General features: G+C 40.9%; 2 protein-coding genes and 1 non-coding gene across 3 annotated transcripts in view; 2 read left to right on the top strand and 1 right to left on the bottom strand.

Moving 5' to 3' along the window:
- The window catches only part of pigo (phosphatidylinositol glycan anchor biosynthesis, class O), a 16,046-nt gene extending 12,837 nt beyond the window's left edge, over positions 1–3,209 (top strand). The window contains exons 8-10 of the mRNA XM_036139996.1: positions 954–1,138; positions 1,228–1,298; positions 2,954–3,209. Coding sequence (XP_035995889.1) covers positions 954–1,138; positions 1,228–1,298; positions 2,954–3,083 — 386 coding nt within the window. The 3' untranslated portion in view covers positions 3,084–3,209. The remainder of the gene's footprint in view (positions 1–953; positions 1,139–1,227; positions 1,299–2,953) is intronic.
- A 71,765-nt stretch (positions 3,210–74,974) lies between these two features.
- efna5a (ephrin-A5a) lies at positions 74,975–188,483 on the bottom strand. The gene is made up of 5 exons (XM_012877480.3): positions 187,893–188,483; positions 92,283–92,575; positions 78,520–78,585; positions 78,282–78,362; positions 74,975–76,318 (listed from the first exon to the last, which is right to left on the bottom strand). Exons 1-5 carry the CDS (start codon positions 188,015–188,017, stop codon positions 76,194–76,196), a joined length of 690 nt encoding a protein of 229 aa, XP_012732934.1. The 5' UTR covers positions 188,018–188,483; the 3' UTR covers positions 74,975–76,193.
- A 15,178-nt stretch (positions 188,484–203,661) lies between these two features.
- On the top strand, positions 203,662–203,733 carry trnap-cgg. The gene has a single exon. It is a non-coding gene; the product is annotated as a tRNA-Pro (tRNA).
- The last annotated feature ends 84,625 nt before the right edge of the window (positions 203,734–288,358 follow it).

Below are 288,358 nucleotides of genomic sequence, written 5' to 3'. Positions count from 1 at the left end.
ATATTTTGCACTTTATTCATTTAAATATATATATATTTAACATTTTATAAATATATAAATAACAATATACAAAAACATTTATTTACATATGTGTATACATATACACATACTTATACTATATATGTATATATATATATATATATATATATATATATTTTTTTTATATGAATAACATGTAAAATATTTCAGCACCTAATTTCCTAGTAGTTGATAGTGTTAGTACATCCACTGACTGTAGAATTACCTGCGAAACGTTTTCACTCAGCCACAAAACTGCTTGTTGTTGCAAACAAATCCTGTGGGATTCTGTGAGAGTAGGGAGTAGCAAGATGGCGGCCAGTGACTTCAGTTTTTCGGCAAAATCAGCACTCCAGTGTATTATATAGCTCAGTGGGGTGAAATCGGCTCCTAGACGCTCGTAGCTCTGCTTCACCAGCAGGAGGCGCTCACCATCACCTCAGGAGGACCGACTGAATTTCAGACGTTTGATTTTCATCTGGCCGTCTGATTCCTGATGGGGAGGTGGTGGTGAGAGGCTGATTGGCCCTCGTTACCCGCTGGATGCTACACGATGCAGCTGAAACTCAGCCTGATCCAAAAACTTCTCACACGACTGAAGAATCGGCCCAAAAAGGGCAAAAACCCCGTACAGCGTATGCCGAGCTTTAGGTGTCACAGCAAATGGGAAATTAATATAGAGGCACTTTTTTAGAGTTTCCTTCGTAATTAATAAAAATCTGCCAGATTTTTCTTCCACTTTACAGAAATGCTTCACGTTGTCTCAGTTTCTCACTTTAAATCCCAGTAAAACACACCATGAATAGAAGCTAAGTCTGTTTTATGGGCTGAAGAGAGAAAAATCGACAAAGCTAAAAGGAACGGTCCAGTAAAGGTGGACAGATTAGCGCTCTGTGTCTGATCTGATGTGCGTTCTGCCCCCCCCCCCCCCCCAGCTGCCTGCCCTCTGCTGCTGTTCTGGCCTCTGGTGCGTGAGCTCAGAGGGAGCCGGGCTGGAAGAGGCTGCGGGGACGAAGGCGAGGACGCCGTGATGGAGATGAGGCTGAGGGAGAACCCCCGGCAGTTCGCCGCCGCTCTGCTGCAGCTCGCCGCGCGCTACCTCTTCGTCCTCGGAGCACAGGTGGGTTCTGGGGGAACGCCGTTCCGTCGGGCCGTACGTTGTGTCTTAAGGTGGGATCAAACGCCGCGGTGTCTCCTCTTCCCTCACAGGCGTTGTCGTCAGTCTGCGCCGCCGCTATCCTCAGGAGACACCTGATGGTGTGGAAGGTTTTTGCTCCAAAGTGAGTATCTGAATGCAGACTAAGAAAAACCAAACATGATCTCAGCGTTTCTCCTCGATCTTTAGGGTTTCATGCCAGTTTCAGATAAAATCAGGTTCTTCCCCTTTAATCTGATCTCAAGAGGGCCACACGAGTAAACTTATTGAAAGATTAAATAGAACTAATAAAAGTGGACTTGTTGATTTTTATATTAAATTAATTTCACTTTTACACAATATATTATGAATAACCTCAGTGTTTTTAAGAAAAGTATGTGCAATTTCAACAATACTTTTACTCAGTTAAACATTTACTTGTGCATTATGCATAAGAACTGATCACAGTGATTGTACAATGTTGAAAAACATTTATTCACTTAAAAACACTGCATGACAAAATACATCAAACCGATAAAAATTAAGAAATGATTTAAAATACATTTTCCACATCTGAAGCTCAGTGCTACCATCTGCTGATTAAAACACAGCGCCCCTCATGGACAATATAGGAACTGCAGATTTTCAATTAAACAAAGTACATGTTTTTTATAATAATTGTTTTATCATTCTCTTCCTTTTATCTCCTCTTTCTTTCACTTTTTCTTTTTTTCTTCTTGTTCTTCCTTTCCTCTCCTACTTTCCCACTGTAGTGTCCATATCATTTGAGATATCCCCGCATGAATCATAATAAAACTATTCACATTCATAAATCAAGCGGAGCACTATGGCAAAAGCAGTTCTGCTCCACTTGTGGAAGTCAAATCTGATGAGCTCTTTTTCGCATTAAGACAAAGATATTTTTTTATTTTTTTTTATTTTTTATTATAATGATAATGCATTTAGCCACCGGGCCGGACTAAATTGTTCGGCAGGCCAGAAGTTTGACACCCCTGTTCTAAATGATCGAGACGTCAAATAGTCCTCAGGCGCTTTTTGTGAAAATCTGATGATTCTAACGGTAAAAAAAAAACCCCATTGAAGTGTTAATTTATTTAATATTTATGGTAGAGGCGGGATAATAAGGCCCTTGGAGGCGTCCATTGTGAGAAGTGGACGCTAGGGCTGGCGATAAATCGATTTAATCGATTAATTCGAATTTACAATTGTTTAAGATTTCATTTTTGGAAAATCTGGTTTTTATTTTGCCAATACACTCATTGGGTTTCCATGAAGAGAACAGCATGTGATGCTGAATATATGTTTAGGCAAATGTATTGTCAAAATATTGTTAAGTGGAAACTTTTTTTACCATAATACGAGGTACTTTATTTACTTATTTTTTATTTTTTTTAAACTTAGTTTGAAGTTCACAAGTGCAGTGAAGCCTGTTCTTAGCTCAATGTGTAATACCACTAGCAGCAAATGTTTTGTTATATTTTCATTGTTTATAATGGCACGGCTGCCATCTTGTTTTACAAGCATGTTTCACAGCTTGTTTTTAGTTGCACTTTGAATTCAGCTCAACTCCCTGACGAAATGCTTGACATAAAAAGCAAGGTTTTAAAATAATTTCTTTAATTTCTTTTTATGAAACAAAAAGGAGGAAAAAATCGATTAATCGGATTTGGTATGATAAAATCGGAGATTTATTTTTTTAATCCATATCGCCCAGCCCTAGTGGACGCCTCGCCGGGCGTCGTCCCTCACTCGTGGTCCTGACTTGTCTTGTTTTCTCAGGCTGATGTTCGAGGCCTGCGGGTTCCTGGTCAGCAGCGTCTTTCTGCTGGTCGGCGTCACGCTGGTGCTCAGAGTCGACGTGGCCGTGGGCCGCTGGTTCAAAACGCTCGTCCCGGACGCCTCCAGGTAGCAGCGGCACCGCCGAAGCCCGGCGGGCGCGACGCGACCGGGAGGAGCTGGACCTGTGAGGGACAGACGGACGCCTGGACACCAGAACTTTGGACTCTTCATCAAAGCTGCCTCACAGAGGAGGAGATGCGTCTGACATGAATGTTTCTCCTTTTCACACTTCTAGGTGAAACCGTGCCATCCTCTCAGTGGCGCTCGTTGGCAGAAGCGTTGGACACGCCCGGGTTCACCTCCAGAACCACCGTGGGCACGAATGTTACACCGATCTGGACTTTAAATGGCCGAGTTAAACCTGATGATGCAACATCCACCTTCAGGATGTTCTCTAATCTGGACAAATTAAACGTACTGACCCAAACATTTACATAAACCGCTCCGACTCTTGGCTTCTAGCCTATCAGTTCTGAGGAGGTTCTGGTTCATTGGGCCTTTGTGAGACCCTGAAATGAGCCGGCTCAACGACCCGGACTGTGGAAGTGGGTTCAAACGTGGTGTTGACACACCTGGATCACCTGGATCACCTGGATCACCTGCCTCAGGCCGCAGCGTCTCCACCGACTTCGTCAGTTTACAGCCGAAGCTGAGCGGATGTCTTCACCACCGTGGCTTACGTGGCACTCCGTGTTTCTCCATCCAAGTGCTTTACGGTCTGTCGTATCTGCCGAAGCGGTTTTGTTTTGGTTTTTACCATTTTTTTTTTTTTTTTTGTATTTTTCAGAATAAATAACCAGCCTGGCTTGAGACTGCCAAAGCTGCAGCTGTGTAATTCTGATCTGAAACGGCTGCAGCTTCCTAATCTGTCATTTTTGATTCCTAACTTGAATGGATGTAAATTAACGTTTTGTTTAAAACTTTTTTTTTAATTAATTGTTGTGTAATTCTGGTTGCAGGATGGATCCAGTGGGTTTTATTTCTGCAGGGCTGACTCGGGTCTTGCTGAGGTGCTAGATTGGCGGGTTTGAGCTCAGGGTGATGCTTCTGATTGGTGGAATGATGGGACAGCTTGGCTGTAATTTCTATAACTCTCTGGTCATTGGATGATGATTTTTACTTACTGTGAAGACTAATAAAGATTTTTCTACTTGTTGCGTTGTCTTCAGTGTGTTTCACCCCCAGGATCTGACGCACTGCCCCCGTGTTGCTGTTTGAAAATGCATTTCCTGATGCAGTCAATGTTTAAGGCGGAGTTTTTAATGAAGCAGCCAAAACCTTTACTTGAAGGCCATAGTTTATTGTTTATGCCATCTTCTCCTGTTTGCTGGTACTATAGTTCAAAGTCATTCCCCATTTCTAACCACATGCTTAGCTTTGATTTTAAACCATCACATAGTGTTTCTGGTTGCATGTTTTGGGTCATTGTTGCTGGAAGGTGAACCTCCCCTTATAGCAGGGTTACTTCCGGGGTTGTCCTGGATTTAACCCCAAGAAAAACCAAACCTGATGATTTGACCAATGGAGAAAGGTAAACATTTACAACTAATACATTTTGGATTTGTTTTGGTTATCAGAATCAGACATACTTTAATAATCCCAGAGGGAAATTACTTAAACTCTACCTACTACAGCATTTATTTTACAATGTTTTCGAATATGGAAGATATTCTTTGTTCTCACAGATCCTGAAAAGAAGCTTAGCAAACCTGATGTTTGCCTTGGAAATAATCATATGCAGAGTGACAGATGCTGCAAAGAAAAAGCACGGTGCGTTTCTGACGAGTGGCAGAAATATGGAAGTATCTCTCTGCTGCCACCTGCTGGTTTATTTCTGCTACAACACGCTTCGCCTTGATTCGCTGAGCAGTAGCTCCACCTGGCGGACATCCGTAGCTACTGCAGCGCGTTCCTTTGTCATCTTTAGATCAAACTAAAAATGCTATAAACTCGGTTTAAATGGTTCAGTATGGACGCTTTTAAGTTAGATGATACATATTTGTGTCATTTATGTTTTTATGTGGTTTTGTGAAGATTTGGGTTCTATTTTTCCTTTCACGTGTTCTGGGTCTTATTCTTTTTTTCTTGTTTCTCATATTTAGTGTGATTGTTTCCCCCCTGTTGGATGGATGGATGGATGTGTGAATGAATGAATGGATGGATGAATGTGTGAATGAATGGATGTGTAAATGGAGGTGTGAATGGATGGATGTGTGAATGAATGGATGGATGGATGTGTGAATGGATGGAGGGATGGATGGATGGATGGATGTGTGAATGAATGGATGAAGGTGTGAATGGATGAATGGATGTGTAAATGGATGGATGGAGGGATGGATGGATGTGTGAATGGATGGATGGATGGATGGATGGATGTGTGAATGGATGGGTGGATGGAGGGATGGTGGATGGATGGATGGATGGATGGAAGGATGGATGTGTGAATTAATGGTTGGATGGATGAATGTGTGAATGGATGGATGGATGTGTGAATGAATGGATGAGTGAATTAATGGATGGCTGGCTGGCTGGATGTGTGAATTAATGGTTGGATGGATGGATGAATGTGTGAATGGATGGATGTGTAAATGGAGGTGTGAATGAATGAATGGATGAGTGAATTAATGGATGGCTGGATGGATGGATGTGTGAATGGATGGCTGAATGTGTGAATGGATGGAGGTGTAAATGGATGGATGGAGGGATGGATGGATGTGTGAATGAATGGATGAGTGAATAAATGGATGGATGGCTGGATGGATGGATGGATGGATGGAAGGATGGATGTGTGAATGGATGGATGGATGGATGGAAGGATGGATGTGTGAATTAATGGTTGGATGGATGGATGTGTGGTTGGATGAATGTGTGAATGGATGGATGTGTAAATGGAGGTGTGAATGAATGAATGGATGAGTGAATTAATGGATGGCTGAATGTGTGAATGGATGGAGGTATGGATGGATGTGTGAATGAATGGATGAGTGAATTAATGGATGGATGGCTGGATGGATGATGGATGGATGGATGTGTGAATGGATGGGTGGATGGAGGGATGGTGGATGGATGGATGAATGTGTGGATGGATGGATGGATGGAAGGATGGATGTGTGAATTAATGGTTGGATGGATGGATGTGTGGTTGGATGAATGTGTGAATGGATGGATGAGTGAATTAATGGATGGCTGGATGGATGTGTGAATGGATGGATGGAGGTGTAAATGGATGGATGGAGGGATGGATGAATGGATGAATGAATGGATGAGTGAATTAATGGATGACTGGATGGATGGATGTGTGAATGGATGGCTGGATGGATGAGTGAATTAATGGATGAGTGAATTAATGGATGGCTGGATGGATGTGTAAATGGATGGATGGATAGATGTGTAAATGGATGGATGGATGTGTGGATGAATGGATGAAGGAATGATCTTCTGCTCGTTCCTCCTTTTTATTCCTCTTCTTTCTCCCATCTCCTCCTTTTTAACGTTTCTGCTCTCCTTCCCTCTCAGTCTCAGGGTGAGAGCAGAGCTGAGCAGCCTGGAAGTCATTTCACAAAGAAATTAACGCTGGAGTCCAACACTCTAATGCTCCCGCGCAGCAAATTGGATTTGCGCGCTTCACTGACTGCGAGTATCAGTTTGTAGCAGGAAGCAAAGCCTCCCAGCAGCAGGACGGAACCAGAGACGACGGCGCTCCAGCGCCGCTAGCCTCCCATGGAGGCGAGTCTGGATCACTTTCCAGATTAACAGCACCAACATGTCTACATTAGCACTGCTTTACACCTAATGAAGCTCATGGAAATGATGGAGCCCTGTGTCAGTGGCTTTTACTGACAGACCAGCAATCACCTGTGGGTAATTGGATCTCAGTATGAATCCATCTGTTATTATTATTATTATTGTTCTGTGAAGGCCTCACAGGTTTATTAGATGACATTAGTCAATAAACAGCATCATGATCTAATACAGTGTAGCAGAACAGGACTCCAAAATAATCCCATAAAACAACTTTAAATCCTTGGTCATACACATTGTTTAAATAATAAGGAACACATTAATGTGTCTGTAGCTCCATGCAGGAGGTGGGAGACGTTCTTCCAGTCCTTCTGTCCCCCACCTCCAGTACCGGGTCCATCAGGATCCCAGGACAGAACTGGTCCTCCCAATGAGTTTATCCTCACTAAGACTAAGAACGTAGAGAACATGGACCCGGTTCTGAAGTCCTCACTAAGACTAAGAACGTAGAGAACATGGACCCGGTTCTGAAGCCCTCACTAAGACTAAGAACGTAGAGAACATGGACTCGGTTCTGAAGTCCTCACTAAGACTAAGAACGTAGAGAACATGGACCCAGTTCTGAAGCCCTCACTAAGACTAAGAACGTAGAGAACATGGACCCGGTTCTGAAGTCCTCACTAAGACTAAGAACGTAGAGAACATGGACCCGGTTCTGAAGTCCTCACTAAGAATAAGAACGTAGAGAACATGGACCCGGTTCTGAAGTCCTCACTAAGAATAAGAACGTAGAGAACATGGACCCGGTTCTGAAGTCCTCACTAAGAATAAGAACGTAGAGAACATGGACCCGGTTCTGAAGTCCTCACTAAGACTAAGAACGTAGAGAACATGGACCTGGTTCTGAAGTCCTTCCACTAAGACTAAGAATGTAGAGAACATGGACCCGGTTCTGAAGTCCTTCCACTAAGACTAAGAACCTAGAGAACATGGACCCGGTTCTGAAGTCCTTCCACTAAGACTAAGAACGTAGAGAACATGGACCCGGTTCTGAAGTCCTTCCACTAAGACTAAGAACGTAGAGAACATGGACCCGGTTCTGAAGTCCTCACTAAGACTAAGAACGTAGAGAACATGGACCCGGTTCTGAAGTCCTTCCACTAAGACTAAGAACGTAGAGAACATGGACCCGGTTCTGAAGTCCTTTCACTAAGACTAAGAACGTAGAGAACATGGACCCGGTTCTGAAGTCCTTCCACTAAGACTAAGAACCTAGAGAACATGGACCCGGTTCGGAAGTCCTTCCACTAAGACTAAGAACGTAGAGAACATGGACCCGGTTCTGAAGTCCTTCCACTAAGACTAAGAACCTAGAGAACATGGACCCGGTTCTGAAGTCCTTCCACTAAGACTAAGAACCTAGAGAACATGGACCCGGTTCGGAAGTCCTTCCACTAAGACTAAGAACGTAGAGAACATGGACCCGGTTCTGAAGTCCTCACTAAGACCAAGAACGTAGAGAACATGGACCCGGTTCTGAAGTCCTCATTAAGACCAAGAACGTAGAGAACATGGACCCGGTTCTGAAGTCCTCACTAAGACTAAGAATGTAGAGAACATGGACCCGGTTCTGAAGTCCTCACTAAGACTAAGAACGTAGAGAACATGGACCCGGTTCTGAAGTCCTCACTAAGACTAAGAACGTAGAGAACATGGACCCGGTTCTGAAGTCCTCACTAAGACTAAGAATGTAGAGAACATGGACCCGGTTCTGAAGTCCTCACTAAGACTAAGAAAGTAGAGAACATGGACCCGGTTCTCAAGTCCTCACTAAGACTAAGAATGTAGAGAACATGGACCCGGTTCTGAAGTCCTCACTAAGACTAAGAACGTAGGGAACATGGACCCGGTTCTGAAGTCCTCACTAAGACTAAGAACGTAGAGAACATGGACCCGGTTCTGAAGTCCTGACTAAGACTAAGAACGTAGAGAACATGGACCCGGTTCTGAAGTCCTTCCACTAAGACTAAGAACGTAGAGAACATGGACCCGGTTCTGAAGTCCTCACTAAGACTAAGAACGTAGAGAACATGGACCCGGTTCTGAAGTCCTTCCACTAAGACTAAGAACGTAGAGAACATGGACCCGGTTCTGAAGTCCTCACTAAGACTAAGAACGTAGGGAACATGGACCCGGTTCTGAAGTCCTCACTAAGACTAAGAACGTAGAGAACATGGACCCGGTTCTGAAGTCCTTCCACTAAGACTAAGAACGTAGAGAACATGGACCCGGTTCTGAAGTCCTTCCACTAAGACTAAGAACGTAGAGAACATGGACCCGGTTCTGAAGTCCTCACTAAGACTAAGAACGTAGAGAACATGGACCCGGTTCTGAAGTCCTCACTAAGACTAAGAACGTAGAGAACATGGACCCGGTTCTAAAGTCCTTCCACTAAGACTAAGAACGTAGAGAACATGGACCTGGTTCTGAAGTCCTTCCATGGCTCCCTGGATCTCAGAGAATAGACTTTAAAATCCTTCTGTTAGTCTATAAATCCCTGAATTAGCACCTAAATACATTACAGACTTGTTATCAGGGCATCAACCCTCCAGACCACTCAGGTCTTCTGGCTCCAGCCTGCTCTGTAGAACCAGAACCAGAACCAGACATGGAGAAGCAGCATTTAGTTCCTATGCTCCACTGATCTGGAACAAACTCCCAGAAAACTGTAAAAGTGCTGAAAGCCTGAGTTCCTTTAAATCAAGATTAAAACACATTTATTTAGGATTACCTTTGACTGTTCTAGTTAAACTGTTCTACTGAAACATCATTAGTTCAACTTTGTAGTCCAACTGTTTTTGATATTTGCTTTTAGTTTCTATTCTCCCATGTTTTGTTTTGTTTCTACATTTTATTCCAACTTGCTTTAATTCTGTTTTTATTTTCCTATATTTTAACCATGTAAAGCACTTTGCATTGTCTTTTTACTGAAATGTGCTATACAGATAAATTTGCCTTATACAGCCGCTTCCTCTCAGCTACCTGAACATGCAAACTCCACACAGAAAGCCCCTGAGCAGGGATTTGAACCCAGGACCTCCTTGCTGCAAAGCAACCAGGCTGCTCCACCATGCAGCGTTGCACCAGTTCAACTGAAGTTATTTAAATGCAATCTCATTGCGTTTTAATACGGTTTCACCAGAATTTATTCCAACTGAATACCTTTAAAACATAAATGTTCTACTAAAGTCTTTGGATTCCGGTTTAAAGTCACTCACATGCAGGCAGTTCAATCAGAACCATCAAAGTTGACCTTTTTGTCGCCAAACGAGGCTAAACGATCCGTGTGTTTATTTCCAGATCACAGATGAGATCTTTAGTGTTTCTCCTCAGCGTCTCATCGGCGGCCAGCTTTAGAACCAGCGCTGGGATGCAGGGAGGAGGGAGACACTGGAGCATGAATGTCAGAGGCATGATCCACCAGGTTGTGTCAGTATGTCGGTGATTTGCAGCCATGACGGACACATTATGAACAGCGAGCGCATCGCTGCACTCGTCTCCCCAGAAGCCCCTTAAACCGTTCCCCCCCCCCCCAAACAGCTCATTCTTAAAGCTGCCACACAGCCGTCATCATTTAGTCCTCTAATTCCCCCAATTCACGCATAATCAAACAAATTAGCCTTTATGCTAATTTTCTTATGACTCAATTATGTTAAAAGCCAGGCTTGAATGACACTCATAATTGCAGCCGTAGTGCCGGCAGAGATATTACTGCTGAACAACACGGTAATGGATATCAAAGCTTCTTCTGCTGAGTGGGTTCGCAGGAGTAAATAAACGCTGATGTGTTTTCACTGATGAGCCGATTTCTACGTTGTTTTTTTCTCTCCCTCTGCAGCACCGCTGAGACGCCACAGAGGTCAGGGCAACACTGATGGATTAAGAGAAGTTTTCAGAGAGCTGACTTCTGAACTGCTTTATCACGCATCTAAGTCACATGCGTCAAACATAAGGCCCGCGGGCCTAATCCGGCCCGTCAGGGATATTTATCCGGCCCTCAAGAGCCAAAAAAGGCAGATCATGTCATAAAGTAGAGGCATATCTCCTTTTAAATTGTATGAAGTGACTAAAGATGTGCCTCCCATAGTGCATGTTGACTTTTTTAACTGTGTAGTAACAGCTTCCTGTTTTCACACAACACAGTAAAACAACCCAGAAATGTCCAGAAAGAGAAAAAGTGATGCAGAATGATGAGTTTAAAGTGTAACTCACCCCAAAATCAACTTTATTTGCAGATAAACTGTATAAACTGGGCCTAAGGTGCTCCTTTTATGTTACTGTGCAGTTTTTTTATATTTCTATGTGAACTGAAATGAAAGTCTGAAATCAAAAGTATCATCTATACACAGGAGCAACCAGCCCTTTTAGTGAATTCATGATGCCAAAGTGGCCCCATGCAGAAATGTCTCGCTATGATGTGGTCTCAGTAGCAGCTCCCATTGCTCAACAGCTTTCTAATGATATATTTTTTTCTAATAACTTTTCTTTAAAAACAAAACTTTATTGAACACTTCTTGTGTTTACTTTTGTGAACAGTGTGACGTCTCCTGTTATCTGCGGGTGGCTTTGCGGCCTTGAACCGTTCAGACAGCAGTATGATGGCGGTCACATTTAATAGTAGTATTAACGGCCACCTCAAAAACATACAATTTCAGCAAAAATCAGCAAAATCGTAACTGAGCATCAATACCTGCAGCGTGAACGTTTGAGCCCCATTGTTCGGTGCAACCCTGAGCACATGGGGCCCTACGCGCCGTGCATGGAGCTCCGGCACCGGGGCTCTGTCATCTGGGAGGATGTGTGGAGTCCCTGGGGCCCGCCTGGCCCCTGTGCTCCATAGGCGGCTGGTTTCCTGGGTCATAGAGTTATTTCTGGGTGCCTGAAGGAGGGATGACGGTGGCCCTTTGCTTCCATCACACATTTTGCATGTTCACACACACTGCACTCATACTACAGTGGATCTGAAGCCCTGTTTTATCCCAAATCCTTGCTGCTGATTGTGTTGCAGTCTGTGTTTTTTTTCTGTTAGTTTATCTGAGGAAGGAAACTATTTTGATGACCTAGACTTAGACGAACTTTATTGTCATTTTATATGTACAGAGTGCATATAAAATGACATTTCGTTGCATACAGCTATATCTGATGAGACCATAAGATATAAAATAGTAGCTTACATGTAACAAGCTAAGTTTAAGACCAGCCTGTGTCAAACAGAATGAAATTTAGAAATTTAGATCTACCGTATTTTTTGGACTATAAGTCGCTCCGGAATATAAGTAAAAAAAATGCGTCATAAAGAGGAAAAAAACATAAGTATATTTAAACATTTATTTCACGCAATCCAAGACTAAAAACTGACATTTAATCTGTAAAACCAATTTATTAAATTCCACAGCTGCATCAACCGGCTGATTAACGTGGAACATACCTGGGAGGATGAATGGAGTAAATTAGCAGCTCCAACCAGCAGGTTTTATCCATCACATTTCTTACGCTGAAACTTGTCAAAGTTACGCCTAAATTAGACAGTGAGCGTAACCGTGCTACGTGCTAAGCTAACAGTACGTCATGGATTATAAAGCGAAGCTGTAACCCACGCGGACAACAGACCTGTAAGCTAGCGCTAGCCGCTATTAGCTTCACATACAGCACAATAACAGGGTTCTGTCATGGTCTGTTTCCTTCAAGCTGAACCACGCAACGCTCTGCTGCGTGAATGTGTTCAGTCTTTGTTGTCTGTCCATCATGATACACTGACATCAGGGACATTTCTGGGGACAGCTTTTGCAAGGGACAGGTCATCGAAACCTGTCCCTGGAAATTGGGGACGTCTCGTCACCATATTTTAAGTGGTACAGGAGCTGGATAGTTGTCACAACCCTAGAGCGCCCTCTTGTGGTTATAGACGGTAATGTTTACTCCTTGGTTCATGCTGGTCAAGATGAATTACCATTTAAATTTGATATATAAATTGCACCCGAACATGAGTCGCAGGATCAGCCAAACTAAAAAAAACGAAAAACATGCTACCTATAGTCTGAAAAATACGGTAGATCATTTTAGAAAATAAACATCACGTCAAGTGAATAAAATATCAACTTTTCCTATGTTCTTCCTGCAACTACAAACAAGAACAAATAAGTAAAAAGTTTTAAACATTATTAATTTCATTCGCATTAAGTCATTAACGAGTTGCCCTGTATATGATCATTAAATTGCTTTAAAATGGTGGTGCTTTCATACGACTGGAATTATTTTTAGAATGGGCAAAGCTCCCGATGTTTCCGGCTCCTAACACCTCTGACATGCCTGATTTATAAAGCTCATTCTGCTTCTCGCAGTCTCTATTTCATCTGAGATGAAACATCTCAATCAAAGAGTCCATTCCTGCAGAGGGAAGGAGGAGGAGATGATCCAGCTGCCTCAAATGTTGATTATGTTATATCTTTGCTTATTATAGCACAGCCCATAAGCCCCCCCCCCCCCTATAATTTGCTATTCGGAGGCCGTTCAAACTTTGCTCCAGAAGGAGATAAGTACCATTTGAACCCACACACTGGACCCTGCAAAACTGGCAGCCACGTCGAATTAAATTATGGCGTCCTAGAAAGGATAAACTGGAGCCAAGAGTTTGTAGGAAAAGAAAAAGGAAACTTTTACAGATCTGGACATTAAATTAGTTGGTTGAAGGATGTCTGTGTTTTGCACAGGAATAAATGCAGTTTGGAAGATATTTATTCACTCCCAGGTTCCCTCGATGTCCGGATCATTTACGGTCGGGGCAAAAAGTTTAGTCAGAGTGCTTTGCTAACTTTGCACGCTAGGTTTCTGAGCTTAATATTTCAAAGTTGCATCAAAATGGTCCTAAAAGCCCAAAAAAAAATGGCTTCAGAATTAGACAGGAAACTTTTTAGGATATTTCAGCTCAACGAACAGCTACTGGAGCAGCAAGAACATCAAGGTGAGAGTTTCAGCAGCAGAGAAGAACATTTAAATGTCATGATTTTGCTGCAGGAACCAGGGTTGTCTCCTCTTAAGGACGGAGCTGGAGGATTGTGCTGCCACCGGTGCAGAGCTTGCATAACAATGGCAGCAAGTAGGTGTGAGTGCGTGTGTGGTGAAGGGAAGAGATGTGAAAAGCAGCATTTTTGTCCAAGAAACAAGAAAAAAGACAGACATTCTGCAAAATACAGTAGCTTGCAAAAGTATTCAAGTTTCTTGAGATTTTCATGTTACAACCTCAAGCAAATAATGTGTTTTACTGGGACTTTGTGTGACAGAACAACACAAAGTGATTGTAAAGTAACGGGATAATTTGGACAATCTTCACAATTATGCCCTACTTTGTGACTACTTTGGGTTTTCAGTGACAGCAAACACAAATCAGCAGATCAGAAAGCTTTACTGAAGACACCTTCAGAAGGTTTAGAACAAACTAACATCTGAGTTAGTTGGGAAACCCTTGACCAGCGTTAGGTAACCTGATTGTCTCCTCCCTCCTTGCTGTACGTTTGTTATCATACATTTGATTTTTCAGACCAAGAAAGCAGAACCAGACATCCACCTGTCTGTTCCTCGACTCCTGCGCTGATAAAAGCGTCGCGTTTATGTGAGCGGATCATCGTGATAGATGGACCCAGAGCTACTGCAAGGTAATTGCATATTTTAGAGCCCTCAGATGAATTATCCAGCATCGATCTGTCATTATAGCACTGAAAGTCAGACCTTTATTTGGAGTGAGCAATGTTGCTCTGCAGTGGTATTTGCACAGCTGCAGGGGGTCATAAATTATTACAGCGGACATGTGCCCATTAGATGGACTCTTTTATCGCAGAATCAAAAACAAGGTGACTTCCTTCCTCCCCACAGGCTGCTGAAGACGATTTAGATCTTCGCCTCCCGACTTCCAGTACATTTTTGTTCTTAATTGGATGTCAGGTTTATAAATTAGGAGAAAAAAATGTCAAAATCAAATCTAAAGTTTAACATCACCATGGACTGAGAGGGGCGACGACCAAAAAAGAAAACCCTGCCTTAAAATCAAAGCCTTTAAGCCCGTTCACAGCGAAGACCCAAGGTGATGCTATCACACCTAAAATCACCGGATTGACTGCCAAGCATGGTGATGGCAGCATCAGGCTGTGGGGTCATTTTACTGCCAGCGGTTTTTACATTTCCATGAGGGGAAGAAGGTAAGAAAGAAGCCACTGCCCCAAAATGATCACCTTCATGTTGCATTTTGAGGTCAGAGTGTTGGAGAAATTAACAAATTATTTACGATTAATTCCTTGCAAAATTAATCATTCAATTCATTTAAATTTTATTTATATAGTGCCAATTCATGAAACATGTCACATCAAGGTTCTTTCCAAAGTCAGACTCCATCAGATCCTCCAGGTTGGTGAGAAAGTTTCCTCTCTAAGGAAACCCAGCAGGTTGCATCAAGTCTCTCCAAGCAGCATTCACTCCTCCTGAAAGAGCGTAGAGCCACAGTGGACAGTCGTCTGCATTGTTGATGGCTTTGCAGCAATCCCTCATACTGAGCATGCATGAAGCGACAGTGGAGAGGAAAACTCCCCTTTAACAGGGAGGAGAACCTCCAGCAGAACCAGAACCAGGCTCAGTGTGAAAAGCTCATCTGCCTCCACCCACTGGGGCTTAGAGAAGACAGAGCAGAGACACAGAAAGCACAGAAGCTCACATTGACCCAGGAGTACTTTCTATGTTAGATGGTAATAGTGGATGATCTGCCTCCCCTGCATATCACACTGTAAAATCATCCATATCTGAACCAAGATATGCTTTATTTTTAGAGAGAAATTAAGTCAATAGGCTGCATGATCTGCACAGGTCACAAGCTTCTTGGGAAGGAAGGTGAATTTCCTTGGTGCTTATCTCCAGCAGCCATTGGCTGAGAGGCGGGTCCACCCTGGACAAGTTGCCAGTCCATCACCAGGCAACATGGAGACATGCCGGACAGACAGACATGCAGACACGGTGTGGATGGTTCGGTTGTCACATTGCCTCCTCAGGGCAATCTACAGAGACCAGTTAACCTGACAGCCATGTTTGTCTGTGGGAGGAGGCCGGAGGACCTGGAGAGAACCCACGCATGTAGAGGGAGAACATGAAAACTCATGTCAAAGACCGGGATTCAAACCAACATCCTTGGTGCGAGATAACAACACTACCAACCACACAGCGCCTCAATAGAGTCCACCTTTGTGTCATTTAATGTCAGCAGAAATCCAGCTGTTCTGTGAAGGGATCCTTTGGAGGAGCTCCAGTGTGTGACTGCTCACGTGGGAGAATCTGTTAATAGGACAATAATTAGTTGTGCACTCTGCAAATCGGGCCTTTAAAGAAGTTATTATGGAAAGAAAGCCAGAAGAAGTTTGTAGTTAGCCACAAGTCATGAAAGAGACGCAGCAAACATGAGATGAGAGCAACATTTCAACTTTTTTAGCCCAACTGCAAATGGATCTGCACACCAGAAAGCTAACACGGCAGATCACCCTGAACAAAACATTCCCACTGTGAGACTTGGAGGCGGCAGCAAGCTGTGGAAATGCTTCTCTTCAGCAGAGACAGGGAAGCTGGTCAGAGATGATGAGAAGATGGATGGAGCTTAATAAGAACACTCCTGGAAAGACTGAAAACCCAATAAAGAATCTGTGGTAAGATCTGAAAATGCAAGGTTACAGGCACTCTCCATCAAATACAGATGCAGCAATACCTGAGCAATTCCAGAAAGAAAGAAAAACAGGCAAATATTTCAATCTCTGGTAGAAACATACAGGAAAAGGTGGTTCTTGACTCAGAGGGGAAAACATTTGGAAAACTATGAACCATTTTTCCCTAAAATGCACAACTTTGCACCACGTTGTGTTGGTGGGTCACGTAAAAAAAAAAACACAAAACACCTACATGAACTTCGTTGGAGAAATATGACGAAATATTGAAAGCTTCTGCAAGGCAGCGATTACTCCTAAATTAATTTGTCCAGAAAAGAGGCAGACAAACAGAAGCGCTGAACCAGTAGTACTTTCTATAGAGATAAACCAAAGAGAGAATACAAAGTATACACAATAGCGTCGTCAGTCGCGTATATCATCCTCATCGTACAGCTACTCATCTCTGAGGACCATATTTTGGCAAATCCCAAATCCAACTGGTTTTTCAACCAAAGTCGGTCATTCCAAGCTCTTATTTCCTAAATAACTTGAATGATGTTGGAGAGTTTTATCAAGCAGATGACACACAAAGCAAGCCCAGATTTAGGGAACTTGCTTCCTCTGTAAAACTTAAACTGTTGGGTTCAACACTTTTGATCCAAAACTAAACCTGTCTGAAAACAAACACTGCAAGTTCAGTTAATAGTAAATATATCTCCAGGAAAGAAAAATAAAAACTTTGTAGAACCGAGGACACAGCAAAAAAATTCATTTTTGACCCCAAGAGAGGAATTCTGTACTTTGAACATTAGTCTGTAGTGTTTCTCTTTACTCTGACAACTTTCCAAGTTCCCGTCCCAGAAGCTATCAAACTACTATAAGTCAAACTTATACCCATTATGAGCTATTTTTATTAACCCTACAAATACATTTTGGGACATACAGCTTATGTAAGGACAGCAATCAGACCCTAATTTGTAATTTCCTAAGGAAGTTTAGTGTTCATTCTACCGGTGATGTCTCTGGTAAAGTTGGAGAACAACTAATGTTTCATTTGGAAGGAAATTAAATCCCGCCACGTATATCAATACAAAGTACCTTCATATTTTCCAATTCCAACGTCACCCGCCTCCGTCTCTCCCATATACAGTAATCACATTTCTGAGTTTTGTTGTCCTCATCACTGCAGCGGCGGCGGCGATGATTGCTGAGCGATTACCGCCGCCGTCGTCATGATCATCAACATTTACACCTGATTTGATTTGAAACTCATTATCTGTCATCTTTAGCGGGATGTGATAAGGATCCACGATTCGCTCAAATTCATTTCTGCTCGACACACATTTGTTTTTATTTCCTATTCTGTCCAGAAGGAAGGTTTTTTTTTTTTTAATCAGTTTGTCAAATCCTTACATGAACCGTTGGACGGGCAGGGTTAGCTTAGCTTTGGCTGGAGACGTGGAGCTTCAAACCGAGTTTGGTGAAGAAAACGAGAACAAGATGAATAAAGATGTTCTCTAAGTACCTCAATCGCTCATTTTATCAACCTGTTCATTGGAAAGATTGGCGCCTATCCTTCCAGATAAGAGCTGGGGTCCCCTCTGGAAAGGTCTTCAGTCTATCTGAAGGCTAACGGCAGACTCCTAGCGCCGAGGAGAAGAAAGATCAACAGTGACCTTCAAGAAGAAATTGTTCCTGCACATCAATCTGTCATTGAGCAAATAACCACTTTTTAAAGTCTTTTGACTCACTGTCAGGTTCTGGTAGCATTGGTAGTGATTATATGGAATACAACAGAAACAAATCATATTGCTTTTAAATAAAGATTTTAAATCTGATGTCATTTTGGGGCTTGATGCATCCTTTTGACAGACATCTAGATCTGTTGAGAGGGTACAAATAAATCCAGCTGGGTATGGGGAAAAAGCCAGTTGAAAATGGCTCGATGATTTGGGTCTATTTTGCATCAACCAGACCTGGGCCCCTTCCAGTTGTTATATTCTCCTAAACTCCTCGGTAAACCAAAGTGTTCTGGAATCAAACGTGAGGCCAGCTGTCTGACACTGAAGCTTGGTCCAACCTGGATCATGAATGGACCATCGATTCCCAAAAATAGCAGCAAATCCACAAAAATATGGCTGAATCAAGGTGTTCACGTGGTCTAGTCAAAGTCTAGATCTCATCTTGGATTCAGTGCTGCTACGGAGCTGAAAATTGTTCCAGAATGTTAAAGTCAAAGGGAACAGGTATCGTTACTGAAGGTGTTAAATTATTCACTGTAATTAATTTTTCCTACAGTGTGGCTCTTTAACTTTGTTAAATACTGACAGTGTATGTTCTTGCACTTTTTAAACCCAGGAATTCAAAGTTAGTGCTAAAATAGAAATGTAAGTGTGTTTCAAGGGAGCTTTATTTATTTGCCACTTGCACCAGGGTACCTTGGATGTTTCTGAGCAGTGTTCACCAAGTCAGCAACAAATAAAACAGATAAATTAAACAGATAAGATAAGATAAGATAGGCTTTATTGATCTCACATTGGAGAAATTCACTTGTCACATCAGCTCAATAGTCAGTCAATAGTCAGAAGAAGGTGCCAAAAGTAGGAAAAGGTGCATTAGTTATATACAGTGTATCTTCCTATATACAGTGCAGCAGAAGTTACCTGTTCTCCTTCCAGGAGAACAAAGAAAGAAAGATCGACAATCAAGCATCAACAAGACATGGCTGAAATGGTGTAACTTGTGGCAGTAAGAAATTATGGGCTGAAGCTTCTCAATAATGCAGGTAGAAAAATATTTAAAAAGAAGTCAAGTGAGTCTTCTAGACGGGTTCTTCTTTGTTCGTGGATCTGCTTATAAAGGTTGAGTTTACCTGTAACTCATCAGACTGAAGAAATCTCTTGGAACGTTTAAATAAAGAAGAACCGGTCCAGAGGAACTACTCAACTTTTTTTTGAGCAAACAACAAGTAACATAACATTACTGTCACAGTGTGGTTGAAGGAGGATCCAAACGCAGAGTGAGGCGGTGGCAAAAATGAGATTGTAATAATAAAGGAAGAAATTTACAAAAAAAGTAGTCAAGGGTGGAGAAACAGGTGTTCAAATGAAAAATGCTAACAGACAACATGTCAGGTAAACTGGATCCAGAGCAGAACATCAGGACGCAGCGATAGGTGGTGAAAACCAGGGAGCTTAACTACAGAGGGACGTGTGGAGAAAGGCAGAACCAGGTGAGAGCGATCAGGTGAAGAACAGCTGATACTAAATATGACAGAGGAGGGCAGGAGTGTGATGAACAGGGAAGAAATCTAACAGAAACAGTACAAAATGTACAAAGAACATAATAATGAACTAAGAATCTAAATGATATGAACTAAAGTAGCAGCAACTAGAAAACGTAAAAGAAAAACAGACAAAAACGAAACCGAGTCTATTAGTGCAATTCATGAAACACAAATTGTATTCTTTTTAATTACTTTTACATGGTCAGAGTAACTGGAACAATTTGAGAGAGGTACGTTAAAACCATGTGCTTCAATTTCTATTATTTTTTTCTTTTTGTCGGGATTTTCTGTATTTCTTTTTATTTTTCTGTCTTTACTTTTAAAGAAAAAATTACGTTTGCAGGCAAGTTTTCCGTGAACCAGTGAACCTCGTATTCATAGCTGCTAAGTTCTTGTCTGTTACACATTTTGCATTTCTTACTCTTTCATCCTTTTTATTATGACTAGCTTTAAGTGAAAACATGCTTTTCCGCCAGCTGACACACGTGACTGGCATCCGGATGGACTCATTATTTCCCTCTCAGGAATTCTCCCCTCCTGACGACCCGGAGAAGCTCCACGGAGCCGACGGGACACCTGATCCCGCTCAGGACCCTCAGAGTTGGCTTCCCAGCCAAAAACCGGGGCTCCCTTTAAACGGGTCAGCCTGCGTCGCGGGCAAACATGCTTTGAGTTATTTCTCGGCAGGGAAAGGAGACACACACCGGTGGGGTGAAAAAAAAACAAAAACGAAGAGAGCAGGCAAAAAAGACGTTTATGAGGAAGAGAACATCAGAGCGGGCTTGCTTGAGTCCTCGTTAACATCAAAACAAAAGCGAAGGGTGTGTATTTGATGTGGGATCACACTGAGAGGACCAGATTGAGTTCAAATGGATATTAACTGTGCAGGAGGCGGTCGCCGTGGGGAGACAGACTCGACGACATTCCCACTCCACCGTGCTGCTTTAGAAACAGAAAGAAAAAACTCAATAACAGCCACAAATCTTCAGATTTAATGAAGGTTGAACTGTTTATTTACCCCTTTATTGCTTCTGTGTATTGAATCGGAGGAACGACGCAGCAACACCATCTGCCCCCCCCCCCCCTGCTCCTGTTGGCCTGAACGTCCCAGGCTACCGTTACCAGCCTTGTGCTGCGTTTCAAACCCAGGAAATTACTGATATAACAGGTTTTGCTCAAACGAAGCTCTCATTAAGCATTAGACTCTGATGCTCGGAGGCCGTTGGTCCGCTTTGATCTGCCCACCCTCTGCTGTTTTAGGCTTTTTTTCACGTGTAGGTGGTGAACACACGGTAAGCTGAGCCGCCAAACGGACAGATCTGAGCCTCAACAAAGCCAGAACTGCAGCTGCAGCCACCCACTCTCTCCTCCATGCTTTTTCTGTTGTTCACATTCAAAACAATGGAGGTGGAGGTGGAAGCTAACTGCTTGTTAATCTTTGCAAAACTATTTAATACCCACACAATCCCACTGCAAAAAAAAGGAAAAAGTTGTCACCTTAAATTAGGTACAAACAGACAAGCGTAGAACAGTGACAAACTGGAATAAAATATAGTCACCATTATACTGGACTTCAGCTTGTGTTTAATCAGACAATTTACATATTTTGAAAATGCTGTAATTCACACATTCACAACCTGACGGAGGTGAGCTATACTAAATTGCCAAAAGTATTTGCTCATCTCAGAGCCGGATTATCCATAATCATAATTCATAATCGTATCGTAGCCTGCAAAATCGCTGCTGCACCTTACCCGGAAACGTACTGCAAAACTGTCTACAATGCAACTGTCTACTTTTAAATCACTGCTGCACCTTACTGCATATTTGTTTACATTGTTTTACATTGTTTACATTTCAACTGCCTACTGTTCACTGCTGCACTTTATCCGGAAGTCAATTGAAACTTATCCTGTAAGTGACTGCGATTTTCACTGCACTTTTTATCCTGTACTGTAATTCACTGCAAGGTATCCTGTAGAGTTACTGCAATCTTCTGAGCTGTGTGAAAACGAAATTTCGTTCTGTATGCACTCTGTGCATACAAAATGACAATAAAGAAAGTCTAAAGTCTAAAGTCTAACAAGGGCCAGTGGGCCAGTGCCCAGGGGCACCAACCATGGGGGGGCACCACATGACACATGCTTTAAAAATATATTTTTCATAAATTGTTATATTATTTACTTGAAATTGTTGAAAGACCATGCATTATTCATTTTGTGAACACTGATGTCACAATAATAATAATAAATGATAAATAAATCAAGATTTTTTTGATTTCAACATTTTAAAATGAGATATTTGAATATTGCTCACTGCTCATATGCCTACATGTAGTTGTGTAAGTTAGTAAATAGTAAATTACATTACAGAAATCCCCTTGATTATGTCTGATGTTTTTGACCAGAGGACAGCACGAGTAAGGGAGGGGGGGAGGAGGGCTTGGAGGTATAGTGCCCAGGGGCACCACATTGTCTTAATACAGGCCTGGCTCATCTGCATTGACTCACATGTGACATCCCATTCCTTAACCATAGTGGTTCAACATGATGTCGGTTCACCCTTTGCAGCTAGAACAGCTTCAACTTTTCTGGGAAGCAAGAAATGTAGTAAAATCACCAGATCTGCATAATGTCTGTAGAAAAAAAACAAGCATGATTTTCCTCCAGGTTAACACCAACCGTACTTTAACACATGGTGGTGGAAACCAGTGTTGTAGTCAAGTCACTATGCCTCGAGTCCGAGTCCATGTTCCAGTCTCCAGTGTTCAAGTCCGAGTCATTAAAAAAAAATCTGAGTCGAGTCCGAGTCGAGTCACTATTGATCAATGCCGCAGTGAAAATTAACGTTCGTTGTAGGAACATGCCGTGACGTGGGATGTATGACATGAAGCAGTAACATTCCATTGCACTAATAATTTAGATATTAAAATCATACACCAAATAATATTCTAGTTCAATTTTTTCAATTCAATTTTATTTATATAGCGCCAAATCATGAAACATGTCATCTCAAGGCACTTTACAAAATCAAGTTCAATCAGATTATACAGATTGGTCAAAATGTCCTATATAAGGAAACCAGTTGATTGCTTCAAAGTCCCGACAAGCAGCATTCACTCCTGGGGAAGCGTAGAGCCACAGGGAGAGTCGTCTGCATTGTACATGGCTTTGCTGCAATCCCTCATACTGAGCAAGCATGAAGCGACAGTGGGAAGAAAAACTCCCCATTAACGGGAAGGAAAACCTCCGGCAGAACCGGGCGCAGTATGAACGGTCATCTGCCTCGACCGACTGGGGTTACAGAAGACAGAGCAGAGACACAACAAGAGAGACAGAAAAGCACAGAAGCACACATTGATCTAGTAATCTGTTCTACATTAGATGGTAGAACAGACATATTAAAATTATAGCCTAATGATATAGAAAAAAAGTTGAGTCTTTTTCTCAATTTCCGAGTCTGAATGATCTGAATGTAGGAGTCCGAGTCCAAGTTCGAGTCGTCAGTGCTCAAGTCCAAGTCAAGTCCCGAGTCTCTAAATTTAGGTAATGACTCTGAACAGCCAAATATAGAGAAAAACCACCTCAGAGTGCTGCAGACCATGAAACCCAACAACAACCAAAATGTGTTCTGGTAGTCCAGACAGAACCTGGACCAAAGTCCAGTTGAAAACTTCTGGAACGATCTAAAACTTTCTCCTGACGCTGTCCAACCAACGTGACTGAGGTTCATATTGCTGCCAAACGGCGTTAAATAATATGCAGCCATAGGTCTGATGCTTATCTACCTATTATTTCTAGATGTCAACATGTTTTAGAAATGTACAAAAACGTCTAAAACATGTTTTCCTAAATTTTTTTGTGTGTAATTTTCTTTAAAAAATTGCATTGTAGTTGGTTTTAGAAGAAGAAGAAATTAAGCTAAAGCGCAAGTTCAATTGAAGAAACTCATCGCCTGCCTCCATCCAATCAGAGTCCGATACGCCTCTGATGTGAGCCAATCAGCTACGAACCGCACCTCCATGAAGCCAATCAGCATCCCACGCTCATCTTAAAAGCAACTTCAAATCCACGTCTCAGCCTGCTAACCAGCAAGCGCAAACAGCATCGCATCATGTCAGATTACCAATCAGATGTCCGATTCAACCCACCCCCAACCCCTTCTCCACCATCGTAGCTGAGTTCATCTAGCTTCCAAGACGTTCCTCCATCCTCAACCCATCAGAGTGTTTTCTCCCTTCAGTCTTCAGCACTCCCTATCACCTCGTTATTGGTCCGGCAGAAGACCACCATGTTGGGCCCGGTTCTGCCAGAGTTTTTCCTCTCCACAGTCGCTTCAAGCTTGCTCATCATGGACAGTTCATGCAAACCTGTGTTTATCAAGTTGGACATCTATCTTAAACAGATCATCATATGGACTGAACAAACTTCTTCTATCTCCACTCCACCACCAGTTTCAGACCTGGGGGGAACATCCCTGTTCTCATACATCTACTTATGCATATTAAAGTATAATTCAGCATTAATGTTCCTGCCGAGGTCTGAGCGCCAAAAACTTAAAATATTGTGTCAATAAAATTCTTCTTATTGCCATTTCTTTCTCTGTGAGTTTTTCAGATTGAAATTATTTTGGACCAGATGATCCAAAGGGCTTTTAAAAGTTATCCTGAATGGGGGGGAAAATGTCGGTGGGACTCAACATCTGCTGCTGATGGATTCTGTGTTTTGTGTCTCCGCGGCGTTCAAAGAGCAGCGACACATCTGTCGGTGTTCTCCACGTTTCCCGCCGCTGACGTCTCCTTTAGACGTCCCTGTGGCGTTGAAGTGCGTTTCTCCCAGTTTCTCTCTGAGCCTTAAAGCCGTTTCCAGCAGGCTGACGGACACGCTCAGACGCCGACATATTGGAGGCGCGCAGATGAGACGTGTTTGTCCGGGCCGAGGCAGAAGAAGCCCCTCGGGGTCCTCTCATTCATTCGGGTCTGCTCCTCATGTCGTGACCCCCCATCACTTCTCACTTCCCGCTACGCCTTTTCCCACCGACATAATGACGCACCGCCGACGGCCTTTCGCTCCGACCGCCGCCACCTTTTTTAATCTAAACCCAGTGGAAGGCCAGAGGTCAGAGCCGTTTCATGGATGTGTTCCTACTTGTTCTTTTCCAAATAAACCTCACCCCGCTGTTTCAGAGATACCATGAAAGGAGTAAAAGAGCGGCTTGTTCTCGCATTAAAAGCAAGCGTTAAAAGCCCAGACTTTGTTTAAACTGCAGGTGAAGTGTGTTTATGGGTCGGTTAAAAGGTTTCTCTTGGAGTGACAGGTCTGTCAAATAAACAGCAGGCCAAGTGTTGCCGCTTATTTCTTCTCTTCCCCATAAAAGTCAAACATGTCCCAATCATATTTTACGCTACCAGCATGGCTCACTGTTAGTCTAACACATTTAACCCTTGTTTTAATTGCTGCTCACTGAACGTGCTTCCTGGAAGAAAAGAAAAAAAAAAGGAGCTTCTGTTGTATTGAAGCAGTTTTTATTGTCAACATGTGGAAATTACTACGTTTCCCCTTCATTCAATGCAATTTGGTTTCAGAACTCAACACTCCACGGAAACTGCTAATTTATTTTTTATAGAAAATGTCAAACTCACCGGATAAAGGTGGCGTGGTTGGAGCTAGGCAAGGCAAGGCAAGGCAAATTTATTTATATAGCACAATTCAGTACAGGGACAATGCAAAGTGCTTTGCATGATTAAAATATAGCAAATTAAAACAGAATAAAAGCAAGTAGGAATAAAATGTAGATAGAAATTAGAACAAAGAAGTGGTGATTCAGTTAACTAGAACAGTTGAAGGCAATCCTAAACAAATGTGTTTTTAATCTTGATTTAAAGGAACTCAGGCTTTCCGCACCTTTACAATTTTCTGGAAGTTTGTTCCAGATAAGTGGAGCATAGGAACTAAGCTGTGTTTCTCAATCTAAAAAAAGCTTTTTGACACTATAAACCATAAAATATTATTAACCAAACTAAGCAAATTTAACTTCTCGTCAGATGCAATAAAATGGATAGAATCATCTGTTGAATCGGATCAGGATCAGTAATTATCGCTCACCGCCTCTCACCATGTACACAGGGGTACCTCAAGGTTCTATCTTGGGGTCTCTGCTATTTTCTCTCCATATAAACGATCTCCCCTCAGTTTGTGCAGATGTCTGTATCCAGATGTATGCAGATGATACTGTAATTTATACCCATGGTAAAAACACAAAACAAGTTGCTGAAAAACTAACAGTCTATGGCCCATGTCTCTGAATGGCTGAACCAATACTGCTTAAAACTTAATGGAAATAAAACAGTGCAAATCATGTGGAAGATATTTATGTAACAGGAAAAAATAAATAAAAGTTGTGTCAGAATTCAAATACCTAGGTATCCTAATAGACTCTAAACTAACTTTTAAATCCCAGATGAAAAAGGTGTGCAATAGAGTCAAATTCAATATTGCAAATTTCCGTTTGACACTTCAGGCAGCTAAAATGTTCATGTACAGTATGGTTCTATGCCACATCACCTGTTATACAATCTGTTCACAGGCAAATAAAACGACACTAAAGCCGTTAGAGTCTCTCTACAAACAGACAATCAAAATTTTGGATAAAAAAAAAACATAAAAATATCACCATTTTGTGCCATTTTACTGAAACATCAGCTTTTAAGCTGGGAAAATGTCAAAGATTCAAACCTCTGTCTGTTTTACAAAATCATCCATGGTTGTGGAATGTGTTGTTCCTCTGCGTAAAAGTTCTTTTAGTCAAAGAGCCTTTGCAGTCAGAGCAGCTCAGGAGTGGAACTCTGTCCCTCAGAACATCAGAAAACTCACAACATGCACTCTTTAAAAAGCATCTAAAAAACTGGCTCATAACACATCAGACATGTCAGCATTAATTGAATGTGTCTTCCATAACTAAACCATGCTGCCATTTGTGTCTCTGCTGTGTGTGTATATATATATATATATATATATATATATATATATATATATATATATATATATATATATATATATAAATAATTATTTAATTTTAATGTTTTATTCTATTTTTATTAACCTAAAATATGTAGTCTAGCGAACATGAACTCTGTATTTTTAAACAAGTTTTGAAGAGTTATAAATGTTTTTAATTTGTTTTTATATAATTATTGTTCTTGTTGTTATTCTTACTGTTGTGATTTTAGGTAGACAATTTTAAGATCTGTCCAGGGACAACAGATGAAAAATAGCCTTTTGGCTGATTCTGGTGCATTTGCAGGAATGCTAATTAATGTACACTGTCCCTGTCAAATAAATATATAAAATAAAAATAAATTCACTGAGAATTTAAATCTACTCGCTACCGACGGACCTTCTCGTTCCACAATATTTACAGCCTTCATACATTATTCATAGACGATGACGTCATATTGAAAGAAAAAGTGCTTTAAAAAAATCAGACGCATTCATTAAATTACAGCTGCAAGGTGATTTTAAAGGACATTTTTAATGTTAGTTGAGATTTTAGCTCCCAGGTTTAGGTTCTGATTTAGGTTTAGATTTGATTTAATATGTTTGAAAGTGGGCCTGAAACTTCTGTCTTAATAAAGCTTCCATTTAGAGTGTTTCGTGTTACCTTGAGCTATGACTGCAGTTATAGGCTTGAGCTGCTGCAGAAAATCCGTCCCACTTGCTGCTACTCTCTATTTCTGCATGTTTTAGTATTATTACTGCCTTTAACTGTGCATTATCACTGCTTTTTTCTTTGGATAGAAAGTTGTCCTAGTGCTGATGCGTTTTGCCATTTCTCTTTCCTGGACCTAGCATTTCACTGAGTCAGTTGTGCCAATAACCATATGCTCACTATTTATCATTTTATGCAACCATTGCCGCCCCTTTCGTCTTTCAGTGGAAGGTACACCTGTGCCTTTGCCTCTGTGCTAAGCTGTGTCTGCTCTCAGGAGTTTTTAACTGAGTTTTTTTCTGCCATTATCTTTGTGTTCTTTGTTTTTCTTTCATGTAGAAAGTATTCCTGGTTTAGTTCTTCTCGTAGCTGTAGCCACTCATAGAGCTCAATTTTCACTGTTTTTTTTTTTTATAGAAAGTACTCGTGGTTCAGTGCGTTTGTGTTTAGTTGTGTCTCTTAAGGAAACTGCTGATTAAGCTTTTGCTGCTATGAACTGTGTTAGCTTGGTTTTCGCTTCCCGTTAAAGTACGCCAGGAACAATGCTTCTGTGTTTTGGTCGTGCATGTTTTTCCTTCTTATACTTAGGCGTGTGAATCACCAGCTTTAGCAAAATACAATGTATACAATGTTTTATTGATTTGTTTGTATGATGATACGATATATTCTAAACTCTTACAGGTATGAGGCATTTAAATCAAAAACAGCATTCTTTTCATTTTAAAATAATAAATCACCTGTTCACTATAGTCTCATGCCTGAATTTCAAAATAAAGGCATGTCTTAAAATTGAATATATGGATCGCTACTACTTATGCTGAGCTTGGCTCTGTAAAAAGGTCTCTTCCTGTTAAAAAACTCCGGTTCCTCTCCATTGTTCCTACATCTGGCTCTCAAGACGAGGGATTGCTGCACAGTCAACAACCTGAAGCTGTCAGCTGGGTGTTGTTTAACCAAATGAGTCTAAATGATCAGCTGACTATGACTGTGCTCTTTCTTAACTGGATTTGGTTGGACTGTATCACATTTGATCCTTATTGGCCTACATGGCTGGACTGTGTTGGACAGATCTGGACTGATTAGACCTGAAACCAGGCTAAAAGTTATTCCCTATAATTAGATCCAGATGCAATCTGATTGTCTTCTTAAGTGATTCATTGGAACTATAGAAACAAGTCGAACTGAACTGATTCCAGTTTATTTACAGAGGCCTGAACAGGTTGTAGGTCTCAAAAGGACAGCCTGGGATTAAACCGGTTTAAATCATATTTGTCCTACAAATTATGGTTTGAAATCTTCTTCAGTGATGACTCTTCCTCATGCACCACAGCTAGTTTTGGAGTACCACAGGGCTCCAAAACTCCAAAAAAAGAACGTAGAGAACATGGACCCGGTTCTGAAGTCCTTCCACTAAGACTAAGAACGTTGAGAACATGGACCCGGTTCTGAGGTCCTTCCACTGAGACTAAGAAAGTAGAGAACATGGACCCGGTTCTGAAGTCCTCACTAAGACTAAGAACGTAGAGAACATGGACCCGGTTCTGAAGTCCTCACTAAGACTAAAAACGTAGAGAACATGGACCCGGTTCTGAAGTCCTCACTAAGACTAAGAACGTTGAGAACATGGACCCGGTTCTGAGGTCCTTCCACTGAGACTAAGAAAGTAGAGAACATGGACCCGGTTCTGAAGTCCTCACTAACACTAAGAACGTAGAGAACATGGACCCGGTTCTGAAGTCCTCACTAAGACTAAGAACGTAGAGAACATGGACCCGGTTCTGAAGTCCTTCCATGGCTCCCTGGATCTCAGAGAATAGACTTTAAAATCCTTCTGTTAGTCTATAAATCCCTGAATTAGCACCTAAATCCATCACAGACTTGTTATCAGGGCATCAACCCTCCAGACCACTCAGGTCTTCTGGCTCCAGCCTGCTCTGCAGAACCAGAACCAGAACCAGAACCAGACATGGAGAAGCAGCATTTAGTTCCTATGCTCCACTGATCTGGAACAAACTCCCAGAAAACTGGAAAAGTGCTGAAAGCCTGAGTTTCTTTAGATCAAGATTAAAAACACATTTGTTTAGGATTACCTTTGACTGTTCTAGTTAAACTCTTTTAAACGTCATTAGTTCATGTTTGTAGTCCAACTGTTTTTAATATTTGCTTTTAGTTTCTATTCTCCCATGTTCTATTTTGTTTCTACATTTTATTCCAACTTGCTTTTATTCTGTTTTTATTTTCCTGTATTTTAATCATGTAAAGCACTTTGCATTGTCTTTGTACTAAAATGTGCTTTTACTAATAAATTTGCCTTGCCTTCTAGCAGGACAACCATGTAAAATGTTGGAAATCAATATTACAATGACAGCTTAGTGAGATATAAATGCAGTTAAAACGCATCAAAGACGTGTCGGACACAGTAAATAAAGTGGTTGCATACTTCTGTAACATGTTTGTTTTAATATGACATAAAGGTCAACGCAGCTTGTTCCAGAACTCCCCGCTTTATCTTCGCATCTGTAATCAAGCGTCGACGACTGATTGTGTGATTGCTGGCGATGTTGATGTTGTTGTTGCTGGCACCACCAGCTTCCCTCCACCACGTCTTCCAGAGCTGCCTCTATATATAGAAGGAGCAGTCGACGCTAATGGGATGATGAATGGACGCAGCCAGGCCTAATTTCATGGGGCAGGAAATCACGGAGTAAAAAGCTGAACTGCAGAGGCTGTAATTATCCCTTGGGACAGATTGGTCCCAAACTACGCTGCAGGAAATATGACTTGTGATAAAGTAGCGTTTAACATGCTCAGGCTTACGTGATGCAGCGCTCACGTGTGCTTCTGGGCATTTATGTGCTCTAACCTCAGGGGATCGTTTCTATTCATAGGAGGTGTATGATTCCTGCGACCTCATCCCATCCGTCTTCTAAAAAGCCCGCGGACTTTTGGCCACTAACAACTGTTTGCTTTATTACAGCTGCAGGGATTTATGCCATAATGCTATACGTTAATAGCGATGTTGAATGATTTGCAGCAGCTCCACAAATTTATCGGCTCTCGTTGTAAAATATTTTCATTTCAGAAGAAAGTAAAAGCTTGTTGACGGTTTGTTGGGGGCAGACTGATTGGCGACCCCTCTGCAGGGTAACTCAGACGTTGAAGCCGTACTTTAAGGAGCTACAGCGCGGCGGAAAAGCTTAAAACCACATTATTTCATCTGCACCCAAAGGTGGCGACACACAGAGCGCCGTTTGCTGCTTCCAAAACATTTAAGAGGAACGTAGAAGCCAGCTACTGCTGCTGAGCACTTTGATATGGAGAGCGGCTTTATTTGAGCTGGAGCTTTTGGAAGTTTCCTGCTCTGCAGCATGGAGCCAGGACTGAAGGTAATCAGCAAAGACCTAAAAGTAGCAACTGCTGCTGTGCTTCGTCCAGGACTTGGGAGATGTAAAGTTCTCAGAGAAACTGCAAAAAGTAAGGAAAGCTCTAAGACTATTGAGGCCACCGTTACAAAGTTAGAGGTTAAACTAAAATGGGTTTTTGGTAGAACTAGATAATAGAGTATGGTTTGTTGGAGAAGTATTGAATGAGAAATCTTTATCTTAAAAAAAGTATAACAAAAATGTAGTTTCTGAAAGAAGCAAAAGATTTCTAGAACACGTTTTTTTTTTTATTAAACCAAGAAAAAAGCAAAACACAGCAGATCGGCTGTCAAGTTTTGGTGGTGGAGGTATGTAATGTAATGATGATGTTGGGCTCCTCTGGCAGTCTTACAGTTACTGAGTTGATCGTAGACGTCTGTGTATGCCAAAGAGCTGAAATCTGGACCAAACTGGGTCGTCAACCAGATGTGGATCCCAAAGACAGCTGGAAATCTACAGCAGGAAGGTGTTTCAGTGGGCCGATCAAAGCCCAGACCTCATCCTGATTTAAATGCTTTGATAAGACCAAAAGAGAACTGGTGAAGCAAATTTCTGCCAACCTCGGTAAAAGTAAAGCAAAGTTTGAGCCATAATTACAAAAAGCAGTTTTCAAACCATTATTTAATTTATTAAGGGGAAACGCTGCAGCCTGATCTGCCCCAGTGTGAAACATCAAGTTCAAAATTATAAATTAAAGCTATAGTTGGTTCAGAAACACTTTTTGTAATACAGAATAAACTGGTCCTTCCATCCTGACAGTAGTTAATACATTATGTATTCAGAAAAAAGAGGTTAAAAAAATAAATAAATCGATCTCGATGGGAGCTGCAGGCCTGTAAAAACTCTGACCAATCTCTGCCATTCGGTTCAAAGAGCAGGGATTTGTTTATAGTTTTGTTCCTGCTCTCACCCTCCTTTGTCCCTCAGGTTCTGGGGTATCTCCTTATCTATTGGTCGTCCCACATGTCAATCATTCTGACCCGCTCACATAAAGCCAGTGTGCGTGCTCGTTCCTTTTTAGTCCCCACCATTACTGACTGTGCATGCGCACTTCAAGTGTTTATTATCTGGTTAGCTTAGCGGTTAGCTTAGCGGTTAGCTTCGGTGTTAGCCTTTCATTGTAGCTTCGCTGCTTTGAACATGGCTGAGAGTCGCAAGAAGCGAACCCCATTCAAGCCTATGAGAAGAAGAGGAAGGCCTCAGTAGAAAGAAATAAGACCAGAGAGAATTTGTGAGATTTTTTTCACGTCATCTCCCTGAAGTGTGGAAGAGCAGGTAAGACGGTCTTGCGCAGTAATTCAAAAAGGTACTTGGGGAAACTTCTGTAAAAACTGCCGACTCTTGCTTTAACTGCGATATAATGACATTTCTGGAAAGTTTAGATGTCTCTAGCCACATCAAGGCCCGATGACTGTCAGATCCTGTCCGACAACATGAAGTAGGCCAAAACACCTCTGTTCTAAATAAATTCAAGAACAGATGAGAGACAAAGTCATTTAAAGCCACGTCTAATGGCTTGGGACTCCAGAGAACCACAGTGAGAACCCTTTTCCATAATTGGAAGAAACATGGAGCTTTGGAAAACCTTCCCAGGAGTGACCGGCCGACCAAAATTACTTCAACTGAATTTCAACAACTCATCCTGGAGGTCACCAGAGAACCCAGAGCAGCATTGAAAGCTGGCTTCACACTGTGTGTTTTACTGGTTAGCTCAGCCAAAGGCCTTTGTCATAAAATCCATGGTCTCGGGTTCAGAAACCAATCATTGCTTTAAAATAGCTATAAGTAATATTGACACCTAGTGGATAAAAGCCGAACACCACGCACACACACACACCTTTCTCAGAGACCAGCCATTTACTCAACGGTCCGTTGCTGTTGTGAATCCTCACTGAATTTTTACTTCCACAGGATAGGTATGTAATGCAGGTATATACTTCTGGTGCGCTTCTCTTACTGGCTTCCATGTTAGCAGGCTGCTGCTCTTTTACCAACATAAAATACCAGATGCTGAGCTCTGTTCTGGGAACCCTGGGAACTCTCATATGATTGGCTGAGGAACCAGGAAGTAAACAGGGTCTAAACTCTGAACCGAAGTAGTTCCGGGCCGTACCTCTAGGTTTGAAAGGAGAAAAACGTGACTAAGACATTGTTGATGGTGAGGACCGTTACTTCCATCCCAGGTGAGAAATAATTTTACAGTAAATATCTTACTTATAGCTCCTTTAACACCTGCAACTTGCTGTTTATTTATTTCTGGACTGACTTTACTGTTGGACCTGACATGATTCTGCTGCAGCACCTGGTCGTGCACCGTGGCATCGGCCATCATCCAGCATGAGTTATAATGAAGATTTTATGATGCTGCGCTCGCCTGGTGTGACATGTTTCAAATCCTGTACGACTTTGCAAATCAAATCGTGTCAGCTGGGCTTGATATGCTGCAGACCGCTGTTGCCTCTGATAAGGTCAGCGTTCAACAACAAGAAAGAGAGAGAGACTGGACAAAACCAGCTCCAAGACCAGAGCCACTGCTGACCCAACAAAACACAAAGATTTGTTTTACTTTTACCAAAAATCTTCTCGAGGATCCGTGAGACTTTCGGGAAAATGTCTTTTGGACTTACGAGACAAAAGTGGACCTTTTTGGAAGGTTTGTGTCTCGTTACATTCGGTGTCAACCTTAAACAGCATTTCAGAAAAAGAACCTCATTCTAACAGTGAAACATGCCGTTGGCAGTGTGATGGCGAGGGACCGCTTTGCTGCTTTAGCTCCTGGTAAGTTTGCCATAATGGAAGGAATCACTTTCAGGAATCAGGGTCCATCGGTTTATCACCAGAAGCCCAAGAACACCTGGGTCATACAGCCGGACAATGATCCATGGTACAGAAACAAATCCAACTCTTAATGGTTCATAAAAACAACAACAAAGTGACAGCGGCCTAGTCAAAGTCCAGACTTACATCCACATGGAATCTCAAAAGCAAAGAAGAGGGAGATGTAGTTCCTTCACAGTGATGTAAAGAACTTATTGACAATTAGTGAAAAGGCTTGACAGCAGTCTTTGTTGGCAGGCGAAAAATAACCCGGCAGCTACTACAGGAGGTGACTACTTTTCCACATGGGATTGGGTTGGTTTGCAGAACTTTTTTTAACCATCATAAATTAAATCAACCCTTAAAAACCGCTTTTTGCTCTGTCTTATATTAATATTTCTAAATGTTAAAATATTCAGGTGTGACCATAAAATAAATAAAAAATGTAAAAACAGGATAAATTTGTAAAGAAGAAAGCAGTGAAAGCTTCACCCCTGATTCTTGTCATTGTATAAAAGCAACAATAACAAGTATCACTGAAATGAAACAGTATTTTTCTAAAGAATTGTCTAAAATAATTTTAATAATTTAGACAGAATTTTTGTCCTGTCTGGATAATAAATGAATCATAAGTGACACCTCAGATGTGATAAAATAAAAAAAAAATCATCTAAATTTAGACGAGCGCGGCATTATTCTCTTAACTGATCACACTAATCAACATTACTGTGATCAGTATATATATATATATATATATATATATATATATATATATATATATATATATATATATATATATATATATATATATATATATATATATATATATATATGTGGGATTATTCTCTTAACTGATCACACTAATCAACATTACTGTGATCAGTATATATATATATATATATATATACACACACACACACACACGTGTTTTGAGTTATTTCAATAAATATAGTATTTTAATGCAATCTGACTAATAATTTTCTGTTAAACCTTTTATTTTGTGCTTTTATATGTAACTATAAAAAACAAATCCACTGGAAACAGATTGTTATTAAATGTAATGTTTTAAAATACATTGTGTGATCAATTAAGTTTAAACTCATCTTTTACATGAACTATTCCGACATTTAATCCTTTACCATCGTGTCAGGGCAGACCTGGTTTGCTCTGTGTATGGGATGCAGAAATTAGTCTTAATCGTTGTTTTTGGAAATTTTACAGTAATTGAAACCATGATTTCATGTTTAGACCCTGATCCCTGGTGGATGCGCCTGCCATGCCCGTGTCCACCAGCAGAGGGAGCAGTTGATCGCTCTATCCTCTGCTGCCATCGCGGCTCTCAGGCTTAGCTTTGCTCCCCCCCCTGGTCTTTGTGTTGCAGGAATAGTCGCCTTTCCCCCGTTTATCCGTCATCCGAACAGAACCCCGTTTGACTTCCCGATGCTCTGGAGTAAATATGAAAATAAAGCTTCACGCAGGAAAGCCCTAATTAGTCTGCCACTCCAAACTAACACTTCTCAGACCCCGTCCTCACCTCTGCTGCCCTCTCTCCAGCTCCAGCATCAAATCCCATCCCAGCCTCAGTATTTTCTCCCCCTGTCAGAGCTGGTCATGAGTGTCAGATTTAATCTGGTGCAGGGGTCGAGCGGGGCCCGGTTGCTGGGAGAAACCCATCATTTTCAGTGTGTGTGTGTGTGTGTGTGTGTGTGTGTGTGTGTGTGTGTGTGTGTGTGTGTGTGTGTGTGTGTGTGTGTGTGTGTGTGTGATGGACACAACAGATAGAGGAAAGGATTGGGCCTCTGAGAAGGAAACAGCCTGACAAATTCAATAAAACACATCTGAGGAGCGTCTGCTGCTCGTTCTGCTTCACTTTGCCTCTCAGAATAAATATGAGTTTGTCTGAGATTGCCGCGCGGGGCATTACTGTTGTGTATAATTGTCTCATTTTTTCCTGGACGGCCTCTTTCTTCCGTTGTTTCGCGGAGTGAATCCAATTACAGGTGTCGCCATCACTCACGCTGGATGGATGGAGCAGATGATCCGGGGATCCGGACGATTGATTGGCTGTTTTGGAGGGTGATCGCATTGATTATCCATGAAATGTGCCGAGCAGCGGTTTCCATCGCTCACCCCCAAATGAGAGCGCGTCACTGGGGCCGTGGATGGAGGATGGAGCCGCTGGCCGGAGGAGCAGGGAGGCCGGATCTGTCTCTGCTGGTCGGCTTCACAAAAACATCATTTTATACGAAAACTACAGCAGAGAAGATTCATGTTGACTTTATGAAAGTGGAGGAGAGATATCAGATTCATCCATTCATCCTTTATCCATCCATCCCTCCTTCCTTCATCCATCCATCCATCCATCCTTTATCCATCCATTCCTCCTTCCTTCATCCATCCATCCATCCATCCTTTATCCATCCATCCCTCCTTCCTTCATCCATCCATCCATCCATCCTTTATCCATCCATTCCTCCTTCCTTCATCCATCCATCCATCCTTTATACATCCATCCCTCCTTCCTTCATCCATCCTTCATCCATCCATCCATCCCTCCTTCCTTCATCCATCCATCCATCCTTTATCCATTCATCCTTCAACCATCCATCCTTCATCCATCCATCCATCCATCCTTTATCCATTCATCCTTCAACCATCCATCCTTCATCCATCCCTCCTTCCTTCATCCATCCATCCTTTATCCAACCATCCATCCATCCCTCCTTCCTTCATCCATCCATCCTTTATCCAACCATCCATCCATCCTTTATCCAACCATCCATCCATCCATCCATCCTTTATCCATTCATCTATCTATCCATTCATCCATCCATCCTTCATCCATCTTTTTATCCATCCAGCCAACATCCATCTTTTCATCCATCTTTTATCCATCCATCCTTCCTCCATCTTTCATCCATCCTTCATCCATCCATCCATCCATCCATCTTTTCATCCATCCATCCATCCATCAGGCCGTCCAGCAAATCCATTCATCCATCCCTCCATTCATCCATTCATCCATCCATCCATCCATCCATCCATCCATCCATCACAGATGGCTCTATGATGAGTCAGGTTTAGCCCCTTACTCGCTCTTTAAATGAAAACAAATGTAATTCCATTAATGAATAGCAGATGCTCTAATCAACAGTTAATCACTGGCAGCAGTTCACACTGCACACCTACTTGCAAACTCAGCTGGCTTGCTGCTTCCACAGGCAGCTCCTGTCTATTGCTTTATTTTTATACTTTAAGGGTGTTTAAGTGTCCTTTTAATGAAATGTTTTGCCTTTATGTCAAGTATTGGAAAAAAGATGATTCAAAGTATGTTAAATACCAGACCTCTATGTGAAAATGAACGCAGTAAAAACACAGGGGTTCCTGGGAAAATCCGTAGTTTTGAAGCTGAGTAATATTAAAATGATGCGGCTCTTTTTAAAGCACAAACTAAAGTATGACCTAAACCAGTAAACCAAAGCAAGCAGAACCACAACAGTGTGTGGCTGTTTTCCTGCTGTTGCGGGGTCAGCATTAAGTGTCGGGGTTAGAGGTGCAGAGAACTCGTGCCCTGCCCTGAACACGAGGGCCTGAAGGCAGGACACCCTAATCAATGGGAAGAAACACTCACAACACAATAAATCTGCTAAAACCAACCCTAATGATGCCTCACGGGACGTTAATTTTATAATTATCTCGTTTAATCTGCCGAACCTTTCTTCACTTTTGAATGACATGTGGAAATTAATAATGTTTTGTTTGTGCATCCATCAATGTGTCAAAGTCAATAAGCGTCAAATTTGGTGATACATTTTGTGAGGATTTATTCACTCATCTATATAATAAAAATAGACATGTTAGATGCTCAGTTATTGTTTAGAAACCTTCACATATTGACGCCTAATGTCCTTTTTTCCAGCATCTTAATGAGACAGAGATCTGGGCTTTGACTAGGCCAGTGAGTGTTTTTTCATGGTTCTGGGTCCAGTTCTGCTTCAGCTTTAGCGTTTCGTAAGAGATGGTTTCCTCAAACACCCTCTGATCCTCACATGATGCTGAGCTGGTCAGACCGTACTGAAACAAAGTCTCCCCAAACCATGACACTTCCACCTCCATGCTTCACATTCGCTATAGGAGTTTTTTTTTTCTAGAACGCTGTATTTGGTTTATGCCAAACCTCTCCTCTGTTGCAGTGTCCTGGTAATCTGTTTGAAGAACATTATTCCAGAAGTCCTGGTCTTTGTCTGCATTTTCTATGGCAAACTTCAGTCTGACCCTCATGTTTTAGCAAAGTTTTCGTCCTTGCATATCCTGCTTCAAAGTAATGATTGTGCAGCCCTTTTCTGCCGGTAGAGACTTGCACATTGAAACCAGTCTGCTGAATTCAATTCAATTAAATTTTATTTATATAGCGCCAAATCATGAAACATGTCATCTCAAGGCACTTTACAAAGTCAAAATCAATCATATTATACAGATTGGGTCAGATTATACAGATTGGTCAAAAATGTCCTATATAAGGAAACCAGTTGATTGCATCAAAGTCCCGACAAGCAGCATTCACTCCTGGGGAAGCGTAGAGCCACAGTGAGAGTCGTCTGCATTGTACATGGCTTTGCTGCAATCCCTCATACTGAGCAAGCATGAAGCGACAGTGGGAAGAAAAACTCCCCATTAACGGGAAGGCGATGAACGCCTCATCGAGACATTTTAGGACTTTTGGAGACTTTTTAAAGTATCTTGCGGTGTGCTCTCATGATGCACCTGCAGGCATGTCCAGACCTGAGCACATAGGAGTTTATTTGAAAAGTCCTCCACTTGGAGATTATTTTCCGTGCACTGAAATGGCTGATTTCAAATTCTTTTGAGACCTCTTTGAACTCATGTTCGAGATGCCCAGGTTGTGCCATCCTGTCACAATTCAGTATATCTGAGTTCCCAGAGTAAACTTTGTCAGGAGGCGTTTCTTCATGAAACTCCTCAAACATTAACCGCCCTGGAAAGGAGCCTGAGGGTGTTGACCTCTCCTCGGAGTTCCCCAGAGTCTCCCAGCGAGTTATCCGTCCCCCCAAAGGGTCAGAGATGTTCAAGTCCTCGGCACTTTTTTTGAAAACTTTAAACCAACCCCTGCTTCTAAATATAATCATTAACTTTTTAATTATTTGGTTCCAAAAGATCATTCCGCGTCCTTAAAAACAATCTGTCCCATGTCTCAGTGCATAAAGACTTCATTTCCAGGGAGAAAAGAAAAGCCCTAGTGGATTCAAGATTAATTAAAATAATGCTTTCTACGCTATCTGGATAATACCAAAAAGCTTCAATTTATTTCTTTTTTATATTTTCATTCAAAAGGTTTCATCTCCTCCACCTGAAAGTTTCTTTTTTCCCCCGCTAACGTGCGTAAACCACCTTGAACTGTTGATAATCAATGTTCAGCCATAAAAAGCTGTCTGAGCCGCTCCCCGGAGTGAAGCGCGGTGGTGTCTTATTTATGAAACTCAATATGCGTGCAGAGAGAGTGGACTGTGCTCCTCCGGGGTATCGGTAATCGTCTGGAATAACTTCCAATTAATGAAGCAGATGGTATTTTCACAGCAACACCTGGGATGTCCAGGCACTCAGGAGGCAGGAATTAATTCCACTTAGAGTAAAATTTCAAAAAGCTTTATCCCCTACATCCCCGTCGTTTCTTCCTGCCCAACCGCTGGCTGCTCAGAGCTGTAATAAATACCCTTTGCACTCCGACAGACAGAACTGCGATTCCTCGGCAAAGGCCTCCGCTCTTATTACCGAAAGCTTTCAGTTTTCCCTGCAAAACCCGCTCAGAGACGTAACTACCTGGGACAACTTCCAGGGGAGCGCAAGGACAAAAACAGAGGAATGTCAGAATCCGTGCGCAGGTCCGTTTATAACTCAACGTGGACTCGGGCTCCTGCGGTGCGGAGTGACGGCTCGGGTCGCCGTGCGCCGGCGAAACCTTGTTAGCAAGGCAAACACTGGAACATGACAGGATTAGGCAGGAATGTGAGGAAAGGCTCAAACTGGGCTCCAATTACTAAATTCTGTCCTGTACAATAATAAGTAATTATGAGCCAGACCGGCCCCGCTGATAGGTACTCACGCACCGCAGGTAATAAATGACTCCCTGTAGGACCTTTTGGAAAACGAGACACACGCTGAGTAACGCTCACCTTCCTCTTGTTGCTGTTTCTCTAACAGATTCACGTTTTAAAGGTTAAAAGGGGCATTTTTTATTTTAGATAAACACATGCCAAAATGTCAATAATATCTAGCCAGAGGAGTCATGTACCTTCCTAGGTATGCATGAGTCTTATAAAAACACATTAAGATAATAAATGATGTCACAGAGGGCGATGAGGACCAGCAACAGACACCAAGCAGGTTTCACACATCCTCTGCTGGCTGTTTTTTTTTTCTGACAAACATTTTTATCTGCAGACTGCAACTTAAATTCCTGAGAATATGACGAAGGCCAGACAGACGGAGCTTCCCAGCTGTAAGTGGTTTGGGCAGAAGATGACTCCAGCGATCCATAAACCACGATGGATGCTACCGAGGATGCCGAAAGGTGAGGCAAATGAAACCCAGGACCAACCTCGCCTGCAAGCTGAATTCTAGCGGTATTTGATGCGTTCGCAAACACACGAGGATACGTCTTGTCTTGGTCCCGTCTCAATCGTCCACGACAGAACAAAAAAACGGTTCGGGCCAATCACGTTGCAGTATTATGGTTTAGGGCGGGACATACCAGCTGTGATGAAACAAAGAGCAGTTCAGTCCACAGCTGAACCAACATAAACATGTCGGCGCAGGAGGACGCACACGTAGCTGCTGATATCACGTCTGTTTGGTCACAATCCACGATTTCTTATCTGAAAGAAGAACAGCAGGAAGTGCCTTGACTGGCGTAAGTTGTTGTGTTTTCTCATGACGTCTGCTGCTTTTGTTTTCATTTGATGTTGTGATTGGCTAAAACCAACCTTTGGTAGGCGGGTCCTAGGGGTCGCTTCGCATTCGATAGGAGCAGATTGATAATGTGCAGAACAGAGAGAGCTACACATTATCAATCTGCCTGGCCAGGTTAGACCAGGACAACCGTCGTCTTAAATTGGTATGAATCTGTTTTTTTTTTCCTTAATGAAGTTTCATTTAATTCATCCCTGCTCATTCAGGGCAGTGTGGCCTTAGAGAGGCCTGTTAGTAGCACCCTAAATAAGTTATATTCAATTCAATTCAATTCAGTTTTATTTATATAGCGCCAATTCATGAAACATGTCATCTCGAGGCACTTTACAAAGTCAAATCAATCATATTATACAGATTGGTCAAACATTTCCTATATAAGGGAACCAGTTGGTTGCTTTAAAGTCCCGACAAGCAGCATTCACTCCTGGGGAAGCGTAGAGCTACAGGGAGAGTCATCTGCATTGTACATGGCTTTGCAGCAATCCCTCATATTGAGCAAGCATAAAGCGACAGTGGAAAGAAAAAACACCCATTAGCGGGAAGGAAAAACCTCCAGCAGAACCGGGCTCAGTATGAACGGTCATCTGCCTCGACCCACTGGGGGTTACAGAAGACAGAGCAGAGACACAACAAGAGGGACAAAAAAAGCACAAAAGTTGCTTATTTTAATGTCCAGACAAAAGAGGGGTGGGAAGTAAACATGGTCATACACTAGAGGATCTAATGACAGAAAAACTGGCTTCTGAACTGAAGCTTTAGATTTGGCTCCATATCATTGTTGGTGTTTAGTTTTTATGAAGAAACAAAGTATTTTTGACATTTTCGACACCTAACATAGCTGACTGAATTGTCTCTGAAGCTAAATCCTAGAACGAGCTCATCAGTAGGGATATATTTTTTTTCTTTTAGAAGAGCGACATGGCTTAATTCCCAGGGCACGATAACCTTAGGGACAGCACCAGCTCCCAACAGACTGTCAGCTGGGCTAGTTTTATATTGCTTATTTACGTGGCAAGTCAAAAGGGATTCTTTTTTTAAATTTAACCTTTATTTAACCAGGAAAAAATCCCATTGAGATTAACAATCTCTTTTTCAAGGGAGTCCTGGCCAAGAGGCAGCAAAGTTACATATTGAACATAGATACATTAGATTAAATGACAGGTACATAATAAAAAGACATATCAAGTAAAACAATTATAGATAACTGAGGCCGTCTCAAATTCTTTCATTTTCAACTTTTATGGATAAAAACTCAGTCAACTTCCATTAGGATTAGCATTAAGAACCTCATATTCAGATATTTAAGGACTCTGAACTCCTTTTGGACGTCTGCAGTTGAAAATTTAAATCAGCCTACTGTACATTAAACCAATCCCCCAAAGATCTAATGCTGGTCCATCCAGCTCCAGTCCACAAGGGCTGCAGTCCTAGACGCTTTGCATGTGTCCCTGCTCAGACACGGCTGCCTGAACCCAGAAGTTTTTAATTTAGATTTGTTCAACGGGACAAACATCTAAAACATGCGATGCGCCAGACGCCACTGAATTAATCAGAAGTGGTTCTTGCTTGTGATGTTGTGTGGCTCACCACCCAGGGTGGCACGGCCATCAGGGGTGACCTCAGCTCTCAACAAATGAAACCATAAGCTACCCGTCATAGGTGAAGTCTCATTTTGCTTATTTTCATGCCCAGTCAGAGGATCAGGTACCTGTTAGAAAATATGGCCGCCCACTTCAATGGGCTAATGACGCTGATGCCGGTATCTAATTTGCAACCTCTAAATCACGCTGTTTTGGTCATTTTAAGGAATCTGCAATTTAAAATCTGAAGGAGCCAGCTGAATGAAAAGGTAACTCAGGTTTAATCTCTTAAAGCGACATCACCCATGTTGCTTCAGGAGCAGCATGGATTTCAGGGGCGGTGCTTCCTCTTGGCAAATAAAGATGAACGTTACCAATTATATGTACCCTGAACTAATTTTCCGTTGCTTATTATAGAACGGCTGAAAGAAAATGCGCCCGTCCTCCTCAGTTTACTTGGCTAACGACTAACAATGGCTCATTTGTCTGAGTCTGGCTGTAAGGCAACCGAGGTTCTTGTCTTAACTCTAGGTTTCCTGTCTAACATGACCTTGTTAAACATTTTGGACTAAAAGACTACTTTTAGTTTTTTTCCCCCATAGCAGAAGCACAGAAACCACATTTGCAGTCGAGTAATGGATTTAACAAGAGTTGAGACGAAACTCACTCAGAAATGTACAAAATAAAATAAAATGAAGCAAAGAGAACTGATTGTGACTCTCTAACAAAGTCATTCTGCAACATTAAATTATTTTCCTTCCAAAAGCCAAACAGATTACATTCTCAAAGATGCTAAGCTGAATAACGCAGCCATCGCTGTAAAAGTTTAATCAATACATTCTGCATGCAGATTACTCCAGATATTTACAACAAACAGCAACGGCGTAAATTGTACGACGCTTCGTCACAAAGAAAAATGAAAAAAAAGGGATTTGAAATAATGCAAAGTGGCATGTTTTGTCTGTTTGCGGTGACACTGGGTTCTTGTTTTGCAGCACGATGGGCACGCTGCGATGAGCTGTCTTTGATGATCAAAACCCAAATCAGAGCTCGTTATGCTCGCTGATGATCAGCCATCCCTTTGTGTTTCATGCTTGTAATGATCAAATGTGGCTGAAAAGCATCTCTCTGGGAATATCCTGAGGTGGAGCTGTAGCCCAGAGGGGGGTGTCAGCGCTCCATATGGATCACATACAGCAAACAGACCTCGCCTCCCTGCCTTTACTCCCCGTGATGTAATTAGTAGCTTCTCCTGTCAAGACGGAGGCTCCTGTTTATCTTTGTCGCAGCCTGTCCATTAAACCATCATTAGTTGGCTAAATGCTGCAGGAGTTTGCTCCCTGCAAGGTCGCTTTGCTGAGTTACGACCAAATATCGGCCTCGTCTGACTGTCGCGTAATTGATGGCTCCAGTTAAGCCCGGGCTGATCTATAAGGAGCACTTTCTGGGGTTGATGCAGGCCTGGAAACGAAAGAAATACGAGAGGACGCTGAAAGTCTGTCCACATGAAAGCAAGAGGAAGCGTTACATAAATCCACGCTGCTCATCTGCTCTGAACACCGAGCGTTACTTCTTAGGATCCAATAAAGAGCAAAACTATGAGGCAGCCTTCCTGGGGCCATTTTATGTTTGCCTCTCTTTTCATTAACGTTGCTCGGTATTCATACAGCATCTAAGACTCAGAGCTGAACTCCAGCAGGATTGGTCATCTGTAGATGGAGAGGGACGCTACGTGAACCTAACGCTAACTTTGGCACGATGACCTGCTCATAATGTTAATACTAACATGCTGATGGTGTAGCAGCAACGGCGTGCATTCTGTCCAACATCTGATACAGCTGAGAAAAAAGCGTAGCAGAAGCAGAGACCGATGGGAACATTATTCTAACAACAATAAACACGTAACTGCAGCCGTTTGTACAAACAGTAGAAATTTTATACATTTCAAGTATAAAATTTGAAGATCACACTGGGGCAATGAATATATATATTTTTTTAATTAACAAATGTTAAGTTATGACGTACACAATCAAGAAGAAGACAGTCACTGAATTAGTGGAAAGTTAAGTGGAAGGAAAAATCCTGGTAGAAAAAGATGGAAAACTGCAGCCATGAAATGGTTGTGAAGCCAGACCATTCAAGACTTATGCAGAGATTCCTAAGCAACCACAAACAGAGGTATCCATCACAACTGTCTGGTTCTATGAATCAAAATTCTGAAGAAGCAGAGACAATTTCAGAAGTGTATAATCGGGTTAACGGAAATAAAATGATCAGTGTGTGTAATCAAAGCATTGATGACTTACAACTATTAAATGATATTCTAATTAGATGCAACTGAACACTTTTGACTGGTTCAAATAGGTTATAAAATGGTAAATACTAACACTGACAGAGCAAACGTAGCTCTGGCAGCGGTCACTGAAGCTAGCTGCAGTCGCTCTGCTAAAAACAAGGCATCAGTAATGAGAAAAATCACTAAACTAAAGCCTCTGTTTCATTCAACTGAATTCATTTTTTTTCCATATAGGACCAATTCACAACACGTCATCTCTAAATCAGTTCTATCTAATCATCCAGACAGGTTGGTCAAATGTTTTCCTCTCTAAGGAAACCCAGCAGGCTGCATCCAGCCATTGGAGCCACAGTGGACAGTCGCCGGCATCGTGTCGTTGACTTTGCAGCAATCCCTCATGCCGAGCATGCACGTAGCGAAAGTGGAGAGGAAAACTCCCCTTTAACAGGGAGGAGAACCTCCAGCAGAACCAGAACCAGGATCAGTGTGAACGGCCACGGCTGACTGAGGATTTGATGAGATAGCGCACAGTCACCAAAAGAGCACAGAAGCACTGATCCAGGAGTACTTTCTATGTGAGAGAAAAATAAAAGGGTAACAACAGCACAGCTGCGTTAGTAGCGTCATCTGGGAGAGAAACACAATTAAACAGATAAACTGTGAGACAGTTTTCAGGTCAATAGGATGAATCCCACAGACTGTTTCTCTGGCTCCCAGAGCATGAGCCTTAGCGCGACTGCTCCATGAAGGATGGGTTAAATGCAAAGAATGAATTTCCTTTGAATGTATGTTGCAATGACAAAATAATAATAATAATATTTAATATTATAATTATTATAAAAGAGAGTCCATAGTTAGTTGCAGTAAAAGTTCAGCCAACAGCTATGTCTAGGAGAGAAACAGGACTAAACACTGAACAGGGCCAAGTGGTAGGCCCTCCAGACCAGATGTAGCTACTATGAAGAAAGAAAATAGAGAGAACATAAAGGTAACAGCAAATAATGTAAAATTGGAGAGTAGTAGGAGAATATAGCAGGGTGAGGGAAAGTGGTCATTATGATTTCCCGCAGCCTAAGCTTATAGCAGCATAACTAGAGCTCCAGATAACCTAATCCAGTCTAACCATTATCTAAAAAGGAACATTTTAAGCCAAGTCTTAAAAGTAGACAGGGTCATTTAGTTCATCAAACTGTAAAAGTTTGGTTTTATTTCAAAATCAAACAATCTAAGTTAAAGAAGAAGAGGGAAAAAAAACATTTTATCTGGCAGAACACAAAGTTTTAGGCTGGTAAAGTTACTTTTAAAGTCAAATTTGTTTCCCACTCCTCCAGCACACGGTGATGGAAAAAGGAACCGGAGACCCACTCAGACAATTTTGTCATTTTTTTACCTCAAGATTTGATTCTTTTTAAGCCATCTGGCAGCACATCTTTTGGCAGATAAATCCAATTCAGACCCTTGTCCTCTAGCATTAAGGGAACGTGCATAAAACGCCACACATCTCCAAGACTTTAAGAAATAAAAAAAACATGTATGAGTGGACATTTAGAGGTTATCATCATCAAAGAGAGCTTATAAGCACGCTACCCACGGCCGCAAAGGTAGGAAAGGACGTAGAAACACGTGTATTCAGGTTAAAGTGATTTTTAAATAATAAGAAGCATTCAATTGCCTTTCTCTGCTTGATAGCTGCAGTTTCCTGCAGACCTGTAGAGGACACGCAGGGCACACATCTGTCCTCTGTGCGCCAGTAAGAGCTTTTGTTTGTGTGGACACGACTCCTGACGGTGTGTAGTCCCAATTTGCCGGGACGTCTGGCTGTGTGGGCGGCATGCTGTGATGCATGCTGGGACCCTGAGGCTGGGGGGATATTAATTAGCTCAGATGAAACAATACGTGTCTGGCTAATCGAGAGCAGTGCAAAAAAAAAAAAAGAAAAAAAGAAAAAAGCTTTTAAACAGAGTCATTTTCATTCAAACTTAATTAAACGTAATATGACGGTGTATTTCTCTTCGCGGATCGAACAATATACTCCACCACCTGCAATTTTTCATCAGGGAACATTAAAACAAGCTCAGGTTGCATTTAAAAGGAAAGATGAAACTTAAATGAGTCTTTGTAAGGCGATCTCTGAACAAATAGGGAGGGAAGTGCTTCACAGTGAAGGCCATAAACCCGTTTTCTAACTTATTACAGGACCGTGGGATGCTGTTCAACATTAGCTTTCCCATCAGGCTTTTAACACTGATTAAAATCCTTTGCACTGTGAATTGAAACATCTCTTTATTTCATCTGCGGTGCTTCTGCAATCTTGTATTTAATCATTATTTTTTAGCATTAATCTTTTATTTCAGGATGTCGGGGATTTGCTCTGACATGAGGGCATCGTTTTGTTGAACTACGACTAAGGGAGAGTGCCTTTCATTAAATTATTGACATGAATCTGCCTCAACATTAATATGCTCTTTGTAATGTTAATTACCTTCTCCTTGTTGTGCAACAAATGCTCAAAATAATCCAATGTTTTCTGGCGTTTAGCTCCAGGATCTTTCGGGTCACGTCAAAGCCACATCTATACGAACTCCAGGAGGCCATTGCATCGCAACCGCGGGATCATTTTTAATTATTTCAAAACTCGGCGGGGCTCCCGCTGAAGGTTATTAGTGTTTTCTGCAGTAGAGAGTAAAAGATTCAGCATGGAGGCTGACGGTCGTCTTCCTTCACTTCAGGACTTTTACAGCAGAAGAGTGGTGAAACCCGCTGGCAGGATCATAGCTAACCCATCCCACACCAGACATCTTTCAACGTCCTCTGTCTGCCAAATAGCTCAAATCTCAACGACTGTCAGATAAAACATTCATTGCTATTTAGGATCAGGCCGTTTCTTCACAGTTTTTGTTGTTCACACAACGTTCCATAAACATTGGTGGCCGGAGATCTTCAGTCAGAGTCCAGAGTGAAGGTTTCCTGAGGCCCACCTAATGCTTACTTCTGAAAATAAGCACCATCTGGGAAACGTTCCCTGGAGGAAAAACCTCTTTGGAGAAAATTTGCAAAAGATTGAAGACAATTTTCTGGTTGCATTTGGCAGTTCTTCACCTAAACATCTTATTTTGACATCTACCAAAGCTAAAGCTAGCTTTCCTGTAACATTTAGCAAACGTTTACAAGACATTTAAAGAGGCTTAATTTTTCTACTGCCACCAAGTATTTGTTTCAGGTCGCAGCCAAAAATCAAGTAAATTTTATAACTTTTAGCCAATAGCAGCCAGATGTTTGACCAATGTTTCCTGATCCACCATCTTTACGCTACATGTGTCAAATTTATCCGGCCCTCAAGAGCCAAAAAAGACATATCATGTCATAAAGTAGAGGCATATCTCCTTTTAAATTGTACAAAGTGGCTAAAGCTGTCCCTCCGGTTGTTTTTTTTAACTTTGTAGTAACGTCATCCTGCCATTAGATGTCAGTTTTCCTACAAAACGTTAAAACAACCCAGAAATGAGTACATACTTACATTAGACATCCTGGAACAGCAGTAAGCAGCTTCAGAGTGAGGTTGTAGACCCTAAGATCGTCTTAAGGAAATGTTACCAGCCGATTATTTTCAACACTCACTTTATGACCTTCAGGAAACAATACCTAAAGGTTACAATGTCTACAACCGTCAGAGAGGATTCCCTGAACTCTCTCTGATGGCGTTGTTCTGTTTAACCTCAAGAGAAACTTTACCAACGTCTCCCTAAGGGTAACTTTAATTTTGCAAGTAAGGCCATATTTTCATTAATTTTTCCTGCCTGTGTTGCTACTTTACATTTCACCCTGACTCTTGGCACCTGTAATTTATTTCAGGCTTTAAAAGATCACCTTGACTGAAAAATAAAAGCAGCAAGAAGTACTAAGAAGGAGGATTTACTGGGCCACTAAAAACCTCAAAGGGCGCAGTGTGACGCGTGCAGAAATCAGCGGCGTGGCTCTGCGGCGACGAGGCGAGAGCCGCTCTGAGGTGGTGAAACGAGCACTTGAAGCCTCGATTTCAGGCCATTAAAACTAAAAACGCAGATTTCGCTGTCGTTAAGAGGCAGCTGCATCTGCGAGGGTCAGGCCTGAGACAAAGTTGGGCTCTGATAGCGTGTCTCCAGCTAATTGTGAGAGCAATCATTACGTCTGATAAAGAAAACCATAAATCACACAGAGAGGCTTGACCTGTGGCTGGCCCCGGACGTTTGGTGGAGGAAACTCCCAGCGGCTGACTCAGAACAGCTAAAATCTCATTATGTTTTGGGCTTGACAAAGTGCCAGCGCCATCTTTGATACTGCAGAGGAAACCGGGTCTCATTCATCCTGGCTCTGTAATTTATTTATTGGTTAGATAAAACTCAAACTGATGTCATCACCAACTGTAGCGGTGAGTCTTGGATACTGCTGCGTCCTTCCTTCACCACTGAAAACATGTGCACCTGAAGAAGCTGTAATTTAAAAATTAAAGATTGTTTTCTGCTAACCTTTTAGGTGTGTGTATCTCTACAAAGGTCTTGACCGTATGTCGGTCTGGGGATGGGTGTTAACCACATTACCAGGAAGTCAGGACAACAGCAATGATATGAGAGGAGCAGCTGTTGTGAATATTTCTCAAGACATTTCCTATTTGAAGTTTCTCATTATACAGGCAGAAAAAATATAAAGACAGCTGCCATCGCAAAAAGTAAAGACCTTACTTAGGATACGTTCACACTCTAGTCTCTATAGTCTCTACAGACGTCAATCGGCTTGTTGATTATTAAAGCAATAGTTGATAATCCTGTTCAGAAACACTTTTTGTTATTCTGAGTAAAATGGTCCTTCCATCCTGAAAGTAGTCAATACATTATGTATTCAAAAAAAAAAAAAATCAATCTCTGTAGGAGCTGCAGGCCTGTAAAAACTATAACCAATCCCTGCCGTTCACACTGAAGGGCAAGGATTGGTCAGAGTTTTGGTCCTGCCATCACCCCCCTCTGTCCTTTAAGTTCTGGGGTATCACCTTTTCTATTGATTGTCCTACATGGCAATCATTCTGACGAGCGTTAACGTAACTCCAGTGTGCGTGCTCGTTCCTTGTTAGTTTCCGCTTGCTGGCTGCGCATGCGCACTTCTAGTGTTTATGTATCCGGTTAGCTTAGCAGTTAGCTTTGGTGTTAGCCACTCATTGTATACTTTGTTCATGGCTGAGGATTGCAAGAAGCAAACCCCGTTCATGTTTATGAGAAGAAGAGGAAGGCCTCAGTAGAAAGAAATAAGACCAGAGTGGATTTTGGAGATTTTTTTTCGCCGATCCACTGAGGAGTGGCAGAGCAGGTAAGACGGTCTTGCGCAGTTATTCAAAAAGGGACTTTGGGAAACTTCTGGAAAAATCGCAGCCTCTACCTTTAAAGTTCATCACAGGAAAGGTAAACAATAAATACTGATCAGTTATGGCTTGTTTGGACAGTTTCCAAGGAGAAAGCTGGACAGATTAGAGCAATGTAGAGATGTTTATTCATAATATCCGGTCCCACGTTTGGCACAGAGCACATGGGCACAAACACCTCAGACCAGCTGTACAGCACATTGCTGGAAGAGTGATGATTTGGGTTTGTTTTGCACCCTCAGAACCTGCGTAACTTGGAGTCGTTGAGACAACCATGAATCCTGATTCAAGAGGACGTCAGTTAAAACTTGGCTTAAACTGGGTTAGAAAACATAGACACATTTCTTAGTATTCCAGCAATCCTGCACCAAGAAAGCTGAAATGAAAATAATTAAGGTGTTGGAATTGCCCAGTCAAAGTTGAGACCTCTAACCAACTGAAATGCTGTTACAGGACCTTAGGAGAGCTGTACATAAACTGATACATTCAACCTCAATGAAAGAATGCTGTTTGGACAGATGCACTGCAAAAACAGACCTTAAAATAAGTAAAATGTTCTTAAAATTTGAGTTTTTGTCCTTGAATTGAGTAGGTAAATGATATTATCTGCCAATGGATTGAGTATTTTGAACCCTAAAATAAGATAATTAGACATCCTGCACTTGAAATAAGATGATGGAGATGAATTGTTCCTATTTTAAGTGCAAAAATCTTATTCCGTTGGCAAGTCATCTTATTTGCCTGCTCAAATCAAGGACAGATACACTCTTTTTAAGAAAATCATACTTATTTTTAGTTCAGTTTTTGCAGTGTGTGACCAAAGACAGCTGATGATTTAGGCTTGTTTTGGAGCCACAGTCCCTGGATAGATCTATCTGTCAATGAATCAACCATTACCTCTGATGTATTCCAAAGAGCTCATATGAGGACATCTGGCCGATGAGCTGAAGCTTCACAAATTTGGATCAAAAGATGACAACATTTCCAAGAAGAGCAGCAAATGTACAACAGGAATGCTGGAGAAAGTGTTGCCATAACCTAGTCAAAGTTAAGACCTTAAACTGACTGAATTGTTGTAGTGGAACCCTAGGAGAGCCATGCACAAACAATTGTTTGCAAACATCAATGAACTAAAGCAAAAGAAATGTCGTTTGGACGAATGAGACCAAAGAGGGTTGATGATTTAGGCTTGTTTTACAGCGACAGGACCTTGCAGTCATTGAGATGACGGTACATTCAGGTTTTTTGAAGTTCTTGGTTTCAGGGCTTCCTTGTCAGATCATTGTTGGAAGTTTACTTTTTGTTTTGAATGATCTGATAAAAAAAGAAGTGATTCTCTGCTTTTTGGTGTCCTTGCCTGCCTTGGTACACACATCTGGATAATACTGCAATATCCAGAGGGGGAGTATGTCTGCTGAACAGAGGCAAACACTAGTTGAACCTTGACTCTGGCGACATGCTACGAATCTTCCAGAGGCTGAAAGCACCTGGTTTCTTTCTAATCTTTCCAACACACCTTGGTCCTCTCATCAAGTGTAGCGGGTCCATATGTTACCGAAGGCTCTGACATTCTTTGCTGTTTTTCAAACACACGGCTACTTTTCTTTCCTACACGTTGAGGGCCAAAACAAATATTCCCTTTCACTCTACCATGAGCTTGAATTATCGACCGGAGGAGTTGGCACGCACTGCAGCAACCAGCTGCCGGAAACTTTATGCCACCACTGCAGACTCCAACTCATCTGTGTATTAAACAAGTTAATAAAATGCTTTATTTGGGTATTAAATTTACTTTCAAGTGTCTACCTCCTCAATAAAGTCAAACTGTAGAGTCCAAAGTGACTGCAAATGTTAGCATTTCCAGAACATTCCAGATGTCTGGGGATAAAGTTGTGGAAAGCACCGTCAAACACAACATCCTATCTGAATTACCGACCAGACAGGGGAGAAATATTCCTGATGTCGTTAAATGGTGTGTACTAATATTTCCTTTCCCAAAGACCAAAAGTTCACATGGCAGTTTAACACCATGTAAGGAGTACCAGAGAGTCTCTTACCATAATAAAAAGCCATGCTCACTTAATAGTCTGGACTGGGTGAAACAATTGCACTTATCAGCAGCCAGAACTGGAAGATGCCATCATAATGACCAATCTTGAGTGAAAAAGCCAGCATGTGCAGGAAAATCAGTCTTAATGCTCTTTTTTAAATGGCATGTGCAATTTAAGCACATTCACCAATTACCCCTAGAATATTTGAAACCAGGCTAATATTAAAACAATATTTTTTCCCATAACAGCTCCACCAAATAAAACTAGAAGGTCTTCAGACTTGGTTCCCACTGATGACCATGGGGTCTCTTCAGATCGGAGTCGTGGAAGTTTATCAGGCCGATAAACGCGTTTAACTCATGTCGTGTTAAAATTGAACCCAGAAATGGTCATTTCTGAACTCCAGAATCAACAGGAACTTCCTTTATGACGTCACCACCACCAGCTTCACAATTCAATATGGCTGCCGTGAGGAAGAACATAAATGGATGCACTCGCTGTCCTGTTCAAGATGCCATAGTAAACATGCACTTACCGGCCACTTTATTAGGTACAGCTTGCAAACACTGGATTCCCCCCTTTTTCCCACCAGAACAAGGTGTCGCATTCCTCAGAGATTTAGTTCGAAGCTAACGTGATAGCGTGACACAGTTGCTGCAGATTTGTTGGCTGCACATCCATCATGTGAATCTCTTGATCTACCACCCCACAAAGGTTCTGTATTGAGATCTGGTTGGTCTGGATGCCACTGGAGCACAGAAGGTTTAATTGCCATGTTGTAGAAACCAGTTTGAGTTAATTTCAGCATTGTGATCTGGAGCGTTATCCTGCCGGATGTAGACATCAGAAAACGGCTACACAGTTACGGCTACAATACCCAGCCAGTGCTCAGCTGGTACTAAAGGGCTCGAAATGTGCAAAGAAGTTTTCTCCCACACCATTTTAGCACCACCTCCACTATAAACCATGATGGATACATGCTGTCAAGTTGTTACACCAAATCTGAGAGCTGCAGCTCACTCTGAGGCTCGTCAGAGCAGAGAAGCATTTTTCCAGGCTGTTAACATCCAACTTTAGTGAATTGTTGCCTGTTTCATGTTTTAGCAGACAGAAGAAGAGGCGTCTGCTGTGGTCTGATGTTGCTGTAATTTAATGACTAAAAGGTATTTCTTTATGTTGAGTCCCTTTAAATCCAATGTTTTTTCTGAGATAAGTAAGAAAAGATTAGACATCATTTTGTGAACATTTATTAATAAAGAGCAAATTATTCATTGGTTTTTTTCTTTTTTTTTTATAATGGGTGTGTGGCATTTTCACATGGGGGCATGGAGCAGCCTGAGTCACTGGGAATAGTCGCTGCTTAATGGTACCAGTTGACTAATGGATCAGTGTTTGCCATCCATTACAGCATGTGAAGATCTGACAGCAGCCCTACTGTACAGCAGCACACTGCCGGTCTCCAGCCTGTCGTGTACTGTAATACAGCATGGGAAACAGACCCAGGTGTCACCGCACTGTAAAGCTATGCTAATTAGCGCCGGCAGTAAAAACACTGGCGGTAATTAAGAACAGGAATGTCAGACAGAAAGGGCAGCGTGAGCTCAGGCTGCGGCTCACGAACCAGATGAACGTCCGAACCCAAGCTGAGAGTCTGCAGGATTGTCTGCGGTGGGGTTTCTTGTCCTGGGGGGGATGGGTGGGGCTTTTTTTTTTTTGGTTTCATGTTTGCACATATAGCCATATAAATGTCTACAAACACACAGTCAGTTCATTCTGCCGCTGAATTCTGTGGCGAGGTCAGAAACAAAGGTTTGCTCCTCGCCGCTCTTCTGTGAAGCAGATATTTGCACAGATGTTGCTGCAGCTCCGCTCCCAGAGGCTACGAGATCCTCCTGCAGCTCTTTTTACGATTTTATTTGTCTTCCTAGGATTCCTGCAGGCACACTTACAAAGAGTTTGGTCTTCCAGACCTCAAACTGCCCTCTGCGGTTTGTGTTCATGGCCCTTCCTTCATTACGTCACTAAGTGAAGGAAAGAGGCTTCCTCACCGTTTTAAGCCTTCTCCTACATTGGGGGAACCAGTTTTTGATCAACACTGGGGAAAATGACGCAGTAGCTGTGATAAGGTGCAGCGAGTTTACCATTTACCGTCCCGCTTCCTAACAGTGACCGCAAACGCATCAGAACATCAGCTAATTTCTTACGGAAAAATATATTTTTATCCTGCCTAAAATAGCAAATGTATTCATCGAACTGAACCTTTTTTTACATTTTGTCTCATCATGGCAACAAGCTTCATGTATGGACATATTTTATTGTGATTCTTCGTAAGAGACTGACAGAGAGTAGTCAATAATTGTTAGGAGGAGGAAAATATGATATGTTTTGTGAGATTTTTGTTAATTTTTTTCAATCTTTCTGGGTTTGAAAGAAGCAAAATCTCAACCTCAGCCGGACTGAATGGAAAACATCTGTAAACATCAGTTTTTCACATCTTTCTACAGATTATTGAACTGTTTAGGGTAAGGACTTTGACTAGGCCATCCTAACACGGGTTGTTCTGCTGGAAGGCGAACCTCCACCTCAGTCTCAAATCATCTGCAGAATTTCCTCCAGGATGTTCCTGGATATTTTTGTTTAAACCATTTTCCTATCATCTCTGACCAGCTTCCCTGCCTTTGCTGAATACAAGCATCCTCACACCCTGATAAACTTTCATTTTTCACTACTTGACAACATTTTACTCAGGCAAATTTGACCAGATGATCTTCTACAGGACTTGCAACAAAGTGCAAATGTTTTATGTTTTTTTTTCAATAATCTATTTATTCTGGCAATTATTCCATAAAGTCCAAATTTGTGGAGTGCACAATTAATAGTAGTCCCGTTGACAGATTGTCCCACCTGAGCTACGGATGTGTGCAGCTACCCCAGAGTTACTATGGGCTGTTTGGCAGCTTCTCTGATTAAAATCCACAGTTATGCACAACTTTGTGTTGGTCTCTTGTATAAATCCATGTATGCATTTCCCAGTGAAACTAATTAACGTTTGTGGTTGTAATGTTGCAAAAGGGGTGTGAATACTTTAGAGAGAGTGCACACTGTCAACAGATTTGTGACAGCTCTGAACCTTATGACAGTGTGACATTAGTTAAACAATGATGTGCAAGTTGTTGTTTGTTGTGAGGAAAATATCAGGACACCATTTGTGCATCCAGCCATCTGTGTGAAACTCTAACTTGACCCATTTTAGATGTAGGGAAAGTCAATATATTGATGCTTTTTTCCCCCACTTTTTCTCACTTTCAGCTAAGATCAAATTTCTGGCCCAGGAGCAACATTGAATCACGCTGAGCCAAATCATTATAATGACCACGACCTCACCGCTTCATGATAACTTATTTCCTGTTTTTTTGTTCTTTGTGAGACAAAAAAATGCAACTATCCCGTGGGAACTGATTTATGTCTGCACACCTTATTTATAATAATTACTTGTACGTGTGAGCCAATCAGGGCTCAGCTCATGCTAAGTTGGAGGTTTGGTGGATTCTCCTGCGGTCTGTCCTTCATGGTTTTCTTGAACAGAGAAGCTTGTTTGCTTCGCGTCGTATCAGAAGAGCCCAAACGCTGTGCAGCTGAGTTTATACTCCCCTGCTGCCATTGTTGGAGCAGGGGACAACAGGGAACATGATTTGCAAGAGTTCAATTCAATTTTATTTATATAGCTCCTAGTTCTCAACACATGTAATTTTAAAGCACTTTACAAAAACAATTGAATCGAATCCTCCAGACCGGCTGGTTCAAACTTTTCTCTCTCTGAGGAAGCCCGGCAGGTTGCATCCAGTCACTGACTTGCAGCATTTACTCCTCCTGGTTGAGCGTGGAGTGGACAGTTGCTGGCATTGTGCTGTTGACTTTGGAGCAATCCCTCATGCATGCAGCAACGACGGAGAGGAAAACTCCCCTGCAGCAGAACCAGAACCAGAACCAGAACCAGGCTCAGTGTGAACGGCCTGACTGGGGCTTTGAGAAGAGAAAGCCATCCTGAAGCTTTCTGGACAAGCTCAGATGTCCTGAAGTCTTCTTCTCTGCAGCTGAACCTTTCTTTTCAGCAGCAGTTTCTTGCACATTTTGATGCTTGCTTTTCTTTGGAGGTAGTGGTTACAAACACAACAAGGATTTCATGCATACCCCCTCTGGCAGAGCAGCCAGTCTGGTGATTAGATCCAGAACTTCACCTGTGCCGATGATATGGCTATAAGCCTGCTTACATGAAGGTAATTCCCCAATGTAGGGATTCTAACCTCTTTAATGTGGTATTTGACATTGCTTTGCCGGTCATGTAGCTTATCCCATGGTAGACCAGCAGTGATGCTGTTTGGTTGGTGTAATATATATCTGGTCGGGAAGCTCTCTGCAGCAAAACCTGTCCCCGAACAACCCGAGCTGCAACACAGCGAGGCAGTAAAACAGGTTGTAAAACCTTAAAACAGGAAGAAGTCTTGGATTCCAGCACATCTGCGGACTTCCCAGGTATTTACGAGAGGGCTGTGCAGGAAATACCTGCAGGATTTTCTGTCTCAGAGGGTCAGCGGCGCACTAATGGGCTCTTAAGAGGCCACGCCCAAACATAGCTGAACAACGTCTGTAGTTGTCAGCGGGTGATAAACTGAAAGTATATCCATAAAGCTTAACGATGATTTACGTTCAAAACTGACTATTTCAAACGTTGGTTTTCAACAGACATAACAGAACAGAACTTCGATCAGTTATCTGTGCAAAGCAGAACAAATCAAACAGATTCCATGATAAATATATTGAAGGAAGCCTTCAATCATGCAGAAAACGTATTTCTGTGCAGAAAAAGTGGAAATAAATCAGTTAGAGGAGACGGTCGATGGAACGCTGCAGTAATACCTAACATAGCCAAAGAAAAAAAAGAAACTCACTGTTTATTTTAATTTTAGAGAAAAAAAATGTAGTTCATAGTTTTAATTCATCTCAGTTTAATTCAGTTTATTTATCCAACACCAATTCACAACAACACATGCACTACACTTGACGAACAGATCCAATTCATGTTCAGTTTACTTTACAGAATCCATTTCAATGCAAACTTACTTAAAATCAGTACAATTTATTCAATTTAGACCTGATTAATCACAATCTAATTCAATCCAATTGAAAAGTCATCTATTCATGGAAGCACGGCTGATTGCATTGAGTCGTCTACCTTGCAGCTACCGGTCGTCCTCAGCAAGCATTTAGCGACAATAGAAAGAAACCGTTCCCTTTCTCCAAGGAGAACTCTCCAAAGGAACCAGACCCAGTGCCACGGCGAGTTTCCGTCCGCTGCGACTGGCGTGAGCCCGAGAGGACAGGAAGGACAGAGAGAAAATCACAGCAGCACTGAGCCAGGAGTAAGTTTCTTCAAAAAAGAAAAACAATGAATATGCTGAGTTAACGTCAGGAACAGTTTCAGCTTGGTCTGTGAAAGAAACACAACTAAACACAAACCCACTGAGCCAGGAGAACTTTCTATGGTGAAAACATATCAAAGAACATTTATCTTGTTTCTGAACACCAGGGCTCAGAAAAGACACAACACATTAGAACTTTGCGAGGTGTACTTTCTATACAAATGAAAAATTAAGTGTACACTGAGTTCCTTGCCATCAATAGCTAGCTAGAAACACTGGATCAGGGTTTCTTTCTGAGTTTAATTTAGGGCTGTAGGATCTAGACAAAAATCTAAACTGCGATATATTTCAACCATAATTGCGAATTTAATTTAGACTTTTCTCTGCATCAACCACAAGCAACATAAATGGCCTGTAGATAAAGATGCTTGCAAACAAACAAATGTAACCGTTTTATTAATCAGAATATTATTTAATAGCTGGACGTCAATGCTTGTTGAACATAAAGTGCAACCAACAAACACGTTTAAGTATTAAACAGCCTGACCGATACTTAATGCTGTGGTGAGATTCCCGAACCTTTCTGGTAAAGAATTATTGATTTATAAATGCTAAAACGCATAATCAAATAAAATGATCTCACTGCTGCAACTCTCTTCCCTTCCATTTGGAAACAAACCCACTTTGAACACATCACCGACACCTAAAGGACGCGTCTGATCCATTATTTGTTATGTAGCCAAAAATTGTAGACCTCTGCAATTTGGAAATTGCTTTTTTTTTAATTGCTATGATATTGTAAATGCAATGAATTGTCCAGCCCTACTTAAATTGCCCATAGGAGTGAGTGGTAATCCATAATTGTTTCCCTGTGATGTACTGGTGACCTGCGTAAGGTGCACCCCACCTTTTAGCCTGTGACCTCTGTAGAAAGGCACCAACCCCACAGCCCTGTAAAAACAAGCAAGTGAGATTGTGAAACCCGTCCAGGTCTCAACAGCAAACCCTCTCAGACGTGGAAACGTATCAGCTGAATAAACTTAGCTAGGGTTTTTAGATTAGATTCAACTTTTTTTTCATTACACAGGTACACGTACAAGGCAACGAAATGCAGTTTAGGTCTAACCAGAAGTGCAATAGCAGCAAGTGCAGGATAAACAATGGTTCCATAAGTACAGGACATGGGTTATTACTGAATAAATATAGAGATGTATACTATATTTTCCTCCCAAACACTTCTGCTGCTGGCTAGGCTGGTCATAGATCTGAGCCTTAACCGGTTTAATAAAGGTAGAAATAATAACTATGAAAAGGTTGGCTGAGAAACAGCTAGAAAGCCAAATCTGAGCTTTGCTATTTCTCAGACACTCCTGTTCAAGTTAATATTTGCTTCTTTCTCTGCTGTATTTGGAGTTTGCAAGTTTGTATTTTTGGTTAAAGGACATCATTTGACTTATCTAAACATTAAAGGATCAGACTATTCTCTTCCAATCAAGCTTCAGGATGTGAATGAAGCATCAGTGTGTTTAATGGTGTGTACTGTTTGGACATCAGGGAGAAAACGTGTCGTTCAGACTGAAAAATAACCACTCTGCCATCATCTTGACTTTGTCTTGTAATTCCTCCATCCTTGATAGACCAGCTGAGTGGTTTAACATTTAACAAGCTGCGTGTTTGTCTTTTTATTGCAGAAAAAAAGGAAAAATCAACGAGATTTTAACACAGACAGAACCAAATGTTTGGTGCCTTGACGTTACCCGCTGGTTTGATGGATGAACTTGTAAAAAATTAGGTCAGCAATGCTTATCCTTCATCATTCAATTAGCATTAGTTGGGTTTCGTCATTTAGTAGCCATTGGTTTCTTAATACTAGAATGAAAAATAGAGGAGAAGCAGTTTTGCTTGTGACTTATGGGGTTGCTGCACAGTGACACATTGTGAGGCTCCACTTATAGCTCTGTTCTTCAGTGACATTCAGAGACCCCACCATTAGCCACTGGATATCTAAACATCATGTCGCTGAACTGCATTTACAAAAGGTTCAGATCTCCGTGAAACCGCAACCGTCGATGTTTCCGTTTAACATCAATAGAAGATGTAATTCTATATGCATGTCTGGCCTGCAGAGTTTCAGTCCAGTAATATTAGCAGCAAGTGGGTCTCTTGGTTCCCTCTGCAGACGGTTTTACTCCGAGAAGTCATGCAGCTAAAGCTCGGGGTCCATCTATAGACGAGAAGCTCTCCAGGAAAACAGGAGAACTGGAGATCAGTGCGTTCCCTTGATGGGTAAAAGCCATAAAACAGGAAAGAAATTATACAAACCTGTAGAAAAGGTAAGCAAAAATAAAAATTTTGAAATGTTTATATAGAGGCCCATTCAAAATGAGAGCATTATATATATATATATATATATATATATATATATATATATATATATATATATATTAAATATGAACACAAATAATCCCTATGTTGCCTGGAGCAGCTCTCCATTCTGAATGGAGGAAAGTGGATCTGAGCACAACTTTATTATTAGGTGAACTAAAAAGCTGAAAAAACAGCAGATCTTTTATATCTGGTATAAGTGCCACTGAAAGTCCAACAAAAACATGTCCCTGGGCTAAAAAAAGGGCAGAAAATTATTCAATTTTGATTGAATATATTTATTCAAAGCTGAAAATACAAAAAACTGAATATAAAGCTTTACTCTTAAACGTTTTTATTTGAAATAAAATAAGGAAGCTCAGAGGGGACAGGGCTTTCTCTGTTATGGGCCCCAAATTATGGAATGACTTACCTTTGCAGGTCAGAGAGGCCCCTTCTCTGTCCACTTTTAAAGCTCGTCTTAAAACCCATCTATTTACCTTAGCTTTCAACACCAGCGAGATCTAGTTTAAAGTGTATGTCTTTGTTTTTAAACTATTTTTAATTATAATTATTTTTATTTTGTTGTGTTTTTGGATTGTACAGCACTATGTATCAACTGTGGTTGTTTTAAAGTGCTTTATAAATAAAGCTGGTATGGTATGAAATTTTATTTTATTTATACATTTTTTCCTTTTAGATTCTGATTGGATGTTTTTCTGGATTCAACTCTTCTTCTCTTGTCTACACTCAGTTTCCTTTTTTGTTATCAGTGTCAAACTTTCAGCCCTGTTGGGGTTTTATTAAACGGGGTGTGGAGACCTCACTGAAACCGTGCCTTGCTCTCCTGGAGGGTCTTCTTCTACGGCGTTTTAACCGTGCCATAAATCCCGCCAACATAAACGAGAGCGGGATGCGGGACTACGGTTAAAACGGCGTATTCTTCTAACATGCTGGGATTATTAAAGCTGAAGCTCTAAAAGTTCAGGTTTAAGATTCTCAGGATATTTTAGCATAAAATATATATTGGGTGGTAATTTAAGGAGTGGACCAAAGTCCTCCACGGTGACAGCAGGTTCCATGAAGAACCTTGGAGATCTCCTCCAGGGAACATCTGATGGAGGACCAGAACCTCCGGTTTTGATGGGTCAAACGCCTGAATCATGTTTTTAGCTCCTCCTACTGAAAAATACCCAATTTCTCTCCTGCAATCAGCTGAATTAGTTTCTAAAAAAGACGCTTTCCGGGTCTGAGAGACATGGATTAGCATAACGCGTGTCTGCTCCAGTTGCTTGTACCAGTTCTGCCTCGTCGGAGGTCGTCTCGGCGGCGATGTGTTTGTGTTATTGTGAAGCTGCCCCGCCTGTGAGCCGGCTCCTGGGACTCCATGCTGACACATTGCTGTGAAATGTGTACTTCCACGCAGAGACGTGTTTGCGACGGTGTTCCTGGGAGCCAGGTGGCCTCCGGGGGCCCCGGGCTGAGAGAACACCTGCCTGTGCAGCCGCTGCTGTCCCCTGTGTTTCAGCTTGTTGTTGTGTAACAGTTACAGTAACACGCCCGCTGAGGGCCGCTCACCGCAGCTGCTGTGTGGTTACAGATACTTAAACCTTCGTCAGCACGTAAATACTTTGTAACTGTGACCAAATTCCATGTTTCACCATACGAACATGAAAATGTATAATTTATATTTGCTGTTCAATCAAGTTAAGAGTCACTGGAGGTTCCCAACCCTGATGGGCCCCCCCTCCATCACAGCACCAACATAAAGTCACATTTTCTCCCTGTTTTTTTTTTTATTAGTTTCAGTTTTTATTGATCGCAGAATCACCAAATCTCTTTGGCTGTCAGGCTGAATGGATGCTAAATGATAAATGGCTTTTACTTGTATAGCGCTTTCACTAGTCTGATGACCCCAAAGCGCTTCACACTACAGTCATTCACCCATTCACACCCTGATGGTGGTGAGCTGTGTTAGCAGCCACAGCTGCCCTGGCAGACTGACATCGGCCCTCTGACCACCGCCAGCAGGCGACTCAGGTGACGACTGAGACGGTCAGAGTGGGGGATCAAACTGGCAACCCAAGCCACTGTTGTCCAAGTAGGATGAATGGATGAAAGGAAGTCAGAAGGAGGATGGATGGAATTCAGATAGATGGATGAATGAATGGATGAATAAATGGAAGTCGGATGAATGAATGGATGAATGAAAGGAAGTCAGATGGATGATGGATGAATGGATGAATGGAAGTCAGATGGATGGATTATTGAATGGATTGATGAATGAATGGCAGTCTGATAGATGAATGAATGGATGAATAAATGGAAGTCAGATGGATGGATGATGAATGAATGAATGGATGGATGAATGAATGAAAGGAAGTCAGATGGATGGATGAATGAATGGATGGATGAATGAATGGCAGTCTGATGGATGATGGATGGATGAATGGATGGAAGTCAGATGGCTGGATGAATGGATGGAAGTCAGATGGATGATGGATGGATGAATGGATGGAAGTCAGATGGAAGTCAGATGGATGAATGGATGGAAGTCAGATGGATGAATGAATGGAAGGAAGTCAAAAGGATGATGGATGGATAAATGAATGGAAGTCAGATGGATGATGGATGAATGGATGAACAAATGAATGAATGAATGGATGGATGGATGGATGGATGGATGGATGATGGATGTAGGAAACCTGTATTAAATGTAAAGGACTAGATGAGTAAACGGAACCAAAGAGCTCTTGTTCTCCCATGGGGGCTGATTAGTAGAACCTGGTTCCTGTCCTCCTCCTCCTCTTCTCTGCATCCATCCATCCATCCATCCATCCATCCATTTATGCCTGCATCCATCCATCCATCCATCCATCCATTTATGCCTGCATCCATCCATCCATCCATCCATCCATCCATCCATTTATGCCTGCATCCATCCATCCATCCATCCATTCATTTATGCCTGCATCCATTCATCCATCCATCCATAAATCTCAGACCTTCCCAGATCAGCGGCCTTCAGTCCGCCAGCAGAGCCTGGCTCTGTGTGCTGCAGCTTCTCTTTCAAACATCCATGAATATGTTTCTGTTCCACTCAGTCCGTATTTTTAGCACTGAGGAGACTTACAGATGGCCTACATAAAGCTGAATAGGGCTTCATTACAGCAGCGGGGCAGAGAATTGGCCGCTGTGCCATTGTGTGGTCTCCATTATGGGAATACGGGGGAGTTCAGTAATACAGGCCGTCCCTCGCCGGCCGCGCTCACGGCCAACATGATTTTCCGTCATGATTTCTGAAATGAGTTTGTCCTCGGGGTTTGTGGCCGCGCTGCCATGTGGTCGAAGGTCGCCGATTCTAAAGAGGGGGGTTTGAGTGTTTGGCCGCTGATACTAACGCCCCCAAAGCAGCAAAGAAAACCCCAAAAACATTCATTTACCTCGGCCCAGTGCTCCGTCCCATCTGCTCGGGACCTCAGCTAAATTGGAGCGGACAGAAATGAAAGTTTGAGGAGGAAGATTTGGGAATTTAAGCGAAGATCTTAAAAGGGAGAGGAGGGGAGACGCTCCCCATGAGATCAAATTAACGCGGGCCTCATGAGCCGATTCTGAGGAGCAGAACGACAGGAAAATTAATCAGGAAAATGAAGGATGGGGAATAAAGGGGTGTCAGACCTGGAAGCTATTACACTGAGATTTCTGTCAGGGAATATATCCCTCAAACCTGGAGTTGTTTTAACAACTAACCACATCTTAGAGCTTCTAAAACAGCATCAGAAGGTCCAGAAATCCTCCAGAACCTTTTCAGGGAATACGTGGAAAACGGCGCTGTTTGTCATTTTGAGTTTTTTCCCCCCAAAACGAGGAACAAATTTTAGGCAAATAGATAAAGCGAGTTTGGATTCCTGACTTTCTTCCTGTAAAGAACACACAGAGATGAAATTAACAATTTCTCAAACATCAGAGAACATTACGTCACTTTCTGCCTTTTCTAAACTGAACCTTTTCACTTTGCAAAGAATTTAGGATTTTTAAACAAAATAGGAATCTCATTTGTGATTAAAAAAAGAGCTGCCTCTTAAAAGTCATAAGAGTTAGCATTCTTCCACATGTTTAGTAGAAAGATAGAAATATTTGTACAAAAACAATTTTTTTGTTACTTTCCAGTCAAGTAACTAAGAGTTGTTTTTTAGGAATATCTGGTTGTGCTACATCTCTAATGGAAAAGGTTTAGCCTTAAAAAATAACACCAACGTTACCCTGAATGAGCCGTGGTGGTGGCAGCATCATGATGCAGGCTTGTCTTCAGCTGGGACAGGGAAGCAGGTCAGACAGGATGGAAGGATGGATGGAGCTACATCCTGGGACAATCCTGAAAGAGAAACCTGTGAAAGTCTGCAGAAGACCTGAGGCCGGGGTGGAGGTTGACCTTCCAGCGGGAGAACCAGCCTGAACATGCAGCCAGAGAAACAGTCAAAGCATTTCCATGTGTCAGAATGGCCTAGTCAAAGTCCACTCTCAAATCCAATTGGGAATCAGCTGCAAGACTTGTAGGTGACGTTTAGCTACCTTCTCTGATCTGACTGAACTTGAACGGGCATCAATTTTAGCCCATTTTAAACTTTCCAAATGAAATGTGTTTTAAAATGTACACTAATTCATCTGTATGTTTGTTGTTGATGATCAAACTTTGTCACAGTAACACAGTTTAACAGTAAGCAGTCCTTCCTCTGCAACAAATAAGCCTCTCACTTAAAAAACAGTCCTTTGAAACTGACGCCTCTTCTCCCCCCCAAAAAAAAATGATCATTTATGTTCAGCTGCATGAATGTGCAGCACAACCGTAACCCTAAACCAAACAAATGTGGGAATATTTCACAGTCATAACTGCAGCGTTCCCTGCTGGGTAATCAAGGTGAACCTTCTGTCAAGGTGAACATGCTCCAGGATTTACTCTCCACAACCTCAGAAGAAGAGTTCTGTCCTGAAGACTGATTATAAAGAGAAGATACAGGTGTTTGGAAAATGCGAGAGGAAAGAGGCCGACAGATTTATTTCCTCAGACCCAGAGCGCCGCAGATAGCGGGAGTCTGTTAATCAGTGGGAAGCTCTGGAGGAGACGTTCCCACACTTTCCCACAGGACAACACGGAGCACATGGTCTACAGGAGCCAAAACACAGGCGCTCCCTTTAAGTGTTGCAGATCACACTTTGTGCGGGTTTACAGTGGAACGTGTCGCGCAGGTCTGTAGATAACTGGGAATTTTGTTTGGCTGTTTTTACAAGAAAGGCAGATGGTTTAGATACAGACAAAATAAACCACGAAGGGAGACCTTTGTTCCGTCTTTCCTATTCTGCATTCGTGATTGTGGACAAATTGATTAAGATTCGGAGAATGCAAAGACGTGTTTGATAGGTGGTCGACCCACAGGGTTGGCGATAAGAGGCAGACGTGGCAGAATCCACCGATCCTGTTTGACCGGTGGAAAAACAGGGTCTGGAAGCAGAGAAGTTCATACAACAGGTCCAAGGTAAAGTTTCCGGGGCCAATCTTTTCCCCACACTGCAAAAACGGAACTAGAAATAAGTAAAATGTTCCTCAAAATGAATGTATTTGTCCTTGATTTGAGCAGGTAAATAAGATGATTTGCCAATGGAATAAGATTTTTGCACCTAAAATAGGAACAATTCCTCTCCTTCACCTTCATTTCAAGTGCAGGATACCTAATTATCTTATTTTTGGGGTAGAAATACTAATTCCATTGGCAGATAATCGTACTTACCTACTCAAATCAAGAATAAATACACTAACTTTAAGAACATTTTACTTATTTTTAGATCTGTTTTTGCAGTGCAGGGTGGAAAGTTTGATTTCATGATGAAAAGTATGGACCTAAAAGCCTGACATGACTGAAACATTATTAGTTCAACTTTGTAGTCCAACTGTTTTAAATGTTTGCTTTTAGTTTCTATTTTCCCATGTTTTATTTTGTTTCTACATTTTATTCTGTTTTATTTTCCTTTGTTTTAATCTTGTAAAGCACTTTGCATTGTCTTCGTACTGAAATGTGCTATACAAATAAATTTGCCTTTTTTGTGGTTTTCATGGACAGGATCTTAAGGCGTAGTCGTGAAGATGAAGTTGTCTAGTTTGTAAACCTCCAGGTCTGGTCTGAGCCTTTTGCAGATGATGTAGTCCTTTAGGCCTTTTCAGACGAGAGATGGACGGATGAACCGGGGTTGCTTCTGCAGAAATGCTCCGGTCTGTTGTGGTGAAGAAAGAACTGAGACGAGAAGCAAAGCTATCCAAGCCTCACCTCTGGTCATGAGGTCTGGATCAGGACTGAAAGAACGAGATACAAGCGGCTAAAATAAGCTTCCTCTGGAGGGTTCCTGGGGGTTCAGCCTTAGAATCAAGGTGATTAGAGTCACTGCTTCTCCACATCGAAAGGAGTCATTTCAGCTGGTTTAGGCATCTGGTCAGGATGCCCCCTGGGCGCCTCTCTTTGGAGGTTTTTTTGGGCACGTCCGACCGGCAGGAGACCCCAGAGAGGACCCAAACCTTGTTGGAAGGACTTTATATATCCAGTCTGGTCTGGGAACACCATTGTTGGTGTCGCTGGAGAGAGGGATGCCTGTGGTTCCCTCCTACACTGCAAAAACGGATCTAAAAACAAGTAAAATGTTCTTAAAGTTAGTCTATTCGCCCTCGATTTGAGCCAGTAAATAAGATTATCTGCCAATGGAATGAGTATCTTAGCCCCTAAAATAAGATAATTAGACATCCTGCACCTGAAATAACATGGAGATAAATTGTTCCTATTTTAAGTGGAAAAATCTTATTCCATTGGCAAATTATCTTATTTACCTGCTCAAATCAAGGATAAATGCACTCATTTCAAGAAGATTTGACTTATCTTTAGTTCTGTTTTTGCAGTGTAGACTTGTTCCCCCTGCAAACTGATAAGTGGAAGGCAACAAAAGGATGGATGGAATAGGGATACAGGTGCACCTCAGTAAATGGGAGTATAATTTCAATCATTTGTTATGAAAAGTGATAACTCAAATAAGTCATCTATGTATTCAACAGAGATGTATTTATTTCAAGCATTTATTTCTCCTGATTTTGTTGATTATAGCTTACAGCTAAAGAGATTTTAATACCACAAAGGAACAATAAAAATACACAATGATGGGAAAAAAACATCTAATTTTATAGTTTTCTGGAAGAAGCTTTTCACAAGGCTGGCAATGAACAAAAGACACACATTGCTGGGTGTTCACAGAGTGCTGTGTCCAAGCATTTTAATGGAAAGTTAAGGGGAAGGAAAAAAAAGTTGCACCAACAACAGTGATTGGCAATGTTGTCGGTGTGGACATGTGGTGAGCCGCGTTGAAAAAGGTGATCAGCATCTCCATGAAGTGCTCCAACATCCCCTGCTGGATGATATCGAGCTTAATTTAAAAATAAATAAATAAATAAAAAAGGCATATCAAGGGCTGATTGATTATGGAAAATGTTATCCTGATTATTTTTGGTCAATGGCAAAGCCTTTATCATGTGATTGATTACTCATGGAGTTGGAAAAGCTATTTATCTATTGGATTTGAATAGTGAATCGCCTTGAAAAGGACATTTTCCTGGGGCCTGTTTTATTGTTGAATCTGGCCCTGAAATTATTAATAAAGTATGTATTAAAATGTGGGCTATTGTATATAAAATCGAACAAATGCTAATTGTACTGTTCTAAGCTTACATGTTTAAAATCCAGTCTCATATTTACTCCATCAGTCAGTCCATGTTTAATTTGAGGTAACTGCTCAGATTACAGATGTTTCGCCCAGCAGCAAATATGGCAGATTTTGTGTTTATGATGTGCGTTTAAGTCTTCAAATCTAAATGACCCCCTCAAAAATGAACTGACGGCATATTTTGTGTTTGCTAATAGTCGTGCTGCTCGTCTCACTCCTTTTATCTTTTCACCTTTCTGACGAAGCAGTCCTGATATTGTGTGAAAGTAGAGCTGGATCTGCCTTTTGTTGTTTCAAAGACATGTGTGTGGGTTAGCTTTTTATTCTCTTGATTCTGATTGGGTAATAGAGGTGAAAATGTAGCACCGTTTCGGTTACACGGTCATATTTAAATCGGAAAATATTCAGCGGTCGGAGTGAACTATGAAGATGGGCCAAAACAATTACTCAATAGAAACAAATAGCCTTAGTGACAGATTAGTGAACTATAATTAATTCTCCAGTCTGGTAAGTGAATTAAGTCTAGCGGCACATTTGTTAGTTCCTTCTGGACAAAACTGTATTCAAACATCTGTAAAACTACTCATCTTTGCTTTAACAGATATTCTAGTAGTAGTGATTTTATCAAATGATCTAGAAGTGGTTATCACTCCCAACAATGAGTTTGCTTAGGCCAAGATAAAGAAAATTAACTTTCTATTGTGTTTAAGGGTAATTTATTTACAGTAGGACAAATCTTCCTGCGTCAGCAGCAATCTCCCACATCTTACCCTTCTCTGATGCATGGATGGTATTTAAGCCCTTGCAGTCGTAAAGAAATAAACCATTGTAGTGGAGGAGAGTCATTTAGGACATATGGGTGTAAAATAAATGAATGAATGAATAAATAAGAAAACAGGTCTCTTACTGGTTGCCAAAAACATTGTTTTTATGCTCGTTTGTAACCCAAATCAAAGCCGGACAACAGTTTTGATAGTTTTTAGTCGTAGTGGACCAACACCAGCAGGTGGCATGGCTCCCCAAACCATCACAGAGTGTGGAAATTTAACACTGGAGCTTAAGCAACACGGTTTCTGCATCTTCCCACTCCTTCCCAAGACTTTGGCAACTTGATTTTTAAATAAAATGTGAACCTTACTCCCATCTGAAAAGAGAACTCTACATCCTGATGTTGTGATTGAGGATCATTAGAGATGTACCCTGATTTTCCTGTTTGAGAACCGTGGTGTCAGACTTGGAGGAGCTGGTTGCTTCATACTTGATTGGGAACCCCCGCTGTCTGACCTGAAAGGCCACTAGAACCTAAAAAGATTATATGTTTTCTTAAGTAAAAGAGTGGAAAAGGGACCAAAGCCAGAATGTTTGTTTCATAGACACTCCTGCTGAGCAAAAACCAGAACGTTCTTGACTCTTTCCCGAAGAGTTTTCATTACATTTGCGTTGATACTGTTTAAACGCCATCACATCTCTAGGTGCCTGCAGTAGGTCGAAGCACCGAGGGAAGAGAACGTCTGAGACAGAACCCGCAGGTGAAGAATCGAAGCCGACAGCAGAGGAGGCAGACCGGAGCGAGGAGCAACAAGAGCGCGTGAGATGGCAATTTCTTGGCAGAGCTCCCTGAAGCCCTGCACATTCCCGTAAGATTAATTCAAGCCACTTCTGTTTTTGTTATTCCAGTCTCCGAATCACCCCCAGATTATAGAGGAACAGCTGTTCAGCCACTTCCCCCAGACCCAACCAAGACAAACATCACACTCTCTGGACGTTCTTTCCACAACCTGGCACCCACTGACGAGATTAATGAAACAGATCAGACACCACAGTTACAACCACAAAGAAATATTTATTAAACCTTTTTTTTTGTGTTCCTTTTAGTTAGTCATAGCTGCTCCAACACGTGTATTTACAAAGACATGGCCTTTTTGTAGAAAAGTCTGGTGAGAGACTGAACAGGAAAAAAAGACATTAGAAGAGTTTAGATGGAGCTCATTTTAGGCACAAGGTACAGTCACTACAATGTTAAAAACTAGTGCGCGGTTTTGTGCCACATCCATGTCTTGCTGTGGGGAGGGTAATGGGTAGCAAAAATGTTCCCACTGGCAAAAACACACATCAGATTATAAGATAAAGAAGAACAAACAATGCAAAGCAAGGTCAAGGTGGTAACAGCTACAAGGTACCTAAATTAGGTGACAAAGAAGTCCTTATTACATCATCCACCTTCCATGTTGCGGATTTCCGTAAAGAAGTTATGAAACATGAATATTTGATGCAGAAACCAAATCTATCCATCGCATCAGTTGGCTTGGAAACCCCTGAAGGTGAAGATAAAACAGAAACACAGAGCATCTTGAGACTTCCATATATTTTCAGCGACACAATGAACCTAAAAAAGAAACCAATTCCTTTAAGATCCACCTGTTTTTCATTCAAAGTCCTGCGATTAATGATTGTAACGCGACCATACTGCATGTCTGATAACGTGCATCAGCTATTTGGACAAACATATCTACAGATATGAGGCTGCTTGTTTTTCTCGTTTTATATAAAAGACCTATAAAATGAAAGTCAGCAGGTTCCGTATCAAACTTGTTCATATTTGTTAACGTGTTTCTAGAATTGTCCTTAAAAAGAGGTGCTGAATGATACAGAGTGTGTGTTACAACAGACTAACCGTTGGGATACACAGTATCCAGAAAAAGATCCGACTGGTTTTTCTCAGTGTGGTCTAACTGGAGGCGATCGTTTAACTCACGATGTATTTATGACGTTAAGTCTCAACAGGAAAAGTCACTCAACTATTTCCCCTCCTCAGCTCCATTTTTGTTTTTAAACTATCATGACATCATGTTATGAATTATATGACTATTTAATCTCCTCAAATTAATACCACAATGGTCTAGTTTCACTCTTGGGGTTTAATTCAGTCCAAACAGTAACACAATTTTGGCGACTATGTAACAAAAATAAAATCAAGTATAGGGTCGCTGATGGATGAAGGCGATAATTCTACCCCGTTAAAACAAACAAAATCAGCTCCAAATGTTGTACTCTGAAGGGTATTAGTGAAGAGGTCTTGAATTACATCTTAAAGTGGCACTCCAGCGGTTTTACTCATCAGTTTCAGTTTTCCAAACACAAAGGTTCTGATTTACCATTTTTAAAAAAGAAGGCAGGATTGTATGAAAAGTTGAGTCGCTAAAGTTTGGCCAGATCAGTTTTGGAGCAGTAAATTGAACTACTCCCTCTGACCACCACCCAACTTTGCTTTAATATTGAGTATTAGGGCCACAATTAAAAGTAAAAATTTTATTATATGCTTTGTATGCTTTTTAGTTTTATTACTTGGACAAGTAAGTTGTTATCTAACAATCAGGGAGAAATTTAATGTTGTGGCTGTCAAGTTAATAGATAGTCGCCACTAATTCAGGCCAACAGCCATTCAGAGACAAGCTAATACCGATCATAATCTGGCTAACAGCTGCTTAATAACTAGTTCAAGCTATAGTATAGTCGAGTCATACTAAAAGCTACTCAGAGTCAAGCTAATAGCTACTCAAACTGGGAGCAAGCTGAATTCATGCTAACAGCTAATCAGAGGCAAGCTAACAGCCACACAAGCTAACAGCTTCTTAAAGTAGGGTCTCTGGAAATGTATCAGATTTCAGCGTTTTATAAACGTGAGAAAAAAGGTTCCACACAAAAAGGGCTATTAAGTGACCTGGTTGCACTGCAGTTAGCATTACAGATAGAGTAGTGAAAGAATATCCGAACAACCCGCCCATTCCTTTCCGAAATTTGGTGAATTTAGCCTGATGTTGATAAGCTACTAGCCAGAGTAGCAATTAGCTTGACTTTACGCTAACAGCTAGACAAATCTAGCTATAGGCTAAACATGCCATTTACTGTTAGTAAAACTAATAGCTACTAAAACTAAATCTGTCAGTGTTAAACTAACAGTTTTTCAATGTCAAGTTGACTACTACATAGGGATGAACTAAAAGCAACTCAAGTTAGCATCTACCCTACCTAAGTCTTATCAATAGTCAAGCTAAAACCTCTTAATAGTCAAGGCAGTTTTCTCTCACAATTTTCTCAGACAAAACATGTATATGGAGATTTGTTAAGTACATATTTGATCAGAATGCAAATTTTGAGGGATTTGTGATAGAGAAATTAAACAACTTGAAAAAACCATTGGCTAAATTGACAAAACAATCCTGGAGGACTCTACTATTCAACGTTGTTGATTGCATGAGTTTCTATAACAAAATTTAGTATAGGAACACGGTTGTCATTAAAATGTTGACGATGTTAAAGTGACCAGAGGTTAAAATGCCCGTTAAAGTTGTTTAAGGAGGTGAAGGTTTATGCCCCACCCTGAGTAGCTGTTAGCTTGACTCCTTAATGGGATTTTCTCTGATTGTCCAATGAGAAATCACCCTGACTAGCCTTCTATAAACTGCAGTTAAAGAGCTGACATAAAAGGAGTGGACTTTCAGAGAGGACGGTTCTCAAAACTTAAGATTTTTATAACAACAAACTAATTGGAATTTATTATGAAAAAGTCTGTTTTGGATAAGTTTGTAAGCTGTCTTAAGTAAAATAATTTTTTTTGTACATTAGATTTGTAATCATTACATATTTTATATGCTACATAATTACATTCTCTTTTAAAAATTATTCTGACATCTTGATTTCCTTTTTAAAGCTTCTCTTAATATTTTTACAAATTAATCCTGAAAACTAAAGTTTAAATTCACTTTTAATAATAACTCAATTATTTCCTTAAAAATGTGTTAATTAAAACATAGGCTATGCTTATCTGAAAAAAAAAGGTTATAAAGACAGAATCAGTTCTTTTTAATCTAAAATAGATTTTTACATTCTCTGGTAATTCATAAAATTTCCGATCATATAATTTTCTCTAAAGTCCAATTTAAGTGTTTTTTAAATTTTACTTTAATAGTGCCCCTAATACTCGTGCGTAAGAAGTTAGCAGAGACCTTTTTAACACGAGGCCTTGTGCATTCACAGCTGACTAAATATGAACGGAGCGTTGCATTGAAACAGTCTCCTCACATGTTTCTCACTCTCTCCTTTTTCCATCTCAGGTCCAGCACCGGTGGAGGTTCAGATTGCATTGACCACGCTCTGTGTTTTCCTTCTTCTCTGGGGGTCAATTTTTCATTCCAGAAATAACTGGCACGCGGGTGTACATGGTGTATTTTCTGTTCAGACGACACTTTACCCAACATCAAAGAGAGAAAATGAATCATTCAGACGGCAACCCAAAGCGCACCTCTGCTGCTTGTTTTCTAAATAGGCTTTTGCTGTTCCACACATAAATCTCACATACGGAGCCCAGTTCATGCCAGGTGTGAAAATATATGTTTGAATTTTTATTTTTAGATGCAAATAACAAACATAAAATAAGTAAAAGCTAGATATTTCTATAATTATTTAAATTTTCCTTTTAAACTGTCGATTGCTGTCATTAATGTTGCTAGTACAGTTTAATGTCAGATACTACAATTATTGGCACTCCCGGTAAAAAACTATTCAAATGCCATAAAATAAATGGTTTTATTAAATGATCCCAAAATGCCAAAATGAGCTTCCCTAAAGCCCTGGAGATTTTTTCTTTCACTTCTCGTAACACCCCCGGATATGTGTGGTGGTCCACTAGTTGTTTTTAAGACAATTTTTTGCTCTGAGTGACGGACGGTTCATGTTACAGATCTCTCTTGTGGAGTGCCTCAAGGTGTTATTCTCAGACTTTATAATGCTGAAAAATATAATAATAATAATAATAAAATCTTTTTTTTTCTTAAATCTCTGCCTGGGTGACAATAATTATGAGAGGCACTGAATATGAGATACAAATTTGAGGGTATTGAACTATAAATTGCGGTAAAACCTAAATAAAATTTGTTGTACAGAGAATCTATCAGTAAATTTGTCCAAAACGTTTTATGGTTTAGGAACTAATGGAGCAAATCATTCATTCAACACGGAGAATTTTATTCAAGTTGAGTCATCAGTGGTACCAAACATTATGGTACCAGTGATTTAAATGAATTTGTTCAATTCGTAAATAATTATTTTAAATACATTTAAAAAGGGATTTTTTCCCCCCCATTTAAGATGTGTACTTGAATCTATTATTGGATCTTTCTTTTTCAGTGTAAGATTATTATGCTCATATAAAATATGAATTGAATTTCTTTCCATCTTTACCAGGAATGCCAGTTGTTGCAGAGTTCTGAGTGTGTGGTTCATTTCAGAGATTCAGTGAAACTTTCCAACTTCAGTCAATATTAAAGGCTGTTTATCAAGTTTGCCAACTTAAACTAGAAAATCCATAGGTAGATCTGTCCTTACAGTTTTTTAAATGACTTGCTCTTTAGAAACTACCTGAGCAGATTTCCTTCTTTAACTTTACTAACTGGGATTCATTTCATTTTAGTTATTCAAAGGCATTTCCCTTTGAATTGTTAGTGTAAGAATTAAAAAGGGTGACAAAACATGTGCTGCCAATTATTTACATTAGAAAAAACAAATGTGGATTATTTTATTAATTTTTTTGCTCTCACACTCAATAAATGTGGTAAGAGTAAAGGTTGGAGGTTTCCAAATCTTCAAGCTGAGATTGTGCTAGTGCAAAAAAGATTTATTAAAAAAAAAAAAAAAAACACATTTTCAACTCTTTACCAGTGTAGCTAATAATTGTGTAGGACAGTGTTTGTGTGGTTTATTTTAAAGATATTAATTTTTTTAAGTTAAGATTTGTGAACATTTACAAATTGAACATTAAAAGCTGTATTACTTTTTTGCAGACAGAAAAATATAAATATAAATCCATAAGTAAAAATGTTCAAACAGCTTAACAGCTTTTATGTTTTAGAAACCAATGAAGCAGATTTCCACAGCTGCGTTTTATTTCTCCACCAGGCACTAACGGGCCACCGTATGATTTATTCAAGGGAATTTCTCTCAAATTACCGTTGTTAGGAGTGTGAGTAATTTTGGCAAGTCTGATTATTTCTTTATTTTGAAGTTTTTGCGCTCAAATTAGTGGCTGAAATTTCTATTTTTCATTATTAAATTATTCTACTGGAATGAATTTATTTAATTTATTAGATTTTTAAATCCATCTTTACCAGAAGTGCCAATGGTCGAGGAGGGTGCTCAATGTTTGGTTCATTTTGAAGATAATCTTTAAAAGCCTCCAGATTCAGTCAATCTTGAATGCTATATCCCATGTTTTTCTGACAAAAAACACAAGAAAATAAGTAACTTACCAAGAGTTAAGAACTTTATGAAACCCTATTCCCCTACATTAATTTTTATTTTTGCAGCTGGCACTGGCTGGGTTCCGTAAATTTTATTAAGGGGAATTTCCCTCAACATTGCCATAAAAAGTTGTTTTTATTGATCTCATCTTCGGCATGGATACATCCCTGAATTTGAAAATTTGCCTATATTTACAATAGCAGTGTAAATAGTGATCCACAAAAACAATAGTGTAACAGCAAAACTACATTTGTGACATTCGTCAGTGGCATAACACAAATACTCGACTTCTACACCCTGATGCACACCAGTCTCTTTTTCTTTTCCTGCACCTCGTTTAAAACAACTAAATCCATCACATGTGATCATTCCAAAAACAGACACAAACTCTTTTCTCTTTTTTATCAAACAAAGGTGTAGTACGACCTAGCATCATGTGATGGGTATTTGTTTTTATTGCCGTTCTAACTGCACTTACAGACTAAACCAGAACAGAAAAAAAAAAAAGCACAAGGACTTCACAATAAATAGGAAAATAACATTTTGCCTGGCAAAATTCCTTGTCCACCTCTGTTCTCCGTTCAAATATTTTACTGTACACCCGTGTTTGCTGCTACAGTTACATGGTATATTAAAAAAAACAATAAAGAAATGCATTAATTGATCATTAAATTGATGCTGTCCAAACACTAAGAGATGAGTGCTTCCTTAATATTTATTTCTTTTATCAGCTCCACAGTCTGCGACGATGCATCCTTTCTAACCTGAGAGGAAGGTTAAGTCATCACAGCGCCAGGCTCTCATCAGCAGTCTCCCCCGCCGTTCCTCCCGCACCGAGCTGAGACTTAGTCGTGTTCGACGTGGTGGCATTCCCAAACCAAAAGAAAAGTCTGTAAACTTTTTCAGGATCCTGCTGTGCTTCTTTGCTATTCGAGCTAATTAAGTGTTCCGATTGTGTAGATCGTGTCCTGTGTGTGTGTAGAGGGGGGGGATATATCTTAAAAATAACGTCCGTGTGCTTGTCTTGTCAACACAGGGAAATGGTGAAGTATCTGCATACTGTGAATCACAGCGAGGCTCTTCCACCCCGACCATCAGCGCCCAGACGAGTCGGAGCTTTTATGAACTCGACAAACGACCAAAAGGCTTCGATGCCGAAGTCTCTTTCCCTCTCCTTTCAAACAGAGAGAATCTTGTCAGTGTTTTGGGGGATTTATTTTTTTTTCTTTTAAAAAGTGCTCCTTTAAGAGGGAGGTGTTGCAGCGTAGAGCGGCCTGTGGTCCAATCACAACGGTCCATTCCCCGGGTTGAAGTGTCTTCCCTTGGGATTGGCCGCTATAACGACACAATGGCAGCCAGAAGCATGAGGGCGGAGCTGAGCAGCAGGATGGAAAACTGGTGCCGACCAGCAGAGTTCACGTCTCTTCTGGCTGGTTCCGGTGACTCGTGACTGATTCCATCTTAGAAGAGAAACAGGACATTTTTTTAATGAAAGCCTGGCCTGCTTTTCTCTGGTAGTTTGAGTTTAAAAATAGCAAAGGTTTTATTTTATTAAGCTGGTAATTAAACCAACTAATATGCCTTAGACTGAAACAGACAGTTACGTTTCGTCTCCCTGACCGCAGGTTTCTAGTCTTTGGAGATCTGCAGTGCCTTGCTAAAGTACATTCCAACATATTCTGTCGGGACTTTATGCGACAGACCTTCACAATGATTGTAAGAGAGAATTAACATATTTTTTGAAAATTACTTACAAAGTTCAAAAACAGTAAAAAAGAATTGCTTATAAAAGCAGTAGCAGCTGGTTAAAAAGAAAAAAAAAAAAAACATTATGTCCACTGTCACTTGCCTGCTGCTGGATTTTCAAGTCTGATCGGTCCGGTCTGAATTATCAGTGAGAATGCTATACAGCATTCTCACTTGTTTTCCTGTTTTTCTTTATTATTCCGTCAGCGTCTAACTACTCTCGCATACTTCAACCAATTTCAACAATTTTGGTGTCAAAACGTTCGGCTCGTTCCCGGCATACCTGCTATGACTCATGGTTATGCTAACTTTTACACTTTTTAAAATATTTCACTCTGATTTTTTTTTTTTTGGGCTGTTCCCATTGAAATCAATGCAAATTGCTTCAAATTCTTCACATTCTTCCTATACTTCCAATTCTTCTAATTGTTCTTAATCTTCACATTTTTCAAACTCCTTCAAATTTTTTGAAAATTTTTTAAATTTCTTCAAATTTTCTCAAATGCTTCAAATTTTCTCAAATGCTTCACATTTTCTCAAATGCTTCAAATTTTCTCAAATGCTTCAAATTTTCTCAAATGCTTCAATTTTTTCAAATTCTTTAAATTTCTTCAAATTTTTTAAATTCTTAAAATTTCTTCAAATTTTTTAAATTCTTAAAATTTCTTCAAATTTTTTAAATTCTTTAAACTTTTTACAAATTCTTCTATTTCTTCCAATTCTTCAAATTCTTCAAATCCCTTCAAATTCTTAATTTTTTTCAAATTCTTCAAATCTGATTTCAATGTTTTTTGTATTTTCTGCTCATTCATTCTGCAGATTAGCATTCTCACTCACTGTTACGCAGGAACAGCTTTTTCTAGTTTTATCTACATTTTCCTCCTCTGAAATTAGTATTCAGTAAATAAATGTCTGCATGTTCTTTCGCTGCACCATTTTTTTTCCTGCCGATGTCTGACTCTTTTCTCCACATTCGTATGCTTGTCCTATGTGGCCACAGAATTAACCCGATTGGCTGAAGAATGACAGAAATGCCACTGATAGGTCACCGAGGCGAAACTTTAAGTAACTTATTAGAGACCAGCATGATGTCCCATGGTAGCCAAAAGTTTAAAAGTATACATACACACTCATCTGGCTGGCAGTCCTCACCATTAAAATTAATGGATTTAGATTTGCAGAAAAAAAATTACTTAAAACCCCCAAAATGGAGTAAGAATGCTAAAAAAATAATCTAAAGTCAGACACATTTTAAGAGAGAACAGCTGTGATAATTACTTTTTAATTCATAGCCATCAAAATTCAAAATCCTACTAGGAATCTGGATTTCTTTTGGAGGTATCAAATTAAAGCAAGATGAATACAGATTTTTAATTTTACACAATTCTGCAAGGCAGAATTGATAGTTTTACTCTAGATGTCCAAATCTAGCAGAAATGTACCTGATTTGTAAACAAAAAAAAACAAAAAAAAAAAAAAAATGAAAACATGTATGAATTTTCCTTTAACTTTACAATTAGGCACAACATTGTGCTGGTATGTCACATGAAATACATTGAAGTTTCTGGTTGCAATGTGCCAAATTGTTAAAAAGTTAAAAAAAAGGGGCATTTACACTGTTTGCAAGGTTTTTAAATGCATAAATCCAACCAGCATGGTCTGTAAACTCTCACTAACCTCTGGGCTCGAGAGAGTTGTGACTGTTTTCGTCAAACTCGACGCCTTCCTGCGAGCTCCCGGAGATTTTCACACAATTGTCTTCATAAAACAAAGAGGAAAGAAAGATTTATAGATTAGACACGTCGAATGTGACAGCTCTGCAGCCTGATCACAAGCTGAATTAAATCATTTAAAAAAGAAAAACACATAACAGAGTGGTAAATCTTCTCATAGACACAACAAACGCGCTGCTCACTTTGGGGCCTGACGAAGACCTTGAGCCGAAGGCAGCTCCTCCTCCCTCTGACGTCGGTGATGGAGGCTGCAGGAAACGTGACAGTGTCAGACCAGAACACTTCAGGCACATTACCTTCGGTTCTACATGTTAAAGCACCCCCTGTGAACTAATCTGCAGCAGCGCGAGCGTGGAAAATGTCATTAAAATGTCAGTCTAAATGTCACCGTCATTACTATACTTGAACCTAATTTGACAAAAGACATAATGAACAATGACTAATATACTACAATGAAGGTGTTTCATGTTCTCTGGCATCACCGTTGCACTTTCAGAATCATTTTTAGCTCAACCGTTTGTCCTGATTGTTATACTTTGACTCCACAAACCAATTTCAACCTAAAACAAAGAAATGTTTGAATGAAATTTACGTGATTAAACTGCTGAAGTTTACAGAACGCTCAAAACTCATTGGCACTGCTTTTAGAGAGGGGTAAAAAGTCTTAAATTAATATCCTCTTTTGCTGCAGTAGCATCATTGCATACAGCAGGTAAAGATATTACTTGTTTAAAACCAACAGGTTTTGTATCTGGTGAACCATTTGTTTCTGATTTGGCCGTTTTAAAATCATTGTCCTGTAAAAAAAGACTGACTTATCTCTTTTTAGTTTTCTACATGCACACTACAAAGGTTCTAGGTCCCTGAGAATAGAAAAAGTCCCACAGCATCATAGATCCTCGATCATACTTGACAGTAGCAATGAGTTTCGTTTCCATAGATTCATCCTTTGTTTTACAGCAGACCGACCGTTAGTTGCCGTAAAAAATAAATTGTAAACTGCTTTCACATTATTTATTACTTTGTTTACTACCTGGGTCATATGAGGGAATGAAGGGTTGTGTGATGTCTGATAGCTTTTTATGTTCTCCTCTTCTGAATAGTGCACGTGTATTGGTATCAAGGCTGTTCACAAAGTTCTGCTGCGTCAGAGGAGTTGGTCACTTTTGCTGCAACATCAGTTTTATTTTAAAATTCCTTGCAAAAGTATTTACCTCCCTCCCTGCATGCTAAAGTTTTTTTTTTATTCTGTCCTCTTTGTTGTTTACTTTACAACAACAACAACAAAAAAAATGTTTTAGCCATTTTCTGTTAATGAAATTGTGCAAACTCTCACACAATCCATCCTAATTCCAAATTGTCAGGCAACAAAACACGAGCAATGCCAAGGAGGTGAATACTTATGAAGGCACCGTATTTATTTTTCATATTTAAGGGTCAACTGAATGCTCCATGAGCGCATCCACTGCGCCGAGGTTAGCAAATCTTTAGTACAGAGAAAACAGCGTAGTAAGAGTTCAAATGTTATAGCTGGGTCGTTGTTGCAACATTTGAGTAACAGTTGCTTGGTCTCTGTCGCCATGCCACACATTTGCAGTAGGACTTCATAAAGCTGCTTATGTGGTGCTAAAACGACCATGCTGGAGCCGGAGTTACATTTCTAGGGCATCACAAAAGCAGATATACAAAAGAGGAGATTAGAAATCTCCATGTGTTTATTTTTGTGATGGTGGGACATAAAGAAGATACTTTTTTCCCCTGAAATTCCTTCAAAGCACGCAATTGACATGTACACATGCCATGTTCTCTTGTCTGTGTCTCATCACATTTAAACTCCACTGACTCACCTTAAGAATGCAAAACATTCATTAAAAGATTGTTAAGCAACATTTATTGCATATGAATCATTAGGGGCATCCGATGATTTTTGTAAAATAAAATTAATGTTTTTTTTTTATTTACACATTTTTATTGCTAAATTTAGCAGTAAGAGATTATGCTTCTGTAATAAACACATTTACATCACACAGAAAATCCTACTACACCTCAATTTTATGGTTGTGTTTTACACATGACAGTTTTAGAAAATTTACGCTGTCAACTCTTCTAGACTTAAATAGTCATGATTTCCCACTAATTATGCTCCACCTGACCTGTATGAGTCCTAGAATACCAAAATTGATATTACAGTTTGAAAAAAAAGCCACAGATTTTACAGTTTTAACTCTGCCAACTCCCTCCCCCACTTTCATTCACTTCGCCTGAGATCTCTTCACAGGTTAAACCTACTTTTAGTCAAAAACTGCAGTGAAACACGAGGAACGGACAATCGGACAAGGTCGATGGTTTCTTCATCAGAGGTGTTCCACACTTATCTCGCTTTTTAAAAAAAAAACTGACTGAAGAGCTTGATCCCGCTGTCTGAGCCCGGTGGTCGCACTGATGCGAGAGTGTTTCAGCCTCCATATTTTATGTCAATGTCACCCTCATATTTCCAAGTCTAATTTGGCCAGGGGCAGTCATTTCTGCAGATGTGCGGCACGCCGCTATGCCCACCTGCAGAATCTCATTTCCTGTGTTTCCTGATTGTGAAAGGTAAAGATTAAAACCCCTTTCTTCTGAATTAATTTTCTAAACGAGCCGAGGCGATCTAGCCGTGACTCCCACTTTTGTCAACAACGTTTGGTTTTTGCTGTGAACTTATCTTCAACCCCAAACAGATTCTGTCTGCTCTTCTAATGCCTTTCCAGACGTGTTACAACAACATGACCTCTAACATTTTCTGCAAGTCAAGAATCTGAAACACAACTGATCTGACCGCGCAGACACACAGACAACCTTTAAAGCGTCTGGATATCTAAGCATTTGTACGTGCATGCATGTCGGTTGTGGTTTCCCACGTATGTGCATCTGTGCACAGACGTGTCCGCAGTTTGTCCGTCTCCCAGACTCTCCCAGCGATGGATTCTAGCCGGCGGTAAATTCCTGATGGAAGCAAAGTGTGTCAGTATTTCCACAGTCTCAGATCATTTCAGCTCTTATTTCAAAAGACACTTTATTATCAGATGCCATGCGGCGGTGAGGAGACACAAAAATTCTCACTAAACGTCGCCACGAGAGGAATATTAGATGGGAAGCAGCAGAGGGAGGAAATAAATGAGAAAAACGCTGTCAATCACGCCACTTCTGTCTGCGTCAGCAGGTATCAAGTTACCTCACTGGATCTAATCCTGACTGAACAAAAAAAAAAAACTCTTTTTTAAAGGCTCTCTCTCATCATTCTTGTGTCCAGGTTTCCTGGGCGCTCTTAGTGTTCTGTAAAAAGTAAATTTCTTCATTTTTGTATTAAACTCTGAAGCCGTCCAGTTGGAGACAGGAGCAAACTCAGTTACAGGTTAAAATTCTGCTAAAACCTAATTTTCCCTATAACTGTTCTGAGAGATCAAAACTAAAGTTATAAGTAGTGCTCTAAATGAATTTGAATAGCCTTTTTTGTATAATCCTATTATAGACAATTATCATCATCATAATTATTATTTACATTATTAAGAACTAGGATAGTGAGGCTAAAATAAAAATGACTTGTATTATAAATACCACTAATTTGCATTAAAATATTTTTTTCCTTTACCAATCCCTGTTTTGGTGACCATTTCTAATGCTCTGGTAGTTCCTTTCTTTCTGTCTGCTACTTTGCAGTGTAATTTGTTTAATTGTTTCTTTTTAGATTTCTATCAAAATTAAACTGTGGCAAAGGCAAATAAAAACAAACAATCACTCAAAGAAAAGAATAATTATTTAGTATTACATTTATTCTCACCACTTTATTCTTATATTTCTACCTACAAATACATTGCATCCAGTGCCAGCTGTTAAAACTGGTTAGTAGCTCCAAAATAAACAGACAAAAATTGCAAATAATAATAATAATAATAATAATAATAATAATAATAATAATAATAATAATAATAGCAGAAAAACAAATAAATCATTGTTCACTTTTTTGACAATTACTGTATGTCTGCTTCTTAGTTTTTACCTCCGTCTTTATTTGTGGCTTCTACTGCTAGCCTAGCTGTCCTAGCTGAGGCTAACTATTAGCACAAAGTTAAAACGAAATAAAAAGAAAGTTAATATTTACCACAAGATTAAAATAAGCAACAGATTTTTTCATGTTAATGTCAGCTCCATAAGTGGCTAACACTAGAAGCTTAAGGTACTGGCTAGAGGTTCAAAATGAAGATATTCACTTAAAGGCTTTTCTACAGCACAGGGACTGAATTAAAGATTACTACGTAAAAAATAAATTTGCATATGAATGTATTTATTTAGAAAAAAGATTTCCATTTCCGACTCTGAAAGTACTGTAGTTTATAGAAGCTAGTCTTAGCCGGTAAAGTAGAAATAGACACAGGAAACCAGTAAAAAAATATTCCTATAAAAACAGTTTACATTAAGTGTTGTATTTTAATTACCTATCAAAGTTTTTTTCATGTTTAGATGTATTCTTGACTTTAGCAGTTACAACTCTAAAAGTGGCACTAGAATGAGCAGGTAGAAAATTAGAGAGAACAAATGGACTGAATTTTGAGAATATTTAGGAAATATTTACTTACTGAGCCATCAATACACATGTATAGCTTTGAGTTGTTAGATGCTTTAGGTAAAATATTTTTTCCCCTCTGTTTATTAATTAATAAAACACACCAAAGGATGCATTTTGCAAGCATGTCACCCTGGTAACGTCGATTAATTCAGTGTTAAAACAAACCCCACGTGGGACATATGTAGTCAGTAGAAATTGCAACACACTGACATCACAGTTATCAAAGAGGTTGTTATGCTTTGAAATAACTGCTTTGCAGAATGAGATGAAACAACAAATGAATTGCAGATTCAAATTCTGAAAGCGTTTTTTTTTTTTTTATGTTCACGGTTAAACTTCATTAGCTGCTGCAGATGGTTTTCTGTCTTTCTAGTAATTGTTATTCCTGTGTTTCCCCTTCCTTTCTCACCTCTCCAACCCCCTCTGCCACCCTCCCCTCACAGATTCCAACACTGTCACACAATTACCCGGCCGTCTCTCTGCCTCCTCTGCCTCTCTCTCATGTCTGCCACCGAGGTCAGAGTCTGGGTTTTCTGTCCTCGAGCGACGCGGCCTGTAACTCCAGCTCTGCCTGCAACTCTACACTGCGGCGCTAGTCAGGTCATTCGCGTCGCCGCCTCTCCATCACGGCGGGATAAATTTCCATGCCACGCACTTCTACATGTTCCGTCATGTGTGCTGTTATGCTCGTGTCTTATCGCAGATCGTAAAAACAGGATTTGGCGTGACTGTGAGGTGAATTAAGACGGATCCTGATATAAATACTCCAGGATCAGATGTTCTTCTTCTTGTGATGATCAGGTTATCTCAGAGAACAAAGCCTTTTGTCTGTGCCTCAGCCGTGGGATTCTGAAACGGGGGGGGACTGAAGGGGCACCGTGCTGCCGGGGTCCGCGTCATTATCGATGTAGATCTGCGCTGACTGTACAGAGCTGGCTTTTGAAGCACGGAGGCTTTACAGGGAGACAGTCATCGCTCTCACACAGGGAGAGCCAGACTCTCAACTGTCTCCTCTGAAAATTGGATTTCTATCCCGTGAGATTAGGATCAGGCTTCCCCTGCTCCGCCGTGGCTCTCTTAGAAAAACATGAGGCAGAGAGGAGCTCATACCTCACAGCTCGTCGTCATCCCACTGACCTTTGACCTGCAGGGATGGGCCATAACACTGAACCCACACCAGGGCAGCTTTCCCCCAGGTGTCTGTCTGGCAAAACCCACTGCAGGTGTCATTAATTTTGACAAGGACCCACCCCCATCGTACGGATGCCAACAGCAAAGGAGCTTCACCACAGAGGAGGACAAAGAAGTGTCTGTCTTCATGCTAACAAGGACCTTGCTTCCATCCCCCCCTTTCACAGATCCCTCAGATGCATTGTATGTTGCCGTTACATCTATTGTGTTTAAACAAAGGTCAACAAGCAATTTGAATCTAATGGAGTGGCTTGAAAAAAAAAAAAAAAAAGTTCTTAACTGGTAGTTGTAGTGGAGAAGGAAAAATCAACCAAAACCCTTCAATTCACCGTGAGGATCAATTGTGGATCACAAACGTGTTTTCAACTTGAGTCTCACTCCAAAAAAACAAAAAGTTTCAGTACATTAATGGACAAAAATGCCAAGATACTTGAATTCCTCCTATTCAGGCAGAGACTGACCCTCAACATGACATGTAGGGAACAATCCACCATCTCCTCAGACTTACAGGAACTGACGCTCATCCCAGCAGCGTCAAGCTCAGCAGCAAACCACCTAAAGATGGCAACGGAACCACATCATCTGCAAAAAGCAAATACAAGACCTTGTGGTTCCCTCATCTCTACGACTAGGTCTTGAGATCTCATCCATGAAGACCTCAACCAGAAACGGTGGGAAGGTACAGCCCAGTCAAAGTCCAGACAGACACTAGAAATAAGTTTGACTTTGTGTTGAAAATGGAGACACGTCTTTCTTTAAGTGTATAATCACCAGGAAGTCCTTAAATGCCCCATAGTCCTGCAGAATCCCACCAAAAAAGTACCTTGAGAGAAGTGGTGGTAAGCCTTTGCTGGATCCACAACACACCTATAGAGCAGACAACCAAGACAACCAAGATGACCCACTCAGCAACTCCACAAGCGTGAAGAACTTCAAACTGCTCCTCCTGAAACTGAGGTTTGGCAATTAGACGGAGCCTCCTTTCCAACATCCTAAACTTTCCCAGTGAAGATGGAACATTTGATCCCTTGTTAGTTGGAAATCACTCTGGGATCCATTCAATTCAATTTATATAGCGCCAATTCATGAAACATGTCATCTCAAGGCTCTTTACATTCCGTCATGCAACATGAGGCATCTCAATCCCAACAAAAGTTTAGGTTGAAAGAAACTGGGATGAGGGCTTTCCGCTTTGGCTGTTTGCCACTCGGGAGGCCACCCAAAAATCTCTAGGATTCAGTCCAGCTAAAATTAGTGTTTGGACATACTCTGCGCGGTCCACTTAAGATTCTCTAATATCCCCCCCACCATGGATCCAGAGCCTTAATCGGTAGAAGGTGCAGACATCTCAAAGGTGAGCAATGAGGGAATGCCAGAACTCAATTTCTATACTCTTAGTCCTGTTTAACCTAACTATGTAAAGTTCCAAATATGCAGTGTCCAAAAACCTTGATTTCCTTTTTTATGTGTGTGTCCTGTCTGGCAATGTGGTGTTAAGAATTGGTGTCTTAATTCCAAAAATGAGCCCAAAAATTTTTACTTTCACAAATGGAGCCTTACTGTTTTATCCACAGTGCCCGGCTTTATTTATATATGCAAGAAGCTTCATTAGATTTTATGCTGGGACTAGTTCATGTTCAATGGACACTGATACGTGAAGGTAAAAGAAGACAAAAGAGAAGCAGATGACAAAATGCTAAAAAAAAGAAAGAAAAGATGAAAGGAAGAGAGGAAAGGTAGAGAGAGCGATATAACATCCTGTGAGTCTGATTCTACACTTGCTAAGATATATATAAAAAAAGAACAGGAAAACCAGCCGATAAAGTATTATAGGTACAAACAACCAACACCTTGATACCATCACTGAAGAATATACAGCGTTATTTAATACGAAATGTACAAAGTGACAGCTAAAGATAATAATAATAATAATAATAATAATAATAATAATAATAATAATAATAGGGGTTTTCTCTATAGAAGAATCCAAGCATGTTTGTGGGAGTGTGCTTGTGTATGTACGGGTTTTCCATCAGAAAAAATGCTCCGTAGTGGTTGTGAGGAGCCAAAGACCCCCCCGCCCCCCAGAGTGTTGAGGCAGACCCCAGGGGAACCAGAACCCCAGATGACTGAAGGACTCCCAGAGCAAAGTTTCCTGAGAGGGGTGAACACAAGGAAAGCTGCCTATCATCTTCCCTGCCAGAGAGATGGGCTCCAAGAACCCCCCCCCCCAAACAGCCACAACCCGACCTACCCGGTCAATACTCCGGTCCTAACCCCCCACCCTGATCCCAGCCCAGGCGACCGACGGGCCCATCCACCTGGGAGATGGGGCCAACATGAATCACACGGGTTAACCAACCAGAGCCCACCTCAGAAACCCTGAGGTACTACCTCCCCCCACACCCTGCCCTCCATAACTAAGCCCCCCCCTCCATGTTCTAGGGGAGAGCAAAAACGCCAATGCCAGTCCCAGCCAACCCCCGAGGATATTTAGAAATCTATTTTGTCATCCTGATTTTACCCAACCTGTGTCCTGAACGTCTCGATTTTTAACCAGTGTAATGGCTTACAGCGCACACAAGTCATTGTCTTTGTGATCGACATACAAACAGCCCAAAGTTGTCTGAGCAATGGAAAATAAACCAATTAAAATGCTCAACAGTGTACCCCATGTGTCTGTAACTTAAAGCTCATTGGACCATGGCATTGATGATAGGTGTTCCCAAAAACTTCTGTTCTATTATGATATATCAGCGTCCACAGATGGAAGTGACCCGTTCAGCATGTCTAGAAGGTCAAGATTAACAAAAGCGTTTCTCCGTTGCTCACGGTGGAAACTTTCACATTTACAAAGTTAGGGCGGAGGAACTGAAAGACATTTGTGAATTTGTTGATACTGAACATGCCACACTGCTTGGAACCAGCAGGAACCGTTGGCTCTTCCTGGGACCTGCAGCTATATCCAGTACTTCAGCCATTGTCTCAGGACAAGGTATCTAACTCAATCCTCAAGTTCCTTGAAGACCAAGTGTGTGAAGCCTGGTCGCGGTTTCTACACAACCAACTATCCTTTTTTAATGACACCATTAAAAAAAAAAAAAAAAAAAAAAAGTAAGGCTGTTATTTTTGTGCAATGGTTTTATGTTTTAAAAACAACTTGAGGTCAGTTAAATGTTTTTACCGTTTCAAAAATACAGTTGTGATTTGTTTAATACATTAAAAACAAAAGAATGTCATATTTAACATTTGGATTCAGGGGTGGAAAGTAGAAATATCTGTGTAGTAGCTTCTTTCCCCCTCTTGACGGATATTACAGCTAACAGTTGTTTCCAACTATAAAATTGACAATACATTTTTTTGCTTTTTGATTTGGTAATGTATTGCCTTATACTGGTTGATAGAGAAATGGCTCAAACTGCATTGTTTGACTTGAGTGTAAACTATTTGTAGAAGATCAAGTAAAACAGGTGTAGCATTGGGCCCACCTTGTGCCTTAATGTTTGGATATTGATTGACATTAACAAATACAAGTTGTTCCAACTATCTGGTTAAGTTTAGTTATTGCAAGGCGCTTGGCAAAATCCTCAAGAAAGAAATCAACAACACATCTAGAGCAAACATGTATCAAAGCAACAAGGCAAGCTGCTCGCATCAAGTCCCAGCTGCCCTGATTGCCAGGTGAGCTGAGTTTAAATATCTGGAGCTCTTGTGTGATTGGAGGAGCCAGAGATTAACAGTCCAATCAGGCTTCAGCAAGATGTCCAATGGGAAGACACAGGAAAGGAAAGGCCAACCAATCCCAGATGGGTGACAGCACAGCTGGGCCAGCAAATCATGAAGTTGCAACTGCTTAGCTTCATGGGAATCAAACATGGCCGCTGGCTATAACAACCCCCCAAAAAATACAAAACAATACAGCAAAACAAAGTACACAAACATACAAAACAAAAAAAATCTAACAAATTCAAACTCCAGCCAGGTAAGCTTTAAAACAGAGCTTACCAAAACTAAACTTTAACAGTTGGACAACTCAAAAGGCTGGAATTAAACCTTTTGCCAACCTGAAGCACCAGGTTTTTCATTAGGCTCCTGGCAAAATCCTAAAGGAATAAATAATAAACAGAAACAACTCTGGAGCAAAGCAAGTTTCAAAACACCTCAAGAAACCAGCTAAGTTGCTCACATCAAACCACAGCTGCCCTGATTGCCAGGTGAGCAGAGTTTAATTAGAGCTCCTCTGTGATTGGAGGAGCCAGCAAATCATGAAGTTGCAACTACACAGCTTCATGAGAATCAAACATGGCCGCTCGCTATAACAGGAACAATCTTGAAGATGTTCGTAACAACGAACAACTAACAAGTAACAAATGAATGTTTAAAAAAAGGGGGTATTTTTACGTCATTTGCTTCAGACTTGTAGCCTTCCCACTGATGAATAAAGGTCACTTAACTGTTTAAAAGCACAACCTTTCAAAGATCTCATTGTTTCTGTCAAAAGGAAAAACCTGGACGTTAACCCGATGGTGGGATTACTCTAACTGAAGGGGCTTGGTATGATCCCAGAGGCGCTTTTGTAATTTCTTCCTGTGCTCACATCAGATAAAGCAAGGATCCTACAGATGAGTCACACAGCTGAGTCAGCACATATGCTCTAAAAATGCTCAAAGGCACACGGACTGTCTCTGGCTCGTTTTCACCCTCTTTGGACGATCAGTCATCATCAAAGTCGACACTAGCCTCGCCCTCACAGAGCCCAGAGCCAATTTAACAAATAAAGTCGTGAATTGACTTATTGACTTCCAAGGAATTACAGCAAAGTCAACAATTCCTCAGAATGACTATAACAAGACCACAGCCTCTCCAGACCATGCAGCCTTACTCTGTGATCCGGAGGCAAGAAGACAATGTTTTATCCCCAAAGATTGACCAAATGAGCTAAATAATTTCTGAAACCTCTCCCCTGACTTTAGATTGATGCTTACAAAGCTTCAGCAGCACAGGATGGGGTGCACGGATAAAAAAAAAAAGATCTCCTCATTCTCAGAGTGTCCGGTTATCCAACTTTGCTTTTTGCTCTGGTGCCAAAACATGACTGGTTCTTCCGCTCTTTATTACTGGTTCCTGTGAATACCCCTGAAGTCTCAGCCTGACCTCGGATGTCAGCCAGCTATCTTCAGATCCACCACTGTGTCTTATTTAGTCCACCTCTTCTCTCCCTGCAGGGTGCTGACTTCACTTATGAAAACACGACTTCCATGGCTGCTTGTTTTGCCGAGTCTTCTCACGGGGAGCAGAAAGCTGAGCTCAGCCAGGCGGCAACACAGACCCCATCGGTTCATATGTTTTGCACCTACTGACACATGTTTTAGTCTGGCTGACCACTGCTGAAAACTTATTTAAAGATCACAGTGATGTCACACTCCTGATGCAATTTTTTTAGACTGAGTTTCGTTGTGAATTCTGAGTGTCGCTCCAAACTCTAAATGCTTTTATTGGATTAAGACTGGCCTTAACTGAAGTGTATTAAGTAAAAATCATAACAAAAACTGAATTTGATTCAACTGGACAAGGTAATATCAATAACTTACATTACATACCTTCATTACATAGAGAGGGATATATTTCACGTGTTTATGTTGTTATTAATGGCTGACAGCTAATCCTAAATCCAACACTTCTCAGAATATTTGAATATCAGAAAACCCACAAAAATCAGATTTCAGGACAGCGATCTCAGCCAACTGAAAGGTATTACACAATATATTGTCTGTGGTTTAGGAGTGGCTTAACCCAAGGAATGTGAAACCCTAACCCTAACCCTAACCCTACCCCTCCGTAAGAAGGCAGCATTTTTATTTTTTAGCAATTATCAGTTGCCGCTTACCTTCCTTATAGAATGTGTCACTGAATTGACGGCATTCAGTTGAACTGTCAAATCACGTAAAGGTGATTTTAATGGATTTTATTGAAATTGAGGTCTAATTGATGCTGAATTTAAATTAATTATGACTGAAGTAACCTGGATTATAACTGAAATAAGCATAACCATTGAATTGAGGAAACACCTCAGATGAACTGGTTAACTGGTCTCAGCTAAATCATTGTACTCTAAAGAAGCACACTTTAAATGGGGTTTAGTGGGATATGAATTAGAAACTGGGCTGTATCTGTAAATTTCACGTGTTGTAAGTAACACATATAGCCTTAAAAGTGACTTTACTCAAACAATTGTGTTAAATATACGAAAAATGAATTTAGGTGTAAGCACAGTAAGAGAAAGAAGTTTTCATTTAAATCTAAGATTTTAATTTTAATTAAGATGGATGTTCATTGGAATTAATTGGATTAAAGTAATTTGAATTAAATTAGATGTAAATTTTGATTCTTAGTTACATTATGTGAACTGCAGAACAATTGGCCTAAATGTACATAAATTGGACTTATTGTAATATATAAGACTGAATGGAATTTGACAGAAGGGTCTTTTATGTAACTGGATGGGAGATATAAATTTGACTGTCCGTATATTTTGAATTTAGTTCAATTGCAACTGAACAAATTGGCCTAGAAAGAATTAGACTAAATTGGATTTATGCAACTGAGAATATATTTTAGCCAGATTTTACCTAAGAAACTGCAAAAGAACAATAAACTGTGTTGAATTGATAAAAATGAATTGAACAATGGGTACTCTGATAAAATTGAACAAAAGAAATTGGAAATATGTAAAAGGAAATTAATTCAATTAATTAATTAAACTGAATAGGATTAAACTCTTCCACTAAATTCTACTGGACTGAATTTGAATTGGAGTTGAAATCAGAAATTTGTATGAATCTTACAAATTAAATCTAGATTAAATTACAGTGTTGAAATATACTGTATATATTATACAGCCAATTGAAATCAATCAAATGAAATAAAAGGAATTCGACCCGATTGGAAATAAACGAACTGATTACACAATTTTTTTATTCGTTTAGATTCAACTGAACTTCAGTTTTAAATTAAATGATTTTAATATAACATCGAAGACATAAAACTAAAATTTGTTCAATGAATTGAATGAACTTTAAGAGACAAATGGGTTTATTATATTGGGTGTGTTTTCTTATTTTTATGACATCATAAGAGGATTTTATTGCTGTAAATTGGAGAGATTTAAAATATAAACAATAAATAGCAATCATTTTTGATAACTGTTTTATATTTAACTAGACAAAAATATCAAACTTCTATATACCATATTTTTCTGACTATAAGTTGCACCTTTTTTTCTTTTTCTATATTCAGGTGCAACTTATATATCAATTTTAAATCGTAAATCATACTGACCAACATGAACCACGGAGTAAACATTACTGTCTATAGCCACAAGAGGGCGCTCTAGGCTTGTTAAAACTATCCTGCTCCTGTGACACTTAAAAATAAATTAAAACATTAACTTATAGACAACAATTTCAGCATTCAGGCAGTGGAGCGTTGCGTGGTGCAGCTTGAAGGACCCAGACAGCGACATAACCTGTTATTGGGCTGTCTGTGAAGCTAATAGCAGCTAGCGCTAGTTTACAAGTCTGTTGTCCGGGAGGGTTACAAATTCACTGATGTACGTGAGCTTTATGTTGCTCTGAAACATCAACATTGTACTGTTAGCTTAGCGCGTAGCACCGTTACGTTTACGGTCTAATTTCAGAGTAATTTTGACAACTTTCAGCATAATGAAATGCGCTGGATAAAATCTTGCTGGTTGGAGTTGCTAATTTCCCCCATTCATCCTCCCAGGTATGTTCCATGTTATTCAGCCGGTTGTGGATGCAGTTTTCTAATTTAATAGATTATTTTACCAGATTAAATGTCAGTTTTTAGTCTTGGATTGTGTGAAATAAATGTCTAAATAAATATGTATAGTCCAGTGCGACTTATCGTCCGGTGCTGTTTACATGTTTTTTTCCCCTCTTTATGACACATTTTTGCGACATACGATCCAAAAAATATGGAAAGTCTTAATAATTAAGTCAAAACCTGCTCACATTGTTCTTAAACACTTAACATGGTGCAATAACACTGGTTCACCATCAAACAGGAAACAGTACCATCTTTCACGACCCTACAGTTTCTGATGCAGGGGGGTCAGAGCGTACTCACAGATATAATAATACTCTCTGCCGGGGCGGAACTCGAAGCCTAAGGAGAACGGAGTGAAGAGCTGGAACTTCTCGGAGAACTTGAGCGGCCCATTAGGTGACAGAGGCCTGTTGCACTCCCAGCGCTTGAAGCCCTTGGCAGTGTGGTCGCAGGAGCTGTAGCCATCATAGTTCACCATGTAGAGGACGTAGCGCTCGGCCCGTTCGTCGGACACCGGGCTGACGTAGTGCGGACAGTACACGTCAAGGTAGTCGTTGATGCAGACGTCGATGTGGTAATCACCCCGGTAAAATCTGGAGGGAAAAAAACATTTATTTAGTCTTTTATGTTGAAAATCTGCAAAAATTAAACTGACAGTAGATTTAAATGAGTTGGTCGATATTTCAACCCTATAAATGTTTTCATAAGGTTTGCACGCCTTTCTGCAGTCAAAAAATACAATTCAAGTTTAGTACTCAAGAACTGGTGCGATTTGAACAAAACTTTGTACACAGAGGATTAATTGTGGATGTAATAGACAGCTGTGCTAGAGATGGAGATTTATCGGAGTCTCATTGCTGGTATGCATGAGACTTAGTCTTGGTCTGATTATAATCTTTGGCAACGCTACCAAAATACTGTCTTCTGTGGGCGTGTCCTGCATGTGTCCCAGCACACCACAATATGTTGAACAGGTACTTTACAAAACCTAAGAACATGCTGAGAAATTAAAAAAATACATTTAAATATTTCAATTTCTCAATATTAGAAATGGGCTGGTGACTGGAATTGGCCTGATTTTAGCTTGATTGGCCCTGACCGATCACTGATTTGTCAGAAATTTTTAAATAAGATCTTTTAACCTTCTGTGAACATACCACACCTAAGCTCTACCTGGTGACAGTGACAACACTCTTCAGCTTGGATGATGTTACTTATGAAAATGACTCAAAATGAGCTATTTTCTGCATCTGTGAGGGGTCGAAATTTGAAGAGAAAACAGAGTGATGTAAAAACTACTTTTGGATAATATGTTTTCAAAAACACATTAAGATATCTCTGCGGTCTGTTCAGGCTGCGAGATGTCGAGCGAGAGAGAGACTTCAGTAGAACAGTGGAAATCTAATTAGAGCAGAGCACTAAACTATACTAGATCTAGAAATGCTTGATACTGTTATAATTAAGGTAAGAGTACTTTCTCTAGGAATATACAACGAGGCCGCTGTTTGAGCAATGCTAGCTATGCTAATTGTGCTAATAGCTAAACTAGGATTAAATCAGTTAGGACCTGTTTTTAATGAAACTCTGTTGATGAAAGTTTGTTTTAACGCTTTTCTTATATCTTCCTATATTATAAACCTTAAAAAGAAATCAGGTCAAGAATCTGTAACAAAATTCTGATTAGTGAATCCCCTGTAAACAACTTTAAAAAAATCTTTAAATTGTCTTTACCGGAAAAGTTTTAGGGACTTTCTTGCTATCATATGTTTTCCAAAGACTTTAGAGTACTCCAAAATGTAAAGACATTAAAATGTAACACAGGTAAAGATGCAGAACATGTTGTTGCTCTCACAGGATCTCATTATGTCAGTTTAAATCTGTAACGATCCCCTCACAGCAGGAAACTTTGATGGTGTACAGTCATCAGTGTTGAGCCATTAATCATTGTTGGCGCTCAGCTGAGATGACTTATGCTGCGGCTGAAATTAAACTCCCCCAGGGTTACAGGACTAATCCGCTGGTTAGGACAGGCCTTTAGCAAGCTACAGGAGGATCCCGCCAGAGTGAGATTTTTACTGGCCACAAATGACAGCTCGATGTATGAGCCCCCCACCCACCCCTCGTGAAATCTGTAAGAAAACAGGCCTGTTCCCAAGCTTTGCCTTCAAACATATTCTCTGCCTGCTGTTTACAGTAAACCAAGTGGACAAGAGTCAAGGGGAAAGAGTTTCAGCCACAAGCTATGCCGGTTATTCATTCCTGAGAAAAGTGATTGGAAACAAATATTCCCACCAGGGTAGGGGGAGGGTATGTTCTAGGAGCCTTTTCATAGCTCGGACTATGTCTCTGTAGCTCCTGATGGCCTGTGGTTCTGTATCAATGACATGCTTTGGATGTCTTTAGGTCTCCACCACTGTCCATAGACACATTAAGGGCCGATGGGGAGGCTGGTTGCATGCCGTAGACTGAAGATCCGAGTGAACTCACTCAGCTGGGAGGTAGTGGTGGTGGTAGGGGTTGTGGAGTTGCCACACATGTGCTACCTGCTACGGCGTTATAAGAAACTAGACCTTTATCTCAGGTGAGACAGAGACGTCAGGTAAAGTTCAAGTAAAAAGTTTTACATTTATTTATATTTCTTATTATTTAATAACACACAACCACATTGATTTTGGTTTGCAAATTTGTCTTTAGTGTGGATTTAACCCACACAGGGTCAGATTTATGTTTACAATTACTTAAATCTTGCAAAAGGGGGTCTTAAAAGTTCTTGAATGTCATATGACTTGGAATTCCTGTGGCCTGTTAGCTTCTAGTTGTGGATTATGAGTGAATAGAACTTCAAAAGTATCTTTTGGAAGTATAGAAAAGATTTCCTTGAGAACTTTCATTGGACTGCCCAAAAGTTAAAACCAATGGAAAGTCAGGGGAACTCTTAGGAGAGTGAAGATCCTAGAAGAACATCTGGAGATTTACAGATGTCTTTGTGAACCATTTCTACACAACTGCAGATTCAAAGAGCATCAGCTTGAACAATCATTAGTACGTATAAGGAGCTTGGATGCGTGACCATTTTGCCATGGTCTGCATTTCTCAAATAAAAGGAAATTGGACTGTATGTTAAGGAACAACACAAGAACCACAAAGCCTGTTTTACATCACAATGGACTGAACAGCTTTCTACTCTGAGACTGACTACACGGAAAACCCAAATTGCTGCTGGATAAATATGTTATGGTCAAGTGAGACTAAGATAATAAATGTAATACTTTTTATTTGTACAGCACTTTATCTTGCCAACAGCTCAAAGGGTTTAGAGGATTTTAAAACCAATGATAAAAAAATTAAAAAGAAGCTAAAATAGTAACAGAATATAGATTAAATGCTTTACTAAAAAGAAACCATTTTTTTAATCTGTCTGTGGTTTGCTGTTCCCTCAAAGATGGAGATATTTGGAGACAATGCCAAGAATTATGTAAGGAGGAGTAAAGGTGAAGCTTTCAAACCAACAAACAACACACAAACTAATTGGTGGCAAATAATCTAGAATGAAAACTACCTCAACTTCCTGTCAAATCACCAGCTATGTAGTTTACACTTGATATGACCGTATCTTCCATCACGCATCTAAAAACTGGCTTTAGGTTAATAAAGTAGGCTAACATTAAACTTCTGGGATGGCCTTACCAAAAGCCTCACCTCATTCTTTTTTAATATAACTGGACTAAACTTAAAAGCTGCATCTGTCCCAGTAAGTCAGTCAGTTTAAATGAACTCTGCCAATCCTGTCAAGAGGAATGGTAAAATGTCCAGCAGCTCTTCGATGGCAACACAAGGCTACACATAACTCAAGGTCAAGTCTTTTTTTTCTTGACTTCGTAGAAATTACAGTTAATGGAGACTCACTGAATGAAACTACCTTGATTTTAACATTTTCATTCAGCTGTGGTTAAATTGTCAATAACAGACAGGATCTAAATCCAGTAGCTTGCGACATTTAGGACGAATTAAGAGCAGAAATGGAACCCAAAGCTGAAATTGTGTTTACGTCTCACTGAGTAGGTAATTCTCTCAACCTAATGTCAGATATGTGTGAAAGGTCTGTTTCTTAGCATCCTCAGTCATTCTCCAGTCTATTACCCCCCTCTCTAATTATAGCCCAGTAAAATGTGAAACCAAAGCTCTTGTTTTCACTCCACCCCCAACTGGCTGCTTTGGCTCCAAACGGGCCCAGCGTGGCCCCGTTCGCCTCAGTTTCAGAGGAGCTTGCTGATATTATGACTTGGAAGCGTCGGCCGGCTCCACGGTGTCACCTCCTCCGTAAGGAGCTCAGCGGGATGGCTCGCTTCGCCGTCCGCTATCTTCACTAAGACGTTAATGTCAGCCTCTGCTCTGTTTTTGTCAACTGCTGTCAATCAGGACTGGCCACAGAAGTAACACCTGAGCTTAGCCGGGATTGGGAAGGGGTTTACAACTTGTGCCTTTGTGGGAGAAAGGTGTGAAATAGTTTGTGAAAGTCAGGGTGACCCTGCTCAGACAGGGATGTTTGGACCAGGATTCGTCCATATTGTGTCTGAAGTGGGGAAAAAGTGTTAACAAGTATTTTAAAAATAAGTCTCCAGTGACTCGTTAGATTTTCTCTCTGTAGTTGAACTGGAAATAAATGCTGGCGGTCAGCATTTTGTTTGTGTTTAAAGTGCATGACGATCAATTAGAGCTGTTCATGTGGAGCTGTACATCTCAGATTTATCTAAAAAGTAAATCAAATGTTTTTTTTTTTTTATTTCAAGAATAAAACAATTTGTTCCCAACACTCTACCTTAAAGGAGGCACAAATCTCTGTGACTGACATCTCAGAACCCATGCATGAAAACAATACTTCCTGGAAGGCTTTATGTCAATGTGAGAATGTGGAATTTGCAAATGGAAAAATAAATATACCCTCAAGCAGAAAGACATAGCACCAAAGCGCTGAAATACTACACTTTTCTCAGCTGGATTTCAACTCAAGATCTCATTCGAAAGGCTGTCTGAATCCCATCCACCCTTTATAGCCACAACAGATCAATACAAATTACTGTAGGGTGCTGCAGAAAATATCACAAGAGATCATCTGGGGTGTTTATAGCAAACAGACCGAAAGATTTCACCCGGGAAAAACAGGGGTGAGGTTATGAGGGGTGCAAAGTGGCGAAATAAAGAAAATAAATAAAACAAACCTAAAGATTCTTCAAGCCATTTTTTTTTTTCATGGGGGGTTCTGCAGCCTCTTGGTGTGAAATCCCCTCAGGATTGCATCAATCAATAGAGGTCAGCAAGAAAGCTCACAATGCAAAGGATGTACCACTTCTTAATCAGTCTACACCTCAGGTTTACGCTTGATTCAACATGGTAGGTGTGCACAAATTACCTCTACCACACAGCTCAGAATACACAGTGTAAACCCTGCAGAGGCACGCACACTCAAGTCTACCTCCCCCTGGATCCCAATCACTTTGCAAAAGCAACATTAGAAAGCTGAAATAGCTAACCACCATCTATTCATTACTCTAATAAAATAACTCTGTCTTGTTAGATTTGGTGTCCCTCTGGGGTGAGTTGTTATCCCATTCCTTTTTTGCCTTTATACGTTTCTGTTAACACGTCTGTGCTGATGTCAAACTGCAACATCTCACAGTTACCGCTTCAAAATCCAGCAGCCTGAATTATAGTTACAAATGTACTCCCTCATGGGTGTATTTCTAGTTACATTTCTATGTTGATGAGAAACCTTTTTGTCCGCTTGTTTTGCACTTGAAATCTAGTTAACTTTAGCTGTCAAATATTAAATATTTCCTTACTTCCTCCTGGAAGTAAAATAAATAAAAAGAGATTGGGCCAGGTGATTACACCTGCCCCTGACGCTCCAATTACCATATTAACTACAAACACAAAGTTGCTTTAGCGTTTTTAGCATCTCTAAGATTCAAAACGTCGACCAGGCCAAATGGAGATCAGAAGACCTCACTGGCGTCCCTTATTAGCCGATAATCCCCCTTATCTCTAGTGATTATACATTTTTGTGTAGGAGGAGGATGTTGGGGATCTCTACATCTCAATCTCAGATAAGCAGAAAACAACGCCTGAATGGACCAACATGGTGAGGGTGCTTGAATTAAAGCCAACATCGCACTCTGCATAGTTATAAATGGGTCCTAAACAATCCCTATATTTCACTCCTTTATGTCCTTTTTGTTTGAAATGTTGGGCTCAGGGTTGGTTTGTTGTGAGAAAATTGATCGAGTGTCCTCCAAAGATGCAGCACGGACTAAACGAGACAAAAAAACTACAGAGCAGGAGAAGTAAAAGCTGCAACAGATGAGCAGCTGCTGGCCAGATGGAGGCTGTGGGGAGATTTTTGAGTGGCACAAGTGAAATATTGAAAAGAAACAGAGCCATAAACATCCAGACTGACTCAAGATGTAAAGCAGAAGACATTACAGCAATCCCAGCCTTCTGGTTTTGTTTTTTTTAATCCAGAAACTTTCCCTGAGAGGATGATAACGCCCGTCACGTCTTCTCTAAAGCATGAGAATTAATTCATTTTCCTCAACCCTCGCTGAGGCTTTCTTTGTTTTTATTACAGGACAGATTTATTCCTCTATTTCTCTAAATGGCTTTGTTGTTCTAGGCATTTTAGAGAATCATTAAGGCTTATTGAGACAATTTCCCCAGTTGAGTTTTTCCTTTGCCGCTGCTCTGAACAGCGGGAGGTGCAGAGAGCTGATCGAGAGCCTAAGCTTTTTATTACAGGAGGCAGAAAGAAAGATGAGTAATAAAAAAGAGGCATGGTTTAACAGTTTAGGAACAGTGATGGATATGTCATAATGAGCAAAATGAAAGCCCCTAAATCCTAAATCCATTTGTCTTGGTGTTTAATCATCCCAGATTGGATGAATGAGTCAGTTTAGAGGAGTTAATCAATGAATCAGTAACTGGAGCTCTTAACAAAGCACACATCCAGGGTTAAACCCTCTTTGCAGTCGGCTGCCCCCCAACTTCTCTGCTTTCTTTTGGCCCCATCTGTTGTGTTTGTGGCCTGGAGAAGGTGAGGAATGAGGCTGGAAACTGAGCAAGAAAATATTTCTCCGGGTGTTCATATTTTACTTATTCCATCCGCTGTTTTATTTGATTTTCTGCATGTCTCTCTTGTACAAACCTACAACTCAGTCTCATCTAACCCAGTAAGATCTTTATGTGTTATGTGTTACATGCCAGACGTCAAAGCTCTTTCTGGGAAAAGTTGAAGGAAATTCTTGGAACCGTGAATAAAAGTGTTTTATTTCCCAATGTGAAATAGGTGAAAATATTGTTTTCACTTGTCCGAATGATGCCAGTGATTACAATCTGGAGGGGTGAATTCTTTCACAAATTATAACAAGACTCATGCAAACATGGTAGGGGTGTTTTGATGATATTACTTTGTGGTAAGTATTTTTGATTGCTTTTATCAAAGACATTAGAAAGCTGGTGATCTCTTAACTTATTTCTCTGCTGCAAATTTGTCATCGCAGCTTTTATAAAATGATCATCGCTCTTTCAGAATTACTGCTTTGTTTTTTTCTTTATTTGAAAGATGTCGCTCGATGTCACCTCGAGCTGCCTCATGTGGCGGGAAACTGAAAAAAAGTAGACCAACTAACACAAATATCTTTCATATACTGTTAAATGTGACGTTATATTGCAGTTACCAGGATAGATATGGGAGTTTATCAGCAACTTATAGGTCCAAAGATGTGCCTCCTGCACGATGTTGGCGTGAATATGAAAAGAAAATAAATTTTCCAGTAGGGGGCGACTGTAGCAGGCTGAATAAGATTAGCATAAAACATGATAATACTGTCTGTCGATGCTGAAAGCTGCAGTTTTTCCATCTCATTATCGATGTTTTTTGTGATATCTTTAATGACTTTTCGAAATATAACGACAGAGCACTCTGTAAATAGCTCCCAATTCCTGTTTTATAATTAACCTACAGCCAATATTGGCTAATTTAAACACAAAAAACTCAATGCATACAATATACAGGTGCAAAATTAAACATAGAATGCTTGATTTTGAATATGTTTGAAAGCCAATGTACATTTTTGTACTCAAAATGTGGAAATTCTAAGTTTAGAGTTGACAAGAAAATCAACTGAAACAGCTCCTGATGATGAATTTCTAAACTGGGACGTCAGGGACTTTAACTAACCCTAGGTCATAAATTCAATAGGGAAACTTAGCGATAGCTTCAACAGTAAACCTGTTATCTGTGCCTCTGATTTTGTTTGTTTGTTTGTTTGTTTGTTTAAAATCAATACAGTGCAATCACTATAAAGAAGAACAATAGGAATATGACTTTATTATTATTGGCTTATACCACTAACAGTGGTTTGAGTAGTTCTTGTTTTGAACAAAAGACAGTACTCTACACAAACACAAATTTTCAAATTAGCATGTTTGTAAGTTGTGTTTTAGAATTGAGCAATTCTGTGTTAACATCCTAACCATTAAAACTGACATTGCTCGATTATTTCTGCACCTCTATGCAGAGCCTGCTGAAGGCAGGGAGGGAGTCCAGTTGTGGGTTTGCAGGATCAGAAAGAGCATTTTTTTCATTTCTAACTTGGTGTTCTGAATATTGTAGATCATCGACAACAGCAGAGAACTCCCTAATTTATGAGTGAGCCGTTTGTCAGCCAATGTGTTAGGGACACCAATAACAGGGTCGCTAAAAGTAGAACCGTGCACAGTTTCTATTATTTTGTTTTCTGACAGTAAAAACAGGGAAATTTGCAAATGAAAACAGCTTTGATGACGATTTGGCTACATTAAGATAGGGATGAGCAAAGACGATGATAGATAATTAAACAGAAGTAATTAAGCTGACAATGGCCAGCATGTAAATGCTACAGGAGAAGTAAATGAATGACTGAGAGCTGTCTCATTTTGGAGCTGTAAATTTAATCCCGAATGTTTAGGTTGACAATGAACATGAATTCATTCATTCAACTACTTCTTGATAAGGGGGCGCTTTTGCATCACTGGAGAGATGACAATAAAGAAGTGAGCAAGCAGAGAAAAGGAGGATGAACAACCATGGAAAAGAAAAGGGGGGCAGAGAAAAGATGTAACCGTGGAGAAAACATAAATAGATGAGATGAGAAGAAACAACGATGATGAAAAATGCTGAGCACAGAACGAAGGCTACATGCTAGCAGAGCTGAAAGAGCTGAACACAAGAGCAAAAAATAATTTGTAAGAAGATGAATGTTGACAAAACAAGAGAGCAGAGGTAGGTAAAGGGGGAGGCGGAGAGGAGCATAAAGCCCTCCCGTTGTTTTCCTCCCGAACGCAGCCGGGTCAGGCGAGGGGCAGCTTCTCAGGGTAATTCCACAATGGAGGGAGAAGAGGACATGATTTCAGGTTGTAGTGACACATGAAGCTGCCACAGAATCCAGCTAACCTCAAACTGCTCACCGCACATCCACATCACAGCCTCTAGGGGGAACCATTTAAAGAAAGAGTGCCGACCGTTTGACGATGTCACCAGATGGGGGTCTGTCCATCTCATTGCCCTGAGGGTGGGGATGTCTCCACCAGCCTAAGTCCACCTGTCCCATCATTCACACAACGCTGCACCGGCGGGAAGTTCAACCCATTAAAAGTCAACTTGTTAATTACACACAGACACACACACACACACACAGAGCGAGTGCATTTAAACACACAATGAGTCAGCCGGGGGGCTCGGTCCGACTGGGCGCTGACAGTGGAGGGTTTGGAAAACCGGAGCGTGTAAACTGCAGACAGTTGTCTGAGTTGTTTGCTGGGAACAAAAACCAAAGGGGTGAATAATTGGGCTCAGATTAAAAACACATTGCAGCTCGTGGGAAGGCACCTTAGATGGTTAAAAACACAACAAGAGGCTGGAAACAGTGCAAGGGAGGAACAACGGATACATCCCGGTGGTCCCGAACGTCTAAAATCAACTTGTCCCTTAAGGCAACTTTAAAAGACAAGAGACAGACGCTGCACTGCGCTCCTCAATTAGTGGAAAAATCCTATGAAATAAATGTAGCTGAAGCCTCTTTTAAATTATTACTAGATCAGAGTGTCTGAACTTTTATATCAGTAATCCATCATCTTCTGTGTTCCAGGGCTAAAAACATGACATCACAGACTAATTTCTACTAGCCAGCCACTCCTCAAAGTAGGAAAGACAAGAGACCATGCCATTCAAGTATTGCAGATATGTGTTAATCTTTATAAATCAAGAACTAGCAACGGGAAAATCGTCAAAACTTGCCGATTTCTACCATCCAATCAAATTATCTAAAAATTTGTGCCACTGATTGAAAAGTTGGACATTAAGCTGCAAACAAAGCGGCTTGATTAGACATCAATAATTAGAGATCCTTCAACATCTCTTAAAAAGTCTAAAACAAGAAAAACCAGCACATAAAATTATTACATGTAATTTAAAAATACTCAGCATTGGACGCTGTCCAAAAATTCACAGTCTGGAACTACTTTGGTTCAGAGCGTAGCCCGTGTTTACTTCCTGGTTCCGTAGCCAATCGTATGAGAGTTCCCAGGGTTCCAAAACAGAGCGCAGGATTTGGTATTTTATCTTGGCAAAAGGAGCAGAAACCTGCTAACATGGAAGCCAGTAAGAGAAACAGACCAGAAATAGAACAGAAAACAACATCACATACCAGTCCTGTGTAACTAAAAATTCAAAACAGCAACACACCGTTTAAAAAAGGCTTATTAGATTGTGGTGATTGCCAAGCTGTTGTACCGCTCTTAGCCACCAGGTGTCAGTATTACTTATTGCTCCTTTAACTTTGCTTACAAGCTTAGACCTCTGAACACCTTCAGAAAGCTATCACCTCAGCAAAGGGATCTTGATGACTCAGATCGTCTCAAGAGATTACCCAGAATTCCTGGAGCTTGACCTTTAAGATATTTGTGAGTTAGTAATGAAACCCGAACATTTATCTAAAACGCTAAGCGGGAGGCGAGGATAAAAAGCGACTGCAGAATTTTGGAGGGATTATTGGCTAGCAAAAAACACACAGAGAGGAGCAATAAACAAGTTGGGAATTAATAAAGGCAAGGATAAACCTTTCAAAATAACTACAAGATAAAAATTATTTCACTAACGACAAAAGCTTAAATCTAAAGACATTACACAATTTGTATCCCAAAGTTAAAATTGCTGTCAAACATCACATAAATGTTTGATATGTGATTTCAACAAACCCAGTACCTAGCATATCCAGATAGGACCAAAAGAGGACTATACTTTATTGTTTATCCATAGAAATTAACGTAGTGTAGTCTATGGTTTCCTCAAGACAAACAAGCAGTGTTTAAAGAGAAAGTGATCTGATAGGCTTTCATTGTATGTAGATTTGAATATCATCTGCATAGCTGTGAAGAGAGATGCAACGTTTCCTTAAAATAGTACCAAGTTGAAGCATGTTCAGTTAAAATAGTATGGGCTTAAGACTAGAGCCCTGAGGTACTCCACAAGAGAGAGGTGAATAAAAGGAGACACTTTTAACAAGGTGCAAAACTAAACTCTACTAGATAAGTAATTTGTAGTGTATAGTTAGAGAAATAAGTAAAAAGTAAAAAAAAAAAAAAAAAAAAGCTTAGCAAACTGGTTATTTGGTATACATATCAGAAAACAGCTTCTTCTGTCCCACCCTCACAAGCATAAAGATGTGAGGTTTGCTAAATTACTGAGACTTAACTGGAACCATGTGCTTTAGTCAGATGACCAAACACTCCTGGCAGGTTTGGCTTGAAACAAAAACTGTATTAAATCTACCTCAAGATGATAAACCACTGCATCTTAAATAAAACTCTGATTTGGTCTGGATAAGATAATGAACCATAGCATGTTGTTGGTAACACATAGAAATGGTTCAGCAGACAGAAAATCAAACTTCTTCCACTGTCATCTCAATCCTGGAGAAAACCTAATGGGTGATCTGAAGAGAACAGAGCATCAGCATCTTAAATGGTCAAAGACTACTTTGAGAAAAGAACAGAAATTCTAACTAACCATGATTACTCCTTGATAAATCACCTGAATTGAATCCCGCCAAGCTGCTGTTATCAGCAGATCTCAGAGAACATTCCTCTCAGAAAAGACAGACTTCATTTGGGTGACCTGACCCTTTTAGATGAATATTTCAAAAACTGACTGAGACAAGTGATTCCCCTCCTGTCCTCCATGGAAGAGGCAGGTTAATTACTGAGGGAGCCGTGGAGGTCAAAGGAGCAGCAGCAGGACGGAGTTTAGTGTCAGTCATCTTACGCACAAACAGCAGCGCTCTGTCATTAAAATCCACAGGGGCCGATTCAACTGAAAACCTCTGTTTAGGTTGATCCTGGTTTACAGCAGGAAAATAACAAATGTGGGCGTTTATTCATGTTCACAGGGTGTGTGTGCAGCAAATCCAGCAGCTAACATTGTGCCGCGTAACTGTAAGAGTTTAAAATAAAACCTGCACAACCAAGAAATTCTTCCCCAGATTTAATCCAAGAACTAATCTCTCACCAAACTCTGTTTGCCAAATGTGCTAAAAAAAAAAAGAGAATTGAATGTCACAGCCTGCCTAAACACACTGACAACAACATTGTGAAGCTTGGATGTGTTTGTTACCAACTCTGTGAAGATCTGTGAAGGTTTTAATTTAAAAAGGGTTCCACCGAGGTCTTAGGTAACAAATCCAAACTTTTCCTTGATACAAGAGAGGATGGAGGGACAAAATAAAAATAAAATAAGTAAGAAAGAAAGGATAAATGTCACATTCAAGAAAGAATGTGACATTCATCCTTTCTTTCTTTCTTTCTTGAATGTGACATTGGAAAGAAAGAAAGAAAGAAAGAAAGAAAGAAAGAAAGAAAGAAAGAAAGAAAGAAAGAAAGAAAGAAAGAAAGAAAAAATAATTTTTAGAACAAAGTGCTGAATAAAACAAATTTGGAGTAATTGATACAATTTATTACACCTTGTTCAGCATTCTCTACCTAAAAGTTATACATGTTGCATAATATAAACAAGAAGGAAATAAATAAATAAATAAATAAATAAATAAATAAAGAAAGAAAGAAAGAAAGAAAGAAAGAAAGAAAGAAAGAAAGAAAGAAAGAAAGAAAGAAAGAAAAAAAGAAAGAACGAAAGAACTACCTATTTTGGACCTCCTCCTGCTAAGGCCCGCCCCCCTTAACGACAGAAATAAGCTCTGGACTCAAACCTGTCGCACTGAGATGCTTTACTCAGTCAAAGTTGTTCAGGAATAAATCTATATTAAGACGGAGTTCTTAGTTTAAAGACAATGTTTATATTGTCTTAAAACTATTAAATATTTTCTGTTCCATCTGAGTAAACAGCTTGTCCAATCAGATCGCTCCTCAGTCTGCAGGCTGCTGCGGATCACTGTCAGCCGCACTGACTCTGAACCTGAAAACATCATCACGCAGGAGGCTACACCGAACGAGGTGATTATCCCCAGGTTCCCCCCCCCGCCCGGCTCGCCCGGTATCGATCCGACACCTTAGACTCTGAGCTGAGGTCGGAGGTCACTGACAGCCAATTATTCAGCCTGAGAGGCAGTATTTGGTCAGTGTCTGAGCTCGGGAGATGGCCTAACCTCGACGCCGGTCATCTTAAGAGTTGCTGAGGGATGGATGGTGAAGTTTAGCAAAGTTACCAAAGAAAGAAAATCTAATCTGCACAAAAGAAACAGGCGGGGTAAAATATTTGTGATAGTAGGAGTTAATGAGGTATTTTCTTCCCATCTGGCATGTATGTAGCATCTAATGATTGTTAAGGGAAACATTTCAAAAAATGCTTCAGTTATATTTAAGTCACAGAAAATTTTAGGGTTACAAATAAATGTAACAGCAGAGATTTTGTTTAAAGAGAAATATTCCTTAGATTGTGATTTTATACGTGCCCCATGAAATAATGACCATGTTTTCCTGACATGTGATACTAGACCCTGTCTAATTGGGTGTAAACATGCAGCGGCTTCTAAAATCACATTAAAATCTGGTTATATCATAGACAAAAGTTATTCTTAATAAAATAAACATGGTACCGAAGGTTCTTCAGAAGGTTGCTCTGAAATAAACCATGTGGCCGGTTTTAGAACCTGCTCAGATCGCTTTAATGGACAGAACAGAGCGGGTTAATAACAAAACAGCAACACAAATTGACCTTTGATATCAGTTCTTTCTGTATCATTCCATCAAACCACTTTCTTACGTAAGAATGCAGCAGAGTCGTTTCCACGCCACTGAGCCTCATTGTTCTTCCTGTCTGCAGGCTACTGCAGCTCCCACGATAAACGAACACTAATGCTTCTTGTTCTGCCACCGAATTGCAAAGGGACAAACACAAATGGACAGAGACGTAAACCTTGGGTGCATTAAGGACGTCCAAATCACAGCAGATGTGTCCTGCAGTGTCCTTTTCTTTTCTTTTTCCCCCCCTGTTTTTCTGAAAAAAATAAATGACTTGCACAAAATCAAAGCTTTCGCAACAACCTCTCCTGGAGGGATGCAGAACAACTTCATGTGTTTATGGCTGGATCACTTCTTATTCCCAGGATTTCAGGATAATAATCTGAGCTTCATCTGGATGATCCATATGAGCTTCCAACTATGGGTTTGAACCAACTATAATTAAACTAAATGTAATTAGACATAAATTCACGTGAATTGGTGTCACAGCTCTAGTTATTGTAAAGACTGTAGATATGAAGTTTAGGGAAGTAAATATTTTCTTATAGCCACAGACCAGCTGTAGTCTTTTGTCTTTCTCATTTTCAGGACTGGCTATGAGGAACTGGTCTGAATCAGGTCAAATTTATGCGCCAAGGAAACTGGAAGTAATGCTTTACAGAAACACTACTCAGCCTTAAAAGTGCAGAAATGATTGCAGAAATTATTAATCCAAGAGCAACTGGTGATTATGCGGAAAAGAATAATTTCTTAACATGAGATTCTTTTTTTATCCTCCACTAAATAAATATGCACATAATAAAATTAGATTCTCAATGCGATATTATGCTGCTGCTCATACCTGATGCTGCGCTGTGTGTTTGGCCTAAACAAACAATACAAAAGTATTATCCTGTCGGGTGGTGGCAGGCACCATCAAGATGTTTACTTTATTATTAAGGCTCTTACACATCAGGGTGCCAATAACTGTGGAGAATGTTGCAAACAGAAAACACCTAGCTGGTGCCTCTGGGCAGCAGTGATGCACTAATCTGTTAACCAGTTTTTTTCTCCATAACCTTACGACGACGGCTCATAAAGTGAAAAATCAGTTTTTTTCCCACTCCATTAAATGCATCAAACCTGGAAACGCCCACGTTTTTCAGTCTGTAGATGGATCAGCAGACAGCATGTTCATTATTGCTCCACAGGGATATAAATGCAGGTCATCTTTTATTTTCTGTTGGATTAAAAACTATGATCTCTATCACACAACCGGCAGCATTTTTCCTTTGTTGGATGGTAAGTTTTTGTCACTTTTATTCGTAGGGCTAAAATTAGGCTTAGACGTACACCGAGAGTTAAAAGTATTCATACCCTTGCCGTTTCAGCACAATCTGTAGGAGATTTCATCAGGATAATTTGGGCATAGACCAACAAAAAGTTTTAAATAATCGTTAAGCAGAAAGAGAAAGACACATAGTTTTAAAACTAGAAATCTGAAAAGTGTGGTATGCCTCTTTATCCAATCCTCTTTATTCTGGTTCCTCTAAATAAAATCCAGTGCAACTAGTTGCTTTAAGAAGTCCTGATTAGTAAATTAGCAAATCAACGTGTGTAACCTAATCTGTTTAAACCTAGCTGCTCTGTGAAGGCCTCAGAAGCTTGCAAGAGAACATTAGCGAAGAAAGAGCATCAAGATGACCAAGGAATACAGCAGACAGGTCAAGGAGGACGTTTAAACCAGGGCTAGGTTATAAAACAATATCCCAAGCTTTTAACATCTCACAAAGCGTTGTTCAATCCTCCATCTAAACAGGGAGGGAAGATGGCACAACTGCAAACCTAATAAGATATGGTTATTCAGTTAAAACGACAGGGCACCAAGGAGAACGTTAATCAGACAAGCAACCAAGAGGCCCATAAAGCTAAAAAATACAGGAGAGTCCCAGGAAGAAAACCAGATAAAGGCTTGAAATTGGGACAGAGGACCCCCTCCAGCAGGACAATTCAATTTTATTTATATAGCGCCAATTCATGAAACATGTCATCTCGACATTACAAACTTTACAAAGTCAAATTCAATCACATTACACAGATTGGTCAAGAATTTCCTATATAAGGGAACCAGTTGATTGCTTCAAAGTCCCGACAAGCAGCATTCATTCCTGGGGAAGCGTAGAGCTACAGGGAGAGTCGTCTGCATTGTACATGGCTTTGCAGCAAGCATGTAACCCTAAACATAGAGCCAGTTAGAGATAAGATGAAATGGTTTATAATGCAGCATTTTCATGTGTTTGAATGACCACGTCCAAGTCCAGAATCAATGGAGAGACTTGGACATTTATGTTCACTCCTAATAAAACGCATTGATGTTTCTGGTTGTAAAAGTGTGAATACTTTTACAGTACGGCGTTAGAGAATCTCCATCATTATTGGTGCGTAAAAGGCCTGATTGGTGCGTTTGTAGTGTTTAGGAATATTTAAGAAAGCAAAAAATATTTACTTAAGTAAAATAAATCTATTACTAAATTGTTTTTTTAAACCAATAATTAGTTTAGACTGTTCAACACTACTTTCAAAACAAAAACAAAGAGATGCAAGCAGGAATGAGAGGCAGACTCTCGGAGAGCCAGATGTGAGGCACTTTAAGCAGCAGGAAGGCCCCACCTGAAGCATGTTTGACTAACATGGCCTCGCTCCTCGCCCCGCAGAGCCCAAACCCTGCCCTCTGACCTCCCTCCCCGGGGGTGAGTTGAGACCCCCCCCCCTTCCACCCCCCTATCGCTTTACTGCACCCCGGGGAGCCACAGCCCCGCCCGCCCGGGGCCCGACGCACTCTGAACTCTGGAAAACCGGGGGCAGGGGGACCACGGCGGAGAGAGGAACCCACAACGTCTGGACTCAATCAACCGTCTGTGACGGGCCTGCACAGCTTTCACACACACACACACACACACACACACACACACACACACACACACACACACACACACACACACACACACACGCAAACACAATCATATCAGTACGGCTGCATGAAAACAGACCCACACCGACACTGACACTTATCCACCAGTGAGGTCCCTCACACATCAAAGAGCAGAGGGGCCGACTTGCTTGAGTAATAGGCGCTCTGCGGCAAGACGCCGAAACGCTAAAAACCTGGAAAAACTGTTCCGTTCAAAGTTCTGGGACAAAAGGGTGAGAGCGGATTGTCTCCGAGCTTGAGAGGAAGAAAAAATACACGCGTCAGAGTGAAAGATTGAGCAGTGAAAGCGGGAGGTGGAGTGATGTGAGAAGAAAACTGAGGGGAGGTTAACGGGGGTGGGGGGGGGGGGGGCTGAGAGCATCCTTGATTTAAAACTCCCACTGGTCCAGTACACAAGCTTGGAGGTCTCCGTATGAAGGCGTTCCGTTCCCAGTTTATTTGTTTGGCCCAATTTCACATACAATGTCTCAACAGGCTGCGTGGGCCCGCAGCATCTCCAGTTCCCATCCCCGAAAAACCCTTTGAATTAGGCAGGAGACAAACCCAGCAGGTTCTTTATGCAACTCTAAGGTCAAACGGCTGCCTTCCTCTGCTGCGGGGTTTTTTTTCATAGGAAATTGTTCTCGGTTATTAGATAAAGAGATGAAACCCAAAGAGAAAAGCATCTGAAAGTCTTATTTTCAGCTGTTCTGCTAATTCCCTGTAAAACTTTAGTTCTGATGTCTTTACAATTAGCTAACTATTCCTGAACTTCTAGAAAATTAAAACAGCTAATGGAGAAAGAGTTTGTCGCTACATTAGGCTGCTATATTTGATTAAGGCCACATAATTAAAATGTCCTAATTCGTAATTAGATGTAGTACAGAGATCCGTATTTAACTGAACCATTATTTCCTCCTTCTTTCTTTCAATCCGCCTTGGAAGATCAAACTCTGATCTGGGAATGTGCCTGTTGCAGGTCAAAAAGCCAGCTAGATTTGTCAGTTGTATTCGCCAGTAATATATATATATATATATATATGCATTCAAACAATACTAGGCACGTTTGCAAAAGTATATTGTATATCCGCCTTTAAAAGATAAAAAAATGTATTATTGTTTGAATTATTCAAATCTTAAGGCTGTGCTTTGTGAAGTACTGCTGATTTTCTGATTCTATATTTTCTCTTCAATGGCACAAAAGGGAACTTTTCCTGAACTTCCAATGGTGAATTTCCAATGGAGCCCACAATAAATGCTGCCTCTGCCTTTGTCTGTATTATGCTATTCTATTTGTGATGTAGGAGTGGACTAAATAAAATAATTTTAATAGGAATGACATTTTATTATTAGACAAGGAACTGAAACATATTTTTTAAATTGCCACATAAACACATGGGGACAAACAAACATACTGTTACAAACAAAAGGCATATTGTAGCAAGCATACATATTGTTGCAAACACTTATTGTGATAAAAACATACACAATATTACATGTGTACTGTAACTAACATAGCTACTACATATTGTTAAAAAAACACATATTGTAACAATAAATACGTTAACAGATAAACAACCAATTAAATACACTGAATTAGTTCTTATATTGATGCATTTAATGGACAGGGGAAAAACTTGCTTTTCTGTATTTGTCTTTTTTTCTTACTTGGTTGTAATGCCCAGTTGATACCAATAGGTGGTGGTAGTTTACCAAGTTGTCACCTGCCATTGAACAGCTGAAGAAGAGGGAGATTTATGAAAAATACTTTGGCCCCATCTGAATATCCTTAGTTATAACTCTTAACTCCTTAACTCAACCTTTCATGGGGTTAGCAGTAGGAACTTTATCGTGGGGAAGAAAAAAGCTTCGGACAGCCTTTAACTCCGACATCATTATGTGACAGAAACACACATGGATGATCTGAGTCAAATCCAAGCCTACAGCCTTCTGAATTTGAACTGCAAAGTGTGCACTTTCCTCTTTGGCCATTTTCGTTCATTTCTGTGAGGTAGGCTGTGCTTATGCGTCATGTCATGCAAAGGATTGTGGGATTCCGTATAGCTCCTTAGCACAGTAGGCTTGGTGCATTCATAGTCCAAAAAATTTAACTGGAACGGCCCCTAAAGTTGGTATTATGAGTCAGAAAGTCAGTGCAACTGGATGGTACCCGACAACATTGAGTAAAACCTCATAGTTTGACTGTTTGTAGCAGCTCTCTATTATTCATGTAACATTTTGTTAGACCTACAGGTGCCACGTTTCAGTCTTTATCAGACAGGATGTTTCAGCTGTTTATTTGCACAAAATACTGCCTAGAACAGCTGCAAGAGGAAGCATAAAGGCTCTTTTTCACTACCTCCTTCCTTACTAACTGCACTATTCGGACAGCACTTCTTCCGCTTTGGCTAAAGAGTCCTTGTTCTATGAGGGTATTCGGTTTGACACTTTGAATTATAACTTTGGGTATTTTTTTAAATCCAAAGACCTGTAATAAATTTTAACAAAGTTATTATTTGAAACTTTTATGTTTTCTTTTAACTTATCAGCGGACAGACAAAGACATTATTGGATTTGTCAACAACTGCAGGGAAGATGACTGAAAAATGACAAATATACAACCTCAAGAAGTTCTAGATATAACATCCAGCCGTTAATGGGGGATGAAACCGCAATAAAAATCCCTAACCACGTAGAATTTGCATCGTCCATGTTTAGACAATTTGAAACAGTCACAGTACCCATCCATCCATCCATCCATCCATCCATTTTCTAACACGCCTTTCCCTTGTGGGGTCGTGAGGGGTGCTGGTGCCTATCTCCAGCTGTCAATGGGCGAGAGGCGGGGAACACCCTGGACAGGTCGGCCGTCTATCGCAGCAGTCACAGTATATGGATTTGAATAGAATGAAAACATCTTGCAGCTAAATAAAGTCTACTTGTTACAGCTATCTGGCTCTAATCCTGGCTACTTCCACCACCTTAGTGCTACTACAGGTGGTGGTGAAGTACCAAGTAGTTTGCCAAGTGCCATGAAGGAAGAGAGTTAATGTTTTTAAAAAATAACTTCATCATTGGACTCAATCTACGACACAAATTGCATCAAATATTCCTTCAGTTAGACAGATGAAAACACATTATCGTCCTCTACTGCCCCGAACTGAAACTGCAGATGCTGTGGCAAAACTATCTAGAAAATAATCCAACACTTAATAGCGACGGGGGTTACAATGATAAACTGTGCTTAATTACACAGAGAGTAAGCACTAAACTTGGATAAATTTGATGAAACTTTCTAAACAACTTTAATTTAGAACATCTGTAGTGAATGTCTGAAATTTTGATTAGCTAAGAATTGAAAATTGGAAGTTACATTAATCAGATAAATGACAGAAAGAATGAAACTAAAAGAAAGCCGAGGAGATAAAGAGTGGGGGAGTGAGAGCTACTTAGGAAGCCAAAGTCTTTCCCCTTTACATCCAACAGCAGGCCCAGAAAAAACAGCACATGTAACATCATGTAAAGGAGCTAAACATAGAAGCGGCCTGTGAGTGCCCCGCATGCCAGCGCCGAGTTGTACCACCTGGTCTGCTCAATCTGCCCCTGCGGGGGCCCTCCGCCCTCTTTTCCCTTGAAACAGAGCGTCTGTCAGAGTCTCGTCCATCAGCTTTTAAACCAGAGGCTATCACAGACCCACTGCACATACCGCCTTGAGAGGGCCTCGGCTCGGATTCACACGGGCCGCCCTCAGAAGTCTTGCTCTGGGTTTTGCAGGCTGTATATTACATTCGCACTTGCTGTGGAATTCCAGCGTCAGCGCCCGTGGAGGCAATGCTCCTCGTCCGGATATTCTCCGTGGTGAGAGGCACCCACTCTGTGGGATAATGGCCCATCGTTCGGGACCTCCGGTGGACAAATTTCAATGCATATAAAATGGTTTCCAACTGCTACGAAGCATAAATGGAGCTGAGAGGTGCTCCAAAATTTCAAGCATCTGTGAATGTATACCTGCTGATGCTAATGTCAACAGAGACAGCTGGAGCCGAGCACGAAGTGAACCGAATTTATGTAGGGAAAGAGGGGAAAAAAAGACTTTTAACGACTAATGCTTCCCCCATCAGACATGGTGTTCATTTTGTGTCCACACTAAAATATAAATGTATTGCTTTAAATATTACAAGTAAGAAATGCAATTAATTATTTAGCTTTAAATAGCTAATTGAGTTTGGAAACTTTGTTTGTAGTTGTAACTCCAGCAGAAGAAAAGTCATCCTGGCATTTTCGGCACTTTGTTGGAGAATGAAAGATGACTTGGTGCAGTGAAATCTTTTTGTGGTATGTCCTTGTCAGGTTTTTCACATCCACAGACTTACATTTTGTCCATTCTCTTTTGTAATACAGTCAGATTAAATTGGGAGCATCTCTTGACATAAAGTTTTAAGTCTTGCCACAGATTTTCAATCAATTTAAGGCCTGGACTTTGACTAGGCCCTTCTAACACATGAATATGCTTAGTCTTGACCCCTCCATTTTAGCTCTGGCTGCATGTATTGAGTCGTTGTCCTGCAGGAATGCAAACTCCTGCCCCAGTCTAAAATCGTTTATAGCCACAAACAGTTTGGTTTTCATAGATTTTCCTGTATTTAGATCCATGTCGCTTGTCAGCTGTGGACCTCTGCAGCAACTCCAGAGTTGCAATGGGCTTTTCAGTCAGTTTAGATGGGCCGCCATGTGTTGGGGGTTTGCAGGCTTTCCAGACATCGTTATTTTTACCCCTTAACCACTTCCAAAATAAAAGCCAGGAGAAATAGAGCAAATGCTGTCATTTAAGGTTATCATTCAGCTTTTCTGGGTGATTCCAGGTGTTACAAATAAAAGGATGGGCCACACCCTGGAACCCTTCAAACGTATCCATGGACATGTACTGTGCAGACAAATCTTCTGGTAATCTGGCCAAAAGGGCCACAGAGAGCACCAGCAATGTGGCTCAGGATGAAAGAAACTTTTTTTTCCGTAGCTGCTTTCCAACAGCTGATCAGCATTAAAACAAACCAAGACACAAACATTCCTTCCATCTGTGTAAATCTCCATATTTCCCGCATAAAAAAAATGTTTTTCGCAATTCCTGATGCACATCCAGTCTGATTCCTAAACCTCCCTACTGGTGCTGGATACCCAGTTAGCGCCACGGAGAGAGCTACCTGAAATGAACCCAGGCCAGTTTTAAAATCGCTAGATAAGAACCACATGTAAGCAGCTTCGTGTCAGTTTGAAGAAGGATTTGCTGCGTCGATGTGATGATGAAGAGGGCCATAAAGGAGGAACAGAGGTGGCGCTGATAGATCACCTCACTGCCGGCCGGCTTCCATCTCTGAGAACACCTCCAAACCTTGCCAAAGGGATCGAGACGTGAGACAGATGTGTATCTCTTTTCCTGACAATCTCAGTGCTAAAAGTTTCCCCTTCTATTTCTTTTTCCAGGTTCACCATACCTCTATGTGTGTTTCTACATGTGCAGTACGTGTCTGGGTTAAATTACGGGTACGTCCGCAGCCCAATCCTGCCCTCCGCCCGTCATTATTGCCGTTTTTTTAGGGAGCAGGCTGTAGTGATTAGCCCCAGCCCCTGAACCATGGACCCCCTCATTTAACACACCACTTGATGTAATTGTTATTGGAGTGGAGATACCAGTCTGCTGTTCAGACTGCGGGATGTAACAACTCTCTCTTTCTCCTCTCCAGACCCTGAGACTTCCCGGTGACGCCATCATCTCTAGCACTCATTTGTGAGTTGGAAAATAAAATGTAGAAAAATAAGTAATTTTGCGTCTCAGTGCAAATTTTGTATAAAGTGTCAGTTCCTACAAATGTCCCAATAATGGCTATAAGCAAACAGATCCAATTTATGTACAAAACTATATAACTGATTGTACATTTGTATTATAACACAATGCAATGAAGAAGTTTCTGATACCTTTTAAGAAAGCCCAGTGAACTACACCAAGACAGTGACTTTGCATCAATTCCTCCTCCTGAGCAATCAAATGGTGATAGTGGAAAGGAAAGACTCCCTTTTAATATGAAGAAAGCTCCAAGTATCAAACGTCCATCTGGTACTCAGGGTTTCTCCAAATGTTACAATTTAATATTGCATATTTTAGTTTTAGACGAACCGTGGTAGATCAGTTCCTTGACATGGATATTAAGAGTACAAAGCATTAACCTAGATGTGGTTTATTATCTGAATTTAACAGCATATCAAGAAATAACAAAGTGAAAGCGTGCTCCCCATTCAGCAAAACGGATAAAAAGGCAACTTCTCTGGACAAGTTTAAATCAGTTAAGATCTACAATATTTGCACAAATTGGGATTGGATTAGCCAGATTTAATACAGATCCTCTAAATCACAATTAAAGTTCAGTGATAACTTGATTCCACAAAACAAAGAGATTGTTTATCATATAAACCAAACCTGATTCAACAACCATTAGTTCAGTTTAAAATCCAAAGGTGTGTTGAATGTTTTTACAGTTAGTAACTCAATAATCAAAATGAATCTTCAAGTCATGATAAGGCAAACCAAAGATAAAAATCCATATATATATAGAAATCAATGTTAAAACAGCTGTATTTTTCTTAATTAAGAGTTTCATATTTCAAAAAAAATGGAAAAAGAACGTCTGGGAACTAAAATGTTGATCCATACTTAATTTTCCATACACATCCACAATTAAAAAAGTAATCTAACTAAATATAACCCTGTCTCTACCCATCAGCTTCCCAGCTCCCTAAAAATGTAACAAGTTATTTAGCTTTGTTTTTAAGTTTGAAGTCCAAAATCCTTCATAAGCCTGGCAAAGTTCGGTTTAAAGAAAACTTTTATTTTTACCAAACTGTTTTCTCCGTCTATAAGTGATATTAACCTTTCCGACTGGTCCAGCCAGAGTCGTGATTTATATCTGACTGAGAATCTCTGGACAAATGTAAAGATGAACGTGACCTTAATGAGAAATCGCAAAAATGTTTGTTGGAAAATGTCTCATTTCCTACCAGAAACAAATATATTAAGTGTATGAATTGTGTTTGGCTTGATTTTATTAATAGCAGGATCTCCACATAATCTACCTCTACTAACAATTGTGATATAATGGATTTCTCTAAGAAGCCGGGTCAGATTCAGTATTGTATGATGAGAGGATACCAATAACACCAATAATAATAATAATAATAATAATATTAATCATTATTATTATTTTTATTATTATAAACAATGGAAGCAAATGGGAACAACAGCAACTCAGCTACGATGTAGTATGCCACATAAAATTCCAGAGTGGGATCAGCAGATGCTGAAGCCCATAGTGTGCAGAGGTCAGCAATTTTCTGCACAATCAACAGTTACAGACCTTCAAACTGTGCTTCTTGAGCTTCAAGAGGGTGCATCTAAGTCCTGCATCATTAACTGCAATGCAAAGCATCAGATGCTTTGGCGTAAACCACTCCACACCTGGGTTCTAGAGCTGAGGAGACATGTTTTCTGGAGTGATCAATCACACTCTTGGAATCTAAAGAAAAAGTCAGTATTTGTTATTTGCAAAGAGAATGACACTCTCCTGACTGTACGGTGTCTGCTATCGATTCAATCTGGCTTATTTACATATGATAACTATGTTCAGTAATATGTACTGTCCCTTTTTAAATAAATCGATAGATGGAGGAATGGTGTGCAGTTGGTTTTCAGGACTTGGATTTGACTGTTTAGTCCCAGTGAAACAGGTTCTCAATTCTGGAGAATAACAAAACATGTTGGGCAATTTCATGCTGGCAACTTTATGGGGAGGGTTTAGGAATTATCCTTTCCTGTTAAAAACACGAATGCACAACAGCGAAAACAGCGATGTCAACTAAATTAGAGGGGAAAAGTAGAGGGAAGCATTCTCGTCTGACATCAGTGTTAGACCTCAGAAATCGATTCTGGAAGAATGGTCAGAAAAAATCAAAAACACTCTCGTGAAGCCTTCCCATGAGAGTTAAAACTGTTTTAGCTGCAAAGGTTGGGTTTATATCATCCCAAACACTATTCATTAGGAATGAGATGACACTCAACTTTACATTATGTGTGAAAGCGTGTGAGCAAATACTTTCAGCCATGCAGTGAATTAGATGTCGTCAAAGTCAGTCAGTGTCACAGTGTACAAATAATGACGTACCTCATAATTTTAAAAACCTTAGAACCTTTATTTCAAAGGTTCCTGCCGTGGAACATAACAGGCTGTACAGGAAAAAAATAGAATAATGAGAACAAAGAAGAAAAAAACAGCATGAAGAAAATGGAAAATAAAGGATCCAGAAGAAAAATAAGAGCTCACGAAGGGAATAATCACATATTAAATGAGAGTTCAGGAGTTGAGATGCTGGATAAATATACCCCCCTCCCCTGAATTATGGCCATCCTTATTTTCCATCCACCCCCTGGGTAGAGTCAGAGCAGGGCACAGCCAGGCCTGCCATCTTAACCCTTCCACTGTGCTCATTTTACACAACCATCCTTGTATTCATCTCCATGGCTGCTCGTCTTACACTCCAGCTCAGGGCTGCCATCTTGACCCTCCGTCTCTAATCTCTTTAATGCAGCCCCTTGCTCGCCATCTGCTCCGCCCTCTCTCTGCCCCGTTACTGCTATTAGCAGCTCCCCCTCTGACGTCCTACATGCTGTGTGATCACCATTAGCGCCTTGTGGAAAGAGCATCGTCATCATGCGTGCCATCATCTTCATCCATAACCATTAGGATCATTGTAAAAAGATACAACCACTTCAACAGTGTCTTCAAATAATGGACTGTAGCCACATAGTTGGCCTGTTCAGCTGCTCGGCAGTTCCAGCAGACGCCATTATTTTTTACGACTTTCCCTTCTTTGGATCTTAATGTATCTCCTTCCTGTCCTTTAGAAGCTGAAGCCAGAGGATGAGGGAAGATTAGTGGCTGGGGGGAGACCATCCGGATATCAAAACAGCCGCAGGTTTGATTTCCTTCACAATTACCAGATTTCTGAGTGGACTTTTTGAACTCAATCGATGCTGCAGTTATCTTGCCAAGGAAGGGTCGGAAACTCAATAAACTCGTGCTCTGTTTCATTACAACCGAGTCACGACCCGGTAATGTTGTCAACCTGTAATGATGTAGGATTCACTTACAGACCCGACAGAAAGGAAATCATTGGTTTCTTCAAGCAGGTTGGGATTGTAGGGAAAGAGTGGATTCTGTCTGGTTTTTGTATTGCTAAAGAAATAAGCTAACCTGGTGAGGGAAAAGTATTCATACACTTTGAATTTGTTAATTTTGTTGCGCGTTACACCCAAAATCCATGTGCTCCATGTGGATGTTACACGACAGACCAACCCACAGCAATGAATGACTGAAGAGGATGGAGAAAAATATTAGGTTCTTGAAATTTTCACAAATGAAAATGTGTGGTGCACTGATCACATACACACACATTTGTATTCCTTCCTTATCAGAACTTTGTAGTGACTTCCACTGATGTTACTAACTGTATTTACGTCTCTTCCTAACCATTACCAGTATATACTTAACTCTAAGCTCAACATAACCTAATTCACACCATACCTTTAAACCTATCCCTAACCTTAAAAATGGGACCCGCCACATTAGGAGTGGACTTTGGTCCCCATAAGGCCCATCGGTCTTCAGATGGTTGGTAAAAGACATGAAAAGGTCCTGAATAGGCATGATAAACAAGTACACACACACACACACACACACACACACACAATACTATGCCAGCTTCAAGAAGAGTTTACCTTTTGTAGACTTAATTTTCTTAGATTATTATAATGGCATTATGGCCATTTAAGTCCAAAAACATTTCCATTTGTGTATCTGTTTTTCCCATAAATACAGATTTGTGTGATGTCCATATTTAAAAATATATATATATATTTTAAAAAATGAATGCTGGTAATTCCACCCCTACAGCGTTTCGTAGCTTTGCAGGTTTGGTTGTTTCATACCGAACATTTTAAATCAGATACAGTGCTGAATATTGAGGGGTATTTTGTATCGACCATGCGTGAATTTGCCAACAGCTAATAACTACGTGGTATATTCTTCTCAAAGAATAAAATAAGAAAATGTGGTTATATGACTGCAAACTCATATCTACCAGCAAACGATCTGTTATGGTTTAATTAGGGTTTGATTACTTGCACACATTTGAATGGAAAAATAAGCCCTTTTTACTAGGTAGTATGATAACTGTATGAAGAGAAAAAGCAGAGGCTTTAAATTTCTCAGACTTCTGACTGTGATCAGCTTTCTCTGGTGGGGAAGAAGCTGTGGGAAGTCACTTGGTCCTTGAATGCCCCCTTCTCTCTTTGCTCATTTCTTGTTTAAAACACTGTGAATAAAGGCAACTTAAGGCACCAAATCTAAAAATAACCATGCAATAAGTAGTACAGCTTTATTATTTTTGTTTTCTACTCTGGGTGAATTTTCCGGTTCATTTTACCAAATTACATTAATTTCAAAGCAGAGCATTGCCTTGTCCCTTTTTATTTCCAATTCCTACAAGCTGACAAAGACTTTCACAGTCAGAACATGTCAGTTTAGTAATCTCAACAAAGCTCAAATCTTCAAAAATCTAATTGCATATTGTTTTTTTTTTAATAAAATATAAAAATTCACCCAGCTTTCCTATCCGACAAGTTGACTCCTACAAAATGTGAGACTTTACGACTCCTGATCAAACCAAAATAACCCTTAGCAACCTCATATTAACAGATAATAGTTATTGGAGTGACAAAACCACATTGCATCTGACCAGACAAGCAGATTATTTAAAAAATTACTATAATTCAGGCATATATTGCCTGAATAGATAAATGGTTAGTACAAAACGTCTAGTTACAGTAGATACAGTAGAAAAAACGTTGTTTTACATGACTAGTGATTTCTGTAGTCACACACATTTATTTATAAATATATATATATATATATATATATATATATATATATATATATATATATATATATATATATATATATACCGACCAAGTCATCCAGCCCCATATGGCGAAGAGTCTTAATAAAAGAATTGACGTTGCCCGTGTAAAGAGTAACATAAAAATGTGTTACAATGTTACACATAAATAATTTGGTGTCAGATGTTAAAACGATCATAATTTCAAAGACAATCAATTGTTATTGTCCATGTTTGGACGAGTTAAAAAGCTAGAGTTAAATTACCAGCATCAGTCAGCACACACACATGAATTACACGCCCGCTGCAGTCAACACTCAGGATGTGGACGCACACAGAAAGCACTTCACGTGCTCAACACTTTGCAGATAGTGTTTACTCTCAGAACAACAGCCAATTACTTGGACAGGGTGGCTTTCGGCAGCTAACCCGGAGTCACTACAACCGCAGAGACACAAACATTTGGACGTATTTCATGTTTTCCACACGACGCTGTTTGGTTTTAATTAAACCAAATCAAAGCAACGAACATTCCTCGCTGTAGAAATAAATACACAGTTGAAACCATTTCTCAACACAGACCTTACTGTTAAACATGCCCAAATCTTTCAGTACCATCATTTCTCAAATGGACTATTTTCTCCTGTTTTCACAGAACTTGTTAAGCACTTCGATGAAAACTGTCATACAAACATAATTGGGAGCACGGCCATATTAACCCTGTGAGGGGCCCTCGCCAGCTGTGGGCAGTTACTGCCCTCTTTGTTTCCCAGCCGCTGGGAAGAATATTTGTCATATACCCCTAGCATGTGCTGAGTGTTCCCTAAACAAAATCCTTAGTTAAACTATGCTTCTTTAGAGTTCGCTGCTCTGCTGTTACGGCTGTTTGCAGCTCGTAAACGTCATCAGAGTTTCAAGTTCAGGTTTTTAAGTAACCAAATTCTGTCATATTTGTGTGATTGCTGTGCAAAATTGCACTTTATATTAGATACAGATGATCAATGATGGAAATTTGCACCCACCACTGGCCAAATGCGGGTACATTTATGAAGTGACGGCCGGGTGAGAGTGTTTGTAATGAAGGCAACTGTTATGCACAAAAAATGTAAAATAAAAAGTGTCTGGTTAAATGTTTGAGTCGCTGGTGAAATTTGTTTTCCACTGGCCACTGTGGCTGGTGGAAAAAAAAAAAACTTTCATTTCCACAGCTGCTGATGATGGGTAAATATTACCTGGTGCAACTTTTGTTTCTAATAAATATGCATGCATCCGTCAACACAAGTATGCAGTTTAAGTACTATCTTAGATGTTTTGAACTTTTTCTTAATTTGTTGTAAATTGATTACGAGAGGAATAGGGTTATTTCTGACCTTATCAAAATAATATTTTAAAATAGGACTTATAATATTTTTATGTTAATGTTACACATTCTGCATATATCTATCTATCTATCTATCTATCTATCTATCTATCTATATATATATATATAACTAAATATATATATATATATATATATATATATATATATATATATATATATATAATGATTAAAAATGAGGACACAAATTCATGAAATGGTGAATTAACGAGGAGCTATGTTTTCTACTCCATTCACAAATATCAAACTGAGGGGTGCATAAATGTTTTACAATGTGTGTCTGATTTTCATATTGATGATGTATGGAGGAACAATCCTAAAAGGAAAAATATATATAAAGGTCAGTTGATCTTTAAATTCTTAAAAAATCCATCAAATAAGACTGAGATTGTGGGAAAACAAGTGAATAACTTCACCTGGACCCAGTAGAACATTGTGAATTTCACAGCATTGATTCCAGTATGCATGCACTATTCACAACAGGAATAGATCAAAAGTGACTCACATCCTAAAAAAAACTGTGACAGGACTCGATGTTTTACAAAATCCTCTTGGATACTCTACAATTATTTCAGTATGCAAGGTATAAAAGTCAAGAAAACAAACACTGAAGGCAATTAGACAAAGTGACAACCTTTTAAAAGGGTAATTTAAAGTACTGACCTCGCTTGATGCAACATTTTGGTGTACTTGCACCTGTTAACTATCCAAACACTTATTTCAACAAAAGTGTCAAAATGTAACTTCTAAAATCTTTAATTTACACTTTCTTTTAAAAAGACAAATAAATATGTATTTTACGTTTCACAATAAGGTCACACATTAATGTATAATGCTTGTAAACACATTTCTGAAATGACAGGGATTAGTTAACTGATTGACCAAGTGGCAGCAGTCTCGCATTTTAGCTTCTATGAAAAATTAGTCACACCTCAAGTTCACATCAAGTGCTTCTCACTGCAGCCAAAGTGACCCGAATAGGAAACTCTGGAGTGCAGATGTCATCTTCCACATTCAACCTGTCCAGTCGTAGAGCCAGGTCATCACAGTTGAGAAGAGGTCTCAGTTTAACGCCTACAGGTTACAAAGTGCACCTTGCCTCTGCCATTAGGAGCTGGCTGAGCCTAACTCAGGAAGGTAACCCGAGCCTTGCCCTGCAGGCGGCTAATCCACCTCGACAAAGCCTTTTTACTGCTCTGACAGCCTGGGCGATCATCATTCAGGTAATACAAACTGCTCTGACCTGAGCCCTTTTCACACAGGTGGCTTTTACCGAGTGCTCGGTTTGTTTGAGAAGATGTGTGAGCTAAAGGTAGAAGGAAATGCAGATGATAAACATAGTTTCTCTCCGCGGCTTTATGTATCTGAGGGTGAAACATGTCAGGACTAAATGCTACAATAGGTTGAGGTACCAGCAGTGATCCCACAAAATAAATATAATCACCCTTTTCAGCAGCTAAAGGTTTAAATCCATGTAATCCCTTTAGTAATAGAGGTCAGCTGGGGAGACAGCACACAGCCACAAACTTAATAAAATAGCAGCTTATATCTAATACCTAATAGCTTATTGGTAAGAAAAAAAGTTTTATCTTTCATGTTCGACAAATCAAAGGATGAAATGCGGAGTTAATGTTGTAAAATAAAGTTTGACAGCTTCTTTTATACCTGTCTATTCATGTTGTTGATCTAGTGCTGCAGATTAGTGATAGAAATATGAATTTACTCAACTCAATTTCCTTTAGAAAGCACAAGTGAACCCCAACAGTGCCACCAACAGCAAAACTAAGACGTCTATTAAACCTCTAAGGGATTTCAACAATTGTATACTAATCACATCATTTTCCAATTATAGCCAAATATGTAAATTAGATGCAAATAATGTATCAGATACAGGGGCCAAAATTTAAGTTTAATCTTAACGTTTATGGGGGGGAAAAATCTATTAAATCAGCCACAATAAAAACAAAAACAGACCACATCAATGGTAAGGAATTGCCAGTAAGACTTGTATACTTCTGTCACGTCTCTGGTTATTTATGTGACAAAGCATATATATATATATATATATATATATATATATATATATATATATATATATATATATATATACATATATATACCATGTGTACATTTAAGCCTCTTTATAATATGGGAGTACTGCATCAGAGCGTACAAAAACAAGCAAAAGCCTCTAAACCTCTAAGAGGTCTGGTGTGAACATTAAGCACCAGAACCACAAGGCTAAAGCAAAACCAATAACAAAATTAAACTAAAAATACAGTTTTTGCATAACTGGTACCTATGGAAATCACAGTCACATCTGATCAATTTGATCAAAAACAGATAAAAGGAAAATCAACCAAATCATCAGTCCTTAATCAATCCTTTTTAGCTATGATCTAAAACCAATAAAAAGTACCTAAATGCTTTTTTATTTCCTGTAAGGTTCAACTTTACGTGAGAGTTTGGATAATGTTTGCTACAGTTTTACGCCTCAGCAATGGATCTTACTTACGTATTTTAATACTTTTATAAACCTGTGGGAAGTGTACAAACCAGCATTCATGAGAGTTACTAAAGAATAAGAGGAAACGCACTAAATACTAATAAGTGAGCTTCCATGAGAATCCTTTACAAACCTGTCTGCTAGGAACAAGTTTGGGAAAAGAAAACAAGAACTTCCTTAATTAAGCAGGATGAAGCAATGGTGCCATTCTTGGCTCATACGTGAGGGAGAAGTGCGCGCACACACACACACACTGCAGCATTCCTGCGCGCCTTCTGGCTCTCGTCCCACCACACTTGTCACCGGACAGCGCAGAGGGCCCTGCAGTGTGTGCCGGCCTGCCTGAAGAGGCTTTCACGGCCCTCTTAGCATGCAGATGGTGTCAGGTGACAAGACCCGGAGCTGCGGGACACAGATGGGAGGCCGGTGGCTGCTAGGGGCTCGGGACTCAAGAGCTTGTTTCCAAAACGAGACACCAGCCTGAGGGAAAAACCGCTTCAGCCTGCTAAGAGCTGAGGAACATCAGCTGGAAAGTCTCTTCCAACGACAATAAACACACACACTCACTCTGGGCTTTCAGGGTAATCCATTTATAGCATAATCAGGGTTCTTTAAAACCAGTAATGGTTTTGTTTTGAAAACTCTCCATGAAAATGGAATTTCATAGCCCACCGGACTTACTTAAAAACAGCAGCGATCATATCAATACGCGATTAAACCACCGCTGACATCTCAAACTAGATCAATTCACAGATGGGTTGGTTTTTTGCTGTACATCTACGCTAATAGTGCTCTGTGGCGGTCAGGAGAAAATGACCAGCAGTGCAGACAAACACATTGTGGCACCAAGGGGGCAGAAAGCCAGGAATGGGACAGACGGACTCTCAGCGGTTAGCTGCAGCAGTGGTTGACGTGTTTATTTGAGGAGTGGAGGGCTCTTAATTGGAAGAAACAGCATTTGCTCTTTGCAGCCCTGCAGCAGATGTGAAGCAGGTTTCACACAGGCTGCACATGAGGAGAATGTAAATGGCCCTATTGACCTTTTTCACATATCAGACGGGGATGTCTGCCTTTCTTTCTTTTTTAAAATGTGGGCTCACTGAACACAAGACAAGCGCCTTTCAGCTTGCTTTGCAGTTTAGTAAAAGTATGCGAAACACATTGGATTTAGATTTTGTTATAGGCTGGTAACTGTTACTAAATATCACTTGTGGTGATTGCAATTTATGTCAGTGCACTAATCTAATTAAAACACAGCTACTGTTAATAAGATTTACAAGATTGACAGGACTGGTTTTGTAGTACTGCCTTCACAGCGTGGTTAAAGTCACCTTTCTATCTGCAGGACTGTTCAAATGTTGCTCAAGTGTGGCAGATTTGAATATATATATATATGTGTGTGTGTGTGTGTGTGTGTGTGTGTGTGTGTGTGTGTGTGTGTGTGTGTGTGTGTATATATACACTCTTTATATCAGGACGGACACATTGCAGTCCGAAAAACTTACAGCTTTTTTTGACGTCTCAGTGTCAAGCTAATTTTGCGCAATTTGGAGGCATGTGCGCTTTTTAATACATTATATGAAGACATGCATAAAGTTCTTCAGCTGGGAGCTTTATTCCACTGGCAGCTACATTTTATTTGCTAGGAGCTTGTTCATAGCATGTTTTTATGTGTGGAGAGTGTGGATGGTTGGTTTGAGCTGCTTGGTAAGAGCTGTGGCAGGAGACCATAATTATAGCAGCCTTGGTGATAAAAGTGTTGTAATAAACTACTTTTGAGGGTTTCCAGCCAAGTCTGGCAATGTTAGGTTGGCAGTAGTGCCCTTTCCTGCTTAAAATGCACTGATGATAAGTCTGTAACAGTGTGCAGGGACCTAAGCAACCCCTGATGGTACCAGGCTTCTCCAAACGACACCCACCACAACGTCACCACAGAGGTTTTGTGCGTGCAAGAAGTGAGAAGTTTGGAAATGTGCGTCAGACTGGCTGTTGGCCTGAAGTTTAAAAATGGAACCAAAACTAAAGGCTTGAGCTGTCTGATGGATCAGATGTTGAGAAAGAGATGACTACGTCTATCTAAGGTTGTAAATGCGAAAAAGTTTTTTGGAGGAACTTCCTTCTAGAAATTACATTTTTTGTCTTCAAAACGCAGATTAAATATTTTTTTCATACCAATAATTCCCCTAAAGTTCAGAGAAAACACACCTGTTAAAACCCAAAGGTCCAAATCAGCCTATTGGGAGTCTAATTGAATTGACAATAAGTATCTGCATCCTCCATGTTAAACACTTTAAGGCCTAACTGGTTCATGAAACCAAAGTCAAAGTTCTGCCAGAGGATGTCTGTATTACATGCACCCCCCCCCCCCCCCCCCCCCTATCCCGGCAGTATGCTGTACAAACACAGAGGGTCAGACACAGGTTCTGGAGTACAACATGGACTTCACTAAAGGGTTGAAGACCAGCTGGACTCACTCTGCTTTAAACCAGTCAGAGGAAAACCTTTACTGTTGGTACTGGGCAAAGGAGGAGGTGTAGTTGACCTTTTGCTGAGTAATCTGCACAAGCATGTGCCAACCTTTATTTACTACAACATCTATAGTCGATGATGGGTAAAGTACTCACTTTGTAAGATTATATTGAACATTTATATGCAGTTCTATCATCTGCTCTGTCTGGTATAGTCTGTTTACCACATGCTGATTCCTGTTTCATTAAAATCCCTTAAAACGTAGAAAACATATTCTATGTTTACGTAGTTTGTATGTTTGACTGTTAGCAAATAATGAAATGAGAAAAAAAAGATGTAATGATTAAAACAGGAAAACTACAGCATCTCCTTTGGGAGCTAATGTTTTTTTTTATTTATTTTTTTTGACAGCTCTTTAATTGTGAAATTCCTTCCTGGGTTTTCTCACCCCCGGTTTGTCTTCCTAAACAGATATTTCCCTCATTTGGAATAAATATTCACCTTTTGTGTATGTTCTCTGTGACACCGGAGATGAGAGCTCAGATTCCTCCACAAACACAGACGCACACACCTCCGAGGCAGCCCTGCTTCTCATTAACACTCCGCCGGGTAGTTAAAACACCCTCATGCCAACACATTTGCATGCATGCACATGTTGCAAGCTGCCAGAGAGGATCCATTCAGCAGAATCTGCCCATTTGTGTACGGTCTAATATGTTGCACAGCTCTTTTGCTTCTGACACACAAAAAGAGGGAATCTGAAGTCAATCGCTGACTGACAAACACTCCAAAAAACACTTGTGGGCTCTGTCTGCTCTGCCTACGAATGAAACCCTCCCTGGCGAACTATAAATGGATAAAAGCATTGGAGAGGTGGACTAGTGGTCAGTGGGACCAGTTGGTCGTTTTTAAGTGTTCTCAAAATATTTCCTCGGCGCCTTTAGTGGTTTTATTAAAAAGGCACTGCAAACTGGTGGTCAAAGATGTTACATACGAAGCAAAGAAAAGGACAAAATTAGTAAAAAAAAAATGACTCAAGCAGGAGCAGGCGCACTAAAAAGGACCAAAACAAACAGAAACATAGAACGATAACTGTACAAATATTTCCTTTCACAATAAAGCAGCTTGGGAAGGAGCAGCAATCTTTTAAAGGCATATTTCTTTTAACACCAGCTTTAAGATGTCTTTGAATTTACAAGTTACTAGTCGGGAAAAACAAAATAGTGTGGAAAGCCACTCAAAGTTGGTTTTCTTTGCTAACAATTTAAATTCTCCACATTTTCTGGCGTCACAACAGCAAACACAATGTTATGTCAGGATTCCATGTGAAAGACCAACACAAAGTGGGACTTGCATGTGAAGCAGAAGGAAAAGAATAAATACTTTTCTTGCAGATAGTCTAATGTAGTACAGATTCCTGGGTCAATGTGAGCTTCTGTGCTTTCTGTGTCTCTGCTCTGTCTTCTCTAACATAGAAAGTACTCCTGGGTCAATGTGAGCTTCTGTGCTTTCTGTGTCTCTGCTCTGTCTTCTCTAAGCCCCAGTGGGTGGAGGCAGATGAGCGATCACACTGAGCCTGGTTCTGGTTCTGCTGGAGGTTCTCCTCCCTGTTAAAGGGGAGTTTTCCTCTCCACTGTCGCTTCATGCATGCTCAGTATGAGGGATTGCTGCAAAGCCATCAACAATGCAGACGACTGTCCACTGTGGCTCTACGCTCTTTCAGGAGGAGTGAATGCTGCTTGGAGAGACTTGATGCAACCTGCTGGGTTTCCTTAGAGAGGAAACTTTCTCACGAACCTGGAGGATCTGATGGAGTCTAACTTTGGAAAGAGCCTTGAAGTAACATGTTTCATGAATTGGCGCTATATAAATAAAATTTAATTGAATTGAATTGCAGAAAAATGATATTCAGCACCTTCACTTTCATACCACCAAATTAAATCCACTGTAACAAGTGCCCAGTGAAGTCATCTATTAGGTAAATAAGGTCAAAAGAGATTGGAGAAAAGCAAACACTGCAGATCACCCTGAGTCCACCGTCCCCATGATGACGCACGGTAGTGCCGGCATCATGCTGTGTGCAGGCGTTCCCTCAGCAGGGACTGGGAAGCTGGTCAAAGTTGATCAGAAGCTGAAACTAGAAACAGGATGACCCTGGAAGAAAGCCTGTAAGAGGCTGCAGAAAGACTTGAGACTGGAGTGGAGGTTCAGGCCAACTGGGCTTCCTCCCTCTTAAAAACTGCTGATAGCTGCTGGAATAAACTGTCGAAAACTGTCGACTGTATAAAAGTGAGAAGCAGGAATCAAGACTTTCTGTTGAGCTGAAGTCTGACGTTGATTATAAATCTTACTGTACATCAAAGAACAAAGACCAGTAGTTGGAGCGGAGCAGAAACGGGCCGTGGAGGGGGAGGCTTGGTGGTGAAGAATGACGGGTGGAGGGAAGGGTGAGACTCTTGACCGAGGCGCTAATCCTCCAGGGCTCAGGAGAAAGAAGGTGTCGGCGTAGAGAGGGAATCTGTCAGCACCCAGAAACACCATCCCTTCCCCTTTTTTATCCTTCACCTCCCTACATCCCTTTCCCCCTGATCTTGCAGTATTCTCAAATTCCTTAGATAAAAAAGGCAGGCAGAGAGACAGACGGGGAGGAGAAGAGCTTAAGGTCTGGGGCTGCGCTGGTGCGTTGGGAAAGGCCCACCACTGTCGCCATGACAGGCGTATCTCCGTCCCCCATGTGTGCCAGACAAAACCCATTTGTTCCTCGTCTGTTCCCCCTGATTTGGACCTGACGGCTCGAGGTGAGCTGTGGAGGACCATCGACAGACTGATGGACGAGAAGATAAGGTGCATGAAGGGACCGACAGGGGGAACAGCATACCTTTCTTCACCAAACATCCACACACGCATGGATATGTGGTATAACACAAAATCCACTGGATACGGAGGGGTGCATGTATCCGGATTTGATGCCAAAACAGATCCTGAACAAACCACAGGAGCTGTGCTTCAGCCAGCCTTCACCACATAAACCAGATCTGAAGCTTCTCATTAAATCATTTTTATCTTTGAGTTTGCTTTTATGTGTAGTTTTACACTTGCACTGACAATTTGAATTCACTTCATGGCTTTTTTCTGGTTTCTTTGCTCGTGTAGTGTTGATTTAGACAGACCTCCTTAAGTTCTCTGCCTCAAAATGCAAACTTAAATGCACTGGCCTTTAGAAACTGAACCAGAATTGTGTCTTATTTCGGAATTTCCCTAAAACCCATATTGGTCACGTTAAGATGCAAAAACACATTTTAAGGCTTGGGGAAAGCCATATATGCCGAAAAATGGCTCCAATCAATAGACAAATGCAAATTTGCCCTCACTTGTGGTTATAAGTATTAGAACATTTTAAGGGAAACCCAACCCAAGCGGGCCATGTGTGAAGACAGCACCTAAAATCGAATACCTGATTGATTGTTGTAAGATGCACAGAGATAACGGTCCATTTCTTTATGTATGCCACATCTGTGAAGCCCTCAGTGTCAGTGATTTATCTGTTATTTCCCAGTAACTGCTTTCAGCAGCTCCAGCATCTGTAATCTCATAATATCTAATATTTAACAATCTTCAAGGATTCAGGACAATTGGCATTCAGACTTTTTACATTACTGGTGCATAATTGTTTCATTTCAGCCACACTAAAGAGTTTTCTAGCCTGAAAGTCCTGTTCAAGTTCATGTCACATCACCCCAATCAAATTTAAGTCTGGACTTTGACTAGGCCGTTCAAAAACCTTCTTGTTTTTGCTATAGATCATTGTCCTGCCACATAAAACCATGTGTGCTTGAGCTTAAGGCCAAAAATGAATGGCTGAAAATTCCTCTTCAAGGTTTTCAAGTGGCAACTTGAACTCAGGTCCAGGAGAAACAAAGCACCCAGTGCTTTAGATTTTATTTTGTGACCTCCTAGATGGGTACTTAATGAGCTCTTGGAGTACTTTTTGGTACATCGGCCTCTCATTGGATGGTTCCACACGGTGCCATAATTTATTCATTTATGGATTATGGTTGTCATTGGGGTTCTCTGCAGTCCAAAAGCCTTAGAAATGGCTTCGCTACCCCAACCTGATTATTGACTATACGTTGTTTCTGATCTGTTCTTGAATTTCTTTAAATTGAGGGATGATGTGTTGCCTCTGATATCATTGCGTCTACTTCATGTTGTCAGACAGGTTCTATTTAATTTATTCCTTTACTCGATTGGTATGGGAGTGGTTAAAGAAATCGAACTAAAACATGTGGATAATTACAGTTAATTCTGTTGTTCTGTCAGTAAAGATAAAGAATGAATCATATTAGGAGCAGAGGTGACGTGATGTGTGTGTGAAAGAGAACAGGTTTAATGACTCTTCTCTTCAGCTAACAGATTTTTAATAACATCTCACAACAAAGACGGATTTATTTCAGAGTTGACATTTTTAGCACCTTATAGCCATTAACAATTAGCGTATGTAGCATTGTTAGCATTATTCACAAGAGTGTGTGTTTTTCCTTCAAAATCAGTAGACTTTAAAAAGACTTGACAGCATTTCCTAATCCAGCATGTTCAGTGAGAGGCTCTAAGGACAAAAGAATGCATACATTTGACTTCCTGTTATCAGCGGGCATATTCTTCCCTGTCCAATGGGGATAAAAACAACCGAAATCCCTTCTTAGACAATATTTTCCGTTTTGGAAACATCTAAAGCCTTTAACACATAGTGGCACGAAATGCAAAGTTATAGTCTTTCTCCTCTTTAACAACTTCCACACTGAAGATCGTTGTTGTCTGTGAGAAGGCAATGCATTCACTAACTGGACTGGATTTTTAATCTTAGACAGACCAATCACCAATCAGGGCCAATCATGGGTAAAATCGTCAGCAGACTTCTTTCTCTAAGTAGCTTGCTATGTTAATCTTAAATCTACCACTTTTGCTTTTTTGTGCGATATATCTTAAAAGTTTGCTCAAGATTTGCATGAGAATCGGATGGAAGCACATCTATGGTCAGGTAAAAATGAGAGATGAAGCCAAAGTTCAGAAAAGCAGGAGAACGGTTTATCTAGAGCACTTTGTTAGGTGACAATAGTCCGTCTTAATATAAGAAGGCATTAGGAGTGACTCAAGACATTTGTGCAGTGCTTGTTTTGAAAACAAAGTAACTTTAATGGTTTTGATGGTAAAAAAAAAAAAAGTCCGGGTTTGTGACTTGCATTGTAAGCCGTTTCCCAGAATTTCAGATTAGCATGTTGTTTGGTGTTGATACTAAAAACCTCTGCTTCGCAGTGGAAACCTCTCGGGAAAAGAGGACCAGCAGATAAAAGTCGGCGCTCTGCAGACACGCGGGGCAGCTGCGGACGAGGCAGCTGTCGTTGCAGAAAGCGAGGTGGCATTCAAATAATTTTACAGAAGCTGCCGCAGAGTAACAAGAACTAACGAGGCGGAAGAGGCGTGTGTGTGGTCCTGCAAAGCTGGAGCGGCTGAGCGTGGCACCACCGGGTTGGCACCGCCGAGCTCCCAGAGGAGCCGTCCAGGCTCCGCCGCGCTGGTACGGTGAGGCACTTTGGATAAAAGCGCTAAATGACGCCGGAGAACAAAGAGGAAGAGGAGTGAGGCGGAGAACCCATCTGCTGCTGTTTGCAAATGGACTCTCTCTCTCTGAATGTGGGTCTCTTATCCCTGAAAATCCCCTCCCCAAACACTGATGAGTAACTCCTGACACACTCAGCCGTCCCTGCTGGGGATTTTCTACCTAAATAAACACTCAGACACTCACACACACAGAGCGCTACGCTCTACACAAATAAATAAACCGGAGCGTTACATTCACAGTCATCTGTTACCAGATCAGGAAAATGTTGGCTGCTTTGTTTCTGATACCTGGGAATCTGCTACAGGGTTAAAGATTTTCTGTTTCCTCTGCAGGAGGTGAGAAAACGGAAGATTTTGGGACGCGGGGATGTGATCATGTCTCTCAGCGACATTCTTATAAAAACTTTTACATAAAGATATCAGAGTTAGATGTTGTCTCTTTATCATCTCTGCAGACTAGAGGCCAACAGAGTCACTTCTGGTTTCCTTTACAGTTGGAAAAAAACATGAGAATAAAAATATTTCTTTATTTATTTCACTTCAGCAAATTTACCTCACATAAAAATCAATTACCAGGTACCATACACGGAGATATGCAGTTAAACTGTTTATTTTTAGCTAATTTTGGTAACAGCCATTCACTTTTTTCTGCCAGGGATTTTCCTTCCACTAAACTTTCTTTTATATGCTTGGTTACACCAGTCTGTAAAAAAGCAAGCTTCTTTAGCGATAAACAATATTCAAGAAACTGAATTCTGGGTCTATATTAGGTGTGAGCTTTTATGATAATAAAGCGTAGGACAAAAACCTTTGATACCATTAAACCTGATAAGGATTATTAATGTATATCTTCTCAAAAAACCTTACAGGACACACAGCTCCCATATTTAATCTAAGGAACTAGGTGGGGTTTTCAACTTTTAAATCCATAAAAAAACGGAGCATTAATGATGTATTAAGTCATTTATTGTCCTACTTTGTTTGAAAAGGCGAGAGAGAAAAGGCCTTCTGAAGCGACTGGTAGAGGATAGAAAGGGGAAAGCAGCAGCTGATCAGATATATCTGATGAATTGATCATCATCAGTGTGAGCTTCTGTATAACAGCAGCAGCTTTGGGAGTTTGCATCTCAGCGGTGCGTTCAGTACTATCCCAGGTTGGAAAGACACCGGCAATGACTTCCCGACCGGACCTACGCTCGCGTTTTGTGAATATGTCTCCACACCTATCCTGGAGCCGGTTCTGAAAGCTCGCAGCTCAGCAACGTGGATCTCAGGAGCTGCTGCTTTTAAGCACATGGATTCCCCGGAGCATTCCATAAACAACCTGCCCGTCCCTCCCCCGGGTCATTAGGGTGTGTTATTTGCTGTGAGTTGTTTACTGAGGTGCTGAAATGGCCTAGTCAAAGTCCAGAGCTGCTTGACTTACTGTGGCAGGACCTTAGGAAAGCTGCGCCCAAACCTCAACTAAAGGCAGAAAGAGGAAGGGACAAAATGACCACGACTTATTGCTGCTAAAGGTGGATCTACAAACTCTTGGATTATGGGATGTACTCAGTGGCCCGTACCATCTGGACGCTGCCCTGAAAATTAAAATTAAAGCTGAACTCGGCTGGTCTTTGGTTTTTCTAACCGAAGCCTCACGGTGACGTCTCTCAACATGAAATGCTTCGCCACGAGCGCTCAGAGTTTAAGTTACACCCGTTATTCCGTTAGATGAAATATCTGCTGTCAGAGTTTAGCAGGTGGTCCGGGAGACGCCCCGCTGGCTGTCAGATCGTAATAATCATGGGTCCCATCGGAGGTTTTTAGCCGTACATGAGCTCAGCTCTTGTCCAGAGGCTAACAGCAATTCTGAGGCCTCACCCGCTCTAAAACAAAGTTAAAATCTCATCAAAGACAATATAAAGTTTTATGTTCCTGCTAATGTGATACACAGAGCTGGAGAGACAAACGGCGCCCGGGGGGTTTAGGTTACCCTCGCAGCCCTGCTTCCATCTCCCTGCTCAGCATCTTCGCTCTAATGACCAACGAGCTGCCGGCTGGCACGCGGCCCACACTGATCCATAAACACCCCCCCCCAGTCTGGTCTCCTGTGTGTGGGCCAGGGACGGATCTCCATGCTCTGCATCTTTTTCATGCGTTTCCAGCACACCTGCTCCACATCCCTGGCCCTGAGCTCCGCTCGCCGCCGTGCATCGTGCTGTTAGCCAGCGCGGCGTTGCTAAATCCTCGGCGCTCAGCGGAGGCAGGGAGCTTTTCCACCGCAGTCTATCGCCGTGTGTGAGGACACACACAGATGTTTCCCGCCCACTGATCTGTGTCACGGCGTCAAAGGCTCGGAGGTGTTGAGCTTTCCCGCACGGCAGCCGACACATTCAAAGCGTTTCACTGACAGAGCGAGACAGGGAAGCATAACCATAAAGTGGAAGGATTTCAAAGGGGAGTGCATTTGTGTTCACCTGCTGAATGAAGTCCACTGAAGCCGAATGCCTTCAGAAGTCACCTAATTAGTAACAGGAGTCCATGTGTGTGATTTAATCTCAGTTTAAATGAAGAAGGCCTGCCTCTGAACAAAACTACCACTATGAGACATGGTGGTGGAAACATCATGCTGTGGGGATTCTTCTCATGTGCTGGAAAGCCAAAGGATGTGCTAGTAGATGTTTTAAAGTGCACTACAGCTGTTGTTTGTCCTTTTTGATCAGTAAGGGAAAAGTGCAGCAACCTTCTTTCAGCCAGCTGACCAGCAGCAAATATTTGAAGGCCAGCGTTACACTGCAAAAACAGACCTAAAAATGAGTAAAATGTTCTTAAAATTTGTGTTTTTGTCCTAGATCTGAGCAGGTAAATAAGATTATCTGCCAATGGAATGAGTATTTTGACCCCTAAAATAAGATAATTAGATATATTGCACTTAAAATAAGATGATGGAGATGAGTTGTTCCTATTTTAAGTACAAAAATCTTATTCCATTGGCAGATAATCTTATTTACCCACTCAAATCAAGGAAAGATAAACTCATTTTAAGAAAATGTTACTTATTTTTAGTTCCATTTTTGCAGTGTACATTAATCTGTGCTTTATGCAACAGGAGAAAACTTTGGGGCAGGTTCTGAAATTGTTACCTTATAAAGCCCTGATATATGTAGCCTCAATGGAATGGATACGTATGTAAGCGGTGGCTCTGTTAACGGCTCACTCATTGTGGATCTCCCCAAACCATTATTCTAAAGGCTGCACTGCAAAAGGGAAACAAAAAGTAAGTAAAACTTTCTTGAAATTAGTGTATTTCTCCTTGATTTGAGTAGGGAAATAAGATTATCTGCCAATGTATGAAGTATTTTTACCCCTAAAACAAGATAATCGGATATACTGCACTTCAAATAAGATGATGGAGATGAATTGTTCCTATTTTAAGTGTAAAAATCATATTCCATTGGCAGATCATTTGAAGTGTCAAAACTAAAATAAAATAAAAATGTTTAGTCTTATGGCATGCTCTGAGTTTCTGAGAAACCAGGTGTGAGCTATAGTCATCTGATTTAACAAAGACATTTAAAAATATATGATTCTACATGAGTTTCGCTATTTAAATCTTATTAGTAAAATGAAATGTGTCTTGAAAGAAACCCTAATTTATTTAGTGGCACCTGTAAGCTGAAATCAATCCCAGTAAAGCTCGCCATGCAGGCCTCCCCAGCAGCAGCTCCAAACCTGCAGCTGCTGCAGAAGAAACAGCAGCAGCAACTTGAGCAGCAAGACAATGATGCGATAACTCTTCTTCTCTGAGAGGATGGTCATCATGACAGCAGGCCCATTAGCTAAATGGAGGACGAGCATGTAGACCATGTGGCTCTGGCCAGATAAATCTGCATCTCTCACCCTGACCTCCAGCAATATCTCCGTAGGATGGCGAGCGCTGGGTCGGGTCATTGTAAATCTCCTGACACTCGGGAACGCTCCTGTTCTTCCCCTTCGACACTCCGTCAGCAGATATGAAAATGTCAAGGACTCTGATGTGGACAGAAACTGCTTAGCTTTGCAGCTGGTGGTCAGACGGTGACCAGCATCACGTGTCTTCGCTCTTAGTTCCTCAGTTTGAGACGTTTATGTGCCTCCCAGTGAGCCATCAGCGACACGGGAGAGACGGGGAAGAATTAAGCGTGCCTAATAGCCATGTTAGCTAACGAGTCACATGTGCTGAGAGGTTACTGAATGACTTCCCCTCAGCGCTCGGAAACAGATGACGGCTGTTACCGCACAGTCGCGCGGCTAAACACAGGGCATAAATTACGGCCTCCGCTGGCGGAGGAGCGTTGGGCGAAAATAACAGTCTTAAAATCCGACGCTCCAGCGCTCTTCGCCCACCTCTGGTGAACTAAACCTCAAAGATCCTCAAATAATCGCATCAAGACTCATACCAAAGACGTGAGCTGGAAGTAGGCGGACAACGCGTCCCACATCAGAGTGGCGACGTGGTCCGATTCGTCCTGATTTGTTAACGATTCAAGGGGAAAAAGGCTCTTCCAACAGCTTGGTCTCTGATGTCTTTAATTTCATTTGGCATATTGCAGATGTTTGTTGTGCTCTGACAAACATCCTTTGTTTGCTAAATGAACAAAGATGGAATCATTCAGTCAGCCATCGTTGTGTTTTGAGTTTTCTTCTACAGGGCCACAGCCAAGGGGTGGCCAAGGGGTGGCCATGGACCGGTGCCTAATGTTGGTTTTCTCGTAGAAATGTGAATGCACGTCGAAACTCCTGTGTAAAACTTTTATTTGTACACTGCTTTCAATAAGGACAGAAAGGAGCACAAAATATGTTACAGAATAAAAAACAAAAATATTTTCCATTATACAAAATAAAAGGAAAAAAGTTGTTTAGGCAGCTTTTTTGCAATGTTGCTTACCAACATAAAAAATATTGGTTCAAATAGAAGAAGCAGCAAAAACTTTCGTAAAATGCAGCAGACAAAAACATATCAGTGCGATGGTCAAAAGTGTAACTGTTTAAATCAGGGTGTGTCCAAACTGTGGCCCGTGGGCCATTTGTGGCCATCAGATTGATTTTGTGAGGCCCACAACAGGAATTCAAGAATGGTATAAATTTGGTTTGTGTATAAAGACTAAAGTTAATACAGATTGAAAAAATTTAAAAAAAAAGTTTTTTTGTCTTGTCATGTGGGGGTTCTTGGCAAACTCAATGATGCTTGGGCTGCCGAAGTTATGCCAAAGTTCAAATTGATTTTCATACACAAATTGAATTCTTAAAAATGGAAATTATTATGCACAATTATGAATTCATATTCAACTTAGACGCACCAATGCATAAAACTTAGTACAAATACAGATAGCTTTTTTTAGAAAATAGAGCGACCCATATCCTATTGTTGATGAAAATAGCCTAAACTATTTTTCTAGAGCAACAAAATAGAAAACTGTGTTTTTAATGTTTCGGTTCTGCTTCACTGCATAATTCTGGCCACTTTGTTAATTTGATCAAAACATGGCGTCTTTAGATTACTGCTGAGCAGGTAAAAAGAAATACTAATACTAACTGGATTTTTGCATTCAAGAGAACATATACTTTCTAGTGTTGTCTAGACACCGCCTCATGTGTTTATACTGCTTAAAAACCAACTCTGGTTCGGTTCGTTTGTGTAGATGTGAACATAGAAATCGTACCGGGGCCGTTTGGACCAGCTGGTCTCGGTGCTGTTGATTAATTTATGACGCAAACATGATCCCTGATCTGACTCAGCCGCCTGACGTACGCTCCAAGTTCCAGCCAAACGCCTTCCTGTAGCAGGGTCTGTGTTGCATTGTGGGACGCAGTAGACTAAACAGACTAATAAACAAAAGGCCAAGCGTATTTGTTCTTAAACCGTAAAGCCCAATGCAACTTTCAAAACGTCTTCTGAAAATCATTCGTTATATTATTGATATTCTGCATGTTTTCTTCCAGCTCATAATGCAACATCTGCTTCCTGTATTTCAATTGCCACGTTTGTCCACACAAACAAATTTGAATTCGGTTCCTCTTTGCTCTCAATGAAGACATAAATATGTAAAAAGGGAATCTTTTTTCTGTTTATATTCATATACACGCTGCAAAAACAGAACTAAAAACATGTTTGTCCTTCATTTGAGCAGGTAAATAAGATTATCTGCCAATAGAACGAGCATTTTGACCCCTAAAATAAGATAATTAGATATACTGCACTTGAAATAAGATGATGGAGATGACTTGTTCCTATTTTAAGTGCAAACATCTTATTCCATTGGCAAATCATCTTATTTACCTGCTCAATAACTCATCAGCTGATTCGGACCAAAAGTGAACTACAGGTGTGAAAAGAAAAAACATCAAGTTTCTGCACGGCCCCAAGGAGATCCAGTCTTTAGACCAGTTCAACACCAATAATACAACAATGTTTTAAAACATCTGAGCGTTTTCAGTCAGTAGTTTTCAAAAAGATGTTCCTCATCTCCTGTTTTTCCTCAAACACCGTTTAGGCCTGATTTTTCTTCTTTTTTTTATGGCGGCAGATTAAATCAGCCTCATCTTTGCTCCATGTCAGCACAGTGGGAGCAGCCTGTCAGCAGAGGTCGCCTGGATCGTGTCACTTGCACACATTTTGGATCAATGAGATATGAATTCGCACAGAGAGAAAAATTAAAGAGGGCCGACTCTCAGCGGTTTATACGGGTCTGCGCCAGTTTACATAAATCAAAGAGGAAGAAAATCCATGCCCACTGTAGGCTTCCCTCTTCTAAGTGACCGCATGTCGATGACGGGACCATCCAGCTGCGTCCACCCCGTCGGCGTCCAGCGTTTCATCGATATCGGCTTTCTGAACGCGGCACCGCGCGTCGGCGGGAGTCCCGTCTTTTCAAAGAGCGTCGCTGACTGCCGCATCGAGCTGTTTTGGAGGATTTCCTCTGATCTGCTTTGTTTGGGTTGGCGTCTGTGTTTATATTGACGATGTGAGGAGCAGAGAGGAAGGACTGGGTGTGGGAGGAGGAAGAGGAGCTGTGATAAGGTCAGGGCCCCTCACATCTCCGCTGATAAAGCGGGACACACTCGGGCAGCCATGCCAGGACATCAAAGACTGATAACACGCCTCGCTGTTATCTTCCTGTGGCTTTGTCTCAGACAGGCCGTATCTGTCTGTCACTGTTTAAACTGCATCAAATGCACACTTTATTTTGATGAAACGGCTTCCTGGAAACCAAGTTTTAATCAACTCGACGGAAGCAGAACAAACAGCACAGATAGCAAAGAAAACTTTGGGGTCTCGGTTCCAGGGTTCTTCCAGTTTTTTCCAAATCAAAATTCCAGATTTGTCCGGTCTCAGAGCTCCTGGTCCTTTATGTTGCTTTAAAAAAATTAAATACTAAAGCTCAGTATGAACGTAAGGAAGACAATTCTACAGAGCAGGATTTAGATAAAAACCTGGAAAAGAGCAAGAACTGGAAGGAAGGGAGGAAGGAAGGAAGGAAGGAAGGAAGGAAGGAAGGAAGGAAGGAAGGAAGGAAGGAAGGAAGGAAGGAAGGAAGGAAGGAAGGATACTAAAGAAGGAAGACTGAAGGAAAGGAGATGGGATGCAACAAAGTAAGGACACTAGTAAGTAAGTAAGGAAGTAAGAAAGCAAGGAAGGAAGGAAGAAAGGAAGGAAGGATGGAAGGATGGATGGATGGATGGACTGAAGGAAAGGAGATGAAATAAAACAAAGTAAGGATTCTAGGAAGAGGGAATGTAACTAAAGGAGGAAGGGAAAATGTACTGAAGGAAATGAGGTGGGATTCAACAAAAGAAGGACACAATGAAGGAAGGGAGGAAGGAATGAAGGAAGGAAGGAAAGAAGAGCGCAAGTGAATAAAAAATTGAAAGAATGATGGATTGAAGAAAAGAATTGGGGATACAATAATTGATTGGGAAGAAGGAAAGAATGAAGGAAGGATACTAAAGAAGGAAGACTGAAGGAAAGGAGATGGGATGCAACAAAGTAAAGACACTGGGAAGGAAGGAAGGAAGGAAGGAAGGAAGGAAGGAAGGAAGGAAGGAAGGAAGGAAGGAAGGAAGGAAGGAAGGAAGGAAGGAAGGAAGGAAGGAAGGAAGGAAGGAAGGAAGGAAGGAAGGAAGGAAGGGAAGGAAGGAAGGAAGGAAGGAAGGAAACTTAATGATGAAGAAAGGTTGGCCTGGATGAAATGAGATGGGATGAAACATTAGGACACAAGGAAGGAGGAACACAGGAGTAAAGAAGGAAGAAAGGAGGGAGGAAGGATAGAAGGACTTGAACAAGAAAGGACAAAAGGAAGGAAAAACACATCATTTTATTTCTCCATTAAATTTAACTTAAAGAAGAACATGAAGGAGGGTTGGTGGTGATCTCAGGAGGTAGATGGGCGAGAGGCAGCGACACGTCACCATTTAGAGAGACCAGCACACCTGACTGGTGAAGGGAGCCAGAGGACCATTAGAGAACGCACACAGGCTGGTAGGACATGCAAACTCCAACTGGGAATTGAACCCAGGACTTTTAACTGGAAGGCAACGGTGATCTGAAACGCACTTTAATGTAATTATTTGTTTCTGGGTCAGAAACGATCAGCACTGTGGTCAGAAGAAAGCATCGACTGGTCATTCTGTCGGTTCCTTTCCTCACGAGGAAGGATGGTAGCGTAGAAAATAGGAAGGAAGGAAATAAGAAATCACACAAGCAAGGAAAGATGGTGATAAAGAAGAAAGGAAGGAAGGTAGGAAGGACACAGGAAGGGAAAAAATGAATGAGACAAGAAAGGAAGGAAAGTTACAGGGAAGGAAAGAAGGAAGGACACACATGAAGAAGGAAGGATACAAGATAGGAAAGACACAAGAAGGAATAAAGGGATTAAGACAAGTAAGGAAGGAAGGTTACAAGGATGCAAAGAACTGATACAGGGTAGGAAGGACACAGGAATGAAAAGGGACAGAAGACAAGGACACAAGGAAAACATGATGATGGAAAAAATGCAAAAAAAAGGACAAGTGGAAAGGACACAAGGAGGGAAGATCACAAAGAAGAAAGGAAGGAACTAGACAATGAAGGGAGGAACAAAAAGGAAAGAGAGAAAGGCAAAAAGGAAAGAACACAGCACACAAAGAAGGACAGAGAAAAGGAAGGGAAGAGAGGAAGGAGAAATGGAAAAAAAGGTTACAAGGAAGCAAAGGAGGAGTCATACAAAGATGAACAAAGGGGGAAAAACAAAAAGTGTGAATTGGTGTCGTATAAATATACTGAACTGAATTAAAAGAATACTGCAGACAAGGGAAGGACACGGTGAAGGAATAAAGGCAAAGAAGGAACAAACAGAAAGATGCAAAAAAAAGGAAATAAAGGACACAATGAAGGAAGAAAGGTGAAAAGAGGAGGTAAGGAAGAAAAGAACACCTTCACTGCAAAAACGGATCTAAAAATAAGAAAAATGTTCTTAAAATTAGTGTATTTATCCTTGATTTGAGCAGGTAAATAAGATTATCAGCCAATGGAATGAGCATTTTTACCCCTAAAATAAGATAATTAGACATACTGCACTTGAAATAAGATGATTGAGATGAATTGTTCCTATTTTAAGTACAAAATTCTTATTCCATTGGGAAATCATCTTATTTACCTGCTCAAATCAAGGACAAATACACAGATTTTAAGAACATTTTACTTATTTCTAGTTCCGTTTTTGCAGTGTAGACACTGTGATAAGGAAGGAACGACTCCATGCACCTTCAGATTTACAGGTAACCACACCCTCAAATGCACAGACTCGGTTATGGCAGCACATAAAACAAACAGCCCAGCTGAACCGGACCCCCCACCCACCCCACCCCACCCAGCTGGCACTCCGGCTGGCAGCGCCACCCGATCCCGGAGCCGTAAATCAAGACGCATCCGAGACGCTGAGCTCGCGGGTGACAGGAAGACGCGACCGCAACCAGACAGCCAGGAACGCCGCCGCCGCGCCGATATCACTCACACACGGATCCACGTTTCCCCCTCGGCGCTCCCACTCGGCCCACAACAGAGCCCCACACAGCAGACGAACAAGGCCGGATCACAGGGCGGCTGACATAGTTGTGTACACACTAATTAGGCACACTGGCTCGGGCCACAATGGGCTTTTTCATGGCCCGCATGAACACATCGTGCACTTTTTTTTCTCATGCGCGCACCAACAGAAGCTAGGGCGTCAGGACCGGGATCACTGCCATGTTTTCTATGATACCCTCTTTGATCCGGGGTGAGAAGTTCTCTGCCCCCGATGGTAAAAACAACAAAAAAAAAAAAGAGTGAGAGGAGATTTTGAGACGCTCTTGTTGGAGTGTTTGACAGTCGCAGTGTGAATGGAGGATGCTGCGTTTTGTTCCGGCTCTCTGTGAACAGGCGTTTTGTTTGCCAGATGACATCAAGACAATGGCAGCGGGACGGGCGGGGAGGGGGTCGGGGTGGGGGGTAGGGGGGGTGTTGGTGGCGGCCACCATACGAAGCCTTTGTGGGGTTTGAATAACGCGGGGTCAGCGGGTCAAGACCGCTCGACCTGCGCTGACACGAAGGCGACGAAATAACACCGGCAGAGAGGAACCAATAAAGCCTTGATGTTGGTTTTTCCACTTAAAAGCTGCGCGACTTTGACATCAACGCCATGTTGCCATCAATCAGATTTGCCGCCGTCGCTGCGGCTCTCACCACCAGCAGCCTCGCTGCCGGGACGCGTCGTCTGCTTTAAGGCAGCCGAGGCTCCCTGGAGAGCCGACGGTGTCTGAGCGCTGAGTCGTCTCCAGTGAAACGTCTCAAAGTACGTGACGGAAAACTGATCTGCTCTGAAAACCTTCATAAACTGAAGGGATGAAAGAGTTTCACAAAGAAGAAGAGAAAAAAATCGATCAGGATTTTTCTGGCAGGTACCTGAACTTCAGTTTGGTCTGGTATGAAATCTACGAGAGGAACAAAGTGGGCTGCAGACGTTGATGGATCTAGCCATGTGGATGCCTTTAAGATACAAAGAAATTAACATAATTTTGCCCCAAAAGTGTTTCTTCTTGTCATTACTTTGTGATTAGTCTGTGCCGTTTACATTTAGAGTAAATTTTTGAACGTATACCTAAAAATTGGACTAAAGATCCCCTGAAAAGTCAGGAACGCTGCTTTTAAAACCAATCTGCTAATCATTTTTCCACGTGCAACACAGCAAACATGATTCCAATTCTGGATTGATTTTAGGACTTTTTGCCCAACTTTAAAGAACCCAAATTTATTAGGTCTATGATTGAATGATTAAACGCTCACACACACATAGGTTAAAAAATAAATAAATACTGTCAAAGAGGCCTTTTCTTCTCAGAGGTCCAGGGTCCAAGTAAATCAGATCATCTTAAAATCAATCAATATTGATCTCTCCAGTCTTACCTAAAAGTTAAACAAATCAAATGCATCTTGTAGTGTTTTTATTTTATTCTAACATGTATTTTACACTTTACAGTCCTTAGATGTTCCTATCTTTCCACAATTCATGGAAAAGGAGCCCCAACCAAGCATTGCCTGCATAGAGATGAACACTTTTCAGATGCCGGACATTTTTGTTTAAAATTTCCTTTTTTTTTTGATCTTATGAAATATTTTGCTTCTCTGAGACATATTTTTGGGGTTTTCATCTTTCTTAAGACATAATCATCAAAATTACTTTAAATAAAGGCTTGAAACATTTAAAATCTGAGTTTCACTTCCTTAAATGAGTGACAAGAAGTATTGAAACTTTTCACAATAGACATCATTGGTTCATTAAATATGCTATTTAAAGGATTTCATTTTGAACATTTTTTAAGGATTTTTTCTATTGGATGTGGCTAAATACAAAATCACTCTAACTTCTTGACATTACTTATGTACAAGGCTAAAAAGTAGCTCACAGCATAACTATAATAACGCGATATGTTATTTTCTTTTTGTGTGTTTTAAGGAAAATAGTTCCCGAAGTTTATCACTGTGAAATTCTATTAGAGATAATTAAGAATTCAATATATTTCTCACATCTGTGAGAAGACTTCAAGCCGCTGAGATATATATAACAATATTTTTTAAAGATGCATATTTTATCATATTTGCTGTGCATAAAGCAACTCAGATAGCTTTTCTGTACGTGCCATTTATGATTCCTTACGTTGAACACAGCAAGACAGCAAAATCTGAAAAGCATGCAAGCTGTTTAATAATATATTTAATAATATGTTAAACTAAAACAGAAACGGTGTAAGCTAAATATTTTAAGTCTATTAAAGTAAAAAGGCTTAATGTGCAACATTTAAACCTGTCTGCATGAGGAAGTTCACTTCACTGGTGAAAAGTGTGAATCTTGTAGGTTTGTTTCATTTTCAACTGATTCTACCGTCTGAAGATGTTCTGGTTTCATCTCTAATGTGACTTTTTTAAAAAAAAAACTTTGACCCAAACTGTCACTCCTGGTTCAACACACCTTGAAAAGTTGTTTCAAGAGAAACAACTTTTAAACATTGTCTCGTTTTTCTAATTAAGCCGAAGCTTTCTGTGTTTTTCTTTATTATTTTTACACGGCTGGAAATATTTTTTAGTATAATGGAGAAAAAATGTTGACATGTTTTTTCTTTTACGTCTCTTAAACAACAAATCGTGGCTCATATTCTATAAACCGGAGCGATGCCGGTACAACTTGGGCCCAAATGGTAACATTACGGTACCTAAAACATTGTTTCTGGAGTAATAAATCTTTAAATATTTCCTCTTTTTGTAGCCAAAACACCAAGATTCTTTAGAAGCTGTTAATCTTCTTTCAGGGTACTCATGCACCTCTTGAACCACTCTAAATAATGCCTAACCAAGGCAGAGTTGTCAGTTGTGGTTTGTTTGCAAGTCAATTCTTTTCCCCCAACAAAAGAAATATTAATCACACAGCACATAACTAACCTAAGAACCTCACTTATACAGTCACTGCCTTTAAATTATTAATGCAAGCGTTCATTTTGTACATTATTATTATTATTATTATTATTATTATTATTATTATTATTATTATTATTATTATTATTATTATTATTATTCAGGTAAAAAGGAATTATTTTGTGTTAGAAGCTTCCTAAATCTCAGCTTATCGCCTTTTTTATTATGTATTAGTGGTGAAAGAAACTGGAGAAGACCAGCAGGTTGGAAGAGTTGGTCATCAACCAACAGGGAGACATGTAAACCACGCAGGAGACCAGCGCTGACCACATGGGATTAAAAGATGTAGGATGAAAACTTTAACCCTCTTAATACCAGAACCATACAAAGTCCACTTGGATTTATTCTGATTCTTATGGCTGAAGAATTGTTAAATAATAAATAATGTACAATGAGTGTGGCTCGTCCTTACCAGGCAGTTACCATCAGTGTTACTGTCTTTGACTGTGAAAGAATTTGTTTTTTAAATAAAACACACACCAAATCCCATCTGTAGTGACAGGCAGGATGCTTGTAGCGGTTTGTGTGAAAACTGAACGCAACTCTGTCGTCTCTCCGTGCACCGAAAACTCAAAGATGGAGCCCTGGTCCAAATTCCCATCGACTATTTATCTGCTGGCTACACTGGAGACCCAGAAATCTTTGGCATTGCCTCCAGAGGAATGTTTTTTAGGACTGCGGCAGATGGGTCTCCAGATTGCGCTAGGCTAGGCTAGGCTAGGCTAGGCTAACAGGCTGCAGGCGGTGGTTTTAGCTATGCAGGAATAAAAGCAATATGATGTAAAGCTTCCTATCATTCAAACAATTAATGCTTAAAGTTTTTTTTTTCTATCCTTTGATTTTATTTCTTTTTTGTCCTGCAGTTTTCATCATGCAGAGACCCCCCCCCCCCCTCTCCAGAAAGCCATCCAGCTACGTCCTTTGTTGCTTGCAGCTAATTCCTTCAGCATTCTTCTCTCCTGAGACGCATACAGGCATCTTCATAGTCAGGATTAGCATGTCGTGTGCTTTAGTGAAACAAAAAGTTTCTCCCCATCAAACAGATTGAGCATGACCACATCTGGTGTGCACAGGCGAACGGAGCGAAGGAAAAACGGGGAATGTGTGCCTGTCTTTACTTATCCACATGTAGCTCCGAGACCTCGCTGTGAAGAAATACTCGGGATATTTGGAGAACATTACAGCAAAGAAAAAAAAGCACTTTTAACCAGCTTGCTTTCAACAGGGAGACAACCAAGAGACACAATAGCACTCCAAACATCACCACGGATGTGCCTAGAAACGCCTTACATCTCTCCCAGAGAATCTCAACCTGCATCGCATCAAACCTGACAAATTCACAGCGATGCTGGAGGTACGAGTGGAAAACTCCTCTAAAAGTTGCAAGACAAAAAGCACTATCTCAGCAATCAGACGACACTTACAGGCCTAATCTTGCCCAGAGCGTGTGATCAAACAGAAAATGCTGCAAACAGAGCCGTCAACACTCCAAAACATCATCTGTTCAAACGGAGATACTAAACGTCTGAGCGCGCGGGAGTCTGTCTCCGGCTGTGAGCGCTGAGTGATTTTCCTGACGGCTGTTTGGGGCCTTATCTCCGAGGCCGATCGCTGTGATAAACGCCCAGCCGGGGTCATTACGCAGATGTGGCCTAACAGCAGCCAAATCAGTTCTGTCGTGTCGCGGTTAATCGCCGCACGCGGTGAGTCGGGGCGGGGCGGTATCAGCCCGAGATGCCGGGGCAAGGTGAGCCAAGTGGCAGCAGACGTGAGATTAGGCGGCGATTCGGCACACTCAGCAGGACTTTGGGCTGTTTTCACTGAGGTTTTAAAATAAAAATAAAAATGAATGGTGACACATTTTATGACAAGATGAAATGAGGATTCAATCTGCATTTTCTTTCATGATTTAACCCATTTTTCTTACTGCTATTCCACATTTTATAAGCACATGTTTTATTTGAATTTCATTGGACAGACCAAAACGAAGTTGCCTTTAATTGTGACGATAAAGGAAAGGGTTCACTGCAAAAACAGAACTAAAAATAAGTAAACATTTCTTGAAATTAGTGCGTTTGTCCTCTTGTTCACTGCAAAAACTGAACTAAAAGTAAGTAAAATTGTCTTAAAATGAGCGTATCTGTCCTTGATTTGAGCAGGTAAATAAGGTGATCTGCCAATGGAATAAGATTTTTGCACTTAAATAAGGAACAATTCATCTCCATCATCTTATTTCAAGTGCAGAAATTATGTCTAATTATCTTATTTTAGGGGTCAAAATACTCATTCCATTGGCAGATTATATTATTTACCTGCTCAAATCTAGGACAGAAACACACATTTTAAGAACATTTTACTTATTTTTAGATCAGCTTTTGCAGTGTTGAGCAGGTAAATAAGATTATCTGCCAATGGAATGAGTATTTCGGCCCCTAAAATAAGACAATTAGATATACTGCACTTGAAATAAGATGATGGAGATGAGTTCTTCCTATTTTAAGTGCAAAAATCTTATTCCATTGGCAGATCATCTTATTTACCTGCTCAAATCAAGGACAAAGGCACTCATTTCAAGAAATTTTTTGTTATTTTTAGTTCCATTTTTGCAGTGTTGCATTGGACTGTATTTGTATTTACCCAAAAATATACAACACTATGTCTGAGAAATGTGATGGTGGCAGCATCTTGCTGTGGTGATGCTAATTTGTTCAGCAGGGAGAGGGAAGCTGGTAAGAGTTGATGGGAAGATGGATGGAGTAAAACACAGGAAAACCTTTAAGAGAACCTGTTAGAGACTGAGGTGGAGGTTCACCTCTGAGCAGGACAGCCCAACCCTTAATAGAGCCAGAGATACAATCAGGTTTAGGCAACACTTGTAAATTAAATTGATATTGTGACCAGGAATTTGCTGCATCAATGAAAAGAGGGTTGCTCTCTTTGCACGCTTTTATTCCTACTTCTTTCCCTAATCAAAGCCAGTCCGTCAGGATCAGAGGCCATCAGTTCGCCCTACATTTATCTCCCTGATTTAAACACCTCATGAAGCCGGCCTTACACGTCTCCCTAAAATAGCCGCTTTCCATAGATAGTAAATAAAATAAACAGTTGTCTCGGTCTGCTTCAGCACGGACAGCTTTCTGGCCCATCAGCTGTTCCAGTACTGTGGTAAACAGAATCACATGTTTGGCTCGACATTAGAAAACTCTGTCAGATGAGAGAAATGCAGAAATAAGTGTAAGAGAAGAGGAGTGACTGGTTTTACTGGTTGCCTTCCAGCCCGACTTTTAACTCCCTGCTCCGACCAGCTTCAGGAGGTAAGGAGAAACAGATTTTTTATGGGAGCTTTTACAGGGTGTAAAATATTGGGTGTTGATAAGGTGCTGTGAGGTTGCAAACCCGAGAGAGGAACAGAAAAAGAGCCCCGCTTTCTGTGTTTGGGGCTAGTTTTACCATCAGTTTAATCTCGGGGACTTTAAACGGTCCATTAAGGCGAGCTGAGCGGACATCCGTCACCCCCGGTCCTTCAGAGACCGGCAATGTACACCCAAAAAGAAAGCTCGTAAAAGAAGAAAGTGGTTGAAGGCACCCTCTTTTGTCTCCAATCCTATCAGTGTCACCAGGTTACGCTCCTTCAAGATAACCCAGGGAGATCGCTCTGAGCTCCGGACCATTCCTCACCCCCCCGTCCACTCTTTTTGTGATTAGGTGTCAGCAGAATTTCCTTGGTGTGCAGACGACGCCTTTCAAGTCGAGGGTTTCTCATGGTCTTGTGGTCTATCGGGCCGCCCATTCAGACAGCGGTTCCAAAGCAAGGTTCACAATGTCTGTTTGTAGTCTGGACGCTCAACCAAAGGGTCCATATTTATCTTTGCAAATTCACCGCTGCACTTTGCAATGCCGGCTGGCAGCATGAAGCTGACCCTTTCTTTTCTTTTTAAATGCCGTTAAGTCTGGAGCCCAACAGGTGTAAAAAGGTCAGGAGACCTGGAGGAGCGCTGCCTGTGCAACAGTAATGCAGCTTGCAGAAAGCTTTTCTCCTAAAAGCCCAAAAGAAAAGGCCTCCAGAAGTCTTAACACTGTAAACATATCGGCATATTTCTGCTGTGAGGAAGGCAGCAGGAAAACCTTGAGTAGGCACAGATGTGGCAGCGCTGCCACAGGAGAGCTGAACCTCTTTTTTTCTTCCTTCTGCAACCACATAGGTGGACTGTGGTTTGGTTGGTATTTTCCTTTTTACATAAAATTATCACTTACTATATCAAATGTCCAGAAAAGGTCCCTGGTGCTCGCAGGCTCTTCAGTCCAAGTACACTTAAGGTCCACTGCGTGGTTTTAAAGGCATTTCCTGCATCTCGTTCTCTCTCTTTTTTATACGGACATTTACAAATAAACCACATCTACACAAAAAGATCTAAACCTCTGCTGATTCTCCTCTAATGAAGTTAAAATGAAGACACACTTTTAATTTAGGCTTAATTGCTAAAAGTGTTCTAGCAATTATGTTCAAAGTCGTCAGTCGTGTTTTTACAGTTATAAAAGTGACTTCTCATGTCATCAAAGCACAGACACACAAAGAAACACAACCAGATTTTAAACATAAATAATCTACCAAATTCCATATATGGAATGTGAGGTGGGGGAAATTTCACATTTCTTGGGTTTTTCTTTGATTGCAATGACTGGAACTTAAGGGAATAAAAACCATTACATTGTAGTGACAAACTATCACATTACCTTACCTGCATTATGAATGTGAATATAATTCACCATGGGAACTTTAACTATAACTTACCAGTCTGTTATAGCTAGGAACATTTCAATTAGCTTAGTTAGTTAGTTAGCTCAGTTAGCCCCGAGCTTTCCAAGCTAACGGACAAGACTTAAAAGTACACTTCTGTTTGAGCAACTGTTTGTGAACGTTGCACATGATAGTTTTTTTAATTTTAGCCAATTTAGATGAAAATAAAGGCATGTTTTTCTTTTCTATTTTTTCCAAACAAAGATCTACCTTCAATGCATTTACAACGTACTTTACTATGTACTGTCTGGTTGGATATCACAACTCTAGGAGCTACAAGAACATGAGAGCAAAATCAGTATAAATTGACGTACCTGTAACTTTGTTTTATTCTGGCCAAACACCACCTATGTAAATGTAATGGGATTTATCAAGGTGACTTTAAGCTGTAACTTAACAGCCTGTTCCACCTAGAAACTATTTTATAAAGCTTCGAGCATCTCTGCTCAAAGCTTGTTTGCTGAAGGTTTCGCTAAGTAGCCGAGCAGATTAGCTCAGGCAATATTCCTGATGACCGAGCTGTAAAATGTACGCCTTTAGCAGTGAGTGAAACAGTTTTAAAATATGTTCATAGTTCCTATTTAAATGACCAATAGGTGATAACAAAAGTTTCAACAGGAAATTAAATGCTTATAAATGTTGTGTGTGTTTGCTAGCTCTGTTTTAAGCTAAATTCGGCTAAGTTAGCTAAAGTTAATGGAATCTGTTTTTAAAAACCATACACCGCTGGGCTCAGTCAGCCCCCAGATACACAAACACTCTTAAAACAGTGATTTAAAGACATTCATGAAGAATTTTTAACTTAACATATATTTTTAAAACTGGATTTCAACATAAGGTTTCTAAACACTGCCTCCCATTAGCTAATGTAACTAACTAGCTAACTGCCCTTATTAACTTTAGCTAAACTTAAATGAACGTTTCTATCAAACATTCTCCCTCAATGCATTATAAACATTTGCAAAGTATGTTTTTGTGTATTTTCTAGTCAGATTTAAAGCCCCTAGTACCTATGGCAACATCAGAGAAGACCATTATGGTTTTTTAATGGAGTTCCGTGTTGGGGGCCAGAACCCAGACTGTCCCGTAACGTTTGTAGCATTCTGGCCAGGCACCGCGTATGTAAATGCGAATGTGATTTACCATGGGAACTTCGCTGCATTCCTCTTGTTTTGTATGGCTGTGAAAAGGGCCCAACTCGAGCCAGCTGAGAGGAACAGAGAGGTCCAACAGCCAACAATCGGCTGCACTCAAGCTAAATTGAGAACAACATATAAATCTTGGTTTTTTCGGGGGGGTTTTCAGAGACACGCAATCACTCACACGTGTGTGAATACACACATGCTCTGCAGCTCTGCAGTGACGCTCTACAGGGGTAATAAGTGGAAGAAGTTCATCCTGAGCCTGTTAAGTAGCATCTAAAAAGCTTGAGCTCTAATGATGGTTAGTTCCCCCCCCCCCCACACACACACCCCAAAGAAAGAAAAAAAACTTCTTGGCAAACGAGGACAGTGGTGAAACACTAAAAAGGTGTCCTGTAGCTACACACCAGCATGCCAGGCAGTCCGTGTGAAAGAGGGAAAACAGACAGTTGGTGGTAGGAAGCAGGAGAAAATCAAAGAGAGAGAGAGAGAGAGAGAGAGAGAGAGAGCAGTAAAAAGTGACAAATCCACACAGCCATCGAGGCGCTAACGCTCACCGCAGGAAGAGATGTCAGGAGAAAAAGTGGGAGGAAGGAGTGAGACGTGGAAGAGTGTTAGGAACAGTGAAAATGGACTACGGTGAAGTGTAGGGACTTCACTGCTAGTGACAGGTAAGAGCAGCTTGTTCTGCAGCGGGAGGAGAGCGGAGCAACTCCAAGAGGGACGGAGATATCTGAAACTCCACATGAAGAGTGATGCAAATAACAGAAAATGAGGAAAAAAAAACATTATTAATTTAAACCAGAGGTTCCTTGTGCTGATATAAAGCAGCTTCCTGCATAATACTCATACATGCAGGCTTCCTATACAGTCACAAACTTAAACAATAGGCCAGTTTCTTATCCTCAGACTTTATTCAAATGCCCATTCACAATGTACATTTGGGCGAAATGTACATTGTGAATGGGCATTATTATTGCATATTTAGATAAATACACTAATTGTTACCTCATATGCTATAGTCGATGATGCTCATTATGTTTTATGTAACTTTGTTAAAATATTGGGAAAGTTAAACTACATTTTATAAAGTCAATTCACGTACGTCTGGAATTCAAATAAATTGGTCGCTAGTTACCTAAGTCTAAAACTGCATTTCCAGAAATTTGGAGAAATCTTGGTAATTTTTACCTCAACTACCAAAAAATCAGTTGAAAATTGAGAAAAAGTGATGAACTGTGGGAACCAGCAAGCCCAACTGTAAAGTGCTGATTAATCTACTGAAAAACAGAAAAAGAATAGCATATTTTTCAATACTAATATTATTAAATGTTACATTTGTATGATGGTTTCTGCAAGAAAGAAAGTCTCTAAATGTTAAAGTGCGTATGTGCAGTTTAATTTATAGGCGAGAACAAGCTCTTCTCCAACAAACCGTTTAAAAGATGAATAACAAAAAATTCCCCAAAATCATATCTTCTTTTACCCCCAAACTCTATGACAGTATTTAAATAAATCTTATTGCAGATGAAAACCATACAGTGTGAGGTCAAACAAGATAAAAAAAATACCAGGAAAAACTGATCTGCTGAGGAAATTTATGTCTGTTTTCTTCCCTTTTTGGAACTTTTTCACAGTTTTGTCTGAATACATGATTTCCCTTCCTTCTTAATCACTCTAATATTAAATACCTAAACTGAAACAAAAAAACTAAAAGTCACCTTGGATAAGGGGATACAGATAAACACATTGGAACTGGATATCAGTTTGTGATTTACAAGCTTGAGGTTCTGGTTTAAACTGTTTTTAAACCACAAAGAATGAACCTGACATTGTTTAAATCCGAATCTTAATGCAACTTCTCAATTTATACTTCTATCTGTAGTCTTGCGAGTCCATAAAGGTACTCAGAAATACTATTGCAAGATAAATAACACAAGAAAAAAATCTCCATAATAACCAAATTTATGCCTTTCAATATATTTTTCTTTTGTTAGATTTGCTTTGGCCCGTTCACCGTCCTGAAATCATTAATAGTTTTTCCCTTTCATCACTCACAAACGTTTTATTTTATTTTTTAAAAGACACTATCTGAGAAGACAAATAATTCAGGAACCACATTTCCAATTCCCACAACAAAAACTCTTTTGTCAAGAAGAAAGAAGAAGGAAAACTTTCTTTCTGGTCCATATATTCTACAAACACTTTATTTAAAAAATGACTCTGGATGCAAAATGCCCGATCAGCAGGTCAATTTATAACAGTGTGAGTCGACGAAGACGCTCCAATAAAATGTCAAAGTATGATGAACAGAACACAGAAACTTCTAAAAAGGACCTAATTTCTTTCATCTGCTCTCTCTTTTCATGTTATTTCCAAGAAAGCGTATCAGAAACCACATTTCAACTGATGTTTTGACTAAATATGACCACAGTGTAAATTTTCCACAAGTGGTCATTTTCATAAATCCTTAACATCGAAGCGTTTTCCAAACCACGACATATCAGCTTACTAACAATGAAGTCTCCTCATGATCCATTTATTCTACAGGAGACACACTGATTAGGAGTTTATTGGCCAGAACCAATAAAAGGAGAATATAAACATTTTAGCCAGGCTGCCATACAATCGGTGCCACCGCGCCCTACGACCACCGCCAGCAGGCACAGTGGGTGAAGTGTCCAGCCCAAGGACACTGAGACAGGGGTTCAAACCTGCAACCGGCTGATTACAGGACAAACTCTCTAGTTTCTGTGCCAATGAACACGGTAAACCTGCAGAAACGCACTTTCAAATCAATGCGTTGCAGCGTTTTTGTCGCCTGTAGCGCCGGCATCCTTCAGCTTGGGCTACAAAACCACTGAGAGAAATAAAAATGGTAGATTTGCAGAACTGGTTAACCTGAAGTCTGTAACCTTGTTTAGCAGCTGTGCAGCAAATACTGTGACGTCACTGTTCAAAAGGCGTATGAGGGAATACAGAAAACTGAACGCATTGAAAATGTGACCCAAACAGACCGACGAAAGTGAGAGTTTAAAGTTTCAAAGCATTTATTGAACAGAAAATAAATGATTTTCTTTTTTTTTTTAACTGCTGCAATCCAGTCAGAGTAAAACTAAAACATTGGGGGGGTTAATTGTTTAGAACACTGCAGAAACCAAACTAAAAATAAGTCAAATTTTCTTGAAATGAGTGTATTTGTCCTTGATTTGAGCAGGTAAATAAGATGGTTTGCCAATGGAATAAGATTTTTACACTTAAAATAAGAACAACTCATCTCCATCATCTTAACTAGAGTGCAGGATGTCTAATTATCCTTTTTTAGGGGTCAAAATACTCATTCCATTGGCAGATCATCTTATTTATGTGCTCAAATCAAGGACAAATGCACTAATTTCAAGAAAATTTGACTTATTTGTAGTTCCGTTTTTGCAGTGAAAGACTTAGTAAAAAAATTCATAGGATTAAACAATCTCCTGTTTCAGATCCTCTTATCTGTCTTAAAATGATCATTTTCCCCCTTTAATCACTATAAACTCTATTAAAACTATACAACTGAAAGAAGAAAAAAAACCACACTGGGATCTGCTTTCGTCAGGAATTTCAAGGTAGCGACAGAAAACAAACTTGTAAAACTCTGCAGCCACTTGCTTATTTATTTCCTGCAGCGGGTTTTCCCTTCCTTCTCCGTCAGCACATGCGAACGGCAGGACGAGGCCAAACACCCGCAGGGACCGACCCGCCGTGCTACGCCACCGCCTGCTACTCCGCCCTCACCACATGCAGGAAAAACGCTTCCTGCTCCCCAAATCCACAAAGCAGACCAAATAAACAGGCAGAGCTGAGGAGGAACTGCGGATAAATTGTGAGATGTGGAGTAAAACAAAAAAAAAACAAAAAAACTTGCATGGATGCTGAAGCCAAACGGACTGAAGCAATGCTGGCGTAGCACCAACACACACACACACACACACACACACACACACATTCTGGGGTATGCAGCGAAGCGAGGTGTCAGAGCCCGTTACAGGCCGTTGGCTGGACGCAGCCCCAGAACAAGCCGGACAAAAGCGCTGCCTGTCTCCCCTCATTAAGTGATTTAAGATCCCATGTTCCCCTTAGTCCTTTCATCGCCGTCCAAAGTGAACACACTTAAAATGCCCAACAAGAATGCCAGGGCCTGCTGACATGAATGGGCCAAAGAAAGCCAAGTTCATGGCAGAGGACGAGGGTCTAAAGCTGAGCTACACTAGCCATGCCTATTAGCCTTTGGGCAGACGGAGAAGGGGGCCGGAGGGGTTAGTCCGGCCTGAATGCACCGAGGTACGATCCCCGGGTGGGAAACAGCAGACCCTTAATCCATTAACAGTTCTTCCTCCACGGAAGGAGCGACGCTTTTTCCCATGAAGCTCGGCAGAAAGGGGCTGTTTCCACATTCCTGGCTAACAAGGCAGCGCTATCCAGCAGGGAGGCGGTTAGAGACGGAAAGATGGAGCTGCATGGAAGATCCAAAGTCCAACGTCAACCTCATGAGGCTGAACACTAGGGACGATTAAAGCTAAGCATAACATACGTGACTCATTAGATAAACCTCACCATGGCCCAGGACTTATCCTGACAAAGCAAAGCTCCAAAAGAAGCAACTTTACATTTAAAAAGCAAAAAAAAAAATGTTTTTTAAATCAGGTTTTAGTAAAACGAGGGATACCAGACAGAATAGAGGCATGGCCTTCAGCACATTCATGGAAGATCTAAGGCTGTTAGATCTTCTGCAGAGGAGCAAGAGGAGCAACCCTTGCTGACCGACTTTCTGAGACAATTAGGCTGTTCATTATTTGTCTTCATCGAGTGTAAGACTGCTGCCAGTCTTTAGGGTGGGCATTGTTCGGCTACACTGTGAAAAACCCAAGAGCTCCATCTAAGATATTTACAGGTAGGATGCTGAATGTTAGGAGGTTTTGACAGGACAATTAGAGAAAGGCTGGCTTGTTCTGAAACGTTGAACATGAAAGTGTGCAATGTTGCATCTGAATAAAACACGGCATTCGCTGCACAAAGAGAACTAAAAGTCAAGTTTTATAGAAATCCTTGATTTGAGCAGGCAAATAAGAGTAAAATAAGATTTCTACACTTAAAACAGGAACAACTCATTTTCGTCATCTTATTTCAAGTGCAGTATATTTAATTATCATATTTTAGGGGTCAAAATACAGACTGGCTGAAACAACTTTCAATTTAAGGTGCTGTAAAGGCCTAGTCAAAGTTCAGGGCTCACCTTCCCTGAACTGCTGTTGTGGGACTTTAAAAAAAGCTGTACTGTAATAGATTTTTTTTTTAAACATAAGCCAAACTTCCTATTCACTGGTATAACAAGTAAAATGCAAAAGTTGAAAACAGAATTTTTGCTTGGGTCAACTTAATATAGTTCCTTGTTTAAGTATAAATAGCCTTTAAAAGTTTTCACATTTTGTTAGATAACTGCAACCAACTCTGTTGTATTTTATTGCATTTTTTTAAATTGGCCGTGACAAAGTAGTGCATGATTTAGAAGTGGAGGGAAGATCCTTTCAGAAAATATTTGTCAGAAATAAAAATCTGCAGAGCAGACCGTGCAAAAGTATTCAGCCTAAAGGACGTTCAGGAAAGCCTGTTTAAGGCTGCAGAGAGCTTGTGGTGGAGACTCAACACACAGCCAGGGGTACAACTGAAAGCTTAGTCCTGTGTGAGAACGGCCTAGTCAAAGCCCTGACCTAAATGCAGTTTAGAAGACGCGGAAACTGATATTTCATCAGTCCGATCTCACCGAGCTGGAGCTGTTTTGCAAAGAAGGATGAGCGAAACATTTCGATCTCAACGGGCCGTAGCAGAAAGTTTGTTTTTTTTAAATCATTTGTCAAGGAGCTCTGAACTTATTCCTGAAGTACGCATATATACCTCCGACATCACAGAGATCCAGAACCTTACATGCACGTCTCATCTGGTGATCCATAAAGGGGAAATACTCGACCTGTTCAAAGGTTGGGCTCAATCAGAAAGCAAGAGCGGGATTCAAAGTGGAGAGAAACGACAGAAAATGTACTTCTTGGATTTGCAGAGAGGCTGGTTTGAGGCAGCCAGGGCCTAATTAGTGGCGGTATACCATGTGGGATCCAAACATTTGTTTACAAGGAGGCTTTTTTTTCCCCCTCCTCCTGCAGCTCTCCCCCGCAGGAATGAAGGGCCCTGGTCAGATTCCATGGCGGCGCTACAACAGAGTGGGTGTGGCCATCTGCAGGAACCTCCAGGCCTTTTGACATTACGCCGCGTAACCATGAGGTCAGAGGAAAGGCTCTTTCTTCCCCGACACAATGGGCTGATTTTTCACTCGCCTCGTGAGAACACCGGCGAATAATGGACTCTCGGGCCCCTGGTATCACGTTCGGTTTCACACGCGTCAAATCCATTCTGGAGCCGCAACAAAAAGGGGCAGGAGAGACATTTGTGGGGAGGGTCCGGTGTGCCCAGGACATGCCATGCCGAGTGGCTCCGATGCATTTCAATGCCAGCTGCGCTCACACGATTAGGAGCGTATTGTTTCACAGAAAGCAGGAACTTTCAGTCAAATTTCAGCCATGCAAGCTGAAACACACGCATTTATCGAGTGTTCATCTGTGAGCGCAATTAGGGACCCAAGCTGTGATTTAAAGCTAAAACAACTTTAAGTCTTAGGAGGAGAAAAAAAAATCAATCAATTTATTTTACAGTACATCTGAACTTTAGCAGCTTTTAGGTCGAATACCCATAATCTTAAACAAAAACTCTACACACACTGACTTATGATATTATTAGGAGCCTATCAGCGTCCGACATCTTGACTTGATCACTTGTTTTTATGTGCCTTTAAATCTGTTGCCCAAACATTTAGGTATGGTTCCATCAGACAGCAACACGTTCTCCAAAAATGTTTTAGCTCCTAAAACCTTTAACTTTTACTTCAACTCATTTTCATATTCCCATACTGTTTCATTTTTGCGAAAGCGAGCACCACTATTCTTCTGGCTGACTCCGCTCACAGACATAAAGTTTTCACTAGGGGGCGATAGAGTTACCTGACTCCGCCAGATAGATTTGCTCCGCATATCCATCTGGAAACCTTCCGTTGAAGTAATTTTGGGAAGGGGCGAAAATACTGGTCAGCTGATTGGCCTATGTTGGTGATAGACGGGCCAAATAAACCAATCAGATTCGTCGTCGCTCTGTTACGAGCGACGACGAAAACACAACCACAAGCCAAGCTACTCTTGCTGCTGCAAGTAAAGGCTCGTTAGCTCAGCAGAGAAATACTCTGTAATTCCGATAAAACTTGCTCGATAGCCGCGCTAACGCTAGTTTCATCGGCTGAAGCCGCCATGTTCTTTAGACTGAACTGACGCGCTTCCCGTTGCGTCACACCTCAACCCGCCTCAAAGCCAACGCTGATTGGACGTTCGTTTGGTGAACGGCTCCAAATTTTCTTCAACGGAGGGTATCCAGACTGATCTGCGAGTGAAACCTTGAAACCTCGCGAGATCAGGATGGTCTCACGAGGCTAGCGATAGAGTGCTGGCTGACTTAAAACAGCAGAGGTAGAAAATTAAACTAAACTAATAAAAAAAGAGATTGCTCACCAGGATATCAGCTCAGTTCTGTTCTATCAGGGTTGTTCCTCAGTTTTAAATTACCCGCTGTGGGAAAACGATAACTCTGTTGTTGTTTCAGATTTGAAAAAGGTTTTGCAAGTTTTTTTTTGTATTATTATGCTGTTTAAAAATTGCTATAGCTGTTTTTGTCCCCTTCCCCTGACTGGTACCTTTAAAATCCAGATATTGTGTTACCTCTCAATAAACTCAGGCTTTAGCTAAAGGATGCAAATGAGCAATACGGAGGAAGATGATTTTTTATTTATTTCAGGTTAATCAGACTCTATGATGCCAGCTGTGCACCAGAGGCTGAATAGTCAACTTCAATCAAAGGTGCTTTGATAAAGTATCGGTTCACGGTTGTGCAACCAGATTTGTTACTTCTTTCAGATTTTTTCCTCTCAGATTAGTTTGGTTTTTAGTTACATTTTACAGGCTAAATCTGAGACTGACCCTGGTCTCATATTTCCAGATGTGTTTAAACTTTTTATATCCGCTGTACATGATGCAGATTTTTTCCTTTGTTTCAAAAACATTGTCCGAAGCGAATCACCCACTGAAACAGATCTGAATTAATCAGAAGTACTTTCTCTTATACACACTTCCTTGCAGGCATTCATGATGTTTTTCTTTGTCACATTACAACCACAGACTTCATAGTTTCTTCATAGTCCTGCTGTAAGGTGACCCCCCGCCCCAGTCTCACGTCTTTAGCAGTCTCTAGTCGTGTTTCCATCAACTTTTCTAATGTGCATGTTGAAGTATCGCATTAGAAGGTGTTGATGGAAACGGCAAAATTCTAATTAACTCACTGAATATCACAAAAACGTTTTTTTACACTCGCTTGAGGTGGTTTTTAACTTTTTCAAAAAACAGTAAATGCGCTAAAGTGGAGTTGGAAACACAGTTCTGACTTAACAAACGTTTACATCACATGACTGATCAGCTATCCAGCTGACGGCGTCTTCCCGGATATTCTCGAAAACAGGACTGGAAAAAACAGCAGGTACGTGTGGATAAAACAAATAAATAAACCTGGCACACTGATTAAAGCTTCACTCCACTACTGATCTGAGGTCCATGCTAGTTAGAAACATCTACTTCCTGTTTATTACGGCCAACGTCAACGTACGAAGGTGTTAGGATGAGTGTCTCCAGGTTAATTTGCTATAAACCAGCAGATGGAAACACGTCTAATTTTTAATTTTCTTTTTTGTGAAAAAAAAAATTGCAGGAGAATTGGATGGAGACACGGCTTCTAACAGGTTATCTTCCGGGATTATTGTGTTCTTCGCTCCATTCAGCTCACCTGTTCCCCGTAGAAGACCAGCATCTCCACAGCATGATGCTGCCATCACCATGTTTCACCGCTCAGGGCGGCGTATCATCCTGCAGCCGTTGTGTTCTGCTCACTGGCCAAAATGTTGAGCGCTGCTCTCATACGACCAGAACACCTTCTTCCACAAGTTTGCTTTGTTCCATGAGACAAACTGAAAGCTGCACCTATGTCTTCTTGCCAGCTTCGTCTTAGAAAGGGTCAGACATGTGGATCTCTGCAGCTCCTCCAGAGAGACCTTTTGACTGCTTCTCCTACTGGTGATGATCTCCAGGCATATGGGTGCTGCAAGTTTAACATTTGTACTTCTAAAATAAAGTATCTGCCAATCCCGAATCATTTCCTTCCACCTCAAAAGTATTTATTTACCGTGTCGGTCGGTGTTCTTGACGTCACAAAACATGAGAAAGTTGAAGAGTGCCTTCTCTGGATTTGAAGCATTTCTTCCACCTTCTTGTCATCTGGTGTGCTTAGAAACTAGCTGAATAAAAAACAAACTATCTCCCTCCCAAAGCGAGCGTCCTGCAGCACAACCTGTGACTTCAGTGATACTCCAGCAGCTCAGCGGCCCCGCTCTGTGTCATGAAGCGCTTGAAGAAAGGCCAGACGGATTAGGCTGCAGCTCCCCTGACATGAAAAGCTGCACTTAATTCAAAAGCTCTCACGGCTGATTAATCACAAATTATGATCAAACAGCTGACTTACAGGATAAACATACGACAGACACCCCGCTCACATGTCTGCATGTGTGTGCAGGCATGCATGCCCCCCCCCCCCCCTGCACTCTAAGCGAGACCCCTCCGTCCCCCAAAGTCTGCAGACTCCCTTTCCACAGGCGGATTAAACGCGTGTCTGCAGCCACGGAGCCCCGCAGCAAATTAGAGCCTCCAACCGACTCTTCTGAGACTTTACTGTGCAAGAACAAGATATCGTAAAAAAAAAAAAAAAGTGGGTCAAATTTAGAATCAGACGTAGGATGAGGAACGCTGAGGTGTTCTGGATCGGTGCTGCACACACAACCAGGTGCATTTCAGAGTAAAACAGTAAAGTCTGAGTGGATTTAATAATCCTCCTCTCATCTGGCACCCTGCATCAGATAAGATGAAAAGACGGCACAAGTTACATTTTTAAGGTTTTAAATCCAATCCCGTCTGGAATAAAATTAACCAGTTAAATGGACTCCTCTTTGCATGGATCTTTTTTTTTTTAATGTGATGTTGGGAAATTCAAACACAGAGTTGTTGCAGAAAATGTTAGGTCACCACTATAAACTATACAATCTGGATTCATAATGTTGCACAAACATGTTTTTGGACATAATAACTAGGTATAACTGTAAGAGTGACAAAAAACAATCAAAAATGTAAAAATTTGCAACCGTGGACTGCAAAATAAAAAAAATAAAAAATCCTGTTTCACAAATTTTTGTCAGAAATGTCAGAATTGTTCCACCTGCAGGAGAAAACCTTAATAATGAATGAATCTTGTTGCGTGCAGCTTCAAGCTGGCAGGCGTGTGCGACAAGACATTCAGCAAGAAAACATGTTGCAGTTTTTAGCAATTCAACAATAATTTGAAAACTGCGTAAAAATGAAAAATGAAATAAATAATTTGATCTATATTCAGGCAATTCTCTCCTATTAAAAGATACGAATTAAAGATTTTGACCAAAGAAATATAACATAGTTTATGTATTTAGACGTGCAGCGGGCATTTGCACCGATCGTGTTCATTTTAATGCAACTTTCTTGTTTATTTGTAATAAATCGTAAAAGTTCACAAAACAGTCAATCTTTAAAAAGAAATGTGTACTATTTTGGTCACAAAATTGATAGTTAAGATTTAACGTGCAGCAGAAATTAATTACCGCACATGTGTTTTGCATAGATTATGCAAACAAGATTTGTTATTTTTCACCCGTTTTTATTGCACATTTTGAAATATTTCGCCAACCAAATCACGACTGAAAAGGTTTACAGCGCAGCGCTGCATTAAATGGAAAACTTACCATGAACAATTATTAATCAGAAATTCCTTATTTATCACAACCAAAGGTATTCTTAGATTTTGAAATATTTTTTATTAAAATTTTTGTAGTATTTCAGCAATAATATGGCATCAAGGCTGTTTTTTGAGGTACAAAATATACAAATTCTTGCCGAACCCTTAGCTTTAAAAAGCCCAAACAGTTTGGCTCCTTCATGAAATGATTTGTAGAGAGAAAGTTTCTTTGGATAAACTTTTAGCAGCAGAATTTTGCATTTCTGCACCAACTATAAAAGCCAGGAAAAAATTTAACTAAGCTAGCAGTTTTTTTTTAGAGTTTGCCTGCACAGTAACCATGTGCGTGCATACGTGTGGGTGCTTTAACTGCAATTATTTAACATTCACGACTGGTATCCTGCAGGAAGACGACAGAAAAACGATGGTGCTCGTCAGAGTTCCTTGTTTCCATGTCAGGTTCCTGCAGGAAGCGTCATCCTGCAGCTGCCGCAGCAACAGTTCATCGCCCTGCATTATATCAGCCTCGCCTCCTTCAGGCAACAACCATTATTATTTCCAATCTGGAGTTTCTGGTGCAGTTTTGGCTATCTGGGCTCTCAGGGGCCAATCAAGGCACAGCTGCTTCATGCCTCATTGGCTGCCAAGCGCCTATGAGAGCATCGTGATTGGCGTGCTTCTCAGAGAAGACCCCCACCTTTTATTTAGGAAATCTGGAAGGGGGGCTTGGATGGAATTAGCATATTTCCACTGTCAGTAGAAGGTGGTAACCTGTTTTTTTTTTTTGGGGGGGGGGGTAGTAAAATATGACATGACCTCGTGTCAGAAAGGGCCCAGAGTTGGAGCCTCTGAAGCGTCTCCACGTTAAAAGCTGCAATCGCGGTTAAACCCTTTTGACCAACTTCAAACAAATTCCAGGTGGAGGCGAATCTTTGCGCAGAATAAAAAGTGTGTCAACCATCGGAGCTGCACGCACCACAGCTCGTCTCCCAGCATGCCGCTGGGTTGCTGGGCAAGGTTTGGAGCGGGCCGGCCTCCGTACGGGGGAGTGACGTGTTAGGATGGGAAACGTGCGTGACGTGCCACGGCGGGCGTGTCCCTCCAACCCCCCTGTGCATCGCGTGTCTAGAGCTCGACAGCACCGCTAGTGGAAGGAGACCACGTGACCCGGAGGAGCGGCGGCAGGACTTCAGCATCTTCACCCCCATGGCCCCGTTTTTTTATTTTTTTTTACTCTGATCAGGTCTTCAGCAACACGCTAAGAGACGGGAAACTAGGGAAACGTGACAGAAGGAGGCGATATTACGGCAGACATGAGCTCGTTTAAAGCTAACTCATATAAAACATTTATCCTACGCCCAAATGTGGGTCAATAGCCCAAGAATTTTATATCTAATGAACTTTGAATGAATAGACGAAAACGTTACAGAAAAAAAAAAAAAAAGCAGCACAGAAACAACTAACTGCGGTTTTGTACCAATTATTTCCAGTTTCTTTTCAACAAAGCGAATGCCTTTAGTTTACTTTAGTAGGCCTAGTTTTCTAAATGTTATATCAATTTAACTATTATTATTTGAAATATTTGTTTAATTTTATAGTACAAACCAAAATTTAACATGCTTAATATTAAAATCTAATTTTTAAAAGATCCAGATAAAAGATTGCAAACAAATGAGGATTTTAAATATCATTAGTTTTGTACAATTAATAGAAGCATAAAATATAATAAAATAACAATTGTCTATAGGCTAAGAGGTTAACCTCTCATGAAGTTATAGCGACAAGAAATACTTTTATAAAATATTTACAAATGGCGCCATTGTGAAAAATAACACAAAATCACTTGTTTGTTCATATTATTTACATTATTTTTCTCAGTTTTTGCCAAATCCTTAATCACATTTCTACTTTACTCTAATTTATTTATCTGTTAAATTTAGGATGCTGCGGTGACCCTGGAATAAGGGATCAGCCGAAAGGACTCACAATTTAAAAAGTATTAATTATTATGACATTTTACTATTTGCATTCATAACTTAATGTTTATACTGAGTAGTGAACATGTTTAATGTAAAGTCCAAGTGAAAAATGTATTTCTATGGAATGAATTTTATGTAAAGCTTAGTAGTATTTTAATATTGTTATTTTTTAGAATAGTGTAAAATTTTAGCTAGAGTTTTAGGTTAAACATAATTTATTAGCTTAAATGCCTTGAGTACAGATAACTTTACACCTCGAGAAATTTCTTAGAATAAATTTAAAATATATTTTTGATGGGTTTACTGTACATTAATGACGTATACTTTTTTTCTACAGTAGTATTTGCTCTCTTTTTATAACTCCGGTCATTAAAAGAAATCCTAATCTTACCAATAGTCATTTAACAGGCATTATATTGCAGTTATAAGAGTCCATTTAGGAAGAAAAAGTGATTAGTGAACTTTCTGTGACCAGACTTTTGCTACTTACAGAAGTCCACTAAAACTTAATGTTCACCTCCGTCCAGAGACAGAAATATGAGCAGTGAGCCATAAAGGTTTCTGATGGAAACCTAAGCAGCCGGCACACTCAGGAAACAAATAAAACATCTTTATGAGCTGGATTTTATGATCTTAATAGGCATGCTCCCGGTCCAGCAGCCTCTAAGTGCTCCGCTCGGACAGCTCCGAGCTTCCGAGGCGACTTCAGACTTCAGCTACCGTCTGCGGAGAGAGCTCACTCCCCTCGACTTAGTGTTTTCATTACGCAGAGCTGTGCACAACTCAAAACTTTCTCTGCCTGTAATAAATTCTCATTAGACCAAACCAGGTTGGGACATTAAAGGCAGGAAGGAAACTCACTGATGCAAAAATACACACAAGTCATTAAATGGGTGAAAAAAAAACTAGAGACAAGTTTTCTAATCGATTCTTCTCAGCAGACTTAGAGCTAAAAGGTGGTAATTAAACTTAAATTATCTCCATATTTTCTATTTTATTTCTTATATGTAATTTTTTTTTTTTTTTTTGGAAAATACGAAAGCCCAATGACACAATTTAGCTATTAGTACAACAATTAAATTGTTTTAAATATATCACAGTTATTAAAAGGAAACAATTTACTAAAATATGAAACAAAAATTTATAAAACAATTTGTAAATAAATTTCAAAAATATTAATATAACAAGAGTAAAAAATTGTAAAGTTATTTAAAAATCAATAACAACAATTAAATTGTTTAAAACAAAATAAGCAAAAACTAGTAAAATTATTTTAAAAAAATCTAAAATAAAGAAACTTTAAAGAACAAAAACTGAAAATATTTATGTAAAATAGATATTGTCAAACTACAAACAACTCAGGACACCTTAAAGTAAAATAAAATAGCAAATTTTTTCATTTAACAAAATAGACAAATAATATAATTTAAAAAAATAAATAAGTGACATTTTAACACCCACAGTCTCAATGCATTACGAACTGGATTGTTTTTATATAAAAACATTTAGTCAAAACTTTAAGTGAAATGAGCCAATTGGTAAAAAATGACAAACTTAAAACTAAGTTCCTAACTTTTTAAAGCCCAAAAACTATTGTTTTAAACCAGTGAATGTTCCTATTTTCTGAAATCTTTGGCTGAGACGGGAGCCGAGCTTCTCTCCTCGTCTGATTCGTCCCCTGCCGAGTCGCTCGGCGTCTTTGAAGCCACGGCGGCAGGTTATCTGACCTCGTCTCTTTTGTTAAACAGACAATATGAGCTTGTTGGGCCATTAGTTTGTCTTTGTCGACGCTCCTCTAGGTGTAATATCCACCCTGTTCTGGCTGATAATGCCAGGTCGACCTAAAGAATGCAAAACAAAGCTTTGCGGGACCATAAACCCCCTCCGGGATGATTCATATCAGTCCTCTGCAGTCAGAGCGGAACCAAAACTGAGACGATCTGAACTCTGAGTGAGATTTAAAACCACATATAAGGAGCATAAAGAAACTAAAGGCGACCTGTGGTCTGATTCATGAGGATGTAGTACTCTGCTCCTGTGGAGGCGCCTCATTGGCTGAGGAGAGGAGAGCTGTGATTGGCCGAGGTGGCTTGACGAGTCAGTGCTGGGACCTGTTACGCCAGATGCCCTCCTCTCGTCCCCTGCAATGTTTGCAGCCCGCCGCACGCGATCCCTCGCTCCGCTTGGCTGCACCCTCTCATCGCATTACTTCTGCTATTCTAACTCCTCCATCAATTATGCACTAGAATAACTCGGGGCCCTGATGGAGCCAAAACATGAAAGGGGGATCATCGGTGTGAGCGCTAGCACCGTCCGCCCGCTTGTTCCCGCCGTGCCGCCTGCAATCTGAGCGCCAGCGTAGCAGCGGCTCGCGCAGGGCATCAGCGGTGGCACGCGGCGATGGAGCCGCGCGCCACACCAGCATCAGCATCAATGTGTTAGTAGGTCAGGACAGGAGTGGGAGCTGTGGAAACTGTGGAAACTGTGGGAACTGTGGAATAGTGCTTTACCGAGGCGCCGGCAAAACATGCTCATCCTAACTAGGGTTAAACTTAAAGAAAACTGAGGAAACATACACAAGTTTAAAGTCTTTGCGTTCAAATTTAGTGACAAATACACAGAATATCTTTTTCTCGTTGCAGAATTTTTGTTCATGGCGTGCTTCTAAGTCTTCACTCAGAAATGCAGCCTTTCTCGGTAGTTTGCAATATCTGCAGACGACCTCTGCAGCCACTAAGCAGTTTCTTCGCTACGTTCGCAGGACCAAACTGTGACGGTTCGTCTGAAAATCTACGTTTAGCAACAACATGTCATTCCTTTAACGTCTGGGCGGCTGCAGGAGTAGCATGAACACTGTTATTGTCAGCAAAACAACTTTAATCTGCATAAACAGGTCATAAATTTTATCGTTTAGACACCAATTTAGGTTTGTGACAAAACTTGCTTCAACTTATGTACCGCAGTTTAACATAATTTCACATCTGTCTCTGAAAGTGACCTAATAATTCAATGTTTTGGTAACACTGAGCTATAAAACGTCCAACAAATTAAACAGCTAAACGGCAACAAATTTCAAAATTCTTCAAAAGTTCAACCAAAAAGTTCTAAATGATTTGAAAAATATGTACTGGAGGAGAGATTTGCCCGCTTTGGTTTTTCCAGCGACTCAATTCGATTACGTTTTATTTATATAGCGCCAATTCACAACACACCTCACAAAGCAAATTCAATTAAATCATACAGAGATGACGGTAACAGTCAATGTTACCGTCAACGAGACAGTTAAGAGTTTTGTCAATGTTTCTTTTTTTTTATTTTATAAAATAGTTTGTTTTTTCACTAGGGTTCGCGAGATTTTATCATTTAAATTGCTTAAAATTCGTAAACAAAATTAGATAATTTGACGTACGAGTGTTCTCTGGAAGTAGCCTGACTTTGTATGAATTGTGTTTGGCCTTTTAAATATTATAAACGGCGTACCTCATGGGTCAGTGTCTGGACCTACACGGTTTCCTCTTTATATAAAAGAACTGGGTCAACACACATCTGTATGCTGATGACACCATCGTTTGCTGCCCGCCTTCTTTTAAACAGCTGGAATCCGGGTTTGATATCATCCAATCACAGCTCAGACTGGCAGGGAATGCAACTAAAACCAAAGTGATGTTGTTTTCCAGCAAAAACAGAATACCTGCAATTTTACCTTCAATTATGTCCTCTGAAGGTTCCTCTTATAAATGCATTGGTACAATAACTCAGGAAAAGGTTTAAAGCTCACATTCATAATCTTTTGAAGAGACTCAGGCTAGAATTGATTTTTTTTTTGTAGAAATAAGTAATATTTTTTTCTTTTAGTGTCAGGAAATGTCTTGTTTCCACTATTATTTTGCCACTTTTGGATTGTAGTGACACTTTATGAATTGCTCACACAGTTCTCTATTAGATTCAGCTCAACATGGAGCTCTAAGATTCATGGCTGGCTGCGGATATCTGACCCATCGCTGCACTTTGTGGTCTTTAGTTATTTGGTCATCACCGTCTCTGCAGGCTTTCTCATTGTTACATTGTTATCTGCAAATCCATTTGTGGTTTATTGCCTCTGTATTTGTTATCTTACCGGTCAGTTGCAGACTACCGTCCCAGGATGTCAGTCCTCTCTGTGTGGAAAATGATTCAGGAGAAACAGATTTCTCTCTGCCTTTGTACCTTCTACCTGGGATCACCTTCTGCAGGAACTTCTTATCACTCGTTTAAGAAACCTTGCAATGTCAGAAAGTTTTTACTTACTTTACTTTTTGTAAATTATTTAGTATTTTAAACATTGTGAGGTTGTATTTTAATATGCCTGGTAATGTTCTATATGAGTTTTTTAACATGTGCTAACAGGTCCCTCCTGTAAATGAGAACTCGTGTCTCAGGGAGACAACCTAAATAAATAAAGGAGAGATAAAATAATTTTTTTTATTTTGAATTATTACACTTAAGAGAAGTGAAAAAAAAGCCAACATATTTTAATGTTGTAGGGGAATTCAGCCAAAAATGCCAAAACTATTAAATAAGCACTAAAGAGGAGATGATGTTCAACAGACCTCTCCAGATTCCACTCTTAGGCATTTCCATATGGATTATTTTGAAGCTTAATAACTTTATTTCAGCTTGTATAAAAGTCTAAACTTTCTAAATTTTGCAAGTATTTATATGTACATTTAAGTACAAACTTGAAATAACAAACATATCACTTTGTTTTGTTTGTTGTCAGTCACATAAATAGTTTGTTAAACGCTGAATATTCTTGCTTCGCCGTATTTCCACAAGCTTTAACCCTTATTTTGTTACACAACATTTTACGTTGAACTGGCTCCAAAACAAAGTTTAACCATCAATACTTTTTGTAGTATTCAAGTAAATTGTAAAACAATGTTCTTAAACAAAATTTCCACTCACGTGACAATACTTTCTAGCACAAGTTCATTAAAATAATCCCAATAATCTGATGCAAGAGCACTGATGAAGAGATTATATTTGAAAAGCATTGAGGCGTCCAATAACTAATAAATGACTTCAAAGACAATCTTTCAAGTAGAATAGAATATAAGTAGAATCTGCTTTTTAATAAATTCCTCAAACTTTTAATTGTCTTATTTTTTTATTGAAAACTGAAAAATTTAATTTAAACATTTTCAGTTTCAATGTTAAAACCATATTTTTCGGGTTTTGTCATAAAATCTATATTTTTCACAAAATTGTTTCAAATTTGTAATTTAATTCTAACTGTGTAATTTCACCACTTTTAAATGTAGTCTAATAATATGTTTTTTTTCTCGTTAAACTGAGTTATAAACCTCAAACATCTCGAGACACAAATAAAACATTTTTCACTTACAGAGTACAGCAGCAAAAAGTTTGAAATTCATTCAAAAAATTTACTTTGATCAATAAATGTTGCGGTATTTAACTTCAGGGATTGTAAATTTAACTTATTTTCTTGAGCATTTCATCAGTATCTTTTATTTTTGGGAGAAAAAAAATATTCGCATTTAATCCCACAGAAAGTGAAATAAAATTACCAGGGAAAAATAAATTGTTTCTACTAAAAAGAAAATGTATTTTCTTAAATTGAGCTTAAAAACCATACAGAAAATATAAGTACAAGAAAGGAGGCTTTACTTGTAAATATTTTAAATAAATAACGCTGTAGGCAGAATTTCGCACTCGTTTTAACCCAAATTGACGTTAACGACTTCTTAACCGTCACAAAAGACTTAACGGATGCCGGAGTTTTTTTTTTTTTTTTTTTGGTTTTGTTACTTTTTTTTTTTCCTTTCATGGCTTAAGTGTCAGATCAGGAAAGATTAGGAACTGCTCATGTGACATCTCGGGATTCTTAACCTACTTTTATTCCCTGAAACAAGATGGAGTCGAGTTGGGAAAATGGCTGCCGTGCTCCTCCGCGCCGCGGTGAGGAGAAGGGAGAAGACGTCAGCCTCCAACTGGGATAGCTGCAGATTTTAGGAGTCAGCTATTTCAATTAATGACCCTTAAACTCACGCTGTTCAATGCTGAAATACATTTTAATAACTGCTTGCTCACAATTATCAGCAAAACAGTTCTGGTCAGGAGTGGATTTGTGAAAACCAAAGAGCAAATAAAAAAAAAACACAGAGGAGAAGTCGAGCTCTGTGTTAAAGCCATGTTGGTCCTGACCTGGATTTCTCCTGGTTGCGTGTGAAGGTTTGTCCAAGCTCTAGCAAGAGATCACAAACAGCTTTTTTTAATATTTCATGGGTCCCAGAGCACAAAGTGAGCAGAAACCCAACAGGAGGAAACTTTCAACAGGCCGCAGATCCACACAAAAGGTCCAGCGCAGTCACGCCAAGCTTGAGACATAAACGCGATTCGCTTTATCAGCCTGAAAACAGCAAAAAAAAAATGGCTTCATAGCCGAGAAATTACACAAAACTGGGAAAGAAAGCCTAACAAGCCCCATCATCTGAAGGCTTTTTGGTTTGTCACCCTGGATCACACATGATTCATCTGGAAAGTCATGCTCTCCCACATCAGCTTTCCCTGATTCCCTCCAAGAAACACAAAAAGCTACAAGTCAGCAGCCATTAAACATCAGGAAATATCGTCCCAGCGAGGAGCTCTGCATGCTTTTAGTTTCAGGCGTTGCTCCAAAGCCGCACCGACAAACACAGACTTCCAGAAAACTTTCGCTCAGAGACGCGGGGCCCGGGCTGTCAGAACCATCACCGTTTTACTTTTTAATCAGGCGGTAATTGTGAACGATGAGGCTCTACTGGCGGCCCGGTTCATTCTCTCTGCCTCCGTTTTACATGAACCAGACGAGACAGCAAAGATTTTTTCCCCTACAGAGCGAAAAACAGCGACAAACCGGACACAGAAACTTCGATTTGACCACTTCAGGTCCAAACTCCGACTCATTAATCACCGAAAGAGGAAAAATGTGCTCTGAATAATTCAAAACTGTTAAAAAATATTATGTTTTACTCACATCTGGAGAGGCTGTTGGTCGTTTTACCTCTGGCTAATTCTCAGTGTGTCTGTATTTTCAGGAATTATGGAGATAAACTGTGACATAAACTCTAAAATTTCACATATAACTTAGTTGAATATCATTTTGTGAAAACTTTGGATTACACAAAGTTTTTCTTTTTTTTATTATTCATAGTGATTCAGATTTTTTTTTTTTAATCACAGATTATAACAAAATAACTCAAAACAACTCACCACTGGGAAATATAATTTATTACAGTCATAAATTACTTTTTTTTAAAGCAGATTATGAAAAAATGCTTTTATTGGTAAGTACAAAACGATACTAATGCCAATGCCAAATCCAAATAATCTCTCTGCAAATTGCCACTTTCTGAACTCTAAATTCCTACTAGTAGTCGCGACTTCATAACCTGTTTTGAGAAAAATATAGAAAACTATTTTAAACAGTAAACAGGTTTAAGAACCTCCCCCTAGCGGGCAAAAATTGAAGCACTGTCGGTGTTTTGTGATCAAAGTAGTTGGTAGTAATGCTGCGTTCAATTTGCAGTCGGAACTCGGAAATCCCGGCTTCCGACCGGAAAAACCGACTGTATCAGCCGCTAAAGTCGGACTTTCCCCTCGGAAAGTCTGGGAAATGTTTCACGGCCGATTGTGGGATCCAACATGGCAGCTCCTCGCTCCAACCATAGACATCATATACGTAGACGCATCGTTGGGCAGAGGTTCGCACGTCAACGTCACCGCCATATTGTATGTGGCAGAAAAAAGTTACGTTCTGTTGTAGTGAACGTGGATCAGAGAAGATGCCTCATTCCTGTGCTGCATAGAAATGTATTCTGGCGGATTTCACTACTTGTATCTGCCTTCTATAAACTAAGACTGCACCATGTTGCAAAACTGGACTCACTAAAGCTGCAGAGTGGCAACACTAGAAAAAAGCTGTGCAAGACCATTCTTTTTCAAGGTTTTTAGCTTGCATACAGTACAGACTATTGTATTTAGACATAGATGTGCATATATAGATGTTCAAGTATTATAAATAAGCCAAATAAATAGCTGTGTGATTATATATAACTATAGGTCAAGATTATAGCTGTCTATACATCTCTCTCTCTCTCTCTCTCTCTCTCTCTCTCTCTCTCTCTCTCTCTCTCTCTCTCTCTATATATATATATATATATATATATATATATATATATATATATATATATATATGTATGTATGTATGTATATGTGTGTGTATATATATTTGTGTGTGTGTGTGTGTATATGTGTATATAAGGATCAATTTGTTAAACCTAAACATTGTGGTCTTCATTATTCTATAAAACCATGTCACATGTGAAACTTTAGGAACCGACTTTTTGGGGGAGTATTAAAGAGGTAAAATTACTAATATGAGAAAAAAAGCCCTAGAACAATAAGGTAAAACAAAAACATAAAAGTGGTAATGTTATGAGAAAAACATCATATTATGAGAATTAAGAGGGAACATTTCCAGAATAGTCACAGTTTGCAGAATAATTTCCCTCCTGGAGTAATAGGGCCAGGTTAGATTATTTTAATTATTTTTATTCTCTACGAGAATAAGTTCAGGAGAATGAAGCTAAAGGGATAAGAAAATAAACTCGGAATATTATAAAAATAAAAATATTACGAATACAAAGTATGTTCTGAGATTAAAGTCCCTCTGATACTGTTTAAATGACTGTGTAACTGCAGATTTGCCACATTCAACATGGCGGACGCTCTGACGCATCCAACAGTAATCTGTGGTAAAACGTGTTGATTTTACGAGACACGGTTACATGTAGCGGCTCCAGCTCTGAGCCGAACACATTAAAAGTGGTCTTTGCATGTGGAAAGCACAGTTTTAAATGACGTTTATAAGAGGTACTACGAACATAACAACAGCTTTCCTGGCCAACGCCATATTGGAATCCTGACCTTTCATTTATTTATTATTTTTTTATTTTATTTTGGAATCCCGACTTCTCTGACAGTTTTAACTGGAACGCTTTCTAACCTGGTTCACCCCATTCCCAGCTCCTATTTTCATTTTCCAAGGCAAATGGAATTGCAGCATCTATCCTATCTATCTATCATATTTGCCAAACAGAACCCCATTTTTGGTAAAATGTAAAATTTTCTCTTCTCACACAGGTTGAGAAACGCCCCAAAGGTGGGTAAGAACTGACCCATATTCATCAATTCCTAACCCATTTCAAATAACAAGTAACACATTCCTCCTGTTTGCACCTAAAAACAGTCAGGAATGAAATTTATAGCCCATTTGGTTGTCAAAGTGGCTCAGAAACGTCCCCAAGATGATTGATGTCTAGTCAGAACCGACTACGCATCAATTTCCTGTGGCAGTCGCATCTATTTTACATCGTAGAACAAAATGATAAACAGGCCGAGTGATACCTGCTCCTTCCTGCTCAGAGACGCTATTTATCAGAGCAACATAAACACGTTTATATTTATGATAGTAGGCTATGAGTAAAGTATTTAAACTGTTGATTTCAAACCAGGTGGGAAATATTTCCCTGGTGGACAAGAACAGCTGGTAGGACATGTCTTAAGACAGAAGGGCTCCTTTTCAACCCCCAAAAAATATCATTTACAAAACAAACCTAAACTACAACTGTATGAAATGGGAAAAGTAGAGAAATGTAGAAGACAGGTCAGTTACCTACAAACACACCTTTTGGTGCGATGAAAGTGTCCTTAAAGGTAAATAACCTAAAAATAAACCTCCTTGGTGTATTGAAGGTGTCACTTTACCAAAAAAGGCACTTTCTTGCTGCACTGTTGATGTTCTCACAGGGAAGTGACCAATAAGGAGAACATTTTGATGTATCTTAGGGTCTTTACAGGTGAGTGACCTAAAAGGACGTCACCCTAACTTGGAGACGACTACTCTACCCACTGAGCCACCGTCGCCCCGTATGAAGATGCCCGGATGTGTCGAAGGTCACCTGCAGGAACACCTTCATGCATTCAGAAGTTGCACGCAGTCTCAGCTCCACTTTTATATTAGATTTTGGAGGGGATTAAAGCGGAGTTGTTAGGATGGATGAGCCCCCAGCCGCCTATCTTTGATGCTTAGTGATGCCCTGCAAACAGCATCAGCTGTGGCCAGTCTGTTAGCAGCTTAGTGGCTCTTTAGGACCTTTTTGGAAGCACTTTTCAGAGGCTTTCCTGCAGTCATTAGGCGCTAAGGCTGATTAATGTGAATGGTCAGGCAGGGTTTGGCTTTCTGAGTGAGGAACAGAGAGGGGTGAAGGGTCCCACAGGAAGTGTTTTGTGTCTCCACACAAAGGGAAGACTGACCTCTTAAGCCCCTCAGAGCCTCTTTGCTAATACCCTCACCGGTGCCTACAAAGACACAGGGGATGCCATTTCACCACTTGCATTTAGCAGAGTACACACACACAAAGAAGCCCCCACTAAGATTAAAACGGCAGAAAAAAAAGTGAAGCTCTGTGCAGCAGGGTGAGACTGGCAGAGATTAGACCTGAAGAGGCCAAACTGTTTCACATCTGGACACAAAGGAGCGCACCGAGGCATTGTTTTGTGAATTCAAACACTTTCCAGCTCTCTGTTGCGACCTTCTTTTATTGTTTCCAGCATTCTGTCTTATTTCAGCTCAGATATCCTGTCCCAGTTAAAGGTTTAAGATGAAGGCACTGCTCATTTGGCCCCTTCTTTTTATTTATTTTGTTGTGTACCTGACGTTTTGGGGGTACAAAGCGTTAGTCGGGTGAAAGCACCTCTGAGCAGGAGAAATCACAGCATGAGGACCATGAAGCTCTCACCAGGCAAGTCAGGGTGGGGGTTATAAAAAATATCCAAATCTTTGATGCTCCCCGTCACATCATCGTCTTGCAGCTGAAATTTCAGCAAAATGTAACTCTATAAAGCACCGACTTCAGGGGAGGGTGTGAACACTTATGCTCTCTGAAGTTTTCTGTTATTTGTCCTCTTGTTGTTGTTGTTTGCTTCAGAATAAGAAAGTAAAACATCTTTATAGTTGCAGGGTATTTTCTGTAAATGAAATGGTGCAAACCATTTTAATTCCAGGTCGCGAAGATGCAAAGCATGAAAGAACGTCAAGAGGGGGCGAATACTTTTGCACGGCACCGTAGAGCTCTGATAAATGACGCGTATGAGTGGGAGGTCACTGCTCAGGCATCATAGCTCATATTTTATGAGTCAACTGGTCCAAATCAGGATCTGAACCACCGTCAACAGAAACAGGAAGCAATTCAATGTCCTGAGAGACTAATAAATAACAGAATTAAACTGAAGTTTATTATTTACCATCATTTGTCTCCATCTCATCAGTCGAAATGAGTTGAGAATTTATGTTACTTTTAGCCACTGCATGATCCTGTTAGTTGCTCGCTGCAGCACAGAAAGCACCAGGAGCTAAAAACTAAATAAACGTGTCGGCTTCTCTGCTAGAAGGCAGGCTAGGCTAACATCCACAGCTAGCACAGCGACCCTCGTAGCGTGACGTTTTTTACTTTTAAAGGGAGAAGTCTATTTTGGCTGTGCACACTCCTTCTCACAGGAGTTATAATGATTTAACAATTCAAACCATGACTTTTTTAAAACGCCGGTGCCAGCAAACATCCGTATCTATGGTAGTGCCACTAAGGCGAAATCTCATCCAGGATGAACTTCCTAGCATGATCCTTTCTCTGTGTTTTTACTTTTTTACTTTAATTCAAATTTCAGTTTTGTGTATTTGCCAGGCACAGTGCAGTTAAAATATCATAAATGATTAAATATAAACCAAAGCTACGAAGGCAACCTAAAACAAAAAGTAAAATTATGAAATCCAAATTTTCGTGAGATGATATTTCAGAGAATATCCTAGATTTAATATAGCATATGTATGCTTTTAAACATGTTTTTTCTCTCGATTATTTACAAATATGTTAAATAATCTCATAATTTCAAATTTTTTTCTGGAAATTTACCCCTCAGTGAACAGTTTCCTTTATTTTTTCTGTGGAAATCATGAGAATAAAGTTGTAATATTACAACAATAAAGTCACACAGTCCTTTACACAATATTTTAAAAGTCCTAATAATAATAATAATTTCATGCAGATGTTCTAAAACGCTTCAGTATTTTCTTATTTATAAACTGTTACCATAATATAACTTTAACTTTCCTCATTTTAACACAGGGGAAAGATTACATCGTCTTTTTTTAAACGGTTCCTATAAAATTACGTCCAAAAAGTGGTCTCCAGTCTCTGCCGCTGTTATTCTGAGGATCCCAGGCTGAAAGTTTGGGAACGCCTTATCTAGAAGCATAATATGTATTCGCTGCTTATTGAATTTTGACCAAGTCTACAAATTTCAAATACAAAGCATTTATTAAGCACATTAAAAAAACAGCAAGTTTGCCTAAAGTGCTGTACAAAAGTAAGAATGTATTCGGTTTCATTTTAAACTGTGATTTACAAACTTATGTTTCTGTAAAGAAGTGAAAGATTGAGGTGGAATCAAAGGGCCATGGCTTCCTCAGGCCAAACCTTTTTTTTTTATATTTTCATATAAAATATTCAGGACATCTTTGGCTGGTCGATTTACAAAGAAGCAAAAAAGCAGCAATTCTTAGTTTAATAGTAGTTCTAGTTTCAAAGGTTTGAGGTGTTAAAACAAATATCTTTTATTTTAGAGGCTTTTTTCTTACCATTAAATCTTGTTTAGATATCTGGACTATGTGCACTTAGGTAATGTTGGAGTTAATTAAAGGTGCATAGACACGTTATTTGGCTTTTTTTAAAATGTATACGTCAGTAGCTCCCTCTGGTTGCATACAGAGTTTTTATGAAAGAATATCACGTCCTGTTGGCATATTAGTTGTTATTTTGCTGTTTTATGCTTTGTTTTTGCTCAATCTGTTAGTAAATAAAGCCTTTTGTGTTTATTTATAATAAGAGAGGGATACGTACTGCTCATGCGCAGCAGGTGTTAAAACAAGGAAGCGGCTAACGGCTATTAGCATCTCCCAGCGAAACAATGAAGAATGTTCCAAGATCCAGTGAAAAGAAAAGACGACAATAAAATATATAATTCCTACAGGGAAAAACCTGTAAAGTCTCTGGGAATCCAGTCTGAACGTTGGTGTTTACTGAAGCGGACGCTAAACCTGCCGAGGCTCAGATGTGACGCAGAGTTGACTGACGTGAGTAAATGTTCTGATATGAGGCTCTTAAAGTTGCTGTAGATTGTTTATTTAATTAATAACGTTGGTCTTCATCACGCCGAGCTGCAGCTTTACTGTGAGGCGTTGCAGAGGATCAGGCTCAGTCCGGAATTATTTATAATTAATTCATTAATTAAGCAAACAGGCATTATGACAGTTCTGCGATACTGTCACTAGATGGCGCTACGTCTGTTTATATCTGCTAATCGCGCCTGGTGCTGGATTCTATTTAACCTCAAAAAGGACCATCAGAACATTATCAGGATGAAAGCTTGGTGTATATAACCTTATTTTATCACGATCAAACAGTTTTTGGTCTTTTTTATAAGCATATAACGTGGCTATGTACCTTTAAAGAACTCCTCATGAATGAATGAAAAAGATCAGCAGATCTACCCTTGATGTTCATGATTTTTCAGGTCATTTCTTACCTATCTAATTGCAATATACTTCCTTTTTTTTTTGCAATATACTTCTGCTTCTTACATATTATCAAAACTCGGTTTTACACCAAAATATCCTCATACTCATATTAGATCACTTACTTGCATAAATTTTTTTTTAGATTACAACTTCTCTGAAAACAGTAAATAATCTGACTTAACTTTTAAGTTTCTGTGAGTAATTACTTTTTTGATTTCAGTTTTGACCTATATAAATATTTTTTTTTTTTTTTTTACATAAAACTTAAAATGAAACAAGAAGACGTTGCTTTGGCAGACATTGTGTCCAGAGTGCCGCCGCCGTGCCACATCATGGAGGAAACCTGACTGAAGCCAGAGGAGCTGCCATTCTTATTAGCAGTCAGTAGTTTCTGTCAATCACTCCCTGGCAGCCTGGGGCCCTTTGCCTTATTAGTCATGACGGGTGTGTGGAGGTCGGGGTGGGTGGGGGAGGTCGCAGGCAGCTCCCTTCTGCAGGGTTGGGGGGGGGTTGGGTGTCGCCCCCATGACGACCGCCTCGCCTCTTCCTCGGTTGCAGAAAGCCGAGTGTGAAATTCACAGCTTACCTGACCAGAAAGTTGAGTCTCTGAGTGGATTATGTCAGGTAAAACTGATCGGCAACATGAGGAAGAGGAGGAGGAGGAGGAGGAGGAGGGGGGGGGGGGAGCAACACGACAACTGAATGCGGCTTCCTGACATTTTTTCATTTTCTATGTGCGCTGTGAGGAGGCTTAATGCTGCAGGCCTGTGTAATGAAATGGAAGATAAGACGCCTCTCTGACTGTTTATTGATAGTTTGTGAAGCTGCCGGTTCAGGAAATCACATTCGCTGCGCTCCCTTTGATGCCTCTGGAGATTGACACTTCCTGCGGTTGGCAACATGGATCCTGACCCCGGCAGCACGGACGCCTCGGGTTACAGTCTCCTCTTGTCCCGCGTCAGATCAACAGCCTTCCTGCAGTTTTCTCCTTCACACCACAGACTTCACTGTGTTTGTTGCTCTGATTCTTCATGTTATAGTCAAACGCAAAGTAGTGCATTATTCTTCAAAATTCATACCTGAAAAGTGTGGCGTGTTTTTTATTTACACCCCCCCCCTCCCCCCCAGCTTCAAGTCTTCACCAGATTTGCACATCTAGACATATTTTCTTTGGCAAATTAGCTAAAACTCAGTCAAAGGCTGTCTGTGAACTTCACTTTTCAAATCTTGCCACAGATTCTCAGACAGAGTTAGGTCTGGACTTTGACTAGGCCGTTCAAATACCTACCCATAGGTTGATCTGAACCGATTCATTCTCCATCTTTACATTTAGAAGTTTTTTACAACACATATGTTCAGCTCCTTTCAGCCTTTAATAAAAGTGGGTACAGACAATAAACAGCTTTATGAGTTTTTTTCAGCTGCCCTCAGCTTTTTTGAGTCTCTGGTATTATTGACCTACAGGCATCTGATGATTCTTTCTCAGTTTTCGCTCATTTCTTTACTTTTTGCCATCATACATCATCTGCTTCCCCTTTCTCTGCCGCCTTCTTTCCCTTAACAGATTGGTTCCTGTATATTTTTCGACATGATTTGATGTGTGGTGCGCTCATCAAAATGAAGTCTTACCCCAGCCTGCAAGGATTCTTAGAAGATGTGAGAAGTAACAGCTAAAGATTTGGGACTGCCTGTTCCCTGCAGTCATCAACTACACAAAAACTGCAGAAATGTGGTCAAAAGCTAATAAAAAATATATAAATGTTATTATATTTAAAATGGCCTAAATTATGCCAATGCCTGTTTTTAGTGGGTGCTACAAACCTCTGAGGCCTTCCTGGAAACAGTTGTTTTCATAGTGAAAAATTTCAGCGCCTCGTCACTAATTCACTGTTTACATTTCAATTGTTTTACTTTTAAATCAGTGCTGCACCTTATACTGTTTTTTAAATCTACGGTAAATTGCAAGCTGTATTCTTGCACTAATGCTCTTTGCACAATCAATTTCTGCACATAGAAATGGTTTTAAAAATACTCACCTGTACACTGTGACTTCTCCTGCATTGTCTACATTTAAATTGCTTACTTTTAAATCACTGCTGCAACCTCATACTGTAAATTTAAATTCTTCTGCAATTTTTACAAAGCTGTATGCAACGAAATTTCGTTCTGTAAGCACTCTGTGCATACAAAATGACAAATAAAGCTGTCTAAGTCTAAGTCTAATTAGCAGTCAGCTGGATTTCATTTAGGGCTACCAGAGTAAAAGGGGCCTGAATAAAAATGCACGCCACACTTTTCAGAATCATGTTTGTAAGAAAGTTGGTCAGTAACCTAATTTCTTATTAAACACATTGAGGTTTGTGGTTTTAAAAAGCTCCATGGATGTGAATACTTCTACGAGGCGCCGTCACACATGCACCCTGCGCTCACCACCACTCCTCCTCCTGTCTGAAAGGCGGCCATGGCCCGCTGACTACAACCCGGACAATAGCGGCCTTTCACCCGTCCACACCGGCGTTGGGAGAAGGCTCGCGGTCCTGAGACCCAGTCAATATTTGGACGTGGTCCCCCATTTTTTCCCCCCTTTTTTGTGTCGGTTGCTTAATCCTAGCGGAACCGAGCGGCGGGGAGCCGGGGGAAAGGCTGAGAGGGGAAAGCGAGGGTAAACACTGGGAACAATGCAAATGGGCCTCCTCACAATGCCACTGGGAAACTATCACAACATCAGCTCACAAGCCAGAGCAGAAAAACGCAGCATTGTGCCCCAAAGTGGAGATTAAAAAGAGAGCGGGGTAGGAAGCGCGGAGGAGGTCAGTGTTGGAGAGGCTCGGACCCTCTGAGAGGACTTCTGAGGCGCAAACATGAGAACGGGAACCTGAGGAGATTCCTTAATTGTCTTGAGGAGAAATATGTTGCATCTGCTACGGGAAGCTTTGGTTGGGAATTATCAGGGATTAAAGGAGGCCCCTGGGGTGACAGCGCTCTCCCTGAATGCAGGAATCCCTCTCTCCCCAGCTGTCAGGTCCTTAGTCCCACCCAATGAGGTTGTTTGATGACGGAGGGGGTATCAGTTTCCATGGCTTCGGAGACACAAACAGCCAGCGAGATTAGGGAAGGAACTCGGCCCCGATTCTCCGCTGATCCTGCCTATCAGCAACAAATAAACACCTTGGGCGACAGGCAGCGGCTGCATGCGAACCATATGGAGCCGGGTGGGCTCTAATGAAGCAGCTAAAGAGCTGGTGAGCAGGGAATTCACTAATGGCTGCTTGTCAGAGCACCAGTAAATACCCAACTCCTACACTTTATTCCATCGTTTGGTTACTAACGCAGCCGGGGCGCCTGACAGCGAACATATGGGGCTCGTTTCACTTTCCACAAGGAAAAAAGCTTCAGTTTTGTGTTTTCCCTGGTTTGGATTTCTTGGGATAACTTCCTTCTGCTGCCACTTTCCACTGGAGTCTATTTAGAGTCGGATTTGTAATTTGCCCCACGACTGTTAGTAATAATCTACGGATTAGAGGCAACGTACTTCATGAAGAGCGGCCCTGATCTTGACTTTGTGACACTAGAGTTTTAAAGCTGCCGCTTAGAGAAGTAAGTTCGGTACAATTTATCTTTCTATGTATTTCTGTCAGTTCACAGAAAACATGATATGGTCATTAATACAAAACATATAAAAACCCATTCAGTCCACATTTATTACATGCATCCAATTAATTCCAATGCAATCCAACCATTAGTAATATTAATTATTAATTACATATAGTTAAATTTAATCCAGATATCTTGCAATGAAGTCAAGTTTTCAACTCCAGTGGGATTTATGAACAAAAGGATGAACTTTTGTAACCAAGATTTTACGACGTTTGGAGAATGATTTTTGCCTGCAGGATATGAGAAGGTTTCTAAACACCAATAGCTTGTATAAAATGAGCAGACTTTATAAGCACCAGCCTGATTTATAAACACCAACATGATCCATCTACGCTACGCCAGCAGGACTTTAAGAACCAACAGAATTCCTAAAGATCAGCATGATTCAGAAACATCGACAACAACAGTAATTACAATCAAAAGCTGGATGTCTAGACGCACACGTTTATATATATATATATATATATATATATATATATATATATATATATATATATATATATATATATATATATATATATATATATGCCCCATCGTAGTCTCAGTGATGTTATAACAGGTGATATTATCGCATACAGCAGAAAGCTGAGCATCAATAACCTTTGGTCTTGGTCAACATCAGATCATCCATGACGAGGCGATCAGTTTTTTGTTGTTTTATAAATGTTGTAGTTCAGTCTTTGTCTGTTTTATGTTTAAAATCAGGCAGATTGAAGGTGAAACCATCAGTAAAGTTTTAATGGATGTTGTGAGCCTGACTCCAGCTCCTGACAAAAACGCTTCTCTCTTTCCCCGCGCCCACAAAACAGTTCCTTGAGTAAAAAAAAATGATAGTAACCACGTACCGTCACCAATGTGGTTATAAAAGCTCCTTTAATCGCTAAGCTAAGAGGACATTTACTCCAGTTCTGCTAATGTTGATGTTGAAAAAGGTATATAAGTGTATCTGCTGCACAGAGCGCCCAGACTACCTTTAAAGGGGAAGTCCGGTCAACAAGGAAAAATCAGGGGACCATTAGCTATAACTAAAACTAATACGTTTGTGGTTATTTAATGAACTTATCTTTAATCAATAAGAAAATAAAAACATAAATTGTCGTCTGAATCACTGTGTATGGGGGCTGACATTACTGCCCATATTTGGGCAGTAAGGGGCGTTTGACATCACATCCTGGGGCGTGGAAAAGCGGAAGCAGCAACAGCATTTCTCTTTCCATGCAAAGTCAATAGGAGCCGTTCTACATAGCTGCGATCATCAATCATTTTTTCAGATTTCCAGAGGACTTCACCGCTGACATTCCCAAGAGCTTTTGCTGAAGCAACAATGCTCACGTGCATGGCCATCGGATGTTCCAACACAACTGGTAAAAGTGGAAAAAACATTGCTTATTTCAACTTCCCGATTCATGAGCCACCTGGCTCGGTGCTGGATTAGGGAACGGATTTGCCATCTAACTCCTGGCCAGAGAGAAAACACGTCATATGCAGCGACCGCTTCGAAGAAGAAGATTTTGCACATGACATGAGAGCGAGGATTTTCGGTAAGTTATTTTTTAATTTAGAATTTTTTATTTAGAATTTGCGGGGATGGTCACCGAGCAGAGGGGCGGAGGGATACCACATGTGATGTGGTATCCCTCCGCCCCAGCATGTGCTGGAACGCTTTTATATTTTAATATTTATACAATAATGACCACCTGCCCTATTTACTAGGGGGCAAATATATAACTTAAGTCACTTCAGCGCGATCTCTCCTCCGCTGTGTGTGTGTGTGCGCGCTCCGCTGCAGCGCCGGCAAAGCCGTGCTGCGGCGGAGCGCGCACACACACACACACACACACACACACACACACACACACACACACACACACACACACACACGTGTATACATATATACTGTAGGACCCGACTGAGTTTGCACTGGAAATGGGTGCGCTGGATTCCGTCAAAAGTCCGGTTTCTGTCAAGAAACTCTTCTAAAAAAATCCATATCGCTATCAGATGATGATAGCTCCACAGAGCTCCCATCACTGTCACTAAGTACTTCATCACTCTCTGCTTCGTACAGAGCACCAGTCGTCGCCATCTTGGAAAATAGTGCACCGTGACAAACAGAGCGATAATACTTGCTCAACTGCGGGTCCGCCGAGTGACGTCAAAAAATGGGAGGTGACAGTACTATTCTTGACCAAGATGGATTCCTCCACATAAACATGATTAAATGAAAATTATTCATAATTAAAAAAAACGTATATTTTTTTGCACAGTATGTAGTAGTTTTATATTCAAAGTACTTTCAGCAGTTTGAATTCTGATTTTGACCGGACTTCTCCTTTAAACATGTTTACCACCAAGAAATGTTGACGCTTAAACTGAGAAAGCTGCCAAGCTACAGACGGGGAGACCAATCACGCTTTATCTAAACAACAAAATGGACTCGGCTCTAACAGCACAGCTTTTCCAACAAATGAAACATTTTTCCTACATCTTGTAAACTTAAATTCACATTTTCAGACTCGTTAAATGGGCAGAGCAATGTTTATGCTTGGTGTAAAGTCACTACGCTGATGTTAATGTGAGTAATGTTAGTAACTCTGAGAATAGGGCATGCTGGGGGTTTTCGTGGCTGCAGTGGTGCAGTTGCACCTTGCAGCCAGAAGGTTCTGGGTTCAAATCCCAGACTGGGAATGCATGGAGTTTGCATGTTCTGTTTGGTTAATTGGTCTTTCCAAATTGCCCTCAGCCTCTTACCCAATGACCACTGGAGATGGGCACTCCCCCCCCCCTCCACAGATACGTGGGTATAGACGATGGATGAAGAGTTTTGCCTCAAACTGACAAAGGCAGAGCTTCTCAGTCCAAATCCTTGCCATCCGAGCCTCATCAGCGCGGGAACATTCTTTCTCCCAGATCAAAGCTTTGCAAACGAGACCCCGTGTTTATCTAAATTACAGAAGGAATCCTTTCAGCTGCTTTAATACAATAGGGAGGAGGAGGGGGGGGCATGAAAATGTCAATGCATTTCCATTTTTCACGACTCAGTTCCTATTTCAATTCCAGCGCTCCTGTAGGGGGAATTTCATGAATGGCTGAGTGTGGACTGCTACTCCGGATGCCGCTTCTCCTTCACTGCAGAGCTGGAGACGAGGGGCGGGAGGGTAGGGAAGCTCATCTGGACACACCGCAGCAGGTTCCTGCACCGGGCATGCTTACATTAAACAGCGGGCGAGCCGGGGGCCCGTGACGAGCTGCGAGGTTCTGCTGCAGGTCAGAGGGGCCCTTCGTGCTTTCAGCGTTGCCCTCGTTTACATCATACAGCTTTAAAGTCATGAATGAGAAAGGGAGAAAGTCATTTAGAGTTACTCATTTATTTGGCCTCCATTCTGAGGGGACAAAGCCCAGGCAGGGTGCCGTGCCACCGGGCCCCCATCGGCCAGCGCCGCTGCCCCGTTTTTGACCCTGACAACGGCGCTCCCTGTGCGCTGCTTAACCCGCGCCTCGACTGGTTACTGTCGAGTGTGTGACCCCGGCATGTGTGAAACTCTCACAGGACCGGGAAGCCCGCTGGGCCCTGGCTGCTCCTGCAGGACCCCCCGCCCACCCCGCCTCTTTGTGGGCCCCCAGCGTGGGCCGGCAGGAGGCGGGGGGGACATTTGGACGTGAGAGCACGGCAACCGAGAAACAAGACTTGGAAGCTGGGAAGTGTTTCAAGGCCAGAAACCAAAAAAAAAAAAAAAGCGCAGGCGCCGTTTTCAGACTCAGATATCTGCAGCAGGAAGCATCGGCATCCATGAGCGCAACACCGACACGGCAGGGTCGCCACCACAGAGACACCCAGCAGCCTCGGTGGCTGTTTGGGCTCCGACGGCCGAAAGAACCGCTTTGTTATCCTGACAGGACACCAAACCTCTGCAGAAGTGACAGAAACAAACTGACGCACACAAACAAGCTCGCACAGTCACTGTGTTTTTGGCCCAAACATGTGGCACTGACTCACGAGGGGAGGCGCCCCGCAAACACACAATACCAGAAATGTGGCTCTAACACACGCTCTGAAGTCGCTCAGTCAGCAAACAGGGAGAAAAAACTGCCAAAACAACGCAGAGACTTTTAGTGACAGACAGTAAAAACTCCTGATCTGCTAAAGGACAGCTTCAGACTCCTTAAAGCAGAAACGGAAACCTGGTCTCCCCCTCTAACGCCCCCCAAGGAGCGGCTAAAAAACTCCTGCGTGAAGTTTTCAGCTCAGTTCTGCTGATTTAACCCGAATCTTCCCGACAAGCTACAGAAGCAGGTGATGCAGACGTGTCAGCGACGGTAGAAGTTCACCTGTTTCCTCTGTCAACCCAAAGACTGGCGCAACAAAGGCAACGCTCAGTTCGCCCACTGGAAACAGCCAAAAATATCCCACTGCTGCGACCCGACGCTGAGGCCGATGCTCAGAGCGCCTACAGAGGCCCATTTCACTGTTTTCAGGGAACCTGCTCCAGTTAAAGGTCCTCAACCCTTAAACGGGTCAAGCCTGGCCTGATCTATTCTACACCACTCACAGATTCTTTACACTCACAGTTTCTGGCCTGAAAAATATAAAACTGCATTTTTATTTATTTATTTTTTGCACTAGAACCACCCCAGACATGTCAAACATGCACCAAATTGTTCTGCACCAAATGCAGATTACAGAAAACACAATTTATGATCAGTTTATTCTGTGGATGGAAACACAAAGACAGAGCGCATTTTCATGACTGCTTTGCATTAGGAAAACCTGAGATTGAGAATATCTGTTAAAATTTTAATATAGACAGTGATCAAGGTTATAACTGAGGGACAACAGGTTCCAGATTGTGTTATACTTCGTCTCCAGGTTGGAAATCTAAACACCTAAATGTGTCAGATTCAGACAGAACCATTCTACAGCGATTACCTGTTTTATAACAAAGTTCATGATCTGTTAAACTTTTATTCTACAAGTAAAACAATAAAAACAATCCTATTCTTATTACACAGCATCACCGATCAAATCTGGATTAGTTCACTGCAGAGTAGAGATGAACCAATCAGCCAGAGATCGGAATCAGACGATTTTCTTCGGATCGGCTCTGATCGGTGATCAGTTGGCGAGTTACAGTAAATATAAATAAAAATAATCTGTTGTTTTTCTTTATTTTACTGTTTATCAAATGCATCTAAACTGCAAACTTCCACCGTTTTCAGTCCACAGCCGCATCAACCAGCAGCTCATAGTTTGCTGTACTTTTCTGAGTTTGATTTTTTTATATTTTTTATCTAATAAAGATTTTTACCTCCTTGGGAAGATGAAGAAAGTTCGGCTCAGTTTTACGTTTTTATGCATCGTAATCCTTTTGGGAAAACGGGCAGTAAAAAATCGGCCGTACTGGAAACCGGATCAGTGCATCTCTGTGGTCATCTCAGCGTCCTGCAGTGACTGGACTCGTCCAGTCTGGTGTGAATGTCATTTAAATGGTCTTTTTATAAATGTTCCCAACAGAAATGAAGGCGTAACTGATCATAAGTTGTTGTTCATCACAGAAACCAGGTCAGATTTGACTTGTTTAGGTGCCTCAAGCATAATCTTAGATGGATTATATGTCTTATATGTCAGCAAACACTTATTTTGTGTTTTCACACATATTTGACGGATCATAAACTGAGCTTTTATAGAATCTGACTTTAGTGGAGAATAATTTGCTCCAGGTTTGAACCCGTTCATACATCCTGCATTTGACAGTCGCTCCAAAGTGGCTCTAATGCAAAATGCTAAAGCATCAGACTATTTCTCACCAATAAAGCTAAAATGTCATCAATCTCTGCGTGTGTTGAGTCTGTAAAATAATTCCCTGCAGGTTTCACGTCTAAGCTAGTGTAAAAGACTATAAAGCGCTAAAGTTAACCTTTTTATGGTTTTTCCTAATTAGGCAAAAGTTTCACGGATCATTTCATTTAAAACTGTGTTTTAAAGAATCTGTAAACACTCCAGAATAATTCAGCGCCGGTTTAACCAGGCTAAGTGCTTTGATTTACAAGCTATAAACCTAAAGAACATTGAATTTAGTTATTTTATACAGATTATATGATTCATAAAAGAGCATTTCAAATAACGTTGAGAGAAATAATTCAGTCCAGGTTTGACAGGGTGGTCCCTAACGCCACAAAAAGCGCAAACAGCGCCAGAAACGGTCTATTTTCTGTTTTCTTTACGCATAAAGGTCCCAGAAATCTTAGCATGTGTTTTTAAGAATCTGCTGTCAGTTCCAAATAATCCGGGATGATCAGTAACGGTCTCTCAGATTCCGAACTGGACCTGACCAAAGTTGTGGAAGAGTCCCGAAGACGCGGTGAAATGGCCCTTTAGTGAAAGTTTAGCGCAGCGCAGCGCAGCGCCAGCGGACTCCCTGCGGACACAAGCGGCGGTTCGGGACACTTACCGGGGGTTGGTCCGGTTCCAGAAGACGGCGTAGCGGTCGGACACCACCTTGGACGCCGGGTCCTGGCCGAACACGCACATCCCAATAATGAGGATGAGGAACAGGATCATTTCCACCTGCGGCATGTCTGCGCAGAGCTGAGGTCCGGTTCTGGTTCTGGTTCTGGGTCTGGCGCGGAGCTCTGAAGCAGTCTTCTTCTGTGTGATTCTGCAAATGCTCTGTTAAAGCGGCAGATCTTAGATCAGCTCCTCTCGGTTTAACTCCGCGATCAGTTGTCCGACCGACGCGGCGCACATGGAGCGGCGCTTCTTCCCCGTCGCTCCGTGCAGGGAGGCTTCAGACAGAGGAAAGCAGCGGAGGATCAGCTTTCTACGGGCTCTGAGCTGAACTCAGAGCCGCTCCTGTCCTGTTTGACAAGCTGAGTGAAGCGAAGCAGAAAAATGACGCACAGTGTCTCCGCTGCGGATCTGCGCCAGGAGCGCACAGGACTCGGTTGTTTTCGGGGGTCTAACTGAAGGAGAAGCAAGTCAGCAGCGCTGTGGCTCCCGCTGCCATGCTCTCTGTCGGACCAACCCCCTCCCTCTCTCTCTCTCTCTCTCTTTCTCTCTCTCTCTCTCTCTCTCTCTCTCCCCCCCCCCCCCCCCTTTCCTCCCTCCTAACGTGCCAGCTGCCGCACGCTGGAAAAAATGCTCCCCTTCACAGAGGCAGCCTTCTCTCCTGGAAACTGTTGTGTCTTCTGGCTCCTTTTCCAGAGGAGCTGAGGACAAATCCATTCACCTGATTTCTTTAAGCCAGCTTTCCTGCAGAAATCAGGACAAATATTGAAGGAATCCACCACTGGGATACTGGAGAGAATAGATATAGCCAGACACAGACATACGCTTACAGTTTGACATTAAATCAGACAATACTTCCTGATTTAGCTCAGCCAGTGGCCAAAATTGTCTCTATCTGCTTATTGCTAGAATATTCCTTTACGTAAATGACAAAATTCTGATGAAAACAAATTTAGACTCATAGGAAAGTCCAGATGATGATGCAAAATTCTGATTTGAGCTGACTGAAGTCGAACCTGTCAGCCAAGTCGTCCGTTCAGAACCAAGGGACAGCAGTGCTGCTTTTTTTGCCCTCGCTCTAATAATTAAATTTGATCTTTAGCTGAAAAACCTGCATGGCCCTTCAGAAGAAGAGAGCGTGTCAAGTTTTCTAAGAAGCTACCACATGATATCTGTCTTGTGGTTAAAGTACTTTTTTTCTGTTTTTACCCATAAGAGCAAAGGAAAATGTCAAATATTAACAAAAAGGCAATTCAAAAATAACCTTGGTGTTGTGGAAATGAAAACAAGAAAAAGCACGTATAGTCTGTGACTTGGTGAAGACAATTCTGTGAAGCCTAAGTTTCATTTAGGCGTTAAAAGTCTTTGCAGATACTAAAAACTCTTTTTTTAAATCAACATTACTGAGAGCCACCATGGAGAACTTTGTGGCTGCAGGTTTCACACCCCGGGTTCAAACTATGACGAATAAAGACAAATTTTGAAAAACATCTTTTTTCTAGCTGTAAAGTAAGTAGCAGTTTTTGAAGCTTTTAAATGGAAATTTAAACCACAGATAGACGTGAAGAGTGACGAATAACGGTGGATTTCACAAGAAAACAGAAAACTAAATTGGAGACGTGAGGTTTGTGCACGACAGCAGTGACATGCGAGCACAAACACTGGGGGAAGGTCCACTCTTTATGTTGTTCTGGAAGGAGACAGGTTCTGGTTATCAGAGATGTTTGTGTTTCGGTGCAAAACGTGAGAACCACCAGCAGAGCAAAAAATAAAGATGCTGGTTGAGGCTAGAGTCTTTATCCAGAGTGAAACGAGTCTGAAACAATCCTGAAAAGCTGAGAAAAGGTCCAAAATAACAATAAAAAGCCAGATTACAGTTGGATGGACAGGTGTATTTCATAAAACAGATGGCACCATGAGGGAAGAACAATATGTGCAAATATGTTCTGCAAACTTTACTCTTATGTTATTTTGCTTCCTGGTTTGGAAACTTTCTCAAACATTTTAAAGTGAATTTTCATACACTTTCAATCTGATTGAATTTGACTTTGGAATGTGACTTGAGATGACATGTGTCATGAATTGGCGCAATATAAATAAAAGCGAATTGAATTGAAATGAAATTGTTGTTTAAAGCAGCATTGAGTAACATTTTTACTGTAAAATATTCTCTTCTAAGCCCCTGTGATGGTAAAGAAAGTGTTTATGAGATGATTGAGGGGCCTGTCATCTCCTCCTATTGTCTCTGGCTGAAAATTCACACTTTTAACTTTCTATGTGCCGTCTCTGTTCTAGTTCTTGTGGGGAAGACAATCAGCTTCACGGCAGGCCGGTGTAGGGCCGTTTGGCAAAGCCACACACCCCTCATGGTGCTACTCACAGGTGATCATAGAACACTTTTACACTAGTTTACACTAAATATATTAGATAATGTACAATGCTAACCACCTCTTGAGCGTTAACAGCTACAATGACACGTTACAATTCCATCTGAGGTTTTACCGGGACACAGAACATATAGCCTGGGTAGCATGTCCCGGTAAAAACAGTACAAAGAAATGATAGTTATTTCCTATAAATCACAGTAGTAAGGGTTCTTGATATGGGTGTTATACCTCATTGGGCCAAAGGGGGCGCAGCTCGCTACATGATTTAAAAAAACAACAACAAAAAAACATATTTTTTGTGATTGTTGGTAATTTCATCTTATTTCCATATCATAACGTTCGAGTTTGGCTTTATTTGAAAGCAATTTTTTAAGGTTGGAAAAGGAATCGTCTGCCGAGGGATATTTTTTGTACCATTCATCAATATGTACCCGTCTTAGGGATATTTCACACTCGTGTGATAACCAATGATTTAAAGTGGGGGTCACTAACACAGTGCCCACGGGCACCCCCGAGGACCACATGTGGTGCCCATGTGGTGCCTGTTCTAAAAAAGCAAAATCCACCAGTGAGCTGCATCTAAAACCTTATTTTATTCCTTCAATCTTCCTGTTTATTCACAGTTACATTAATATAGATTTTAAAATGACAATGTCTACAACTAAGAATAAAAATTGTGTTTATTTGACATAAGGTTAAGGTGAACTCTGACTCTTGTAGTTCAAATGTCACTCACTACTGGGAGCCCTTTGTGTGACACAACACCAATTAGCTCTTAATTTCAAAAAGTTTGGTGACCCCTGATTTAAAGCAATATTCTCTTCTTTACATAGAAAGGAGTGTAAATTATCAGACGCAAGTACAAATTTTAATATCAGCCTGGTCTGGCCTGGATTGGATTCTTCTACTGTAGGTGGAGGTTCTGTTTATACAATAAAAATATGTATTTTTTTCACCTGTGACTGTGTTTGTTTGTGGTTCAGGTGTCATGGGTCGTGGTGGGGGGAAGGGGGGCATCAGGAGGAGCTCACCCAGGGCGCAGTTCATTCTAGAACCGCCCCTGATCACTGATCCAGACCCCGCTGCAGAAGCTCGGCTCTGGTTTTGCCTGAACTGCGCCTCGCTGCAGATTTACCTGCAGACATTTCTTACAGTGTTGAGTTTCAGGCTGAGCATCTTTTCATTGGCTTTGGGGTGTTTGAATGACGGCGGCTTGGTTTACTAAACCAACACCCCATCCTCTCCCTGCAGCATTCCCAGACCTGGGGACTGATCCAGGGTCAGCTCATATAGCCACGTATCATTTTATTTTACACATTGTCTTTATCCTGTTTCACATATTTTGTCAAAACCCACTGAAATTTCAAAGAGTCTCTGGTCATAAGAGTGGATGGATAAAAATGTTTCAGCTCCAGATGCATCATCATTTACTTTTATGCTGATTTAAAATACATTTAATGCAATGATTCAATTTAAATATTAGTCTAAAAATTCATGTTCCAGTGTTTGCTGGACTTTGCTGCTCAGTGCTCATGACCCACAGCGCCCCGCTGTGGTCAAACTTGGAAAGCTTCCTTAAACTGATTAAAACTGGCTTCTTGAGGGTCCCTTCATTTGGAGCTCCACCTGGGTCCATTGGACGCACAAAAAAAAAAACATTTTTAAAGAAGCTATAGAAATATTAGTTGTCTAACTATTTAAAAATGACTATAAATGATCAATACTTAAGTTTATTAAATCTCTGCAATACAAGTTTTACTGATTTAAAGTCGTGTTCCTTTACAAAAACCCAAAAGGCTGTAATATTTGTTGCATTATAAGCAAACTGTAATTTTACATGGTGTCTTAAAAGTTGTCAAAAAGACATTTTTATCATCAATTTGATTTTTTTTTTGAAAAGTTATTTGGAAATAGACTACTCCACATGTGTCCCTTGTATAAAAGAACTTGCATTTAAGGGTTGTCATATATTAGGTATCAGTATAATTTTCTATTTAAAAAAATAAATGTCGTTATTAGCTTCAGTCCTCAACTTGTATTACATCCTTTTTATCCTTAAAATACCAGGTTTAGAAAAAAAAGTCAAAAAGTAGATTTTTAACCTCATTCCAAAAGTGTAATTTCTCATACAAAGTTCCTAAAAAGTTGTTAAAAAGGTTTAAGCTTATTTCTACAATCCCTCAAATTAAGAAATATCTTCACCTGATGAATTGCGCTAAAACTAGAAATTTTGAAGGCATTTCAACATCTGACATGAAATTGTGATGGAAGTGTGTTAAAAGGTTGTTTGGATCAGAGTCAGCGGCGCAGTAAAGGCTGAAGGGACACAAGATGCTCTGTTTAGTGTTAACGGCATAATAAAGATTTGAGGAAAACAGAAAGAAAAAAAACTTGAAAAATTAAGCCTCACCGCAAATTTTTCGATTATTTGCATCAACCAAAACTAATGCAAAATAAGTTAGAAAGACAAAACAAACATTGGTAGACCTGGAAGGGTTCACAGTGAATTTAAGAGGAGAAAATGCCACGATGTCTGCAGAGGGACGTTAGTTATGCAGGACAAACAGGAGTAATCTGGGTTTTTAAAGCTAGTAGCCTCACATTTCTGTGAAACCAATCAAAGTCATGTGAGATATGGTTTGTCAACTATAAAGCAAGGTGCCAAGATCAGCTGATCTATATGGTCTAGCTCTTTTGTCGTAAATCCTTACTTAGTTAATTTCAAATATTTCCTTCCAAAAACAAGCTTCCATGTCTCTGATGACATAACATATGATCAGAGTTCTTTGGATTATGTCCATTCGTAATTTCCTTATTTTTCTCCTCTTTAGTTACAGCTTCGCTCAAATCTCTGCTTTAAACGTGTTTCCTTGTTTTCTGTTGATGCAGTAAAACGTTTGGGTTGTCTGTGTGAACAGGGCAAGGATCTCTGGAACATCTGGTAACAGCAATAAAACTCACTGCAGAAGTTTGTGAAGAAGCGTGACGCTGACTGGAATAGACAGATTCCATTAGAGATGGTTCTGAGCCCGGTCTTTACAAAAACTACATATTGTGTTGAAGATTCTCAATTCCTGAACATGTCTCCTGCAGCATTGTCGGCTATTGCTGCTGAAAATCGTCGGCCTGAGGACCTGTAATTAGGCCAGTCCTACCAGTCAGTGCCACCATGCATGCACCTGCAGTACAGCCAAATGTAGTCCCCCTGTACTAGGAATTATCCTTAAGGTTGACACCATCAGAATCATTTCTGAGTTTGCAAATATCAGAGTCAAGCGCTTGCTCAGACACATAAGGTAGCTATCAGCTTCTTTTAAAATTCTGATCTGTACAACCATGAAATCACTATTTAGTACCTGCCTGACAACACGAAGTAGGCCGACAGATCTCAAAATGCAACTCATCACGCCTTCGATACAAAGAAATTCTAAAACCAGTAAAAATCAAAGTCATAAAGTAATTTCTAATAGTTCAAGACACAGTGAGGACCGTTTTCCACAAAGGCAGAAAAGCATGGATCAGTGGGGAACCTTACCAGGTGAGGTTTATAAAATGTTCTTGAAATGAGTGCATTTGCCCTTGAATTGAGCAGGTAAACAAGATGATTTGTCAATGGAATAAGATTTTTGCACTTAAAATAGGAACAACTCATCTCCATCATCTTGTTTCAAGTGCAGTACATCTAGTTATCTTATTTTAGGGATAAAAATGCTCATTCTATTGGCAGATAATCTTATTTACCTGCTCAAATCGAGGACAAACGCACTCATTTTAATTTTTTTTAACTTATTTGTAGTTCTGTTTTTGCAGTGTAGTGAAAGGAAAATAACCCCCTGGTTGGTTTCTTTAAACTGCGACCTGGACAGGAACGACTACAACCCTCACTGAGACGCTGGACTGCTGCTTCCCTTCACTAACCGCCCCATTCCTTCCACCTAAAGACGTCTGCTGAACTGCATCCACCCTGCTTCAGCATCCCCGTCCATCTGCTGCCCTCGCCGTGACGCCTCTTTTAAGTAAAATGTGTTCTGAAACCGCAGCTTTTCTCAGAGCACTGGGCTTCTGTTGCACCGAAGTTAAACAGATGGGAGATGCAACGGCAAAATGAAGTGAAACTAACATTTCTGGGGGGGAGATATTTCTGAATATCTGCCTCAGTGCGGCTGCACCCAACACGCTCTCATGTTGGTTACCATCCTCCTCACTCTGCCTGCTAACCACATACATCTTGTTCTGCACAGTTTCACTTGTTTTATACAATTGAATTCATGTTCTGAGTGTAGATGTGTTCAAGTAAAGCTGAGAAAATGAAGATCGGAACACATCTGCATCAAGGGAAAATTATGTTCTCTTGTCTTTGCCATTTTGAAGAGGTTGTAAAAGGAAAAAAATGCATCTGCATCCTATTATTACCCCAGGAAAGCAGGAGGTCAGCAGTTATTAACTGCTCTCATGTTGGTTACCATCCTCCTCACTCTGCCTGCTAACCACATACATCTTGTTCTGCACAGTTTCACTTGTTTTATACAATTGAATTCATGTTCTGAGTGTAGATGTGTTCAAGTAAAGCTGAGAAAATGAAGATCGGAACACATCTGCATCAAGGGAAAATTATGTTCTCTTGTCTTTGCCATTTTGAAGAGGTTGTAAAAGGAAAAAAATGCATCTGCATCCTATTATTACCCCAGGAAAGCAGGAGGTCAGCAGTTATTAACTAAATGTTCCCTGTAGATCAACTCAAGAAGCTAAATTTAAATTTAAATTGAAGTTAGATTCAGATTTATTTTATAGAATTGTTTAGTAATGGAAGCTTCTTATAGTTAAAAGAAAAATATAAGCTATGACTAATTAAATAAATGTTATATAATTAGGGGAAGCATCAACAAGAGAAGCAACCAAGACACACACTGTAACTCTGGAGGAGCTGCAGACGTCCAAAGCTCAGGTGAGAGAATTGGTCCAGGGCAGCTATTAGCCGTGCACGCCACAAATCTGCTCTGAGGAAGAGCAGCAAGAGGAGCTCTGGTGTTGAGAGACGCCAGAAGAGGTCCACTCACATTTCCACTAGACCTGCTGCAAACCGCAAACATGGACAAAGGTTTTCTGCTCTGATAAATCTAAGGTGTTTGGCCCAAGAACCCGAACACAGCATCCCTACCCTGAAAGCGGGAGGTGGTAGCATCATGATGTGGGGTGCTTTTCTCCAGCAGGGACAGGGGAGCTGCTAGGAGTTTATGTGGAGATTGATGGAGGTAAATTCAGGACAATCCTGGAAGAAAACCTGTAAGACTTGAGACTGGGCTTGGGCTTCGCCTTCCAGCAGGACAACAGCCCTAAATATGCAGCCTGAGCCACAGTGGAATAATTTATGTGTTAGAATGGCCTAGTCAAAGTTCAGACTGAAATTCTAACAGAAATCTGAGACAAGACTTGAGAATTCAAGCTCACAGATGTTTGTATTTAATCCGATGTATTCTGCAAAAAACGAAATTGGTAAAAACTTCAGTCTCTAGACGTCTAAAGCTTGTAGAAACATCCTGAAAAGTAAGTGGAGACGTATATAACTGCAGGCCACACTTTTCAGATGTTTTCCATTGAAAAAAACAATGTCTTAGTTTCTTTCTGAATTTAAATTATGCCTTACTTTGTGTTGGTCCGTCACATGAAGCTTCAACGAAAAGTTCACGGGGTGTGAATACTTTCACAAGCATTCATGTTTTACTGTGACACCTGAACTCAAGAAGCCCGTTCGCACTATTTCCAGAGCAAAGAAAAAAAAAAACGTGCATCTTCGTATCAAACTGAGCTCCAAACCACTCTGAATAAACTACCCTTCCTCAGAACATGGCTTCAGACATTGTGACAAATTTCCAGCAGAAGACACGAATCCGCAGAGCATGACGGCAACAGCTGCAGAACCGGCAGCCTGAAACTGAGCGAGCACACCTGAGTGATGCGCACCTGTTTAAAGGGACGCATCCTGGGCTCGCTGGAGCAACGCATGCTGAGCGTGAGGTCACTGGGTAGACGTATGCGCTTGTGCGTGTACGGTAAGCGTGCTTCCTGTAAATTCATGTTCCAATGGACGTGTACAAAGCAGCAGGTCGAGGGATTTGCATGCGTCCTCTGTAGCTTGTGTGTGTGTGTGTGTGTGTGTGTGTGTGTGTGTGTGTGTGTGTGTGTGTGCATGAAGGCGATGATCCACCTCGCCCAGGCAGGACTAATCCATGAGCTATAATCACCTCATCTCCCCTGCTAAAGTGCCTGTCCTACTTCATTTACGCCTGATAGACGTCTGTGTTCCCCAAGACAATGGAGTCATTATAAATCAGGGTCTGCCAGAACAACACACGGCCGCCTGGTATTTCTCATGGCCTCGCGAGTCAACCGTCTCTCTCCCGTACGCACGCTTAGCGGAATATGATTTCTTTTGAGTTTATGAATCGCGTGTCTCAACAATATGCAGCGGAGCCGCCCCATCAAAGAGGCTCTGAGTGGTTCTGTTTGTGCCGGAGCGCTCTTCCATTAGCAGCTGGTAAACAGTCTGTAATCACGTTCTGCTCTGTAAAGAAAAATCCATTTCAATGATCTTGAAACTAAAGAACTGCACAAACGGCCTCTTTTCATTACAAATCAAACGCACGCTATTAACATTTGGGTTGTTTACGTTCTGATGATTAATTCTTCCTTTGTGAGGATTTTTACTAAAGATCTTTCGCCGGTGCGTCAAGGAAGCGCAGTTGTTTGTTTTCAGAGCAGTCGTGGAAAAGCATTCAGAGGTTTAATTTTCCTCTAAATGAATTAAAAATCATTCAAAGCAGCCAGGTGTTTTATCACTAAATTGCACTCTATGATATACAAATAAGAACCGCGCTCTGTGTTGATGCACGTCTACGGGAACAGCTAATATGACTCCAAAAACATTGTTTTTCAGATAATTCAGCTTTTGCACAACTGACACTGGGTGAGCACCATAAATGCTTTTATAAACTTTGACAAAATTATCACATTTTACCATTTTAAGGTGCAAGGTGTGCAACACAACCACTAAATGCAGTGACTGTAAGTACAAAAAAGCAGAATGCTTTTTTAAATCTGTCAAAAACCGCCACTGGACAAAACAAATGGTGAATAAAAAAATGTAATACAGAGAGGTAGGCCTGCTAAAAAAGCAGATACACATTTTTTCCTTCCACTAAACCTTTTGCAACTCAGAATAGGTAATATGCAATGTACAAGAGGACTTTGGATCCCCGATCAGTCGTCCGTAGGGAGAGAGACTTAGGGATATTCATAAAATCAGATAAAAAGATCAAGTCACCAAAGAAAAGAAAATACAAAGAGATAAAAAATAACTGTTTATTACAAAGCCTTGCTGAAATGAGGCCCTTGGCCATCGTCAAAGACCCCTTCCCACCCAGCGCATCCCCTGCTTGCACGGAAGCCTTCTGGTAAATGCTACAGGTTGATGAAGGTTCACACCAGCAGACTAAATGAACCGATTCTATCCTCGGGCCATTGGATAATTAAACACACAGGGTCTGCAAGAACATTGACTGCATGATCCCACGAGATCGTGTGAAATATTACATTTATTTATTCATACGCTACACTTACATGCATACTTACAAGCACACTTGCACATAAGTTGTATGTATTATACAAAAAAAAAATTTGCAATACTGTATTTATCAGTATTGTCATACATACAGTATAGTTATTTGATTTTCACAATTTTTTTTTTTCTTAGTTTGGGTAGTAGCACCTGTATTTTGTTGAATGTGACATATGTCAATAAAATCTGCCACTACTACTACTTACCACAATTCAATTCAATTAAATTTTATTTATATAGCACCAATTCACAACACATGTCATCTCAAGTCAGACTCCATCAAATCCTCCAGGTTGGTGAGAAAGTTTCCTCTCTAAGGAAACCCAGCAGGTTGCATCAAGTCTCTCCAAGCAGCATTCACTCCTCCTGAAAGAGCGTAGAGCCACAGTGGACAGTCGTCTGCATTGTTGATGGCTTTGCAGCAATCCCTCATACTGAGCATGCATGAAGCGACAGTGGAGAGGAAAACTCCCCTTTAACAGGGAGGAGAACCTCCAGCAGAACCAGAACCAGGCTCAGTGTGAACGCTCATCTGCCTCCACCCACTGGGGCTTAGAGAAGACAGAGCAGAGACACAGAAAGCTCAGAAGCTCACATTGACCCAGGAGTACTTTCTATGTTAGATGGTAATAGAGGATGATCTGTCTTCCCTGGATGATGTCACAGCTAACAGAACGCCAGACCAGATGTACCTTCTATGAAGAGAACAATGAAAGAGGACATGAAGTTAAAAGCTGAAATAACAACAAACAATGCAGATTGGAGAGCAGTAGGAGAACTCAGCAGAGTGAGAGAAATAGACCCTGATGTCCTCCAGCAGCCTAAGCCTATAGCAGCATAACTATAGAGGTAGCTCAGGGTAACATGAGCCACTCTGACTATAAGCTTTGTCAAAAAGGAAAGTTTTAAGATTAGTCTTAAAAGTAGACGGGGTGTCTGCCTCACCGACCAAAACTGGGAGTTGGTTCCACAGGAGAGGAGCCTGATAGCTAAAGGATCTGCCTCCCATTCTACTTTTAGAGACTCTAGGAACCACCAGCAGACCTGCAGTCTGAGAGCGAAGTGCTCTGTTAGGAACATACGGGGTAATCAGAGCTCTGATATATGATGGAGCTTGATTATTAAGGGCTTTATATGTTAGAAGGAGAATTTTAAATCCTATTCTTGATTTAACAGGAAGCCAATGAAGGGAAGCTAAAATAGGAGCAATATGACAGTTTCTGCCAATGTTCTGGATATCTTTGTGCCTAGTGAATACCCCCCAAACTGTCTAATTGGTTTTACTTCACAATCTACTCAATATTACATGTATTCCAACCTTTTTTCTTCCACTCAACTTTCCATTAACTAGCCTAGATAAAAGCAGCTGCTTTAATCATGACCTTCTGTGTCTCTCCCTCCTTGGCAGCTTCCAGCACTGCAAAAAGAGAACTAAAAATAAGTAAAATTTTCTTGAAATGAATGTATTTGCCCTTGATTTGAGCAGGTAAATAAGATTATTTGCCAATGGAATGAGTATTTTTACCCTTAAAATAAGATAATTAGAAATCCTGCACTTGAAATAAGGTGATGGAGATGAATTGTTCCTATTTTAAGTGCAAAAATCTTATTCCATTGGCAAATAGTCTTATTTACCTGCTCAAATCAAGGAAAAATACTTTAATTTCAAGAAAAAAAATCTTATTTTTAGGTCTATTTTTGCAGTGAGGCTGTTGGAAGCTGCCAAGTCAGCAATCTTCTCCCTGTTGGCCACAACATGACAACACGTCTGTATCAAAAATCCTATTTTGTTGGTCTTATGTAACTTTTTTTCCATCTGGAAAATGTAATTTAGGTTTTCATTTGTTGTACGCCATAATCAGCAAAATGAACTAAAATAAATATATCACTCTGTTTCGAACAAATTAGGTTTTAATGTTATTCTAGTTATTTGTTTTTTTAGATGTACCTTTATACTAGTAACTACTCCCCCTTGGGTTGTCTCAAGGAAATATAGAACCACTCGTTCTCCTGCTGGTCACGGCCCTGAACTCCCCTAGAAGCCATTTTTGGTCAGACTCTTGCTGAATTACGAACTCTGACTTTAATCGAGCTAAGTAAGGTCTGCAGAGCTTTAGATCTTGTTCTGGGTTCTTCTGTGACCTCCTGAGTCTCAGATTTTGGAGTAATTTTGGTAGGTTGGCCTCTCCTGGCAAAGTTAACCACTGTCCAGAGTTTTTTCCATCTATGAAAAATGGTTCTCAAAGCCGTAGAAATTGATTTGCAAGCCTTTCCAGACCGACAGAAACCAGTGGCTTTGTTTCTCATGAGTTTTTCTTTATTTCGGGGCACAATGTGCTGCTTTTAGAACTCGTTTAGCCTCCTTCCTGTTATCGGACATATTCTATTTAAGTGATTTCTGGAGTCTACAGATCAGGTGGTGTAGCTTGTGACATTGAATTAGTAAATGTGGAAATCACGGTTAACACATGATTTAACAAGAGTTTCTTTTAAAACAAAAGGTCAGGTTGGTCCGGAAAGCTTTTATTTTTACCTTAAGAAGTGAAATCCTCATTTTTGTATTTGTTCAGGTTACCATTGTCGGATATTAAAAGTTGAAGGATTGGCACTGGAGATACTTTGATACTAACCCTAATTCATATCTTTTAGTTATATAAATCTGATGCAGCATTTGTCAGACAGGAACTTCACACTTTGGACTGAACCCCAGTCTGGCCTGTTGAGAAGACACCAATGTGTAATTAGTTTGAGCCTTTTTCTATTTTTTACTTTCTATTTTAAAGTGTTTATTTTCTCAGTGCTTATTCTGATCTAAATGTCAGATCTCAACTTTAGAACCATTAGCAGCCAGCGTACAATCATAGCAGAACCCTGGCAGGTCACACAACAAAACGCATAAAGGGCTCAAAGTGAGGATGCCGAGGAATACAACCTAGATAACAATAATTACAGCTTAGGCTGCACTACTGCCTCTTGATCTATAAGTCCTGATCGCCCAGAGAGGGAATGTTTTTAGACTTTTTATGGGGTAACGTTTAGTTTTTGGCTCCATAAGGCGGCTCTTAAGAAGCTTGTCCTGGAGGCTGTTCCTTGATGGAGAAGTTCTTTGGAGGAACTGTGAAGACTGGAGAAGAGACGTCTCCTCTGCTTTCTGCTGCAGCTCTGCAGTGGTGCAACGTCTGCCCCTGGAAATTAGACAGACCGTCTAATTGTCTGTTTTTAAAGCTCTCCTGTAAACCCACATTTGCCCCTGGCGTTTGACACCCGTTGAGATGTTGGTTTGTTGGGGCATTTCTAGCTGTTCTTAGTTGATTTTTATGGAGATTTATGTTGTTTTAATACAGGACTGTTCACTGGTCTGTTTTATTCTGCTTTGTTTTTTATTTGTAACTCATTTAACCGTATGTTTTTTTTGTTTTTTTTAGTGTCCTGTCTGACAAGTTTAGCAATAAGAATTGTTGTCTTAATGCCAAAAGCAGATTTTACTTTCACAAGTGGAGTCTTACTGCTTTCGCCGTAGTGCTTGATTTATACATGCAAGAAGCTTTATTATAATTTATGCTGGGAATATTTCATTCTATATGGACACTAAAACAAGGAGGTAGAAGAGAAAAAAAGGAGAAAAGGTGAGAGAAAGAGGAGAGAGGGAGGAAATGATACAACACCCTCTGAGTCTGTTTCTTCACCTGCAAAGAGAGATATATAAAGAACAGCAGAACCAGCTGATAAAGTATTACAGATACAATCAACCAACACCTTGTTACCGTCACTGAAGAATATACAGTATTAATCAATATAATATGTATAAAGTGACAAGAGAAGATAATAATAGGGGTTTTCTGTATGGAAGTGAGTCTGTATATAACTGGATCCAAGCACATTGGTTGTTTAAAGTGTTTTACAAATAAAGTTGGATTGGATTGAATCAGGATGTTTCACTGTTGGCCCCACGCTGATGTCAGGCATCTCTCACTTTTTATTTTCACAAAAAACAATTAGTCAGAGAATGTCGCTTTCATCCAGTCTTCTGCTCACCATCTTGGTACTTCTTAAATTTAACTTTTAGTGTGATCCGACTGGTATTTAAACCTCATAATGCTCTAATATCTTTATTTATCATTTAAATAATGTTTAAATTTACCTTTACCGTTTCATTTAAATCATGTGGATTTTTTTCTCCACCCGAGCTGTGGATCTCTGCAGCTCCTCCAGAGTGACTATGGGCTTCTGGTTGCTCCCAGCCTGTCAGTCCAGGCGGACGTCCTCGTCTTCGTATGTCTCCATGTTCAGATGATGGACTGATCAGAGCTCTGGGAGACCCTGCTGTAAACTGGACCAGAACTTCATCCCTGTCTGCTGGGTTCCTTAGTCTCCACGATGCTGGTGGTTCTCAATGTTCTCCAGCTAACCTCTGAGAACCTTGCAGAACAGCTTTCTTTATACTGAGGCTAGCTGAACTCCACCCAGTCGTTGCTTCAGAAGGCGCTTCATCGCCCTGAGTAAAAATATGCCTGCTTCACATTTTTATTCATTAAGGATGTTGAAAACCACTTTTTCAGGTTCCCTCCACTTTACGTTCATGCTCTACGGCTGCACTGGTCTCTGCAGCACAGCTGGAGACGTTACAGCCTCTTAATGGTCAACAAGCTTTGCTCTGCCAGTTTTTAGTGAGGTATTTAGAGAGGAGCCAGATGTAGGCCTGTTTTATTGAAATAAATGATGCATTAGAAACAGACCAAAGACTCACCCACTTCCTCTTTTTTGCTATTTGTTCATAAATCTTGTTCTCATCTTTTTTTATATAGAATAGTAAATGTTTAAATGTCTCCCAGAGGAGCCTTGAATAGTCCTGGTCCTCCCCGTCTTCCTCGCTCCAGGTCAGAAACTTTAGCGCGACCCTTCCCAGCTGGCTTCCAACAGCATCCGGACTCTCACCTTAGAAGCAGCAATAAAAGATTCGGCCGGTGTTGAAAAATATACAAATGAAGGTGAAATGGGAGTCGAAGCGAAGGGGTCGGCGGGGTGTGAGGAAGATGCATGATGACAGGTCGACTCAGACCCAGAGAGACGTGGGAGGTCCGACTTATTCCTGTTGAATCTGCACTTGTGGGTCTGTGTGTGGCAGCGAGTTAAACTCTTTTGTATACGTGACCTCTGAGAAGGCAAATACACAAACTCACAGCGGCGCACACAAAAACCTGAGCCTGTGTAAATGTAGACAAACGCACACCTCAAGCTTTTCTGGGGGAAAGAAAGAAGGCACGGAGTCGGTGTTTTCACAGTGACGTCGCCCTGCGTGTAGGTAAGTAATGGCTGTGACCCGTGGAGCCGGCGCTGCTTACAATCACTGAGACTGAGGCCTGCTGACACTGGAATGTGAGATATGTTAGAACGGGGGGGGGGGGGGGGGGGGTCTGGATTTATATCAAGGCAGAGCTGGGCTTTCATTTACAATCATGGGGCAAATTAGGACGCATCGTGAATTTTGATTGGACCTTCAATGTCAATTATAACAATACCTAAAAGGAGGTTTTCCCTGTTTAAACCTCAGATGTGCAGTTTGGTGCTCTGAGCGTTGAAATGAGAGGGAACACCACGGTGAGGTGCAAAGAGCCGGAGAAGATTGTAGCTGAACCTGGAGAACATTTCCAGGATTAAAGGACTGATGTCTCAGCAGGATCTGGAAAAACTAACCCATGTTTATCTCATGTGGCTCGTTGGTCTAGGGGTATGATTCTCGCTTCGGGTGCGAGAGGTCCCGGGTTCAAATCCCGGACGAGCCCTATTTAGGGGAGTGGTGGCAGAGTGGTTAGGGCAGCGTGCTTGTGCACTGAGAAGGATGCAAGCATTCCGGGTTCCTGAGCAAGACCTTTAACCACTGACTGCTCCCTGGGCACCCTACAGTGGCAGCCCACTGCTCCCCAAGGGGATGGGTTAAGATGCAGAAGTAAATTTCTCTATTGTGAGATCAATAAAGTTCAATTCACTAAGACTAAGAACGTAGAGAACATGGACCCGGTTCTGAAGTCCTTCCACTAAGACTAAGAACGTAGAGAACATGGACCCGGTTCTGAAGTCCTTCCACTAAGACTAAGAACGTAGAGAACATGGACCCGGTTCTGAAGTCCTCACAAAGACTAAGAACGTAGAGAACATGGACCCGGTTCTGAAGTTCTTCCATGGTTCCCTGGATCTCAGAGAATAGACTTTAAAATCCTTCTGTTAGTCTATAAATCCCTGAATTAACACCTAAATACATCACAGACTTGTTATCAGGGCATCAACCCTCCAGACCACTCAGGTCTTCTGGCTCCAGCCTGCTCTGCAGAACCAGAACCAGAACCAGACATGGAGAAGCAGCATTTAGTTCCTATGCTCCACTGATCTGGAACAAACTTCCAGAAAACTGTAAAAGTGCTGAAAGCCTGAGTTCCTTTAAATCAAGATTAAAAACACATTTGTTCAGGATTGCCTTCGACTGTTCTAGTTAAACTGTTTTACTGATTAGTTTAACTTTGTAGTCCAACTGTTTTTAATATTTGCTTTTAGTTTCTATTTTCTCCTGTTTTATTTTGTTTCTACATTTTATTCCAACTTGCTTTCATTCTATTTTTTCCCCCTATATTTTAATCATGTAAAGCACTTTGCATTGTCTCTGTACTGAAATGTGCTATACAAATAAACTTGCCTTGCCTTATAAGTCTGTTAAGGGGTCTAAAGAAGTCTGAATTTTTTTTTTTTTTTTTTTTTTTTTGGAAATTTGCCGTTACATGGTACAGAAAACAGTCTACAGTGGAGGAGATTTAAAAGAACTGCCAACATGGTCAGGACCGGCGGTCAGAGAAGGTTCTCCCTGATCGCATCCTGAAAGATGCTGAAATAAGTCTGTTATTAGGAGACATGTACAAAAAAGAACCTTAAATAAACCCAAATGGAATGGAAATGTTTAAAAGTCAGACACGTTTTATTATTGAACACCATCATTGATTTTTATTACTCACCATTTGAGCAGCACAGCTACAGCGACATGGCCTAAATGCCAGTTATCATTTTGAATTTTCATAAAGCCATAAAGCTGCAGGACAGATTATTTCAGAGGAACTGAATTTGGCAACAACATCGGGTCATTGTTATAAAACCCAAACTGAATGCCTCCTTTAGCCCGATCCTCCTGCTGCTCCTGTCCGTTCCCCTGGCCCTCCGGCCAGCGCAGAGATGGAATGGACAGGAACCGAATAGAGAGAAACACATAGAAGAAGTTTAACAGACAAAAATACAATATATATAAATATATATATATATATATATATATATATATATATATATATATATATATATATATAAAGACCACAAAATAAACCAGAAAACGGTGAAGTGGCAGATGGTTTCGACACATTTAGAAACTCCCAGACAGCCATGAGGAAGCAGCTGCCAGGTGTAGCACTGGGGGCATTTCAGCGACTGCTGTGGACATGCAAAGATTAGCTGAAACTTTCTCACCATTATAGTGGAGAAATAAAGAACAGCTGTGCTCTTTTTTAGGGAGGGAAAACTTTAGATTCAGCTCCTTTCCTCAGCAACGTCTCGGTGAATTAAATCTGAAGCATTGCTGCTTCACGTTGGGAGCCTGGCATGGAGTGTGGGGGTTATTTTTAAAACACCAGAGCTACGTCACGTCTCTGTGCTTCTCCTAATTAGCGACAGCCTGTGGAGAAGTACGGGGCTGAGGTGACTCCGCATCGCCTGGTAATGATGGATCACTGGAATCGATGCGAGGCCGGCGGAGCGGCAGAGCCTGGACCCGGTGCAGAGAGAGGGCTGAGAAAATATCTGCATTTTAGATGCAAATTCCTTCATGTTGTCACTCATTGAGATGGAACAATGTACGATTCAACGTGTTTCAACTCAATTCTTTATTTGATGTTGTTAAATCTCAAAATGAATGGACATAACGGTTAATGGAGGCGTTAATTGGGTTCAATGTGTGATATTTTAAATTCAGTAACAGGATATGAAAGACATATGAAGAGGGACTTTTGTGCACCAGAGGTGGGTCGACTAGCCAAGAGTTGTACTCACGTAAATGCAGCATTACTTTAACATTACTTTAACATATATTTACTCAATTAAAAGTAAAAAGTACCTGACCAAGAAATTGCTAAAGTAAGGGAAAAACATATTTTATAAGAAATATGACTTGAGTAATGAGTAACTCATCATAATAATATTTAAAAATGATCCAATCAGACAGACAAAATATAAAGGTATGTATAAATGCTTGTATTCTAAAGACTAAAGTTAAAAAAAAATACAAAATAACAAATTCAGGCACTTTTTAAAATTACATTTTTTCCAGCATAAAGCTATGGAAGTAATACTTGCAGCAGATATTTTATGTACTCTATAATACCAAAAGTATTTATTCTTCTGCTTTTACCATTAGATGAACTTTGATGACACCATATTTTTAATCCATATGGTCAAATGTGTTGATAGCGCTCCTCTGCCAGCTACTTTAATTATTCTGTAAACATCTTCCTCAGGACTTTTGCTGTATGTTTTTATTAGCAAAAACTTTATTAAAAAACATGTGCAGCTATGTACAGTGAAAAAAAGAATATCAAACACAAAGTAATCCTTTTTAGAAAAAACTCCAACTCATGAAACATACAGTTGACAAGATTTTTTGTTTTTTAAAATGCTATAAAATTAGGAAAATTATTTAAAAATTATTTGTAAACTCAGAAAATCTGTCTAAATACATCATATTTTAGATTGTCCAATTTGAAAAATATTTACACTTCCAGAAATGTCCTGACAAAGTTGTTTATTGATGTTTTGGAGTGTTATGCAATGATTTTGAAGAAGTCCAAAAGACAGCTTTGTGATTTTTTTTCTTCCTAAGGTGTAGAATTTCTGCAGATGTATAATATGTAGTCTCATGTCGATGATTGCTTCACTGTCGTGTTTTCCTTACTCTGAATCGTCTAATCCAGTCCCACTCCTTTTCCTCGTGTCTCCATGGAAGCTCTCCATGGCTCAGATCTCAGATCCTCTACCAGAAACAGGAGCAATCAGGGCAGCAGAGGAACAGGTGCTCTGAAGTTCAACTGTCCAATCTCTGCCAGATCTTTCTTTGCTAATTTGGTGCCGGTAAAAATCCTCCTGTCCCTTAATACTAAATCTGTATTGTGTGCTTATGGGTTATTGAACTGGTAAAGTTGACCAGTTGTAAGTATTTTACTGGGGACTATTTGGGGGGTCATGGTAGTAAAACCAGTAATTTATTTAGTTCATTCCAAAGGTGATCTATAAGTTTGAGCACAAGACTCAGGACAGTCCATTTCCTCAGCACAATGCTTTTTATTTTTATTTTTATTTTTACGTGTCCTGTCTGGCAGTGTGGCTTTAAGAATTGCGGTCTTAAAGCCAAAGAGAGCCCAACAGATTTTACTTTCAGAAGTGGAGCCTTACTGCTGTCATTATATTGATTTATTTATGTTATATATATATATATATATATATATATATATATATATATATATATATATATATATATATATAGAGAGAGAGAGAGAGAGAGAGAGAGAGAGAGAGAGAGAGAGAGAGAGAGAGAGAGATGCGCAACAATATAGTTATAGTGCTCCACTTGATTTATTTATTATATATATATATATATATATATATATATATATATATATATATATATATATATATAGATAGATAGATAGATAGATAGATAGATAGATAGATAGATAGATAGATAGATAGATAGATAGATAGATAGATAGATAGATAGATAGATAGAGAGAGAGAGAGGTACAAAAAGCTTTATTATTATTACTTTGGAATTATTTCAAGTAAAATACAAAGAAAGGAAGAGAAAAAGATGAGGCAAAACGTTAAAAGGGAGAAAAGGTGACAAAAATAAAGTAGAATAAAAACAGAGAGCAAGATAACATCCTCAGAGTCTGGAGGATATTTTATACCTGCTTTGGCGTCCAATTATTAAAAAACATTTTTTTTGACAATGTACTCATACTCTGCTCTAAACGGTAGAGTTACAGTAGAATATGTAAATCCAATCAATGTAAATCCAATCAATGACATTGATCAACATGAGCTCATTCAGAAATCTTTCTTTTCTTTTCTGTTTAGGGGAAATAATCTCTCATATGTCATGAAATGACAAACGAGGATTAGCCAAGTTACCACCACACACAATGCGAAGGATGGCAGTGAGGTAAAGGAAAATCTCCAATGATCAGTGTTGAAGAAATACAGTGAAAAGTGGCATCTTTTGTGCACATCTTTATTAGATGCACTAATAATTGCAGGGGGAGCTGTATTTAGAACCACCACAACCACTTTATTTCACTCCCACCATGCAGCGCATCCATAAAACAAAGCAAAAACTCTCCCAATAAAGGCCCACGGTATCCCATCAGTATATAAGCATAAAATCAGTGAGACATAAAAGATTTATACCAAGGAGGAAGTCTGCAAACAGTAGAAACTCCTGGGGGCATGTTTCTGGTGTCTGTCTGAAACATAAAGCAAGCAACTGTGAAACAATGGGATCCAAGCTGATGGGAATCTGAAAACGAATCAAGAACAGAACAACGTTGTGTTGTTTTAGACCTGCCCTGATGGAGCTGCCGAAGAGCCGAAAATCAGAGGCAAAAATAAACGTCAAGTCCAAGGATCTGCAGAGCAACTTGCAGATTGGATAATAAACATGAATGTTTGTTTTGGAGATCCTAGGAGAGTCTCTCGGGCCGTGTTAGTAAGCTGTTGTTCCAATTTGGAAGTGAAACCGAGACGATTGTCTCTTACGGCTGACAAATCCACAAGGTGAGGACGTAATAATCCCTGCTGGCTCACTACACTCACATCAAAAATCATTTGTTACTTTCAACAGATAAAAGCACTCATCCTCGGTCCATCAGATTGTTTTGGTCTTTATTATAGGTTTATTGTCATCACAAAGGCCTCCAACACTCAGTTTTCCATGGAAGCTAGCGATCAGGTGGGTGTTAAGGCAAGAAAACATGGTGGGACTGAATTCCTGACTTATATCTGCTGTGTGTCACGGCGGAGCGGGAGTGATTTACTGAGGGGTTGAGTGGGAGGTGGCATTGATAACTCAAGGTAATCAGTGTTTAACAGCAATAAGACGCCTGCTTATTGTAACGCTGTCACAGGAAAGGAAATCTGAAGTTTCACAGGATGAACTCAACTGATCTCAGGTTGAAAGGAAAACTGCACAGCAGTTAGAGAATGTGGAGGAGCTATTTCTGCAAGTGATGTTTTACTTTCACAAAATACATTTTGACAAAAAAATATGGAGATATTCAGTTATTTCATAAAATATTTCTTTATATAATTTTCCATGACAGACAAACCTTGGGAAGACCATTTATTGAAATCATCATGGATGGATGGATGGATGAATTGATGGATGGATGGATGAATGGATGAATTGATGGATGGATGGATGGATGGATGGATGGATGGATGGATGGATGGATGGATGGATGGATGGATGGATGGATGGACGGATGAATAGATGGATGGATGGATGGATGAATAGGTGGATGGATGGATGAATTCATGAATTGATGGATGGATGGATGAATGGATGAATTGATGGATGGATGGATGAATGGATGAATGAGAATGGATGGGTGAATTGATGGACGGATGGACGGATGGATGGATGGATGGATGGATGGATGGATGGATGGATGGATGGATGAGAATGGATGGATGAATTGATGGACAGATGGATGGATGGATGGATGAATGGATGAATGGATGGATGGATGGATGAATGGATGAATTGATGGATGGATGGATGAATGGATGAATTGATGGATGGATGGATGAATGGATGAATGAGAATGGATGGATGAATTGATGGACGGATGGACGGATGGATGGATGGATGGATGGATGGATGGATGGATGGATGGATGGATGAATGAGAATGCATGGATGAATTGATGGACAGATGGATGGATGGATGGATGGATGGATGGATGGATGGATGGATGGATGGATGGATGGATGGATGGATGGACGGACGGACGGACGGATAGATGGATGGATGAATTGATGGATGAATGAGAATGGATGGATGAATTGATGTACGGATGTACGGATGGATGGATGGATGGATGGATGGATGGATGGATGAATGGATGGATGGATGGATGGATGGTTAATGAATGGATGGATGGATGGATGGATGGATGGATGGATGGATAGGTGGATGAATGGATGGATGGATGGATGGATGGTTAATGAATGGATGAATGGATGGATGGATGGATAGACTGATGCATTTCCTCTCAGTCCCTGTTCTTCCTTCACAGTTTCCAACCGGCACATTCAGCTTCTTTTTAGACTTTTTATCCACTTTCTATCTTCTGCGTTTCTCCATCTTGGTCAATGAATAAAATTACAATGAGCGCTTTGGTCTCTGCTTGCTAACCAACCATGAGGCTATGCAGCTGTTGTGAACCTCATCAGGGTGCATAATGACAACAAAATGCTGTGGCGTTGTGTTTTCACTATGTAGATGGAGTCATGAACATAAAAAAGTGTTTTATCATGATAATTTGGCCATTGTATCTCCAGATTTTCCAGATTTATATCCCTGATGATGGTGATGCTAATCTTGTAATGGTGCTTTGGGAACTTCTTTAACCAACTTGGGCTTCCATTTAGAGGTCAGAACTGAAGGAATAAACGTATGCAATCTCAGAAGTTTGGCCCGAGGGTCGTCTTTTTAAAAAGAGGCGGTGCAAATTGTTGCTAAGCATCACAGCTTCCTGGGCTGCAAAACAATGGCTCTGGGCACCTTGCTATTACCGAACAGACCGATGCTACACATCCTTGTGACCGCCTGGTTGGAGCAGCTCAGTGTATCAAGCTTGGTGTCAAATGTAAAATAGTTTGATGTTAATTCAGAACAGTTTATAGTGTGTGGTACAAATTCAGCTCTGTGCGTACCTGTGTACGCGGAGTCCATGCAGAGTCCGCCTTGAGTATGTACGGACTCCACACAGACTTCCACGCACACCACCTATGCTGTGCAGACTCATATCCATGCATATATGTGGAGGCCTTTAGATCTAGTTATCTGCAGCGGGTAGAACTAATCAGGGTGAACTGGTGGTGGCAGAGGAGAGTGGAGCAGAAAGTGGAGGGAAACAGTCCAAAGTCTGAGAAAAAAACACAAATAAACAAGCCTATATATGACAGGGAGTCATCTGCATAACATGTTTCCTAAAGATAGAACCAAGGGGAAGCAGGTACAAAGAGAAAAGTAAGGGGCCCAAGACTGACCCCTGTGGGACCCCACAGTGAAGAGTAGCAGCAGAGGACACATGATCACGAAGTTTGACTCAGAAAGTTCGCTCTGCCAAATAAGAGCCAAACCACTGCAGTGCAGAAGCCCTGACACCCACACACTGCTCCAAATGAGACATTAAACTTTAATGGTCAACTGTGTGAAAGGCAGCAGTTAAAGCTAGAAGCACGACGATCACACAGTCCCCTGAGTCACTTGCTAAAAGCACATTGTTAAAAACTCTTAAAAGGGCAGATTCAGAATGTTGTAAAGCTTTAAACCCAGATTTAACAACCTCTAAAATACCACGTTTTTCTAAAGATGCAATCGGTTGCTTGTAAACAATCGTTTCACGATTTTTTTTAAAGATAAAAGGCAGTTTGGATAATGGCCTGTGATTTTCAAAAGTATCGGGATCAAGTGCAGGTTTCAACACCAGAGAGGTCTACTATTTATAATTGAATGTAGAACTGGTGCAATAGTGAGGAAAACCTCTTTAAGAAGTCTAGGGGGAGAGCATCATATGGAGAACCTGGGGGCTTTGGGTGAGCTACAATGTCCTGTACAGAAAGCAGAGAAACTGACTCAAACTTTCCAAAAAAAGTAAAAAACAAAGCAACTGGACTTGTTTTCCATAGTTGAAGACGTTTCGCTTCCTCTCCAGGAAGCTTTCTCAATTCAATAAGTCTGGAGTAATGTGGAGTACCAAGCTTTATACTACTGCCCAACAAAGGCCTTGTAATGGCTTAGATAACATGCAAATTCAACAGAAACAGGACCACCCCTTAGTAATGGGCGGTCGTTAAAGCCATTAAGCCAGCAGGTTGGACCGAAACTGGTCCACTCCTCTGTAACGAGGAGTCGTTAGGGTCGTTATTGGCTTGGCTTAAAGGAACAATGTTTTGATCACTCGTATGAGGATGAGAATTTAAGGTGATGATTGGCTGGAATTAATCCTATAGCTGGAGAGTTGGAACCTAAGGCCTCCTCCTCTGTTTAAGGTTGGTCTTTCTCTCTTAAAGTAGATGGCTTCCTTCACACCCCTTTCAAACCATCTGTCTTCTTTGTCGAAAATGTGGACATTTTGGTCCTCAAAAGAGTGTCCTTTGTCCTTAAGGTGTAGGTGGACAGCAGAGTCTTGTCCTGAGGATGTAGCTCTCCTGTGTTGAGCCATGCGTCTGTGGAGAGGTTGTTTGGTTTCTCCACCATAAAGATCAGAACATTCCTCACTGACTGAACTGCATACACCACTCCGCTCATCTTAGGTTTGACTACTCCACATTACTCCAGACTTTTTGAATTGAGAATGCTTCCTGGAGAGGAAGCGAAACGTCTTCAACTACGGAAAACAAGTCCAGTTGCTTTGTTTTTTATTTTTTTTGGAATGACCATGACCTGATGACTGAGAATCTTCACCAGCTGACTCAAACTTGTCAAAGACAGCAGAGCAGAAACCAGGGGTTGAGGATTCATGGATAGAAAGGGGGATATGAGATTATGTTATTTTCCATGTTTCACATTTGTTGTAAATTTCCTTCTCACCTCCCATGAAAGTTAAATTGGTTTATTCTATTTTTGGTCATGAAGGCATCCATCAATAAATCAACAACAAGAGCTACTGTAGGACACATGAAGACATTTTAGGGCTTTTGGAGACTTCTTCTAGCATTTTACGGCCTGCTCTCAAGATAAGCTTCCTTTCACCACTTCAACAGTCAGGAGCACCAAACTACTGAGGCGTAAATGGGGCCAAACCCTCAAAAAGCTAGATAATGATCTTTTAATCGTAAGCAGCGGATGAGATAGATAATTTTAGCCATTATTAAGATAGAATAAATGTGGGGTGTCCTCATTTATTCCCCACAAGAACTGCTTTTTTCTTCCATTTTTTATTGCTCATTTATATTACTGCCATTTGATGTTCAAGTTGACATTCACTGTCTTCAAATATGTTTTGCAGGGCGTCCTAAGTTGACTGTGTGCAACCTGAATGATTGCCAACATGCTTCCACAACCAGGCATCGGCCTGGCATCCCATCACCTGCAGCTCTAAAAGCAACAAAGGGCGTAAAAACACGAGTAGCTGCTGTTTCTGACATGAATCGGCCAATCAGGTTTTTTTTCTGGTTTTCAGTGCTCTGTCAGGCGTTATATTCGGCCACCTTCTCCTCAGCCGTCTTCCTGTGTGCGGCTGACAGATGAGAACACGGGAGCAAATGAAAGATGATGATGATTAAAATAATATGCCTCTTGTCATGGTGCAGAAAGCTCACTGAAGAAGCCCCCTCTTTCACACGGTCGATACCTCCTCTGCGTTAAAAATGAAAAGTATCGATCTCGTTTTACCTCAAGCTGCTCAGCTGATTGAGCCTGAGAAAAGCTGTATCAGCGGCCAGGCCCGCGCACGACGAGGAGGAGGAGGAGGAGGAGGAGCAGACGGCGAGGCCTCCGAGTTCATCCAAGCCAGCGGTGCTTTCAGTCCTGAGAACAGCTCAATCGCTCAGATGGCGGACCTGGACGTCTTCCAGGTGTCAGACAGAGGAGCATGCCTTCAGGCAGCCAGACGTGACCTCCTTGTTTGCACCTCGGCGCCTGAAAGGAAGCGCGCTCTCCTCGGTGATGTGCCAGAGAAGCTACCTCGTCACCGACAGAACAAGCTCGGCTCATAAACTCCTCTGAGCTCACAGCTCAGTGTGGCCTGTAATCACATCCCAGAGTCCGGTGGATGATCTGCACATCCCATCACACGGCGATGCATGTGGGTCGGGATCCGCCGGGTCTTCCCCAGACAGCGTCCACATGGGTTATGAGAGATAATGAGACAAAGAGCCAGGCTGATGAGGAACAAAGTCAAAGCATCTTTATCAGTCTCCCATGAGAGGAATTGGCCTTGGATACAAGGATCAGCTGCATTATACTATATATTCAATCAGTAATAAAAGGAGTCTCAATAAAATAATGAATAAATATGCAATAGTAACAACAGTTCATGAATCACAGTTTGATAAAACATGATTTCATATTAAAACCATGCAAACCAATCTTGAATAATTAATAATTTCAAACACCACTGGCCTCCTGGTTTGCTGCTGTAGATCATAGGAGACCTTAGATGTGACTTCCTACGTGTCCTATAGCCCTTCTCCTGTTAATCTTCTCATTCCAAACCATGCGCTCATTAACACGTTTTAGAGACAGTAGGATGAATAAATGTTTAAGTCTGTTATGTCTGCATAAGGAGGTCCTGGAGCTTCTTCTGGAGCTCAGCAGCTCAAACTCAGAGTGGAGCACATGAGAGGAGTCAGATAAAATCCTGTCTGCCTGTCTGAGGATGGACGGCTCAAAAAGTTCCTGTGGAGACAGAGGAGGAGCCGTTCCCATTATTTTACCTGCTATTGTTACTAAGTTTAAGATCTGGGTCTTTGTTTTTACCGTCAAATTACCAAACCATACCTTGGTATAGACTCTGTAGACAATCACCGCCATGTCGGCACAAACCATGAAGGAAACGAACACGCTGGTGACGTTTGGCAGAAACATCTGGGTTCTTGGCTTTTCTTCTGGACCGCAGAGTTTAAACAGACCGTGACTAACTGCTGAGTGGAGCTTTGGACGTTCATCCATCTTTCTCTGCCTTTCTTCAACCTGCACCACCTGGAAAAGTCTGGAATTTCATTTCAGCACTTTCCAGGTCTGGATAAGTGTGGAAGAGCAAAATAAAAGTATGGGAAAATAATTTCAATATCTGGTCTCCTTCCTTCCTTCCTTCCTTCCTTCCTTCCTTCCTTCCTTCCTTCCTTCCTTCCTTCCTTCCTTCCTTTCTTCATTCTCTCCTCATCGTGTCCTTTCTCCCTTCACTTCTGGACCTCCCTTTGTTTTTCGTTGTGTCCTACCTCCTTTCTTTCCTTCCTCCCTTGTGACCTACCAGCCTTCCCTTTATCCATTGTACCTTCCTTGTGTCCTTAATTTCCTTCCCTTCCCTTCTTCCTTTCGTCCTCGGTTCATCGTGTCGTTTTTTTTCCAGCCTGGTATCTTTTCTATCTCCCAAATGTCATTCTTTCCTTTCTTCCTTCTTCTCTTCCTTCCTTATGTCCTTCTTTCTTTCATTTGTTTTGTCCTACTTTCCTCTTTCTGTCCCTCCCATTCCTCTCCTTTGTCTTTTCCTTGTGGCATTCCTCCCTTTCTTTCTCCCTTGTGTCCCTTCCTTCTTCCCTTCTTTCTTTCCTTCTATCCATCCTGCCTTAATCAACTCCATACCTCCACCTTGTTTCCTTCTCTCTTTAACTCACTGCGTCCTTTCTCACTTTTTTCTGTTACGCACGCCTCCTTTCCTTGTCTTCTACATCCCTTCTTTTCTTCCTCCCTTGTTCACTAACTCCCTCCTCTCTCTCCATCCAGCCTTCCTGATGTCCTTTCTTCTCCTTCCTGTGTCCTTCTTTTCTGTTCTTCCTTCTGTCCTTAGATACTTGTGGCCTTTCTTTCTTTTTCCCCCCGCTTGTTTTTTCAGGCTCCATACTTAAAACCTGCCAACTCTAAAAAAATATATATTTTTAGTTCTTTAATTTTAGTATATTGCATTTAAAAGGAGTGTGGAGCTGGAATTCCTTCTAATTTAAAGGAAGCATAGATGTTCCCTGATCTGAGAGTACAGCACACAGACACGCTTTTCAGCAGGCTGACACTTCTGTGTCAAAAACTGCAGAAAATAAAGAGGAACACGAGGAAAGGTGCTGGTGGGACGATCTGAGCAGAGCTGATCAGATTCAGCCTGGAGAGGCGATGACTGGATGAGGAGCAGCTGTGATCAGATGTGAGGGAAGGAGCTGAAGTTGGGATAAAAACGGCTTTGTGATGGAATAGACCAGGAACAAGGCGGCAGAATATAAACAGCAGAATAAAGATGAACCCAAAACAAAGTCCAAAAGGTCATGTCAGGTTTCCAACGACTGTAATTTATTAACATGCATGCATTGTTGTATTAATGGGACTCTTAAATACTATGCTTTACAGGTTATGATGTTTCTGAAATCAGAAACCATTCAATTCAATTTTATTTATATAGCGCCAATTCATGAAACATGTCATCTCAAGGCACTTTACAAAGTCAAAATCAACCAGATTATACAGATTGGTTAAAAATGTCCTATATAAGGGAACCAGTTGATTGCATCAAAGTCTCTCCAAGCAGCATTCACTCCTCCTGAAAGAGCGTAGAGCCACAGTGGACAGTCGTCTGCATTGTCCATGGCTTTGCTGCAATCCCTCATACTGAGCATGCATGAAGCGACAGTGGAGAGGAAAACTCCCCTTTAACAGGGAGGAGAACCTCCAGCAGAACCAGAACCAGGCTCAGTGTGAACGCTCATCTGCCTCGACCCACTGGGGCTTAGAGAAGACAGAGCAGAGACACAGAAAGCACAGAAGCTCACATTGACCCAGGAGTACTTTCTATGTTAGATGGTAATAGAGGATGATCTGCCTCCCCTGATGATGTCACAGCTAACAGAACACCAGACCAGGTGTACCTTTTTCTGAAGAGAAAAATGACAGAGAAGAAAAAGTTAAAAGCTGAAATAACAACAAACAATGCAGATTGGAGAGCAGTAGGAGAACTCAGCAGAGTGAGAGAAATAGACCCTGATGTCGTCCAGCAGCCTAAGCCTATAGCAGCATAACTACAGAGGTAGCTCAGGGTAACATGAGCCACTCTAACTATAAGCTTTGTCACAAAGGAAAGTTTTAAGATTAGTCTTAAAAGTAGACGGGGTGTCTGCCTCACAGACCAAAACTGGGAGTTGGTTCCACAGGAGAGGAGCCTGATAGCTAAAGGATCTGCCTCCCATTCTACTTTTAGAGACTCTAGGAACCACCAGCAGACCTGCAGTCTGAGAGCGAAGTGCTCTGTTAGGAACATACGGGGTAATCAGAGCTCTGATATATGATGGAGTTTGATTATTAAGGGCTTTATACGTTAGAAGAAGAATTTTAAATTCTATTCTTGATTTAACAGGAAGCCAATGAAGGGAAGCTAAAATAGGAGAAATATGATCCCTCTTGTTGATTTTCCTCAGAACTCTTGCTGCAGCTTTTGGATCAGCTGAAGACTTTGAACTGTTGAGATGTTTTGGTGAATTTACAGTTTGACAGAGAATTTCCTGAGATAACCCTTCCATACCTGAAATTCTTCTTTTTTTTAGCTATAATTCAAAACAGTTAAAGACATTTCACTTTTTTTAAGACGCTGTTGCTCTAGTCACCCTAATTCACTGTAATAGGAAGAGAAGCGAACAGAATCTCCTCCCCACTGACCTAGATCATGACACCGCCTTCAACGCTGACGCCTTTAAACTGCGATCGTACGATGAAAAAACAGAAATGTACTGAGAGCAAATAAAAAAAGATTCAATAGATTTGTTAGAAACAGACCTGAAGACAAAGAGGCCAGAAGGGGAAGAGAAGTATTAACCAATACATCACTGTGCTGATTGCGCCTCCGTATTCACACATCTGTCTTCGTTAGAGCATTTGTTTCACCTGAGAATTTAAACCTTAGAAAGTCATTTTATTTCTTTTATTGTTGTTTGGAAAATTGTCATATTGCAGAGGAAAAGAAGACGGATGTTTTCTATCTTTCCATCAGAGGGCTGTGAAAAAAAAGGGCTCGCCCTCGCACACATTTCTACTCTTTGCTTTGTTGTCCCACTTAAGTGTTTCAGATCATCAGACAAATAAATGAGAAAATGTTTTAAAGGTTTTTAAAATAATTGTTTCATTTACAAAGAAAAAAAAATCAGTTATCCGAATCAACCTGGCCCTATGTGAAAAAATTATTTAAATCATGAATTAACTTTAATCTTTTTAAACTTTAATATTGATGACCTGACCAGACCTGATTACTGTCATGAAATTACTCGAGCGGTACCTGTGTGACAACACGAAGGAGGCTAAAAGATCTCCAGAAGCAACACGTCATCGTCCGATAGAAAGAGATTTGAGAACAAATGTCATTGGAAAAAGGTTCAAAGCCATTTCCAAAGTATAAAATTCCATTTTCTGAGGTTTTGGGGGTATAATATGATATGCTGGTGAAGATTCTCAGTCATCCAGGTCATGGTCATTCCAAAAAAAAGTAAAAAACAAAGCAACTGGACTTGTTTTCCGTAGATGAAGACGTTTCGCTTCCTCTCCAGGAAGCTTTCCAGACTTTTTGAATTGAGAAAGCTTCCTGGAGAAGAAGCGAAACGTCTTCATCTACGGAAAACAAGTCCAGTTGCTTTGTTTTTTACTTTTTTTTGGAAGGTATAATATGATCTGCTGTGCTCTGATGAGGCCGTGTGAATTTAAAAAGTGGCCAAAGGACCTGCTCAGGGCGGACAGCTTTGTTCCTCTGCTCAAGAACGGTTTTATTTTCTACGTAGGTTTTCTTTCTGTATAATTAATATTCTCCAATCAGAGCGCACTATCACACAAACACCTTTCCCCCTTCCCTCCTCCCACAAAAATCTATCTTTTTAATTTATTGTTGTACAACACTTTTTGGTAAATTTGTCTTTTACGTGTTTTTTTTAAACAAATTGGACCTGGACTTCTCGTTTTTCCCGCTTTGCAGAGCGGTTGTGATGAACAGCCGTATGTGTCTGATTATATTTTCACCCCATGAAAACAATGAGTCACAGGTTACTAATTAAAATGTCCCAAACGCTCCAATAAACCAGTCAAACTGTTCAAATTATTAAGATGATTCAGCTACTTTACAGGAATTATTAGACGTATTAATAACTTTGACACTGATGATTTTTTTAAACACAAAAATCATTATCTTTTCTAAAGGAGAGAAACAAATAATGTATTTAATAGTGATTGCTTTCTGGCAACTAAAAAAAGTCAAATTAATTAATTTTTATTAAGAAATGTTCACATTACGGCAGCACTGCTGCGACATTTGAATTTATTACGAGTTCCAAATAACATTCATGCCGCCTCAAGGAACTAGCCATAAGCTGTTTTTATGATTTAAAAAAAATTATTTAATGGTAATGATGACTCTACTAAGGCTTTATTTACCTGAAGGTTTTCAGACTTTAACCACACCTCAGTTAAATATCACGGTGTTATTTATCACTTCTAGATCTGCCTTCATGCATGAAACTCAGATAATTCAGCACCAGAAGCTGCTTCTCCTCCTCTCAGCTCCTCCAGTCTTCCTCAGCAGCACAAACAGCCGTACGCCAGGTGTTGCTCACAAAGAGGGCCTCCTCACACAAATTAAAACCAACTCAATTTAGCCTAATTAAGATGCAGAGCCTTATTAGACAGAGCGCTAAACTGAAAATTAGCAGGACTATCACACATAATGGTAATGTGGAACATGCTTGCGCAAAATGCACCTCTGCTCTCGGTTCCGTGCTTTTGTTCTGTTTTAAAGATGAAACTACATGGAGACGCGGTGCTTCACTGAGGAGCGATTCATGATGTCTGATTAAGAACGAGCGGGAGGAGGAGGATAGATGGACAAAGGTGATGAAGAGTAGTTTCAGGAGAAAAGAAAGTAGGAACAGCTAGAAGTGATGAGGAGACGAGGGAGGGGAGGTAAAGGTGAGGAATCAGGAGAGATCAATGATGGGCAAAGTAGTCAGTATCTTACGTGCATTTTGTGGCGTTTGGAGGTTTCTAAGGTTCAACCTGCTGGGAAGACATGTGAGCTGACTGCTGCTCAGAGCAGAAACCGCTGCAGCTCTGAGCAGTTCAAGCAAAAACTGAATAGGTGTTCATCATTCTGAACAACATCTTTACAATAATCAGCATTTCTGTGATGTCTCTATCAGCCACACATCTACAGGCGGACATCTTTACCTGTTTTTCTTTGCAAAGTTGCAGCTCGGATTCTGTCAGATTGGATGGAAGTAAATTTTCACGCCTTTTTACTCGGGCTTAGGTCTGGGCTTTGACTAGGCCATTCTAACACATGTACATCCTTGGATTTAAACATTCTTTTGTAGCTCTGGCTGGATGTTTAGGTCTCATGTCTTCTTCTTCCTCATGTTTGGTGCGTCCTCTGCTTTAGGGGTTCTCAAACTTTTTGTGGCCAAGGACCCCTTTAGATTCCTCATGCTGATAGTATTTTTAAACAGCCTTTTGTTAAATACATCAGGAATTATGTATGTTTTCAGAAATATACATAAATACACCTAATATTAGAGATTTCTCGGTAAAGCCAAACTCGATGTAACTGCTGTCATACTTCTTAATTTTAGCTGATTTGGCTTCTACCTTACATGATGAAGTGGACAAACAAAAGACAAACAAAAAGGAATTATGGTTAAGAGACGTATATTGAATGTTTTTAAGGTATCATTTGCATAATTTGTATATATGTTAATGAACTATATAACAATAAATATTATAATAATAATTTATATGGATATAAATAGATATATTTCAATTATATACAAACACACAGATATAAGGGAAAATATGCAATAGAAAATAACAGATATAGTTTCAGAAAAGAAACAAACAAAAAAATATCCCAACGGGAAACTTCAAAAAACAACAACAAAAAACCAGCAGTTCACTTTTGAGATTTCAAAAAAAAATGACCGATGAGTAGATGATTAGAAGGTATAGTTGGGAAAATGTCCAGCAGGTTATGGGTGGTAATCCAGTTGCAAAAGGCTAGAATAATCTATGGTGAAGGAAGCCATAGAGTTAAATGTGCAGCGGTTTAATATTCAGGCGGTTTGTTCAAAACAAACAATCAGACGCCACAACCAGGAGCGGCTTGGAGCAGAAAGAGGTGTCAAGGGGCCGCCATTTTAAAGGGACAGGGCCCGCCACAATAAGTTTGTGCGCAAGCTTGGGGGCTTTTCTGTCTAATTAACCTTTCCAGACTGTCCTTAACCTTTCAGTTAGTTAGATATCTTTATCATCTCAGGAAAGCTGCAGGTTCTATCCTCAGTTACTGCCTTATGTTGTTAGATAGAGTAAAAGATGCCGCTATCTTAATACAACCATAAAAATGTCTGTTTTTATTCTCCGGTCATTCAGACCATTCTCACCTGCAGGTTAGATACCAGAGAGACGCAGAGGGAGATAGAAAAAGAGGCATTTTTTAAGTAAACATGGCCATTAAAAGAGATGTCAGTGACAAATGTATTAATATAAAGGGGACAAAGGAAATGAAGCAGGGAGAAGCAAGAAAACAGAGTTGCAGGGGGAAAAAGGAAGAAGGATTAGGAGGAGACGAGTGACAAGGAGGGGAATCCAAAGTTCTGCAGGTCAAGGAGGCCACAGCTGAACCTACAGATGCTCTTCAGTCAGGAGGATCCTGCCGGTGACCCCGTCTCTGAAAGAGGAGGTGATTCATCACAAAGACCATAAATCAACAGGTCTGACCTTCCCTGCACACAGCTCACACCCCCAGCTGTTTATCCTGACAACTCGGCCATCCATTATGTGGCACAGTGGACAGCCGATACACTGAAGATACGCCGGTCAAAGCCGGGCCGCCCGGCAATGGAGATGAATTGCTTTAAAAAGTTTGGAGCAATTAAGAAATTTACTGGATGATTGTCTTGTTAGATTTTTTTTTGTGTTTTAGGGGTTCATAAAAGTCATTGTTTTGGTGTATTTTCAGGTTACATATATAAACATATATACATACATATATATATATATATATATATATATATATATATATATATATATATATATATATATATATATATATATATATATATATATATAAATGAAGTGAAAAGGTATATATATATATATATATATATATATACACCTTTTCACTTCATTTAGCAGTAAAGCAATTAGATGTTTCAATTTCTGACATTAACTTGGGGGTCTTTCTGCATGGAGTTTGCATGTTCTCCCTGTGCATGCATGGGTTCTCTCTGAGTACTCCGGCTTCCTCCCACAGTCCAAAAACATGACTGTTAGGCTAAATGGTCTCTCCAAAATGATTCTTTGTCCTCTGTGTTGCCCTGCGATGGATGGATGATGTGGCCACATTTAAAGAAAAAATACCAGAATGTTACAAAAACAGCTAAGTTTTTGTACTTAGGTTTATAGAATGCAGGCTTTGAAGGCTTTAAAATGGACCAAAAGATTGACCATTTGTATTCCAGTAGATAAATTATTTATATTGTGATTTTTTTTTTTTTTTTGAGGAAATTAATAATATTATAGTGAATCCCATTTTGAAGGAAACGCCTCAACTTTGGTTTCTGCTGATGCAGAACTATATATTTTTTTGGCTTTATTATCGCTGACAGTAAAGAAATGAAGGAAAACACAGAGATAAAGATGAGGGAGGACAAATAATAAAGGTGTCAGCTGGAATTCAATCGGCGCCTTTGCAGTTCGCAGACTGAGCCCTCAGGGTGTCCAAACAGTTGAAATATGAAGAGAACATATTAGTCGGAGTCATTTTCCAAACAAGGCAGAAAGAGCTCAGAACGCGTTTAAAATTGGACAGAAACGACCAGGAGTAATATAATGTTCATCCAACAGCAAAACAGTCCCATGTCAGGTTTTTTTTTCTTCTGCTTTTCACAACGGTTGGCTTCAAAAAACACAAATATCCCCCTCTGATGATTATGGTTCACCTTGTTGCAGAGTTCACTGTGAACCAGTCAGGTAATAGAGGTTATAAAATCAGACCCTCTGGGATGAAGAAAGACCTCCATGACCCGGTCCCACAGGAGAACTTATGCAGTGGGTTTCCTTTAGTAAGAGCTAAAACGCATCGAGAGAAAACATAAATAAATCTGAGACCAGCGTCTATAACAGACACCAGATTAAGTCTAGTTACCAACCTTATAGATCGCTAGTGAACCAATGCGTGGTTCTGAACAAACGTGGTCTTGCAGATGAATGATTCAGCTGTGTGTAGAAGCACCATGGAGCCTGATTTTTGCTTAACGCAGGCCGTGAAGTCCGCTCAGCCATTTATGTTGGCAAAAGTTTCTGCTTTGCACACCTAGGAATATTAATGCGCTCCATTTGTCCTCGGTGGTTCCAATTCTCGATCTCCGGATCGGAAAACTTTTACTGGAACGGCCCCTAAAGTCGATATTATGAGTCGGAAACTCGGTACGACAAGATGATACCCGACTTCTGTACTCATGATGGCTGCTACTCGCAGCAACAGTGAGTGAAACTTCATACTTTGACTGTTTTGTAGCAGCTCTCAATGATTTATGTAACACTTAGTCAGTCGTACAGGTGCGATCTTTCAGTGTTCATCAGGCAGCATGTTTCAGCTGTTCATCTGCACAAAATACCGACTAGAACAGCGTTCTTGTCATTGTAATTGTTTTAACAGTGCAAGCGTCCATGTGTTTTTTCCAGCTGTCCGACAAGAGGGAAACCGGAACGCAAAAAAATCTGCGACTCGTTTTTCCCGAGTCAAAAGGCAACTAAAATCCATAATTTCAGGATTTTATTCCACTGTTGTAGTAAACCTGCATGTAAAAAACTATCTGAAAGACTTAAGTAAACGCCTACTAACATCTTTTAGTTTATTGTTTGGTATTTAATGTTCCTAATGATCTAATATGCATTGACCAATAACAGTACAGTTAACATTTAGAGTTGAACAACAATTCATTTTTATTGTGTAATTATATTAGAAATAAGGTGTACATTTATTAATTTATTAAAAAACAAAACAATTACTAGAGGAAAGTAGATACTGGCAGGCACATATAAAAGCGTGATAGAAGCTCAGGAAGAGCGACTGCCTTGTTGGCTGTACATGATGGGATGAAATGCTAAACTGATGCTGCAAATTACACTGGCCAGTGTAATACAAATACAAAAAAATTTAACACATATTTATTGGCCCTGTGATCAGTGGCGCCACCGTGGGGTGGCCATGGCCCCCTGTGCCGTGACCTGGCCACCCCACGGTGGCACCACTGATCACAGGGCCAATAAATATGTGTTAAATTTTTTTGTATTTGACCTGCTGTAGACGTTAAGATTTGACATGCTAACTGGGGCCTGGAGAATCTGAGATGGAGCTCTTATGTATTTTTTTTTTTTTTTTTGCCTTACGGTGGGGCGAATTTGATCTTAATCTCTGTGGATTGCTGAACCGTCACATTATTTGGTAATGGCTTTATAATCCTACCCAGAGTGATGGGCATTAAAAGCTGCTGCTCTAAGTTCCTTACTGGTGTCTTTTCAACTACTGTTAATTTAAAAACTCCAAAGGCAGTCACACAATCAGTTCATCAAGTGCAACTGATGTGCAGCACCTGGTTGCTTCTCCACTGTAACTCAATAAGTATCCAGAAAATGGAATGAAAACGTTGTTCGAGACACATTGTCTGGTACCTGTCTTTTTTGCGTATTAATGCGACTTAGTTTAGAAAATTAAAAGCCAGCAGCATTAAAATGTAAAGTACTGAAAAAGGATTGACTAAGCAAAACTTTAACTCTTGAAAGGCTAAACAAGATTTTGAGAAATGTTTGGTGTGATAACAGAAGCTCCTCTTCCATTGCCACTCAAAATACTCGCCCTTTTGAGAAGCCTGGGGCTTTGCAAATCACAGGTAGCTTTTCCACACACATTCACGCGACTAATTTCACTTTCCCTGCGCTTTACTTTGCCGGAGCTTTGGTCCCCCGACCATCCCAGTATTTCTCTGCTTTCTCAGGGGTTTGTTGAGGGAGCGGAGTTACCTGCAGTAAAAAAAGGATGGAGTAAGGAGCAGTAAGGAGATGAAGAGTTTACAAACCAAAATCGATTTTATCTCCTTAAATAACTTTGTTAGGATTGGGTCTAACATACAGGTAGAAGGTTTAGATGAAGCTAAAATTTTAGATAGCTCAGAAAGCTCTACTGCTTCTAAACAGTTCAAACACTGCGCAGGTTCTAAAGATTCCTCCAACACTGCCTCACTTACTGAGGACGAGGTAATCATGTTTTGGAGGGTGTCAATGATTTTATTTTTAATGGAATCCCATAAAGTCATTACTACTGAGAGCTAAGGGAATGGATGGATCAACAGAGCTGTGACTCTGAGTAAGTTTGGCAACTGAGAAATCTAGGAATATTTTTATTCTCATCTATTAATAATGAAAAAAAATCAAATGCATGATTGATCTGTTTTCCCGTTAAATGAAAACAACAGTTTTGTTCAGAAAACATGTTGACTTTAGTCAAACATCACCCTTATACAGGTCGGAGGAGAATTCACAGACTGGTTGTAGATTACAGATGCAACGATTGCTCTGATAACCACTTCTTGCAACCAAGGTATGGCAGAACCATCTGTAAAGGAGCTACACATCAGTCCTTGAAGCAGATGGGTAACAGCAGCCACAGACAACAAAAACAGCTTAAAACAGGAAACTTTGGATACAGGCTCACTAAACCTGGACAATAGAAACAAGTAGCCTGATCCAAGGAGTCTAGAGTAGTGATGGCTCTTTGTTATGAACAACGTTAGAGCCAGTCTGCCACATAACAGTGAGTCAGGCTGGTGTAATGGTGTGGGGGCTCTTTCTTTGACTCCTTTTAGCCCATTTCTGAGTTGAGTATGATTTGACTCCCCCTAACCTGCCTGAGTTTTGTTCCTGATCATGTACATCCCTTTATGACCCCAGTAAGTCCATCTTCATCCCCCAACCTGGTTTCTGGAACATGGCAATGAGTTCAACGCAGTCCAAAGACAACCAGAGACACCAGATCTCAAAATGGAGACAGGAGACGTGTTGGGATGGGACATTGCCGTCTCAGATGTGCAGCCGACAGACAAATCTCGATATTTACTGAATCTCTGAGGTTCCTTACGCCTCTCTGAATCTATCCCATGGAATTTTCACTTTTGAGGCTTGCAGTTTGGGAGAGAAAGGCCAAAATGCATTAGTCTCCACAATACTGCCACCCATAGGAGAGCATGAGTGGCTTTACAAAACAAATTTTCTCATTGATGGTTCAACACAATAAAACATTAACATTAATAAGGCATTACGAGAATCAGGGTTTCCTGGGATATTTATCTGCTCTCGAACTAAAACACACCTCTTTTCTTGCTTTAATAAAGGAAATGTGTATTGTGCAGAGTTACAAACCTTCACCCTAACTGAGAGGAGTTTGTGGTCCTAACTCGCCCCAGAGCGCACGAGGAGTCCACATTCCTCAGGTTTGGCTCTTCTTCGGACGTCCCAACGAGGGTCCTCATTAGCAGTGACCTCCTCGTTAATGGCTCTTAATTTCACATGAGTGTGGCGAACCTCACCACACCGAGGGTCGGAGGTTGTGGCCTGGCTCTCATTAGCTCTGTGAGAGGGCACTTGTTACGTTTTGTATGGTGGTGATTGAAGCCGAAGACGTGGTCCGTCCTCCTTTCAGACGGCTTAAATCCCCCTGTGAGTTTACCCAACCCTAACACTCAGCTCCGTTTAGAGTCGCAGAGACTCCAGAGATGGAGACGTGACCCCGAGCTTCAACCGCTTTGCCTTCCTTTCTTCCTGATACTAATTTATTTATTCCCTTCATTAACCCTTTTACACCGGTTCCCTTGGAGACAGGATCCTGTTGAGGACTTTATGCTCTAAAAGACATCCATCACTTTTTTCCATAACGGTCTTGACTGCTGCTGGATAGACTCTTACTAAAAACTCACATAGAGTTTGTTATAATGTAGAATAATCTGATGATTGACGTTTCCTATAAACTACATATTTAAAAATAAAATAAAACACCTTTAAGGTATTAACTGAAACCCTGTAAACGTTTCTGTGCCCTGCGGGGAACACCCAACTCATCGGCTGTAGAGAAGATGAGTCCAGGACTCTGCAGCTAGATTTATTTTGTTGGGTCCAGGTCAACTTCAGCTGGAGTTTATTTACAGGTAGTCACACAGTTTTTTTCTCAAACAGCCACTTACACAGGGTAGAGTCTATGGTGGATTTTGAGCTGATGAGCATCACCAAACCATGATGCCTCCTCCTCCATGCCTCACAGATGGTATGAAGTTATTCTCCTAGGTTGCTGTACTTGATTTTTGTCAAATGTGTCCTCTGCTTTGCTGCCCAAGTAATTTGATTTCTCTAATCAGTCCAAAGAACATTATTCCTGAAGTCCTGTTTTTTTTTTTTTTTTTTTTTGTCTACATTCTGTCTGGCAAACTTCAGTCTAGCTTTGTTGTCTTTTCTCTGCACATCTCCAAGGAAACTTAAAGTCTGACTCTTGGACTGAATGTATTTTAATGCAGATGCATTCAAATAGTCACTAGAGTAAAGAAATGTATATTATTTATGAAATTTAACTAATAACTCTTACTGTACGTACAAAAAATGTATTAAAAAAATGTCTGATACATCTAAAAACTCCACCTCAAGCATCGGCGACTCCGATAACGAATATATATATACGAAGAAACGGAGTTTGAACAAGGTGAACCTGAGGAGACCATTTCTAACGCTGCCCAAGACATAGAGCCCATGCTCCATTGTAAGTACCCCTCAAAATCCTCGCTCGTGAAGTGTGAATTGCATAAAACACTTTTGTCACTGCCGGCTATAAAGTCCTTTTGCGTTTCTTTTAGATCCCGCTGACTCCGCGGAGCTTGAATGTCCAATGTGAAACCAACTTTACCGCGGTCACATCAAACAATGTGTGATTCTATGGAAGTTCGCTTCGCGCATTCTTGGTGTTCTTGAACTGACGTCACACGTCGGAAATGGCCGATCATAAACGGAGGCAGCACTCAAACGCGGAATACCATAAATCGGTGTAAAAATGCGCAGTATTTCATATTTAAACTTAATTTGAACATTTTTGATACATGAATATTCAAAGTTTACCTTGTTCTGGAAGTTAAACGGTTTTCAGGATTTTTTTTTTCAGTCCAAGAGTTAGACTTTAAACTTGTTCCAACCATTTTTGCATAGGTTGTCCCATGCAGGCGTAGCGTTCTGGAGGCCTGCGGAACAGGAGGAACATTGGAGGTCTCTACCGCAGGAGCAGATGTCTTGGAGGTCGACAAGGCCAGAGGAAGGAGATGTGGCAGCCTGCGCATCAAGCAGGAGGTCTCTATAAGACTGCCATCGCTGGCAGACATGACCCCTGGGCAGAGCTTGGCAGACTCGGTCTAAGGCTTGAGCTTGGATGATTTCACCCTACGCAGAAGCCCTGAAAGAGAAAAAAAGTATAATTTAGCGATCCATAATATTAATTTGAAGTAAAAATGTATTTGGTTGACCCTGCCTCTCGCCCATTGACAGCTGGAGATAGGCACCAGCTACCCTCACGACCCCAGCAGGGATAAGCGTGTTGGAAAATGGATGGATGGATTTGACTGAAAGAAATCTCTGGTGCTGAATAACTGTTTCTGATTGAATTTGTGAAAATCAGACAATATTATGAAGTCATTTGCAACTTCTGGTATTTTAAAGGAGCACAACCTAAGTTGTATTATTTTTGCAGACATCTGCCCCCTCTGGCAACAAGTTGAAATTACACCAGTGTTGCGCATGTGAATGGGAGAAGAGGAAAAGCATCTGCAGCGGCGACTGCATGGGTCTTTTGTTTAGAGGTGTGATGTCTTCTTGTCTAAGAAAGCTATAAATATTGAAGTTAACCTGTGTTAGTCGGAGACTCAACACATCAAATCAGAATTTGGCCCGAATCATTCTGTCATTAAATGACTAATTCAGTCTATAGAGTCAAATGCGTAAATTGAGGACAACTAATTTTACACATCGGGCATGTATGGGAAAGAACATTAATGATATTTAACTTCAAAAATAGAAATATGCACCTTTAAAGAAGAGAATAAAAATAAATAAATAAAAGCAAACCCAACCGAATAAAAGTAAACCCAATTAAAACAAGCATTGTTTTACATTTTCTTAGATTTATTTCCTGACTGCAAAGATGTTTTAGGGCAAAAACACTATGTTTTTCACAAAATAGTCCATAAGATACAACTAAAAATGGGTGTGTTTCTGAAGGCCACCTCATGCAAAAGATGGATGTGTCCCTATCTGATAAACTGGTAGATCTGCTGTGTTTGTTTGTCCAGGATCCCCAAAGACTTATTTATTGGGTGTTTCTCTCCCTATTATACTTTTCCCATTAGGTCACCACTCACGTCATCAGGGTGTAACGGGCCAAACTGGGTTTTTTTGCTCTGAAACAAAGCAAAGAATGTAAATTTGAAGATCATGTTACCAAGAGAAAGCATTGAAGGGAACACAAGGTTCTGTGAAAATAACCCATCCTGGGAGTTTAGAAATGTTTCAGGATCATTGCAACAGCTCAGGTCAAACTGGGAAAAATTTGATTATTCACTTTCAGTGACTGGGTTTGAGAAAAATATGAAGAGAAACGAGGTAAATAAGCCCAGTATGTTAAAAACCGGACCGTAACTTGTGCTTTTTTATTATTATTGCTCATGATTCACAGCAGGTTGCCTCGTACCTCCTGGATTAAACATTTTATTGCAGTATTTCTTATTTCTCAGAACACACTGGGGAGTAACTTAGCCTCTAAGATATATAAAAAACATGTTTAGGCTGTAAAAGTTGAAGTGATTTCCGTCTTTATTACTCTGCTTAATGAATGAGCTCATTAACAACTGGAGTGGAAATAAAAAGATTTTATTGTGAGTAAATATCCTGCTGCCTTAAAGGAAGCACCTCGAACTTTGGGTTCCTTTGTTTGCTTTTTCCGCATAGAGATGTGGGACTAACTCAGCTTTTGTTGGACATTTTACAGAAAGTATAACACATAATGTCCAACTATCAGACACAGTTTAAGCCCCTCCGTTAAGGTACAATATACGCCCTACCAAGGTGGAGAACAAACAGACTGAAGAACCTTTTTATTAATAAAGTAATCAGATTTTTAATCAAACTTTAGACAGAAATTACCATAAACTTTTTTAAGGTATGTTTTGCTTCAGGAGTCTGCAAACCTTTCAACCCAAAAAGCCATTTCTACCCCGAGTCCAGAACAAAATAAAACTTGTTTACAGCTTCAAGTGTTGAACGACCTTTTGAAAAAAAAAGGCAACTTATAATTTTAGATAAATATGTACTATAGGATATTTGTTGTCATTTTGAATTAGCCACCATTATATTTCTTTATTAAGGCTTTAGAATATATAAGAACAAAGCTTTTTCACAAAGTGGATGGATACGATTTATTTTATGGGACATTGATATTTTTTGAAAAAAATCAAAAATAAATCACAGTTTCAAACCTAATGACAAATAAACATATATTAGATTTACACACACATATTTGTATATAGAGCCAAAAGTATTCGCTCACCTGCCTTTACTCACGTGTGATCCTAAGGGACATCACATTCCTAGTTCACCTTTTGCAGCTAGAACAGCTTCATCTCTTCTGGGAAGGCTTTACCTCGAGGTTCTGGAGCGTTTCTGGGAATTCATGTCATCCATGTCTTTATGGACCTCACTTTATGCTCTGGTGCTCAGTTATGTTGGCAGAGGAAGGGGCCAGCTCCAACCTGACCAAACCACAAAGTTGGCAGCATGGAGTTGTCCAAAATGTCTTGGTCTGCCGAAGCATTCAGAGTTCCTTTCACTGGAACTAAGGGTCCAAGCCCAGTTCCTGAAAAACATCCACCAGTCCTTAGCACGGATGGTGAGGACAGCGCAGGGGATTGTGGGATGCCGTTTACAGGATCTGGACACTTTTTATGCAGCACCAGTCCAGAAAAGTGCCAGACGCATTGCCAGGTGTCCCACCCACTTGGGCAATGCGTTGTTTGTCCCACTTCCATCATATAAATGCCTCAGTAACATTAAATCAAAAACAAATAGACTCAAAAAACAGCTTCTTTCCAAAAGCTGTGAGGGCTTTCGCTCCTTGATGAGAACTTTGTGGTCTGTTACATGTTACAATCACTACTGGTAATGACTATATGCAAACTAAGGCTACGTTCACACTGCAGGTCTTAATGCTCAATTCTGTTTTTTTTGTGAAATAAAAATTTTTTGCATGGTCGTTCACATTTCCAAATATATGCGACTTGTATGTGATCTCCTGTGTGAACTGAATGCGTTCAACCTAAGTGTCCCGCATGCGCAGTAGAGGACGTGATGACGTCACACGTAGCATCCTCAGTGTTTGTGGAAGTAAACATGGATTATAATGCTGGCGCACATTTTGCGGTCATTAATTTATTTTCTAACCGGAGCTTTCTCTCATTGACTGCTCTTCTCATTGTAGTCCGCTATGGGTGTCGTCTTTCTTCCCGCTTCTGCATAGCAGGACGCAGAATAGTGGCGTTTGTCGAGTATCAGTGACGTACAGGTCGGATAAATGCGTACAGACACAGGTCGCATTTGAAAAGATCAAATACGTATCGGATTCAGGACCACATATCCAAGTGGCCTGGATCACATTTGAAAAAATCCGATCTGTGTCGTTCAGACTGTCATAAAATAATCAGATACAGGTCGCATATGGGCAAAAAAATCGGAAATGGGTCGCTTCAGGCTGCAGTGTGAACGTAGCCTATGATTTCTAAGGCAATGTCTGAATGCACTGTTCTGTAAATGTAGGTTTAGGATTATTGCACAGTATTTAATGTGGGTATGAGTGTATCATTTATTCATTCATTCATGGAACAACACAATAATTCACACCGTTCGCATTCGGACTCGGACACTAATCTTACCAGATCCTAACAACGATTTGCACGCTGTTCGCTTCTCAGGAAGCATGTTGGTCAATGCCAAAACTGTCTGTTTACATCTTGAGCCGGTGTCTGTACCCAAAAAATAAAGGTTCTTGATTCCTGATTTCTCTCTTTCTCTTTATGATTACTGAATCTTGAACTCCGACATTGACTAAAGCAGGTGAGGGCTGTAGAGCTTTAGATGTTGTCCTGGGTCCCTCTGTGACCTCCTGGACGAGTCTTTTGGGAGGCCGGACACTTCTTGGAAGGTTCTCCGCTGCTCCATGTTTTCTCTGTTTGTATGTAATAGCTCTCACTGCCCTTCATTGGACCCTAAAGAACTGGGAATAACCCTTTCTAGACTGATAGGTGTCACGGACTTTGTGTCTTGTCCCTTGGTTATCTTTAGATTATTCCATGATGTGTTGCTTTTTGAGATCTTTTAGCCTCCTTCATGTTGTCAGACGGGTCCTGTTTAAGTTGCTTCTCCTTATTCTTCATGTCTGGTAGTAATCAGGCCTGGTGAGGCTGGTGAAATTGAGCTCAGCTCTACAGAAAATTTATTATCAGTTATTCCTGATTTTATGAAGGGGGTGCAATTTTCTACATTTTCATATAGAGCCTGGTTGGTTTTGAGCTTTGATTTCTTCAATAAATGAACACTTTCATTACTTGAACACAGCATTTAGTATTTATTTAGTCTGAAAGGCGGGGCCTTTCCTGTCGTTGGTCCTAAATTGTGGAATAACCTGCCCCTGTACATAAAAGAGGCTCCTTCACTGCCCACTTTTAAAACCCACCTTAAAACCCATTATTATTCTTTGGCTTTTACCACTAGCAAGACTTAGTTTTCATTTTAAATTGGTCTTATTGTTTCTTTTAAGTGTTTTTATGCATTATTCTTTATTTGCCTTCTTTGCTGGATGTGTTTTAGCTTGTAGTGATGTACAGTACTTAGTTTCAGCTGTTGGCTGTTTTTAAGCGCTTTATAAATAAAGATGTTATGGTATGGTGTGATATTAGGAAAACAAACAATGATTATGAAATCTATAATCAGCTGCTGTCATCAGCTGGTTATTTTTTGTTTTATTTATTTACTCATTTTGTAGTTTTTCTCATGGCTGAAAAGCTCTGAGATGTGTTCTCCGTAACTGATCAGATAAAGGCAAAGGACTAACCAGAAGACAGCGCATGGATGTGTTGATGATATCCCCCAAACACAAAACATCACATGATCACCTCAGAGCCCCGTAAACAAACTTGTCAACATGTCAATGATGCAAACATATTGAGCTGTCTGCTAAGATTTAATGATAAACAAAGACTAGAGCCATGCATGAGCGTCGTGCATGAGCACCGTGCATGAGCGCCGTGCACCGTGCACACAGACTCATGCATGGAGAGATCTCATTAGACAGGGAATTGATGCTGACAGTGTACGTTCGTCTCAGCTGGTGGTGTGCAGAGAGACAACACACTGTTCAAAGACTGATGGAGAACATGGCTCGGCATACTCGCCTCTGATATTAGCTGCACACTGGAGCCTCGGCGCAGCAGGCAAATAAAACTGCTAATGATTTTTTTAGATGCATGTTGTAAAATCATTAAATATTGTCACAAAAATGTTTGCTCTATTTAATGAGAATGCATAATATATGATGTCGGGTTTTTTTTCTGATTGTTTTTGTGTCAAACTGTTTTAAGGACGAGAGAGATAATAGGATACAAGGGGTTCTAATTAATGACATAGAAGCAGCGGCTAGATTTACAGATGGGGAAAATAATAATAAAAAACAGAAAATTGGCTGAGGAGGAGATCTGTGAAGCAGATACATTTATCACCCATTTACAGCTCTCTTCAGTCAAATTAATTATGGATATCTATATTATAATGCTTTGTTTTCTTCATGACTCAACTTAAAAATGCTGTTGGACTGAAGAGTTTTTATTAAACACTGTAAATATATAAATCTTTATAAGACAATCATTTATATAAACAATGTTTTCTTTAGTTAAATTAGCTCGTTAAGAAGGCCAGCTCTGGGATTCCCCCTCAAGACAGTGTAGGTGGTGGGAGACAGGAGAACCATCAATCAATCAATCAATCAATCAATCAATCAATCAATCAATCAATCAATCAATTCTAATAGAAGTAGATCACAGAACTAGCAAGGTAGCAAGGTAGCTGGTAATGCTTTATTCATTTATTTATATATATATATATATATATATATATATATATATATATATATATATATATATATATATATATATATATATATAGCTATTATTATTTTTGATCTGAAATTAATATGAGATTTCCACGACAAACTAGATCATTTCAACATAGAAAGAACCAGCCAGTTATTTGCAAAGAAGTGGAACGGTACAGAGGATAAGCACAAAAAAACTATAAACAAGCTAAAAAGATAAAATGAGAAATACCTTTATTGACCACAGTAGGGAATAGTGTGACAGTCGACGAAACACATGGACATTTACACTCTAGATTAGTAAAATTAATAACGAGCTAATTTAAAATGAAGTCATAAAGCAAAAGACAATAAACATCATAAAGGCAAAAGTTAATATATTGCAAAATTATTGATAATACACACATTTTCTGATAAAACTGCAATATTGTAGTTAAATAGAGGAATGTCAGCAGCCGATTTACCGAGAAAAGTTAGAAATTGGTCTCTAATTAGAAAACATTCCTGCTGCTACGTGCAAATCCACAGCTGGTTGAATATTCGACTCGTGGCCGATGAAAAGGTTTCTTAAGAGGTGTCAAAGAGTAAACCAAAGAGTTTTTCAAGAGCCAAAGACAAGCCCTAGCAGGTACAGTTTTTCCTGTAAAAACAATGAGAAATATAAATAAATACGATGGCCACTATAAACACTCACTACGCACAACTCCACTGCTGAAAAAAGTCAATAAAAGGTACTTTTTGACAAGCCAGTAAAATACTGGGCGAATATAACCTAGTCAGTGGTTTTGCTGCACATGCCCCCCACAACACCTAAAGATAAAGTTCCTGGTCGGAACATCAAGGTGTGGGCTTCCTTACAGCGCACAATACCGAAAGAATCCACATAATTAAAGGAAGAGTGGATGGAGAAATGGACCAGGACGTTCTGGACAACAATATAGGGTGAATTTACAAACAGCCAAGAAACGCCTGATTGGTGTCAGAGAAAAAACACGGAACTGCAAGAATCTGTCAAATGATCTCACTTGTGTGCAAAATGTCTGAAAATCTATTAAAAGAACCAAAGATCAGAACACAAGAAAGAACCCAGAGAACCTTTAAAAAAAGGGTTGTCTGGAAGAATGACCATACAGGAGAAGTCTCAATTATTTATTTTTTCAGAAAGCTTGATTCCTGCTATTGCATTTTTTTAACCTGAGACATTTGTGAAGCAATTTTATTTGTACGAGTGGATTACTTGGGTTGTAAATACACCTGGTGTGGATTTCATACTATAATGTGTATTACAGAGACATTTACTGGGAGAAATGTTCTTATTTTATCCACTGTACGTGTACTTGTACTTTTCTCCCTGCCTCTGAGGGCGTCAGAGGAAACTATTTAACATGTGTGTTTATGAAAGCTACGGGCGCCTAACACTCCTTTCTGCTCCGGCTGCAGAAATGAATCTGTGCTCATGCCTGCATGTTGGTCCAGGTGTGTTTCATGAATTACCTCCACCTCATGGCTGTCAGCGTATTTTCCTTATTGATAATCCTGATGTTCCCCTTGCGCCCCTGGGCTCAGGGATCCGGGGATTTAGAGCCGGCTTTGTTTAGTCCATCCCTGCCTGGGAGGACCCTCAGGCTAGCTTGCATGTAAACCACGCAGGGTCAACGCTCACAACACAATGCCTGTGAGTTATCTCCCCCATTCTGTCCAACAGCAGAAACCTCTCACATAAGCTTTCACAAAAAGGTAATATTACAAAATGTAGGAGAAAAGTTTATATTCAGAAATGTTTTGATTGGCCCTTTGATTTCAGTCTTATTTTCACAAACATCCCTTGTCAGAACCTCAGCGAGGAAATCCAGGTGTACCAGCAGAATAAGAGGAAGGAAAGATAGATAGATAGATAGATAGATAGATAGATAGATAGATAGATAGATAGATAGATAGATAGATAGATAGATAGATAGATAGATAGATAGATAGATAGATAGATAGATAGATAGATAGATAGATAGATAGATAGATAAAATCCAGTCTGCCCACTTGTGACGCATTTTATTTTAACTGGAAACAATAAAATTGTGTCAGTATTCTGGTGAAACGTAAGATGTGCTCCAGTTCTGACCAGCATTATTACCCTGATGACCACGACCATCAGCACCTCCATTTCTCCCAGCATCTGCTTTACCAGAACACTTTATGTCAGCAAAACCATGCAGGGAAAATGCTAATTTTTCCTGCATGGTCACTGTTTTTCCGCACAGTTGGTCTTTGTTTTACTCATGAAGGTTCAAGGGAATTACAATAATATAGGTAAATGTTATTCAAAAGACAGTCAGCTGTACAACTCAACCTCTACAAGTCCAGCTACAAGTTAGAAGGAAGGACAAGCCTGAAGTGATTGTTGAGAAACAAGAATAACTGGAGGTGACAGCTGGAAAAAGATTTCATACCAAGGCCTGAGATTTGAGTGGGATATCACAATTTTCTACAGTTTCATAATTGCACTATATTCCAATTTATTGTAATTGTCTTTTTTTATTTCTACACTGCTGTTATACTTGCTTCTATCATTACTTCCAGTATTTCTAATAACAGACGTTCGACGGCAGCCGCCACTTGTTGGTTTTAAGCACCGACGGTCAACCGAGCCAACGATAAAATATTCTGCTGGGATGACGCAGGAAATTAAATGTGCAAAGTTAATGTTTCTGCTGATGTTCATTTCAAGCGAGCGGCTGTTCACCGACACTTAAACCATAACGGCGTAATAAGGTCTGAAGAAAGAAAAGACTGCAGCCTTAAATTTAACAGCCTCTCCCCACGCGCTGTAATATTCACCGTCAGACAGACACCGCCGCTTCCTCTGCAGCTGTAGAACCCGCCCTGCACAAACACAGACACAGAGTAAACGTGTGTGCGCTCGCTAATCTCCACCTGCTCAGAAATATAAGCTTTTGTACAATAAGATGCTGCCATCCCTCCTTGTGGGACGTTATTATATTGTGTGAAGCTCTATTGGGTTTCAGGCCTCAGCGCCAATCCAAACCTTCAGCAGTTATTGGTGGCTGAAATGATTCTGATCGTCATAACATCACGTTCCCCCCCAAAGAGAAACAGAAGAATCTGATACTTTGTTATTTTTGCTCCTTGTTTCGTTATCAGGAGCTTTAATCAGTTTTTGAGGGACCGGCTTTAAAAGCTCTCGCTGTCTGCTCAAATCTGCTGTTGTGTTGGGAGTATCACTTTTGGATCTCTGAGACAAACCGTTGCTTGGCTGCTTTTTCTTTTCTTTCTGCACGTAATTATAAAAACCTTTTTTTTTTAAACACGAGGCTTATTGAGTTTATTTGTTGGAAACAAATGCTTAAAACAGCGAGAACACATTTACATGGTTAAGGCTTTTACAGATTACTTTAATGCTCTTTCTTTAAATGTCATCAAGTAAAAGCAAATCTCATTTTAAGGCACTTTACAAGAAAAGCGAGAAATATATGAATAAATTATTCCTATGCAGTTCACTCATATAGACAAGTTGAAATTCAATTACGTACAGTCCAGCTTGGTTTTATATAAATACAGCAGACTTATATTTAGCTTATTGTATTAAATCTTAAGGCTTTGCAGCGATTCATCTCCCTGAGCAAGAAACTGGTGACAGTGGGGAAGAACTGAAAAACTGAGCTGCAACACGCCCAGCGTGCATCCTGTTTTAAAAAAGGAACATAATGATTTCTTTTGTGCAGTTATTATTATAGTTTGTATTTTATTACCTGGCCAGCCAGACTGATAATGTGTAGAAGTCTAGTTCTGCACATTATCAGTCTAGGACTGCTCCATTTAAATCCGTTTTGGGGACAGGAGCAGAACTCTCTGAGCTGATTGGGCGAAGCGACACCAAGTGCCCGCCTACCAAAGGTTGGTTTTAGCCAATCACGGCATCAATTTAAAGCGTTAAAAGCAGACATCGTGAAAAAACACAAGAAGGTAAGCTGGTCAAGGTGCTGGTGGGCTCAACCGCTCTTGCTTGTCCCGCCTTAAACCACATTACTGCAACGTGATTGGCCAGAACCGTTTTTGGTTCGGACACAAACGGTTGAAGCCGGAGCGGCACAAGACGGATTCTCGTGTGTTTGTGAACGCACAGATACGGCGAGAATTTATCTGGCAGGTCAGGTTAAGTATCTTACATGCAGGAGAAAAATGATTTACCAAAGTAAGCTCTCAGAAGGAAAGATAAAGTCTCAGAAAATAGAAGGCTAACAGATGGAGCCAAAGATGAGGTGGAATTTGACCTTAAAGTACATGTTTCATGGTTTTTATGCCATATATGCCTGGGGAATGGCTTCTTTCTTACTGATTGGCTTTTCTGTCCATGTTGATGCAGGACTTGTTTCATTGTGTGAATGAGGACATTTTCTTACCTGCTCATATACACATTTAGCACCAAATCACCTTCATCTCTGGGACACAGAACCTGCTGTGGCTGCTTGCCTCTCACGTGTCGCCTCCATCAGACTGCTCTCTCTGTACAGTTCAGTCCCGTCTGCTGGTACAATTCACTTTTTTCAAATCTTTTTCCCCCCTCGTCTGAATTTTCGCCTTCACAGCCTTTCCAAGAAAAGGCAGGAAAGCTGTCCGCCTGTTACTTCTGGCAGTGAACTGAACGATTTATACCCAAAACCCCTCACATGACTAGAATCAGGGTTGCTGATGGGCGATGCAAGTCTTGACTTAGCGTTAACCAAACACCTTGGCAGAGAGGGGATAAGTAAAGAGTAGAGCTTATTTTGGCAGCGAGGTGGGGAGCAGTCATGCAGACAGGATACCTGGACAGGTACAGCCTTACTGTGCAGCACAGGTGAAGCAGAGGTTCAGCTTTTGTTCAAAGTTAAATCCATAAAAGGCAAACAGCTGGATGCGCACAGATAGTTACAACCACAAGAAAGAAGGGAAGGGAAATGATGCATGGTTTGAAAAATATTTTGCAGATTAAAATCTAAAATATTTTAACATGTATTTATATCCAGATGATCCAAGTTATCAATTCGCACTTTAACTCTTTGGACATCCACAGATTGAGCTGTAACCCATTTTCTTGACAAAACAGCTGAAACTCAGTCAGACTGAACCGAGACCATCTGTGAACATCAGTTTCCAAGTTTTATCACTGATCGTTCATTGGATTTAAACACAGCCTTTGACTAGGCCATTCTAACACATGAATATACCTTTAAATAAATCATCTTATAGTATCTCTGACTGAATGTTTAGGGTGGTTGTCCTGCTGGGAGGTGAACCTCTGCGGCCTCTAACAGCTTTTCTTCCTTGATTATTAAACCCTTTCCATCTTCCCTGGCTCTGTTGGATTAAAAAGTCTCCCCACAGCATGATGCTGCCACCACCATGCTTCACAGTGGGGATGGAGCCTTCAAATCGGTGTTTAGTATTAGTTTTCCTACACCCACATAGTGTTTTGAATGTTTTGGTCTCATCTGTCCTTCCTCCACATGTTAGCAGTGTTTTCCACAGAGTGTTTGACAAACTGTTTGTTTTGCAGTGTTCAGATTGATGCACAGCGTCACCAAACATGTCGTTTTGGTTGCTTTGCATCCTACAGACAGCAGCTTTTGGCGAACTGCAAACAAGGCTTCTTATGACTCTCTTTTAAAACTAGTTGCTCGTCTTCAGTAATACCGAGGTCTGCCCTAACAGGTTTGCCTCCAGGTGTTGGTTTCCATCACACATGGTGCGGTGCATGGAGGCCAAAAGGTTCCTTTTTGGCGTCGTCTGACCGGAGTTCCTTCTGCTCCATGTTTGTTTTGTCCCCTGCGTGACATTTTGAACTTCCAGCAGGACTCCAAATGGTTTTCTTTCAGAAAAAGTGTTTCTTGCCAGTTTTTCATAAAGGTTATATTTATGACAAGCACCATTAAAGGTCATCCTGTGGACTGATTCTCTCACCTGAGCTGTGGATCTCTGCAGCTCCTCCAGAGCCACCATGGTCCTCCTGCTTCTCTGATCAATGCTCTCCTGGTCCAGCCTGTCAGCCCAGGTGGACGTCCATGTCCTGGTAGGTCTGCAGAAGGTCCATCCTCTCTCCAGGTCCAGATGATGGATTGATCAGAGCTCTAGAAGATGTTAAAAACTTGGGATGTAGATGTAGAACCTAACCCTGCTTTAAACTGGACTAGAACATTCTCCCTGACCTGTTTTCTGGGTTTATTGGTCTCCATGATGCTGGTTGTTCTCTAATGATCCCTAAAGAACCTCTGAGACCAGAAACAGAACAGCTGCATTCATATTGAGGTTAAATTGCACCCAGGTAGACTCGGTTTATTATCAGCTGACTTGCTCTCGATTTTATCCAGGGTGATTACTTCTGGATTTTTGTATATAGGTCTAAAATTTTAAAGCTTAATTTAAAAACTTGGCTTTCATCTGTGGTGTTAAATATCAATAAAATGCATTGAGGTCTGTGGTCGTAATGTGAGAAAGTTGAAGGTTTTGTAATTCCAGATGTGTGGAGCTAACGAGGATAAACGTTTTTTTTTTTTTTTTCCTGGAGAAGACGTCACCTTTTTATTTATTTGGGGGATTTTATTGTGATGTATACCTCTCAGTGTTACTAATGCATTTCGGGGTGGATTCCTCCAGCAAGCCTCACAAAGTTTACATCATCATATTTCAGCAGACAGACCGAGCCTAAGTGGCAGCCAGGAGAAACATTCCCAACAGACATTCAGGGTTCAGCCTTTAGTTCACAGAAACCCAGACGCCGAATCCAACCTGTTTGGCCCTTAAAGGTGCTCTGGAAGACAAAGCTGTGCTGAAATAAAACCTCATTAATCAGTCATTGTTATCTGTGAGGTTTCCTCACTCAACTCCTCAACATCATCCTCCTCCAGAACCGAGGCCTACAGCTGGATTCTGTCCATCGCTTCCCGAGCCGAGGCCCAGCTCCAGAGCAGAGACGTGGGCTAATCCTTCTGGGCTAACAAATTGGCTCTTATCTCTCCTCAGAGGATTCAGCTTGTCAGATCATGCAGATAGCGGTGCTGCAATGAAATGCTACAGCGCACACAGTTTAAACATATAGAGCCATTAGCGGGTCCTGGTGGAGCTCTGCAGGTCCCAGGGTCCCATAAACCCGCTCCAGCCTGGCAGGAAGAATAAAGCGACGCCCCAACACGGATCCTGTCACCAGCTAATATGTCAGTCATTATGTTTTAAAGCCTGACTTTGACACAAGGGAAAACACTCAAAGCGTTCACGTCTGATGGACTCCAGAGAATGGGCTGTTTCTCTCCAGAAGCCGCCAGTGCAGAGCCAGAACCCCGGGAAGCAAACAAATATTGTGCTGCGGCGCATAATCGATAAAGATCCGGGGTGTTCCATGTCGCTGGCGTTGGTTGCATGCGCTGGCGTTTAGCTCACGGGCAGCAGTGAAAGCAAACGCTCCACATTTCCCCTCGTAAAAACCTCGCTGCACTTCATGCGTGGCTCGGCCCGTGGAAAAGTGCGCCGCCGGTTTCTCCATGTCCCGAAGGTCCGGTGCCAAGGGGAGTATCTGGTGTTGTGCACTCTGCACACCGTGGCTTTTATAAGAAGCCCAGATGTTTATTAGGAGATTTATCAGCAGCCGGGCTGCGTCGTGGCGCTGAGGGTTGTGAAGTGAACCGTATCTCTTTCAGCTGGCCTCTCTGTTATGTTACTTTGCTAATTCTTTAAAGGAGCCCGCAGCTTGGAGAGGTATATGGAGCCGAGAGCAGTAAGAGCACTCATGGGCCTGATAATGTCCGTCTTAATCAAAACCGCGCTGAAATTCACGGAGGGACGTTTTTTTTTATTTATTGCATGATCTGAGGAAGCTGCCGGAGTGAAAACGGTTGCTGGTTCCTCTGGAAGCACTTCTCTGACCGCTCTTATCTGGGCAAACATGACAGTGAAAGTCAATACAGCAAAAACCAAAAGGGAGGCGTTATGAAAATGATGGATAGAAAGAAATCACTTGTCGGCTAAAGACAACAAACTGAAGGTTTGAAGATTAGTTGAGCTCCCTGTTGAAAACCGCAGCGCTAACCAACACATTTATAAACGTTTAGCATTAAACCACCTTTGGAAACTGAAATATTTGCCTGTTCTTTTTGCTAAATGGCTCAAACAATCTGATTCTCCATTGGGATTTATCTCTGGACTTTGACTAGGACATTCTATCCTGAAAATGCTTTGACCTAAAAAAAAATTTACTGTATCTCTGGTTGCACATTTAGGGTCACCGTCCTGCTGGAAGGTGAATCTCCAAACCAATCTCAAGGTTTTTTGTAGCCACCAACAGGTTGTCCTGCAGGATCCAGTGGCGTTTAGCTGCATCCGTCTTCCAGTAACCTCTGAGCAGCTTCTCTGCCATTGCTGAAGAAAAGCCTGTCCATGTCTTGGTAGGTCTGCATCCTCGCTCCGTGTTCAGACGATGGACTGAACGGAGCTCTGGGAGATTTCAAAACGCGGGATTTGGTTCTGACCTGTCGTCTGTGTTCCTTGGTCTTCATGCTTTAAATAAAGTCCATTGCAACCAGGCACATTTATTTTATTTCATCCAAATAAAGGGAGCTAAACACATACATACAGTAAATACACATTTTTGCTGATGACTATTTGCACACTTTTAAATTTCTCAGGGAGTGTTTCGTCTGATGCATTCATGTAATTGCAAATCTTTTTTACATTGTTCTTTATGCAGACAGCTATCTTTCTTTTTTGACTTGAACATTTCAGTTTCACCAGATCTGAAGTGCTGTTTGAATTCTTCCAGCTTTTCAGGAATTGTTGTTAGGTATATAGTATTCTTATCTTCTCGGGAAGAACCAAACACTCAGAGTACTGAGTCTAAAAACGTGCATGTAACTCTCCAGTGGAGCAGTCAGGCATGCTAGCACGACGAAATTTGTTGTCATGGCCCTTTTAAAGCCTTAGCTTCACACAAATACTAAAATTTACATTTACACTTTTTAAATTTGGAGCTATATTTGATTTATATCAGATATGTCATTTCAGGTGGAAATTTCTTGTGGAACCTTCTGGGTTTACCATGACGGCCCAGGAACAACAAACACAAAGGCAGTATTGACAGTGAAAGGTGACTTATTGATATGAACGGGGGATTAAAGTAGATTTGGTCGGCTAGGAAGGCTCTGGTCACAGACTGTGAGGAGGAAGACAGAGAGAGAGTGAGCACCGACAAACAATAGATGGGAGAAGTCAAGAGCAGAGGTTGGATTACAGATGAATGATAGATGCAAATAAATCTCATGTTTTACTGTAGGAGGTCGACCAGAGTTCCAGGAAGGCTTGAGAGGTTTAGACTTACCAGTAAACCAGGATAGACCAGGAGTGTGATGGCAGGAAGAGGAATGGGTCTACGGCGAGAGAGTCGACTGGTTAGTGAGCGGTACGCAGAGAGCACCAGGAACATCAGAGAGCTTAGGATCAGGCCAGGTATCGCTCAGGTGAGATAAATCTCTGATGCCTTCCTTCTGCCTCAGGCTGCCTTAGATGCTCCTCTTCGTTAGTGGGAGATGGGAAACACTTTCTGCAAACGTCCACCTGTCTCACCCTGCAGGAGAGAGGTAGGAATAACACAGAAACATCACATTTAGCTTTTTTTTTCTCCATTGTGTGTTTTTGCATTTTTCAGCTTCTTCTCTATGAATACTTATTCTTAATTTTTCCATTGATGTCTCTGATAAGTGTCTGTATGTTCTGAGCCAATGTCTCACCCCAAAAAAATTATAATTATGGTTACATAATGACAATAAAGACTCTTGACTTGAACTTGAAGGTCCGTGGTTTTAATGTGATAAAGGGCAGACAGGTTAGAGGAGTCTAAATGCTGCATAACATACTGTGACATACGGACTTTTTGCACCAATATGATAAATTTACACGGGTCAAAGTGAGTTAAAGTTTGATCTACTGGCTGGCTCGGAACCACTGGAGCTCCGCTCTATATGAAACATGCCAACACAGGTTTAGCTCAACATAATTTGGTTTCTGTTTATGTTTAGAGCACAAACTGGAGCCAATGAGATCAGATTTGGTCCGTATTGAATTTATACTAATGTTCCTCCATATGTGCAGGTTGTGTAAATATTCATTTGACATATGAGGCTCATGACAACGTGAGGACGACAGAAGACTCATCCTGGCCTCGGACTTCCTTCTATATGTCAGAGATAATGAGGAGGTGAGGAGGATCTGCGTCAGGGATCCGTGTTGCTGCTACCGCCAGCAGCTGGATGTCATCAACCAGCTGGACGGTCGCAGCGACTGAAAATCTGCAGCTTCACTTAATTACCGTCCGTTCAGATTCACATCTCCTTCTGTGTCTTGTGTTTTCGGCTGTTGAACTACAACAGGCCTTTATCTACAAAGTTCATTTGAAAAAAAAAAAAAAACACAAACATAAACAATTAACCTGACTTATGAACAGAGTGTGACTCTGATCACTTTTGGGCCTTTTATGATCCCAATAATTCTCATTTTTATGGAAAACGGTAAATGTTGGCAGAATCTTTTGCTTACTTAAACTTATTTCATTTTATATAACGATATATAACGATAAGAACAAAACGTGTGTTCTTCATTTTCTATTCTTTATTTACAAGGCTTTAATTTTTCTGCATCATGGACATTGGTATTTAATATCCACACATGACTGATGTAACAGAAATGCATAGGCTACTGTTGGCAGCTGGTTATACAACTTTTTCATCCAAACAATTAAATGACGAAGTAAAACTTTGATTATGATTATATGCACTGGTTTCACCATGTGGATATTCTGTATATTAAATGAACTATGGACAGTAATGTTTTTTAATTCCACTGTCTGAAGTAATGGTGTGTTTAATAATTTTTGATCCTGATATTGTCCGTTGCTCTTGGTATTGTACTGTATTGTTTTGTTAGTTGTTGTAATGTATTGTTCTGTTGAGTAGAGATTGAAATTAGCATTGGCTACAATCTCGCATATTTACATTGTGGTCATTAATATGCATTGTCCCTTTATGAATAAATAAATACAAATACTTATCATGACTGAGTTCCTTGCTTAGATTTTTTCCAACAGCAGAATTGAATGAATTCTGCTTATTCTCCTCCTGTGGTGTATCTAGTATCTGAGCAAGTCACAGGCCAAGCAAGACAACATTTCTAAAAAAGAGGAGCTGAGGACTGATCCTGTACCTTCCTCTGAAATATTGGTGGTAGTGGAAACAAAGAAAAAGCGGAAAATGCAAGAAGAAAGGAGTTTTCATTTTCCACTTTTGAGCAAATGTGACGGATGGATGGATTTATAGAAACCAGGTCCGTCTAGAAGAGGAAGTCCTCATGCAGTCGGTCCTTCATGTAAAATCAGAAGCTATATATCTTTTTATCAAGCTGTGATTAATTCTCCTAGATGTCGTCAGTTCATAATAACTGAACCTCACTGTGACGAGCACCTCTGGTTCTAAAGGCTTCTCCTGTTCTTGTACCTTTTCTCTTTGTCGCCAAGTGAAACCGCCTCTGAAAGCTCCACTCTCTCGCTCTCCATCACTCTGTCCTCCTCCACTCTCCATTCATGCTCCCCTTTCTTACCCACATTACTCCCTCTCCAACATTCAATTGCATTCCCTCTTTGCCATTATCAGAACCATTTTCCCTTTGCCTAAACGGCTTGCTGATTCTCCACCCCCCAACACGAACAGCCTGCCTTTCTTTGGAAAAGTGCTCTCTCCTAGCGTGGAGCCTTCACTGCAGTCTCACAAATGGAAATATTTTGTAGGAACGGTGTAGGTACATCTCCCATTTCCCTCAGAAGGAAGTCGGGGAAACAAGTGGCACACCGTGGGGATAATTAGATTTTCTTTTGCTGGTTATGTTTGAATTATTGATCACATTTGTTCAATAAGGTGACAGCTCATTGATTGATCGCAGGCCCTTAAGGGTCCATTAGCTCCATTGTTGTAATGACTGGTTCCATTGCTGTGCATCTAATTGGCACTAATGTCCAGGGCAGAGGCATGACAAATGATCCGATGGACCGACTGGTGCCGACAGCTTTTACCAGTTAAAAAGTATAAAAGCTGTTATGATGAACTGTTTCAGAGGATTCAGTGCAGTTTTAAATCATAATGTAATATTTTATGTAAACCGAGTTTTGTTTTTTTCGGTTTCAGTCCGTGTTTGCTGCGTTTCTCTCGCTCTATAAAATCCTTCGGATGAATGATGCCTTCAACAAATCCATCAGCGGTGACCTCATCCACTGCCGGCAATAATCGCTTCCCTCTGAGAGACATCGCTCCAGATCCTCTGCTGCCGTCTGAGCGCCACTCCTCCCACCTGGAGGAACCATTTAACAAGAAGGGTGACATTTAGAGGCACATTTACAGATGCTGGGACCACAGTGGTTTCATTTTTGTGAAACAAGACAAAAGAGCAAAGCAATATAAAGGGCTGAAACTGCCAAAGTCAATTAGCAAGTGCCGATACAGGTCATTCAACTTTCTTGTTGCACATGCTCACCTTTCTGTTAGAAGTCGTGGAAGTTTATTTCCTGTTCTCATTTTGGGGTCAGATAGGGTGCAGTTGTAACTTTTACGCCTGTTTCCCAGACTCACAACAGAATCTGCCAGCTTATTATTTATTAAAGTTAAAGAACTTATTGACTGAATACGCCTGAAGCTCACGTCATCCAGAGGAAACAGGGCTTTTCTTCTTTGACATAAATGGCTGTGCCCCGGGTAAATTAGACTTTCTTAAGTGAATAGTCAACACTTACATAGGTTGTTTAGTGGCAGACAAACCTGAAGCATAAAAAGCCTCCAATGAAGCTGCGATTTTAATAATAATTAAATAATAATAATAAAGAGATTGCTCTCCACTGTGAAGAATTACAGGTAGAGGTCTTTTAAATCCACGGGTATAGTGTCCATCCAATAGTGCTCCAAACAAACATGTTTTAAACCATATTTCTCCTCATTTCCAGCTTCACACAAGATGAATTGGCATATTGCCTTAGCTACATTCAAACCTGAGATTTCATTACTACTCTACACATGTTTGATGCCCAAATTATGTTTAAATAACATTATTAAAGGCATACTATGCAACATTTTTCAGTTAATTAATGTGTTCCATACCGTTTTGGATGATTAAATGAGTCATTTCAGGTCGAACAAAGGTTTTCTCGGCCGCCCTGGTGGTCTGTGGGGGAAATACCGCACTTGCAATTGCAAGAGCTCACGGCCCGCACACACAGAAGTCTCGCTTTACGGCGAGAACTCCATGTGTTTTTGCCCTGCTATTCATTATATGCACGCGCCAAAGCAACAACAAAGAACCGCGTGTTAACGTCAAATAAACATGCAAGCATATTGAGTTTTATTTTTTTATTTATTTTTTTTTTTATGTTGGCCAGACGCTACCGCGGCGGCGGCGGCGGCGGCGGCGGCGGCTTGGCGAGGCGGTAGCTTCTCGCCAACATAAAAAAATAATAATAATAATAATAATAAAACTGGCGAGGAGGCGGCGGCTGCGGGAAGCTTGATGTTCATACTTTCACTGTTAGTCATTGTTTGTACTGCCGTTTTTTCCACTTTTCGTTGCGTTCGCCTGTCTGCTAAGCTCAAAACAACCGCGCCTGGCTTGACGGAGAAACCAGAACAGCTGAGCATCTTTATGACAGTGCACTTTTACTTTCGCCCTCTGGGGGGAGCCTCGCTGGAAAATCAACCCCGGTTGCATAGTATACCTTTAATTTGCTGAAGCCACAAATGGACTCACATTCGTATATTACACGGTTCTACTAATACTCTCCTGGATATCGTGAATGGCACACTGTCTATTTCCCATGCATTGTTTACATTGTTACATTGTTTTAGATTTCAATTGTTTATATAAATCGCTGCTGCATCTTTATCCTGAAAATTAGTGCAATTTACTGTGATTTTTCAAGCTGTATGCAAATGAAATTTCGTTCTGTACGCACTTTATGCATACAAAATGACAAATAAAGATATCTATGTCTATGTCTATTAAAAATGCAATCAAGAAGGAATAAGCATAAAAAGTGTGATATATTCCTAATTTAACCTTAAATCATGAAAGCTCCTCGAAATAAAACTGTTGCAGAAATAATTCGGTTAGTATTTCCAGCGGTGGAAAAAAAAAAAAAGCAAACAGAGGAACAGAACCAAGAGTGAAAGAAAACACGCAGGAAATTGTGAGAGGGCAATTCCCAATGGAAGAAGTCAAGCTGGATGAATTAAGGCAGGGCAGGGACAAAGAAGAGTGAAGTTCACCTCTCATGGGGAAAAACAAGCCTTTGACACAGAACAACGTGATTATAGATCCCAAAGCCAGGCAGCAGGTGCGGCTCTGGTCGCCGCTCCACTGAGCTGTGTCTGGGCGTACGGGTGGCTTCTCCCCCAGATGGGGCACGACAAATTCTGGAAGGCCCGCGTGTGTGTGTGTGTGTGTGTGTGTGTGTGTGTGTGTGTGTGTGTGTGTGTGTGTGCGGGTTTTACGTTCGGCGAGGTGAAGGGAGCGAACCGCCATGTGGACGAGGTGATTAGATTGGCAGCGCCTGAAGCCCGGGCGCCTGTCTGCGGGGTTAGGCCTCCTCTCTCGGTGTACAATCAGCTGCTCTGTGATTAGCTGCTGATGGGCGAAGTCACCGAAAACTTCGACTGGAGCCAACTGTTCCTCTCAGTAAACAAGGTGACCGTGTTCTACATTTGCCAACACGTCTCTCCTCATCCAAATTTAATGAGCTGATGTTGATGTTGGCGTCACGAGAACATGCGGAGAGGACTGGATGGTCAGCTCGCAATTTGCTCCGTTTGCTCGGCTTGTCTGTCAGGGTGGCTTCACTCTTTGATGCCGATGCAGAGCGTTTTTGATCCAACGCGCACGGCGGCATAAGGCTCGGGGAATAAAGCTGTTCATTTTGTCAATATGGCGACATGTAAGAGGGGAAATCAGGCAACACTGAGCAGGTAGATTGAACAGGAACAGGTGCTTAATTGTAACAGCTTCCCCTCGAGCTGGAACGATGGGTTTTACACAGGGAAAAAAAAGCTAAATAGTTGGATTTCATTTATACACCGCACCATTTTGAGAGCTCTGTTGTTATTTCATTAAAAAAAAAGAGAGCACAGAAAGAAATTATACAACATTCATCTAAATCTCACGGACAGATTAATGCTGCCATGGAGAGTCTCCAGCCTGTGTATGGAGTCCTCTCATTAAAACAGAACAACCTGACATCAATAGAATGGAAATTGATAGAAGCCAAGATGTAATTAATGAATCTTGGGACTGAAATGTCTTAAAAAATTAAAAAAATGTTTGGTAATTAAGCCATCCTAATTAAATCAGGCCTGACATTACCTTGATGAAGATAGAACAGACAGTTGTGACTATCTATCTAATTTACTGTTCGTACGTCCAGCCATAAAAAAAGACAAATATTTTTCTTCCTGTCTGACACTGAATCAGAATAAACCTCATATATTTTATGTCAGGAGAGATTAAACTTACTTACATTGGACAAATACCAGAATAATGAGTGGAAGCCCACAAAAATTACTTTGCCTTAAAGGTGCATAGTGCAAGTTTTGAAGTAAAGTAATATTCATTTTCTTTCCCGACGTGTGAAATCAGTTTTCCTCTGTTTACCGCAGTTGCCTCACACGCTGTAAATGTTGGGAGGGTTTTCTTACTGATGCAGAGCCAGTGGAGCAAGGAGAGGAGCAAACTTTTTGTTGAGTCAGTGAAGGGGATTCTGCAGCAAAGACACTTTTTGCAAAGACTTTGATGCCTAGTTATTGAGCAACCAAACACTGATCAGTAAGACTGTCTTTGCAGCAAAAAGCTTGTTGGACAGATAAGGAGGATAGAGAAAAAAAAAAGGATTTAGAGGAAAACTAAAGATTGGAGTTTACAATTCACAATACACGTTTTAGTTTGTTAAACAAGTTTTTTTGTGAGATTGCTAATTCCTATTTTCATTATTACACTGAAAATAAAACAATACTTTTTCTCACTATACTATTTCAGATTTTTGTTTATTTTGTGTGACAGTGTGACTCGAAAAGTGAGCCATTACTCATAAGAGTCATTCAATTTTTTTTATTGCCAGTGATTTTAAGAAGGAATACTTTTTTTTTTATTAACAGAGTGTCATTAAAGTGTGTCACAACTGGACCAAATGTCTTCGTTTTTGTAAATCAAAGCATCTTCATCCAATGTTAAAGGTATATAGCTTCATTATATGTTTTAAAAACCGTTTGATCATGATAAAATAAAGTTATATACACCAAGCCTCCATCCTGATAATGTTTTGATGGTCCTTTTTGTGGATAAATAGCCCCGTCACTAGATGTGATTAGCAGGTATAAACAAACGTGGCACCATCTAGTGACAGTATCACAGAACTACCATAATGCTGGTTTGCTTAATTAAAAAATCACTTGTAAATAATGCTGGACTGAGCCTGACCCTCTGCAATGCCTCACAGTAAAGCAGCAGCTCAGCGTGATCAAAGACCAACCGTTAATAATTAACTAAACCGATCTACAGCAACTTTAAGAGCCTCATATCAGAACATTTACTCACGTCAGTCAACTCTGTGTCACATCTGAGCCTCGGCAGGTTTAGCGTCCGCTTCAGTGAACACCAACGTTCAGACTGGATTCCCAGAGACTTTACAGGCTTTTACCTCTAGGAATTATATTTTTTTTGTGTTTTTTTTTTTCAATGGATCTTGGACCTTTCTTCATTGTTTTGCTGGGAGATGCTAATAGCCGTAAGCGACTTCCTTGTTTTGACCCCTGCTGTGCATGCACAGTACGTACTTCTGTTAAAATCGTAAATTAACACGAAAGGCTTTATTCCCTAAGAAACTGAGCAAAAACAAAGCACAAAACACCAAAATAACAGCTAATACGCCAACAGGACGTAATAATCTTCCATAAAAAAACAACTTTGTAAGCACCTGTCTCGCAATTAATTGATCTTGTCATCATGCTTTCACAATTAAGCTATGAAGTCATCAAGCTACCTATCTCACAAACTAGCTTGATAGCACCATCACGTCATAGATGCTGTTAACCAATCTGGCTATGATAGACAGCTTTCAAGCTGCCTATCATGCTATTTTGACTATCTATCCTAACACTAAATCAACCACTTCCCTTTGGAGCTCTATATCCAACTATTGAGCTATCTAATAAGCTATTTTGGGCAAACATTAAGCTAGATTTTTAAAGGCACAACTAGCTGTGGCTACAAATTGATTAATGAAGGTTAAAGTGATAGATTTGTCTTATATGACTTAATCCGGAAACCTTACGTTTCACAATTCTATTTTCTTATGAGCCTAAAACCCAATAAACAGTTTAACAGTTCAATAAAAATGACACTGAAAATATTTTCTTTTTACCTCTTACTGCTAATGAACTGCAGGTTTGGCCTTGTTGGCTGTGTGCTGTTAGAGGGATGACTGCTCAATATCTTACCTTTAGTAGATGACTGGCTTAGCATCTTTCCTTTGATGAAACAAAAATTAGTTTTAGAGGTTAAAGTCACATATGCATATTTATCACCATCCATATTAAACAGTTTTTTAAGAATTTTTTTTGTGTCTATGGTATTCATCTCTCTGCCTCGTTAGTGCTGGGTCTGGTTGGCGTGACATTCAAGGTACCAGGTGTGGAGTTGGAGGTACCCAGCTGTGAGGCCACCAGCCAAGGCATGAATCATAACAGCGTCCCCCTGTCTATCCGTCAGTCACGCCAGACAGAGGCCTCAGCAGGACGCTCGGCGTGAAGGGTGACAGGGCGTCTGCCTGCGAGCTCCAAATGTGAGAGGCCACATAATGTGTGCAGTGCCGTGACTGTGATCCAGAAGGTAAACTGAGGATGTCATGTGCGTGACTCAGTGAAGAAGCATGGCATCAGCGCACAAAGAGGTATGCGTCTTCAGACTGGAAGTGCATTATTATGGGGAACTTTTCTATTGAGGTGCAACCAAGGATGGACAGTCTCAGCATGAACAGCTCTCTCTGTCCCCTGAATCCTGTCCCATTCATCCTTCTGAACAGTGGAGCTTGAATTTATTAAGTGATTTACAAAAACACGAATTTAGCTCCACCTGTAACATTTTCTGTTATGTAACCCTATTTTCTAGCAGTATCAGAATTGTATTAAATCTTTACATTACACATACAGATAATGAGTTTTGGGTTTGGATCAAGGGAATGTGTTCCCCATTATTAAGTTTAAAAAAGGCTTCATTAAAATTTGAAGCTAGTGGACATTACCTGGTCATTGTTTGTTTTATTTGTTTCTATAAAAACGTAACAAACTTTTTTATAGCAGGTTGTTTTTACATGTCAAGTAAAATATATTTGCTATAGTATTAAAAAGAACATCTCATGGCATTTAGTTGTTTTTATTTCTACCATATTGACACCAAATGGTTGGTCATTTAGTCATGTAATTACAAAATGAAATATTTTTCATAGCCTGATATTAACAAGATGTGACTGCTAGCTAACAGCTATTAGCATCTCCAGATGAAGCAATGAAGAATGGTTCAAGATCCAGTGGGAAAAAAATAAATAAAAATATGATTCCAAGAGGGAAAAACCTGGAATGTCTCTGGGAATCCAGTCTGAACGTTGGTGTTCACTGAAGCGGACGCTAAACCTGCCGAGGCTCAGATGTGATGCAGAGTTGACTGACTTTAGTAAATGTTCTGATATGAGGCTCTTAAAGTTGCTGTAGATCGTTTTATTTGATTAATAACGGCTGGTCTTCATCATGCTGAGCTGCTGCTTTATTGTGAGGCATTGCAGAGGATCAGGCTCAGTTTTACAAGTGATTTATTAATTAAACAAACCGGCATTATGATAGTTCTGCGATACTGTCGCTAGATGGCGCCACGTCTGTTTATATCTGCTAATTGCGCCCGGTGCTGGAGCTATTTTTATCAACAAAAAGGACCATAAAACATTACCAGAATGGAGGCTTGGTGAACATAACCTTATTTTATCATGATCAAATGGTTTTTGGTCTTTTTTTAAATCATATAACGTGGCTATATACCATTAATCGTCAAAGTTGCACTTTTTGTGTCACTAGAATCGCGTCTGTTGCCTCGCTTAGTGTCACTTAGTATCACATCACTCCTGTGTTGCACCTGTGCATAGGGACGTCGTGTAACTCTGTCGCTCGGCCTGACACATTCACGGTCAGTGTGAACGCAGCTTCACACTCTGGTGTTGTAGTATACGCGAGCAGTAGAGAGGCAAAAAAACTTATGTTTTCATTTGTTACCCTAAGTTGCATTCTTTAAATCACTTAATCTTAGTTGCTGTTTTATTGTGAAAACCTGTCTTTCCTTGAGGTCTGTGTTCCATAAACTTCATGTTTTCCTGTTGCTCCTGTTTCTGTGTTGTGTTTCTGGTTTGTGTGCTTTACTGGTTTCTGATTCCTTGTTTCCCTGGTTCCTGTGCATTCTGTCTCCCATTAGTCTCCCATTTCCTCAGCTCAACATGCGTTACTAGCCGTCCCTCATAGCTGCATCATGTTGCTAATCAACCACCTGCTCCTCAGTCAGTAATCGCCTCTCCAGCTTAAATGTCTCTCAGTTAGTCAGCTCTTGTCAGATCCTTCTGTTGTTACCACCCGTCTGTTTTGTGTTTTTCCTTGTGCTCCTCCATCGTGTTTTTTTTAATTCTTTTTTGGACTTCAGTTTTTTGTAGGTTACTTTTAAATTCCCCCAATTTAATAAACACTGGTTACTTTCACCTGCCTGCCTTCTGCCTCCTTCCTGCAGTTGGGGCCCCAAACTTCACCAATGCATTGACACTTTAAGTTTGGTTAGAGCTCCACATCAGTGACATTTCATGGTATCAGGTCATCCAGAAAGGTATCCAAGCCTAAATAAACGAAAATAGTATGTAGCGCTAAGTCTTTTAGAAGTACTGTACAAGAAAACGGAATTGTACATGAAATCGAGCATTGGTTAGGTACATGTGGAGCGAATATATGTATATATATATATATATATATATATATATATATATATATATATATATACATATATATATATATATATATATATATATATATATATATATATATATATATACACACACACACATGCTATATAATCATCTTTCTGTCCTCTGAAAATACATAATTAAGGCCAAAGTTGTTTGCAGCTCTGGCAGGTTCAGATTTTTGACAAAGTCAAGGACTTTGTTTTTGAAAGCAAATGAGAAAGGCATCTCTTCAAGTATAATGACACCATGTAAGGAGTATGTCAGGTGCTTGTCGTACTGGTCGAGCGGCCATGAAAGTGGGACCCAAATGGTGGTAAAAAAAAAACAAAGCAATGTGACGTCTGTAGAAACTTCTTGGTTTTGTTTTTTTTATTATTTTGTAGCCAGCAGCGTAACCAAACAGAACCACCAACACCCAACAACAGATGACAAACAGCTTAAATACAAATTAATCTAAATTGGGAAAAACTATTAGGGTTGCCTCAAATGAAGATGGAAAAAATACAACACTTGTTACACTAGACATAGAGCAAACAAAACAATACATGTATAAACTAATACAAACTGAAAATATCTTAAACACGTTCCAATAATTGCTTGAAGTTCTGTATCTACAGAAGAATCCCCTCTGGCCAGTATCGCCCCTCTTTAATCTGCCTCTTAGTTTGAGCCATAACGGGAACCAATAAATTGTGTGCAGCTCCCTGGGGACTGTTTTATCTGCGCACCTGAGAGTGACTTGCCAGGATGAGTTCCCTCCACTGCAGGTGAAGACGCCCAGAAAACCAACATAAATTCCAACCAAACAACATGAAACAAACAATTCATGTGTTGTTTGACTGTTTTCTATGAATGCATTTTTAAAACAATAAAATGCAATCTGGCATGTAACGTTGGCTCATTGTTATAATATCAATTTGGTAAAAAATTTGTGTATTTGTGTTCATGTTTTATTAAAAATGGCCTGGCAGGGGGGCAGTAGTGGCATAGTGGCTCATGTACAGTATGGAGGCATCAGCTCTTGGCACAACCGCCCCATAGAGCTTAGCTTCATGCCTTCCCCCGCTCTCTCAACCCCATTTCCTGTGACCCTACTTTCCAATAAACGCCACTAGCGCCAGAAAAAATGAATACTAAATAAAATGATCCAGTCTATAGTTAGCAGAAAAATCTTTCTTTGCATTACAGCAGTCAAGCTCTTATCATTGCTGAGTAGCGTTTCACATGTTTCCTCAGTTTTTGTGGCAATACATTTATTTATATTGAGGCCAGAAGGCCTCTTAGCCATCACCCTCATCTCTAGCTCCCTCTGCAGATTCTCTCTCAGGTTCAAGTCTGGCATTAGCCGTGTCACTCCAAAATACTAAGAGCAGGGGTGTCAAACTCCAGGGGTGTCAAACTTTTGGATGTATCCCTGGTCCAACACACAGGGATCAAACAGCTGAATTAGCTCCTCAGTGTGCAGTCAAGTTCTCCAGAGTGCTGATGATGACCTGATTATCTGTCTCAGGTATGTTGGACCAGGGACACATATTAAAGTTGCAGGACACCGGCCTCCATTTAAACCAGGGGTGTCAAACTTGTTTTGGTTTCGGGGCCGCATTCAGCTTAATCTGATCTCAAGAGGGCCACACGAGTATTGAGGTGCAATTTAATCTTGCAATTAAATTCTATTTAATTGCAAGATTAAATAGAACTAATAAAAGTGGACTTGTTATTGATTTTTATATTAAATGAATTTCACTTTTACACAATATATTATGAATAACCTCAGCGTTTTTAAGAAAAGTATGTGCAATTTCAACAATACTTTTACTCAGTTAAACATTTACTTGTGCATTATGCATAAGAACTGATCACAGTGATTGTACAATGTTGAAAAACATTTATTCAAATTTTTTGGAACTTAAAAACACTGTCCTATATGACAAAATACATCAAACAGATAAAAATTAAGAAATTATTTAAAATCAATTTTCCACATCTGAAGCTCAGTGCTACCATCTGGTGATTAAAACACAGCGCCCCTCGTGGACAATATAGGAACTGCAGATTTTCAATTAAACCAAGTACATGTTTTTTTCAATAATTGTTTTATCATTCTCTTCCTTTTATCTCCTCTTTCTTTTACCTTTTCTTTTTTTCTTCCTGTTCTTCCCTTCCTCTCCTACTTTCCCATTGTAGTGTCCATATCATTTGAGATATGCCCCGCATGAATCATAATTAAAACTATTCACATTCATAAATCAAGCAGAGCACTATGGCAAAAGCAGTACTGCTCCACTTGTGAAAGTCAAATCTGATGAGCTCTTTTTGGCATTAAGACAACAATTCTTATTGGCACATTGCCAGACAGGACACTGGGAAATAAATAAATAAATATTTATTTATTTTTTTGTTGAATAATGATAATGCATTTAGCCATCGGGCTGGACTAAATTGTTCGGCCAGAACCGGCCCACGGGCCGTATGTTTGACACCCCTGATTTAAACCATCCAGCCACTACACGACGCCTGGGGAGCATTCTGGGATTCAAACCGGGGAACTTGAAGCCTTTCCGGGACACAAGTGCCTTGCTCTAACTGCTTGGCCATGTTTACACATTTCTATGCATGAAAGAAAGGATTTAGATGCAGCGTATTGATTTGTACATTTGCTGAAATCAATATACATGTTAAATACTCTTGCCATCTGCAGGGAGGGAAAAGTTTCAATATTAAGACATTTCATAATATTATGTATAAATATTGGTCTCCTCAGAGGTCCCCCACTGACGTGTGTTGTGAACTCTTCTGGCACCAAAAAAGCAGCAAATAGTTCATAGTTACGAGATAATTGAAAATAAACTCACAGGGACTGAATGACAAAGGAAGAATTAAAAAACGGCATAAAATCTATCAGCCCTTTTTTTAGGTTGCACTGAATATTGCCTACATTTGACACCTTAAATTCCCTCCACGTTTTTTCCCCTACACCTACATCACCCTGTCTTTCCCATTCACTGTGTCCAGCCATGTGGAAGTGATGAATCTATGATCCCACCTCTTAAATGCACGTAGCAAGAGAATGGCCCATTATTGCTCACTTGGGCAAGAAGCCTTGGATAATAGGAATAAAATACTTCCTCTGCAGGCCTGCGAAGTTGGCACCACCTCTATATTTCCCATCACATTTCCAGTTCACTAACCTGTTAACCTAAGAAACAGAGAAACACTGAAGACTCTTAACACTTCATATAAAATACATGGTTATGAGTATTTTGTAGCACCAGGATTTTAGTTACTGTTACAAAAGAGATGGAATCAGATCATTATGAGTATTTTGACTCCAAAGAAGAGCTTTTTTAGTCATTATTTCTTTCAAAAAGCAGCCCACCGTTCTCTTTTTACCAAAGAGCTGCTTCAGGTCCCCAAACCAGATGTTTCCCACGATAATGACGCCAATCTCTACTTTCTGAGGTAAATGGGAAAGTTGTATGAGTTGAAACTTTAACTCGAAATGGTGGTTTTATGAGCAGCACCAATCAACAGAAAGCAGTCAGCGAAATCTCAGTTCAGAGAATCTGAGAAAAATTCTCAGCAATGAGTCAATATAAACGGAAAGGTTTTGTCATCCATCAATGTTGAAATTTGCCTTTGGTTTTACCACAACAATTAAAAAATCTAAAAATAATATCAGCCAACAGTCGGAGAACATCTCATCTAAGTATAACATTTAGGTTTGGATTCTTGGTTTTGGTTTTTTGCATTTTCTCCTTGTTTATTTGTGTTTAATAGGTTATTCCATATTCAGGTTATTATGTGTTCATTATTGTTAGTAAGGTGTTTCCATATTAATTCTGAATTAATTTCCGAGCTTATTGTCGTTTTCTGGTCTCTGCATTTGGATTTATTTCTCCTAGATCACTGTTGGTTAGTAGCTTCTTTGGCAGAGTCTTCATGTAGCCTGATATCTGGGGAAAACACATAACCTTTTTATGTGTTTTGGCCTTTTATCCACATGAAAAGTAATTTTTTACATCACAAAAAGGATTAATTATTAAAAATGTGGAGATTTCTAAAAACTCAGCTTTTGATCCTGTGTGTGTACCATGACAAAGCAGAGTTTTATGGATCGACGCTTCACAATCTGCGACAAAAATGCGACGTCGCATGTTTGACCATTGTTGTTGACTTATCATGTAGTATGAAAAATTTATCACATCTGAGAGGTGCTGGTTTTTACGTTGGTGTTGAGATTAACTGCTTACAACACGTCTCTAATCAATGTTAAACTGGATAAATTCACTACTACAACATCAGTGGCATCTTCAATAATTTATTTCTAACTGACGTTAACCCGGCCACCACACGGCATTTCCTGTCTTCACCTCGGTATCGAGACTTCAAAGTAAAAGCATACATGGAACATTATAAATATTGCAGTTGGTTCAGACACTTTCAGCAGCTGCAATACGTTGCGGTGCAATGGAGAATAAGCGCTTTGAGGTCTCCCTCCCAATACAGAGGCACGATGCTGTTCAACATCGCCGTCGTTTTGAAGGATTCGGAGTGGCTGGAATAGGTTTTAGCTCTGTGGTACAGGCTAATGTGGACGAAAACCTTTCTGAAAACAATGCCATGTGTACGGTGTTAATTTTAAAGCAGTGTGGAGGAGATATTGGTTTTTATAAAGACTCTGTGTGTGTTCAAGGCATTTGTCTCTTAGTTCTGCTCCATTTGAGTTAATTAGTCTCCCTCCCTCAGCTTCCCTGCTTTCATTCTGGCACAGCTGTTCCACATCTTCTCTTATCAGATCATCTGGTTGCTTTGTCATTTAGGAACCTGGTTTATATTAATTTGTCCTTGCTGGATTCTTCTGTTACACCTTCTGTTTACTCTGTCCATGCTTCATGATCTGCCTCTTCTGTGATTCCCTCTGTAAGTTTGCTTTGTTGTCTTATTATTAAAGGGCTCTTGGGTTTTCTACCAGAGTCTGTCTCTGCACTTGGGTCCTTTTAAAAACTTCCACATGACAAACATACAGGTCTTACATGACTCTACTTACTAAGGGACAATTAATCATAAAGTTATGATTTCCTTGTTCTTCTTTTTCCACATTTGCATTCTGTATAATTGTTCCAGATTCAACAAAAACTGCTCAAGTGCATCAAATAGTTCAAACTTAATATGACATTAATGCACAGGATGGTGGTCCAGACCGGATGAGTTCTGCAAAGTAAAGAAAAATTACTGATTTCACTAAACAATTTTATCCAAACTTTTACATTGCATATAATATATCTGTCTTAATATGTTTCTTATTTTTAACGTCTGGCTCTTCCAGCAACTACTGCATTCATTATAGTGAAAGATGATTCTTCACCATTAGACCACAACGTACGTACACCTCTCAGTGAAATAGATTATCCTCCACCATTTTCTGCACGGCTCCAGTATTGTAATCTTGTTCTGCAAATAACAATTCCCCTCAACTTGCCATTATGAAGGTTTGAGCCTCACACATTAAATGTCAGTCTAATTATGGTTGGGTGCAGCTCATTATCTCCAAGGTAAACCAGGAGAGGTCCTCTCCCCCCTGTGAGATGCAGCAGATGCTACAACGCGTCACAAAATAAGGTTTCAAGAGGCCTCTTTGAGTGCCGTACTTGTTGCATCTGGAGAGGCTATTTGGAAAAAGAAATTATGGTCCTCCTTGAGGATATGAATTTCTCATTTCTCCTTTTCTGTCCCCTTTGTTCAAGCCTCACTAACAAGAAAATTAATTTGGAGTAGAAGGTTGTGTCTGTTCATGTTTCTTTTTCAGTCTCATTACACAGATGAATGGATTTGTGGATTTGAAGATACATGTAGAAGGTTTCTACATGTAAGGGAAATAAAAAGATAAACTGCACATCTATATCTTTACTTAAAACTGAGTAGGTTATTTTTTTTCTTGTAATTTATTGAGGAAACACACAAGTCTACGTAGGAAGCTGATCATTTTAGATCATCTTTTCTAATAGGCAGCAGTTGGCAAATCGAAATTTCAAAGATTTAATTAATGTTTTATGTTGGTCAAGCACCCCATCCCCTTGTATCATGAGAAGTTCTGAAAATTGGAAGTCAAAGTTGCCTATGTATGCACAAATAACCCAGAGATGGGTGAAGCTGCTACTTATAAAATGTCCATAAGCCTTGGATTCAGGTTGTGCCGTTATATCCATTAACACTGTAACTCCAAATGCAACAATTTTACAATCAATGGCACTGCATGCTAGTCCTCCATACAATTTGACATTTATGCTTTTGGTGTAAAAATGTACAAATAAAAAATATATCCGCAAACAAAAACCATAATTTAATATTTTTTGTGTGCAAATAGACAAACATTGTTGATATATAACTTACATTGATGTAAAGTAGAGAAATTAATTTTTCTTGTGTCTTAGAGTAAAAGCTGGTGATAGTTTTACAGGTTAAGGATGTTTTTCTTTGACCAAGTCTAGTTTATTTTTCTAGCTCATTTGAACAGCAAGGCGGTTCAAAGTGCTTAACATCATTAAAACATATAATCATAAACACATCAAATGTCACTGGTTGTGAGATCAGTAACAAACATTACATTTTATCACGTGAAATTAAACTGTATCATGTGAAATTATTAACCCTTTCTACACATGTAGATTTCTTTAAATAACTTTTTTAATTTTATCTTGTGAATTTATCTCATTCTTTTTTTTTTTTTTACTCTAAATACGCCAGAAAAAAAAAATCACCTGCAAACGTTTGCCTGAAAAAATTTACCTGATTGATTTTGGCTTGTGTGTCACAAGAAGGTAAACACACCTGCAGGCAATTTTTTGCAGGTGAATTTTTCCTGCTGAATTTCTGCAGCTGAATTTTTGCAGGCAGAGTTTTGACGTCTGAAAGTAATTTGGGTGCCGAATGTAAACATTAATTGAAAAAGAAAAAGAACTGTCACTTCACATTTAGTGCATTTTGTCAAATTCAGTATCAGAGTAAAGCTAACAGCTATACTCTAAGTTTAGCTCGCAACAAAAAATCACGAGAGTCACTAATAAGAGTCAACACTGCAAAAACAGAACTAAAAATAAGTAACATTTTCTTGAAATTAGTGCGTTTGTCCTTGATTTGAGCTGATAAATAAGATTATCTGCCAATAGAATGAGTATTTTCTACCCCTAAAATAAGATAATTAGATATACTGCACTTGAAATAAGATGATGGAGATGAGTTGGTTCTATTTTAAGTGCAAAAATCTTATTCTATTGTCAGACCATCTTATATACCTGCTCAAATCAAGGACAAAGGCACTCATTTTAAGAAAATTGTAGTTATTATTAGTTCCGTTTTTGCAGTGAAGCTAGCGACCGCTCAAAATCAAGCTAACATAAAGTCAGAGTCCAGCTATCAAGGCAAAGAATGTTTATTCAACGTTAATTAAAAGTGATTTATATGAAAACATGCTGAAAACACATTTACATTGTACAATGTAAAAAAGTAGTTTGCAGTAGCATAATACTGTAGCAAAGTAGGAACATACAATGAATTTGTTTGTAGCCACCCTTTTTTGTTTCAGTTAATAGTTTAATAGTTTAGTTTAGAACAGTGAAAGGCATCTATAAAAAAAGAGGGTTTTTACTTTGATCTAAAAGAGCTCAGAATTTTACATTTTTCACAGTTTTCTGGAAGTTAGTTCCAGATTAGCGGAGCATAAAAACCGAAAGGTGCTTCTCCTTGTTTGGATCCGATTCTGGGGATGCAGAGTAGACTTGAAGTATTTTAAGGTCTAATCTCTGAGAAATAGGGAGCCAGTGCAAAGACTTCAGAACTGGGGTCATGCTCTACTTTCTTAGTTTTAATGACGACTAGCAGCATTCTGGGCAGCAGCTAATCAGTGTTAGGCTTCCCTCTGGCCAGACTGAAGCTAAATTAAGGTCAATGAAATGCTTTGAATCGATTTATAAAGACTTTTAAACAAACAAACTAGGTAGAGGCAGAAAAGCTTGTAGTATTCCAAGGCTAATCTGGGCTATAATAACTGCTAAAACTTCTTATTGTTCTTCCTTTTATAAATCAGATTAAACAACACGCTGATTGTATTGTGTTTATTCTTTACACTGAGTACATTACAGCTGGTTATTGACCTCCTTAATCTAGATTGTTGCTGCTGATAGAAGCTTTTCTATACTCGCGTTGCAATTAGTTTTGTTATTCCAACATGTATGAGTAATGCTTTCCCTGCAGCTAAGAAAAGGTCGACACATCTTGTCTATTGTAGCAGCGAACCGTCTAGCTATCGGTTTACAGAGAGAATGGACTAAACGGACAGAATCCCTCAGACCTAGTGGATTTAGAATATCTTCTAACTTTCTTTAATTTCACACTTTTGCAGATAAAGAGTTTTAAGAGGTTCCCTGAGCCTGAGAATGTTCTGCTGTCATGTCTCCAGTCCATGGGTGCGCTGCTTTGCTGTATCTGCCAGGGACAGAAATGTGCGTTTTGTTTGAGAATCTGGTGATGATCGTCATGTGTGGGAAAATTGGCAAGGACTTGGGCTGCTAATGAAAGTCATCTGTTGGACTGAGATAACCCCGCCAAATGCCTGCTGCTGCTGCTGCTCCTACAGGAGAGAAATGTTTGTTTTAGCCACGCTACCATTCATGAGCCGGATGATTCTCATGGAGTTTATTATTTGAGCATCGACAATGCTGTCAAGCATGTTGAACATTTCCCCCCCCCAGCTTCATAGGTCATATTTATCAAACCTCTCTTCTCACTCACTGAGGGTGGAGAAGAGATAACTGAAGCATTTAGTTAGGCAGGGCTGTGCACACACACACACACACACACACACACACACACACACATACGTTCAAATAGGCATTTGGGAACTATAAACTAAGATTGCTGTTTAGTGAGCAAAACTTTCCCACAACATACTGGTTACCGTCCAGAAACAAGAACAGGGTTATTACGGAAAAGCTGTGTGTGCAGAACCTAAAGTCTTCCCCTGGCGCTTCCACTGGATTAAAGACTAAAAATGGACTAATCTTCTGTATGTGGGACCACCGCTACCAAAGCAGGAGCTTTGTCAGGTTGTTTTCAGAGTATAGGTGGGAGTTACCACCGTGCCAGGATGGAACAACACCAATAATGAGCTCAGAGAAGCAACTCTCATTGATCTGGTATCAGTTCTAAGGCCACTTCCAGCCTATTTCAAGTTAATCGTTCAACAGAGAGAACGAGCATTAAACTGCTTGCTGTTTGCATCATGCTAATCGTTATGCATGTTCTGATCCAACCATTAATTGTCCGCGCTGTTCCCATATTCTAAGGCAGGGGTCACCAACCTTTTTGATACTGAGAGCTACTTCATACGTACTACGTCACATATAAGCCCCATTTACACTACCCTTGTTAAACCGATCAATGCCGAGCTTGGTTCAGTTAACGGTTCTGAGCTTGGTTCTGATGACCGTTTACACCTCAGGCTAGCACGGTTTCTCGCCTCCTAGTGACGATCTGCGGTACTGCTGCTCTCTGGGATTGAAGGAGGGAATCAAGCAAATCAAAATGGCGTCGCCCGTAACATTCAGGAAGTTATGTTTGGTTATAATTGTGATATTTCGTTGTTTGTGGAGAGTCAGGCGAAGAAGGCAACCTTTGGTGAATTTACTTGATGGAGTCGGCTTTTGGGACGTGGATAAGACAAACGAACGTCTAATCAGGATTTAAAGACGCAGGAAACAACGACAGACGGTGAGGTTCATCACACTGCTAAGCAGAATCATCACTGGAAACCGTGTGGCACGGTAAGGAAGCTGGTATTTTTATGAATGTCTGAAACCGTGAAATTAGTCAGCTGACTGTAAGGAGATGACGCGGTCTGCTCATGCGCTCTTTATCAGAAAACTAGGATAAAAAAAAAACAGTCTGAGACCTACTCAGGAACTGGTCTGCAGTTAGCGCGGTCCGGTTCAGTCTGCTGACCGTTTACACACAAGAGTTATCTGGGTTACCGAGCTCGGACTGGTCTCGGCTCGGTTAAAAAAGGGTTGTGTAAACGGGCCTATTAACACTCAAAAGTTATCTCAGTTACCGAGATACACTACCCTTAAAAAAGGGTAGTTTAAATGGGGCTAAAGGGTTACCAGTACTGACCTTTGAACTAGACCTAGAAGAGTCAGCGCCTAGTAAACCAATTACCATATTTGCAATGCTATTTTTTTTTTTTACCATGTTGGTGACCCCTGTTCTAAGGTAACTTGTGCACGCCTTAGCTGAGATGCACTGCTATGCATATTGCATATTGTATTATCATACAGTATGTAAATATTGCATATTCTATTGTTATATGTTATGTTAATAGGCTGGAGATTTCTTTCCACCGTCTAATAGTTTTTCCTTTGTTCAATATTTACTCTGGTATTTACTTTTATTTTCTGCTCTTGGTGTTTCTGTAGAGCTGACTTCAGATTAAACCGGTTTGCTCTTTTTTTTTTCTTCTCTTTTTTCTCATTGCTAATAATTGTGTGTAACTGTCCGTGTGTTTGCCTCCTTCACAGCTGAATTTCCATATTGCGGGACAATAAAGGAATTCTTATTCTTATTATTTTCAAAGGGACCTGATACGGCTTGTTTACAAAGTTTCATCAGACTGAACCAAAACCCTTTTAGAACAAAGTTCTTCAGGCAGATGAGACCAAAAAATGTTCAAATCCCACAGCCTCATGTTTGGAGAAAACCAAACAGATGCTATAATCACAAACACCACATACAATGATCCCAAACACAGCAAAAGTGCAAAAAAAAAAAAAAAAAAACACAATAAAAGAATCCAACTTACACTTGGGCAGTAAAATAACACCATGGTATAACAGTGTAAGAAGCTAACGGTTAAAAGCTGTGTTTGTGTCATTCCTAGATTAGTTTTATCACTTCCAGGCTTTTCTGGTCTAACTAATAAAAAGTCAGCTACATTTTCACGGTGCTGTATTCAGGGGATTTCCAGTCAAAGGAAAGTCTCGTAAACCTCCACCTTTCTTCATGCAAACTGTAAAAAAACGTGTTTTTCCTTGCAGAAGCTCCTGCGTTTCCTGCAGCAGGGATGTGTTGTGCAGCCTCTGTGTCTGTGCATTGTTGTCAGAACGCTCTCTTGTGCTCTCCACCTCCCTCTCATCTCCATTCCTGGAAGGAGCTCCCTCGCAGCTGAAAGCAACACATGGGCTCATTGAGATTCCAAAGGACGCTCCGTGTCACCGCACCCCGGTTCTCATGTGAAGAACCAGGGGTGACATCAAAAGGAATTACTTAGAGGGAAGAAGTGGAGCGGCGGGGAAGTGTCACCTTATTAAAACCTGACCCTAGGGCATCTGAATCTGGCCATCAAGAGCTTGGGAGATGGTCACTCTTGTGATGTAAATCCCAACCGGATTTATACGCATAAATAAATCCCTGAAAAGCCGAGCAGGCGAGGTGATTGGTCCATCTACTACTCAACTGTAAGCCTTGAACATGTAAAGGCGCCGAAGGCTTTAAGCATAAATCCCAAGTCAAGCCAAAAGTTTGTTTCTGTGGCGTCGGAAACAACCTCCGCAGCCCAAAGTGCTGCCGTTAATATAACCGAGGGAGACGTGTTCATTAGAGTAAATGATAAAACACAGATAAGGATAAAAGCTGGAGTGGCAGCTCATTTAAGGGCTGCGCCGTTTCATCCGTCCAGATTTTAACCACTTTTCCTTTTCACTTCAGTCTAAGCGCCAAGAAGAAGACCAAGGAGGGATTGTTTGGGCTTTTTATTTACATTTTATTAAAAATGGCACGTTAAAGCCCCCAGCAAAGTGGTCGGCCAATCCCCTCCTGAGGCTAAATCTGGTCATCAACACAAAACAATAACCTTGAATTCAGCAACCAACTTATTGGTGCTAAGCACGTCAGCGGCATGTTAGCGGAGGCTGGATGAGTTGGAGGGTTTTTCAGCCACGAGAGCTGGAAAATCTTCAGCCATCAAGTCGACTGTGAACACTGAGTGTTTGTTTATGTGACAACAGCCTCACAAAACTACTTCTCTCCCAGAGAAAGGGCCACAATCATTTATGGCATACATGTTTTATACAATAGAGGAGATCGCTCATATAAAGGTGGGGGGATTAAATCTTAGACCAGTGGGGCTGTTCTCTGCGCTCTCATAAAATGTCTGACTTGATTTTTAAATATTCTCATTCCATTTTGGTTTTATTTGGAGTTTTTTTGACGTAAATACGTTTCAGTGGTAAGGTGTACTAGATAAATGATTGTATATGTGACAGGGAGCTGCTCCAATCTGGCGGTCTGCAGGACGCAGCATCACAGTCCCTGTCTGTTCTCACTGACAGGTGGGAGCTCAGCTAGCTAATCACACATTTTACCATTCGTTATGCGGCTTCGGATGGGGTACACGCTAGCAACAATAAAACTAGTAAGTTAATTCAATATAAAAGTTTTGTTTTTGCCTTATGTCAATGGCCCAATTTTAGACATGATTAATCTATCCTTAGTAAGTGGATATGTACCACAGGCTTTTAAAGTAGCTGTTATTAAACCTTTACTTAAGAAACCATCTCTTGATCAAGATGAGTTAGTAAATTACAGGCCTATATCTAATCTTCTTTTCTTATCAAAAATTCTTGAGAAAGTAGCTGCTAATCAACTTTGTGAACATTTACAAAGTAATGACCTACTTGAGGAGTTTCAGTCAGGCTTCAGAGCTCATCATAGCACTGAAACAGCTCTGGTGAAGGTCACTAATGATATTCTCATGGCCTCAGATAATGGACTTGTGTCTATACTTGTCCTGTTAGATCTCAGTGCTGCGTTTGATACAGTTGATCACAATATTCTCCTACAAAGACTTGAGCATACTGTAGGGATCACATATCTCAGGCCGACCGCATGTCCACCATTATCAGCTTGTTTTCTGTGTTTCATTGGAGGTCAGAATATTTGTTAGAGAAATGTGTTTTGTATGTATATATATATATATAAAATATGTCATGTTGCATAGATCTTCGGGCCTATCATCTAATCACCACTATTCAAAAAGATCTCAAATCATATCATAATTGCAGCAGTCAAATGACAAGATATTTTTTGTTTCCAGAATCGTGCCGCAACAGATGGTAAACGTGACCACAAAGTTATATTAATTACGTTTATTTTTTATATATGCAGCATATCTCTGTATTCTTCTGTCTGGGACTCACCAGGGAGCGTCTCTCCTTCACAGACAGGTTTCAGGAGCATTTCTGGAAGATACACGGTACCTTAGAGGCCGGCCCAGCGCTGAATGGAAGCACGCTGGAGACAGAACCTGGTCTCATCCACAGCAGAGAAGAGTTTTACCTGGTGAGGTGCTGTGGACCTTTTCCGGTTGTTCGTGGAAAAAGATCTAGACGAGGTCTTTCAGAAGCTGTTACGCTTCTTTTTCTTTGTCATGTCCATCACACAAAGCGAAAATGGTGCTGTGGTTGCTGTAGATAAGCTAAACATATTTGTTTTACCAGGGGAGGCTTTATAACTATAATGGACAAGACAAAGTAGGGCAGGCTGCAGGCTGACAGCTTCTCATCTTTTACGTTGAAGAACCTGAAAGATGAGAGGATTTTACCCACAAACGCATCGGATGCTAATCCTTAAACATACCCATAAAGCCTCTAATCTTTTTCATTTCTCCTTAAACAATACATAAGAAGCAGAGCCAGACGACGGCGTCAAGACTGAAACCCAGGTCTTTAAAGATGGACATCATCTGCACACATGCACTGAGGGTGGAATCATAACCAATCATGGACCGACACACAGATGGGCTCGTGTTCACGCGTCAAAACCAGGCAAGGACGCTTTTTTTTCTCCTCCTTTTAGGAAGAAAGCTGCATGTAGACCATTTGACATGATGATGGATTGCATGTGAAACAGACGTGCTGCTGTTTCCAGTTCAGTGGGAGCTGCAAAACGAAGTAAACTCTGGAGAGGAAATCCAAATCCTGTCCACTCATGCTCCAGACAGCCCAGTCCAAATGAACTGTGGCACTGGAAGGAAAAGCCAGTTAACCCATCTTTTCCGTGCGGCCTGGTATTTTATTCATTCCCGTTCCCGACTCGTCTTTTCACTAAACGCTTTTAAGGTCATCAATTAAGTTTTTCCTTCTGAGCAGCCATGATTTCCATCAGGGGCGGTTCTAGACCAAATTTACCAGGGGGGGGGGGGGGTGGGGGGGGGGGGGGGCAGTGTTTTTTCACAGGGGCACAGAACAAAAAAAATAAAAACAATAAAATGGCAATATTAAACTGTGTAATAATATTAAATGTGCCACTTGTGGCTCTGGAACTGCAGGTTTCAGACACCTGATCTAGCAGTTGAAAACTTTTCCCTCTGCTCAATATGGCTAAAGCTAAACGTGAAACATTTTAAGTTTAAATTCTTTTTAGAGTAAAGCTGTATAGGTAAAAAATAATATTGGTCAAAGTGACCAATCAGTTATGGTTTCTTTGCCATTGCAAATAATTATGAGAAGTTTATTTAACATCCTGCTTTTAGTACAGGGGCCATAACAGGGGCCAAGGCCATTTCTACAGGGGCATAGGCCCCTGTTGGCCCCTGTCTAGAACCGCCCCTGATTTCCATGTGTCAAGCGTACTTCTGCAGTACATTTTAAAGTTTTTGCCTGTTTTCTCTGTGATTTTTCAGCTCAGTACCCGACCCTCAAGTCCTCTGTAGACCGTTTCCTGCTACCTTTAATCCTCTTTTGGCCCAAAACCCCTGAATCAAACAACTAAGTTACAAACGGCCAAGCAGGTTTGAATAAAGGTTTTTCTATTCATGAATAATATTAATCAAAAAATAATAATTCTATTTACTCAGCTTTTCTTCGTCTGATGTTAAAACTTTTGTTTGATGAAGCATTTAGGTGTGACAATCAGAAAGCATCTGTATGGAGGGAATACTTTTTCCCCTGTATAAGGAGATTTGGGGTGGTTTAAATCTTTTGCACAATGCAACATCTTGGAATCTGCAGTTACTTTTAATCCGCCTAAAGGGTGCCGACGGATATGGAGCAGACCCGGTCGGATGTGGGAACCGGTTCACGAGGTGTTGCTGGACCGAGACAACAGGTTTCTGCTCATGAGGTCACCCTCCGCTCCTCAGAGTTCAGCTGGGAGGAACCTGGCTGTTGGGCTTTTTTCTCTCTCTCGTTTCTTTTTGTGGTTACAAGTGTTCCTGGTTCAGGAGGAGGGTGCAGACATGGCTTTTCCACCTTGCTGGCGTTTAATGATGGAGTTAAAAGGCTCCCCCGGCGAACATGTGGGAGACCTCTGTGTCTGTGAAGGAGTGGAGGTATTTCCTGCAGGGATGGAAGCAACGGGACCTCCAGATGCTGCTGTCACCCTCACCATGAAGCTGCTGTGAAACACTTCTTTTTTTTTTTTTTCTAAACACTAGCTTGCTGCTCGTATCTCAACCAATGATCATAAGTACTATCGCTGAGCAGCAGGTGCCCGAGTGCCGCGTTCAAGAACAAGATTATTTTCTGTCTGGATCAGAGAGTTCAGGGAAAGCTGAGCTCTACGGTGGACTTCCATGGAGGAGGTATTAGTGAAGGTCTGCAGAGCACTAATCTGTTAAAACAGCTGTCAGAGCGGCAGCAGGAAGGATTGTTGCAGGGATGAATAAAGCCATAGATCTGGAAAATCTGCTACTGTTAATTAATGCGTTTCATTTAATTGATTTAATGATCCCAGAAAAGTCGGTCTTCCAGAGAGCCGAGATTTTATCATCGAGCTTGAAGCCATCTTGATTAGGAGCACAAGTGAATGAAATCATTTTATACATTATTTTTTAGAAATTATAGAAGAGTTAATTATTTAAATCATTCAATTTGAAAAACAAATTTCATATTCTCCAAATTTTTTACACACACAAGACATTTTCTCCAAAAATCTGATTATTACATAAGACCAATGCAAAAGTATGTTAATACAGAAATATTATGTTGTGGTTGACACAATGTTGTTCAGCAGACAGTCGCTGAAATCCTCCAGAAGGACAATAATCCAAGGAAAGTCATTGCTAAACAAAGTTGCAGTTCAAAGAGAAGTATATTAATATAATAAAGGTATATAGCCACATTATATGATTATGAAAAAAGACCAAAAACCATTTGATCATGATAAAATACGGTTATAAACACCAAGCCTCCATCGCTGGTTTGATAGTCCTTTTTGTGGCAAAAAATTATTTCAGAAGCGATTAACAAATATAAACAGATGTGGCGCCATCTAGTGACAGTATCGCAGAACTATCTTAATGGCGGTTTGTTTAATTAATACATTTTGTCATGGTTGAGTTTTGGTTTGGCTTTGTTTTTCTGTTACTTTCATTTTTTCATCTCTTTTGGGTTAGGTTTGACTTTATTTATTGTTAGTTTTCAGTCATCAGTTATTTTCTGTCAATTTTCACTTCTCCTCCTCAGCAGTCAGTCACACCTGATATCATTTGCTGGTTAATTAGTCAGACCCTGGTGTCACCTGTCAGTTCTCTATTTAAACCTCCCTCTGTCTTTAGTTCAGCACTGGGCCGTCATCATCACTCCACACCTCTCCATGCCAGTCCCCGTTTGCCTTGGAAGCTTTGTTTTTGCTCCGGTTAAGGTTAGTCCAGTCAGTCACTCTAAAGACTGTTTGTTCTCTGTTTGTCCCTGGAGAGGTTCTGCTCTGTGCCCTGTTGTCTCTCAAGTTCTGCTAACCTGACTAGCCGCCCTGGAGGAGTTCTGCTCTGTGCCCTGCTGTCTCTCAGTTCTGCTAACCTGACTAGCCGCCCTGGAGAAGTTCAGCTCTGAGCCTCGGTGTCTCTCAGTTCTGCTAACCTGACTAGCCGCCCTGGAGAAGTTCAGCTCTGAGCCTCGGTGTCTCTCTAGTTCTGCTAACCTGACTAGCCGCCCTGGAGAAGCTCAGCTCTGAGCCCTGGTGTCTCTCAAGTTCGGCTAACCTGACTAGCCGCCCTGGTGAAGCTCAGCTCTGTGCCCTGGTGTCTTCTATGAACTGCTAACCTGAGTGCTACGAGGCCTACTAGCCGAGCAACACCAAGCAAGGGTGGACTCTCAGTCTCCGGTCCGTCAGCTCCTGCCATCACCTTCTCTCCGTTCCTGTACAACCAGCTCCTCTGGCCTCAGCAAACCTCCACCCATCAACCTTGTAATAAATACTCTCAAACTTTTAGTCCCGTGTGTGCATCCTGAGTTTATCGGTAAACAAAATCGTGACAGTACGGCCCAGTCACAAGGTAGACTCAGGCGCCATGCGGGACTTACCTGCAGGAGTTGACGACCCGGAAATCATCGCATATTTAGAGATGTGCCAACGTCAGATGAGGGAAAGGTACGCCAGGATGGCTTCAGCCCGGAACCCTGCGCCACCGATCCGGGCCAACTCTACTCCCCTGGTGGTCCAAGTGGGTGTGGTAACGGCTACTTCAGAGCCCGGGAAAGGAAGCCGCTCAGCCTCTCGTCGTCTCGGTCATCATCTCCATGACTCACAGCTGGCCCCTCGAGTAAAGCACATCGTTCCACCTAGCAGACCCCCACGCATCAAGGAGAGCCAGCTGTGGGAGTTCTACTACGGAGACCGAGACGACCTTCTGCCCTGCTGGCCAGCTGCCACCCCGGAGATTGCCTCAGATTCCTCATCTGTCCCTTCCCGGCGAAGACAGCAGAACCACCGGCGCGGAGGGTCCGTCAAGGTTCAAGAGGAATCGTTTCCGCCTCCAACCCCACTGCCTGCCGAAGCCTGTTGCCCGGCGCCGCTGCCCGCCGAAGCCTGTTGCCCGGCGCCGCTGCCCGCCAAAGCCTGTTGCCCGTCTCCGCCCGAAAGCTCCGCTCTGCTTGCCGCCGAAAGCTCCGAGCCGCCTAAACAGACCCGTCGGCCGACGAGGGAGTTGTTTCGCCTCAAGCCGAGGCCTCCGAGGGAGCTGTTCCGCCTCAAGCCGAGGCCCTCCGAGGGAGCTGTTCCGCCTCAAGCCGAGGCCTCCGAGGGAGCTGTTCCGCCTCAAGCCGAGGCCTCCGAGGGAGCTGTTCCGCCTCAAGCCGAGGCCTCCGAGGGAGCTGTTCCGCCTCAAGCCGAGGCCTCCGAGGGAGCTGTTCCGCCTCAAGCCGAGGCCTCCGAGGGAGCTGTTCCGCCTCAAGCCGAGGCCTCCGAGGGAAGCTGTTCCGCCTCAAGCCGAGGCCTCCGAGGGAGCCGCTTTGCCTCAGCCCGAGGCCTCCGAGGGAGCCGCTTTGCCTCAGCCCGAGGCCTCCGAGGGAGCCGCTTTGCCTCAGCCCGAGGCCTCCGAGGGAGCCGCTTTGCCTCAGCCCGAGGCCTCCGAGGGAGCCGCTTTGCCTCAGCCCGAGGCCTCCGAGGGAGCCGCTTTGCCTCAGCCCGAGGCCTCCGAGGGAGCCGCTTTGCCTCAGCCCGAGGCCTCCGAGGGAGCCGCTTTGCCTCAGCCCGAGGCCTCCGAGGGAGCCGCTTTGCCTCAGCCCGAGGCCTCCGAGGGAGCCGCTTTGCCTCAGCCCAAGTCCCGTGAGGAGGTCCAGGAGGACCTGCCTCCGCCCAAGTCTCGTGAGGAGGTCCAGGAGGACCTGCCTCCGCCCAAGCCTCGTGAGGAGGTCCAGGAGGACCCGCCTCTGGCCTCGGTTTCCACCGAGACCTGTAGCCTGGCACCTCCTCCAACTGATCTGTTTGGCCGGAGCCGCAGACTGCGGACTTCGAGCCGCTCGACTCTGCCTCGTCGGGGCCGTCCACCACGGCGCCCGCCTCTGACTTTTCTGTTCGGCCGGAGCCGCAGACTGCGGACTCCGAGCCGCTCGACTCTGCCTCGTCGGGGCCGTCCACCACGGCGCCCGTCTCTGACTTTTCTGTTCGGCCGGAGCCGCCGACCGCCGTCTCCAGGCCGCTTGACTTTGCCTCGTCGGGGCCGCCCTCCTCGAGGGTTTAGGTCTCCGGGCCGCTTGACTTTGCCTCGTCGGGGCCGCCCTCCTCGAGGGTTTAGTCGGGCGATGCTGCTCCGCCGCCTGCCTCGTCCAGGACGACCTCCACGAAGACTTTTCTTTTTTGCTTAGCAACCGCCTTTGCCTGAGCCCTTAAGGCCAGTGCCTTCTGTTATTTTTTGGGCTCAATTTCAGTTTTTGTTCTACTTAGGATTTTGGGATTTAGAGTTATTTAGGGGTTCTTGTTTCCTCAGAATTCTTAGTCTCTGTTTTTGCTTTTGTTTGTCCTGCTCCGTTTAGGATTCTAGATTTTGCCTTAGTTTCCAAGCTTTGCTTTATTTCCTCATTTGTAGCCTTAGTTCTCTGGTTTTCTCGTTAGTTTACTTATTCATGTTCTTGTTTTCTTGTTTTGCCTTAATTTCTAGTTTAGCCTTAGTCTCCTATTTTGCTTAAGTATTGTTTTTTTTACCTTAGTTTTTCAGCTTCAGTTTTGTGTTACTTTAGCTATCTAGTTTTTACAGTAGTTTACCAGTTCGGGTCCTAGTTTCTCTGTTTAGTTTTAATTTTCTGGTATCGTTTTAGTTTTCTGCTTAGTGTTTTTGTTTTGATTCAAGGGTTAGCTTTAGTTTTTTCTTTTGTGGTGCTATCCCTGTTCTAGTCTTGCCTTTATTTTTAATTCTTAGTTTAAATTCTTTATTTTGTCCTGTGCTCTCCCAGTGCTCCTTAGTTCCTAGCGCTTGCTTAGGCTTCTGACCCCTGTAGATTTCGTGTTTTTCCGGCGTATTAGGATGCCCTTTGTTCCTGTTTCCCTGGTGTTTAGATTCCTGGCGTTTAGATTTAGTGTTCCCGGTGTGTTTAGACGCGCTTTGTTCTCGGTTCCCCGGCGTATTAGGACGCCCTTTGTTCTCGGTTCCCCGGCGTGTTAGGACGCCCTTTGTTCTCAGTTCCCCGGCGTGTTAGGACGCCCTTTGTTCTCGGTTCCCCGGCGTGTTAGGACGCCCTTTGTTCTCAGTTCCCCGGCGTGTTAGGACGCCCTTTGTTCTCGGTTCCCCGGCGTGTTAGGACGCTCTCTGACTCTTGGTTCCCCGGCGTGTTAGGATGCTCTCTGACTCTTGGTTCCCCGGCGTGTTAGGACGCCCTCTGTTCTCGGTTCCCCGGCGTGTAAGTACGCCCTCCGTTCTTGTTCCTAGGCGTTTAGATGTTCCTGCTTTCCTCACATCCCGACATTCTCTTCCCCAAGCCCCGGCGTTTACCTCACGCCCCGGCGGGTTTCTCTTTGGCGTTGTTGTGCGCCCGTTCCTTCCCTTTGGCGCTGTTGTGCGCCCGTTCCTTCCCTTTGGCGTTAAGTACGCCCGTTCCTTCCCTTTGGCGTTAAGTACGCCTGTTCCTTCCCTTTGGCGCTGTTGTGCGCCCGTTCCTTCCCTTTGGCGTTAAGTACGCCCGTTCCTTCCCTTTGGCGTTAAGTACGCCCGTTCCTTCCCTTTGGCGTTGTCGTACGCCTGTTCTTCCCTCTGGCGTTGTCGTACGCCTGTTCTTCCCTCTGGCGTTGTCGTACGCCTGTTCTTCCCTCTGGCGTTGTCGTACGCCTGTTCTTCCCTCTGGCGTTGTCGTACGCCTGTTCTTCCCTCTGGCGTTGTCGTACGCCTGTTCTTCCCTCTGGCGTTAAGTACGCCTGTTCCTTCCCTTTGGCGCTGTTGTGCGCCCGTTCCTTCCCTTTGGCGCTGTTGTGCGCCCGTTCCTTCCCTTTGGCGTTAAGTACGCCCGTTCCTTCCCTTTGGCGTTAAGTACGCCTGTTCCTTCCCTTTGGCGCTGTTGTGCGCCCGTTCCTTCCCTTTGGCGCTGTTGTGCGCCCGTTCCTTCCCTTTGGCGTTAAGTACGCCCGTTCCTTCCCTTTGGCGTTAAGTACGCCTGTTCCTTCCCTTTGGCGCTGTCGTGCGCCCGTTTCTTCCCTCTGGCGTTGTCGTGCGCCCGTTTCTTCCCTCTGGCGTTGTCGTACGCCTGTTCTTCCCTCTGGCGTTGTCGTACGCCTGTTCTTCCCTCTGGCGTTGTCGTACGCCTGTTCTTCCCTCTGGCGTTGTCGTACGCCTGTTCTTCCCTCTGGCGTTGTCGTACGCCTGTTCTTCCCTCTGGCGTTGTCGTACGCCTGTTCTTCCCTCTGGCGTTGTCGTACGCCTGTTCTTCCCTCTGGCGTTGTCCGCCTGTTCTGCCTTGTGGCGATGTTCGCCTGTTCTGCCCGTTTTTGCCTTGTGGCGATGTTCGCCTGTCAGCGTCGGTTAGATGCCCTTTGTTGGCCTACCAGGGGCTGTTAGTAACCCCTTTAGTCCGCTTTTGTTTTTCCTTGTTTCAGATCGCCCTGAGTGGGTAGTTTTTGTTTTTAGCCCGCCATCCGTACCACCCTCCACCCACCCAGGTTAGATCAGCTTAGTTATGACTCTTGCCCGCCATCCTGCCTTCCCTCCACCCACCCTGGTTCGGTCACTTTGTAGTTTGTTTTGTTTGATTTTAGGCCGTTCGGAGTCCGGCCTTGAGGGGGGGGTAATGTCATGGTTGAGTTTTGGTTTGGCTTTGTTTTTCTGTTACTTTCATTTTTTCATCTCTTTTGGGTTAGGTTTGACTTTATTTATTGTTAGTTTTCAGTCATCAGTTATTTTCTGTCAATTTTCACTTCTCCTCCTCAGCAGTCAGTCACACCTGATATCATTTGCTGGTTAATTAGTCAGACCCTGGTGTCACCTGTCAGTTCTCTATTTAAACCTCCCTCTGTCTTTAGTTCAGCACTGGGCCGTCATCATCACTCCACACCTCTCCATGCCAGTCCCCGTTTGCCTTGGAAGCTTTGTTTTTGCTCCGGTTAAGGTTAGTCCAGTCAGTCACTCTAAAGACTGTTTGTTCTCTGTTTGTCCCTGGAGAGGTTCTGCTCTGTGCCCTGTTGTCTCTCAAGTTCTGCTAACCTGACTAGCCGCCCTGGAGGAGTTCTGCTCTGTGCCCTGCTGTCTCTCAGTTCTGCTAACCTGACTAGCCGCCCTGGAGAAGTTCAGCTCTGAGCCTCGGTGTCTCTCAGTTCTGCTAACCTGACTAGCCGCCCTGGAGAAGCTCAGCTCTGAGCCCTGGTGTCTCTCAAGTTCTGCTAACCTGACTAGCCGCCCTGGTGAAGCTCAGCTCTGTGCCCTGGTGTCTTCTATGAACTGCTAACCTGAGTGCTACGAGGCCTACTAGCCGAGCAACACCAAGCAAGGGTGGACTCTCAGTCTCCGGTCCGTCAGCTCCTGCCATCACCTTCTCTCCGTTCCTGTACAACCAGCTCCTCTGGCCTCAGCAAACCTCCACCCATCAACCTTGTAATAAATACTCTCAAACTTTTAGTCCCGTGTGTGCATCCTGAGTTTATCGGTAAACAAAATCGTGACACATTTAAATTAAATAATGGCGGACTGAGCCTGACCCTCTGCAGGGGCTCACAGTAAAGCAGCAGCTCAGCATGATAAAGAACAACGTTATTAATTAAATAAACTGATCTACAGCAACTTTAAGAGCCTCATATCAGAACATTTACTCACATCAATCAACTCTGCGTCACAGTCTGGAGGAAGAGAGGCCCAGAATCCATGTTGCTTGAAGTCCAGAGTGAAGTTTCCACAGTGAGTGATGATTTGGGCTCCCATGTCATCTGCTGGTTCTGGTCCACTGGAGTCCACAGTCAATCCACCAGGATACTCCAGAGCGCTTCATGCTTCCCTCTGCAGACAAGCTGTATGGAGCTGCTTAGGACTTGGTACCGGCCAACACTGCAAAAGGTACCAAGGGCTGGTTCTGTGAGAGCCAACAATGCAGATGGCCAGAAGGCTGCTATCTAAGCAACCTGGACCTCCTGAACACCTCAGCAGAACCACAGGCCGATCCCCTCTATGCCACGCTGCAATGATGCAGTAATTTATGCAAAAGGAGCCCAGACCGAGCATTGGGTGCATATAAGTGGGCAGTAATCTATAGCAGGTAATAGTACCTGAAGAAGTAGAGTCTAGTGAAATTCTTATTTAAAGTGTTTTCTTCTGTTTTCTTAGTGTTAATGTTAAGTTTAAAAAGTGCTGTAAACTGAAGCAGTCTAGCATGTAGCCAAGGCAAATTTATACTGGATGCTCCAAATTGAGCCATTTAGTTAATTAAAAACCAAAGTGACAGTAAATAGTTATATCACAGACACTGAATAAACCAAAAAGCATACATACGAAATGTTGCTCTTAAATTACAAATGTAAGCTCTAGATTTCTGATGTAAAAAGAGACAAATTATGAAAAGCAATGACCAAAGGATAAATTGAAACTCAACTATACTCAGTCTGTAGTTTTCTTTTACTGAACTTATTTTAAAAATAGTATAATCTCAACACATTTCTTATTTAATAATTGTGCAGTAACTGCAGGGGGAGAGTGAGTTGCGTGATTGCAGGCCCATTAATTTCTTTATAAATTCAGCAGGTGAATAATTACACCAGAAAATAACAGAGGAAACTTGCAGATTGTGAGAAATGATGAGTTTACCTCCTGGACTTTCTTGTAATACGTCTCATAAATTAACAAAAACTAGTAACAAATTCTCAGCTTTTTTTTATTTTTTATTCACTTCCCCAAACTTGCAGGTGTGGTATAAAAAAAAGTACACCTCCTTTCAGTTCCTGGAATTTAGGGTTTTGAGATGCTATAAAAAAATATGTGATCGCAACTAGATTCTAAAATTCTTTAAATCAATTCCTGTTTTGGCAATCTGATGCTCTGGAACGTAGAAGGAGGTGTAACCGCAACACCAGAGTGCAAAGACATCAGCTCTGACCCTGAAAAAGCAACTTTTAACGGCCGTCAGTCTGGGAAGGGTCCCTTTAAAAATGTTTAAAGTTATTCTACAGTGAGAAAAACGACACGTCCTGGTCGACTTTGTTTTGTCTTAGAGAGGGAGCGGCTCCGCCAGAAGTCGGGCTGTGGAGGCCGATGCTGGAGAGGAAGATGGCTAAAAGGTTTTCTTGTTTTTGTTAGAGGAGACCAGACTTCCCCGTGGAGCAAAAGACCCGTTCAGTTCTCATTCTGATGAGAATTTAATAGATTATGTCATAGAAGAAGATCACCCATCTCCTTCTCGACAATTCAGGAAAGTGACACAATTTATTTTTCACTCAACGCTGGATGCCAGGACTTTGAGGATCTCTTTGTTCGGGAGGGTGACCCCGTTCCCACAGCAGAGGTCTCCAGGGGAGTCAAAAACTTTGCCGGCACCAGGAGTGGATGAGAAAAGCTAACTTCAGGGTGTTGGAAATGAGGCTGATGTTCAGGATGCTGCAGCCACTGGGCCATCCACTCCCCCCATAGTCCCATAGTCCATGATACCAGACACCATATCAACCCCAAGCCCTTCTAGGTGTGAACATGGTGGAGATGTAATGATTCGGTCTTGTTTTGCAGCCACAGGCGCCGTCATTGAGCCGTCCGCAATATCCTGTGTTCTGATCCAGATATGAGGCTAAACGTGGGTCTAAACTGTGTCACCAACAGGACAATGATCAGAAACTCCGCAGCAAAATCAGAATAGACTTAGACAACTTTATTTGTAATTTTGCATGCACAAAGTGCGTACAGAACGAAATTTCGTTTGCATACAGCTTGAAAAAAATCGCAGTAAATTGCAGTAAATTTCAGGATAAAGGTGCAGCACTGATTTATTCAATTCAATTTAATTCAATTTTATTTATATAGCGCCAAATCATGAAACATGTCATCTCAAGGCACTTTACAAAATCAAGTTCAATCATATTATACAGATTGGATCAGATTATACAGATTGGTCAAAAATGTCCTATATAAGGAAACCAGTTGATTGCATCAAAGTCCCGACAAGCAGCATTCACTCCTGGGGAACCGTAGAGCCACAGGGAGAGTCGTCTGCATTGTACATGGCTTTGCTGCAATCCCTCATACTGAGCAAGCATGAATGTAAACAATTGAATGTAAACAATGCAGGGGAAATAGACAGTGTGCGATTCACGGTGTACAGGTGAGTGTTATTAAAACCGTGCAATTTACAAATGTGGTACAGAGTCCATTTGTGGCTTCAGCAGTTCAGCAGTCTGAAGCATATGTGCAAATGTGTAAATGTGCCACCCACTCCCCCCATAGTCCCATAGCTGAAAAGGAAAGAATGAAGGCGCAGCAACGGTCCAATCACAGGCCAGAACTCGACCTGACTGCAAGGTGGGACCTCCAGAGAAACTTAGCAGATGTCTGCAAACCTCAACGTACAGAAGAAAGCTCTAAAATTTGATGAATAATTGTTATGATGAGTGATTTATTGGGTTTAAAAGTTGTTTATTTAAAAACTGCGGCTCAGCAGGCGAAGACTGCAGTTTCTGGTGCTTAGTGATGTGCACATCGGTGTATGGATGCGTGTGTGTCAGTGAGCGTGACTGGCTGAGCGCTTTGAGTGGTCACCATGACTAGAGAAGCGTTTAATAAGTTCAGAACATTTACCATCCTTCATGCTTAGTGATTAACCTTACTAGCACAATCCCACAGTGGGTAAAATTATAGTTTTTGTTCTCTGTCTCTCTCTCCGCTGTGACATTTCAGCACAAAAGGACGACACTTCACTCCGGGGCCCTGAACACAAAAAAAAGCTGCTCGATTTTTTTGTTGTTGTTGTTTTTTTTTGGTCCTCGTCTTTCTGAACAAGAAGTCATGACATTGTGTAGAAGCATCAATCCTGCAAACAATTATGTCTTTTTTATTCTTAGTCACAACAAGCAGCGGCGTAAAACAAAAAAAAAAAAAAAAGAGAGACAAGTCCAATCTGCACACAAGTCAATACGAGGGGGGCTCAGGGGCTGAATTAAACATGCGAGCATGAAAAGCCGTGGCGGCACATGACAGTAATCACCGAAAAGACAAAGGACTTAACAGTGTTGTTGTCACATGTCACAAAAATGTCACAAAAATGTCAAAAAAGCAACAAACTCTCAGGCAGCCATCAAACCCCTCGGCTTGTGCCACAGAAACCCAGTTTTCTGATCCGTCATCAGCCAGTAAAGCAGAACCGGGTGGGAACGTAGAACGTCGGGGGATCTTCTTATATTTCTATATGAGAAACTGTGAGATAATTACAGAGACAAAGAATCACAGATCTGCATCGTCCTGAAAGGTTCCTGGATGTGTCCTATAGGAACGGTAACATAAGGTTTAGACTTCATTTATCTTTACTTTTAAATGCAAAAGCACAGACAGTAAACCTGATTAGTTTGTTTTTTTGGGTTCATGCAGGACTGGCTGTCCACATGGTCACAATAATTCATTCTGCAGCATTTGATAGCAGCCAAGGCTAATTAATGAGACTATGTAGTAAAATAGTGCATAGTTATAACTAGAAGAGCAGGTTCAGACAGTTTTGTGCAACGAGCCATGAAAAAGTAATCACACCTCTTACCTTTTCCTGCTGTTGCATTAAAGCCACAAAGCAGTGCAGAACTGTGAAGTGGAAGGAAAAGTTTAACCGCAGTCCAAAATTATTTACACAACTGCAAGATTTAGATTTACAGTAATTGTTTTAACTGATTACTGTACTCTCTGGGTACTCCATATTCCTTCCACAGTGCAAAAACAGGAATGTTTTTTTTTTTCTTTTTTATGCAGCCTGTACCTCGCCTCTCGCACCGCTGGATATAGGCATCATCACCACCCCCATTCCATCAGATTCAAGATGTTGCCTCCATCCGAATACCCTGAATAATAGCTTCTGGCTCCTCCTCCTCGATCTTTCGCAGAGTGAATAGTGGGAGGACAGGAGTTTCGGACTGCTGTGCTGATACATCATGTCACCCAAAGGATTGTGGGATATCTTAAGGCTTCTTAGCGTGAGTAAGGGCCGTGGCAGGGATCCTAGGCAAATCTAGCCGCCAGAGGAAGCATACAGGCTCCTTTTACCACTTCCTTCCTTACTGACTGCACTATTCGGACAGCACTTATTATGGCGGCCACTGATGCACCCCACCCAGAACTCTGCATCTCTGCATGTTTTGTTGAGGGCAGGGGAAGACATGTTCCAAAACACTTTGGATTGCAGAGAATGAGGGCTGTACAAAGTATTGAGTCAGTGGGAGTATGAATGAATGAATGTTTCGGGGTTCTTATTTGTGAAAGAAATAGAAAAAACTCCCCAGTTAGGATCTACTTTGTGTTGGTGAACATGCAAAATCACAAACAATACCATGAAGTTTGTGGTGGTAAAATGAGAAAAGATGGAAACGTTCACTTTGCTAGCAAACTAGCTCTGAGTGAGGGTAAAAACTCCCAACACTGCTCAGTTTAGAACAATTTAATATTGCGTTAACAATATTTGAGCGTTCAGGATGGCATTATTCTGCAACCCAACACAGATGAAGCCGTTTTCCACCAGCGGAGGCCCACCACAGTGCAGGGCTGCAGGGTGTCGTGCAGCCAGCCCCCAAGGACTGAACCATTTCTATTCCCCGCGACTCTGTGTGAGAACTTTCATGTATGGGGGATGTATCTGGACTTTTATTACTGTGTATGAATGAATTCATAAAGACAGGACGCCTTGAATTCTCCACCTCAGGGAAAAAAATCCATTCTCTGCCTCACAGGTTTGGTGTTGTGAGGAGAATAACAGACCCCGTCTGAATTTCAGCAACAAACCCAGTGGCCTGTCCTCCTACTGCTCCTTTTATCTGCGTTTTCCCTCCTCGGCCTGCATCTGCATGCTTTGTGAGTGAAAATTAGCCCAACGTGACGACTGATGCAGCGCCGGGACCCCGCTGATTTCTGCCAACCACCTCGCCGAGAAGAAAACTGCCGAGACGGGAAGCAGCAGGCTTTCTTCCCAACAGATAAAAACACAAGCATGAATCATTATTATTACCCCATCTCCCCGTCTTTCAGATGGGCTCCGAATATCCAGCCACCGTCCCCCCGTGGGGGATGTCAATAGAGGAGCCAAGAGCCTGCAAATCTGTCTGTTTATATACGTCACATCAAGAGCAAATATTAATGCTCAATTTCCTAGCACCGGGGCCATCCCATAATGCATTTATCCTCTGCAAATAGCAATGTCACGCTAACTCGGGGGAGAGGCGTCAGCTGAAATGTTATGAATAACTTGATCAAATTACACGGTCGGACCAAGAGGGGAATAATAAGGCCGACGCCGTGTTGCTTGGCAGCCCTGAAGGGCCCGGCCAGGTCAGGGCCCCCAGCCTGGAAATAAATGAAGCTGTTAGCAAACCCTACAGGTCGTTCAGACGTGGACACGGCGCTCCATCGGGACAAGCCGTCTGCTGACACATGAGATCCGAAGAGCTTTCGGTGGCGTTCCGCCTTCTTATTTGGAGCTGAACCTTTTTCTGTCTCTTCATTTAAAGCGAGTCAGCAGTCATACTGGTTTTTCCCTGATACTTCACCTGGAGGGTTGAGCTTCTACGCGCAAAGATACATCATTTAAACCCGAACTCTGTGCTGTAGGTCAACCTGTCGGCCTCTTATCTGATCCCAGTTTGCAGTTCTGAAGCTATTCAAGAACATCTCACCTTAAAAACGCTGCCATTACGAAAGGTTTCCTGTCAGAACAGGTAAAACTGGTGCCTGCCTTCATTTTCAGTAGGTCAGACCACTGCAGCTGCATCTCTTGCCTCACAGCAAGAAGGTCCCGGGTTCGAGTCCTGGGCGTGGCAGGGGCCTTTCTGTGTGGAGTTTGCATGTTCTCCCCGTGTCTGCGTAGGTTTCGTCCGGGCGCTCCGGTTTCCCAAACCACTAAAACCATGCTGGTCAGGTTGGCCATTACTCAGGCTAACCTTCCATCCGATCTACGAAATTTCATTGTCTGTATAATGACAAATAAAAGCATCTTATCTTATCTTTATTAGTCTCTAAGAAAATCTACCAGGCAACAGCAGCTCATCCAAAATGCTGCAGCCAGAGTCCTGAAATAGATTTCTGAGTTGCTTGTCTAGTATGAGCTTTTGATGAAGAATCTGAGTACTATTGCAATGATTTTATGCTTTATTTTCTTTGTCTTTTATTCAATGTCCTGTTTGGATTTCCATTTGTATGAATGGTATCATATAGATAAACCTGCATCATCTAAAGAGCACACACACCTGTTGAGATAATGATCGCTCAGTGATTTCCTACCCTTTAATGTGATGTATTTTCTGTACAGTCTCACTACAATAAAAATGTGTTGGGGAGAAAAAAAGAATACCCTGATTGTATGAGTGTGCGCATCCTTCAGAAGACACCACAGATTTTCTGTCACATTTAGTTTGAGGTCTCAAAATGATTTGAACTCCACAAGTTAATAGTTTCATATAGGAGGTGAGCACGGAGAAAACCCTTGATCTCTCTGAGAAAAGGAAGGAAGGAAGGAAGGAAGGAAGGAAGGAAGGAAGGAAGGAAGGAAGGAAGGAAGGAAGGAAGGAAGGAAGGAAGGAAGGAAGGAAGGAAGGAAGGAAGGAAGGAAGGAAGGAAGGAAGGAAGGAAGGAAGGAAGGAAGGAAGGAAGGAAGGAAAAGAAACTCAATCAGATGGTAGTAATTACCCTCTGGTTACATATAGTTTATGAGTGGCAAACTGTAATAATTAATGTTACTATTTCTAGGATTATTAAATACTTTTTAGGCATGTAATTTCAACAAGTAAATTACCAATTATTCAGTATCTTGTATCCAGAACTGATAAGGTTCCATCTGTAATAGGCTCCATCTATTAGGGAGTATAGTGTCCTAATGTCTTCCTCATTTAGAAAATGTATTTTCCCTAGATATCTTTTAAGGTTATTTTTCACGGTTTAGATGCAATTAAATCCCTTTCTTTTCCACAGATAATAAACATCCAAGCAAACATCGACATGTTAACATTTCTTGATGAAGACCGAACTGTAATGCTGTGTCCTAATTTTGACTAAGAGCATGAAACTGTGATGCATCTGACATGTTATTGTGCTCTGAGGATCTTTCAAAAGGAGCCGTGTTTTCATGACACAGTTCCAGGTTTTGAAGAATGATAATTTTCCCACTTTGGAGTGGAGTACAGCATGAAAATTAAAGTAAAACAGAAAACAAATAGACTGTTATTGCGGTAGATTGAGCATGGTTCCAGAAAGACATGCAACAGGAATGTAAAACCAAAAAGACCTTCACAGCATAACTCAATAAAGTTAAAAAATCTCACGTATAGAAGAAATGGGACCTCTGCACCAAGTCATTATGTTTCAGCAAAACAGTTCCCTGAAACTTATTTTTCTCCTCACTCTAATTCAATTATAAATCCAATATCTTCTCCCTCTGTGCCAAATGTCAAGCTGTGCCTGAGTTATTCCTGACTACGTGCACAATCAGTTGGTTTTGGCCAGAAACATGTGAACTGAAGCATGCTGGGATACTGCTGGCCTCCTTCTCTTTCTGCATACATATTTAAAAAAGGAGCGAGAGATCGGCCACCCGATACGTCTGACCCTCAAACAAGGCTGTCCGGGAGCGGATTCTGTGCCTAAGACTACTATCACTATCATCGCTGTGTCTTCTCACACGCTTCAGCGTGGATTATAAAAAGAAAACATTGGGTTTTTTTTAGTTGCTAAGTGCTTAGATGTACTCTCATGTGAATAATTTTGATATTAAAAGTCGCTCAAAAGGCAGATAAAACAAAAAGTGCTTCCAAGTTGGCTGACTTGGTGCTCCAGCAGCGTTTTATTATTATTTTGAAGCAATTCCAAACGTCTGTTGATAGAGCTTTGAAAGGGAGGTGGTCACATGTCTAAGATAACATTTATTTCTTCTGAAAGATCACAGGACTTTTGGTAATTTCCTAGAACGGCCAGAACACCTGTCACACAGAGTCCAACTTAAAGGTAGAGTTTGTGATTTTTCATGAAGTTTCCCCAAGTCCATTTTTGAATAATCAACCGTCTTACCTGCTCTTACACTCTTCAGGGGGATCACGTGACAAAAATCTCTCTGGTCTTATTTCTTTCTACTGAGGCCTTCCTCTTCTTCTCATAAACATGAACACGGGTCGCTTCTTACGACTTTAAGCCATGTTCAAAGTTTACGGTGAGAGCAGCGGAGCTACAATGAACAGCTAACCGCTAACCTAGCCGCTAAGCTAACCGGCTACATAAACATTAGGTGTGCATGCGGCAGCCAGCAAGCAGAAACTAACAAGGAAAGAGTACGGACACTGGCATCATGTGAGTGTGTCAGAATGACTGGCATCTGGGAACACCAATGGATAAGGTGATTCCCCCCATGGATCATGAACATACTTCATTTAAACAGCTAACAAACCAGCTGCAGACACCAGTATACCAGTATTTTATGGATGTAAAGGTATACTGACAACTCCAATGGACCTACGTCAGAACACCTAGGGTGTTTTCACACCTCTTGTGCTTAGTCTGTTTAAAACAAACTGGTCTGTTTGCCCTCTTGGTGCCATTTGTTTGTGTAGATCAGTAGACACACTCATTACTCTTCCAAACAAACTCTAGAGCAGTTTGCTTATGGTATGAATGTGATCCAAGTTTGCACTGCAAGCCTTCCCTATGCCAGATTTTAGTTGTATTGTGGGAAGGGATCAAGTAAGCAAACCAATGAACAAAGGCCACGTGTCTTTGTCTTAAAGCATAAAGCCCAGTGCAACCTTCAAGGCATCTCAAAATCATTCGGTAAACTCTTCAGATTCACCTGAAGAAGTACCCAGAAAAACTCCAAAAAAAGGTTAAAAAATGAAACAACTGGACTTCTGTTCTGAAGCTGAAGACGTTTTGCTTCCCGTCCAGGAAGGTTTCTCAATTCAAAATGTCTGGAGTAGTGAGGAGTTCCAAGCTTACCAACATACCCAGAAATACACTAATGATACAATTAGATCCTATTTTTTTCTTGGTTTTTCTTGTTCTGTTTTGATTTTTCTTGTTTGTTTTTTTTTGGTTGTTTATTCTTTCACTTGGATGTTTATTTAGCAATTTATCTTAGGGTTTTCTAGGTTGGCATTATTTTAGTTTTTTTTAACAGTCTCCACAATGTTTAATGCTGAGAGCAAAGCGTAACTATAAGGTTTTGCTCAGAGGACCTTGGGAAAAAAATATCAGTGATAAAGGTCCACAGATTGGATATAGTTTTATTGTTCATGGCTGGCTAATGAGTTGGATTATTTCAAATCAAATCTTGAATTTGAATAGAAGCCAGAGTAAAGAATGATACTGAAGAACTAATCGTATCCATCACCATGTAATTAATCACGTTGTTGCATAGTATTTATTTTACATATCCTTTTTTTCCTGTTACACTATAAACATGCTGAAGATTTCAGATAAAACATGCATGGATGTCAGATTCTGGTGCATTCATCAGTTCAATTGTTTTGGTTTGAATGATTTGATATTTTCCAGGTGCAGAACCAATCATGACTTTTCGACCTTTACATTCAGTCAGTTTTGTGTTAGCAGCACAAATACATGTGTGCAAAACAATAAAGACAAATGAAGGAGTCGCACAAAGCCTCATTGTTAGAGACTCTGTCACCCTGACAGTGTCTTACCCCTTATTGTTATTCATGAACTGTCTCAACACGTGTGAGGATGTTTTATTGGCGCTCTGTCATTGTGGCTGCAATGACTCTGTGATGAGGCTGTGTAGCCTGTAGTCAAGTTCAAAGAGTAATTTGCCTGAGCGTTATTTCAGTAGTGAGCAATGGCTTCTCATCACAGGCCTCTTCCTTCTAAATAATGTCAGGCTGGTAAGCAGTGGCGCTGACAGGCACATGTAGATCACTAAAAAGTGATGAGGTACCGGTTTAACAGACAATTACCAACAAAACTAAACAAACAAACTGAACACCTGAGGTAGCATATATTAGCCTTTGCAACATGTATTTGGTGTGTTTCATTGACTCCCTGACAGCTGATAAAATACAGATCTGCAGAGATTCTAGTCAGAGAAACTCCAAAGAATCAGGAAGAAATTCTCATGAGGGAGTGAAGATAAGAGCTAATGAGAATGAAGCTTATAGTCTCTCGATCAAGCTAAAAGCTCATCAGAATCAAGCTAACAGCTTAACAAATGCAATTAAAGTACCAATTGGAGCTAAGATAACAATTAATAAGGAACTGGCTTGTAGCAAAGCAAACCAAGAAGCTATTCAGAGCCCAGCTAACTACTACCTCAAGCCAGCAGCTGGTCACAGGAAGCTAACTTTCAATCTAGCAGATAATCTGAAACAAACCCACAGCCTGCAAGAGTCGACCTAACAGTTACTCAGAGCTAAACTAACATTTAACCAGAGTAATGCTGACAACTAACCAAACCTAGTTAATTCCTTCCGACAGAAATGCTAGCAACTAACCAGAGCAAAGCTAACTGCTTTTTAGAGACAAGCAAGCTGCTACTCAGGGACGTGACGAGCTGATTAAATTAAGTAAACTGTATATAAAGTCAGGGGGTTGTTGTTGGGACTGCGTGTCATTGACGGGGGGGGGTGGGGGGGGGATTACTTGGCTCTAGCAGTAGCATGGCCAGGTCACTTAATAGTTTTTCCCCATTCATTAAACGCCGACATTGTGTACGTTTTTGGGGACAGCTTTTGCTGGGGACAGGTCATCAAAAAATGACTTTCCCCAGAAGTTGAGGACGTCTTGTCATCCTTGGTTAGAAGTGATTTACAGTCACACATTCAGCTAACTAAAGTCTAGCTAATAGATTCTCAGGGATTAAGCTAAAGGCTAACTAGAGTCCAGATAACAACCAATCAAATCAAGCTAACCAGTAATAGTAAAGCTAATAGGCAATCAGAGCTACTTTACCAAAGTTAACCAGACCCAAGCTAGCTTATTAAAACCAAACAACTCAGCATCACATAAACAGCTAATCAAATTAAGCTACCTGCCACTAAAATTAAGCTTGACGCAAATCAGGCTCAAGCTAACGGTTAATCTTCATGTTTATAACAACTTATGGTCAACATAAAATCTAATTAGAGTGAAGTTAACAGCGGTATCCTTTTTCC

Source organism: Fundulus heteroclitus, chromosome 8 (assembly GCF_011125445.2).
Source record: "Fundulus heteroclitus isolate FHET01 chromosome 8, MU-UCD_Fhet_4.1, whole genome shotgun sequence".
NCBI lineage: Eukaryota > Metazoa > Chordata > Actinopteri > Cyprinodontiformes > Fundulidae > Fundulus > Fundulus heteroclitus.
This window is presented reverse-complemented; position numbering and strand designations above follow the sequence as displayed.

Bases quoted from the DNA above. Each gene is read 5' to 3' on its own strand.
- efna5a (XM_012877480.3), bottom strand. From the start codon at position 188,017: ATGCCGCAGGTGGAAATGATCCTGTTCCTCATCCTCATTATTGGGATG. The intron at 78,586-92,282 runs GTGAGTACGCTC...CGTTTCCTGCAG, and splicing joins CAGAGAGTATTATTATATCT to CCTCCATCACCGACGTCAGA. The intron at 76,319-78,281 runs GTTAGTGAGAGT...TTCTCTTCTAAG, and splicing joins CAACTCTCTCGAGCCCAGAG to ATGGAATCAGTCACGAGTCA.